The following is a 288,358-nucleotide window of genomic DNA, read 5'->3' as shown; positions in this document are numbered from 1 at the left end:
TTGAAACAAATTTTAGAGAAGATTCTACTTCTATTTTGAAAGTTTGGAGCTGATCTGAAACCCAGATAGTATTAACTTCTTTGTAAAGTTAACTCACAACCAACCGCTAGCAATACTGATCATTCTGTTCCCATATTTCATCCACTGAAAAAGAAAAAAACAACTGAAATCACTGTGCTAGGCATATGACAGGCAGACGCTCCGATCCCTCCAAGGCAGAGGCTTCCAGCTTTGTGGGCTCAGATTATCCCTTTACACACACATGGCAGAGGGACACACAAGCTCCATGGATTTACAAAGCCATACTGACAAGAGAAGTACATGTTCAGGGAGCTGACACAGAGTGCACTACATTGACTCTGCTGCGTCCTAAAAAGATGTTGAATTATGAGATGGAGAATAACTCATGTCATACTTCTCGCTACCCATTTGCTCAGAATAGTTTCTATTTCATATCACCTTTTTCATCACAGCAAATTTCTTGATGATGGAAATATTATGAGCTGGGTTATGCCAAGTTGGCGTATTCTAATAACCAAGAGTCCTTGGAACAACTGCAAGGGCTTTGAAGAAAAATGTACTAAAACCAGCTCTGAATGTTTTCAGGTTTTGACCACTCCTGTAAAGAGGGACAAGCGAATAGATATTTTGATGCTGGAATTTAGATCAGTATCATTTTTCACTCTAGCTGTAACAAAATCACAATCTGGATTATTTAGCCACTGTGGTTTTGTCACAGCATTCATGTGGCATATGTACCACAGTATCCTGATCAGCAGGTAGCATCTGTCTTGAGTTTTGTTCTATTTAATTTGATAAAAGTGGAGCTCATGCAAAGACAACTAATTGGGGAGCTGAATACACAACCTACCACCCACCATGTGTCATTACTGGAAATAACTCCACAAATAAACCACATTTGGAGTTGAAAACCTAAGACAGCTTTAACTCCTGATAGTATTCTCTGTTTTATTATTTCTTAGTGACTTGAGATGCTTTTTTTTGACACACACACACACACATGCACACACACCCCCACCCACTGTGCAGAAGAAATTGGACCTAAATGCATTCTGCGTAAGGGTCCTTTGAAATAGCTGCCATAGTGTGGGCTTTAGACTGACTTCAGGAGTGGGACAGCTTGGCAGGAAGACCTGGTCAGAGCACAGATATTCTCCTTCTGTATTATTTGGTGCTACACCACCAAGATTGCTATTGGACCAAAAACTCAGTAAAAGTTGCCACATGGCCTGATAATACACAGGGAACAAACATTGTTCAATGTGCACAGCAATTCCCATGCTAGGAGTTCAATTCATGGGACAAAAGAGAGACATAACACTGGGACAGGGGCAGATAAATAAAGACATAAAGGACATGGTGGCTACAGTGTCACCTCTCTAACTAACTTTCTGGAGAAGGATAGAGGAAGAGCCTTATGGTTGTCAGGAAAACTCACTGTCCCAAACCAACTTTCTTTGAAAGTGTTGGAGAAAGTGTTGGCCACCCTTGTCCTCTCTCCCTGGCAATGACAGACACTCCTCTCAGCCATCTGCAGGGCATTGCATGACTAGGTGGGTTTCACTACAAGAAAATACCAGTTCTCTACAGCACTCCTGAGAGAAGTAAAGGAAAAGGAAGCCCCTACCTGGCTTTTCCAAAAAGCCTCTGCACAAGAGTTTATCCACATACATCCACATCATCTTCAGTGTGATGCTCATCGCACTCCTTCAGGGCATGGCAGTTGAGATGGTCAGACTACCAGGGACATTTATCCTACCACAGTCAGCATGTCAATACACCTGTGGTTTTAAACTAGCCAACAGAACCAGCCACTGCTCTGTGCACCCATCCCAACTCTGAGAGCATCACTCACCCCAGCACCCCCGAATCCTGCTTACTTTGTAGCTGTAATTCAGGTTAGATTCCAATTCATTCTCTTTTGCCCATATTGATCTCAACAGTTCTGTCTCCACAAAGTATTAAAGAAACTCTCAATGCAATAGATATTTCCCTCTGCTTGTGTTTTCAAATGGGATCGGTGTGGGAGTTTCAGATAGATGCTTTATTTTACTGTCACCTGAAGAATGCCACAGCACTTTTGCCCCTCCCGATTTACATATAACAGCATGGGATAAGTGGAAATATGATGTTTTTATTTTAGAGGCATTGTCACTAAAATGCCTCTAAAGTCTTCCTGAAGAATAAGATGTCACCTCTTTCTTTTGATCTTATTATTTCACAACTACAGAGTTACAAGCTATGGTTGAAGCCACTGCAAAAGGACATCTTTGCAAAGATTTGTTTCACTGGGGACCAACCCCCATGGCTTTCCACACCTTGATTCATCATTGATATATTGCTGAAGATCTGGACCCAAAAAAATAACCAGAATCACTCAAAAAAGGACATTCAATCTTTAGGGAACTATGTCCTCGACTCTTTATTGTCCACTCAAAACCTTGTAACCTTGTGCTTAGACACTAATTACATGTCATATCAATTTTAATAAAGAACCTCTTGAAAATTCAAAAGGTCTACATATTTTTTCACTGTTAGCAGTGAAATCCTTGAATGACCTGCTATCAAAAGAGGCTAGTTAAACAAGACTTTCCATTCTTCACATTACTTAGATATTTGCTCCCGTTACTTATTCTCTCAGTAGTTTCCATAACTCTTAACATATCTTGCTCATTTAATGCAATTAGAATTCAAAACGAGTCTCATAAATCAAGACAATAAAATCACATCTCACTGTTACTTTTAAGCTGTTGCAGAAGTTCAAATTCTTTCCCCAAATCTTTCTTTTTCTCCAATTAACTATGATATATTTAGTGCTTATTTTCAAACATTAAATGCTTCAGTTCAAAAGTGCACTAAGCAAATAAGTAATGTGCAAGGCTTTTTAGCATCACTCAGAGGAAATCCTAAGAACCTGTGACACACTATTTTTCAGTAAGAAGAAAAACAGACAATTGTGGATAATTTAAATCAAACTACTTTGTAGATTTTGAACACCACAATTCTAATTTTGTAGCCTTAATTTTCACTTTATAATGTACTTTCCAGAAGCCAAAATGAAAATTGTAAGAGTTTTGAATACATGTGGGCGTGAAAATGTTATCAAGGGAAACATGACTTTTTTACTGATTTCTAGATGATATACTCACATTTCAAAGAGCTGGATTTTTCCATCACCTTGCTTTCACCAAGCAGCTGAAAGCATGAAATAAAAAGAAATGGGACAGTGTGGCTCTGTGATCAAGTAAATGATGTGGAAATATGCAAGTTCATAAATGAACATGAATATTTTGCAATTAGTTGGTGCTAGGCACAGGGAAATGCAGACATTCACCACACTGACCATTGTGAAAATCCAGTGGGACCAACAGCCTTTAATGCTGGGTGGGAAAGTGTTTGCAGTAGCTTCTAATGCCTTTTCTTTTTGATATGTTCAGAAACTTTCTGATGTAACATTTTTTTATTGGCAAATGTCAGTTATGCAATCTGAAACAGTTCACAAGAAGGGGTTAGTTTCAATATATTTCCCTCTACACATTTCTGACTCACACAAAATACCGAAATTAGCAAACATCTTGTTTGCCAAGAAGTTTCATTTCCTGGTCTAATAGACTGTCAGTATATTCAAAATGATTGAAATGAGGCTCTTAATTGATACAGCATGAGATGTTCAGTCACTTTGTATTTTTCCATTTTCAATTTCATCCTACTTCAAAATTATTATTTCTAAAATTTTATAAACCATCACAAACTAAAAAAACCCACTTCCCACCCAGGTGCAATATTAGGTACTCCTGCTTCCATCCAGGTGTTCCCACATAAAGAGATGTGTCTGCTTCTGAAATGTGCTCTCATTTAGAATTGATTACAAATTACTTGATACTTTTTTTCTCCCACATTAGCATGTTTTGGATACTTAGTACTGGACATTCAGGTTTTCTGGGCACTTTTTATCCATGGAGGTATAGTTCAGGGCTCAGGCATCAGGGGAGAGAGTTAGGTGAGAAACACTTTATTATTCTGCCCAGGGTTTAATGGATATGACTATAATGGACTTGCATGTAGCTTTGATATGAAAAAGGGAAGGGATGAACAACAAGGGACTGTACAAACTTTAGGTAAAGTTTATAACCACTTTAACATCCCTGATAAATCTGTGCCTGTGCTATATTTGCTAACTTACATCTCTCCTGTCAGTGTTAGCTCTGACCTCCTAGAAACAGTCTGGTATGTATTGTGTACCTGTGAGCCAAAGACATTTTACAACAGCACAAAGTGAATAACCCATGGTAGCAGTATTTCTGTTGGGAGGACTAGAGATAGAACAAGAGATGTCACATATCTATGAACACCCTGAAGGGATCTCACACTGGTATCATTTTATATTCCCTTAAACTGCTCTCTGTGAAAAGGGGATAACTTACAGGAAACACCAGGGATAACTTACAGGAAAGACTCTGATGACCATTAACACCTCTATAAAAAGGGAAGTTCAGCTAGCAGCTTTTTACCAAAACTAAACAACAGATATTGTAAGTGATCTGGAATTACAGCTTGGCTTTATGAGGACAAAGCCACAGAACCATGCCTGTCCTTTCTTCTGCCCACCTGCAACCCTTCATGGAACTTCGCAATTAAAGGAAGAAGGAATAGACTTTCCCCTATTAGGAGCAAAATTGAAAAATGTTGCACTTTACAGAGCATATTTTTTGTTCAGCTTGTTCCTTACATACAGGCTGGAGCCTCTTTGTTGAGGACTGAGAATGGCATCTCACTAGATGTGCTCACCAGAACAGATGTTGTTTTTGGGCTGAAGGAGGGAGCAGGGAGTTGGAGGCTCCTGCTAACAGATGTTAGAGCAACTCCAAGCCTGCCCTAACCTATGCCCAGGAAATGGTATGTATGATGTCAGCCCCATAGTGACTATAGGGGAGGCTGAACATGGAAGTAAAGAAGCACATAGTTTAGGAGTTTGCACAGGGGAAACTGGAGGACACAGCTTGGCTGAGTCCAAATGAAGCACACTAGTAGCATTATTCAAATATTAATAACAGCTGCCGGAAATTTGAAAGAGGCAGCCAAGTTGAAAAATGCCCTGTGCATCTGCCCTTCTGTAACCATGTGCCCAACACATATTCCATCTGTGCCAGGAGCAGTATTCCCTCCCTGCAAGGCATTACAGTTGGCACAAATGCCTACCTGGATCACTGCCGGTACCTGGCAAGCGTGCTGCAGAGAGCTGTTGTTCTCCAGTCCCTAACCTCACCACACTTACTGAAACCCCTCCAACACTGCCAGCACATGGCCTGGGGGAAGAGGGGAAGTGGTTTATTATTCCCTCTTCTCTGGACTGAATAACACAAGGAACTGAGGAGTTCTTACAATTTTGATGGCACTCATGGCTATAGATGGAAATACACAAGCATAAGTAAAACATTTCTGAGAATTTAGCCCCTCATTAGGTACTGAATTTGTCTCCTGCAGCTGGTTGCAATGATCAAGTTAGCTAAGTAGGGGCCATCAGCTCTTTGGATGGGTTAGCCCACTGCTGCCATACCAAAGGCATATGTACATGTGTTCCTTTTAGTTCAGTCAATATGTCCAAACTACTGTTAAACTAGCTGTCTCAGGGAGCAAAAATGTGGTAGTCACAAAAGCATGAATCTCACCTCATGCTAGGCACCTCAGCACATCTGATGCTGGGCTTGTCAAATGAACCCTATTGTTACAGGCTGCAATAGTCTCAGCACTCGGACTTGGTGGTTTAAAGCTACCTTAGATATGTCTATAAGCTCTGTATTCATGGCAGTGTAGACATACCAGAAGGAGGGAGAGAAGCATACCATAGCAATAGAAACATCTGTCAGTCTAGTGTGTTTTGTCTATCTACCATCCATTATCATTGTACTAACCTATCTTATTGCATTCATGTCAACAGTTCTGAAGGAAATTCTCAATTTCAGCTCCACCCTAACTGACATCCTACAGTCACAGGAGAGACCTCCATTGCCCCAGAAAGTTTGTAAGTGAAGCATGTCAAATAGACAAAAAGAAGACAGCAGGAATTGTTGGACATTGGCAACTGGCAGTGGAGGACAGAAAATGCCAAAGAGGTAGGAATATTAATGTAGATCTCTTGAATCTTAGCTATAAAATCATTCTTCCTATCAGCTCCTCATCTGTGAATACTGAACATTGTGTTAATGACCCTACATATTAGACTACAGCAGCAGACTCAGAACTGAAAGCTCCTGGATGATCTTCTTTCATTAATATTGTTTTTCTTGGTGCATAATTATAAGTGCATCCATATACATTCACCACATGTACAACAACTTCTGGTAAATGACTAGGTTTTTTCAAAGGGAAAGCTGCACGGCAAGGAACTTTTCCACTTAAAAGTATTCTGCTCCAATGAATCATGACTGTCATTTCAAAGCTATTTATAGTGCTAACAATATTTTTCCAGAAGACTCATTTAGTGATTTGGAGTGTAAGGGCAATTGCGGAGAATAAATACCCATGGAAGCCATAAGATTGAAAATCCACAAAGATTTCAGAACATATGAAAAGAAATGTATTTTTAAAAATCCCAGACATGCAAAATAAAATATTCAGATTAAATTCTCATAGCTGTAGGGCTTTTGCTTGCTATTCATGAGAGCTATGGAATTCACTTCTACTTGACATCAGAAATGCAGATTCAGTGGATTCATTTAAGGCAAAATTGAAATCTTATCTTTTTAGGCTGACTTTTCCAGCCTTAAATGCAGCTCAGTTTTAAAGCTCCTAGATATTATTTTATGTAAAGCTATTTGAGATCCTTTGTATTTTCTGCACTATATACAGCTAGTTTTATTGTATTTAGTTCATGTGCATTATAAAATACAAAGGAAAATAGTAGGAAGATGATAAACTGGATAATGGGAAAGGGAAAGTAGTCATTTGCTAATGTAAAAGGATAAATACAACAGAAATGGAAGGAGACCTCTAAGCCTCTTAAACATGAAGAAATATTTAGTGAACAAAAATATCACAGGGATTTCTACATCCTATTTCTTTTGCTGCCATGCATAGCTATGTGAGTATGGGGACAAATTATGAATTGTACTGCTCCACCACAACCCCTTTCTACCTGTCCACATCACAGCACTTCCCAATGTTCCTTCTTCTTCTTCCTCAAATGTGAAATCTTCATCTATTCTCTCTTCATACTCAGTCCATACCACCTGCTTACGGACTGCTGCACAAGTAGTCTGCCAACCAGGCAGAACAAATGGGCCTGCCCCAGAGCCCTAGCAAGGTAGGGAATACATGTGAGTCCCCTTAGCCAGCAAGTCAGGAGGACAGAATAGCAAATGTTTTTGCTCAGTTGCCAAAAGGCTAAAGAATCACTGAACCCTGATACATAGCTTCGTCATACTGAACCAAAATCAACTTATTGTCAACAGAGGCAAATTTTAACCTAGCAACCTTTTCTGAAGTTTCAGTAACTCCTTCATAAACCCACAGGCAACCAGTCTCCTTTTGATTTTTTTTTAAAGGTGAATTTTGTTGACTCACAAACTGTTACTTTAAATGTTATGATCATGTATTGGCTTCCCTAATATTTAGCACTGCACATACACATGACCCTGACAAGATTTATTATGTCATCTCTTGGGAAGAGTCTGGGAGTAAATAAGAACAAAATAGGGAGAAATCTTTTTCTAATTTGGCTTCGGTGATCACATACTTTTAAGTATTAAAGGTGCTTTCAGTGAAATCTGTTATAAGAACTCAGATGTTCTTGCTTACTCCAAGTGTCAAGGCCTTCTGTCATTCCTTCTTACAGTTACCCTCTCACCCATTCAGGAGATACAGCTAAGTATTTCTGCATTTCTAAGTGACAGAAGGTTTAGTTTGATTTCTGCCTTTAGTTCATTAATGAGTGGCTGCTGTTGCCCAAAGTCTGTGTTCACTGACTTGCTGTTTAACCCTCACTCCAGCCCCACATACACTATCACGCTGTAGCACAAATCCAGATACAGAGCTCAGACCAGTCCCCCTCCGGTGTATTTGTTGGGAGCATGGAGTTAACAGCAAACTAAAGGACTGACGCACCAACCTGCCTGAATAACAAGGATTTGTGCTGTCAAACTATGTGTTCTAACTGGATGAATGTGCAGAACTCAATTTTTAAGGAAAAATGGGGTTTCATCTGAATATTTTTCAGCTTTCTGGGAGAAATCTTCCTTACTAAAAATAGTTTTGCCCCAATCTTACAGATGCAGGATGAAACAAGCAGACAGGCACCACTCAGCGTAGCCAGAACAACCTGCTGAATGCCTGTTTGCCCACATTACCCATTTCCTCTCTTCCTAATTCCAGGGAAAACTGCAGAAGAAAAGAAAGTTCAGATGAGCTGTTTTCATGATGCTACGCCCTGTAATTAAAGATTCTTGAACTATAAATGGCACTTACACTCCTGTGCAACGTACAGGGTGGTCTAGGTGCACGCTTTCATATCAGTTATATATACAGGCAGCTTGCCATGTGACATCAGATGGATCATTGCCCTTGCACTAAAATAAGAATTGATAATAGTTTCTGACAAATTATTTACATTGCACTCCATGTTTTTTCTTTTGTAAAAACATTTTCTCTGTGTCTGCATTTGCAACAGTCCATCACTTCCTATCAGTTCCCTTTAAGGGTGCAGAACTACTCAACAGGCTGCTCCACCACTAAGAAATAACAGCAGTGTGACTCTTAAATTGTAGAAAAGGCATGCTTTCTACATGATGACTTTGAAATTGTGGAAATTAAATATGAAGATGACAGTGGCACTAGTGATAATCAAAAAACTAAAGTCTAAACAGACTAAAGTCTAAACAGACATTGTTCTAGTTACTTATTTTAATCAGCCTACTCTAGCAATGAATTTGGTTTATAATTTGTATTTTAAAAACCCAGCATCTTCTGATATTCATAATTGATTTTGGTATAGAATCATCAAAGGAAAGGAGAACAAAAATTGAACAGCTTCCTTAAAAAACAGCAGAGCTAAATTATATCATGAATATGAAAAAAAGCATAGCACTCTGGCAGCAGAAAATGAAAGACAGTTGGGTACAGTAAGAAGAGAGATCAAGGTGCAAAAATATCAATTCAAATATTCTAAACATGACTTAAATATTCATCAACTTGTTCTTCTGTATATTACAGTTCATTCATCTGTGACTTAAGGGTCACATGGTTGCAGGCATGGATCGAATTAGGAAACCCGTCTTTTCCAGTTTTAGACTCAAATTTGCATGACAATAAGTAAATAGTATTTCATCTTTCCCTGGGTTTCCCAAGTTTTGCAATAGAAATAGTGATAATTGTCTTAGTTTTTAAAATGCTTTGAGATCTATGATGAAGAAGTGCTCTGTCAGAGCTTTGATAAGGTGATGTTGCAGGCAACTTTCTCCTTATTTGACTCTATTTTTCTTTTTACAGACACAGTGTCAATCTATGTTAGGTGCCCTTTTGAAATTTATGTTTCTTTTAAATGACCCCGGATCTCTTTAAGGTCTGTGTCTTTTCAATCAGTCCCTCTATGAGTACCCCTTGCACCAGTAACCCCTGGGCATGTTCCCATGCACTCACACTATCCCTGGCTGCCACTGAACTGATCAGACCCTTCATGATGACCCTATTCACTCACTTGCTTGAGGGCGAGCCTTACATTTTAGTCTGTGCTAATGACCTGAGTTGTGCTATCAGACAAGGAAATGTACTTGATTTGTGATTCAGATTTAGTTTTAGAGTAGCTGAAAGACAGACACTGCCAGGGCTGAAACCAGACTGTTTTTAGAGAAACCCAATTTTGTCAATTTACACTTTTTAAGTCAGGTAAACATCCTTCAGACTTCCTGGATTCTGTGTACAGCCTTCCCACATTCACATGGGTCTGAAACATAGTAAAACTCATTCCCACTGGCATGCACCAGTCTAGACCACCTTCTGTTCTTGGCACACATAACTATTTTCACTGCATCCTTATCAGCTTGTTCTTTCAGGAAATGCATTCTATTTTCCATTAAGTCCTTTTTGCATAAAGTAATTCTTACATCAAGTAGTCTGCCAGGCTTTCTTTATCCTTGACTGACCTTTGCTAGGTTAGTCTGGCTAATGCCTTGCCTATCAGTTCCATTACTCACAGTCTTGTGTTATTCTTACTGAGAGCAGCGCTTTCCAGGAAGCACAGATATAGCACTACAAGCAGTCAGTCACTCAGCTAATATCGTGATGAGATCTATGCAGTGCCAAAATCTTTGGGTTTGATCTTAATAAGTCGCTTGCATATTTCTGTCCAGGTGCAACACTTCAGTATTTAAGTCAGAATCTCAGCCCCACCGGTGGAGAGAATGGCAGGATCTGTGCCTGGGCACACCTCTGCAGCAGAGTGAGGACCCGCACACCACGCTATGCCAAAATGCCTTCATTCACACAGGGCTGTGAAGGCTCTAGGGCACTATTCAGTACAAGGAAAGACATCTGAATCCAGCCCTCAGGAAGTGCATGCCAAATTTAAAAGCTCTGTTGTTTTGATGAATTAACTGGAGTCTTAATTGCTCCAAATGAAGACCATACAGACTTTTTCTTTCTGCCAAGAAGCAGCAGTAAATTCATAGCACTGTAGGATCGAAAAGATCTTTTTGTCTAGCACCTTGTGACACATAGCCTTGTGAATTTTATCCAGCTATGCATGTACTGAACCCATTACTATAACTATGACAAAGGGTTAATGTCTCAGGCTAGCAATAGGCACTTCCAGGGTGTATGTATTGTTTTGAAATAAAAACAATACAGAGAAATCTGAAAGAATGTAAATTATATCACTGCTGAGAATCCAAAAAGCAAAGTGATGATTCCTTGTCTTTGATCTGCCTTGTTGTGCATTATTATATTTCTGAACTGACACAAAAGATGTTCATTTCAAGGCACCAAAATGTCTGAACTATTTAGGAATTGTCGCCTTGAATCAATTCTGGTTTCATATACTGCATCTTCACAGGCATTATTTCTTCCAAATCAATTTCATCTTTAAACCAATTGTTTAAAACCCATGACTTCACTCCCATGTTAAGGGAATATCCGTGGCACTGCCAATTAAAACAAAAATATTTACAGCAGTGTACACAATTTACACAATGGCATTGACAACAGTAAAAGTTTCCAAATGCAGATCTTTCACCTTTGCACATACACAAAGCAGTTTTTTAAAGGCTGAAGGGTCTATGTTAGGAAAACAAACAGCACCTACTTCAACAAGTGAATCAGACATCATTTATAATTCATGTAAGTATATTGAAGTTTTCCACTGCCATCCAAGAAAGATGGTTTCAAATCTATGGAGTGCAATAAGCCAATATTCTGTGTAGCAACTTCTATATATCTCACATAGATTTTACTTAGGAGATCATTTCTGTACTGAGGTCTTCACATCTACAATGTGATACATTCAAAACCATCACTTTCTCTGAATATCTATCAGTGTTAATTTGTCAGTTTGTACCCCATGTTATCTTCATAAATACTTTAGGGACACGGATTTGTTGAACAGATAGAAGATAGAGTTAAATGTAACCTGAGAGTAATCAGAAGCCAGAGGAATACTTATCTCAATATTACAACTATATATTTTTTTTATATATCCAGTATAAAAACCAAAGAGAAATGAATGATAGCTCTGGTCAGTTCCTGCACTGATGGGCTGATGCAAAACTGCTGCAAATAATTCAGCTATTTCCTACAACCACACAATTTAAAAGCCCAACAAGTGAGCTGCAGAGCTAGGGGAAGTTCATTACAGTTCAACCACAAACAGTTCAGTTTTACTCAAATATGGACTTAGATTCTATTTGCCAGTATGAGAAATATGCACTATGACTGCCTGCAAGGCATCTAACCTATCCAAGACATCTTTGGATCACAAGAGCAATTCCATTTCCAACTCTTTCTCTTAATTCTCCAAAGCATGTAGTCTCTTAAATAACCCTCTGAAATGATAGGACTTATAGTAAATTATCGCATCTAATGTATAAAATCCTGTTTTACACTTTGGTGGAAACTTGATTTCTAATAAAATTTTCCTCCTTCTCTGCAGCTGGCGATAGTATTTAGCACAGAGCAGGAAAGGCTAGAGAGTGTATAATGCATCACAAACGACTTTATTGGCTGTCATATACTTAAAACAGCTTTGTTCTGCACTTGATTAATTTGTGAAGCAGTTTATTTCAGATATTGAAGCTGCTTGTGCTGCATGATTATTAAAACTAAACAGAAGCAAGCATCCATTATTACCTAAAAATGATGAATGCAGAAGAAGCAGACACTTGGGACCCAAGGAGGTGACATTAATGTTCAACATCTTGAAAACAGCAGCATATCAAATTATTGATGCAAAGCATTTGACGACTGTCTTTAAGAGGCAGGGACATAGGCTGTCTAGACGTGATCAGATATCAAAGTCTACGAGTTTTGCAATCTGATCATTTTGTTTCCCTTTTACTAAGGTAAAGAGGCGCCTGTCAGTATTTGACAGGCTGCAGACACAATGATTATAACAACAATAAGAAGAACTGCTCTCTGTAGTACTATTATCCTCTGAATAACTTTATTGGAGGAACTCTGTTGCAGTTTGTTTATTTGTTTGTTTGGTGTTTTGGTTTTTATCTCTGATGGAGGGTAATGTCTGCGTATTCTGTGACCCTTTGTTATAGCTCCCATTAGACAGGGATTTAGATACAGATCCCAAATTGATCTTGAACCACTGTGGAGAGACTAAGTGGCAGCATCTGTAGAAGCTGAATAGGAATATATTCCAGATCAGTCAGGTTGTTCTTTTTTCGAATTGGACTTAGTGGGTAAAATCTGACTTAACCCTTCACACACACTAGAAAATTTCTGCAAACTTCTCATCTCATGATTGTTTAACAGGCTGAAGGAACAATGATTATAACAATAACTGCTCTTTTTAGCAGCAGCCTACAATAATAGAATTTCAAGTGGTACACTATATATTTAACATATGCCAACTACAATTTTAGGAATTTCTGTGTGCTTGTTTTCTAATTCTAACTCAATACATCTGTCGGTGTTGCTTTTTTTCCCCCCAGACTTCACGATTGTGCCTTTGTCAACAGAAAATGGCAATACTTTCCTCTAAGGGAAAATTCAAGGTCAAATGAAAGTTGAGATAGATGGTAAGCACTTGGTAGCACAAACTATGATTAGGGTATTCGGTTTAGTCTTTTCTTTGTACCAGATTGCGTGGACATCCCCTGCTAAAGGATACATAAGAACAATTCCCAACTCAGTATTAGTGTTTGATTTGATTTAGACAATAATGTCATTTGGGTGAATACCTATGAGAAAAATAGGATAAGACAGCTACTTAATGGGAGATTAAGTGATTCAATGTGAAACGTCACAATCATAGTTCAAAGAGTTAGAACGTGCTCTGATTCCTGAAACCGAAATTGTCAAAACCGCACTCTATAATTTTATTTGATATTGTCGTCTCCAAGATTTCAAACGTGTCTTAAGTAATAACATCATATGATGCTGCATTATGACATTTAAGCTTCTGGGTTAAAATACCAAGTCTGCATCAAGTCATGCTGTCTCATGCCCTAATGTTAGGTCACATGCAGAGATTTTCAAAGGCTTTAAAACCAGACTGTGCCCAACTGATATTTATCATCACTAGGAACTGGATTTCTAACTCGCATCTCTATGAAGGCTGGTTGTCATACTAGTGAATCAATTTCCATACTGCAAAAATAATACTGTTGCCTGTTATCAGGAGGACTTTATATAACTGGTCAGTAACCATTTTTCATAGCGGCCACTGCAAACTTCTAGTAGAAAATCAGAAACCTAATAGGAATAGGCTTGTCATAGCTCACCTATAAAAAGTGTTTCCCATTTCTTGGCTTCAGAAGACTTTGGGGGTTAACAAGGCAGTTTGTGCTTTGCTGTGCAAAATCAGTACCTTGTTGTGTTGAGCATTAGATGCACACACAGTAGGAAAATGTTCTTGTCCTTACAAAGTTAACTACATAGATCAGAAAACATCTTATTGTCCCATTTCAGAGCAAGAAAATCAAGGCCATTGTCTGAAAACTGCAGCACAAGCAGGAAGTAAATCCACTTTTAAATGTGCACAAATCATCTTTCTTTTGCATTAAGTCAGTGAAGGAAATACAGGGAAAAGCTGTGAAGACCACAGTTATTTAGGCAACTGGGATAGCACTGAGGATAATGAGCAGATGCCCCATAAGTAATCTTAGCATTCAGGCCAAAGGATGGCTGCTCCAAGGGCTGCATCCCCTAAGCCCCATGGATGTTTCCATGGATCAGAGATGAAGACTGTTGCTTACAGTCTGAAATATGAAGTGTTCAGCACTCCTGTGCTGCTGGTGACCTGAATTCTTAAACCTTCAAGGTTGTCATTTCTCCTCTACAGAGAATCCATACAGACATTTAAGTGCTTCAAGGTGCAGTGGGCTGTGTCTGACCCAGAACAGTAGTGAATCCCTGACTCGTCCACAGTTACTGCATCATGGCCTGGTTCACACAGAAGCACAGATGTTAAATGTGCTCCAGCCCCTGCTGGGACGTAAGAGTTTGAAGCAATGAACCACTCAAGTGATGGGAAGGTTCAGGGAGCCAAACTGAATTTAGTCCTAAGTAATCCCTCATCCACAGAGCATGCAGATGGAGAGGCTGCAGTACCACTCCCACTGTGCCAGGTAACCCCCTCTAATACAGGCATGATTATAGACACCCACACAGCCTGTAAAAGTGCCTAAGCCAGTGAGGGATGAAAGACAAACTCCTGTGAATCTTGGTGTGTTTGTGTTTTTTAAGGTTTTGTCTGCAAATCTAAACTCTCGAATGCTTTTGAATTCTGTCCCTCAAAGTACAGTGCTGTTTGACTAGCCTTTAGGTAACTGGGATTCCTGCTTAACCAAAGGTCAGCCATGTCAGTGCCCAATCTACTTCTCCCCTTCACATTCCACAGTCTCAATTCAGTAAGGATTTCTGATATCTCCTGAACTCTTGATCTGTATTATGAATAATGACAGATAAGAAGATAACATTACCAGGCTGCTCTACATCCATCTCCAGAATCTGGTGAACTTTTGCTTTATCACTAGAAACACTTAATGGAAAAGGAGATCTTGTCCATGCAGAAGTTTTCATCTATTAACCCCTTTTTACTAAAAAATACCTGTCTAACCCCAAATGGGATGGTTTATCACAGAATCATAGAATGGTTTGGGTTAGAAGGGACCTTAAAGGTCATCTAATCCCACCCCCTGCCCCGGGCAGGGCCCCCTTCCCCCAGCCCAGGTTGCTCCCAGCCCCGTCCAACCTGGCCTTGAACCCTTCCAGGGAGGGGGCACCCACAGCTGCTCTGGGCACCCTGGGCCAGCGCTTCACCACCCGCACAGGGAAGAACTTCTTCCCTACATCCAATCTAAATCAACCCTCTTTCAGTTTAAAGCTATTACTCCTTGTCCTGTCACTACATGCCCTTGCAAAAAGTCCCTCCCCACCTTTCCTGCCCCCCCTTTAAGCCCTGGGAGGCCGCTCGAAGGGCTCCCCAGAGCTTTCTCTTCTCCAGGCTGAACCCCCCCAACTCTCTCAGCCCGGCCCCCCAGGGGAGCTGCTCCAGCCCCCCCAGCATCTCCGTGGCCTCCTCTGGCCCCGCTCGAGCAGCTCCAGGTCCTTCTGCTGTTGGGGGCCCCCGAGCTGGCCCCAGCACTGCAGGGGGGTCTCCCCAGAGCGGAGCAGAGGGGGAGAATCCCCTCCCTGGCCCTGCTGCCCTCCCTGCTCTGGCTGCAGCCCAGGGCACGGGTGGGTTCTGGGCTGTGAGCGCACGGTGCTGGCTCACAGGCAGTTTTCCATCCACTAATACCCCCCAGTCCCTCTCCTTGGGGCTGCTCTCCAGCCACCCCTCGCCCAGCCTGGATTTGTGCTGGGATTGCCCTGACCCACGGGCAGGACCAGGACCTTGGCCTTGTTCAACTCCATGAGGTTTGCCCGGGCCCCCCTCTCCGGCCTGTCCAGGTCCCTCGGGATGGCATCCCTGCCCTCCCGCGTGTCACCGCAGCACACAGCTCGGGGTCATCAGTGAACTTGCTGAGGGTGTGCTTGATCCCACTCTCCATCATACAGGGTTTGCAAGACAAAGGAGTTATTACTTAAAAAGTTAGTTAATAACATTGCACACAACTGTCCAGAAATGCCAGTTACTTGGGAGAAGGGTCACAGGATACTTTATGTAATCTCAATCGTTGCTCAGGGGCATTTATGGTTGAGTCTTTCTGACATCATCTACAACACTCTAATTGAACTGCCTGGGCAAAGAGGAATTGCTTCTTGCTACTGCAAAATAGCTAGCAGAATTACAAAAATGGCGTATCAGAAAAATGTAGCGTATTTTCAAGCCTTTGAAATGTCACACTCCTGGGCACCAATTTATCTGAGTTACATTGCAACATTACAAATAGCCAGAAAGTCTTACAGGGCCATATTTCACAATAAAAATACTTTCCTAACTGCTATTTTAGTTCAGTAATGATTGTATAGATCTGTTTATTATGCATTTATATTTTTCTCTAAATAATACCTTACTTTTGGCAACGTATTGAAACAGATGAAAGCGTGTAATATTAATGGGGCCAACCACTTGTTTCAGCGTAAAAATATTTTTGACTTCAGGGAAAAAAAGAGAGAGAAAAAAGAAAAAACTCATAAGAAATCCATAAAGAAAATAAAGAAATACTTCAGCTATTTTTCTAATTTAATATCGCTTCCACTTCTATCTGTTGTCTTCAAGATAATGGCCATTATGATCATAGTGAAAAGATTACATTGATTGCAGAGTGCCAGGGAAGCTATATTAAAGGTCAATAAGGAAAAGTGGTATATCTCTCTGCTGGAGCTATGATTCAACCTTTTGAGACCACTTCTTAAGATATTTCCATTGTTTTCTGTTGTATGTAGAAGTACAGATAAGCTGCCACTTTTAGAAAAGCACGGCCAAAAACACAGGGAACACAGCTTCTAAATGCTTTAATGCACCTGTGTTGTACAAGTTATACAGCATCAAAGAAATATTAGGCATGGAAGTCCCAGTTCTTGGAGACTTCCTTCATTAGCCCTAAGTTCCTTCATTAGCCTATCAGTTCTTGCTGATATATGTCCTGCACCTGGCTAGGTTAGCTGGCTGTAAGGGCTGAATTTGGGATTCCTAGCACAAATGCACATGCTGTAGTGCTAGAGAAGAAATTATGCTGTTATATATCTGGTTAATCCTTAGCTTTCTGTGGCTTATGCATCTCTTGGCATGCAGCAGCATGTCTCAAGAAATGTACATATCTGAATTTGATCACAGAATATATGTTCCTTGTGGTACCAAAGATTGCAGCAGTGAGTTAATTCCAAACAAGAATGATACTGAACCATTTACACCTATGCATTTAGAGCACTATTTCTTCTTGTGTTTGTCCTGGTGTTATTGAATAACAATTATTAATAGTAAATTAACATGCGTTTGGCAACAGCTAACTAATTAATTGTCTTAACAAACTGTCTGCATGACTCTTTTACCACTGAGAAAACTGAAACTCTGGGAGCTCAGGATTTTATTTCAATGGAACCTCTACTGTTCCAACTTTATCCTTTATTATAGGTGCATATATCACACAATACTTTCCTGATGCCAGGACTTCTAAATGGGGTTAACTGATTCTAATACACTGGAAACAGCACATCTATTTATAAATTGATTTAAGCTTATATTTTCCATGGTATTCACTGAAACAAGAAGACAATTCCTATTCCTTGTTTAGAGTCGTTTCAACACAACCAAGAAATGGGAGAAATTCAGTCTATTATTTTCCTCAGACACACAATGGTGTCTGCTTTCGTCCCAGCTCAGCTCAGTGTATGCATCTACCTGAGGTGTCTGTGGTATAATAATCCTATGTGCCTTCTACAGTGCCTAGAAAAAAATTCATATCTCCAGATGATGGCTTAGTCTACTTCTGATCTGAATCATTTCTGAAGAAGTTAGCATCTCTTCATCACCTACAGAAGTAATCTAAAGAGAGGCAACAAATTAGACTCCACTTAGAATTAGAGGGTATGAATACACATGAATACTACATCTACAAGCCAAATTTCCCTTACAAAGGGAGGTTTGGGAAATCTCTCCATTATAGTTCTAAGCGCCAGTAACTTTCTAACAGAAGGAGTTGTTAAAGGAACAGCTCTGCCACTTGAAAAAAATGGTTGTTTTTCAAAGAATTAATTGCCACCAGCTTGCTTGGCAATGAGAGCAATGGAAAATAGTTGGTGTGTTTCATATAACAGCAAATAGAAATGTTTTAGGACTCCTTAGCCTCCCCTTCTGATGTCATGCAGAGGTGAGCAGAGACTAAAGATAAGTATTTTTTACACTGTAATAAAAAAAGTTTAAGTACTAATAACTATTGTTCATTCCGTTGGCAGGATTTTAGTACAGTACCCTTTGTCTTATATTTTTAGAAGCATGATACTACAACCTGGAGAAAACAACATTTATACTTTATATGGACATAAAGCAATTCCATGCATATATTCTAAACATATGCCTTAGCACAGACTACTCCACTGGGTGCGTGTGTCTATAAAGTGGACTCTTCAAAATAAACTCTGGGAAGCTTCCAGATTAATTAGCAAATAAAACACATGGAAAGTAGTTCAGCCCACAGTTTTGTATGTGAGTAACATTCTCATAATAGTTTAATTTTATTTGTGCTTTTAAACTATATTTTAGGAATTATTCGAGGAATTACATTTGTTGTCACAGGGAAACAGTGAGCTCAGGAGGAATCTTGTGATGAGCAAAAGCAGTCTAGAAACTACAAAAACAGAATACTGGTTATTTTGAAGGGAAATATGCATGTGACTTCTACCACATACAGAGGGGCTACCAGAAGTTATTAGTTTTCTAATGTATCTTTCTAAACTAACTTCTCTGTATTTATGACTTCTCCCTCCTGTTTTGCAAAGTGGGAATATCTCTGTATAGCACAAGGGAAGCAGATGAAGCCAGGATTAGGTGAGGAACATGCAGAGAAGCACTAACCTGCAGGATCATCTCATGGCTTTGAGCTTCAGAGCAGAAAGCTTAGATTATTCAGAGGGATGCTGAGGTCGGTATTCAGCAGACACCAGCCTATTCACACTTGGGAAGTGGACATGGGACAGTCAACGGGTCTTGTTTTCAGTGGCTGCTCATCTCTAGGGACAAAGGCTCTTCCCTGAGCAGCAGTACCATGATGCTGCTTAAGTGATCATCTGACCCACATGAAAAGCTGTTTAAACAACTATGTGCTACTAAAGAAGCCCAAAAAGAATTGCTTACACTTTCTTCCTCTTTTACCTACTAGCATTGAGGGTTAGTATATGTCTATGAACACCAGAATAATAATCCAACCAGGAGAACTGATGCTTAACATCCAGTGATTTTTATCTCATTGATCATACAAAACAGGTAAAAGTTTCCTATCCTAAACCTCAGTACAAAAGTTGATTCCTAAAGAAGGACATGCAGCATAATGACACCTTGAAAAAAATCTCTCTTTGTGATAAACAGACCAAGTTTAAACAGTCCAATTGCTCGTGACAGTTAAATCAGTGCCAACCAAACATCTAACCCACCTTCTACAAGGCATTCTTCCAAGTAAGAATGTTACAGAATATTAGAGGCTTCCTTTGGTTCTTTTTAATTTCCACCACAAATTTGAACTTCTGAATTTTCATTCAACTCACAAAATTAGAGGATGAGCTAAGAAAATAAGTCATGATAGAGACTGCATACTTCACCTATTATTTGATGGGAAAGACATTGCTATTTGTTTTATTAAACAGTGCATAATTAAAAGTCAATATGCAAGAACGTAACAGAATCTGTGTAACTAGTCAATTTTTTGTCAATGAGAATATCTAATTTATAGGAAACCAGTAATGAAATGTTTGTTTTCAACATTATCTGAAAAATGATTTGTATATTATGAAAATAAATCCATATGGCTTTGGGTCAGCAGATAAATATCCATAGACAAAGTTTGTGGGAAGGTGATCCAGTTTAGGCGATGAGCTGAGAAGTGCTATTCAGGGAAGACAAATTATAGTTTACTTCTTCAGGTCTCTAGCACATTGTGCAGAAATGAGTTTATTTCCTTTGAGAATATTTGTCACATCCAAGCAGGGAAGAATACCTTAATAGGCTGTGCCCATTTCATTATGCATACAAGATAGATATCTCCAGAGGAGGGAGAGGAGGAGTTTTATGTTACAAGTTTCTCAGCACAAACTTGTTAAGAAAGTTGGCAATCAATTATAGAAACTAATCCACTCAATGGATTACTAGTGTTTGTTAGTAAAGCACCACTGGTGTGAAATAATTTCATTAACTATAACAACATACATGCTACACCATGCCCTAGTCTTCATTCACTCCAGCAAGAATAACAGCCAGTTTATTTTAGTCTGACATGAGACAATGAGTGGCAACTACCCAAATCAAAGGAAACAAAACCAGTAAAGCTAAGGGGTTTACTTCCAAAGGGATTTAAAAGGAAACGGTACATGTTAGTGGTAGTGCTTGACAGGAGCATGTATGAGAATAACAAAGGGAATCTACAGATTCGTAAGGGATACTTCCAAACAGTTCTTCGAAATGCCTGAAAACATTTCCAAAAGGATTTATCTATGCCAAGAAAAGCAGGTTTTTTTCCATTGTTGCTCAAGGTGACGGGCATGGTACAAGCTCACAGAGACAGAAGCCATGAACACAAAGCTGGATCCAACCAGCTACTGTGTGGATTGGAAACAAGCTAAAAAGCCAAGCCTGCTTTACAGAACTCAGGCTGCGATCTTGATTTGAACCTTCTTCTTGCCTGGGTCAGTCTGAAATCATACTCCTTGCTCTGAACGTCTCCTGAGCTTGTCTCAGCTGAATGATTTTTTTTTGTTGTTGTTCTTCTGAGCATGAGAATGAGGGGGTGATTTGTCATGCAAACAGCACAGCTCTGCAGCAGCAAGCGTATGAAAGATAAGAGACATACTGCTGTAAAGTAAGCACCAGAATTTGTCTGCATTTCAAGCAAGGACATAGCTACTGAGTGAGCAGTCTTATAGCACTGGGTAATGGACCATGCCCATGGCAGAGGGGTTGGAACTAGATGATCTTTAAGGTTCCTTCCAGCCCAAACCATTCCACGATTTTATGTTTCTATGACCAGATCTCTGGGGAAGGCACTATAGAGATGGCAGAAACCATAGGAACTGAGTAGGCAGATGAACCCCCTCTGATTCTGTGATTCCTTCCACAATCCTATTTACTAGGCTGCAGGGCTGATGTGCTGATATTACAGCAGTGTTAACCTGCAATAACAATACTCAGAGCATGAAGGACTTTCCAGAACTGCCTCGGTTGTCCCTAAGTGATGCAACGAAGTGCAAGTGTGCCAGTGTATTTAGGACAGGCAGTGTTTAAATCACAAACAACCTAAACCTGCTCTAGAATGACAGTTTCCCTCTGGTGGGCAGAATCCATTTTGGAGATGTGTTGAATCCACACACACTTGATCTTTGAAAACTTGCTGCCTGGGGCTGAGGCACGAGGCGGTGGGGGTGCCTGACTGCCTACCTGTAGAGCAGTGGCAAAGTGTCGGCCTCGACATTTGTCCCTCCTTTTTAGTCTTCTGTATACCCTGCAGAAATCTACACTGAACTGCAGTAAATTGCTTATACTCCCCCTCCTCACCTCCTTCCCTGCCACTGGCTGCAGTTACATCATCCCTTGCAAAGACTTTGAAAATTTTCCAGTCTTAATAAGAGAGGAAGCAAATCATTACTTCCCCAGCACACGAGCAGAGGAAGCATGCTGGTTTGCTCTGTGGGCTGTGCATATCTGCGCTCTCTTTAAAGTTACAGTAGAAATTTCACCCTGCTGAAGTCATCAGGAGTTTGGCATTGAATTTCATCCTCTGTAAATGACTGTGCTACACTCTTTGAAAGCACTGGCTAATATCTCAGCATCCCCAAACTAGTAGAACCAGGAAATTCTATCTTGGAGGAGATTATCTCACAAATGGATTAAGAGGTTTTAGTAAACTCCCCTAGTTACTTCAGCTAGGACAGTTTAGCAAAGTATGCTCCACGCTAGATGAACAGGAGCCCCTCTCTACATACACAGGGACAGCCTGTAGCCCATTGCCCACAAAGTGTCTTCACAAGACTTGCCAAAGCCCAGAGACAAAACGCTCACCACCTCTGCATCAGCAGGCAGGCTGCTGCTGTGTTTGGCACATCCCTTGCTCACACAGCACGTCCGTCTGCCCCGTCGCGTGCTGGCCTTGGGCACAAGTCCCAGGAAAGGCCACACAACCTTGCACCAGCCTCTGCCTGCAAGGTCTCTCAGCTGCACTGCGGACTGCGCAGCCCCACGATGTGTGCGGTAGCGCTGAGAGAAGGTGTGTCTGAACACCACAATCTAACGAGATTGTTATTACTTTCCTATTATATACAGCTATCCATAGAGCAACATTTAGAGAAAATGTCTTTTAAATAATTTTTTACTTGCTGAGCTTCTTTCAAAGTTGAATTTCTGTCTTAAAGGTCCCCAGTCCTGTAAGCTGACCATTTTCTTATCCCACGTGTTTTGGAGACACCAGACATTTTAAAACACTGGGAAAAATGGTAAATTTTTATGGAACATTCTTCTTATCTGTAAGCACTAAGCTACTTAAAAGAAAATGTATTTTTCAAATGTGTGCAGCAGTGATTTGGCATCTTTATGTTAAAATTAACTAATTTTATGGTGTTACCTTCTGGCTGCTGCTCATGACAATTTAGTTTGCAGTTACAGCCCATTATAAAAGGGAAGGGCTGTAAGAGGGTGTTAACAGCCTATTTAGGATATAAAGCATTGTGCAGTACACAGATTTAAATTCAGGTGCAGTATAAGGTCAGCCTTGAATAGTATGTATAATATGTTTGTCAGGCACCCCATGTGTAAAACTGACAGCTCTAACCTAGTTGCCACAGGCTGTTTTATACAGTTGGGTATATTATGTCTCTTTGACTTCGGTGATGTACACTTGAAAAGAAAATTGTTTCATTTTGAGGAAACTTGGAAAGCCAGAGCCTATTGCAGTAATGAAATACAATATAAACTTTCTAGTTAAATGGCTATTTGGAAATAATTAACATCAGATCATGCCACAATTACATGCAATACATGCACATTAATAATAATAATAATAATAAAAGAATAATGAAGCTCACATAAACTAGTTTTCTTTTTTGTATAAATCTGACACATGTAAAGTCTGGCTTTGCTCTGCTACATTGGAAACATGAGCTGAATGCTTTGAGCACTCCAGATTCCAGTGAGCACTTGGTGCATGGTTCTGAGAGCCGTGCTGAGAGCCAGCAGTGCTCGCAGCTCTGTGCCTCCTGCAGTACTTGAACCTCGTGTTTTCTGCATGATCCTGAAGTGCACACTGCATCAGGATAAGGGGGCTAAGTTCCCACTGATAACTTTAAGACACAGGTTGTTACCCCCTATACACCATCTCGTGGTGCTGCGAAGCTGTGGCCCTACTTATTCCCAGATAATTTGGTAATAAGTAAATTTTGTTGTCCCTGTTTTATATTTAGTTTACTCTAACATGGACAGAGTAATCCAGTCACTAAGTGAAACATGAGCAGTCCATGGCAGAGGCAATGCTCTAGTGCAAATCATTTTAATTTAAACACCACCTCTCACCTACAGTAATCCTGCCTTTCAGAAAGAAAAGGACAGTGGAAAGAGAAAGGGTGGCCTAGAAGGAGCATGATGATGAAGAAATTGAGGCACACAATAGGACTGTAACTTGTCAAAGTCATACAATGGATCTGGGACAGAACTGTTTCCCAGTCTACTACCTCAGCAGAAAGCCCACTCTCTTACACCACATGCAACCATCAGACCGAAATGGAAGAGGGAACATTATACAATTGCAAAAATGACAAAGGTGTAGGCTCTGAAAAGATAGGCACTGACCAGGATTAGGATACCGTCTCTTCATTATGCCCTATAGCTTTCTTCCAGAGAATAACAGTGCTGTTTCCAATCTTTTCTCCCTCACTTTCTCTCAGAAGAAATAGACGATGATTTATCAAGCCATTGCATACTCGCAGAGTGTTTTGAAGATACCAAAGTTTTTTTTATGAGTGGTCTTGGAAGTTAGATTTTCAACTGGTGTAAAACAACACTCGGTAATGTCAAATGGAAATATGCCAATTTACATCACCCATGGATTTTCAGCTTTATTTCTTATATAAGTGTTCTCAATACCTTTCAGTCACCTCCCTAAAAGGTACAATTCAGATCAAATATTTATCATTCTTATATATTCCTTATCTTCACTTTAAATTGGAAAAGAAAATAGCAACCTGTCTGCAGAGTAATCAGTTGCTATAGTAAACATTACTTTAGCATACAATGCAGTACTTATCTCTGTTCTCTTTAATTAAATCTGTGGTGTACACTGTCATTTTTCTATGCAGAGTAAGTGTTGTTCTCACCAACCAGAAACTTAACTCCACTAATTAACTCTTTGTGTTTAGAACAAATTAGGAAAGAGGTTAAATTAGCCTGATTTTCCTCAGGCAGTTTTCTTGTTTCCCATGTTACTGCAGACCAGTCATTTTTGTCCCTCAACACCTCTGATGTGCAGAATCTGCGCTGCTGTTCTGAACCAGGAAACCAATTGTAATGATGGAAAAAATACTTATGCTATGTAAGAAAAGCCACTTTTATGGGCCTTATTTATTTTCTAATGATAATGAGTATTCTAAACCTAATGTTTAACTGAATATATGAATTTTTAAGTTGGGAGGATGATATGCAGGCACTATGTACCACTAGTGAAGGGCAAAAGTATGAAGATACTCATGAAATAGACATGAGACTGATGATTACAAACATTTAGATGAATGAATATTTGCATCTGAATTGTTAATGTGTACAGATATATAAAACAAGTATTGGTGTTAAAGTTATAGGTCATTTGTTCAGCTGGTCCAAATCACTGAAAGGTCCTTCTACATCAGAGAAAACGATCAGGCTTATGTCAGCAAAATGTCTTCTCCTACAGTCTGAAGAGAAAGGCAGTATGATGCCTTGGGAATGTATCCAGGAAAAATGTAGCCAAAGGCAAGTTTTCCTACCATTGAGAAAGCACCTGGAAAGGAATTTTAACTGAAGGCTCCAGCTATCAAACTTGGGCATTACTTAAAATTGGGATGCCCAGGCAGCAGTACATAACAACACTCCAGGGAAGTCTTTCTGCTCCAGTTCAGAGAAGCAGCCCAACTAATGCAACACTGTGCTCAGCTACACAGCCCAGAAGCTGCACTGAAATTTATGTAAATGAAAGATGCCTCTAGCTGTTATTCATACAGGTTTAGGATCCCACTTTGCCCCCAGATATGTGTAGACCTTGGCTTAATATTATACTTGAAGCACAGTTTATTTCTGAGCTCATGGCTTCCAAATGCTGTGCTACACCCTGAATAATCCATATGTGAACTATTAAAAGCAGTAACAACACTGCACTAGTTGTAAAATATCGCCTGAATTTTTGTCAATGCACTTTGCAGATATGATGTTTTCCTCTTGTGTAACACTTACAACAGTTCAGTCATTCTACAGAGTTAGAGTATATTCTTGGTACAGAGACATGGAAAACATTGTGCTGTTTCACAGTTCTGTGGTAGGGCCCATGGGCACTAATCTAATTTCACTGCATTACAACGAGGCATCTGTAATATTACAGCACAACCTACAACTGAGCTGGAGTTAGCGCAGCCACCACGCTACTAGTACAACCCTGTCGTTTCAATTCTTTACGCTTTTTTCACCAGCAAAATCTCATCTCCCCAGTCTAATAGCATCAGCTATTAACCAATAACAGTTCCAACAATGGAAAATCTGTGGAAAGTGAAAGGAGCAAGCTTGGATGATGAAACAGAAGTTCACATACCTGATCCAACCCTAAATTAGGGGAGTGGGACAAGAAGGGTATAAAAGGGTTTTCTGATTTGTAATCTAATGGAAAAAGAGGAAGTCATACTGTTCAATCTTCATAGTAAGGTTGCTTAAATGTTACATCAGTGTGACCCAAAGTTTTAGGATGATAAAACCAAAATGAACTAAAGACTGAAAATCTCTTTGGTTCAAAAGGTCACAGCTCAACTGAATTGACATTTGGATGTGTATTTTTTGGTTTCCATGAAAATAATATTTCCCATAGAGAGGAGCAATATTCAATAAATAGATAAACAAACTAGCAAACAAATAAATAAATAAAAGCAAACCATCAGAAATACAGGTTTTGACATGAAATTTTCAATTTACTTGAACAAAATGCATTATGGTCTGTTTAAGAATTAGCTCAAAGGGGTTTGCTGAGATATTACAAAAAAGAACAGCAAAGATACACAGCACACCAGGAGTCTCTGCACATCTATTTTCCATATCAAATTCTATGGGTACTTTTATTTGTGCAAACCCATCATCTATTCCTGGAGTAGTGCCCATGAGAAAAAAGATACCATAATTGATCAGCACAATGGGTAATACGGTTGGAACCTCCTCAGAAAGGTTTCATGTATTGAAGATCTCTCTCAATAAGCATCCTTCTGACCTGCCTTCTCCTTTTCTCACCTTACTAAGAAATTTTAAAGAAGAAAGAAAAAGATCAACCCTGTGGAAACCACACAGATGAAGGAGCTTGCAGAAGGCTGTGCCACCTGTGCGCACCAAATTGCTATTTCCAAGCAATCTGCTTAGCCAGTAATAGAATGAAGCAGGGAATACAAGCCTGTACTATCTTTTCTTCAAGGACCTCAATGTGTTATAGAAGCATAAATTAATTAAACCTCATAACACCTGGAAGAGACAGGTAAAAGATCTGGGACTACTTTACTTGTCCTAGAGCAGGAGCCACCGCAGCTGTTTAACAGTAGATTGCAATAGTATACATTTAAGATGGGAAGAGGAGGGAAAGAACCATTATGCCCAACAAAATATCAAAGGGAATTTAATTCAGTCTCATCCTTTATTCTTACAAAAATGGCCCCAAAGCCTCTATTATTCATAGGTACTCAGGGCCTCTATTTTATCTCCCATCAGCTCCTCCAGAAGGCAGTGCTGACTGAACTACTGAGGCACAGCTTCTGCGCCAGCTCACAGACAGGAACTGCTGAGTCTAAAATCATTCAGGCCTTCACTTGGAAGTGTGTACTGCACCTGGTTACTTTTTCAGTCATCTTACTCTGTAAATTGCAAAACAGATTCTCAGCTACAGCACCTCTTTTTCAGTGCAAGAACACAAGCTTTGCACAATGGAAATGGTGATTAGTATCCGCCTGTTCAGACTATCACTTAATTATTGTCCAGATAACCCTTACATAAATTTACTTCAGTAGCTAAAATTTTACAATAATCCTGAAAAAAAGTAAACAAAATTAGGCTTATTTATGAAGTTTTATATTATCCTCACACTATTCATTCTTTGCTACATAAGGTGAAAAACCGTATGATCTCTTTCATAAAAAACATATTTAATTGTAAACTGTACTGCATACATAAAAACCTGCTCTCCAGCTGCCAGAGTTATTCTCCAGTGATGCTAAATAATATTCTTTGTCATTTTTACTTAGACAGTATATTAAACTAATAAATTTGTTGATGAAATATTGCATAATGGAAAAGGAAATGTGTTTATTTTTCTAATAACTTCCATGTTTTTTAATCAGTTCAATGTGAATTCAATACAGCCAATCTTCTCCTGGTAGTGCTTCCCTTATTAAAATCCATTCTTCAAAAGGGAAGGCAAGAAAAAAAAAAAGAGAATGTAAATGTCTGAGTTACGATCAATGGAAATAATTCCATAGTCCACTTCCCTTTTGGGGAAACAAACTGACTGGGGGCTCCGCCTCCACACATGTGCAAAGGTAGAAGTTTTCTCCCAAACAAAGCACTCAGAAGTGATGCATCTTTGGTACCCACATGTGCAATTCAGAGTCTGGCCAGTTATCAAATCTGTGTCTTCTGCTTTTAGCATAATGAACTCACACAGCACTCCTCTGAGTTTGCAAACTGGTACACAGTGGCTGCCTAAAGCACTTCTGATGATTTCTTTCCCCCCCATGGTAGTGTCATAAGTAAATGAAAAAATCTTACCTACATTCATAATCGAAACATTATGAATTCTAGGACTTCTGTTAGTGATTTAGTAAGAAACTATATAAAAGAGTGTCACACAATATACGGAAGTAAACAGCTTTCACAATTCACTATTGTTGGAAAAAACAGTCAGTTGTTGGTAATTTTGTATGATAATGATGACGATGCACTACAATTTTCAATGACCAAACAGCAACAGATTCACTCAGCTAAACACAGGACTCGGTGTAATGACTGTTTAATCACAAGTGATGAGAGAAGGTGTGTTGCCAAACTTCATGCCTGTCCAGGCACATCCCTTTTCTTTTTATAGAAAGATTTATATATAGACATGACTATTATTATAGAGATAACCCCACTCCACGGCAAAGAAATTAAAATGGCAATGCTCTGTGGGGTGGTACCAAACACTGTGATTGATGCTTTAAACATGCAATAGTAACAGATTTTCTGGGACAACATCACTATCTAGATTGTCACAGGACTAATTCTGGGGATTTTGACATTGTCCATGTAGACAGCCAGTTTCATACTCTACCACTTAATTCAAGACCTGAAAATGGTAGATGGAATTTTTAATCAATCTATGGGCCAAATAATTTACAGTTTCAGTAAATTGGGATATTACAATGAATTAATGCAATTTCAGGTTCAGGATCTTGTCCTTTTTATTCAGGATTTTGTCATTTTGGAAATATCCTGTTTGATGGATTATTTTTAAATGTCCTCAAAAGGAAAATAATTGCATGCGTAGGAATTTAAGAAGCAAGGGTTATCTAAAGAAAGTGGTTTACCTCGTGATAAACTATTCTGTCAACACTTTAGCTGAACTTCATAATTCTTCATTCTTGTGAAGAATATAATATTCTGGATCTCCCTCAGACAGGACTTATTTATTTATTATTTTATAGGCAGAGCAGAGTTAACATCTGCTTTTCTACAGAAAAAATCTGCCTTCTCATCCTCTTCCCAGTGCCTAAATCTCAAACAGCATTTGGTAGTTTACATCATGAGTTTTCCCTATGCCATTTTTACCAGGGAAGGACATTGCCTCTTCCATGCACTGAACAAAATGTATCTGTTCTTTATAACAACTAAAAAAACAATTAAGAAACTAGATGTATCATGATATTCATGGTTCAGATATGGTCAGCAGAAAAATAATGTGAGGATGATCTGCATGGCTCTGGAGCTTTAGGATACTAAGTGTAAGCCAGTGTGCTCTTGCATGCTTATTTTGCTAATCAGGGATGGGGCATAGCAAAATAGTATTGATACTCCTTTGATTCTTCCTTTCTCCCCTATTGTCTCAGCCTGTTCCAAATCATACAGAAAATGTAGCTCCAGCAGCAGAAACTTCACAGATGTCAGATCCAAAGAAAGAGATAATAGAATTAGCTGCATCATCTTTACATAGATGAAGACTCCCTCTAGTACTAGGTATATTCTCCAGGTGTCAATCTGGCCAGTTAAGTTCATTTTGTACTGACTGAACTTAGTGGACTGTAAAATCTACTTCACTATAAGCAATTCTTCCTCAAACCTAGAAGGTAAAAATAATTTATTCTCTCTTTTTGAAGCCAACACTAAAAGTCCCATGGACTTCCTTGTAAACTGGTCGTACTCTTTTCTTTTGTAGTGGGATGCCAACTTCTCCACTGGAGGGAATGATATATAAACAATTTCTGAAAAATAGTGTAAAAGTATTACAAACAAAACCACTCCTACTTCCTCTCCAGAATACCAATACAGTTGGGAAAGGGAATTTATGGACTTTCTTCTCCTTCCTTCATGGAGTCCTGGGTCTGTTGTCTTCTTGTTATCTTCAAATGCATTAGCAAGCCAAGCCTCAGCCATGCTGGTATGTTCATCTATGATTTGCTGCTTGAAAGTATCTGAAGCCCAGAATAAAAGCCCTGGATCAAAGATACTTGTCTGAAATAATTTGGCTGGGGAACAAGCCATCTTCCTTGGAAAAGATTTCCCATCATAATGAGAAAGACAAAGTAAAAAAAAACTCGATCCCTAGCAGCAGTCACTATCAGGAAAGAGCAAAAAACACCACGCACTGAATGCAATGGCCCAGAACCATTCAGCTGCTGCAATGTTTTGCTGCTGTTTTCAATGCCCTTTGGCAGGCAGGCTGCAGTAAGCACTGAAAAGCAGCTACCAGGGGTGAGAATACAAAAAGAACCCATGCAGAAACACAAGTGCCTGTGTTATAGTGTCTTCATGTGATTAGTACTGGTACTTGCCTGAAATACTAAAATATCACCTTTGATAAAGGTAGTATCCATGACGGAGTTTGACTTCAGAATACCCGTTTATTGATTAGCATTCATTTTTTTTTATGTGTTGCAGGCTTTTTTTGACATTTGTACCATCTGAAAGTTACAGCTGCACTCACAATCTTCACTTGAAGGCATCCTCACCACTGAGAGTTTTTCTGAGAAATGGCGACCTCTCCCCTCATCCGGAATTGTGACTTGTGAATGGAGTGCAGTTAGATGATTTCAGCTGAATGGGTATCTTACAGAGGTAAGTTCTTACATCTTTGACGTTGAGTTCTTAATTTGTGATAGCAAAAGCTTGAGTCTATTTATTCAATTACCATGTGTTTGAGCCTACAGGCTTTGCATACTTCTGCCTAGCTAAAATAACTCGCTCCATTGCTGAAATCTAATTGAAAGAGTTCTGTGCAGTCCCATTATGAATTATTCTGTGTTATGCTAGGAAGGCTAGAGGTTGTGAAACTAGTTATATCAGCAAAGCTGGCATCTGATTTCATTAGCTTACACTGTAATTGCCTTACATATGATGGGCCTGATACTACCAATCCTGCTCAGAGAAAATTTCCGCTGTCTGTGTTTCAGAGCTGTCAGTTCCACTTTGGGAGCTTATGGCTCCGTGATCCTGCATTTCATGCTGCAGTGAAGATCTGGCTGCCAAAAATATCCCAAGCGGTCAGGGTGGGACAAGGAACATGGGAGTTGCCATATGTATGTCTTATAGGAAAATGCTTCTATTACTATAATCAACTCTAGAACTAGCCCCATCCATTTTAGACCACTCTTAATCATTACAGTCCTTTAATTTCTTTAGAAGGGCTCCCATGAAGGGAAGCTAGGTATTCAGTGCAGGCATGGTTAGAATGAGGAGAGGTCAGTTTGCCCAGTACAAGCAATGTCATTACAAGACCTATCTGCACTGTGCGGCAGTGCTCCAGGCAAAGACTAATAGGTCTCCATAACACTACATAACGTCAGATAACGACAGCTCTGAAAGCAGAACACATGGGTCAGCGCTGGTACACGAGTGGTGACAAGGCACAAGTGTCTCCAATGCCATCCTCTGGGAAATCTTGACCAGTGTGGAGTTTTCCAGTAGGGTTTTGGAACGTGATAAAGTCTGTATTAGCATCTCTTTTCCTTATCATTTTTTTTGAGTATTGATATCAATCACTGTAGTACCCCAATAGTGGATCAACAAGTTTTGTCACTCCTCCAGTGGGAAAGAAGAGTGGAAATGGGATCCCTTGTCTCTGCCATTCACAGGAAGAAGGATGCCATATACAAGTTATTAAGCTTCACCTAGATTTATGGCATGTGTTTGCCATGCAAAATGAAGACATTATCCACAAAGATGCTATAATTTATTACCTAGAGAGGTGATGCATCACTGAAGAAAAGGAAACTGTGAAGGAATAATAAGAGAGATAAGCACAGGCAGCAGCAAGGTGGCAAAGGTTTTCTTCCTTTGCCTACCAGAATTATGCTTCCTAATCCATGCACCTCTGTTAGCTCAAGGAAAGGAATGGGAATTCACAAGGATTTCTACAGGCAACCTCAAATTGCAGCTGGAAGGAACATTCTTCTATCAGTTTCTTATCACTGCTTTCCAGTTCAGTGTAATATTTGCAACTACCTTTTTCCCCTTTTAAAGTCCCTGAGCCTCTGTAGCAACTATATAATGAAAAATAATATATCCACCATTTCTGGAAAAGTTACGAAATTTAGTCCACCATTTTTTTCCGCAGTTAAGGAGATCATAGTGTTCCTTCTTCCTGAGCTTCAGAAGATGTGCACTTGGGCTCTTCAATTACCCTTGACTGAGCGGAAGCAAGCAGAGCTCCTGTGGATCTAGACCACTCAACCATAAGACCACTACTAAGAATCACAGTGAGACTCTCTATCAAACATCTCCCATTGAATCAAATCCAATCCTCTCAAACTCCAGGGATAAGAATAGCACAATCGTACAAAATATATCACATCCTGTATGAGCTCTCTGGATCAAGTCTTTCATTGAAAGTATACATGAAAGTATAAAGTTACTGTCACCTTTGGTAGAATGGCACTCAGTTTCCTCTGTCTGCTATTGAATGCTTCTGAACTATTTTGATTTAATAAAAATAAAATGGTTTCAGTAAAAAAAAAATTAAATGTAAATCATGAATGGTTTTTAGAGAAACAGCTTGTCATAAGCCACTTACCTTGCTACAGAACACAGGGTGCTTACAATATATACTCTACAAAAAGGATAAATGGCTGAAACATTAAAATAGTTTAATACAATATTTGCCATTGTTTCTATTGTATGGCTAGAAGATACCAGTATAGCTAGGGTACATTTTACTTGATGCTATGTACTGTTGGAATACTATTTTAATTTATAAAAAGTTTCTAGCTATCCTTGGATTATTCAGCTTTTTTTTTTTAATGATTTTTATGCAGTTTTATGACAGAAAATTCTTCTGGAACACATAGTATAATTGAGCTGGTCAAGCAGCCATGATTTTCTACAGAAACACATTCTAATGAGGTATAAATTATTGAGTGATCTTGAGGAAGAAGGTGTAATTACATACACAATGCAATATTTCCAATGAAATCTCAGACTAGGTTTGAGATAATGAATTTTGAAGGCATTTGACCATGAAGTCCAGGATGTGGAAGAATGAATCTGGGAAAAAAAAAGTCAAAACAGAGCTCCACAGCAAAAAAAAAAAAAAAAAAAAAAAAAAAAAAAAAAAAAAAAAATCCAGCATTTGCATCTGTACAAATGGAACATCACTAAAAAAAATATGTGCATGTGCTCAGGTCAGGTGGAAAGCAGCTGAAAATAAACAGACTGGGGTACATCTGAGAAGTACAGGCACCCAACTCAGTCACAACAGGAAGGCTGAGAGAAGTAATTCTTTATGACAGTAAGATACACCTTCACTTCAGAGTCCCTTGCAAGGAAAATGGATCAGAAACATTCCCACTATACTATGTGGACAAGAGAGTGCAAAATGATGCTAAGCAATCTATTAAATAGTTCTGCGATGGAGCTGTAAATAGCATCATAAGGTGAAAGGAAACTGAAGCAGAGTCTGTGACAAACCTAAGGAACTCGCAACATTTGTTAGATGAGTGGACGCAAGTAACAATAGACTACAAGCCAGGCTGCCTGGGCAAAGACTTTGTAGTTCTGAATTTTCAGGTGACAGAAAAACACACCAATTTTTAAAGGCGTTTTTCCCAGAACCACTGGCATGTCACTAGGGAATGTCAGAAAATAAAGAGATAATAAAATTTTTATTGTAAAAAGATACATTATACAGAAGACTGTTGCTATGAATATTTAGTTGTTGTTTTAACTAACTTTTCTGAGGCATTTGCAATTGAAGGTTTCTATGTTGCTTTAGTGTGCAAAATGCATTTTGAGCTCAGAACTGTGGGAAGCAGATTTTACGAAGAAAATTATTATGAACACCAGAAAGACTGTTGGTCTGAGACAACTTCATATGACTTTGCTTGAGTAATGACACTGGCGTAACATGTCTAAGGTGTAGAGTACTCCTCACAATTTCATTGAATCTAAAAATGACAAAAAGCTATCCTTGAATAACAACTATGAGGAAGGAAATTATGGCAATTCACAGGTATCTCCTGATACCGGAAGAATACCAGTTAAAACTGTGTTAATTTAGTGCTTACCAGAAGTTATCTGCTTAGATCCAATCAAATCAGATATATGCTCTATATTGGTTGTAAGCTATATTTAACTAGAAGGGTGGAAAGGATGTACTTTTCTTCATATTCTTGTGGACTTCACAAGTATCATCTATGACTATTTACTCCAGCTAGGGTAGATCTAGCTTGTTGCTTCTGACATGAAACTCTATACCTTTCCCTCCTCCAGAAAAAAAAAAAAAAAAAACAACAAACCTCTGTGAAATTAAATTCTTGATCCCAGATCATAAAATCAGACCCAGCGAGACAAGCACCAGCAAAACCCTATCAACTGATGTCAATAGCTAGAAAAGTTGAATGCTCTCTGAGTAAGGGCCACATGCTTGATTCCAGAAAGACTTCTTGCTGTACAGCAAGGCATTGATGGCAATACCTTCAACTACACTAAAATCAGAATCTAGCAGAATATTGATCTTCAGGATCTTAAAGTACTCAAGAAAGTTGGCCATCTAAATATCAAGCAGTAATAAACTACAGAATATGTTCATTTCTTCTTAGTATACCTTGCTATCGAATTTTTCCACATCCAAGAAATTTTTTACAGAGCTTAAATAGCTTATTGTGGGAATAATAGAATGAGTGAATAAAATAAAAGTACTCGATCTTCTGTGCCATTCAAATGCAATTAGATTTGCTCAAAGAAAGAGTACCGTACCAGTCTTCATCCCCAGTGTTACCATTCAAGACTTCCTCCCAGGTTTGCTTATCTGATAAAAAGCCTCTCCATCTGGAGTCTGATATTAATGCATAAACCCCAGAAATGTGTCTAGAAAAGTTCACGCTATTCAACTAAAAAACATTAAACAGAACATGAAGGAAGGATAAAACCCTTGTGGGATAAAATATGATTTCTATGTTTCTTTTGCAAAGAGTAACAACAGACCATAATCTCAAGGGAAATTGTAAATTCTCCAAAGAACAAAGAAAATAGCTGAAAACTTTAGAGATTTAACAATATTTGAATAAAAAGTTTTTAACAAATTAAATATTCACAACAACTCTGCTGTTTATTTAGGCCTCAATACTGTAACGATGTTAGACTGCAGCACACAGATAAACAAGCAATGAACTGAAGACCTCTGGACCTAAATATATCAGCTATTTCTGCTTGAGTTTAATGACCAACCCTGAAGCTAAAAGCGGTAACAGCATATCATATGTGGATTGGGACCTGAGAGGATAAGGAAAGGTACTAACTGCTGGCCAATAAACACTTAATCATGTCTATCCATCTCTCTTAGGGTTTTATACTGCCGTCCATCACTGTACCACCTGAGTGCCTTCATGTAAAATCAATAGTAATAGTGAAATCCCTGGAGGATGTCACAGAAACTCTAGCACATCTCCTCTTCTGGGTCAAACTCTGTGTTTGCATAGATATATAGTCATGTTCTTTGATTTTAATGAGACTACTCAGGAGTACTATGTTAAGGAAACTTCCCATAATGATACAAACATTAAGTTATTTCTTCACATATTGTTGCTAACAAGAAGGACCAGATTCAAATACTATGATTTTTTTTCTTAAAATTGGCAAAAACTAGCTCAAAATATAACAAAATATAACAAAACTTCTCAGTTTACTGAGAGATGGCAGCAAAGAGCTCGTTTCCTAAATTTCAGGGCTGCCACAGTTTCACACAAATATTTTGTGAATTCGTGAGCTAGGTATCTTTTCAGATGGGATATAATTTTTATTCAAGAGTTAGGGTTTATCTCTTGCTATTGCCACATTCAAGGAGCGGATAAATATGACTACTTATAAAAAAACACCCATGAGCTATGTGGCCTGTTGGACTGGCAGGCTGAGGGCAGGCCAATGTCAGTGGTAATGGTACCCAAAAGAGAATTGTGGTAGCATCATACGGAGCTGCCTTTGACACTCTGACCTGTAGAGCAAGGTATAATGTATGGGTGAGTTGGCCAATGAATCACTCCGGACTGTAGGAGAACAGCCACAAACCCAACATTACTCTGAATGTTCTCTATACACACTACCATACACTGGATATTTATTTAGGGGAACTGCAATTTCAGAGATAACAAAAAGTCTTGAGACAAGAAATGGGCTAGAGTATAAGTAATCCAAGCTTCCTACTGTCCACTTTAAAAACATACGCCAGTCCAGAAGGTTGAATAAAATTAATTTCTCCAATTCTACCTGATTGTACAGTTCAGAATTGAAACAACAGTTGCTTGACTACAGAAATATTTTCTTAATATGTTTCTTTTTTATTATCTTTTCTTAATATAGGTTATTTGATTGCTGTTTTCTTGACAATGACCAGACTGAAAATAAACTGGATTTAATTGCCAATTACATCAGGAAGAAAAAAAGTAATGGAATGTCAGTGTATCATCATGAATCTTAGATTTTCATTAACAATAAAGTTAAAGTGTAATATGTATGTCACTAAGGCAGTAGAAAGCTCATAGCTGAAAGAACCAGGAGTGTATACTGTGAATAACTACAGTTAGATACATTATTTCAAGAACAATCTAATAAAGCCTATAAGTTGAATATTAGAAGATTGAACAGAAACTACTTTAAACTCTCTGTCCTCAAGCAAAAAGTCCATGTTCTTAATAAAGCTTAGAACAAAAGCTCCCAGATACGGCTTTGGAGCTACCAGGCTACTGCATCAAACCTGCCCAACAGCCAAGACCTCCCTCTTTCATATATCAGCTATTAGCAGAGAGTTAGTCCTGTTATCCTCTTTGTTGTCCTGCTGAAGTCACAGGATACTGGGGGAAAAAAAAAAAAAAAAAAAAAAAAAAAAAAGACACATTGAAGTTGCTCCCACTGCAGTGTCTGCAAAGGCCAATGGGATTTACACACAGTCTGAGTTTAAACAGCCTATGAAGACTGTAGGTGTGGACGTAAAGTTTCACATCTGGGCATCTGTCAGTCCTGCAGCTGGTCAGTTAAGTTACCCAGCAGACAAGAACAGCACTGTTACATTGTTGCACTGAAACAGAGAGAAGTTTTTTCTTAGCATTAATTTCATTCATTAAAATAAAACCTGCTATAAACTTATTGGGTGGGAATTGAGTTCTTAAACCACACAGACTTGGTTTTGATAGTTTTATGGTATGTACAGTTGTATGGGGATTGTTTCTCTAATCACATATTTTATAGGTTTGCATTACAGATACTTTCTGGATGCTTGCAAGGGAAACTGGCATGTTACATTTTAACTTCCTAGGTATACAGGAATGCTGGATATGGATGGAGGAATCTTTACTGGGTTTGTCTCTTTAAAATTTCCACTAACATATAGCAGTATTTTCTCACCCTCCTCTTCCCTCCCTTTGGGGAAAATGGTACCTCAAAGGCTCCTCCTTTTATGTAATGCTCTCTAAGCCTCCTCTCCCCCAACTCCACACTCCCAAAATAGAGTGCTATGTCTGTCCCTGGTTTTGTCTCTGCTAAACACCAGGTTTCTTCCTAAAAAGTTTTTAACAAATTTTTCTTTACTGTATATTTCAAAACAGCAGAAGAAATGATAGAAAACAGTTTAAACAAACACTACAGCGTATCCCCTTTCCCCCCACCCTATAATCTCTGTAATTAGAAAGCAATTCTATCTCTTTTTGTTTTTTCTCAGGCTTTCCAGAATAATTCAACTTTCAGCAAATCTGGAAATACATTCATGTTCTAAACATAGAAATAAAAATGTGCTAATGAAAGTTAAGTTGCACTCTTACCTACAGCATTCCCTACTGTAAAGGTTACTGTTTAAAAAGTCTGTTTATAATGCACCATCTGCCTGGTTTCTTTACACTCCCTTTATTCTTTATTGTGTGCTGTAATTAATGAGGCTTTCTGTATTATTACCATAATAGCTGATGTTTTTCTCTATAAATGAGAAGCAATAGCTCCCTGATGAAGATTTCAGCTTACTTCAACAAATGAGGGGAATTGCCTTTAGATTGGACTGTTGTTTAGGTGTCATTGGGGTATCTGAGCAGAAGTCTTAGCAATATTGCAGACCACTTGCCTTGAGACAACATGAGCATTAAGTTATAGATGAGCTGAATGAAGTTAGGGTGGCAACCCTGTTTGCAAAGGAGAGTTGTCACATGTGACTACTCTACTCTTTAGCAGATAACAAAAGGAATGAGTCAAAATGAGTTAACACCAAATCTCCCTACAAGCTTTTGCTTCATCTTTGTTTGTGGCTTCCAAATACATCACAAAGATAAGGACATGCTGCTAGTGCCTTTCTGACTAGGAGGACAGTTTCTGTATGCTCTTGCTGCCTCCTTTTTTTTTTTTTTATTTTTTTTTTTTTTTAAGTTGCAGATCATCTTATCTTCCTGGGGAACAACTGAGTATTTAGATATACAAAACCAGCATTCTTTGCAAAAAGAGCAGAAATTACAGAGTAAACAAGCAGTCTGGTTTGATTTCACATAGAAGAGGGAGCAAAAGTGTCACGCAACATGAAACTGACTTTCAGTTCACCAATAAACACGCTGTGCTAAAACAAAGCCCCTTTTCGTAGACTTTGACTTTGTCTCTTTTCTTTAACTTTTGTCCACGAGAAACACCCTTCACTCTGCAGACCACAGCTGTACATATAAGACTTTTTCAGTCTCTGATAAAGGCTAAGAGATAATCAGCTGAGACTAAAATAACCTCTGATAGTTGCCTTTCAAAAACTTAACAGCCTATCTTCAAAAACACATTTCTCCATCCGCCCATCAAGAAAAATGCTTTCTGATGGTCTGTACTCACTGTTCATCGAGGACTGATTTTCTCATTTGGGTGGAGTTTTATGGAGCTGATTCTCACTCTCTCAGCCTGTTGGGTTATTAAGACAGACCTGTTCAGTCTGACAGCACAGGTGAAACAGGAAAAGACAGAGCTACATTAACAATTCCATGCAATTTAGTCTGTGTTATATGCAATTAATCTGTACATGCTTGATAGGAATTTCTGGAATATTAGGTATACTGAAACTTCCTCACAATTTTGAATAAGCAGGAAGAAACTGGAAGAGTTAGGAAAGAAAATATTTCAGAATTCCTAATGTCACAGAAACTAGTAAAAGAAGTATCTTACATTAAATTTTAGCATATATATTAATATAAATCTTCTATCAGTAAAGGTGTCCATTATATATGTATGTATCTACACACACACACACATATATACATGTACACACATATCTTTTGTGCTTTATATGGTGCCAGAAATCTTTGACCCATTACTCCCACTGGCCTGAAAAGAATCAGACTCCTGCAGGACATACTGGTGACAAGTTTGTATAAGGCACAGTGCCGGTGTTTAAGTCCATGTTCTGATATAAGACAGCATGAAGCTAATTGCTCTTTACATTGAGAGGTGAGGGTCAAAATAAAGACTTATTGCTGTACTCCAGGAACTCTGGACAAGAGATGAATCCCCTCTCAAGCCCATTCATTGTCTGTTTATTGACTGGGGCTCATATTTATATGTTATTTTTCTTTCCTGGCTGGCAATATTATATTCAATTATTGAAGGAAACACTCATAAACACTTGCATACACATACATTCTATTAGAATTTGGGGGAGTATTCATTGGCAATATTAAAATTCTTTTAAATCCTTTCAATTATAAATAACACTTCATGACTTGGCTATTTCTATACTATGTGCTTGCATTAATGTCTGAAGGTTGATTAGTATTAGTAAATTCAGTATTTTGTATAAAATGAACCACGGACCACAGACACTGTAATAACTATGTTCCCAAAACCCAGCAGAGATAAGAAAGTTTACTCTTGGTATTTTTCCCTTCAAACTCTGTTTTTTGTTGGGAATCCTACTCTGAATTGCATCAAATAAGCCACATGTAGCCTTGAGGAACGAATTGATTCATTTCAGTATATAGCTCAACACTCATTAAAAATACGTTACAAGTCTAAAGAAGCTAAATCTAGAGTGAATAAAAGAGTGATTTTCTCAGAATACTACATGTTATATGCGTATTACCTTAATTTTAAACATAAAATCATCACAGCCTTTAAATGAATTGTCCATGTGGACTTTCTATTGTTTTCCTTAATTTTTATTACAGTACGCATTTTGAGTCTAAATGACTCTCAAAACAAATCACACACCTCCTATGGCAGTTGTTTTTAATGAATTGGTCTACACTGGTTTTCTACTTAAGACAAAATTCAGCATTTTCTGAAGCAGACTGACAGTACAAAATTACCCATTGGGGTAGAATTTTGATTGTAGACTTGCTTGTACACAGTAAACATTCCCAAATTTCCTAGAGAAACAAAACCATCAAAACATATTTATTAAGGACAAACAACATACATAGCAGAAACTATACCTGTTTGTGATAAATTTAACAGCTAAGCTTGCAAATGCTACTTTACTAAATCAGATGGATACTAGAATTGTATCAGTTGCTTGGAGAAATTCTGTTCCAATTTCCTTTTTGACGCAAAGTGCAAAAGAGGAATTTTTTATGCTCTGCTACAGCCAAGCTGATGGCTAAAGCATTCCCATTTTGATCTGTTTAACAAATGCATATTAATTAAAAATATGGTAATTCCTATATACTGTTGTAGAAGCTATTAAAAAAGATAGGCCAGGTGGAAGTTCTTTTTGATTCCTCCTAGCTCTACCAGTAGACAAAAACCCCTTGCTATTATTATTTCCTGAAGCATGAAAAACCTGCAGTGTACATGTGTACACGCATATAAGATCTGAAGGTGTGATTATTTGTATATGTACATATCCATGAGTTTATAAAATCAGTTGAAGGTATATTTTTTTATTATAGATTGTAACAATCTTCATAAGCAAAACATTTTGGAGTTATTCTGCTTAAAGGCTAAAAAAGTTTTACCGAATTAAAGCATTTCCTTAGTCTGTAAATGATATAACTTCTTCTATTGAATAAAATGCATCTATGTAGAAAGCAACAATGAGACTGCACCCTCGCGACTAATCTGTTCATATAGATACCGTCCCATGAGGATATAGCCTTTGCTTTTTGCCAGGCTTCCTATTTTCTCTTTGAATTTCCATAAAATTTGCAATCACCATTCAAACAACAAATACTAATCCAGTTTATTTACAATCCTGCTCTTCTCTGTGTAGAGGACATGATGCTTGCAAATGTAGTAAGAATTCTGGCTAACTATTTAGGTTATATGGTCAGGAAAATATTTACAGTCCACTGAGGGCATGGTCAGTTCTTATTCAATTATATTTTATGTTCTTATCAGGCTCCTAAAGGCTTCCTGCATGTAACCTGATGGAATATCCAGAAACATTCACAGCCTGGTTTTTCTACTCCAGAAACTTACATTTTCACTACACTTTCATTTTTGAACAATTGATACATTAGCTGCTAATTGATACATTAGCTAGCAAAAGGGACACTTGGAAGCACCCCTTACTGGTACAGTGTGTAGGAAGATTGGTATTCACTGGTAGTTTCTATTCCAAAGGGACCAGATTCAAAAATAAATTACCACAACCTTATCTGTGTGGTTGCATATGTAAGTATTCTCCTTCTCCTCACAGCTGCTCTCGAAGCTGAGCCCAGACAACATACCAAAAATGGAAAAAAAAAATATAAAAAATTATATATATATATATGTATATATGTGCATATATATATATACAAACTTTGGCCTTTTTATATAGAAGCATTTTGGGACAATTCATATTTGACATTTATGTTCTCTCACTGCAAGCCATTCAAGGCATGATGATAGTACTGTCCAGTAATTAATGACATGAGGTCAGTGCAGGAAAAAGTAAAAATGAAATGTCTAAAATACAAAGAGTAAGAAACACTGAAATATTGTCTGAAGAAATGGAAGGAGGTGTAAACTAGAGGGTAATAAACAGTACAGAGAGGCAGCGAGATGATAAATTGTTGAATGATGAATTGATGCAGAGCACTCAGTAGCCCAGAATAGCCTATTGGGTCTGATACCAGCACATATAATGTCCCCTATAAGGTACAGTGCACTGTATAGTACATTGTAGATCTCTGCATGGTGTGAGGTACAAGCCCAAGAGTTACGTTTTATAAACAAGTGATATTCCAAGATCTCATTAAGGCTTTGAGATCTTTTCAAACCTCCAGTGGTGCAGTCTACCTACAGCTGTGACTGCAGACAGCACAGGTCCAAATACGCGGTCTAAACAACAAAACAGAGAGCATATGCACCAAATACCATAGTAACTGTTGTTACCCAGCTTTATGTTTAGGCAGTTCAGTTTTCTCTAGTGATGCATTCAAGTTTTGCTATAAGATTTTTACACAGTGCTGCACTTCTTTGTTAGGCTGTTCTGAAAGGTTATGGTTTTCATGAACTTCTGTGATCACTGAACCACTTGCTGGCATCCAAACAATTGTAATGAAAGTGAAACCTGCATCCATGCCAAAAGATTTTATTGAAATAGGAAAACACAGCAAGCAATCTACAAAATCCACTGAAATAGTACCCCATGACCCCAAACTAGGTAGCATAGAAAGCTACTTTTAAATCAATACTTAATTCGGCAGAAAAATCAATTTCCCTCCCTCTGCAATCCATAAAATTCATCAGGAAAAGATTACCCCTCACACATTAGCAGCCCTTTCACCCTACAGGTTAAGAAATTAATTACAATAGACAATTTCAAGCCCTGTAACAGGTTAGGATGACATGCTATAAGGTATTTGGCAACCTGTGAATTAAACCACCAATTAGATGTGATGTGAACACCTATAGCTTTCTTAATTTGCCTAGCCTCCCTTTTCTAAAGGCAAACACTGCTTTTTTAGCTACAGCTGTCTATAGTCTCAAGCAGTATCCAGATTTCACTCCTGGAAAATGCTCACCTTTTTTGCAGATACTGTGCAGGACACAAACAATCCTACGTAACAAAGCTTGTTCTGTCAGCATCCCAATAATTTCTCTCAAGGCAGCAACATTTTGCCTTTATTCTTCCACATGGGTATTCTAGCCCTGCTGTGAGACAGTTAAAGAGCTTCACTGCATGGCACACACAGAGTCCACAGATTCCGATCAGTAAGCATGTGCCCTTGGGTATGGATGTTCCACATTTGACTGTCTGGGCAATCTCTTCATCTGTGAACTTTCCTTTACTCTCTAGATAGCTTGCTGTTAAATATGTTTTTAAATACAATGTACAGAATATTATTGATCTAACCAAGATTCTGCTTCATATTAATAGATCACTGTTTCTTTTTAGAATGTTTGCCCACATAATAGACTGCTTAGCACACACATGACACAGCCTGCCTTTTCATTATAACATGTTTTCCTGATATTCTAACCTCCATTCCTTTCCCCCAAGTAACTACCTTTTTTTTTTTTTTTTTTTCCCAGACTGTTAGACACTTCTTTTCTGAATTTAGATTGTCTATACTTTTTAAAGACTTCGAAGTTTTTGTGGGGATATAGTTACATCTTACCAAAGAGGTCCAGCCTGTAAGAGGTTATTTTCTTCCACTGTATCCCACAGCTCAGATCTTTATACTTTTTGTATTCACAGTTCTATATTGTCTCTGACAGAAGTTCAATATGATTGTCTTTCTACCCACAATATCAGGGTTTTCAACACTCTTGGAACTGAGTGTTATAGACCTACAGTCTATCTCAGCTGAGAAACCTGAATTCCGCTGTCTGCTTGGTTATATAGTAGGCCACTGGCAAAAGGTAGCAGTACATCTCTTGTAAATTCATAGATCACTTCCACTGTTTTCAGCCAATTAATTTATGTAATAATTCCTGAATGTTTCCTTTTTACACAGAGTCAAAGGGTTAGATATCAAAAAGCTGAAGCATTACTGTTACTATTGCTCCCCTTGGTATTGGCTCTCTTGCTATAAAACTTTTTAAAGTGGGTTGCTTCATTACTTTTTCTCTTTATTTTTATGTGTTATAAGTCTTCTCTGTTTTAGGCACTTCTTTGCAGTTTTTAGCTATAACTACATGTCAAAGTTATCACAGTGTTAAAATGTGGCACCCCAGCTTCCCACAGCACCAAGCAGAAGATGCAAAGACTGTTTTAAAGCTTCATTCTTCTGCTCCTACCTACATACCAGTTCCACTACATACAGCAGAAGTGCACAAAATTTGAAAAAGGCAAACTGATATTTGCATACATAGTTTGATGATGCAGCAGTAGACTCATGTATTTTCTGAAGACAGTGCAACAAGAACATTTCATGCTACCTAGCCAAAAACCACCCCATCCTGCTTGCATCCAGGATCTCTCCCATTATACTCAAATAATTTTTTAGTGAATGGAAATTTTGTGGCTGTATGCAGTGACAAAACTCAGTGACCTAGGAGGTTATTTACAATTCTAATATGCTATTATTCATTATTTATTTTCATCCTTTTGTCTTCTAGACTTGGACATTTTTATCTTAATCTTTTGTTACTCTTCTTCCACTTATTGCTATATTTACCACTTACCATAGATATTTCTTTTTGGTTTTACATTTCGAGACAAGCAGACAGGACCAGAGAAAAGGAATGAGGAACAGTGAAGGACTGGGACACCATCAGAGACTGAGAAGCACTTGCCCATCAAAACTCATACTCTACAGTAACACCATAGGAGTCAGTCTATGATCATGTTTCCCGTTCTTCAGTCACCTACAGTAGGACTATTTTAGTGAGTTTTTGCAGTTTTACTACCCTCTTGCATTGTTCTTGGGGATGCTGCTTGTGGTGTATCTTTCATACACAGATTAAGCTATTGTCTGAGAAATTTAGGTGAATATGAAGTTCAAGTTCTATAGTTGACACAAGAATAATTAAAAAATAATATGCACATGATGAAATGTCTTTCAGTCCACTGTTTACAGTTTTCTGAAGAGGCTACAGCCCATCAAAGACAAACTAGAGCAATCATATTATCAGAGAGTAAAAGTGAGAAGGGTCACCTGATGTGCAGGTACTCTCTTGAAGTTGTGAGACTAATCATGTGAATAAGAAACGATGTATTTGGCCCAATTCTATTTCAGTCTAAGTTAGAAGAGTATCCTATCCATGAAATTATAAATGCTCCCCGATTCATTCCTGCAATAGCGGTTTTATTTCTGACATGTATCATCATGAGCTCAGATATGTTATTCAGGAAAAATTATTAAGAAAAAACCCCTCCATTCAGCTCTGCTAGCTATAATGAGTTTGTATTTGTCAAATGGTTTTATGGTTAAGTTAAAAGTTAATGATAAACAACCTTTCTGAACGTCTGGATACACCATCCACGTGCTGGGTGTGACATCCATCTTCAGCAAATAATGGTTTGGGAGGTAATCTGTGTGGATGAGAAAATGCATATACTATTTCATTGTTAACAAGCACTGCTGCAATGAAGAGGAAAACAATTAAAATTATGCTTTATCTGTGAAAAGGTAACTTTTTGGGGTTTTATATGTTTTCACTTGAATGCTATCAACTACTTAGGTTTAAGGATAATTTCTTAAGAGTAATGACTTATGTGATTTTTTTTAAACTTAATTGCAAAAACATTACTGGTTGTTTTGCATTAAGTAGACCACTGCTAAAAAGCTTAGCTACAATTTAGCTTTTTATGCATCCTGGAGAAGCTATGAGAAAAGCAGCACCCTCAGATGTTGCATACCCATGAGATACAGAGGAATGTTTGGAAGCCTAGAAGGAATATCCTTCGAAATCAGCCTCTCTCCCTCTACCCTTCTTTATTTTGCAGTTCCCTTCCCTCCTTATTTGTGAGGATAGTGTGTCGGGACTACTCCTTAGCCGTTGCCAAATTCCTGCATCCCAAATGAATTTCCAAACAATCATTCATAATGTGTACCTCTACTCTCGAACACCCACACACATATCTTTGTACCCCATACTCCAAGAAAGCTGACTCTTGCTCTGGTAATTGCTTCAGTGACCTGAAGCATTTGATCTAAATTTTATTTGGTTTACACATACATAGAAGGAAACTGAATGTGAGGACAATGCAACTCTATACCTTTTCTCCTTATACTTTAAAGATTAGGTATCTTCTACCTAGAGGTACAAAAAAAAATGTCTTGGTAACTAACTCACACTGTGTTTGCACAGTGTTTTTCCATTTACTAAATCTAAACAATAAAAAATATAGTAAAGAAGGTTCTTCACTATTTATATTATGCATTGAAAGTGCTCCTCATAGCATTAAATGATAGTGTTGCATGCAATCGACACACATTATCTGAAAGCTTATATACCTGTTATATATATAAACCTAATGCAGACAGCCATAATAGTTTGTATGAATAGGAAACACTGTGCTTACTGAACCACAGTCATGAAACTAAAAATGAAATTATATTTCTTTCACCATAATACTGAAGTCAGTATATAATATTCTGAAAGAATAAGCACACAGTAATACCTAGGTTAATACTGGGTACCATACATTATTGCTCAATGCTATCAAAGAGCTACATCTTCAGATTCTTTATTGAAACATATTACATTACTTAAATTGTCATGACAAAGACAAAACTGTTCAATTTCAGATTTTTCTAGCACCTCAGTTTTTATGAAATTGCAGATTTTTTTCTAATAGAAGTATAATTTATTTGCAGATTAAATTCTAATAAAGGAGTTGTTCAGACCTCTTTTTGTGAAAAAAAAAACCAAACACCTTTAGAAGTGTAAATTCTAAACACTGACAGGAACATCCTCCTTTGTTCCCACTCACATACTGGACTAGAAGATGAGGATTTGACCATTTTGTTTATCCAACTATTACATCATAATCAACTGAATAAATAATGTTCAGCATAACTAATGTCTGCATATAATGCTAAAGTCTGCATGCTTTAGTATAGGTGAATTTAATATGAACTGTTATAAAATTGCAAGGGTATTTAATTTGTTGACTTTTTTTTTTTTTTTTTTCCCAAACCATCACTGTTAACTGGTAACTTGTGCCAACTCTCTATTACTCACAGGTGGATTATCCAGAGTGTACATTAACCAGAAACAGATACAGAAATGATCAATGGGCTCACAGAGACTGTTTCTGGGAAGACCAGGCCACCTGACTCCTGAGCTCGCTCCAGGTTGTAAACACACTACACCTGTGCCCACACCAGCCCCAAAGTCATTCCTTATGAATGGAATGAGGTATTTTCACAAATCTGGCTTCTGGGACTCACTTTTATGAAACCACAGCTCAGACTGGGAACTCGTGTTGGATTTTCATATCCACGTGATGCATCATAGGGACTGTCCCCCAGGTGGGCCTGAACTCAGTGGCTCACTTTTGGGCTTAATTAACAGGTTTTGCCTGTGGATAAAGAACAGAGGCGTTTTTATAGAGTTCAGGTTAAAGTGCCTATGAGGAGCAGCTGGATCCCAGCAGGGCTTATTAGCTTGGGTTAATTTACTATTTAAAACAAACAAACAAAACCCAGTGCTTTTAGTTCTGAGGGGGACAAAAAAAAAAAAAAAAAAAGTCTGAAGGCAAACCAGCCAAGGCAGTACCTCTAGCAGGCAGCGACCTGCCGTTCGACGCTGTTCCCTCACCCTACCCGGCGCCTCCGCACACCTTTGCCCCCATGGCCGCTCCTGCTCGAACCCCCCCCCGGCCTCAGTCCCGCACCCTGCCCCAAGATGTCCTCCCCACCCAAACCGACCCCTCAGCCCCGGGCTCCGCTCCCGTCCCCTCTCCTCCCCTCCGGAGGGGTGGGCGCCGCGGGGCCGCGCCGAGCTTCCGCCCGGGGAGCGGGGCAGGGCGGAGACAGGCAGGGCAGACGGCGCGTCTAAGATGGCGGCTCCCTTGGCCGGGCAGGCGGGGGCTGTGCTGCGGGACCTGTCCCTGAGATCCGCCCGCCTGCGGGGCAGCTTCCCGGTGAGTTCAGCCCGGCCCCGGCCGCCGCATCCCGCCGGCCTCCGCTCACGGCCCAGGGAGCCTTTCCTCAGGAGCTCCCTGCTCCCCGTCCCCTCAAGGGCTGCTTCCCGCCGCCGTTCCCCTGCGGCCGGCGGGGCTCCCCTCCTCGACTCGCAGCCTTCCCCGCCGTGTTCGCGCCCATCGCTGGCAGCTGGAGGGAGAGTCCTTTCGCATCCCGCCTTGGCGGAGCTCGGGCTGTGCTGCTCGCGTCTCCCCGCCCGGAGGATGCGTTAAGGCTGAAGCTCCGCTCCGCTCTTGGCGGGGGAACCACACGGAGCAAGCGGCCCTCGCTCCGTTGCGCCCGGCGCTTTGCGGGGTTAACCGCTCCGCCGGGTCTGGGCTGAACCGGCCAAAGCGGTGGCCTGAACCACCAGCTGGGAAAGCCTCCCCGCCCCTAAAACTATAAATACTTTCAATTATTTCAATAGCAGGAACGGGTGACGCTGTGCGTGAAGTAACAGAATTTATCTAAACGCGGTTCGCGTGGCCGTGTCAGGTTGACTTTGGGCTGGAGTGAGGACGCCCAGTTGTGCTCACCTGGAAAGACCAGTTGTAGCTCTGACTTCCCGGTGGTCTTGAGGCTCAGAAGTGTGATGGGAAGAGTAAATGGGCCTCCCTGAAGGGCTGGCGTTCAGGAGCTGTCCTGAGGTGCAGGGGGAGTTCTTTATTCACCCTGACAGCAAACATGCTAAGGTAAAATGAGATATGTACATTTTAGACAGCTCTGGTGCCTTTGGCAACCAGCCTCTTTATTTTGTCTTTTTATCAGATCAGCAGCTGCTTGGGAATTTACTTTGGTCCGTGCTTCTGAGCAGAAGTATTTTCCCAGAAGCAAAAGCCTCCGGAGCGAACAAAGCGTGTTTCTGGCGGGTTCTGCTCCGCTCCCGCTGCTGGGAGCGCTCGTGGCTGCTGGTGTACGGCTGCATGGGACGGCTGTTGGAGAGAGAGTGGTGTTGGTGCTGAACGTAACTCATGTTGCACATCTCCTTTTGTGTGGTTTATCTTTTAACCTGAAGGAAGTTAGCTAGCTTGCTTTTAAATCTGAAATCTGTTGCGCCCAACTTTCCTTTTAAAATGGTGGGTATAGTATTTGGCAATTCGGTGCAACTGATCGGTTGATTTAGTGTATGTCCATTACATATGTACACACAGACAGGAAGAGAGTGTATATGCATGTGTATATATACATATACATAAATGTATATATACATATATTTATCTGTATATATACATATCTAAATCTCTTTGTGTTGATGAGCAATTCTATCAGTTCCAACAGTGTTTAGTGTTATATGGTTGAAGATGCCTTCCTGCCAGCATGACTTATGGGGCTCTGATCCTCTATTACGGAACTTAGAGGTAACCTTGTTTTTGTGTGAGTCCCTGCTGTTCTTACAGGGCTCTGATATGGAGGGATTTTGTAGAGCTTGAGTATGGACTGCTGTCTGCACAGAGTCATCTCAGAGCAAAGTGTAGAAGGTGCTTTGGTTGAGTTCGTTTTCAAGCCCTGTCTTTATCCGGCGCTGCAGTGGGGATTTGAGGTACAGGTGGAAATTAGGAGTTCACGCTGTGTTCTGTCATCTCTAAAAGTGTGGAGTGGTCCTGTAAATTACCCCACTGAAGTTGCTGGACATCAGCTCAGATTCTCAAGAGTATTCTTGGGATATTAAGGTGGTCAACTTTTTAAAAAAAACTTTTATCTTTTTTTTGTGTATTACTTATGAAATAGAGATATTGAACTTGTATTATAAATCACATTTTATTATTCCGTTTCTGAACTCTGACAGATACTGGGAGCATCTCCCAAGATCTGTGCTTTCCAAATAGATTATTTTCAAGAACCACATCAATACTGTATAGCAACAAATCATGTTCTTAATTTCAAAGTAAAATACTTTTCTGTAGAAAGGTCTTCATTCTTGCAATGTTACATTATAGAATTCCTATCTAGATAATCTCCCAATCTTCTACTGTCTCAGACTTTAAACTACAAATAAGTTAATCAGACAGTCTGAATTTCTGTGCTAAGAAGTAAAGCATCTGAGAGTAAGAGTCTTTCATTGAAAGAGTCTTTCTCATTTGTATCATTCACTAATTAGTTTAGACCAGAAGTTACACTATTACTTTTATTTACTGATATACCATAAACCAGCAAACTCTGTCCTCTTCTCAAAGCCTGTCACATTGTTATTTTCACAGACACAGGACTTTCATATGATAAGGATTTAATCAAGTCATACCAGTCTTAAACTTTGATCTTTTGGTAACCCTTGTGTGACTAGATACTTGGTGAGATCTAAAATCTTTCCTCATAACCTTCATGATTTACTATTGGAGTGGTGTTTGTACGCTTTGTTGCAAAATTTCTTATTATTTCAACACTGTTGTTCATAGCTGTGTTGAAACCAGCTTTTTGAGAAGCGTCATTGTATATTGTCATCATAATCTACACACAGACATTTTTCTGTGTAACTTCATTTTAGGGGTGGAATAAATGGCACTTGATCCTAGCACATGAAAATATTTTATTGTCCTTTTGCTTTCCCTTTGGCTCTTTACCTTTTTATAACTGTTATACATTTTTTGTTGTTCTTACTTTTTATATTCTTGATAGATTCGGTTCTTTGTGCTTTTAGAGTTTAAATCTGACCAACTGTTTCAAGAAGATAAAAGATAGATTTCAGTTGTCTGCAGTGTGTGTGGACAAGCATATTTAGACCTGCTCTTACTGGAGCAATATTTGTAAAGAGCTGTGACAAACGCTCCAGGGACCACTCTGCAGCAGAATTCAATCTTGTTGGCTAGCAACAAATAGGCTCCATTGAAGGCTGTTTATTTGAATGGGAGTTGGATTGGGCCCTTTGGGAGAATGCTGTGTTTTCAAAATAGCTTCAGATGCAGTGGATTTCAGCGATGAATATAAATGAGGAACAATTAAATCAGAATCATAAAAAAAAAAAAATGCTTAAGGTAACTCTCCAGTTTTCTAATACAGTGAGCAGATTGGCTGGTGCATTATGCAACCCTATCCTAGCTTTCAAAATGATCCTCAGTCCTGCCGTAACATTTCCAAATTTCATGCATGTTGAAAATATATATAAAAAAAAGGGGGGGCGGGGGGGGAGGAGGGAAGATGGAATTAAACAATATTCCTATTATAAAATGCTATGTATGTTAAAAATAGGGAACTGTACAAGGCTGCTTACTGCAGATGCCTTCAATTCCTAGGCTTGAATTACCTATAAAGCCTCATTAATGCTGAACAGAGAAAGTTCTGTCTTTGTTAGGAAGCTATCAGCTGTGAGTTTAATGATCTTCCATGGAACAGAAAACATTACTGAAAATAACATTTAATTCATGACTTCAGAAGCTATTTCAATGCCAAGTTCTTACTTTTTTTCTTAGCTTTGTGTAAAGTTCTTGAAAGTTTCTTGAAGGCTTGGACTCTTTCTCTGTTTGGCTTTTCCTGGTTGACAGTTTTGCTATCATTTTTAAGGTTTTACATTTAGAGGCAGGAAATGCATGAGCCTACAGGCTTTCACAAACAGTTTTTTCTATAGGTACTTAAACCAAATGACTGAAAAGCCCTCCTCAAACTCTAGACAAAACTGAAATGCCAAAGTGGAGCAGATGTTTGGCCCACTTCTCCCTGGTAGTTCCATTAAGCACATGGTTATTGAATCCTTTTTCGAGATGAAAGAAGGAAATGAAAACATAAATATAACCTTAGACTATGATTATTTTTTTTTTTTATTTTTTTTTTTCAGTTAGTTTTGTACTGGTGGAACTTATGTCTTGGGAGCAATCTGGCTCTGGCACAGATCTTCAACTTTGTCTTGAAGTAGAAGAGATGCATTTTGCTGCATTTATTTACCTTCCTTGGTACCTCATGCAGGTACAATCAGGGGATAGGGCTAATTAGGTAAGAAGAGACAGCCTTCATGAATATGACATTAGGTTGAGATTAGCTGGGACACCTGCTGTCTTAAACCTGGCTATGGATAAGTAAACCCTTTCTCTTGGCCCTCCATCTGAACTCCCAACCAGTTTATCCAAAGAGACTTCTTACCTTACTTGGGTATGTTTAGGATTCATTAAAGTTTTTGCTGTAAAAGTGTGTGTTATTTCATTGATCTGGCTCCTGAGGCACTAGATAAAATGTCAATAGACAAACTCTGTGATTTCTTTACAGGTATCTGAGTGATTGTTTCCTCCTGTTTTTCTCTGGAATATTGTCAGTGTATGTGGCATTTTTTTTTTCTTTAAAACTTTAATTTGCTCTTTCTAGTTAATGTTTGCCAACAAGGATGCTGTGAAGCATGTATGAAGATACTGAGATTCTTTTAGGAATATAGAAAAGTGAGATGAGGGTTAGAAACACTTGAGGTTTGGTTGTTTCTTAGAAGTAGATAATTTCTCAACTGTTTCCTCTCATTTGGAAGCTTCATTTTAAGCAAAAATTGGAAATGTATTCATTTAGTGCTTAGAGCTATGATTCTCCTCCTCTTCATTTTGAGGACTCACTCACAGGTACAGCTCCAGGATGACTTAACCCCAAGTGATATATATATATTTTTTTGTTTCTGTTGACCACAACAGCAGTTGTAGTGAGTAATTCAGCTCATTATTGCATTGGCCAGTTCAATCTTTATGTGCATGTTTGAGACTATAATCTGCAGTTTTGAGCATATACCCTCAGAATTTTCTCTGGAGAATTTCTACCCTCTGCTGGGAAAGCCAATTTCTAGCCATCTGTGAAGCAGTTAGCTCTATACTCATCTCTTCCCCACTCCATAGCATTTTAATAAAACACAGAACATAGAAATCTTGTTATCTGTGCAACTGATTATGACAGTAACTTTGGAATTGGTAATTAAACATTGATCCATAATTAATAGCTGGCTATTGATCTTGTTGTAACTAGATGACACAGCAGGAGGAAGCATGAAACTAAGAGAAGTTAAGATTGACTATTGTGAAAAATTCCTTAACAGTGGAGGTATGCTGTGCTGTTAAATAGATGCTGTTGAAGTGTCTGTTGCATGAATGATACCTAAAACATATTCTAAGCTGTAAACTGAAGCCTTCATTTAATATGGTAGTGGAAATAAGAAAATACGAACCCAACATTGGTGGGGTTTTTGTGGTGGTTTTTTTTTGTTTGTGACATTATGCTGATGGTGATATTCTTGTATAATTAGTAGCTAAATGTTGACAGTGAAGGAATTGAAAAATAGGATGAGCTTACACTTATTTGTTGGAACACTTTAAATCTTCAGTTAAAATTTTATACTGATAGCACAAAATACATTCAGTATTCAGTTCTTGAGTTTCACTTTTTTTTTGTTATGTTTGTTTGCTTAAAAGGTGCCGGTTTGTTGAGCAGATTTACCCATGAACTTTGTTCTTCCTGGTCTCTTTCTGCTTGCTCATAGGTTTCCTAAACTACAAGAGTCTGTATCCCAAAGTTTAATTTCATTTTGTTTTATTTCTGTGGTGATCTGATAGTGTGTAAGCTTAGAATTCCAAAATCCTAAAGCTCTAGGCACTGTCCCTGTAGGGCATGAATGTGGGTTGGGCTATTTCACTCAAAGACTGTTTCATTTAAGAGAAGCACTTTTAAAATATTTTGGGAGTGATACATTATTATTCATTTGGATTTATTTGGCTTGCACTTTGGTAGTACCTGGTGACAGATCAATTTCAGTCCACCCTGTTTGTCTTCAATTTGTGCAGTAGTGCTTTATTGATTGGCCCTGGAGAGCAAAGTAGTTTAAGTTGGCCTCTATCATTTGTATCTTTGTATAATTAATGATTTGGATTTTAGTTTTCTGCTTTTCATAATAAAAAGGTATAGATTTGTGTTGTTTACAAACGAAGGACCTAAGGTTATGTGTATGTCCTTATCGGCTAAATTAGGTTGTACAAGAGGCATTATAAATGTCACAACTTTGCAGTGTGCTTCCTGCATTTGTAGAGTGAAGATGTGACTCTATATAAAGTGCCTAGGCGTTTTAAGTTAATAAATCTAGTGGTTTGTCTTAAGGAAGGTGGAACAGGCAAAATACTGGCCTTCAGAATTCAGTGGGCAGTAATTCAGTTTGGAAAAAAGGTTTTGTTTTGTTTTGTTTTTTCCACAATTAAAGTGAAAATAGAATAGATTTATTTTTCTGAAAATGGGTAAATACTTTGAGAGCATCAGTAGCAGCAACTTTAAATACCCATTCATACAGTGTGAATTTAGAATACTTCTGGAGCAATAAGCAAGCTCATGGGAACAATAACTGGGAAAGATGAAAAACGGCAAGGAGTACAGGAGTAGATAGACTCTGAGGAATACAAGCAATGAGCAGTAGTCTCAATTTGTTTCAGGAGGAGAGCAAATCACTCTTACTATAGTTACTTTACCTTTGCTGTCTGACTCTTGTACACGTAAATTTTTTGTGCGATGCAAAAGTTTTGTAGGAGTTGCCAAGAATGGAGAATTAAGGGAGATTTTTGATCATGTTTGGTAGGTTTGCTTGTCCAAGACTTTTGACTAAAAAACATGAAGCTGCAAATTCTTTTGAGATCTTCCTCTAAGGGATCTGTGGACAAAAGAACAGTTTAATTTGATATGTGAATTTAGTGACAGCCATGAAAGCAGTTACTGCCTTGTGCAAAAAAGAAAAAAAAAATGCTTATACACAATATTGGCATAAAAATGGCTGGAAAATTTCCGTTATGGGAGGAGTAATATGTGCAAATTACAGGTAACAGTGATAGCTATAAGTAAAAGATATAGATATTTATGATAATTATAGATAAAAGTGCTGTTAAAAACAACTGAACAGTTTTTATTGTCAACATATTACTTGCTTACGGTCTGAAGATGGCATGAGAAATTTATTTTCCCTTAAATTTTCTGACTTCTTCAACTCTACCACTCCAAACACATCAGAAACAGTGAATCTATTTAATTGAATTCTTTCATGCAGAGTTTCAGTCTGGATTTGTTCTTCAGTTAAATCATAGAACGGTTTGAGTTGGAAGCAACCTTAAAGATTGTCTAGTCCCAACCCCCCTGCCCCGGGCAGGGCCCCCTTCCCCCAGCCCAGGGGGCTCCCAGCCCCGTCCAACCTGGCCTTGAACCCTTCCAGGGAGGGGGCAGCCACAGCTGCTCTGGGCACCCTGGGCCAGCGCCTCACCCCCCAAACAGGGAACAATTTCTGCCTTAGATCTCACCTAAATCTACTCGCTTTCAGTTTAAAACAATTAACCCTCATCCTATCCCTACACTTCCTGATCCAGAGTCCCTCCCCAGATTTCCTGCCCCCCCTTTAAGCCCTGGAAGGCCACTAGAAGGTCTCCCCAGAACCTTCTCCAGGCTGAACCCCCCCAACTCTCTCAGCTCGGCCCCCCAGGGGAGCTGCTCCAGCCCCCCCAGCATCTTCGTGGCCTCCTCTGGCCCCGCTCGAGCAGCTCCGTGTCCTTCTGCTGTTGGGGGCCCCCGAGCTGGACACAGTACTCTGGGTGGAGTCTCACAGGAGCAGAGCAGAGGGGGAGAATCCCTTCAACCTGCTGGCCACATTTCTCTTGATGCAGCCCAGGGCACGGTTGGCTTTCTGGGCTGTGAGAGCACGTTGCTGGCTCATGTTAATCTTCTCATCAACAGACATCCCTAAGTCCCTCTCTGCAGGGCTGTTCTCCATCCACTCCTCGCCCAGCCTGGATTTGTGGTTGGGATTGCCCCGATCTGTGTGCAGGACCTTGCACTTGGCCTTGTTGAACTTCATGACGTTGTCACGGGCCCACCTCTCCAGCCTGTCCAGGTCCCTCTGGATGGCATCTCTGCCCTTCAGCATACCTACCACACCACACAGCTTTGTGTTGTTTGTGGACTTGCCGAGGGTACACTTAATCCCACTTGTCCACGTCACCAACAAAAACCTTTAATGACGCCAGTCCCAACAGTGACCCCTGAGGAACGCCACTCATCACTGCTCTCGGACGTCGAGCCATTGACCACAACTGGTTTGAGTGTGACCACCTAACCAATTCCTTATCCACCTAGTGGTCCATCCGTCAAATCCTTTTCTGTCCAGTTTAGAGACAAGGATGGTGTTATTGTCAGTGTTATTGCACATGTCTGCTACAGGCAGCTTGATAAGCAAGAATCAGATTAAGTTTCAGGCAACTGGAAGAAACCTCACATTAGCAGGCCAGGGTCCTAATGGGGGTCTTCATTCACTCCAGTATCTGCTGGAGTAACAGTGCAGCCGGGCACAATTAATCCAAGAGGTTTTCTGGAGAGCATAGATAAAAACTTCCTAATGTTGATGACTTAGGACCTGACAATGGGAAACACTACTGGAACTCATACGTACAAACAAGGAAGAACTGGTTGGGGATGTGAAGATTGGAGCAGCCTGGATTTATGAAGGGGAAGTGCTTGGCCAACCTCTAGCTTTCTCTGGTGAAATGACTGCTCATCTTCAGAGTTTCTGACCCTGCAGAGTTGGCACTTCCCACCTTGTGCGGGAGGTTGGCTAGGGTGTTTCTGGCTGGTTACAGATTGTATTTCTGCCAGCAGCTGGACACTTTGTGCATTACTTTGCTGTCTCTTGAAAGCAGACATTTTGGGTCAACATTGGCTTTACTGGTGACCTCTGTCAATTAGTGCCTGATTCATGTTATCAGCTGGCAGGGACACAGTGTTTTTAAAGAGCTACTCAACAAACATGCTTCTGATGAAGGATTGCTTTCGCCTATCCCTTTGCTCACCGATTAGCTTTTACTGTACGCCCAGTTTCCATGTGTCTTCAAGTCTCAGTCATTCCAAACGGCTGAGCACAGGCAGTGAATGCATCTGTGTTTCCAGGAAGCAAGAAATCAGGGATTGCTTTGTTTTAGGGATGGCTTGAAGTAGACCTTTATCTGCCTTGAATTCTTGATCAGTGGTGTTAGACATGTAAAAATCCACTTTAAGGTCATTTGATGATGAAGAGGTGCTGCTGCTCGTAGTGTCCTAGGCTTGCTTTGAGATTTGAGAGTGGCAGCAGGGTGCATTTCCAGTGTGAATAATGGAGAAATATTATCCTGCGAAGGAAAGAAAAATATTTATAACTTTTGGCTTCATATTAAAGCCATACTTTAATTGATTTTTCTGTGTCAGTTTCTTGCTTCTCCCCAACTGTCCAAGCAGCTGTAAGGCTGTCTTCTTCTTGTATGTTTGTTCCTTGGAGTTTGCTTCATGTTAGTCTGTCAAATGATCTAATTAAAACCAGGAATTATTAACAATAAAAGGTGTGAAACATTCTGATTTAAACAAAAATTGTTTCTCTGTCATTTTTTTGATGATTCCTGAATAAAAACTGTTACATTACATTCTGCACTAGTTTGGTAAACCATCTATGACTCTAGAACTGTTTCTGTAGATACTTCATTTATTTATTCTACTGCTTTGGGCATTTGCATCTTTATTGCTCAGGAGTGCTATGCTGCTTAGTCATAACCTTCTGTGATGACATAATTAGGTAGCATGGAAATTATCATGGTTTGACTTCAAGTATTAAAGAGCTGGAACAAAAAACTGTTTCATATTTGCTTTTCTCTGATGAGAAATGGGGCTCAAACTGTCTAAATTGACATTTTGTTGGTGTTTTTCTTGAAATATCAGTGACTCCAAACACTTGAAAAAGTATTCTTCCAGGGTATGGTTGACGTGAAACACTTGTTTGATAGAAATGATTACTTGGGACAGGAATTCAGAAACATTTCTGATCAACCCATTGACTGTGCTTTGAGTTTCCTAGCAATTCCAGAAGCTTAATTAAGGTGCAGTGGGGATACTCGGAAAAGTGTATTATTTATATCTCTTTGTTGGTGGTAAAAAAGTTTTAGAATTAACTTTTTCCTGGTTCTATTTAATACTTAAAGCATTTCTTCATAGTTGCATAAAAGTATAATTTGAATCTTGTAAAAAATTAGGAAGTTAAAGACTTTATGAGAACAAAAATATGAAATTTCTCCTCAAGATATTTAAAATAAAATAATGTTTCTGATTTATGTGGCCAAAATAGCTCACTTTACCTTTTGAATATGTGGTGCATATCACCAACAATCTTTCATTTGCAATGAATGTATTACAGTATTTTCTGCGTTGTGGCTGCTGATGACTGATTATGACGTTGTGTATGGTAGTGAGTTTATTTTCATCAGATACTTCAAAGCCTTTACTTTTTAGGTCAGGAAAGTATGCTTTTCCTAAAGCTTTGAAGTTTCAAATAAGCAAAGTGAACATAATTTGATTAAAACTAATTACTAATGCAAAGCAGAGCTACTGATGGCTAGCACATTGACAAAAGCAGAAACTGAATTTGTGAATTCATATTCTTGCTTCCTTTACCCAAGAAAAGGCTCTGAAAATTGTTTCCAGAAGTATAAAGCTGCTGTATGTACGCTTGCTTCTTGGGCACATATGAGTGTACAATAAGTATTTTGAATGCTGTTTTATTCTGTTGAAATTTGGTTAAAGAATGCAAGAGGAATGTTTTTAAAATGTTTTCTGAAGGGGGGGGGGCATTGTTTGTCCCTCAGAGTTGACTATCAGCTTTGTGTTTGGGCAGGCTGCTTTGTTTCCTTGACATCCTGTTTGTTATGTGACTTTAGGCATGTTGTTCAAACCAGAAATTTTTCATGTAATCTCATAGAATAAGAAGCCTGCCATGTTTCGGCTGAGTTTTCAGAGGTTGCTTATGATTCACTGCTCAGGTGAACGTGGGTGGGATTAGAGTGTACTCAGCTCTGCTTGGTCGGCCTTTAATGCTAAGCAGAATGCATCAGAGAAATTCTCAGTGTCAAAAGTGTGCTGTCACTTAATTTGCAGCAATTTCTATTTTGTTGTTTACATGTAAATAGAGGCCTGGATATTCCCTGGGAGGAGGGCAGGATGCAGTTTGTCAGGAATTTGGTTGGGTCCAACTTAATTCGGAGGTCAGTTTGTAGCAGCCTGACTGAAACAACTGCTGAACAGGAGGCTGACAAGGTATGAGAAATGTAGTAGTGAGGTCAGGGTCTTACTGTTCAAGGGGACATTCCTCCCACCATCTCCTCTTTTACTTTTGAGGACTGCAGTCCTTACAAAACCGCATCCACAGACACCCAGAGAGATCATTCAGGTGGTAGTTGTTAGGCTAGTGCACAAGGATGTGGGCTCAGATTCTGGTTTTCTGAGATAAGGAGAATAAGGATGACAGAAGGAGCTCAAGTCTGACCCTGTGCATGTTCCTGGTGGTTTACAATGGAGCTTAGTGGGTAGGAGAGTGTATTTACAGAAAAGCTGTCAAAATCCCTGTGTGTAAGCAAGCTGTAAATAAGTCTATAAAGTATAATCATTACTGGAGACTTTAAATCTGCAATGAGTGAAGGACTTGCTTCAAGTTCGTTCTTGTCTCTGCTTCCTTGCATGAGAAGTAAAGAGAAGGATAAATCAGAAAGTTGAGTTTATAAATGTGATTTAAAGGCACATTGGAACAGAATTGTGTAGTTTTTTTTTTTTTCTTTCCTTTTTTATATTTGAGCTAATGACCCAAATGAGTTCTGCAGTGTAGGAACATCACACCACGCTGCATCATTTCCAGGGGAGTGCAGAGGTTAAGCTTGGGATCAATCAGTTTGCAATCAGACTGATTATAAAAGGACAAAGAGTACAAGATAAAATCAAAAGAACATAGTAGGACAGAAAGGCACAGTGAGAGACATTTGGGAACCCTTGAAGTTAAAGAGTTTCTTGCAGTAGACAGCTAGTAGGAACATTCAGGAGAACTGTTAAGGGGGCATTACGGTTTTGTTAAAATAGCAGTTCAGGATTTTCAGCCCCACTTCTGTCCTGAGTACACTTACTAAGAGATTGGAGAAGTTTAAATAATCCTTACCATTTTATCTGCAACACTGTGAAATATCCAAGACATAACTAAAATGCTTCTAAAACTTTGTATTTTTCATGTGCATATTGCTATGGCTTAGATAAAAGGGAAAGGTTCCTGAATCGATACTTTTCCATTTTTTTTAATCCAATCTATATGACTTAGATTTACAAAGTTTCATAATTGTGAATAATATGTGAATGAGTTTGGTGCTGTCTTCTGGGGTCATCTTCTGTTTCTGTGGCATTTGTTAAAATGCTACAAAATTACAGTGTTTCATGTTGGAGCCACTGTGGAAAGATTTATAAGGTGGGTTTTAATGAAAGAGATAAATAAAACAAAGAAAGCCTCGACAGCATCCAACGACTTCAGAACTGATGGACGCACTCCTGACATTCCTCTTTCCCAGCCAAGAGATTCCACAATTGAGAGAGGAAAGAAACTGTTGAATTAAAAATAGAGGGATGTTGAAGTATCATTATATGTTTCCAAACAGAATATTGATTAATATGACACTACATTTAAATATATTTTTTAGTGGCAGAGAATGTTGGTTTAGAGGTGGAAGAGGTAAATCCTCCTGAGTACTTTGCATATGTATTAATGAATTAATTTTGAGGTAGTAGGTAGTGAATGAAATGTTCAGTCCCCCCAGTCATGATGGCATTTGAGTTTTAATCTTAAAAAGCTCGAATAGAGCCACCTATTTTTAGATTCAATTATCTTGCAAAGTTGACAGTTCAGCTAGTGAGCAAGTTTTGGGAAGGTTCACCCACTTCTGAGGAAATCAGAGGAGAGTGAGGGAGTTTGATTCCTGATTTTACTTTGAGATCAAATCCAGTAGGCTTATTTCTTTAGTTAAATCATTCACTCTCCCAGGTTAATTTTAACATTCAGGGTAGGATGTTCAGGTTGAGGCTGAAACTGTTATTTTTCTAAATGATTCTACAGGATCTTGCTGCTTTGAACTGTCCTGTATTACACATAAATGTCAGATTTTCATACTCTGACTAGAAGTGCATCCTGCTGCAGTATCTTGTGTCTGACTTGTATTATCTTCTTAAAAAGCAGAAGCATGGCTTATATGGCCATATCATGTAGAGGGTATTTTATAGGTGTTTATTTGATATCAATTGCTATTCCTTTCTACAGTATTATTGAAATAAAACTCCTTTGGCAAGACCTGAAATTTGAAGGAGAAAGTAATATTGTTTCTCATTTAAATTGTGCATGAATAAATGATTACAAATTGACAGATATTGCTTGTAGTAATTCCTTTCTTGAGTGAAAAACCAATCTCTATTTCCTTCTTAATTTAGGAACTTAAAATTCATAAGAGATAAAAAAAGAAACTAGATGCAGCCTTAACACAAACAAAGAGAAATTATGAGTTGAAAGTTTAGTAGCTGCTTTTGTTTTCAGGGCCATATTGCACTGCACTAAATCTGCAGATGGACAGTGTTTTACTATCCTGTTCCTGTAGACAGTTTAGAATTTACTAGTAACAACAAAAATATACAATAGGTGATTGTGTGGAAAATGCAACATATCGCATTCATCAGTGTCCCTAACCTGAGTCCTTCGACTGCTGCCCTGGTGAACTCAGCAGAGCTGGTGTATCAGACAGTTTCTCAAATAGACTCTACCTGTTAGAGCAGACATATGTTAACACACGTCCAGTTCAGCATGTCCCTCTGCAAGAGTTTAAAAAGCACCAGCAATTGTATGCCAGATCTCCCACCTGTGTCCAGAGGGTCCGAACCTCTGGGTGTAAGTTACCATGCACATAGATGTGCTGTTTTCTGCTGCTGCAGGAGGATTTTAGGTCTGTACAGTTCTGAAAACTTGTGCCTTTTTTTCAGAGAGCTCATTTGTAGGATTCACTCAACACCAGGCTTTTATTATTCATTTAAATAGTGTACAATATGTTCTGGTTTAATTTGTTTTGAAACAATTCAGCCATACTTTATAATGCCTTATGGAACTCATCAATACTGCCTGTATATCTGTCTAATAAGAGTTCAGTAAATTAGCATAATCATTAAACAAACAAATTCTCATTCTGTGAGTAATTGGTGACTGCTTCTTTCTCAACAGACAAGTGATGTCAACTGGCATTTATTAGTTTTTAGAATGCTTTGTTGTCTACAGGTAATCTGTAGTGTATATCCTTGCATTATTATGTTTCATTAGAATAATCACTGCTGCCTGATGATGGAAGAAAAGTAGGTTTCTCTTAACTAGAAAGGGTGAGATGACTAAATATACCTTCTTTAGCTTTTCAGTTAAAGTAGCTTCCTTTTCTAAAATTGACATGTTACTAGTTCAAGAAAGCTCTTCCCTTTATTTCTTTGATGTTTGTCACCATCTTGGTGTTAACTGCTGTGATGCACTGTGATTCCTGCCTTCCGATCTGTTTTGCAATGGCTCCTATTAAAGGAACCTTGCAACATGACAAGAGAAATTGGCTTTTCCTTGAGCTGTGTGAAAGTCTTCAGGGGAAGATTTAACCAAGTGCTTGTTTTGATTCCAAGAGCTAGAATTAAAATGGTGACACAAACACCTAATACAGTAATAAAAATAATCCTTTGATTGTTTTAAACCGTAGATTTCTGAACTATGGTTCTTCTGGAGTGTTACTGTTCTCTGCAATGAATCGCAGTGAATTTGAGTAATGGGTGCAGAAGGAAATGTGTAGTCGAGTTGTGAGCATGTAGTGTCACGTTGTCTTCCCCAGGCTTGGTTTGCAAGAGGTGGTGCAGCCCAGTGTCCCTGCTGGCCCGGGCTGAGGGCTGGCTGGCGTTGGGAGGGGTGGTCCTGCCCTCACCGTGGTGTTGCTGGTGTGTCTCTTGCATTGGCTCTCGTCTTCACCTGGTCCATTGGTGGGTTGGGTCGCTGTGCAAAAGAAGCTTTCTGCTGGGTTAGCTCTGCTTCAGGCCTGGGGACACAAGGGAAGGTGAAGGAGTGAGCAGCCACGGGGGCTCCAGGTCATCTGAACAGAAATGGGCAACCAGAGCCCTCTAGTAATGACTTCTGCCAGTACCTTGGCTTCTTGGTTTCAAGTAATAGAAAGCACTTGGCTGTTAGAGGGGCTACATAGGTGCACAAGGGTATTTCAGCAGTATATGGGAGAGCGGTGGTGAAATCTAAACGTGTCAGCTTTGGTGGGGAGACTGCCTAAGGCAGGCAGGCGTAACTGCGCTAGTTTTGCCAGATTGCAGAAGCACATGGGGAGCAGCAGTAGGTCGGTTGCTTGAGTGTGCTGGTGCTTAAATGTCACCAAACTATCTATGAATTGAGCTGATACACTTCTCATTCGGTCTAAGCATGACTTAAGGGTGGATTAGTGTTTTCAGAGGCTGTAGAATGCTCAGTTTTGAATAAGCTTATTTGGGTAATTAAAAAGCAATATTAGGGCAATGCCCAGCAAAGGTTTTCCAAATTAGGATTTAACTTTGGGCTTTTCTGTCAAGATTGGCTTGCTCAACATGTCTAGATTTTCAGTAATATAGACTTCTGAGCAGTAGCGATTGCCTGTTTCACTCTCTTGAAGTTTTAAAAGTTTGCATACTTAAATTTACGCTTTCCAAGTTCTTGGCCATCCTCTCAATTGTTTGTCTAATTTTTGTAAACAATTTCACAGTAGAAATTCTAACAATAGTATTAACTGTGTGCTCCTTTTATAAACAAGCCCCCAATTTTTCTATGTTTTTTGCACAAATAAAGAGAATAATTTAGTTATTTAACATAGACAACTTGTTTCAAAGTGTCATATAGCCATTAGGAATAATAATAATTATCTACCAGAACAAGCTGTCTAGTTTTAGTAAACAACAATGTCATGGCATATTTAATGTTTTGTGGGGTTTTAATTATTATTATTTTATTTGAATCTGAGAGTTACGTAAACCTTAACAATTGCTGTGACAGATCTCATTTTGAAAAGTGAAAACTACAGTTTATTGATCAAAATGTCATAGCTTTTAAAGACCTGGGAAGTATAATATTTTTTATTTTTTTTCCTCTGAGATGTACTGCATTTTACTGCTCAATGTATTTTATGTGGTGTATTTTAAATAATAAATTTGGAACTAAAAGGCCTATAACTGTTAACTAGAGTTTGTGTGTTGCCTCTGTTTTAATTCAATTAAAATTAATTCCCATTTGTAGGAATAAATAATGGAACTCCACTCTTAAAAGGTCTTCTGCTGTACCTGGGGAAGATTTTAAAATCAAAAGCTGATGTTTAAGGTCAAGAATGCTTACAGTGTTTTGATACAAATTATAATAAATAAGCAATCCCTAACTACTGTGGACAAAAGTATGGAAACACTGTTTTTGTCAGGAAAATATTCAAGACTTCCTAAACTTCCTAATCAGTTTTATCCTTTATAGATATATTGCAGATGTCTAAATTGAGACTTTGATCAAAATGCTCAGTGTTGGATGAAGCTGATGGTCTCAGCTGATAACAGAGGGACCTCAGTGCCGCACAGTATCCAATCTGAAGTGGGTAGTTTGGGATGTTGGTGGAAGATGGCTTCCTCTGTGGCTTTTAAATAGGAGGGTCTGGATGCGAACTCCTGCTTTGGAAGATTAAAATTATCGATTTGTGGTAGCCAACAGGACATTACTTGGGAAGGACATTTGCTGTCCTGTTTTTCATAATATACCCATAGGTATGTGGCATTAATCATATTTGGAGAGAAGTGGATGTGTGGTTTGACTTAACATGGCAGACCTTCTAGCTGATTAGTTTTACCATGAGTCTTTTCATTTTAGTCTGTGCTTGAGATCCTTGCTTTCATACAGAACAAAGTGTGGCAATTTCTGTGTGTTTGTTTTTTATTACTTACATTTGTGATAAACTTCTGTTTAGTGTAGTGCCTTTTTTCTAAATTTTTGTTTCATGTCAGACTAACTCTATGGATGCTTATTCTTTAAGTGAGCCCTGTCAGCAAACTGAAATAAGTGTTTTAGTTTGTTTTCAGTGGCTTATGTGGTATATTTCAAGAATATGACCTAATAAAATGTATCTGTGCCCGCAGTGGTTTATATGAAGGTATGCCATTTAGTTGTATTTCTGATGGTTCCTTTCCGATAGGAACTTTTCCTGCAACTTTGTCAATTACAGTAGCTGTATGTCAATAAATACAATAAAGGTTTATTTCCTATATTGATGAATGGTATGCTGTTTCATTACTGTCATCTTTGTGTATCTGTTTTCTTTCATATGCACTCTGGAGTTGTATTACAGGTCAGAGTGCACAAATTGAATAAACTAGAATGCTGTAGAATATGTTGGGTAAGCAAATAGATTTTTTTGGTTAGATGCTTTTATTTTAAGATGAGATACACTAAACACACTTCCTTTTTATTTCACATACAGAATCCATCTAGAAGACCTCCCCATAGACACCACAGTTTTTCTCCCCAGATGACTTATTTCCAGTATAACCATTACAATATACTCCATATTTATAAAACTTGATACTACATACATTTGCCATATAATTTGCCTTCATGCAGAGATAATGTGCATTGGTAGAGCTGTTTTATACTGGCACAGGATCTATTAGCATAGTTATAGCTACATTATTTTGGTGGAGCAGCAGAGTGGGAAGAAAGTAGTACGCATTTATTTGACCAGCTTTACTGTCAGGTGCTTTTAAGAGACCCATCTTTGTTTCACAATGTTAATACTGGCTTCCATTCACACTATGAATGAAAAGGGAATGTTGGATGTCACTAAAGTGTGTCTTTCTTTTTAACAGTTGTGCAATAAAATGCATTAAGCTAGGTTACTGTAAACAGCAAGGCTGCTCAAATTATATAGCTGTGTCAAGGGATGTTCAATTATCCCAGAAATTTGCTTAGTGGTGGTTTTGTTGTTGTTGGTTTTGTTTTCTTTGAAAGTGCTGATTATCACTGGATTCTCTTCCCCTAGCTAGAATTATTTGGCATTTTTCAACAGTACAGATTTGACTTGAAGAGACTTGCTAAGAGAGAAGTATTTTTTTAGTGAATTTATCTAAACATGATCACTGAATTCAACGTGGTGAAATATTTAGTTGTAGGTACTTCACCAAGGTATTTCCATGTGGAATTAATCATGAAATGGCACAAAATTTTTTGAATTAATTTTCTTAAGACTTAAAGATCTCAGATGTAATAGAGATTATGATTTGAATTTAGGTTGTTTGTCTCACTTGACCTTTCAGTTCTTCTTTTTGGCAGTTTCTTCATACTGTAGCACTTCTTCATTTCTGTAACTGTTGTTCCAGAAGAGAGTTAAGAGATTCAGTAGTGTTTTAAAAAAAAATATGTGGTGCTTAACAGTTAGAATTCCACAGATAGGTAGTGGGGCCTGCCTGAAAATGCTGCACTTCTGCCCTTGTTGCTATTTTAAAAAAATGATTTTACTTTTATTTTGCTTTTTGGAAGAACGTTATCTTGTAGTAGTAACTTAATGAGTTGAAGAGTAAGTGCAAATTTACAGCGGCTGGTAATACTGATGGCTAAAAATGTTCATGTCGTAAGCTTCAGTTGTTCTACTGACACAGCTACTTTTAAGGCTCTGCTACGAGCTGATTCGGCTTCAAAAAGCCACAGATTTTTTTACATGTGTGTATGTCATTGTGATGCTTTCTGCATGTTTGTTTATTAAAGTTTGTCTGGTTCTCTTACCTGCTCCAGTGTGGTACTGTTTGGTACCTGCCACATACATGCTATACAGCGCTATTTATGTGAAGTCATCAGTCTTGGAGTCAACCTTAGAGGTTTTACTAGGGAGTCCAAAGAGTGAAAAAAACATTATACTGAGCTAATACTGAGCATATAGGTTCAGATAAGAAATAATCAGTCTGGTTTGATGAAGCTTTCATTTACTAATGCTGCATTTGTTGTGGTTATACGGTATGTTTATTTCTGAGCAGAGTTTTGCCAATGTAGTTAACATGCAATTTTCAAACTTATTGGTGAATATGTTAAGAGAATATCTCCTGGGTTTATCTGTATGTGTTTTCTTTTTTCAAAAGCAAGCACTCAAAAAATAGCTCCTGGGTCATCTGAAAGATGTTGCACATCAGAGTAGTTAATGCTGCATATATATCAAAGGACAAAGTCTTCTTGTTGCAATGTTTTCTAAATCTTTTTTTAAGTATATTGAAGTTGATTCCTACTGTAAAATGTACTTGTGGTTCCACTCCTATTAAACTATATTGTTATTATTTAGACCATGTTATTCAAATAATGCAAATTATTTTTTCACAGATCAAGAATTGGCAAACTGAGTAGTGGAAGAATCTAATGCAACTACTCTCCAAATAAATTATTTGTTCAGAGCCCTTAGCTTTTTGTGTAAAACCAAATGAACAAAAAAAAAAAAAAAAGGGAAATAAGAGATTATGCAGGTTATGTGAACAATCAATTTTTTTCCTCTAGCAGTAGTCAATAAACTGCTGATACTGTTATGCAGCACCTGGCCTTGTTAAGATGGTCAAGAAGAGGTGTTTGATTTCTTGATGTGTATGCTATCATTTTAATGATGTTGTACATATGTAGTTGGACCAAACATGCTATCTAGGTATGCAAAGAATAACTTTGAACGGAACTCATGTTAAGAGTAAAATACACAATTACTAGTAACAGTACTTTTCTGAAATCCTCACCTGCCTATAGACCTTTGGTCCATTTTAGTGTGGTTATGACTGGTAACAAAACTCCTGGTGGGTGGAGAAGGAAAAGAAGATTAGAAGTGAACATCAACCATATGAATTCTGTGTGCTTTTGGAAAATACCAAATAAGTCTAGCCAGCAGGAGAGAATCCAGTGTGAAACGTGTACTTAATTAAATAGTTATGCCTTCAATTCACTTCATGTTACTGTTCAGTGTAGGCCTTTTACTCCACTTACTTGAGTTTTGGGATTTTCGAGGCTGTTGTCAAGCTCTAAGGAAACATTATCAGTTGTAATAGAGTCCTATTTAAGTATATTAATCTTGTTGATAAGCACTTACATTAGAAATTTAATCTTAAGAAATATCTTATTAGGGAGAATTTAATTACTCTTTAAAACTTCATTATTTTACTTTATAAATTATATAAAGACACTGATATGTGCTACTAGTGATGTTTTTCTTAGTTTTATGAACTGGTTTATTCTTAAAGCTTATTTGTGATTTAAAATAAAGAAGAAAACCCCTTTCAATTTATCTGGCAAATCTAAATCTCAAATAAGAGCTACTTTCCATCTACAATGTGTGTATCAATACACAACACAAAGAGCTCACATGAAAGCTATTTTTTTTCTTGTAGTAATATAAGGTCTGCTGGAAGTCTTCAGCAGAGCCATGAATGATATTTATTTTAGCCTTTAAATAAGAACTTCCTTTCAAAAGACTAAATCCTTTAGTTTGAGTTTTTCTTTATTTCATGAAAACATTGTCTGGGTTTTCATTTAGGCTCACTGGAGTGATTTTAAGTTTTTCTTTGTTATAGGAACTGTAGCTAACATGCTAAGAAGTATAATGCCACTAAAAAATGATTTAGAAGGATGTCTTTAAACCTACAACCTTTCTTTGAGCTGTTCAGAGCTTGACAGAAGTTAATATTCAAGGTTAAGGTGTATTTACGGTAATGAGAATGTAAGTTTAGTGATGTGTTTTAAAACTTTTTTTATTCTTAGAAAAAATGTCTTAAGGAGAATAGAAAAATGTCACTAGTGGAAAATTTTCTAGTTCTTGCCTGTCATCTTACGAAGATGAAACGTGAGATGTCACATAGGGAGTCAGGTTTTACTAAAGTCTGCATACTATTTCCAGTCTCCTCTTCACAGACTGGCATGACAGAATGTACTCCTTGTACTCCAGTGCAACCTTGCAATAAAGAAACAGATGAAACACAGATATATCTTAAACTGTTGGAACATACTGTGTTTCAACCAGAGACAAAGCTGCATGGAAAGATCTGAGAGATGTATGGTGTTTTCCAGTATGGTTTTCTGACTAGTATGTGAGGGGAGGAGGTAGAAGTATTCAAGCAGGGAGTAAGGTGGGAAAAGAAGGTGGCGAGAATCAATAATGAACAGAATTAAAAGGTAGTGTCTGCTTTCTTGTGCCTTAGTTTTCCTTTCACTTCCTCCCCGCTGTCCTCTTTCAGATTGAAATTTTTCCGAAGGTAATTTACAACCTAATTCCTCAGTCTGTCTTTGATGAGAGACAGGACCACATTGGTAAATCTAGAAGTGCCCTTTAATTGTTGACAAGAGTAGAGCTGCAGAATGGGAAACTAAATAATACAAAGATGTATGATGCTAGAGTTGTATTCTGTGCCGTGTTAAAGTGTCCTCTTAATAAATTTTGGGGGGAAGGGGTGGATTATGGCTACCCATAGAAGACTAGGTGTGGGAAATAGCTTTCTTTCACAACTTTGTAGACTTGTCTAGGTTGTATTAAGGCTGTACCTTTGCATAGTAGCACTGTTGCAGTCAGTCTCAGGTATATATTTATCTGTAGCATGGTTTATGATGCCCAAGAAACTTATGCTATTTGAAGTTCATCTCAAATTCTTATGAATGCTTGGTATAAATGTATTTGAGAGGGTTGAGAACTTCATCTGGCAAGGATTTTTCAAGATGCTTGTACTAATTCATTCTTTTTATTGCTGTCCCATTTAAGTTGTTCAGATATGTATTTATTGCAACCAAACCATCTTTCAGTTGGGAATTAGTTCAGAGAATCATCTGTTTATTCACATTTCTAACACTCATGGTCACTTTTTTTTTTGTGCCTTAAGCCTAAAATGCATATGTTTGCAACTGTTTTGATTTTTCAAGATTATCCTGAAAGAGTAGTCATCTTCACAGATTCAAAGCTTTTGCTTTATTTCGTCTCTTGTAACTGCTTTATTTTGCCTGCTCTTCGCAAGACATATGGTGTGTATACTGCAAGTGCTTTAAAGCAAGTTTTTCATGTTCCTTGCTCTTTGGAGCTTCTAATATACACTTTGTCACAGCTGGTTTCTTAAATATATTGTACTCCTGTATACAGTGGTGGGCTACACTAATTCATTTGATTGAGTAGTTCATTCACAACCAGGAGTTTGTCTTTTGTGGAAAGCCTTGATTGAAAGTCTTCAGCTAGCACTCAGTAAGATGGTCTCTCTTTGACTCATATAATATAGGAGAGAGAGAGAAAAAAAAGCATGTGCCTACTAACCTTAGGTTTGTAGGCTTTGCTGTTCTGTGCCAATCGTTCTTGGCCAGATCTTCGTTTCCTCACCCATAGGAATGCATTGACAGTTCTTTCAAATTAATTATTCTCTTATTTCTTTTCTGTGTTCCTCAGACCTGTCTGATTAATAATTTATGAAGGAGATGTTCCCATAATATTTTAATATGAATTGTCTAATTTTTATAAGAGGACAGACCTGTGTCCATATGCTTATGTATATATATGCAGTATGTATATGTCATAATTTTGAACATCTCAGCAATGATTTGGAGTGTCCGAGTGGAACATTTTGATTTATATTTTCAAGTTGTAAAACTGATACATACTAAAAGCTTTTGTAACAAGCCAAGAGGGTGGTTGGGAGCAGAACTCATTGCAGGCTCCTGCTGGCGCCCTTAAGCTTGCTTTATTCATTAACTAGGCAGGAGCTGAGTTCACATTGGAGTGAGGCACACCAGATGGGTGACACTGGAGATGACCTTTCTTCATAAAACAAACACACCTTCAGCTGCTTTCCTTGCTGGCATCTCTGTTCTGTATCTGTCGTGTTGTGAGTTATCATCAGTGGCCTTTATTAGGTGGTGACCCTTTTCAGTCCATATTATTTAAGAGAGTCCTTAAAAGATTTTATTACTTAAGCCTTACTGGTTTGAACTAACAGTGGAGATGTCAGTTGACACACTGTGCTGAATTGCAAATTCCGAAACTATTTAATTCCTACTCAATCAGGAAATTTGAAAACAAGTTCTGTTGAAAGAGACTTTTGTGAAGCAACAACAAGAAAATCAACCCCAGAATAAGATTATTTGAATATTTTCCTTTTTATTTATTTGATTTAGATCAGCCTGGTAATATATACGTGTGAAACAGATTAATTTTTCTTAATGATAAAGAAAAGCTGTTTTGAAGACTTGTTCTTCAAATTTTGGTCACTGGGTTTATAAATTATCAGCTGTATTACTGAGCTGTAGCAATCTTTATGTAAACCAGTTAGTTGTAAGTAAACACACTTGAGCATAAAAGACAAGTAAATTATGTGTAAACACACTTTTATATATGAGAAATCCTTAGTAAAACTTTTAACGCAGCTTTTTATTTACTACAGCATCTTTAAAGTATTTAATTATTTATTTAATTCTATCTAAAATCAGTTTGACATGTGTCTCAAAGATCTTTTGGCTCCTACTAAAAACAAGATTATATAACATAAAAATAAAGAACTATAAGATTTATAAATATATAACAGATGAGCAAAAAGTGCTGTCAAATTTAGCATAGACTTATCCTTTGTTTCAAATCAACTTCCTGCTAAGGAGAATTAACCTTTCTTCTGAAAGTACAAATACAGGATTTTAGTATAATTGATTGTTTAAATCAGGGTTTCTTCCTTTCAGATTTAAATTAGAATTGATGGTTTTGTTTATTTTGGTATAGATCAATATGCTTTAACTAAAGGTGTGAGCTTATTTTTCTGAACCCTGAACGTCAGGTTGGAAAATTCCTTGTTGCTCAAGATAAATGGATTGAGGAATGTCTTTGTAAATGTTCTCCTGCTGTAGCTCCAGGCCTTGAGGGGGGAGAGCATACATCAGGTACAACTTTTAATAGAGCGGAATGGCTGAAAGCCAGGCAGATGGAGAGGTGTATTGGTTTTTCCTCCTTCCTTGCCACCATCCCTCTGCAAATGCGGTCAGCTGCTGATGGTGGTTGGGATGTTCTTTCTTTTGTTGCTGTTTACAACTGAAAGGGGGGGCCTGTGGAAATTTATTTTAGTCTTATGGTTGTGGTCAACTAACACATCAGTAGACTCCTGACTGCCCATGCAGATTCAGGTGATGCTTCTCTTCAGTGTGCATGTGTGTGTGTATGTATGGATTATATGCATATATCAGTAATGGTGCATTCTGAAGTCCTCATTATAATAATAATATTGTTTTTATGAGCTAGTCTTTAGAGAAACAATGAAAATTAGAAGATTAATGATTGCCAGCGATAAAACTGGTATTTTCACTGGTCATGCTAAAAGCTCTCTGTAGCTTGAGAGAAACGAAGGGCTTGTGGCATCAGCTTTTGGTTGAAATTCTTGGGCCTTTTTTTATATGGTGGTAGAATTGACCTTTAGGGTCCCTCTTGGCTCCTAGTGTTAATCGCTTTGTGGAAATGATCATGAATTAATAGCTGTTAGAGCCTAGCAGAGAACTTATAGTAGGAAAACAAATTAAATATCAACAATTATGAAAGTGACTTTAGATTTTGACCCTACATTTGAAGGCATTGCATAAATGTAATAACATATTGTCTGTGAATAATATGGAAGAACATAAAGCATACTGAGGTGCCTGAATGATGCCTGGAATTAGAGATAGCCATAGAGCATACTGACAATATGTTGTTTTTTTCTTCTAAAATATGTTAACCAGGTTATGGTTAAAAGAATTTAAAATGTGTTATCATGAGCTATTTGTAACTGTTTAAATTCTGTGGGAGTCACTTTTACAGAAAACATGTGGTTATATACTGTAAAAGATGGATTTCGTATTTTCTTCATGCATCAATCTTTTGTACTGTGTTTCAAAGCAAATAGGAACAGACGGAGGTTTGCTTTTGGTAAAACACAGCATTTAAAACTCTAGTATTGTGAAAAGGATATGTATTATTGAAAGACTTTAGCATGGAGGTTTTTTGTTTCCAGTATAAAGTTGCATTACGATATTATTTTTTTTATCATGCTGTTAGAGATCAGAGTATTAGTATAGTAAATAATCCGCATTGTCTAACATATCAAAATATATAGTACTAGCTTTCATACCGTGCTTCCTACTTTAGGATAAACCAAGAATTGATTTTGGGCTGTCTGCCAGTAGGACAACAGCTTGTGTCTCCATGTGGGAAGAGCATCTTTTGCTGGCACAAAATGGGATTATACCATTGCCAGGAGTCAGCTCCACCTTTGTCATTATACTAATGCCAGGAGTCAGTGACAGGTCCTTAATTATTGCTTTTGTCTGTAACAATTTATGCTGTGTGGAGAATGTGTCCTTTCTTAAAATCATTCAGTAATGATCCTGTGACTTTTATAGTCTCTATGCTCAAAGTTTACCGCCAAGACAAGTAAATGTGTGATGTCTTTGTTTGTATATGTGAGTAAGGTTGTTATATCTTTGTATCCATGATACAGAGATGGATATATAGATATGTGCACACACAAGCATCTAAACTGGTATGTTGAGAATGGAAGGTAAATTCAACCAAGCACAGATAATAGACCAATAAAAATACACATATTGGTGTATAGTTTCCTACAAGATGACGCTAAATCAGTAGAAGTAATTTTATAGGGAAGAATTATATAAAATTTAGTGTACATAAAGATACTTAATATGAAACTATGGATTTGTTCTAAGGTAACAGTCTGTTAATATTATTATAGCACAGGATAACATAAAAATATAAATAGACTTTGGAGTTCAAGCCAAGTTTGCCAATCTGCATTGATATTAAATGCAAGACGTTTTGTCTAGCCAAGATCACCCATTGAGCCTTGTGTAGCTTTTAAAAAAAATCTCAGTAGATTTCAGAGTACTTTGGATGCACAAATGTTAAGGAAAGGCATTTAGGTAAATCAATACATATTTTACCTTTTCTCTGAAACAGTGTTGTTTAACTGCTGGTTTGAGATAACCATAAGGCAGAATAGCTCAGATGGCTGTCTCATGAACTGTTCTTAATGAGCATTATGTTATTTACCCCTCTCGTTTTTCTAGGTTGTTCAATTAACCCCTAGACGATGGCTGAACCTGCAGGAGTACCAAAGCAAAAAAATAATGGCAGACCATGGGGTTACAGTTCAGAGATTCTTTGTAGCTGATTCTGCAAATGATGCCCTGGAGGCTGCTCAGAGATTAAGTAAGTTGACTGATAATGGGAGGAACCTGCTTCACCAGATAGCAATCTGGAAAATAAATTGCTTTCTAATAAGTTGTACATGATCTTTAAATTGATGCTTATTGAAAAGGTTTGATATATTATGCAGACTAGAAATAGATGCTTAATTTCATATGTGAACAACAGTTTATGACAGCAATATTTCTTTAGAACTTTATTTCTAAAATGTTTTGTATGCAGCGTGTAACATGAAGTCTTTAATTAACATTATTTATGTAATTTTGAATAATTTGTTATTCAAAATAACATCATGAATGGTTGCTGAGTAAAATTGTTGTTGTATGCTTGATATAATTTAAGGAACTGAAGTAAATGAACTTGTATAAAATGTAGTTTTCAAACCAAAATTTGGTTTATTAAACAGCAAAAGAAGAAAAAGGTTGTGGACTCTCCATTTTAAAAGGTACTCAGAACCCAGTTTGACAGAGTCTGCTTTAGCTGACCCTGCTTTCAGCTGGTGGGTTGGACTAGGTGATCTCCAGAGGTCCTTGCAACCTCAACTGTTCCATGATTCTATGAAGAAATAAAAGATGTATGAGATAATTAGATACATGTACATTTGCTCAGATGTATGTTTGTCCATATGGAGAGAAAATAAAAGGTGAGTTGAGTTACCTGCCATCGCAAAAGGACTTGACAGTGGCTGGACCATGCTCTGGAACTTCACTTTGGTTCTCTGACAATATCCTCATTTTAGTGTGGTGAACATAAAGTGATAATGTGGGTCAGAAATTAATTTATATAATACCTTTTCTCTCAAAAGGAAATGTGTTGAAGTATGTTTGTCACCCAATCCTAACTCTGAAAAAAGTTTTCTATTTTTTAAAGTTAATAGTAGTTTTCATAGTTCTCTTTTCATTTAGCTTTTGTTAATATTAGTATATCATACATCAAAATGCAAGTGGCCTGACATTATTGTAGTCTAATTGTGTAGTAACAGGAAGGTTTTTTTGTTTTATGATTTACATAATGCACTAGCCACTTAGTTAAATGCATTTCAGTTTTGCACACTGGAAAGTAAATTAACACAACTTACTCATCTCATAGATCTCATCAGGCCTCAAGTAGTTGAATACAATTATCATAATGGCTTTCTAAACCTCTGTAACTTTATTAAGGTGATACGTTTTTCAGTAATCAAAACCTTCTTATGATAACCAGTTTCAAATATATTTGAAACAAAAATATTAAATGCAACTGTTACAGTCATTTGGCAGTGCAAAATGAAAAATGCTGACACAAAATAAATATTATAAAATTGGAGGGTTTCCTCATGTCTGGATGTCTGAGAAAATCAAATGCTAACTGAAGCTGTGGCAGGCTTTTCACAAATCTTACAGCACTTAAACTCTCCTCTTCATGATTGAACTCATAAATGGATTGGTCTATCCAATAACTATTACTATTCTCGATCTCTATTACTGTTTGGAGAAATAAATTACTCCATTAAAGGCAGTGAACCTCTTCTGTTTTATGATGCCAGATTTATTTTAAATAACCTCTGTAGCTTGCTTGCTTTGCAAATCCCAGAAATACTGGTCTAATAAAAACCCCCAAACTGTGTTGAAATTTAAATAATCAAAAGTAAAATCTAAAACCAAAAATTATTTGCTAATCAAACTGTATCAGGTAAATTATATGCATTTTAACTGGATTGGCTTGTTAACAGTTCAAAAATTATAAGTCAGTGGTACCTTTCTTCATTTTATGTAATGGCATTCAACCATGCTGCATTACTGGGCATTAAAGAATTGTGGTTTATAGTGTGGAAGCTATTTCATGTTTAAGTGATTGACACTCCATTGATCCACTAAATAATTAACATCCTCGTAATCATCCTGATAGTGTGCTGTCATTGTACTTCTAACATGCACTTTGAAAACTAAGCATCAAGAACACAAGTTTTGCCTCTGCAGTCATTGTTGTTCCCAGATTTCATCAGATTTATCTTCTTTATGATCCTTCAGACTAGTAGTATCTCTGTCACTCAGGTTTATCTGCACAATTTGATACAGGCTGCTGTCTTCTAAATATGCAACCACACAAAATGAAAAGTTATGAGCAAAACAAAAAACTTGAGCCTACAGGAGGCACAGAATACTCCAAAATAAAATAAACAGTTGGAGGCAGCTTTGGGACGTTCTTGCTAGGCGGGCATTCTGCAGTGAAAGATGGTGAAAGGAGAGGCCAATCACCCCTGCCAGGTCCTGCTGAAAAATCTGATGTTTTAGATACTGTATACCACATCACAACTGTCCTTAACTTTTGCTTCTGCAAACAAGGAAGGATGCTTGGCAACATATTTTTAAGATAAAAATAGAATATATTTATCAAAACTTGAAAGTCAAAGGTTCAGTGTTCTTGCTGTGAAAGGAGGTTCTTTCTATAGACCTGTCATCATGAACACAAGAGAAGCAATTTTCCTTGATAATCTTACAGCATTACGTCACTCACATGGGTCTGTGTGTGTGATAGAGGTACAGATAAAGGGATAAAAATTCCTGACATGGAAGTCTTTATGAAGTCTGGTATTCACAAATTTATTTCGCAATTTCACCAAATACTACGTGCTTGACAGAGCTGTCTGTTCTGCTGCAGTGCCTGTGGTCATCAATTTTGCTATTGTTGGATTTCCTGTTGATGCAATGGAAAGAGATAGGATTAGACAATTTTTGCTGCTGTCTTCACTTGTCAGGAAGGTGTTAATGCATGTGTTCTTGAAAGAGTTTGCCTTTATCCAGTATCAGCAGTTTTGTTATAATACGCTCATTTCCTCCGTTGCTCTCTATTTTTATTAATATGTACGCTGAATACACTGAATGTTAATTTTCTCAAAGATTTTCAAAACTTACCAACAGCACCAAAAGGCAGTCTACAAGGAATTTTTAATGGAATTAAAGGATTGGTCTTTTTTATTTTCTCCTAAGATAAGAATGGCAGATGTGAAGAAAATTAAAATGACATCACTAATATTGACTTCAAAAGAAGTTGTACACAGTAAGGAATACAGAATTAGGCCCCAAGGAATTAATTGCCTTCTACGTGCTAAGCAATTTTCAGGTGTAGCTCTTGTAGAGAAGGCAGTATTTACAGAATAACAAGAAATGCAGTCACAAATGGCTTTGTGTTTCATCTTAAAATTCCTAGCTTTCCAAGAGAGGAAAGAAAGAGACATTGGGCTGTTTTGCTACAACAGTATGGCATTGCTTGATCTGCCATCTGAAGAAACACAACCTGTAAACAAGTTCTTACAGTTCTAGAACAGCTATTTAACAGAACAAAGTGAAGTATTTGGGAGCTGATTTTTTTTTTCTTGCCTGAAATGTAAGATCATCTGGCTGTTCTTGCATTAACTCACAAGACCTCTAATCTGATTCTTGCTTAATGCAGTGGTAGATTAAGGGCTTGTTTAGCCAGAAAAGGCATTTCCTTTATTGCTATTTCTTTTCCTCATACTGCAGTACCAATATAAGGAAAAATCCTTATATATGCATACATATATCCACACTGTTAGTGGGTGCGCATTTTCATTGCTTGCGTTGGGCAGATGCACTGTGGATCATTTTAGGGTCCATCATTTTCTCTCAGCTTCTCCACTAGAGGCCTTTAAGTCTGCTTCAGCTCCTGCACTGTTCTTTATGTTCTGCCTGATGGAGAAGTTATTAAGGGAACCATCATTTTAAACTAGTAGGTGGACAAAGCTGAGAGGGATTATAATTCTGTTGGAGGGTGTTACTATGTACTGTCAGTTGGCTCTTTGAATCAGTAGAGAACTTACAGAGGTGGTTCAAAATGCTGACAATCCTAAATGGATGCTGGAAGCTTGGCATGTGTTTCCTTTTCTGATTTTTAACAAAAGCAATAGTGCTGCCCATTGCCACTTAGAGTGTTTCATTACATTTAGGAATCAGTCAGGTGCAGTGTTCACACTCTATCACAGAGAAATGCAATTGAATTGAGTGCAAGACTTTTATTCAATCTTCTTTAAAAAAATATGTAACAAAATATAGTCTCTGCATGTGCTATTTCTATTGCCTTATGCATGAGGGAACTCATAAAATTCAGCTTTGGACTGAAGGCATGCTTTTTATATCAGCCTGGAGAGGTAAACATGTATTTTATAAAGAACAGAAGAGGTTTATTGAAGCCTCTTTCCATGAGGTCATTTACCTGTCACCTATTATTCACCTTTTTTTTAGAATACTGAAAGAGTTCTCCATCATGTGATTACCAGTCTCCTTCCTATCTCAGCCTTCTGGGTTTTTTTCCCTTGGCTATGTTTAATTTAGATGGAAAGCTGCATTTTCAGATGTTGTTTTAGATTCCTTACCTGAAAGTTCATTTCTCCAATACAAGTTGAGAAAACCACTTGAAAGCAATTTATGTTTAGAAGGGATCAGAAGTTGATCTTTAGCTTGATAATGACCTTTTTACATAGAATGTGAAGAAGTTGTTGGTGATAATGCCATCTGCATTTAATCTAAGCTTTTATGTTAGGAAAAATGAAAATGATCCTTGAACCTGATGTTTCTGATGATATTAGAAATGTGAAATTAGGTTCTTTTTTGTTATACCAGGAAGTGCTTTTCTGTGAGTATCCTGTACAGACCAGCTCTCTGTTGTCAAAGTTATATTTAAGTTGCTTCATTTGCTCCTCAGTCTTTGAGTTTGTTGGCTTCTTAGCTGATCTTTTCTTACCGCCATCATGTGTAGTGCTTACATGATTTGATTCCCTTTCTTCTCTTGATCGGGATAGACAGGAGAAGAATTGCCTCCTTCAGCATTTCTGTGATTTCCATATTTCTTTCCATTGTATGGTTCACTGTGTAGTAATAATTTTTCACCTGTGCACAAGAAATTATTTCTCAAAAAAATCCTATGTACTTAGTGGTTATAACTAGTTATTATTCAGAGCCCCTTGGATTATACTTCTCTGCATACGTTGAAAAATCACGCATTGCTGAAATAGCGTTCCATGGAGCTGTACGCAAAGAACTTGCTCACTGTTAAGGAACAGCTCTCCCATAAGTCCTCTTATTTTCTCTGACAGCTTTTATTAAAGTTCCTTATACTTAAATTATGGCTTTCTGAAACTATTCTTTCAGGCAAAATAATGCTATAAGTTATTGACTAATATGATTCTATTCTCAAATGGGTAAGTATTTGGAAAACAACCTTTTAAATTTAATAGAAAACTAGTGGTGGATGAGCTGCCTTTGGACCACGTTCAGCATTATTGAGCATGAGTAATTCTCAGTTCCGTTTAGCAGGTTTTCAGTTAATGGATTTTGTCTTGTCTGAGTGGTGAAATCTAAGACTAGAGGGAGTCTGCATTTTCCTGCAACTTCTCAATAATAAGAAATACCTGTTAATACTCTGTTATGCCTAGTCTTCACAGGCACCTCTTGAATGCATCAATTTCAGAGCTCCATAAAATTTGCCATCATCTGTGGTTTTAATCTGTTTCTGTCTTTCGTTCAATTTCCTGTTGTTGCTTCGAGCCCTTTCCTCGTTGTATCCATTTTCTCTTGTTTCTTCCCGATGCCATCATCCACATTCTGATTGAGAAAAGCCTCTTCCTTTTTTGTGCTAAACAGTCAGTTATACCTTACCCTACTTACATCAAACATTTAGCCATTATCTACTGTTAAAAGCCACTGTATATTTGTGTGCATACTTTTTTTTTTTTTTCCTGCTTTCTGAAGTGCTTTGCTTAGACCACCATTTAATTGACATAGTGGTCATAGAAATTAGAGTTTCTGTGTGTGATCAGAAAACATTTCTAACAGTTCAGTTAATTTTTTTTTTTTACCCGAAAACTAAAAGTTATGAAGACAGTGCCTTGTTTGTTGCAGTTAAAGTAATTTTTTGTGGGAGTCTTAATCAGTACATTGGTGATCTGATTTATTTATCCCATCTACTGGATGAAAAAAATCAGTCAGGCAAGGTGTTAACAGGTTGTGTTCACTGAAACCTGCTTTACTAAGGATTTTGTTAGAAAGTCGTGGAGAATTTTCTGTGATACAGCTGTAGTGCAAACCTGGAGTGTAGCTACTAGTGAATAGGTACTCTTCTTACGGACATTCTTCATTTGCTTTCCTATGGCTTTTAGGTGCTTTAATCTGTTTTGGAAGCTGAACTGCACAAAGGCACAATTAAGGTGAAATTAGAGTTTCCATTTGAGGATTTCGTACACAAGGGCTGTTCGTACTGCTGTGTAGCAGGACCTTTCTCCCTGGACAGGAGCCCTAAAATAATGCTACTGCTTTCTCCTCTTTGTGTATGTGTTTTGGTTGGTTGGGTATGAATCTTGTAATTCCTGCTTGTTCTTCCTCCCCCTGGCTTCCCTCCTTCCTCTGTGTTTTGTGCTAAGAAACTATTTCATAGAGATTGCTGAGAAGTGGCAAAATTTTAAGCACAGCGTTATTCAAGCAGTGCGTTATCCTTGGTAAACCCTGCAAGGGGTCTCTTGCTCAGCTTTACTGCATGCCTCATTCCCCCTCTTCAGCTTAGCAATGTTTTTCCACATAAGGCCTTGGCACCTGTGTGAAAAATGGGCAGCTGTCTAACAGCACACACATTTGTTGGTAATGGCCACATGTGTTACATCCTGCATGCCAGAAAACCAGAAAAACTTCTAGCTTCCGTAACTGTGATTTTAAGTTTTATTCTTTTTGAAACAAAATTAATAAAAGATTTGTCAAAGCTTACCACTGGGTATTGTGTTGTTTCAAGTTGAATCTTTCTGTTTCAAGTTAAATTAGAAATTGTTGATTTTTTTAATATTTTAGATATGGAAATTCTTCGAAGGACCCTCCATCTCCTGAGGAATTATAGAAATAGTTAATTTGAAATTCATTGTTATGAAAAACAAATCTGTTTTGTTTTTCTTATCTGTTCCCTTTGTTAGAAAATTACATGCTGAGTGTGAGTCAGTAAATGCAAGCTTGAGACTGCTTACAATAGTTGGATATTTTATAACCATTCTTTGTCACCGAATGTCTTCATATTCAATAGATTTATAGTAATATGAGTAATGGCTAGGGGGCTAACAAATCAAAATCTCATTTCAGATGTTTGACACTAATGTTGAGCTGACTTATTGTTCTCTTTGTTGGATTTCTGATCAAATTACCAGAATAGCTACTTGGAAGTAACAACACAAAGTAAAAAATACTCTAGAAATGGGGTACTGAATTTTATATTTAATGTGTGCCATAGAAAGTGGTCATTTACAAATTTCGGTTCTGTTAAATATATTAGTGGATTTTTGTTTATAAAAGAAGGAGGTGACAAGCCATAGCTCTTGATTCAGGAATTTTAACAGGTGGTAAAAAAATGTAAAATTTCACAAGAAAGGTACAAGATGACTGCTGGTATTATTCCAGACTTGTCACACCATATTTTATAGTTCTTCAAGGTAGTTTTGCAGCTGCAAAACAATAACCAGATGCATAATTGAGAAGCAGCTGCATGAAATTTTCATTTTTTTATGCATAAAATCAGAACCATTAGACACACTTTATGTATAAGGTATGAAACACTAAACAACATTGTTTTCTCTGCAGTACTAGCAGCTGTGTAAAGGAAAGAAATCACACCTTCTACATTCTTTAGATGCCCATCTGCTTCTAAATATTTGGGGGCCAATTACTGAAACCAAATCTCTTTCTTTTCTGTTTTTTTTTTTTGGTTTTCCTTGTTACTCTGGCTTGTGTTTGAATGTATGTGATAAAGCATTTCCTTTGGTTTTAATTTGTAAAATCCTGTTGTAAAAATCCATCTGTGACACTAAAGAGTTTGTTTTTTTGTTTTTTTTGTTTTTTTTTTTTAAATCACCTGTATTTATAGCTGCGGCTTTTATCTGAATGCCACAGTGTATACCTTTAAGAGAAATGAGTTGTGCTGTTTTTTTAGGATTTTGCCATCGCTGACTGCATGTGTTTCAAGGCGGAACTGAATCAAAATTTTTCATTTGATATGAACTACAGCACTGTGGAAAGAAATACCATCCTGTTTGAACAATCATTTTGTTGGCACTTGTATTTTAACAAAGTGTATGAGACAAGGGATAAACTAATGGTTATTGTCCAGAAGTCATGTGTTACTTTCACTTGAGAATTCTTTTATTTCCTGTGAAGCCTGTTGTATGTGTTTGTTTAGAAGAAATCTATGTGTTGATAAATACTATAGCTTAGCACATCTTTAGTAACAAATACTGCAAATATTTTGGGTTTAACTTGTGATGAGAAAGATCCCATTCTCAGCTGGCAGTCTGTAGTTTTTCCTCCCTGGGCCTCGTTACTACGGCTGTATTGGTGGTGTGATCTTTGGGATGACTGATCAGAAGACACACACCCTCAGCAGGACACGTTTTAGGTATTAATTTAGAAATATAGTTTATTAGTTAGAAACTCAAAATGAGGTGACAAAGCTTCCGAGATAGATAGGTCTGCGCTAAGTAATGCTGCATCTTCTATGTGATCAGTCTCAGTATGTAGTCCCCTGTATAAAGGTTTCGTATATGTAATTTATGTTTATTTCTGTAAAATGTGGGATCTGGGGTTTTTACTTTAAACTTTTTAATGGCAGTACCAGTAGCAAAATCATATTGAGTTGGTATAACATCTAAGAGCAGAATGACAGCAGTCTAGAGATGAGGATAGTCAGTCTATAATTAGCCACTTTTGTAGCGTGTGTTAGGTCCTTACTAGCAAAACTTTCAGGTGGTCAGCAGTTATAATCTGTTCCCTCCTCCATACCATGGACATTTTTATCCTTGAAGCTGATTTTATTTGAGGCTGCAGTTTCATCAGCAAAAGGAGCAAATATGACATTACCTCTGGTCACTTCCTCATCACTCCTAGATGTATGGAGGGATCTTTTGTTTTCTAGTCAGACCTCAGATATCTGGCACAGTAAAGAATGGGAGGAACTGGGCTAGATTTAGAGAGTAAAACTGGGAAACTTTACAAATGGTGAGGTTTTCAGTAGTGATAGGTTCCTTCAGATTAATAGTTAAATTTACACTGAAAAAACTGCTCTTACTCAGATGCTTTTCTTTAATTGAATTCTGAATTATTGCTCCATCTTTTACCAGTTCTTTTGTTGAGTGTTTAAAACAACAGTTCTGTTTATTGCCCTACTTTGATAGTATTGTAATTTCCCTGATCTCCACTGGTGTCCCCCGGGTGACACAAGGTACAGCAGGAAGGTGCTATTGTTAGATAACCACTTTCTGTGTATAATTCAATTGGAGAAGTTGCATTTTTTTTAATCTGTCAATTGTTTCTATTAAATTTGTTATACCTTTTGTCTTTATGGAATAGGTGGTGGTTTAGGATGGGTTCTGATTGATGTGTAAGGATATTAGCTTGTGCATTTGGTTTTGAACCAAGCCAGAAATCTTCTCTCACAGCTGACCTTTCAACTCTGTGCTCAGAGAACACACAGCGCACAGCCTCCATACTGTAATTCTCTTCCCCTCTTTTCTTCCTCCAGCCTCCTCCAGCCTATGAAGTAATCCTAACTGGTATTTTGCAAAGGTTAGTATGACTTGCAAGAGCTTGTTTTATCTTTAAAGATGGGAGCAGTTTACAAGCTGATACTCTGAATACATCAGCAGATGAGAAGTATGATCATATGAGGCTGTGATTATTATTTTTTTTGGGGGGGGTAGATAATCTTTGCCTAAAATGGTAGAGCAGTTTTTGAAGCAGAGGATGTTCTGACATTTTGTTAATCTGCTACTTCATATTTGAGAAAGTGCTGTGAATTTCAAATATGTTTATCTACATTTCTTCAAATATTTGCAATTTAAGAAAAGTAAAATATTTCACCACACTTATGAATATGAAATGTGTCTTTGTAACCCTGCTGGATTCAACTGGGAGATATTATCTGACTTCCTACATCACAGTATATTTTAAATGAGGCTCTAACCCTTGAGAATGTCATCACAAAAAACATTTAGTGAGAAGCATGTTCAGGTTAGTTCCAGGAGTTAGTTACGCTTTTATTTTAAGTGATTTTTGGTTTATTAAGAAAAATCTGAACTTGGCAGTTTTGCCTATATGTGATATACTCTACCGTGTCCTACAGTTAAAGTCAGCTATTGTTTCTTGCGTCGTTGTGAAGGAGAACATTTTTCTTGCGCCTCCCTTGGGCTTGGTTGGACTGCTCACCTGAGTAAGATAAATAGGGCCAAACTTCAGGCTATAAATCTTAAATATATTTATTGTTCTAAATGCTTAAGAAAAGCCGCAGGATTTCTGCAGAAAGAGGAAAGAAAGGCAGCCGTGAAAAGTTTACTGTATAAATAGTTAACAATATAAAGTCACTGGGAAGATTCACCATTATTGCACTGTGCTTCCCTCTACACCCTGCCAAGTTTATCCCTCTATGCCTCCAGTTATTAATCAGTGTATTTTAGTAGTAGCTTTCCTAATCTTAGTGTGTGTGAGTATTGTGCTCCACTGAAGATTATTGTCATAATAATCCTCATACTGTGTCTACATGTCCAACACCCCCTCTTGTTCTTGTTACCACAGATGAATCCTGTACACAGGCTTTTGTTTTATTAATATGTTTATATCATTACATGTTCAGTGAGGCTGATTTTCTTATTGGCCTTTCCACATCTTACCTTCAGTATGATACAGTTTTTGTTTTGTCCATGTTGGAATAAAAGTGGAACAAGAGAGTTTTGAAGCTGATTACTGCAAGTTTAACTATCTTAGAAAAATCTATTATAAAATTTCCCCCCCCCATAAATACAGGCTTACGTCTCGTGCCATAAAGTAATCTGCCATTTAAATATGGTGATTAACGTGTGCTATAAATAACTTGCTTATTTTTATCTTTTGAGTGACATTCCTATTTGAAGTGCATATGCAGATAGTATTTACTTACTCGTTTCTTTGATCCATAAGAAACTAAGTTAGATGCTTAAAGATGCCTTCATACTGAAAAGTTACTTTACAATTTTGAGATGAAAAATTTCATGTATTTTCATATTTCATGTTGCTGGTTTCCAAAATGATACTCCTGCATCTTTTGAGTTTATGCAGCTTTGTGTCTGTTTTCACAGTTTTAATGTTATGGGTTCCGATTTATGGCTGTGTTTTACATTGAGTTTTTGACATTTAGTATGCTGTAAATAGTGATATGTACCCACATCCATAGCTTGTAGTAAGCATTCCTTCAGAAAACTCTAGGCTGATGAAGAAAGAAAATAAACCAGTCAAATAGTAGAGGGGGATTTTTAAGGGCTAAGGTTCAGAGGTAATTTAACAGGAGTTGCATATCCCTGAGAATGTCTCTATGATGTGATACTTGTCATTTGTGCAGAAAGGAATGTAATTAGTGCAGTTAGCAGGTAGGGCAATGTTAATGATATGTTCTCTTGTCTCTCTATGAATTGTTTTAGCCATTTAGATCCCTCTTCTTTTGCATCTTATTAGGTAAATTATACCACAAGAGACTTTCTGAGAGTTAACTGTGACCATTATTTACACAGATGTAATTTATACTGACTCAGATACAAGTTCTGAACTTGACCTCGAAGTGAGAAGAAGGTTGGAATGGAAGAGATGGCAGAAGCATGAACAAAACATCACACAAAACTTTCGACTTTTAAAGAAAAATTGCCCTTTTCTACACATGACACTTCAATAAAACCTGAAACTATTTTCTGCAGTGTAGAGAAAAGTAATAATCTACTGTAGTGTTCTTTTCAGCAGTTACCTCTTCTAATTTGTAAACCAGGCAGACACGATTAAGTGACTGCACAGAAGCTGAGAAGTGGGTTTTCCAATGTGGTAAAGCAACTTGCTGACCTTAAGTTAATGAAATGTTAACCAGTTCGCTCTCAGAGGATCTGATTTTGAGGATTCATAGGAGGGGCCATTGGGGTGGTGCTTAGGTCACATATTTGTCATTTAAATAGCAGACTGGTTGAACCTGCAGTCTCTCAGCTGGACCATGGTTACAAAGCTGGTGTACGGATATGATCATCTGCTGCTGGCAAGATCAACACAGGTTTGATCCACAGTCCTGCTCATCTGAAACTGAGAAGTTGCTGAATGGCACTGTGCATAAGGAATGTGAACATTTGAGATACAGTTGTGCACCTGTTATCTCAGTCCCTTTATAGGTTCAATACGCTTTAATCAGCTGCGTGTTCTCTTTCTTTGGAAACACAGTTGCTGCTTATTCCAATTTTACATTTTTACCTAGAAAAATTCCCTTTATATGTGAGTAATGGAGAAAGCTCCAGATTCCACAGTTTGATATGACTGCTCACTCATTGTGATGTTTAGACTGTGCAATTTCATTAAAATATGTAGAATTCAAGTTCCAAGCACAATGCCTACCTGCAAAGTCCCCACAGAGCTCATCTTGCAGTAAGCCTGAATGAAACAGCTTTGCTGATTTCAACACTGTAATGAGATGCATCTTTTCCTGGAAATACTGACTGTCAAAGTAAAAGCTAATGCCTCTCTATTGCTCTTACGTTCATTTTTCTAGGCTAATTTAATGTTATGAAACCTGAAAAACATGAAGTCGAACTGTAATGTATGTAGTTATATCTTTGCTGCTGAGGTAATGATTGGAGCTTGAGCTATAAATGCTAAGCTGTTAGAACTGGTGAGTAGGATGTTTGTATTCCCTCAAAGGACTAGGAAAGGTCTACATGGCCACACTATTGTATGAGGAAGGCATGTAGGCTTCTAAATAACCAGTTCAGCACTATGAATAATTGAGACGTGTGGCATGTGCCTAGTGCTCTACAGCACTACATATAGTGCTCTCTATCTTTTAGCCAACTAAAAAGTGCCTTCCTAGAATTTGGTTGTTTTATGTATCCTCACTCCTCTTCGCAAGTTCTAAAAAGGTAATCATATATCTTAAGAAGAATCACAGTTTGTATTCCTTGAATTTAAACTTACCAATTGTTGGCCTCAGTACAGACTGTTCGTTCGTAATTATACAGAATTTGGTATGCTATCCAGCAAACTGTTCAGAACAAAATCCTATGTGACAAATCAAATGCTGAATTGATTCAAGTGAAATGCTTGGGCAAAGCTATGTAAGCCTTTGCAAGTTCACAGAAAAAGAGAGATTAGAAAGACTGAAGCAGTCAGGGGAAGCACTGGAAAGTCTGCAATGGGGAGGAGGTTCCTGTGCTTCTAAGTGGGTATTTGTGAGCATGTGAGTCCTCAGCTGGCCTGTGAGGTTCAAGAGCAGCTCAGCAGTTTGTAAGCTCAGATTTCTTCAAGGACTTATTAAGAATTTATGCAGATAACACGGGAAACTTGCAGTCCACAAGTACCAATAATACCAGCAGGTGTTAGGGAACTCTTGTTTTCTGCCAGTATCAACCGCTTTATTCTGAAATAGAAGTTGTGACCACAATTGAAGAAACTAATTATCAGATTCAATTGTTTTGGTCACACAGTGGGTTAAGATGTGTATTTAATAATAAGGGGAATAATTAGCCTATTAGAGCACACAATATTTCTCATTTGATGATTAACTGTTATATTCAGATAAGGTGATAGAGATGGCATTATCACTAGACATCTAAGGAAACTTCAAAACTTATAAGTTTTTAAGATTTATTTTTGAGAATTATGTGAAAGCATGAAATACAACTTATTTTGTCCTTGAAGTCATGGCTTTCTCTGCTGACTTAATATTGTTCTTAAAAAGTACTATGTCTTTAGGTAGTCTTCAGTGAGATATGAACACACCTCAAAGCATCTGAGATTTGCACAGCTGATCTGTTGGGTTTATTTACATTTCATTACTACCATGTAACAGTGAGTAAAATCAGGAGTTTTTCTCCTATCTTGTGCTTCTCACTGTAACCATGTAGCCCTGTAATACGGTATTGCTATTGCTAGCAACAGGCCGTAAGCTTTGTGCAGTTTGCAGAGCCTCAGGATTGAGGCTTGTCAGTCTTCCTGACATTTCTGCACATTTCTTGACCTGCTTGAAACTTTGATTTACTTGGTTTAGCTGTAACAACATTTATTCTAACTGATCAGGTGTCAGTGGCTAATTCGGTTTACATCTGTTTATATTTTTGTATGAAGCCACTGTGGTTTTATGACTAATGTAATGAGGCAGTAGAGAGAAATACCGATCTGGCACAATAAGAGGCTTTGAGAAGTGGGGGTGTAGGGTGTGGTGTAGCAAAGTACAGGTATGGGGTGATGAGAGACAGAGCACAGTCTTGATGCCGGAGATCCCACAGCTGTGAATAACTCACTGATGGTCAGTTAAAGAACTGGAGACCACGAGCAGCATAAGACAGTTCTAGCATTAGCAAGGAGAACAAAGAGCTGGTCTCTAATAACCATAAGAGGCACTGTATATAGTACATCCATGTGACCGCGGACCAGTGAAAAAAGGATTTAAAAAGTGTGTGGATCCTAGAGTGAGGAAGAAGAAACCATCAAAATGAACATCATATTCCTCCCGACAGAGGACTCCAGATGGTGATGACTTGCTCTAACAGCCTTAAACCAGAATGAAACTGTCAACCTTAGGACCCAGAAGAGCACTGGAAGGATGAGCATAACACCAGGAAAAGGGGTAGAAATTAGTAAATAGATGTATGACATTTTAAGTGCATTATTACTGAAATTTTTTCACAAACAAGTATTCTTTCTTGTTCTATAACAAGTAAATCTGGAATAAAAATTAATTATTATTAGATTGTTGAAGTTATGGTTATACTTACAATATATTATTGGCTCTATGTGTATTTAAATATGTAAGCTGTGCTTTCTCTTTGCCCATAAACAAGGCTTTGAGTATAACATTGCTAGTAGCATAGGTTTGCGCAAACATCTAACAAGTATGACTGCTGCTTCCCTGAAGCTCAGTCTCTGTAACTCTAGGTTTCTGAGGTGTGTGTGCTCCTCTGCAGGAGGCCAATATTTGGGATTTTTAAACACATCTTCCCCCTTTTTTTTTTTGTTCTGAAACCATAGTCAGTACATTGAGAGCATTCTCCGCTCAAAACTATTTTTTTTACAAGAACAAAAAGACAGTTTCTTTTGTATATAAAGAAAGAAATAGCCTTATGTGTGGGAGTGAAGGGTCTTAAATAAAACATTGTCCTTTTTCTATTTTAGTTCAACTGGGAAAATCAATTTTTGGTTCTTCAACTGCAAAGAAAGATCAAAAGGAAAAACTGACAATCTAAACAAAGGGCAAGGTGATATGGGCTGCTTGCACTCCTGTTCCCTGGTGTGCTTCATACAAGCACTTTTCCAAGCAGAATACATTTACAGAAGAATCAAGGGTATTTTTTTTTTTTCCTGTGAATCAACGATGTTGGGAGTAAAAGTGACCTGAATATATAAGTAAAAAAATACTCCTTTATATTAATTTTGTGGAGTTCATTGGCACTAATATAGGCAACAGTTCTCAGATATGTCCGGTTCCTCATTGCAGAATATTTATATTTTAAAGAATTGTCATTGATTTTGCTTTGCTAGAACTGGCCCAAGCTATTACTTTTTTTTTTTTTTTTAGCACGTTATGTAACGCAAGACAAAAAAATATTTAGTCCCTTGTACAGTTAGAGTACTTTTATTCTTGCTTAAATGCCTTGCTGGATACCTATTTGAATCTTCATATAAAAACAAATTTAAGTTACTGTGGAGAGCAGATTTACGGAGATTGGCTTTTGCTTTGTACTGAATCATATTTTTACCTTTAATAAATAAAATGTGATTTATTCTTATAGGCTTATATTTACAAGAGGAGGAGATGAAAGTGTCAGCAGGAAAACCAGAAAGGAGGAGTGTGAAAATTTTCTTTAAAACAAACAAAAAACTACCTTAAACTGAAAAGCAACCTGGAAGACCTTTTATGAAGTCTGTTCATTATCTTCTGCATAAATGTAAAATCTTGAAAATAATTACAAAAGTATTTTACTTCAGTTTATTTCCACTTTTTGGAGAGAATTATTGTGTAGGCATCACTTTTGTAATCGTACTAAATGTTAATTCAGTGGATACTATAAGTATAAAAAAATAAACAAGCTGTGTCTGACTCAAGGTGCATCTTTGCAGGAAAATATTTTTATACGTATGTTTTGTATCAGTATGTTTAGGTCTTTACCCATGCAGGCAGAATGCATTTACATTTGGGACTCTGTACTTTGGCGTGTTTTGGCATGGTAGAGATGCAAATAACTATCTACAGAATGCTCATTTCAAATACAGATGGTCTGAAGTTTCAAAAACAGCAATTGTAGCTGGCAGCTCTGGGATATTTTGGAGAGTGTGGTGATTTCAGGGAAGGGTACTCTGCACCGTAGCATTTGAAAAATAGAACCTTTACAAAAATGCTTCGGAATGATTGTCACAAATGACTAGTGATTTGTAAAATTTAGGCCAGTGATTTTTGATCAAGACTTCCTCAAACACTGAGAGGCATTAAGACCACCTTTTTCAAGTCAGGTGTGTCCAATTAAATCCACTGATTTTAGACCTTAAATTTGGGTGCCTGTGTAATAGCTTTTCAAGGCTGATGTCAGTATTACATAAGCAATAAAACTCTGCCTGTGTGTTTGACCTATGTAGATTTTTAACCACTTTGAACTATTTGCAGCTTGGTTATTGTGAAATTGAATCTTACCTTCTGATGACAAATAGTGTTCTGAATTAGGTGAGTGGTAAGAAGCCATGTAGAAAAATTATGATAGTAGTAATGAAATGTGCCCAGTTTTCTGTGTTCATTTGCAAGTTTTTTCTTTCTTTGTCTGTTCACTTAATTGATTGTGTAACAGGATAGTTCTTGGGAGATGTCAACAGGAAACTGCCAGCTCTACCTACTCAGTCTGCAATGCCACAGAAGTGGCACAGTGGTAATTTATCACTTCACTTCTTAGACAGGACAGCAGAAGTTCACTGTAGCTCTCTGCTGAAAGTAATCAGCTCTTAATTTTCAATTTTATTTGTTGTCCTGTTTCTTCTTTCATTAGGCTAGCACAGTTGAGAGCTTCATGACAAGTTTATTGCATAGAGCACACGTGACTAATATGGGTGGCCCAAGGTCAGAGCCTCACGTCTTGTTCTCTCTATCAACACCTTTTCTGCACTGCTGGCTGAAGCTTTTCTCTAGAGCTGCGCTGTACAGAGCTATGAAACAACCCGCTCCTAGGGGAAATTACTTTATTTCACAAGATGGTTCTGGTTCATCACTGATATTCTTCTCTTGCTGCCAGGTCCCTTGTCCCTCTGCAGTTTTCCTGGGTTACAAGCACACTGACAGTGCTTTGCCATGGGGATGGTGGACCTTTATGCTTTGTTTTCTTCTGGCTTGGCTTTTTGGGATTACCGTACAGGCTGCCTTGAAGGATGGACCATTCATTTACACAGGCCATTGTTCTGTGACATACTAGGGTTTTCTTTAAATGTGTTTGCCTTCTGATAATGTTCCCTATGCCGAATAGCCAGGAAATTGTTGATATTTCAACTTTGCAAGTGAGTAGGGCCTAACTTCAATTTAGTTGCCACAGATTAAAAATTTATTTAGGAAATGTGGACTTCTTTCTGCAAAAGTCAGCTGAGGTAATATCAGAAAAGCAGTCTGGTGTTAGTCAGTTGAAAGAAAAGACATGATTGTAAATGTTCAGTTTCAGATCAGTGGTAATAAAATAAAATAAAGTTATTGTGTATGTTATCTGATTTCATTTCTCATGTATCCAATATGTTTGGCTATAAAACTCTAGTCCAGAGGCTCTGCATCCAATTTACTTTGAAGAAAAATCTACTGATATCGGAACAGCTATGTTTGTGACAAATTTGAATAACACTCTTCCCTTGTGTACCAATAGGAATTTGTATATACAAAGAAGAAAAAAAAGAAAATAATTTTGTTAAAAAAGAAAGGGCCAGAAAGGAAAATAAGGAACGGTTTAGATTCATGGGGGTTTATTTAGGACACATGCTGGAGATAATGTTTCTTGGGGGAAAAAATTGGAAAACGATGAGTATGGTTGAGAATTACTTTTATATCCTTAATTTAAATGAAATCGAAGATTGCTCTTAGAAGTGTCGCTTTGGGATAAATGAGATTACACCAAGACATACAATTTTAGTAACAGTGTTTTGTCAGTAATTTAGGAGGTAAAATACTGTTATTCAGTATTTGTTGGGAGTTAAAATACTGATGAAGTTTATAATGTCATTAACACATAAAGAATAACCTTTATCCTCTATTTAGTTAATATTTGGAGTTTTTAAGGTATAACCATTTTTTTATTTTTGCTGTGGAATTGTTAAAAGTCAACCACTGGGATTGTATTTTTCTTTTATGCTTGAGAAAGTATTAACAACTAAAAAGAATGTTACTGATTCTGGCTTTCCAATGTTAGCAGACAGCACAGGATTTGAATTCTTCTCCCCCTATCCGTGGCCAGATAAATCATTACAATACGACTCTCTTGAGAAGAGAAAGGTTCAAATCCAGGGTGAATCGGATCACAAATTCAAGTCTTAAACTTACCTTGTAGGATACACACTTTCCCATGGTTTTATTGAATAGGTGAAACTTGAAATACAAAACACAGTTGTTCCTTTGTATAATCTTAATCAGCTAATTAGTTACAGGCTTCTTATGATCTTCAGGAAATACTTAAATTCTATCCCCTGTTAATTGCTGAAAATGTGTACATATTTGAGGTTACTTAGAAAATTGTTGGTTTCTGTCAGATTTCATGTATTTTCTATAGCAAAATATGGTATTTTAGTGTAAATACCCAGAGAACTTATAAAAGCAATTCTACAAGGGAAAATGCACAAATAGTTATGACTATTTTTGAGATAATGTATCCCGCTAAATGGTTGGAACTCTTTTATGAGGAAGCATCTATGGAGAGCTGTTTTGCATCCAGATTGCTGCCAAATATTTTCTACTATTGTCTGTCTGTGTCATGACCTAGCTTGGATTGAATCATGTAGACCATGTTGCAGATTCTTGAAAATCTAAAGCAAATACCAGCATGAAATGCCTAATGGAATGCCAAGGAAAGAAAATCCAGGCAGTGGACTGCATGAATTGGCTCACCTCCTAGTGCAGATGTACCCTTTGATTGCACCAACTGCTGTGTGTATGTGTGTGTGTGTGTGTATATACATATTTCCAGGAAGGAAGATCGCAGTGCCAGGGCTCACTTTCCTGTGTCTCCAGCAATGTACCTACAAGATTAGCAATTTAAACCAGGTTGTCTATAATACATAATTTCAGCTCTTCATAGTAACAGGAAGAGCGACACATCGCTCAATAACAGGGAGGCTTTTTACAACAGAAGTGCTCCATTTCTTACCCTGTGACGTACTGTCTAGAAGTCTATATGGATTTGACATTGCCCCTTTGTGACTGAGCAGTAGGATATAGCAGTAACTATGTCTGTTTGGCTTGATGCAGGTTGGTGAGATATGTTAGATCTACTTGTAAGATGCTGCGGAAGCGTAGATTTTCAGAGTAGATAGTTACACTGGGAAAGAATGTTGTTGAGCATTCTGTTTTCTTTTAATAGCTAAATGTATAAGGTATGTGTACAGATACATATATATATATATATAATTTTGTACTATGTCTCTTAATAGTTAGACCCATGAAGTTCTTGATTATCTTTGCTTTTAGGTTATATTAGCACTCACTGAGGTTACAGGCTTGACACTGTCTACTTCTGTATTCATGTATGCAAACATAAGTCAAACTGAGCTCTTTTTTAATAAAAAAACAGAAAAGCGAGAAATTTTCCCCCATCTTTTGACCACTCACCATAATTTTTATATTCTGTAATTTAAAGCATTCATATTCCATTTAAATTTTTTAGATTAAAGAAATCTTTATGCTGGTAGATTTGCATATATATATGTATATGTATATATAGAAGTAGTACATAGATGTTAGGGGGGAAAAATATTCCTGTGAATATGAATTTGAAAGGATGTTAAATTTTCTTCTCTTTGGTTTATCTTCACTATAGCCTCAAAATGTCTTTCCACAAAAGATGAGTTTGACAAAATCGCACTCTTGAGAATTGAGAGATCATAGTATGAAGTATTTTTGAATGCAAAAATTCTGCAAATTTAAGGATAGGTATGTTTTGAAAGGGATACAGTTCCCATGACTTTAAAATAGTCTATTGATGACTAAGTTTATAATATATTTTCTTCCTAATGCTTTTTGTTTAGCAAAATTTCTTCTTAATATTATCCCCAGGCTATGTGCAGATGATAAGAATCATTTTTATTATGAGTGATCATGTTGACATCTGACTGTACTGAAGATGAGTATTGCTTTCCAGGTATCCAAGACCAGTGTGTGCTCTTTATATCTGGATTCTCATACTAGACAATAAAATGCCTCTACTCATCAGTTTGACTTCCAGTAGTGGGCAGTAGTAAAAGCAGTTATCCAAGGTGCTTCTAAGGAAACTTCTCCCCTGATGTATGTTTTATTCCAAAAAAAATCTGATGAAGCAGGTAGCCTTGTTATTTCCATTTTACAGTAAGAGGCTTTAAGAGTTTATCTAACTTCAGGTACTGAGAGAAAACTCCCAGATCTAATTGGTTTACAATTAGCACATACACAAGGCATAATAAAGGGCAGGAGGGAAGATGGCAGCTGTTAGGGGATCATTTAGAGCAGCAGCTTGTTTCATTTATTTGGAGTAGACTAGTTTCTCAGTTGCAGTTGCATGCCTGTGTTGGATAGTGTGAATTCTTACTCGCTGAAAAATGACAAGGTCCTACAGTAAGCTGACAGGGTCCCAGATCCCGGTCTAGTCTCTGACGCGTGGATGTGATTTCTCTGACTGGCAGAGCTCCGCAGATACTTACGGCTAGGTGAGAAGAAACCTGCAAACAAATCCATGCAGTAGGTAAAGGGAAAGAGTATCAGAATCATGACACAAGTTGTGCTACATAGATCTTCACACAAGCTGTCTTACCAAGTTCCAGTTTCGGAAGAAAGATCTTAATTATGCTCTTTGGGGCATGCACTGTGATTAATTGTAACGTGCAGGGGCTAGCACGGGCTAGAAATGTGTGAATGGGGAAAAGGCTGAGGAAGTGTTTGGAGCTTCCTGGACATCTGCAGACATCCCAAAGCTTAATTTTCCTTCATGTCATTGCATCCATATGTATTTTTATGTTTTTTTTTTAGTGCCTGAAGATTAGAAAATAACTTTTAATTGTTATTTATGAAGCACCATATGGCTCACTGTAATTTTGGCTTCTCATGTATTGAGGAAAATTAAATTAATTGGAAATCACACTCAGAAATCTATTATTAAGTTAATAGAGCTAACAGCTTGTCCAGTGTCCTCATACAGAGCATGCTGTAGCTGTATATAATAACAAGCAACTATAAATGCACAAAGAAAACTAAGGGGCAGAGAGATGCCGAGACAGGAGGAGAAGCTGCGTGCATTGGTACAGTGCATGGTCATAAGTGGTTCATCTAACAAGCTACTGGTTAAAATCAAGGATACAGCTGACAACTGCTTTACAGTGGATCTAAATCATTAATATTTTCTTTAAGATTCATGAATTAAAGACTCATCTCAGGGGGTAAAATGATTTTGTCCCATTTTTTACTTTCATCCTCCTTCACAGTGCTAAGCACATAGACACTTATTTGGTGCATCCAATGAAGTTATTGCAAGCTTGTGTCTCTCTTGTGGCTTGTGTTCAATGAGTAGTGGTAAGAATTTAAACCTTGAATTTTTTTTCTCTTAACCTCTCCTAATATGCAGTGAATCTTTAGAGCTGAATCTGTAAAGTTTGCATTATCTTGCTTCCACCAGTCAAAACTGAAGACTTTTAATACAATGGTGTTAAAAAGAAGAAATCACCAAGATGAAGGACTAAAATTACCAAGCTATGAAATGCACAGTGGGGCTTTTTTTTTTCCTTATCTGGAACATTCCATAATTTGCTGCCTTCTAATGTTTTACAAAAGTGTCTGCAGATGGTGTGATATTAAGGAAAATATCACAGAACAAAAAAAAAATCTAGAGAAAATATCTAAATGAAGTTATTTTTCTTAGAAGGCTAATTAGTATTGGCAGGGATGCATTGTTAGAGATGCATTTTATGTTGAATGTCTTGGTGTACCACATGCATGTGAAGGAATCGTAGGTTGGTTAACTTCTTGAAGCTGTGAAAAGAGCATCGTTCAGGTAATAAAGATTTGACACTCAATATTCTAAGCAAATTTTTTTTGGCTTTGAATCTAGATTTTGAATATCATCGATCAGTGAGATGTTCTTTTCATAGAATAATTAAGTTTGGAATATTGAATTAAATATTAACAGATTCTTGTAATGGGTTGTCTTTTAACGTTTTTCCAATATGAATTTATTTTGGCAATTGCTTTTATTTCACATATGTGGTTAGTAAACAAAAATAAGAGGAAGATGACAGTACATTCTCTCCCTTATTAGTTGTTCTTAGTCTATTACTGGTATTATCTGACTTTAAGTTATAAACAGTTGTGCTTATCACAGATGAAACTTCATCTGCCTACGGTAGTTAATATTTACCAGTTGCCAGAGAGCTAAAATATTTCTTTTTTGTACTGCTTAATGCAGTACATTTTTTTATTAAATGAAAAGCTAGATAGCATGAAAACTAACATCAAGAATCCTTAAAAGGATTTTAAGCAAACAGTGCAGGAATATACATCAAGGAATAAATATGCCTATTATTCTGTTTGCAGTGTTTCTACTTTTTAAATAGGTATTTCTCCATTTATTTTTGTATTCCATTGTCTCTTGTCATCTTTAAGCCTTTATATGGTAAGCTGTCTCTGTTTCAAACTTGGATAACTGTTTTCTAGATCTCAGCTCTGGAAATGAATGAGCTTTTGCCCAGAAGTCTCCATTTAGTTAACCTCCACTTGACAAGAATAAAACATCAGAACCAATTCAGATAATTTTTTTCTTCTTGGTTTTTCTTTTCAGTCTGGGTGAAATTCATTGCTACTCCAGATGGTCAGAGCCATACCTGTTCATCACTTAAGTCTCATTTATATCTTAAATGTCAGATAGCCTTGTGCAAGCCCTCTGCCCACCATCTCAGTTACTAGATTTTACTTCTCCATCTGGATTTTACACCTGCTATCAGATAACTCATAAAGAGCTAGGCTGGGAAAAGATTATTTCTTTAAAATGAGATGGTGTTTATTTTCATTGTGGAGTCTGATATTCTTCTTCAAATGGAAAATACCCCAGTAAATGAGACTGCATTTGAGTGATAAATACTGTGGTCTTAAAAATGTCCTCTTAAGTATGCTATTTTTCTATCTGTAAGTAGCTTGAATGTGTAGAAGATAAGGTGGTGTGGTTTTTTTGTTTGTTTGGTGTTTTTTTTTGGGCGGGGGAGGGAGTGGGGAGAGGGGTGTATGTGCGGTTGGGGGTTGTCTTTTTTTCCTTTTTTTTTTTTCTTTTTTTTTTTGAAGGGGGCAGAGGGTAGCAAATCAGTGTCATTTTTTTTTACTATTGCTTCAAAATCAGGGCCAGGAATCAAGCACATAAGTGGGATAACAGCTCCAAAGTAATGCTTTCCAACGTTCTGTCTTTAGCACTACTGAGGCAGGCAGATTCTTGTATGTGATCATTTTCCCATCCAGATGTTTCCCAGATAATGACCAGTCTAGCATGATTTTCTTCAGTGCCTCAATAAATTATTTCAGCAATACTGTGAAAACTTTGTACTTAATTCTGCCACAGAAGTTGGACAATGAATCAGACTACTGGAGTACTTTTTGATACTACTGGGCTCAGATCAGAATACTTCCAGATTTGCTGTTCTTTTGCATGTTCCTACTTTTGTTGTGGATTGAATTATCTATGGTCTGAACACCAAAATATGTCAGATCTAATGCAGCCCTACAGAATGAAACAAAAACTAAGGGATATAAGGCTATTAGGTAGAGCAGAATTGTTTAATGGTAACTGTCTCTGGGAGGGAAATGTTAATTTTGCTAAAAATATACATCTTCAGCTAAGAGCTGTTCAGTATTTTCATTGCGTAAAAATGCAAACTGTAGAAGAGCTTTAGGTTTGGAACTTCATTAAGAAATTCTTCATGAAACATGTCAAAGCCTCACTCAGAGAAATACTTATGCATGCACTCAAATGCCAATCTGGCATTAGTGTATGCTTAAAATTAAACCAATGACTACCAGTTTGATGAAAGCATCAGTGCTGTGTCACTGTAAATTGTTCTAAAGAAGAGAAATGGTCACTGCTGCTGGGAGTACGGTGGAAGCCCAGAGGTCCCCTAAAGCTGGGCAATGCACGCACGTGTTAGGCTATCTGGTCAGTTTGTCCTGGTGTTCAGAAGGCAGTAAGGGATGATGAAACCCTTTGAAGGGACTTAGTCCTGCCCTTGTATTGGCAAACTTGCAGAAATTGGATCCAAAGCTGCTCCACCTTCGGATGCCTCCCTTTTAGCACCTGGCCTGTTTCTCATGCTTTTGAAGGCTATTGATTGCGTGCCCAACCACCAGTGTGTGATGTGCCCCAAATTTCTTCTAGGTTTGCCCTCCATTTTAATGCCTATTTTTTAAGGATCTTACTGGCCATAGCAGGCCTGTGTGTAAAGACTCTTCTCAGAAAAGGACTAACTATCAAGTATGTACTTGAATGGGGTTCACCTGCCACATGTATTACATTATGAATTTGATAACAGTTCTTAAGTAATGGTGGTAACGTTGCAGTTGTCTTTACTCTCTGCATATTCACTTTTTACAATGTGAATTCCCTGCTTTCTTATTTTGTACTCCAGTGTTGAAAATATCTTCTACTACAACAACTCTTTTATGCTTAAAAGTGAATTATGAAAAAACTAATGTATGTTCCTCAGTTTTTATATTTCCTACACTACGTAAATTTTTCAAAACCATCTCTGCAGTTCAATAATGGATAAAAGAATTAGAATCAGTCAGAGAAGACTTTTTGTCTTTTGTGCCTTACACATAATCACAAAGAATGAAATTTTGAAAGCGTTCCAGGAAAGCAGGTGTGTGTATTGTTGCAGCTAGGAGCGAGAACAGTCTTTGTTCTTAATGATTGCTTGATTTCAACACTACAGATTGCATAAAGCCTGTTCTCTGAACTGCATTAAAACAAATGATGTTATGGTATTCAGTGAAGAATTTAGGACACAGTTGAACTGCCTAAGTCTGCTGAGTTTAAAATATGTTTTACTTTAAAAAACCCCAAAGTTTGCAGGATATTTTGGCAAGGAAAACTTGAAATCCCTATAAGCTTTAAAAGGTAAAGATGCAAAAAAACCTGTCAGTATATTCATTTCACTATAATTTTTTATTGTTGTTGTTTAGGGAAAAGGGAAGGGTGGAAAGAAATGACTTGTTAAAAATCTGGTAAAATTTCAAATTTTTCAATGACAGTGGTTTTAGAAAGTAAGTCTTTTGAAGTATCTATGTATTTTATATTTATAAGGAAAACAGCTCTTCTAACCCACATGGTTTTTCATGCCCAAAATTTCTCAGTGCATAATACATTATCCTGAGAATCTTCCACGGTGGTGTCAGGTAATAGAGATCACAACTAATACACAAGGAAGAGTATTCTTTGTTTGCTTCTACAGTGTCTTAAAGTGAAATCATCAGAAAAGGAGAAAAATAATAGACTTGGGCATAATATAAAGAATATTGTGAAGTTTAAAAGTTGCAAGAATAAAACTGGTGGGTATAATGATGCAAGAACACTGTATTAGTTTGCATGAATTTTTCCATTTTGTTCAGTATGTACTGTGCAATGTAGCGTGGGATGCCAGGCTGACATTGCAGGTTACAGAAAGTGGTCTTCTCTGTTTTACGCATAGAGTGGATGTTGCCTGAGAGCTGGCAGAAGAGCTTCATAGCTTTTGCTCACTTGTCACTAGACTTCAGAGGTCTTCCACCAAATGAAGAACTCGTTCCTTTCCTGACTGAGTTTTCAAACCATGTCTCCTCTTGAGTGTGTAAGCAAATGTGACAAATAGTTTTTCTAAACGCTGTGTCTATTACAGAGGAAATCAGGTTGAAAAAATAAACTGTTAAAGGCTGGAAAATATCAGAAATAAGATAACCCATGGAGTTTTAAACAAGTACATACTATGAACAAATTCAATGTGAGAACTGGAGAACTGTTTTTTTGGATCCGTGCCTTAATGTGCATATTTCTCCATGCATTATAGCGGTGCTGTTGGATCTAGTGAGGCTCCGTTTGCTGTATAAGTAATTTATCAGGTTTAACTTAAATGTGGGACATGTGAATACTTGATTACTTTTACTCTGAGAAGGTTTAAGAGTGCAATATTAAGAGTGAGCTTTACCTGAGCTGATTTTATCTAGCTTTAAAATTTTTATCACTGGTGAAGTGTGTAGTAATGGTTATGAAAGCAATTAATAATAGTAGTGACAGAATCAAGAGACTGACTAATTTATCATTATAGCTTTTAATGAGGCTTATAATTCAGCAATAAATATACAATATATTCAAAAGTATGGAGTTATAAAAAGGATGATTTATTTAACTTTAATTCTAAACTAGTCTGAAAACCAAAGGTTGTAGAAACTAGTCATGTAAGAACATAATTCTTTTTGATGTTACAGAGCAGATGAATTAAAATAACAGAGAAAGAGAGATAATTAAAATTAAAGGGGGGGAAAATCAGTTGTTTAACTGCATTCTAAAGCCTTTTAAGCACACCAATAGTTTTGCAGGTGTGGGAGGTATCTTCTTGTGGACAGCTTCTTTTTCTCATCTCAATCTGCTTACTTGGCAGAGCGTGGGAACTGCCTCAGACACTGCATCCACGGAGCTCTCAGAAGGTGGGGAGCAGTGGAAGTGGTAGCAATACTTGCTCCTTGGGAAAAGCTGTCTTGGATTTCAGAGCAAGTTCATGTAAAGAGACCCAAATGTGAAGAGCTATTACAGCAACTTTAAGATTCGGTGTTCGATTTGGGAATTAGACTTTATTGCAATTTTTTATAATCGTATTATGTTTATTATGATCTTCCTCATAGCCGTTATTCTTCTCCCTTCTTTCTTTTGCTGAAGTAAGTACAGCAGAGTTTCTCTGGACAGGACTATTGTTAAAAAGTAATAAGCATCTGACAGGATCTTGTCTGAGCAGTATAACAGGGTGGCTGAAATTTGGAAAATTAATTACAGCCAGTCTCTCCCAAAGGGAAGCTAGAAACTCAGGTGGTAGTGGTATCATTAAAATAAGAAAGAAGCAAGCAAGAATAGAACAGGACAGATGAGACCCCCAAAAGTAAGTTTCCTTACTGTTGGATTGATTAGATGTAGGTAAAAAATAAAAACCACAAACCACACACACACAAAAAAAAAAAAAAAAAAAACAACAAAAAAACAAAAACCAAAACAACCAACCAACCCAGACTTCACCCTTTCAGGGCTTGTAAGGGGAACCCCATGTTTTGGAAGGCGAGTTCTGAGCTGCAGAGATGCAGTTTGGGAGAGGCTGTCTAGAACTCTGTCATGGATGAAAGAGTTTTAGATCGCTTATAGAATCACTGTCAGAGGTATTAGCAAAAGTGATTTTATTATGATGTTGTAATAGTGTGACTTAACAAAATTTGATGGCAAGGTTCACTCTATTACTTACTACATAGAAGAAACAGAGAGAGGAAAATAGAGTTAGAATTGGTTTAGAATGATTTACACAGAGACCAGAGACACAGAAAGGTGAGGGAGACTGTCATGCGGTTCGGAGTGGACCCCCTTGCTTTCTAAACTCCTGATGGAGCCTGTACCAAACTACGGCAAGTTAAGTGGGGGTCGAGTGCACCCATCACAAAGCTCACAGGACACCTGAGCGTTTGCAGTTCTGCATCAACACTGGTGAGGAAACTGAAGTAAGAACAGCATGTAGGCGTTCTGGGTTTTGTTTATATCTTTATAGTTCTTGTGCTATCCAAAGTTGAAGTATACTTGCTGTCAGAAAATATCTGTAATGTCTGCATTGTTTTCCTTAACTCCCATGTTATGAAAGCTAAACTGTAATGCAGAGTGAGGGGGAAAAAACCTTGCTTTGGGAGGTGCTGAATTTGGTGCTCCATTTTAGGAAATCAGTGTCCAGCATAGGTGGTTGGGAGGTGGAATTGGTCATCCGGTGAGAGTCCTTAGTGGAGTAATGTTCTCACAACCATGAAAAAGATGGTGACTAAACCTTAGCTGGCCAAAGGGAAACTTGAAGTTGCAGATATCCAAGGATAACAGTGATATGTGTCACTCAGAGGAGTTGTATCGGGTAAATACATCATTAGATTGACCTCTGTCTCTTTGTAGAGGTGGCGAGTTTGGAGCTGGTTCATGTACCCCATCTGGCTCATTTGAGACTTTGGGAAGGAGGATGTGCTTGAAGAGTCCTGCTAATTAAGCACAGCTTATTGACATTAGGTAACGAAGGGTGACTAGTAAACTTCTTGAAACTAGTTAATATCTGCCTAGACACACTGGGCCGGGATCCTCCTGTGTATACTGAAGAATAGAGTAGTCTCATCAGCCCCTGCTGCCTTTGTGGAAACAGCTCTTGGGTGTTTATAAACTCAGTGTCTGTGCTCACTTTTGGGTCCATAAGGAGACAATGCTTCTGTAAGATGTTGGTTTGGCATGTCCTCAATTTGTCTTCATCGCACCGTGCCCATGGCACTGGGTCACTTCATCTGTTTTGCAGTGTGCACTAACCTCATTACAAGAGAGATCAGTGCCTTTCCCAGGGACACTTTGCTGCTGCTGCAGTACTTACAGTGCTGCCGGGGTTTGGGGTCAGCCCTTCTCCGATCAGTGCCCTTACACTGGGGTAAAAATACACTAAAGTAATACTTACTGAATCAGATTCTGCATAAGAGGTGCAGACGCTAATTAATTTTCACAGAGCCCCTGCAGATAGGGAAGCCGAACTGCTGAAAGTTGCACGGTGAGACAGAAATGTGATTAGGATTTTGTATGAGACCTCCTCCCTTTCAGTCCCGTGCTCTAATTCTGTAGTGTAGGATGCCTTGCCAAAGTAGTCCTGAATACACTCTGATAGAGAATCTTTTGTTCACAAACAGACAAGAGCGAGGCCTATTACCATGCAGTCTTGCATTGTCTGTTCTTTACAGTACTTTATTTTTGATAAGCTACAGCACATTTTAATGTAATTTTTAACATGCTTAATTTGAAATCACACAGTCATATCAATAATAATGGAAAGTTGTTCACAGGTAATAAATTAGCAAACTATATAACTAGCAGAACTATGGTTCTCAGTATATTGTTTCATGATCAAGAATTCAGTAGTTAAATATACACAGCAGTGGGCTGAGAACAAGCTGTTCATTTTTTCTGCAAGCAGTACCAGTGGACCAGAGTAATCATAGCTCCCAAAAGCAGGACTGATTTTATTGATTTTTAAATAGGCTTTCATTATAGAACTGAGCCTATTACAATTGCAAGGAGTATCACTTCCATTTGTATTCACAGCGCTGACTGAAGGGAAGGAGATGTATGGTTGAATGCAATTTAGAGGATGCTTATCCCTCCGAGTGTTATATTGTTCTGCTGAAACATCTGAGTTTATTTAAAATAAAAGTACTTCAGGCTTTTTTCCTATGTGGTTAGATTTAATTTTTTTAGAAATGTGATTAGACCCAACTACAGTTGTGAAATTTTAAACTCTGAGGAGTAAAGGTCTTACTTATTTATGGGCATCTGACTTAGGGACAAGCTGTATTTTATGAAATTTTCATGTCTCGTTCTTTCTGTAGATTAAAGTAAAAAAGACAAATATACAATCCAGTGAATAAACTGCTAAGTCTGAGATATTAATGTATTCAAGTTATAATTAGTTAAGAACATATGCTGTTACCAGAAACACGTCATTAATCTGCATGGAGCAGTTTGCAACTATTTGCTGCTGAATTAGTGACACTTAAAAGCAGTCTTTTTTTGTATTGTTTTGAATGATAAAGAAAATTTTAAATCTGTAATAAAAAAAATCTATGCACGCTTAAGAAGCAGTCTGTTTTGTTGTTTGGGTTTTGTTTTGTTTTAAATTTACACAAAGGCTTGTCAGTCAATGGACACAAACAGAAGTTCATTGAAGCCTTAATTACCAAATACACTGCTGTTGAAAACGTTGTACTGTACTCAATGATGGTGTAAAGACATGCTGCTTGTGCTAGGTTTTCTTCACATCCAGTATTTATAAATACACAGCCCTGCTTAAACATTTTTCCAGTGTTACTACAGCGCTTTGGAAGGGTGCTAATGGAAATTAATTCAGCTTTTTGTTTTTAATGAGTTTAATACTGACTTTGCATGCTGCATTTATTATTTCTTTATTTTTATTAGACCCTACAAGTAAAGGTGAATTACTTCATATATTCCAGCTAAAACCTCATTTTTATTTTGAGATAGTCATTCATAATGTAATTTGGGAATTCAGGCAGGAGACAGCATAAAAACTTTGTGTGAGCATTTCTAGAAATCAGCTCTTTAAATAAAATGGTGATGTTAAGTAGGGAATCACCTTGGTAAGTACTAAATGATCAAGCCTAGTTACTGTAAAATAAGATCTGGCTGGTTTGCTTCATTTTACAGAGCTTGGGCAAATAACTATTGAATTAAATTGCTTCCTGTTGGTTTCCCCCAGGGCAAGAGGAACCTGCTGTACTGTGCTCTGCTGAGCTGCTATATTGATTAGTTCTTCAGGTCTAATCTTTACATGGTTATGCTTACTTTCTAGTGTGTTTGTTTATGTTTTGATAGTTGTTTTTCTGAACTTACTGTACTGCCTTGATAGTCCTCTCGTGTATTATAAAAATGTACACATTCATTCATTTCTCTAACTTCATTTGTTGTAGCCAAATGAAGATAATCAGCACTGGTGTAGTGTGCTGGTTAGGAGTGAGGGTAATGATCAGTCACATAATTGATATCACATATCACTGACAGTCAAAACTTACATTGTTGGGATGGTTGGCACCTAAAACTGATCTAATTAAATGCTTGTAGCATCTATTAACAATACTATATTAGATTCTTTATCACAGTAGCTATTGTGATGTTAGAGTTTGCTGCTGCAGGTTGGAAAGTGATTTATAGTTTTAATTCATCTTAATTTGTGTGCTGAGGAAACGTGATATAAAACTTTTTGTTGCATTTAAATTTCCTTATCTGCCTTGCAGTGGCATGAATAATAGGGAGCCCAGAAATGACTATATTGGAATGCATGAAGTATTTTCAAGGAGAGTGCTTTTAAGGTTCAGAATGATACATGCCAGATGTTACTGAATGGATAAATAAGTTTGAGGGATTTTGCCTTGAGAAGCTTGGAAATCAGGCATCTCTTAGTACAGTACCTTCAATAGCTGTGTTAAAAATGCATCTGTCTTACTACAGGAAATAGAATATTTATTTCATAATATTTATTCTGTCCTAAGATCCAACATTTTTCCTGGTTGATGAAAATTATTTATTATACTAGAACTTTCAAATAACAGTCAGAGCTGTTCTGCACCAAAAATTGCCATGCCTCCAAATTTATATTTAATAATCTATAAAATGGTTTTATTTAATACAAGCCTAGAAAGCCTGTGTTTGCTCGAATTAAAGTATCTATATCCTCTGTGCCACTTAAATAGTGAATTTGTCAATTTAGCAACAGATTCTCATGTTTTGCGTACTTGCATATAATGTTGTGATTCAAGGTGTGACCTAATCCAAACGTCACTGAAATCAGGGATCTCCACAGACTTCAGAGAAGGGTAATAATGTTAGCCTTTTCTAGGCACGCCTAATGATATGTTAATATTAGGATCTCAGACTTTGCAAAATACCTGGCAGTGTTATGATAAATGTGCAGAGTGACAGTCCTCAGTGTTAGTAAACAGCTTACAGGCACGCGGCAGGTCTCTCTGGTTCAAGAAGCTGTGCTGGTCCATGGAGCTGCAGGGATCATGAGTTGTGATTTTGTTTGGGTTTGGTTTTTTTTTTTTTTTTTTTTCTTTCTTTTCCCCTTTTCCCACCTGTTTTACTCAGTAAGGATGTCAGAATTGCTTCTGTTTGGAACATAAGCCTTGATGGAATTGCTTTTGTCACTGTCTTGTTGCACTTTCTTGTTACTAAGATACTGTTACAGTCCCATTGACAAAGATTCAATTGATGCCTCACAAACAGATGTATGTGTTTTCACAACTACTGCCCTTGCTCTACACTTACCTGCCTTTTGGAGACAGGGATTTCTTCTTCTAGGATCACATCAGTAGGTTAGCTTACAAGTGTTCAGAGTGAGGAATGGAATTTATTTTCCCTCATGAGCATTTGTTTGTTGTGCATTCAAGACAAAATGTGATCTGATGCATGTGTTAAAAGCCATGCTAGAATGTAAGATGTCAAGCTGTGTTCTGGTTACGTAGTTTGTTTTGCAGGCCATGTTGCATTAATAGCATGTTTTTGATCCAAATAATGACATAATTATCCAGCTGATGAGTAGAGTGTAGTTATTCTTTAACTTCCTTAAACAATTCTTTTTTGCAAGGTTGCTTTATAAAAATGCCGTGCCGACTCTTGTTTCATTTCTCACTAGTTATGAACAATTTCTCATTGTTTTTAAAGAGTCTACCCAGGAATTGCATTTTAAACTTACACTGACAAGGTCAATAAATGATACACAATAGAATATCAATGTGCTTTTCTTTTATAGAGGCAAAAGAAATTGTTCTGAAGGCACAGATTCTGGCTGGAGGGAGAGGAAAAGGTATTTTCAATAGTGGATTGAAAGGAGGAGTTCATCTAACTAAAGAGTAAGTCTTTAAAATTGAAAAAGCATAAATAAATTCTTCTGTTGTAATATCTAAGTTGTTTACAATAGCAATGTGACTGTTTCTTTTAATATCTTTCAAAAAACTAACCTTTTTCATTTGTTTATAGCCCTAAGATTGTTGAACAGCTTGCTAAACAGATGATCGGGTACAATCTGTCAACAAAGCAGACTTCAAAGGATGGTGTGACAGTTAAAAAGGTAAGATTTTTGCCTCTTGAAAGTTGAGAACTGTGTTCAGCTGCAATTTTACATTAATATGCTGGGGTGTATGACACAGAGTTATTTTTTTCCATTCCTTCTCCAATGCCTGATTGATTTCATCTAGTTGATGAAAGAAAAAAAAAAAAGTTACTTTTTCTTTCTTCATGTGTATGTATTTTGTCTATCAATTTCAGCATACCTTGTGGTTGAAAAATAAACTAATTTCTGCTACCTGTGTTGAAGGGAATCGTTTGTCATTGGTTCATCCTTCATCAAACACACACTAAATTCTAGCATAACTGTATATAGCATCAGCTGTACATGCTTATTGACATTTTGCTTAGAGAAGTAATATGTACTTGATTACCTGTAGTAATAATATTACTCGTATTTCATTCGTTCTCAGCTTTGGGCAACTGTTATTAAAGATGGTGACAGATGAGTTTCACAGAATCATAGAATAGTTCAGGTCGGAAGGGACCTTTAAAGGTCATCTGGTTCAACCCCCCTGCAATAAGCAGGGACATCTTCAACTACACCAGGTTGCTCAGAGCCCCGACCAATGTGGCCTTGAATGTTTCCAGGGATGGGGCATCTACAACCTCTCTAGGCTACCTGTTTCACCACCCTCATTGTTAAAAATTTCTCCCATATATCAAGTCTGAATCTACCCTCTTTTAGTTTTAAACCATTACACCATGTCCTATCACTACAGGCCCTACAAAAAGTTTGTTCCCATTGTTTTTATAAGCCCCCTTTAATTATTGAAAGGTTTGCATGAGAATGATTTAAGTTAAAAAAAAAAAAAAAAAGTGACTAAAAGTAGATTATTCCTAATTTGTTGCAGATAGAGAGTAAAATGTGGTCGTGGTAGTGGTTCAGCTAATATGTGGTATTTCATTTACCTATGATGGTACATGCTGCAAGGTCCCAAGACTCACTTCAGCATAAATGTATTGCTCTAAATATTTGGCCTAAATAAGAGAAGCATAGGTGGCCCTTCAGCAAGATTCTTCCTTGCCTTAGCAAAATTCTGTAAGTCAGGAAATCCTAGCAATTGCCTATCTACTATATATATTTTTATCTCTTGCTTTGTGATACTGAGCAAGGATCTCCATACAGATGTGTAGTCAAGAGCCACACTGTGTTTGATGCCAGGAGGTAATTTGACATAGGCTGAAAAGAGCTGCAGTTCACTTTTAATATATTGTGAACAGCTTGGTGTATTAGCATAGAAGGGGAACACCTGTCTGGAAAGATACTGTCTAATGAGGGCTGGAGGAAGGTGCTCAGGTGGTTCTTCTCCTGGGGAGCAAGGAGAGCAGATTAGCATCACTGCTCATAGTTGTTTTGTAAAAAGAAACACTAGATCTTAAAAAAAAGGAACAGTATTACCATTAAGACATGTCTGTCAGAGATTGTGATAATACTAAGGAAATAAAAAAGGATATACATTTCCCATATCAAGGCACTCTGCTTTGAAACATTTGTATTGTAAAATCAGCTTTGATAAATTCTTTGTTTTTATTCTTTTACTATTATTTTATTCTCTTTTATTTAAAGGATTTATATTAAGATGACTCTTGTACCATGTATCGAATAGCTATAGAAGACTTCTAATTGCTTTCCTCCAGATCCACACATTGCTTGTATGAATAAACAATAGGCAAGAGTAAACAGCTACACCATATGTGAAGTTTAAGGTGAAGTTTGCACTACTGAACTTCAGATTCATATCTTTGTTGTACAGGAAAGTATATATCCTTGGTAGACCGTGTATTTTTCCTTTGCTGTAGAGTTACTTAGAAGCTTTTCAGGACACAGCTTGCAGGTATTTTAATATTGATATATGAGGAACCAGTGTGATGCTTTTCACTGGGAGAAGCTGATCATCTGCTGTCACAGACTTCCATTCTGATTATAGAGTTGACTTTTAAAAGCCCTAGGCCAATTTATATCTTCATCATACACATATGTAACCCGATAATAGTATGTTTTATATTTTTGGTGTTGAGATCTTGATTCTTGGTAATTTATGGTATGAGCATACACACTGTTTTAAATTAATTAAATAACAGTTCAGCCAATGGTATGCTAATGATTTCCCCATCGCTTATTAGATAGTGAAGAAAGCATGTTTAAAATTATTCATCTAGGTCATCAAAAGACAATTTCCCAGAAAAAATAATGTCTTTTAAAAGCATGTATCTTTTCCAAAATTAGCTCATTTAAGGATCTTCAAAGCAGTTAAAGGAGTTGAGGCATTCAGGTTCGTAGTATCGGGACTACAATGTCAAACACTGAAATTTTAATAAAGGGGCAGACTACAGTATCATGATTAAAAGAATGAATTTAGCCATGTCTAGGATGTCATTTAATGCAGTAAGTAGTTAGTGCACAGGAAATGCCAGACAGAGTCTTCGAGCTAGCGCTAGGAGCGGTGGGGAAGTTGTGAATTAATAGGTGGCATTTTTGTTGTATTTCAAAGCATACACTTTCTCTGTGTGTGTATGTAAGAATATGTGTGTGTACATGTACTTAAAGAAAATCATAGTTCAAGAAGAAAAGAAAAGGCATGTCTTTAGGTTTGGGGTTTTTTAAACTTGTTAGTGTTCCGGAAAGTTTCAGTGAACACGTGTTTTAAAAAATTTTGGTAATAAATGTTTTTCAGAAGTAAAATAGCTATTAAGTCACTTTCTGAGGCAATGAATGAGCTAGTGTCAAGTCAAGGAGTGGAAGTGGTGTACCTTTTACATGTATTTGTAAGGAAGGACTAAAAGATAGACATTTTCTACAATTAGAATAATTATGGAGCAGAAAATGGAGTTTTCAGCTTTCTTTCTTAGCTTGTGCACCTACTACAGAATTTAAAGCATGATTTAAATGTTATTCTTAAATAAATAGCAGTCTCCTCAGTTCCCTCGTAACTTGGAAGCTATTTTATGAGTTTACATAAAATCCTCTTATGGCAGCTTGGAATTTGGAAAGCCTGGTTATCTGAGAACACAGTCTTCTCTTATCATGACAACCTGAGAATTTGCTACCTGTGTTTTCTCTCCAAGCAATAACAGAATTAACATTTTGAATATTTGATTCAGTATAAAAGAGCTGTTACAGTTACCCTCATGAAATTAGATGTGTGAGTTAAACTTTAGGTTATGATCTGTTTTTAAGAAGGAAAGCTTGAAGTTGTCAGGAAGTTTTAAAGAAAACTGATTTTTCCCCAGGACATTTTAAATATAAACCTGAAATGGTAAACAGATAATGATGCGTCACATTCTTTATCATAAGCAAAACTGACAAAATGTGAGAAGAGTCAACAATCTGTAGATTCAATTTCACTACTCTTAACTGTTTATTAATGTGTTTGCATTCTATTTGTCAGGTCAATGATAGGTAGACTTTAACATATATCATTTAAACACTTTGAACACCAATTTCCCTGGCTTTGCTCTGCATCCAACAGGGAGGATGGCAAAGGAAAGTAACTGGGTTTTGGTGGGAGAAATGAGAGATGTTTCAGTCTGACAAGTTTTACTCTACAGTAAGCTTGCCTGCTACAAGGTATCTGGACTCTCAATAGTTCTGTGAATTGAGACAGAGGAGTATTTGAGGATGTTGACATGGTTAATTAGCAATAGTAAGGACAGACACTTGGGTCAGAAGTAGCAGTTGAAAAGAGACCTGATTTAATAATGTAAGTGCCACCTGCTGTGATTGCAAATGTATTCCTCAAGACTCTTTGAGTGGATTCCCATCCTAAGTCTGATCCTGAGCACTGTGGAAACTGTCTGAACAGCTCCGACAAGATCCAGTAGGACCAGCTGGTTTTGCCTGACCTATGTCTAAAGCAATTAAATCATGGTTTTCATGTATGTTGATGCAGGATATGTAAGGTGAAAACATGCATGCAGGTAAAAAGACTAATAGTAGCAAATCAAGGATACTCTTCATATCTTTCCTTGTTAATTTAACAAATCTTGGCAGGTAGCTGAGCTATGTTTCTGAAGTTGGCTTTTAGCATCCCTTTATAGTAGCCTAAACCAAGCAGATGCTTTTAATAGTACAGTAGTTTTCTACATTCTTAGTTGTCTCCTTCACCCTAGTTTTCTTTAGTTTGCTTTTGAACAGTTGCTTATTTGAACTATTCCTTTACATCACCCTATGCTTTATGAATAAAGCAAGGTAAAAGTATAAGGAAACAAAATTACTATAAAACAAATTTCTTCCAAGTCAAAAAAAAAACATTAAGAAATAGCATATTTCCTTCCATTCTCAGCACAGAGGGCTTTATTTAATTCCTTGTCTCTTACTTTATTTCTGTGCTGTTAAGATGTACAGCCAGGCAGAAGATACATACCTTCTTTCTACATACTCCAGAGTAGAAGCAACTTGGGTGAGAGCATAGGGCATCTTTCTTGTTTATAGGCTTTGACCTATGAAAAGCCCAGGAATACGTACTTGATGGAACACACCTTGCCGGCTAGGCAGAGGTGTAAAACTGCACGTGTATACAGGCCTCTCGGATCTGAGGAGTTTGAACTGCTGACAGATAGAATGAATTTCACTTTATGTTTCATTCAGAGTGATGATCTTCGTCCACAAACATTGTTCAAAACTGTCACTTTATAAACAGACCATGATAGAAAGACATTACTATTTAATCCTTCTTAATTATATTAATTGTAGGTAAGTGATTTTCCTGATTTCTACTACTTCCATTGAAAGATGGGAAATAGTAGCTCTGCCAAGGGACAATGTAGTTGATTGTCGTAAGGAGAAGCAATAGTGCTAATTAAATTGCAGAGGTGGCTGCTCAACTTCTAGGTTGAAAAGCAAAATGGCAGTGCAGAGCACAACTACAGTCTTTGCACCTGAGATTATGTCACCTGTTATGACCATAAGGAAAAACTAATAATGATCATATCCATTATTTTTTCTATTTAATATGAAGATAATTTGGGGGGAATTTAGTATTCTTGCATCAAAACAGTTTTATAAGTCCTTTGCCAAGTATAAAACTACTTAATCTCTGAAATTGCATCAATAACTATTGTTGAACTATTGCAAAAATTGACAGCTCAAATGAAGAGGAAGGTGTAGTTATTGTAACACTAAAATGGAAAGAACTTTGGCATATTTTTGAGAGAAGAGAAAGAAATGTAACAAAGAATTTATATGGGCCATTTCCCCCACAGTTTTAATGTATTTGTAGATTTTGAACAATGTATTTTGTGTAATGTTTTTGTAGATTCTGATCTTTTTTGCTGTGTGCTGAAGTATCCATCAGATACTGGTATGAAAGGGCTCTGTAGTCTGTAGTAATAAATAGAAATTAATAACTCTTTAGAAAAATACATTTCTGTGTTTCTAGATTGTGCTAATATCTGAGGGTGACACATCTGCTTGTCTCTCTAAACTGAAAGTAAAAAGCTAGATGGCAGAATTATCTGTAAACGCGTTTCCTTAGGAATACTTAGGCAGGGCAGGAACTCAGTGCTGAGATTATAAATGTGGGATGGCCTTCTGTCAGAATGAGGGAGATAATTTAAGCCAGAGGCTTTACTGGTGAGGAACAGTGCTGCTGATGAGATGCATCTGAAAGCCAGCGTACCCTCTCTTACATCTGTGTGATTTGCAAACTTGTCCTTTGTGACTCACCTTCTCTGGGGGCAGCATGTTAAAGTGCTTGTTGGGAATAAAAAGGTAATATGGAGGTCCCCTTTCTAGACACAGAGGCAGCTCTGGTTCTCTACTTGGGAAAACTCCAACAGTTAGGTGTTCCTGGTTTACACTGGCTTTTACATGCCCCTGTGAGAACAGCAGCATCAGAGGAGTGTCTTATGTAGGGAGAAGGGATTTCTTGGGAAAAAGATCACTGGGTTGTAATTGCTTGTAAAAGCTGTGAAACAAATGTTTCTTTTCATGATAGCAAGTATCAAACTGCTGCATTTTAAGGCAATGCAGAAACCGTGAGCCACAATGTTATCTGCTTCACCAGCTAGATGGGCCAGTAAGAACTATTGCTGATTTTTTTTTTTTTTTTTCCCTTTTTCCTTCCGTATATTCATTTTTAGGTGATGGTTGCAGAAGCACTGAATATTTCCAGGGAAACATACTTCGCAATTTTGATGGACAGAGCCTGCAATGGACCTGTTATGGTTGGCAGTCCACAGGGTGGTGTTGACATAGAAGAAGTTGCAGTTACTAGCCCAGAACTTATCTTTAAGGTATTACATTAATAGTTCACACTAAAAACTTTACTTGTCAGTTATCCAAAAGAATATTATTCCCTGCCACCCCTCTTCCCCCCTTTTCTAATTCTATTTTTCCTTGTTCTGTGTATGGAAAAAAGACAGTAAGAACCATAAAAATTTTGTTTCACCAAATAAGGGATCACACCTGACATCTAGTAGATGTATGAATCATGTTTAACATCTGATTGTGTTAGTGTTTGTGTCTCCAGCTCTATTAGAAAAAGAACTTAAATCTGGGTTTTACAAGATATGTTGAACTTAACTGAAATGTTTTATGAGTGAGTTTCACTTTCAGGAAAATATGCAGTTTTGTCACGAGTGGGTCAGTACCAATATGGTTATTGTTTCTGTGGTGTTTTTTTTCTAATTGACAGAGTTGTTAATTGTTTCTTTGTACCTGGGTGACTTTTGCATCTGAAATACAGCTGTTGTAATTGCTTTCTTAACAATGACTACATTCAAGTATTTTTTCTGTTACTGTGGCATAATAATGAGTTGACAAGTTATTCTTCTTAGAAAATAATTGATACAATCAAGTATAATTATTCAAAAAAATGTAAAAATATTGAATGTGCATTTTTAAATTATATAAGCTTCACAGTGTTACTGGGCAGTGACACCCATTGACTTGGAAATATTCCACAAGATGTCATAAAAATTAACAGACTAAATATTCGTCAACGCCATCTGTACAGTAATTAAAAGTGAAAACTGGTGTCACATTGTCTTGTCAGCATGCCACCCTGAAGAATTATGTATTTTTTGGAAGGACTGTTTCATAGTTGGTGTGGTAATTATAACATACCCTATAGGCAGCTGCTATAGCCTCAGTCTCAGAGAGCTTTGGCAAACAGCCATGCTTTAATTACTAATTTGCAAATGTATACTAAGTGTTTTCCTTTTGAAGCTATAAATCTCCATTCAGATTGAATATTTAGTTATATTTATGCATGTTATTGTTGCAGGAGGAAATAGATATTTTTGAAGGCATAAAGGATCATCAGGCATTGCAGATGGCAAAAAATTTGGGATTCAAAGTACCTTTGCAAGAGCAGGTAACTTGACTCTACTCCCTCAGTTTTTACTGAGGACTTTTAAGCCCAGCTATATGATAAATGCTTTCCAAATAGACATGAAAGGCTAAGTGTCCATTAGATCAGGACCATTTTGACATTTTAAATATTAAATTGCACCTACATAATTATCATCAGGATTTATCAATTTGAATAAAGTCCTTACTGCTCCAAAGTGAAAGTCCCTGGTCTTTGAAGCAGTTGATGACAGCATGCTGTTATACTACATGGGATTCTATTGATTTCATCAGCATTCCTAGAATTCCTTTGGAGCTCAGTGAATTACATGGGTGGAGCTATTTTTTGGAAAATTTGGCCCTAAATATGGAGAAAAGTAAAAGTGAATCTCTCAGTGTAATTGAAGCTTTTTTTTTTTTTTCTTCTCTATCTTCAACTCAAAACCAAAAGGCTGCCAGCTTGTTGTCTTTTCAATATCTCTTTTCTATATATGCTGGAATTCCATATTGTACACATATATACAAGATATTTTGCCATTATGAATCATTTTGCAGAGAAGAGAAAGCTTGTTTAAGCTACTTTTGCCTTTTTTTTTTTCATAGTATCAAACTGTCATTTTTGTAGAATTCCTTTATTTTTAATTCAGCAGTTTCAATTATTTTCTATCCCAACTGTGCAATTAACAAATGCATAATCATTAAGTTGATTAACACACATTTGAAGATTTAGCTGTATATCTAATGAGGAGGAATAATTATGTAGAACCTTTCAACCCTTGAAGAGTTCTGGTACTTAATAATTAACAGCAATATATGGACTTTTCAACAATACATTTAAATAATGCTGCAGTGAATGCTTTTCTTTCCTTGTACTATCAACTCAAAGGAATTTACTGAAGCATAGGGGCATAGTTTTTATTCAGACAAATCCTAGTATTTACTTATACATTCACTATCTCTAGATTGGGATTTTATGCTTTGCCTTGGAGAGGCTCAGTACTTGTAGACCTTGAGAAGGAGAAATGTTGACATTAAGCTGCTTGATTTAGAGAGGTGCTGAAAGATAGAACAGCCCTTAATAAAAGTTAAGAAATTCTGATGATCTATTAAAATCACAGCAGTGTACTAGGGCAACAACAGCTTTTCAGGTTGCCCAGAGTCAGTGTGGGGTTACACGGTGGGACTTCCTCCCTAGCATCACTGTTGACAGCCTTACCCATGTGGTATTAAGATAGTTTGTCAACTGGCATGTTCATGTCAAGCAAACTGCTGCCTTGGTGGGTGCAGTTTTATAACCGATAATTTATTTTAAAGTCAAAACCGCTGAGAATGCTTCAGCTGATGACTTTTGAGTAGGGAAGACTCCATGAGCAATTTGTATGCTGCTTCCAAACTGTAACTCTTTAAAGAGTCTTAGCCGTGTTGGTCCCAAAACTGGACACAGCACTCCAGGTGCAGCTGTGTCAGCACTGAGGGGAGGGCGATAGGAACATCCCTCACCAGGTTCTTCCTGATGCAGTACAGTATTGGGGTTGAGCCTTTCCAGTCATAATATTTTCTTTCTTATGAATGACCCCGTGGGAGAATGCTGACTTCTGGGTTTTTTCTTTTTTTCACGTTCACTTTGCTTATTAGGAGAGGTCCCAAATATTTTTTGTTTGTGTACTTCAGTTAACTGATGAGTAATGAAGGAACAAATTAGAATGGTTCGTTATTAGTGCACTTCTTCATGTGCAAACTTATTTCAGCTAATAGGTTGTCAGTGTGTAATGAACCAAAGGGCTTTTTTTATGCACATTCATGTTGCTGCTGTTTACGTTGTTCTATTAATGGAATAATGTTGTAAGAACAAAAGACTTGGAAGTTAGTAGTCGATCTCAACGCTTTTGGCCACAGAACCAACCACAGAGAGAGGTGGTGAGGAACAATAAGGACCAAGTAACAGTATCTTGTAAAGAGTGAACAAGCATGCTTCTGACATAATTTTTTCAACAAAACATTTCAGGCTGACGTAGGAAGGAGAAATGTATATTTTGTTTCTGAAGTCACTGATGTGCATATACTGCTTTATAGTTTCTGAATTTAGACTGATTAACATGAATGCAACTTAGATCTCAGCATAGCAGAGATTATGTCGTCATGAACTGTTAGTCACTTTTCAAATTAAAATTGTCATAGTAATCGTGCTGTTTATTTTGTAGAAAATCTTCAGTTCATGAAGTCTTTAAATACACATTTACTAAATGTTATGCAGTATCATAATGCTACATTATAGCTATTTTAGATACTATATAAATATGATTAAACAAACAGAAATAAAAGCAGTAATTATCTAGAGCTAGTGTGCAATTTAATACATTAAAAATAATCAATAGTGCTTTACCTTTGCCTTGAAAACATTAACTTTTATTTTTCTGTGTTGTAATTGTAAATCACTTGATCAAATTTAGGCAGCAGATCAAATTAAGAAGCTGTATAATCTCTTCTTGAAAATTGATGCCACTCAGGTTGAAGTGAATCCCTTTGGTGAAACTCCAGAAGGGCAAGGTAAGAAATTGAAGGAAAGAAATGAACGCATTATAATTCTTTATTTATGCAAACTATAAATTAAATTGCATAGAAGGCTGTAGCAGCAGCTTTGCATTAATTTCATTTTGTAATGTAGTTTAAGCAACGTTCATAAATATTCCCATGGGAGATTTTACATTTCAATACCTTTTGTTATTTCATCCAAATACTGGAAGTATTGGCTTCTACATGTTATGCTTGATGAGAAATAACAATATTTTCTGCTCTTCTGCTCTTTGTACAAAGTTGGGTTTTTCTTGGTTTTGTTCTAGGTTTTTTTGGCTGTGTTTTTGTTTTGTTTATGCTGCTAGAATTACTGAGATTGTGAAGAAAGAAACTTGTTATTTACATTTGTAAATATATGAGTAAGTTCAAATTATAAGTGCATGACTCAGCAACCTACTAGAGCACAGAAAAGATGCACCTGGAACTGACGCTTAGCTACATCCTTTGTGAAGAAAGAGAGTAGTTGATCGGCTTCCACCATGGAATGTAGGGCTAAGAAGGTATAGAGTAAAAATAAGGAGCTGGATCAGCTTTCACATCATTCTGGTAGTTGGTTTTCCAGCTGAGACCTTTCCTTCCGTTTGTCATTTTTCTCCAACTAAGTTGGACAAAGATGGAGAAGAGGAACTGAAGAAGCCTGTGGTATATTGAAATAGAGTAGGGCTGGTCCCGGTGGTTCATAGTTATCACCTCGCTCGTTCATTTGGTGGCAGAGCATTTTTACTAATGCATTAATTTCTAATGCCAATATTTTACGGTATTCATGACCCTTCCCTTTTTATTTCTTGTCTTTCATTTAAGTGGAAGCTCAGGGGGAGCTAGCTGAGACTTCAGTGTCAAAGGCTGTGGTTCACAAGTGCTAATGACTTCCTAATAGTGGCCCTACCTACAGTATAATTTTGTGATTTGAGAGAGGTTTTTGATGTAGGGAAGTGCTGGTGGGTGTTTCCTGAGTATTCTTTATCAGTGTTGGTCAAGAAAGACAATTCCACCTTTTCACCAACTTTATAAAATATGCCTACAGATTAAAGTGGAAATTAGAAAATGGAAAGAGAAAGCCTTTACCCTTTTTAACAGACATTAGGAATGGGGATGCTTAATTGTTGTTCTGGAAACTTTTGGAAAAAGATCGCTGCCTATGTCAGTTAAGAACACGAGTTCCTCATGAGTCAGTACCAATTGAAAGAATTAACATTTGTAAAATACTTTTTATGTGCACACAGCTAGTTTGTAAAGTAAACAGCTTTTCACCAAAAATCCATATTTTTGGCTCACTTGGTCAGGAATTCACAAGCTGAACTGTGGCTAGAAATTATGCAGTCTCTTCCAATTGTCCAACCTTGTTTTTCCCTTTTTATTAAAAAAAAAAAAAAAAAGAAAGAATAACAAATGCAAAAGAATTGAAAGAGAATTGTCCACAGCTTAAAAGGAAAATTCCACTTGTAATGAACTCTTAAAACCTCTAACAGATGTAAAATAAATCCTGCCCCACCCTGTTTTATTAACGCATCTTAAAAGGTGGTGCTCCTCCTTATAAAATAGATTCTGGGACAGTAAAATGCCATGTTGTAAAGTGACATTTTAAAAACAAATACAAAAAGGAATATCTTGTCTATTAAAAGTATATGAAGATAATTCAGAGGCAATGATAAAAGTTATCAAATGTGTCATCAATTCTTTTTTTTTTAATGCAGTGAGCTATTTTCAGGTTAAATTAAGCTAGAAAAACATATTTATGGCTTAAATGTATAAATTCTGCTTTAATAGCAGACCTTTTTTGATTTCCTTCTGGGTTGGCAAGGTTGTTTTGGTGTTCTTGCCACCAGAATCCTTTAGCTCTCTGGACAGAGTTTACTTCATGAGAATGATTTCCACCAAATGCTTTAGCTCTTTTTATTTGAGAATCTTTCACAGCACCGTGTGCTCAGATTTCCAGCTCATTTGAAGTACCATAATAAAGTGCACATTGAATCAATAGTTTCTGCATTGTAAACCTCACTCTGTTTAATAAATGTAAGTCAGATTCTTAGCAACTACTCTAGCTCCATTGGTTCTTAGGTAATTTGTGAAATGTGTACTGGGGATGAGAAACAAAAAGCCCTGCTGTTGACCAGTGTAGTTCTATTGCAGGCTGTAGTTTAAATGGAAATGGAAATTTTACCTTCAGAACCCAATAGACTGTTGTTTTTCCTCACCATTTAAATAGATCCATTGGCCTCATTAGAACCAGTAGGGAATAAGGTGAGAAGGACATTTGCATTTTGTGTTGCACAGTGAAGTTAAGGAGGAACAAAGAAATAGGGCCTTGTAAAAAGAATGGCCTGGATTTTTTCAAGTCCTAGCGATGTGTAACACATGGAACTTTTGACCTGTTGAAGATGGAGGGGAATTTTAAAATAGGCGCATTAAAAACTGCTGGAACTTTCCTGCAAATTATGGTGTTCACTTCAAAAGAAATTCATTGGTATGTTTGTCTGCTACAACTGAAACACGAGGTTTATTTTGTGTGTTCAAGACAACTGATACTGTAAAACCATAATTTCCTTCCTCAAAACTTGTTGAAATAATTCTTTTAGTAGAATAATTGACCAAGATACTTTCATACTACAGGGCAGTGTGGAATGTACCCAGTAGTCCTTTTGTTCAGTCAGATGTCAGAAATTGGGAAATCCGTGACAATTGCCTTCTACCAGGCAGCGAAATGAGCTTGAGGTGAGCTCTTTGTGCCAGGACCAGGCTGTTCTGATATTCACGCTTGCTGGTTCAAAACTAACTCAAATGACTAGTACAGAAGCACTTTACTATTTTGTTATTGTGGCAGAGCAGAGGACAAAATTCCCAGTTTGGTACCTACATCATCTCAGCCCTCTAATCCTGTAAGGAAGACCTTTAGGCATGTCCTGGGTGTTAGTGAGTGGACACTGTAGATATGTGTAGACCCTGAGAAGGGCAGAGACAGTGCTGTCAGATAACAGAATAGGGGCATCACTGAGGTGATGAAGACATAATTGGCCGGGTACCAACAGAGGGGAAATTGGTAGACAGGTAGGGGCAAGTGAAAGAGAGGACAGTTAGGAATGAGAGGAAACAAAAGTGATGGTCCTAAAGAACCATGGTGGTACTAACTTTGCATCCTTGCTGGAATACTGTGAGGATGCACCGTGGAGAAAATTAACGGATTTGCGTAAGTTACTAATTTAGCTTTTCTGAAATGGCTGTGCATATTTAGTGAGGAGGGCTTAATTTGAGGGATGGTAGGAGTTTTTATACTGTTTTCTTCGAGGTTTTTCCCCATGTGTTTCACATCCAGGAAGCTGGGGAGCAGAAACAGAGTGGCTTTCAAGCTGTGAAAGCTATCTTACTCGCAGACACACACAGAAGTCTTTCTGTGCTTGTTACTTTTTTGCTAGCAGTTTCTCCATCTGAAATGTCTTAAAGAAGAATAAAGATAAAACAAATGGAAGAACATTTGAGTATCTTAATGCAGTTATTTCTAATGATAAAATATGTCTCTATATGAAGACCATTGTTCCTGTCAAAGTAATGGTTAAGATGGATTTATTTCTTGCTGTGTCTTGTGGTTTTCACTTGTGTGATTTTTCCATTAGAAAATACATTGTTGTATGTATTTCTGTTTGTTTAATTTTGTAGCAAATTCTTTGTTAAGACTATTGGGTCAGAAGTCTGTAACTGCCAATTTCTTTGGATTTTTTTGTTTTGTTTGTTCTCAGTGTAAGCTGTTGAGTTGGCAGATGACAAAAATCCTACACTGCTAGCAAAAACAACAGAAGTACTCCATGAATATAAGTGTTGAAGCTTTCTTTGATATTTGTTTAGAAGACAAATTTATTTATATAATCTATCATGCATGTAACAATGTGCTTTTGATGGTGAAAATGGTTTGATAAATATTAATAGGTGGTTTTCCTGCTACTTTGTACACCGTGTCCTTTGTTAAAGATGAATGTTCTGTAGAAATTAAATTCTATTAATGTGACATTGAGAATGCTCATGTCTAAGATAAACAGAGCTCTGAAACTGCAGTTTTACTCTAGCTTTGAGTTGTTTTAGCAATTTAAGGAACTAAAGGCTTGAGGAAGAAAAATGGTACAGGTCTTAGTTCATTGTTAAAAAAAAATAAAGCAGCTCTAGTACAGTAGAAGCATATTATAAACTTCATATATTTCTGCTTTTGGCAGATTCCCACATGTTGGTTGACCGAGTAAGATCTAGACTCTTCCAAGAGTGATTTATTATACACAAACAGTCATGAATAGATTTTTGAAACTGCAGTCACCGAAACAAAATTTGATCCTTTTTCAATTTAATCTGGTATTGGTTACAAATCAATGCAAATCAAGACATACAGTTGAAATGTTCCTGTTTATGTAAATGTTTTATTTGCTGTTTGCTTAGATATTTTCTCCTTGGATAAGTGATTAGATATTTTTAAAAAAAAAAAAAGAGAGAGAGAGGGAGGTATTTGTCCACCAAAAAAAGATTGTGTGATTAGTTATTTTAGTTGATGGGTATCTATATCAAAGACTAAAAATTGTCTTTTTAACTGTAATTGAACTCTAGTTGCAGACGTGTACAATGCTCATGAGCATGTGCACACGTACCATGTATGTGTTTCAATGGCAATATGAATCAAAACATAGCCAAAATTAAAACTCTTTAGATTTTTCTGGATGCAGCATTTAAAGGCACTTAAATCTGACTGGCTTGCACTGAGAAATCAATTATACTTGTCAGTAATTATAATCTGGGTATAGTACAACTCAAATTACTTAAATAGTGAAATGATAAGTATGTAATCTTACATTTCCTTAGAACATTTAAATCTAATGAGGTGTGCTTGCCTATGCAAACCTGTAGAAATAATGAGTCAGTAAATAGGCAAATAACCAGTTCGCTCTACATGCATTTCTGTTATTGGTGTTTTTATGTGAATTTTATGTCTACTAACTAGTCTTTTGTATCTATTATTTAATATAGTCAGGTTTAGCTACTTAATTTGTTTTTGCAACCATAGTGGATGTTGACATTGATAAGTAGTTCTGTATTTACATTTTAAAATTTCTTGATTTAAAAGTCATCTTTTGATCATTTTTAACCTACATTGACTTAAAGTTGTTTTAATCCAGCTCTTTAGGGAAAAAATATGTGTAAAGATAATAACATAATAAATTAAAAATATGACTAAGAAAAACATTTTGTGTTGCTCAACTATAAATGAGTGTATGTTAACAAACATTGCTTTGGATTGCTAATCTGTTACCTGTTATATCTGTCATACTTTGAAAATACTGAAAGTAAACTCTTTCATGAAATTACTGCACACCACCTGTCTAAAACATAAAATCTGCCTTCACAACATATGGGAACTTTGTTCAAAGCAGACACAGAAGATCATCCTGTGACATGTCACTCTGTAGTGTGGGGATACTTGCTGTACCTTTTCTCAATATAGAATTTAAGGAAAACTTGCCCTTCCCTTCTGGATTCACTGATAGAACTTCAACTGATCATATGTTGGAAGCAGCATCAGTCCCTAAGCAACCTTCTCCCCCTTACTGCTGTAGCAGTTGTAATATTTCAGAAGCTCTGACTAACTGTAATCTCTAAATGCCTGTGTGTTGTTTTACCTTTTTTCTTTAGTTGTTTGTTTTGACGCCAAGATAAACTTTGATGACAATGCAGAATTTAGGCAAAAAGAAATATTTGCCATGGATGACAAGTCTGAAAATGAGCCTATAGAGAACGAAGCTGCCAAATATGACTTAAAATATATAGGACTGGATGGAAATATTGCTTGCTTTGGTAAGAATAAATAAATCCAAAAGGCATTTGAAGACAAATTCGTACTTGTTCGGTGTATTGACTATGTTTACATTCTGACATTCAGTCCACTCTTGACATTATTTCAGTCTATTTTGCTGAGATTGTCTGTCCTTCCACAAGTTCTTGTAGGAATTAAACTAAAATTTGTGTTGAAACTATGATGAAGGGTGCAGCAGACGGCAGGGCATGTGTGGTGTCAAAGAGAAGGCAGGCTAAGGGAGAAGCCTGTGAGGTTCTGAATTTTTTAGCTGATACAATTGGTCTTTCCAGTAATTAAAAGAAAACAAGAGAAGTCATCAAAATTCTATGATTAATTTTCAAAAATTAGACTGTGTTACTTAAAAGACACTGCAAAAATATGTGTGTAAAAACATTATATTCCCACTTACAATTGAATATTGAACTCCATTTCCCTTTAAAGAAAGCTGCTAAAGAAGCTGCTTGGTTGTTAAAAGGAAAATAGCGGTTTTTTATTTTCCTGAAGTTTCTAGAGAACAGAAATTACTCTTGTGTTTAGAAGAGATAAGTATAAAAGTCAGCTATGCTCTGAAGAAATTAATTTTTGTAACATTCTTTTAACCAGTACAACATTTTCTTTTGGATCTAATTGAATTAGGCATTTTATCTCAGCTTGGTGAGAAAATGTCCAACATTTACATTGCTTAGATGTGTACTCTAGCCACAAGTCTAGAAGATACTGATAATGTGTTGCAGTTGATTTAGTAAGTGACAGTGAGGCTTTAATCTCAATTTAAAAAAAAAAAAAATAAAAAAAAAAGACCCCAAAAAAAAACCTAAACCCAAACAATAATTGACAACACTACAGTATTTGTTTTAGTATTAGGTATCACCGTTGAATTACAGGTGACATGGAAACCTTACTTTGTCTAGTAAGAGCAGCTTACTGGGGACAAATAATTCTCATCTACTTTTCCTAGCTTAGAGGATATTTGTGCCAATGGAATGCTTCTAGACTGGTGCAAATGCAAAATAAATGGCAGTTTTAGGAACATCTGACATCTGTCCCCAAAATTTAGTTGTCTGCTTTACAGTAACACAAAGCATCATCTACTGCTATCAGAATGATGGGAGGGGAGCTGAAGGAATCAGTTTGTCCTTCATGTCTTGTGATGCAGTCACTATTCCTGGAAGGTTTTGTGTGTCTTTTTTTTTAAATCAGAAGTTTTTGCATTTCCCCAATTACCATTACAGTGCTCATAGATGCTTAAGGAAAGGTGCACAACTAAGTCCTAAAACTGATACAGTCATAAAGAAAACTAAATGTTAGTGTGTATGCACCAGATTTTGAATTATATGTTGTATTGGGTATCCTTGAATAGTTACTGACTTATTTAGGAATAGAGATTTATGTAATGTTTTGAGCTGTGTTATGTGGTTGTGCTGATAGGTTTCAAACCTTTTCACAAATCTTACATACTTTTATGAGAAATATAAGCACTCAATGTTTACAATTACAGTCAATGGAGCTGGACTTGCAATGGCAACATGTGATATAATATCTTTGAATGGTGGAAAACCAGCCAACTTCTTGGATCTTGGTGGAGGTGTGAAAGAAGCACAAGTATATCAAGCATTCAAGCTGCTGACTGCTGATCCAAAGGTAAAATATCTGGTTTTGAACCAGAAGCTTCCCAGTGTAGCAATACAGCTGTGTTACAGGATTATGAACAGTGCGCTGAAAAATACAGATAATGGTGTGAAAACTGAAAATGAGTTACTAAAGGGGCGATCTGGGAGGAAAATTATTTCACTGTGAACCACTGGACTGACTTTTCAGTTCCTGATCCACACTCAGGTTTGATGGTCAGTCTTGAATGGGTACTTTCTCAAAGCAGTTCAATGCAGAAATGCAGATGTGGTAATGCTGGACATTACAGTGCTGAACTTTGAAGATCTGGCTCCTAAAGGGGAATTTGTGAGGCGATTTAGTTATTTAAAATACCGTTCCTAACAGTAGAGTGAGAAGGAAAATGGGAATTAAGCAAATAGCTAATTCTAAAGCCTGACTTGTACTCTTTTAAACTTGAGGTTTCTGAAATATCCATTTCTGCACTGCAGGATAGTCTGTGTTTAATTAACATTCACAGGCTGGAATCGTAGCCTGGTACATTCTGACACTTCCTTTTGCAGATGGAGGTACAGTTGCTCTTTTATTTTTGAACAACAGGAGAAGACATTAGTCTGTGTGTATTGAGTAGAAGTTATTTCTAGAGATGCATGTTAGCATGCTGAGGTCATTGGTCCCCTTTGCAGACAGGAGTAGAGTATCTACTGAGAGAATATTGATCAGGCGTAGGCATTGGAGCAGTGCCAGCTGGCCGTCCCTGCCAACGCAGAGTTATGCTTTTCTGTGTAGCCAGAACTTAAGTTGCTGTAGATTTTTTTACTAATGAAAATCTGTCAAAGGGCTTTGATCATCTTTTCCATCTCCTGCACCTAAACATCTCTGCTGAAATACAGTTTTCAACATTTTGCTTCTTTTTGCTGGATCTGGCTTTATCTCCTTTATTTCTCTTTTTCTGCACTTCCATCCATTTTCCTCATGTTCATTGTGTCAGTGATATTAGCTTCTCTAAATACCACCTTCCTGTGAAAATTACATCGCTGTAATTGTATACCCTATACAGCAGTAAGTGACAAAATGTTGTGACTTTCCAAACAGAGATGGATTTTGTTTGCAGCAAAATTTGAAGGCAAAATCCGGAAGAAAATTCACAGTACAAAATAAGCACAGGTCAACTTCATATTGTAAGCTCTTTGCAGTTGTAACTCCTTGCATGTTTTTAAGGCATGTAGTACCTTGACAGCTCATCTGTACTAGAGAGTCACCTGCAACATTTAAAACATTCTTCCTGGATCTTTTTGCATTCCCATAGACTCGGGTCAAGCTGACCTTTTGTTTGTAGAAATCTAGGTTTATGTTCTGCCCAAGACTCACAGAAAGGGAACTGAATGTCTCCTTCTACTTAGTGATCTTATAAGCTTCAAATCATTAACATGCCTAAAGAACAGAAACCCGGAGAAGTAGAGAAGCAAGATATCTTGCCTGGGGCAGAAGGAGGCAGGATGGGACTTGAGATTCATACTAGAAAACCTGATAGTTTCCTTCATTGTCTGATGCTAGTAGACATTGTTATGCTCGTCTTCATTTGTGTGTGTTTTAGCTACTCTCAGGACATTACATGAAGATTTGTTTGTGCATGTTTGAGTTGTTCTGCAGTGTGTGCTTTGTATGATGATCAAGGTTTGGCTGAGATGTAATTTAGTTCTGCAACTTGTGTTTAGTGCTGGAGAAGCAGGTGCTGTAAAGTCTTAGATACACAGCTTAGCTGATGATTATCACTAGGCTAAATAGGTTCTTCCATGTGCTACAGCACAAACAGCAGGTCTTAATTTAGTGGTGAAACTTACTGAGTTTAAACAATTTTAAAACAAAAAGGCATTTCAGTAGCTCCCAGCTATATAACATCTGCAGTGCCCAAAATTTAGCTTGTAAATGTATCCTGCTTTTATTATATATTCTGCTTATATATTACTGCTTAACACTAGCTGCTTACACCAGGACTAGTGTAGCTATGCTAATTGAGGCAGTGAGGCAAAATAAAAGGTAACATGGAAAGGACCTGAAATAGTCATTGATGCTTGTGGCTGTGCCATTCCTGCCTTCGACTGGCTGAAGATGCAGAAGGCTTTAGCCTAAATGCAGCACAACTCATTCCTCATTAATTTGTTGCCTCTTCTCTTCCTTTTTGAATGCCTTTTATGATCTTTTCTCCCTTCACAGGAAGAATCACAGAACAGGTCCATTGCATTTCTCTTTTGCCTATTCTCTTTATTGCACTCCAGGAAAAAAAGAGAGGATGACTGCTTAGAGTCCCACAAGACTCTCTTATTTGGTATTGTGCAGGGAAAAAGAGGGTGCTTCTGAAAGCTATCTGCTCCAGGGAGTGTTGTCCACAGCAAACTTGGATGCACGTATGTAAGTGATAGCATTGTGGCTACAGACATTGTGTTTTTATTGAGATTTAATGCTGTCACCAGTTTTTAAATTATTAACATTAGTTCTTCTGAGCCTAGCCCTGCACATGACCAGTCATACCACAGCTCTTGTCCCTGAGAGGCTTGCCAGGTTTCAGTGAGTCACTTCTGAACTGTTTCTTGTCAACCCTTCCAGTTTGACTGATTTTGCTTTTATTTTATGTCACTGTGAGCATCAGCAATACTGTTTCAGTTCCACATGTCATCAGGTGAAAAATTCCTCTTCAGGGTAACTGATGAAGAATATGTATGCGATTAAATTAAGATTAGGGAAAACATACTGATATTCCAATACATGATAGGAGACTGTAGCAGCCCTGGCAGTTATAGCAGGCTAACATCAAAGCCCCTGTTTTTCTTACTGGTCTGCAGTTGAATATTAATATAATTTACTAGCTATTGAAAAATAAACATTTAATGTTTTATTTCATTCTGTTCAGAAAAGATAGTAAATGTCTGTTATTTCCTCATATCATACACCATGTCCATTAGCTCACTAATACAGAGTAAGATAATTGAATGAATCCTCTCTTTTCTTAGCTAATAGTAGGCTTTCAAGTCCCAAGAGTCATTGTGGATAATGCAGCATTCACAGTTTGTATCTGGTCAGTCTTTTCCCTGTAACCTTTAATCTGATTCCTACCCTGTTTGAGAAGATAAAAATTTGCTCCTTGGAACTTGAGGGACAATTAATTGTTGTAAATGTCTCCAAACAATGTTGAGCCTCTGAGGAAGACTACACAAACAAAAAAAAGTCTACTGGCCTGTAATATGGAGAAGCACTGTCTTTTACTTGTGCTGAAATGTGGCACTGGTAGTGTTAAGAACATTGCAAGAGAAGAAATCTTCCCGAAGGAAATGTTAAACTGCACTTTGAAATAGATCTCTTTCTCTTTAGTTGTCTTTAAAACATCTATTTTGTATTAAAGCAAAAAAAATACAGATATGTCATGATTTCATTTGTTTGAAGCAGGGGATATTGTTTTTGAGAAAAATTAAGATCTTGGCTGGTTTTCTGCTGGTTTAATCTGGCTGTTGTCAGTGTCTATAATTCTTTCAAAAAAAAAAAAAAAAAGAAAAAAAAATTGTTGCAAAAGTTTACCCACTGGCTTTTGGATAGTAATGCTATCTCTTGAGTTAGTGACCCTTTCATACTCTACTGGTCTCGTTTGCAGTCTGCCATATCCAATAGTTCCTATGCCAGACAGGTCATTGCAATGGTTGTGAATTCCTTTCTTTTCACTATCTAAATTCCACACTTTTCCTCCAACCCACCTCCTCCTTCCTGCCTGTCTTGTTTCTGTGAGTTTATGCCATGCATCTGCTTTGGCAGAAAATGAACCATCTTCCTGCTTTTCAGATAGTAACAGGAAAAGGGAAGATCACTCAATTCTGGATGTTCAAGCTGCTGGGAGGCACTGTAGGAGCATCATTGCTCTTCTTTGTCCCACAGTCAGTGTAGAAGAGGTTGTTTATTTTGGTATTTCAGAGGTTCTGAGTGATACCTGGCTCTTGCCTACATGAAGTGCTAGTTCAACCATCCTCACTGAAGTCCTCATCCTTGAGTACTTTCACATCCTTACCAAGCTCAACAGGTCCTTGTTTTATTCATGCTGAAGATCTGAACTGTTATATTTACCATACGATGATTGTTTGTAGGATTCAACAAGGTTTTGGAAAGGCTAAAACTGAAAAAAAAAAAAACAGTCTTGTTAATAAATCTGCTGTTCAGGGCACTGAAGCTTGGTTGTCATCTCTGCCCTCTCTATTGGCCTGGAGTCATCCCACATATCTGACACTCCCAAATTCCTGAAGGTTTTCTCTCAGCTTTTTTAATACACATTGCAGAGAGAGTCAACAGTCAAGTTTCAGATGTTGGGCTGGCTGAATCGTACTTTTGAAGACCCTAGTGAATATGAGAGCCCGTAATGACTAGGCTTCTGGTGAGATGTGTTTGGTGTTCACAATTAGGCAAATGCCAGAATCATCTTACCTACAACCTGAAGGAAGTCACATCCTCAACCTTTTTCTCCCATGCCATCTCGATAAAATAAATGTAATATTGTATATGTTACTGGTATAGGAATATTGCCCAGTAATACTGACGTAAATGGTATGCGTACTTGACATGTGACCCAGATGTAGGACTACATAGCCTTTCCTCAGGCTTTTGGCTATACATGATCCCTTTCCTTTGTTGATCTGTCTCCCTAACAGGAGCTAAAATACAGAAATATGAATAAAGCAAACTAAGCTGTAAGCAGGTTTGTTTTACCATTAACTGGCTCTAGTCCTGAACTTAACAGTTGACTCCTACTAGAAAGTATCACTGAAATGTGAGCAGTTAAAGGCCAAAATTGTTTGTTGTTCTTGTTCTCCTTTTCCCCCTAAAGCTCCTTTGACAACCTTTTTTGAAGCCTGTCATTGATGATACAACTAAAGACTTAACAAATCAATTGGTGTTAACAAGTGTTTGTTTGTCATGTAAACAAAATACTATTGACAGATCGACAAACATCTCTTTTGAAGAAAATTTTTCCCACTGACATCCATTAACTTATATCCAGGGAATAATTAATATCAAGCATACACAAAACTTAATTTGTTTTGGTTTGTTTTTTCCATTAGCTATTCTGTAGCCCAAATTCAAATTACTGTTTTATTAATATGGAATAGGCATTCTTATTCCTGTCATTTTGCTTCACCTGTTTGCTTATGTCAGATGCATCTCTCTGTCCACCTCAGTGATAGGAAAAGTAATGACACTGATGTGTCTCGCCACTAAGTTGGATGTGAAGCAGAGGTCTTGGGAGTTTTATTTTCCAGGCATCTGAGAGAGTGAACAGAATTCTGGAAGAGGGTGTCATGAAATCATAATTTTGCTATTCACTTATTTTTCAACTGTGCTTGGTGTGAAAGTGATACAGTTTATCCGTCCTTATGCAAGACATTTTTATCGCCATTTTATCCTTTTGGCTTGAGGGTGTTTTTAGTGTTAAGTTTTCCTAACATTGCATTCTGTTATGTGGCAACAGAAGGGATAACATTATATTAAGAGGAAAGATTTGGGATATTCTTTTCTCAGATTTCAGAAATAAAAGTAAGGTTGCCTTGTACAATTTGGTCTTTATTTTCGGTGAATTAATTCATAATTGGGTGAGCTAGTTCAGTTAGGATCATTCAGAAAGTGTGCAAATATTCAGGCAGTTTGGAGTGTAGTAACTTTATCAGCATGTTACTGGACTGTTTGATCTTACTCTGCAACTTTGAAAAAGGACCTGCTCCCAGTTTTAGGGGGAAAAGGCTCTTTTGTTTATGGTTTCTAACTAGGTTTGGCTATATAGCTGAGGGTTTTGTCCTGGAAGTTCTGTAAAAGTCTGTCTTCTCCAATGAATCCATGCCTAGTGTTTGACTGTTGGGTTACAAACTTTAGCCAAAAAGGGGGTTTGGCAGATATGCTTCTTAGGAGTTGCCAGATGCCTGTTCTGTTCCCAACCAATAATTCCCTGCATCCTGCCCACTGAGGCATTGTTTCAAACAGCCTGGGAGAAAAGAGGGTGGAAGAAGAGGAGGATGTTGTCACATAGCATTTCTGATCCAGGACTGGGCACTGAGACATTAATCACATCAAATAAAGATAATGTCAGCAGCTAAGTTGTAAGTGCGGGCAGTTTGCACAGCTCTTTAATGTGATCTGCAGACTGTCTGTTGCAGTATTAGTCATACCAATTAGTCAAGGCTATCAAGTCTGTCTTTGCTAAGAGGAAGAGAACTTCAAAGGCAACATCCAGAAACAAAGAACCACCTTGTTTGATTTTCTTCTTAGGGTTGCCTTTGCCCATTGATGAGAATGGTTATCATTGCTGTTAGTCCTGGGAGTTTGTGTAGAGTGAGAGAAGGTTGCTTTAGAGAATGGGAAGAGAACTATTAAGCTTTAAAAGTCATAAATAAAAAACAGTGTGTGGGGATTTCATAAATATAAAAATTGAAATGGCCACACTTGCTGTGATAGTGAGCCTTATCCTAGTTAGACCATAGGCTGGTTGTGAATAGTTTGGTGTGGATTTTCTGCATTTAATGGACTCTTTGTCAGTAGTGGATTTCTCAGTATTACAGTAACACAAACCCATAAATCAGCAGGATCAGATAACCTTCTCTATCACACATGCGGCCTGTGTCGATGTGTATATAATGTTGAAGAAAAAAATTAAATATAAATAGCATTACGTTATGGACATACAATAGAGTGTTAGCACCAGATTTGTTTGAATTGTCAGATTGCATGTCATTTCAGATAATGCAGAGGAACCCTATTCTTCATAGTCATTAGGAATCTTTTTGCTTTCTCATTCAAATATCATGCACCCTTTACACACTTCATTACCCAGCTCTTCTTTACACAGCATGAAAAGTCTCTATGCCTTGTGTGTTTTTCTGATTCACACAAGAAGGTGAAGCATCATATGCTGTTTTGAGGACTCTCAAAACTGTAGATGAAGTTATTGTAGTGAAAAATATCCATGTATTATAGTATACTGTTAACTGCTAACTGCTAGTCCACTGTTTACACCTCTGCATGGCCCTTTACAGTTCCAGCTGGGTATCTGAAAATGGTGGTACTTGAATTTAGTGAATGCTTTTGAAAGTTCAGGCTTTGACTGCTCTGTTTTTCCCCCTCTGTGTGAACTGTGGGTTATAATACTCATCTACCATAGATGACTACTCTCAACACTGATCAAAAATTATATAGTCTGTTAAAGAAATTAAGTCCTATGCAAATGATAAAAATTATCACTGTTCCTTTCCTGCTTATTAGAACCCTATCCTACTGGTAGTTTTTCACTCAGCGTTGTTTTTGTAGAAGTGAAATATTAAATTTTTTAAAAGAAAGTCATAGTCAATAAACCTGTTTGCCTGTATACCACATAGTTTTTGGAAGGTGGATCTTACTATGTCATTGTAATATTATCTCCTAATAGCATGTAGAGAGCCCCTTTATCCTTGGGGATGTGTAAACTACATAGGGAGAGACCATCTTGTTTTCTTATTTAAAATATACAAAAGACTTGAGGATTGAAAAAGGAATCAGACAGAAAAAGTGAAGGAAACTTTCAGTTAACCAGGGTAATCTGCCCAGTGTTGCAGGTCAATGTCTGCCTCGGTAAGACAAGTAGTAAGGTGTAAATTCAGCAAAGAAATTTAGGTTAGCTATTCTGAAAATCATCCAGCAGAAAAGGTAGTTGAGTCCTGCAGCAGTATATTTTAGGAACTTAAAAGGAAATCCAGAACCACAAGTTTTTAAGAACTAGAAAAACAAAAATTTATCTAGGGTGTTTCAGGAACAGTTGATCCTGCCTTAGGGCCAATGAATGGACTAGAGGTTTCTTCTCCTCTTTCAGAGAATGGCCCTAAACCTAAAGCTGTGATTAGTAATTTTATATGGATAATAATGCCTTGACTTTTGAAGCTTTTCAAAGTTTAAAATTACTACCATAGGATGACAGTTTGTAGGGGTAGAAAACATCTACTAGAACACAGAAACATCTTGCAAATCTGGGAGAAGTTGACAAAGGTGTATTGTATTTTCTGCCCCAGAAATATGTGCGAATACTGTGCCTTTAACCAATGATATTGGAGCTGCTCATAGTTCTTTTATAGATACTGTAGGATTTGCGTTTATATGAGTGATTTAGGAGTTTTCCCCCATTTTTATTAGCTCTGCATTGGTGAGACAATATAGGCTAATAGAACTCTAACAAGGATTTCTTCTAATGTGTCTTTGCAGTTTTGCAAGAATTAATGTGAAACAGCTAGTCATTTTTTAGAGCACTTTAAAGCATTGAAAAGGACATTCTTTCATTTCATTGAAGCACTTTTAGAGACTGATAGCATATTGCCAATATTTATGAAAATGTGAGGACAATTATGCATTTAAAATGCATAATTGAATTGTCTTGATTTATAATCAAAAGTAATGTATTTTTCAAGAGCATGTGTAGCATTGAGTCCTAAGTAATTGATATGTAAATATACTTTAACATGAATCTGCCATTATTTACAGGCACTGACAAGTTGAATGCCTTTTGGTGTTTTAAAGTTGGCTATAATGAATCTTGAAAAATGGATGTGAAAATAAACTTACTAAGCAAGAGGAAAACTTACAGAGATCTTGTAATTGCCTCCTTTGTGGCAGAATAAGGAAAAATCACAAATGTTTCCTTAGAAAGTAAATGGTGAAAAATTTATGCAAGAACCACAATAAAAATTGAGCTGTTAGGTTTGGAATTTGAAATGTTGTGAGCAAACTACTCTCTCCATAGTGATATCCCTTCTAAAACAGGGAGAGAATAACAGACATTTCCATTTCCTTGGAAGGCAATCAGCCTCACCCTCTCAAGACAGATGCTGCATGGTCAAGGCTTGTTTCATTTTCCTGCTTGTTTGGAGGTACATTTGCTTAATGGACAAAGTGATAAAGGATTTTTAAATTGGTTTCTTTGTTCATTAGCAGTTGGACTGGAGAGTTGGGACTTTTCTGAGATATCCACTGATGAGCCAGTACAGGTGAGCCTGTGGTAGGAAGTGTTTAAGAGAAGTACGTGATAATGGTTATGGGATAGTACGTGTCTCTTGTAATGTCATAACCTAGTGTCACTGTCTCACCCCAATCCAGACCCTAAAATGAAAGGTGATGGATACAGGCAGTAAATCTTCATCTTGAAAACCTTGCCAGCATCACCTCTAACTTCCAAATGCCTGATGTCGTATCCAGCATGTGCAATATAATGTTTAGTTATGTTTGTGTGTCATAGTATTGCCTAGGAAAAGGAAATGCCATGCATAATACAACAGTGTTTAATCCTTTACTGTACTTTACAAGTTGATTAAATTTTGAAAATTTATATGACTCGTTTCACTATTAGTGAGGATAAAAAGTGAAGATATTTTAAGAGTCTCAATTTAGTAATTCATCTTGGTGAGATGAGTAATTCATTATGAATCTATACATCGTCTATCTAGCATACTTACAGGAGAATGAAAGACAAATCATTTAATAATATAGGTAGGAAATAGCATATTAAAAGAGAAGTTGTAGGTGTCCTTACTTAATCTCTTCTGTAGAGAAATTTGCATTTTAATACTCATTATTTTTAAGTGGTTTGAGGTGTTATGGATGTCTAGGAAAGTGTTTGTTCTTTCCGTTTAAATGAAAAAATTAATCACCTTACCTCCATCTGTTCCTGATAGAAACAGGCCTAGATGATGAACTGTATATTTCAAGTAGGTGCTTTTAGCCATTTGTACTGGGTAGGAAACACTCTTTTTCTGACAGAGAGATGAATATGGACTGGTTTTACTTACAATTTCAGAAACACCCTTGATGAATGGAGCACAGGTAGATAGAGCATAGGTTACTTGAAGAATAAGACTCAGTTTAGGGAAGAAAAACTGGTGAAGCATGACAAAATTAATGAACATTTTCTCATCATAATATTCTCTTTTAAGGACAGAATATTAAACGGCCTGATCTTGCTAAAATTTTTAGTGTAAAGATGTGTCTATACTTTACCAAAAAAAAAAAAAAAAAGCAGGGAGGGATTTGAAGCAGTTTTTCAAAATGAGTTATTTGTTTCTAAGCTGAAAAAGTGCAGTGTCACGGTTCAGTGATGTGGTTATTGGGGAATAGAGAATTGCATGAAAAAATACAGATGTTGCTGTGGCACTTGTCCTCTGGTTTGCATCCTAATATAAGAAATAGATTACGATAGGTGATCTTGTTCTAACCTATTATTATTAATCCCATATGCCATCTGAAATGACTGCCACAGTGATGTGATCAAGAATAACGTGCAGGTCTGGCAAATATGTAGCATTTAAATTCTTTGGCATGTTTTTAAGAAAAAGATCTGTTAGAATATCAACCCATTTCTATGGAAATGGCATTTTGAGGTGCCATGTATCTTCTGTGTTCTACTGTAGATATATTTTGTTTTGTTTTGTTTCAATTTTTTTTAGTGTCAAGGTAGGGAGTGTATTTTTCTAAAGTATGTGAACTTTGATTTTGGAGCAGGATATACTCTCTCTTTCCAGTCAGAGGAATGTATTTAATTTACATTTGAATAAGAAAAATATTCCTTAGCCTGTGTTCATCCATTCATTTGCATAGCTGAGCACAGGATGATAAAAAAGCTTTGGAAGAGACAAAAATTATTTGAAAAATGGCTTAATGAAAGAGGGAAAAGCTATTTCTTTCCCTTGAATCTCTGTTTTGTTTCAGGTAGGACTGAATTATTTCACAACTTCATTATTCATACTCCAATTCAACAAGATATTCAAACCTGTTTCAAGTTTTAATATTTTATTATCTATTATTCTGAGTGGATGGGTAAAGCTGAAATAAATGAGCCTATTCACTTTTAAAGCTTGTCATGAGCTTAAGTACTTGGCAAATCAAGTCCACATCTACCACAAATGAATAGTTCTTACTCTTGTTGCTAGAGGTTTACTTTCATCTTCTAATAGAAAAACTATCATTTTATAAGAAGATGAAAATTAGTCCTATTTCTCAGAAGATGTCTGTGTTGTACCTTTCAATTTTGTCATACTAGTCAGTCTCTAAAATCGGGTGTTTTCTTCAGAGTACTGTGAAAAGTAGAGAGCTTATCTCTTTTAGTGCTCATACTTTTGATAGCAATCTGCAGAAAGCATGAATTATATCATCTCCCAGTGCCTAACTCTTTTATGTCTGTAGGCTGGGGGAGGTGGAGGAATAGGAGGAATATTCTAAACAGACTCTGTGGCCATCTCACCACGGTTCCTTCAGTTACACAGGGGTTCAACTAATTTAGATGGCTCCAATATTTGAGTTAGCAACTGTGAGGGGGAATAGTGGTGCACAGAGTCTGTGTGAAGCAGCTTGAGGGTGTAAACTATGAGGGCTACAGAAGTAACCCCTTCAGTCAAAAGCTGGGCAAAACTTGGAGGCAGTCTTCGTGAATATATTGGATTTTGTGGTTATCACACTGTTATCTTCATACATCAAACTTGAACTATCCTTGAGAAAAAGCACATTATTATGTGCTGTTTCTATTGGATACAGTGAACACATCCCATTCACTTGATCTTTCAGTGACTTTGACTTGAATTAAATGTATAGCCTTGAGCTTAAATTAACTTTCTGAATTTTCTTTAGGGTTCTAGCTAATAACTTTTGGGGAGGGAAATAGTTTCCCGGTGGGGTTTTTTTGTTCATTTGTTTTTTAAACCTTTCTCTCCATCTTAAAAATCCACATTTGTTTGTTTTGCACTCCCAAACACCGTAGCAGATTCTAGCTTAACCCTGGTGAATAGAAAGCAGGAAATTTTTGCTCCCCCATATTTCCCCTCCTTTTGTGACAGCTCAGAGGATGTTACTTCTTTGTCCCCTTTATTCATCAGAATCCAGCCTTCGTTTGCTATGTGGGCACCTTCTAAAGCACTGGAAAGGAAAGTAATCTTAAATATCTGAATTTAAGGAACACCTTCCCTTTCCATTATTAAAATGTGGACAGAAAGTCTAGTAAATACTGAAATGAATAATTTAACCTTCTAGCAAGATGGATTGATTCATTCCTACAAATCTATAAGCAAAATTAGATTTTTTTTTTTATTTTTTTTTTTAAATGGGTGAAGTGTACTTACAAGTTAGCTGGGTAAGGTTATAGATCTCATTCTGGTGCTGATACTTCTCATTGAATTACGGGGGAGTTGCCTCTGGTGCTGAGCGCCCAGGGAAGGGATTGCGTATGGGAGAAGGCAGCTGATAGCCATGGGGGCAAGAAACTACACACTAGGCTACTGCTGTCTTTTGGCATAGGTTACAAAGTTGGGATCCTATCTAGGCCCTGCTTGTCAAGAGAAAACTGGGTCCCAATTCCCAAGCATTTTCCTTTGTGTTTCTGTTGTAAAGCAGAATATAAATGGTAAGCGTTTTTTTTTTTTTTTTTTCTTTTTTTTTTTTTTTTTTTTTTTTTTTGCAATGGTAGCACCTAAATTATAGCAGAAACTGACACTTTAACTGAAGGTTTTTAGTTGAAATATCTGAGATTCTTTTAATGGACACTGTTGATTTTTCTTTGGGTTGGTGGAAGACCACACATTTCTTCAAGGGAAGAGGACTGACTTAATGAAAAAAGCTTAGTTTTTAATCAGTCTTTTTTTAAATGAAAAATGTTCAACCATTCTGAGCCAAATGTCTTTGAAAATTCCAGTCAAAAAAAAAAAAAAGTGCCTGTGTGTGGAAAGACAGGTGGATAATGTCTGACCAAATAGATGTTGCTGAGATTTCCAAAATTATTCAGAGGTTTTTATAAGAGAAAAGTACAAAATTGGTAAAGAATTTTTTCAAGCAATTAGAGGAGTTAGTTAATAATAAAATAGCCTTACTTGTTGCAAATTGTTATATAATTTGTTCTGTTTGGCAGAGTGGAGCAGGTATTGTACTATTTCAAATATTCCTAATGAATAAAAAAAAAAAATAATTCACTGCTTGTACAACACCATTTTCACCTTGTATGTTCTGCTATGGGTTAAAAATATATTTTTCTATTCTTTTTTACGTAAATGCATATTTTACACATCAAATAAGATGGGGAAAAAGAGAACTAGATTTTTTTTCTTACTTTTATACATGCAATTTGCTGCAGTGAAGTGTAAATGGCAGTGTGTATGACCATCTGCATATGTATATACGATTGCTGCTCTTACGCAAGTTGCACGCACGTTTGTACAACCTTTTTTATATGCAGTGTTGGGCGTTGCTGTACTTTAGAAATGGTTGCTAATTATTTAAGGGTAAGCTTGAGCAACCAAAAGAGCTGCAGAGCACCAGATGTGCCGTCCCCACGAGGGTGGGGGAGAAGGAGCCGCACACTGTTGCTGCTAGCCAGCTGCTCGGCGCAGGGCTGTAGCTGTCGGGGCAGAGCACTGCTTGCCTCCGACCAAGACCCTCCGAGGTACCTCAGGGTAACAATACAGCAATCCTGCCAGCACTGCCATAATCTTGCATTTCTGAGCGGATGGCATTTGGGCTGGCCATGTAAACCAGTATTCACTTTACCAGGAAAAGGGAATGAAGAGCCTGTTGTGCCAGCTCGGCCAGATTGAGCTGTATTCACAGACAGGCTCCAGCTGAGAAGTTCTTTAAGCAAAAGTTAATATAAAGCTCTGTCCTTTGACAGAGTAATGCCAACTTCGTGATTAAAGCAGAAGCCTCCGTGTAAACTATGGATGGCTCTTGTGCATGGTAGATTTGGAATTAATAGTGATAATAGGGGAAAAGAGTAAAAGCATCTCATTAAGAAAATAGATTACGTACATGCTTATGCGGTGTAGACAAGTTTAAAACTTGAAAATGCTGAGGATCTATTTTTTTTCTTAACTAAATCTTGTTTAAGTCAACCTCCTACAATATTGTTATAGGCCTGTAACTGGCCAAAAAAAGAAGAATCAATTATTGGGTAGAAACAAATGAATGTACAGAGTCAATATTTTATAGTAGGTGGTGAAAGTTGAATGCTTGATGCCCAGCAAATCATTTGATTTAAAGGTTTGGGACTGCAATGCTTGACTTCTCATTGAAGAAATATAAAAGAACAAATTAGTATTTACTGGAAAGTCACAGAAACCTTATCAGAATTGTTTAGTTCCTGCTGCTCCCTGGAGATTTCACTCTTCAACCATTGATTGAGTATGTGCTCTCTGAATTGTGAAGGATTTGCCTTTAATCAAAACTTCCATGGGGCCCTATATAGTTGTTTTGGGTATTTTGAGTGTGTTACTTAGAGAGAATCTCAAATACATTTTTGTTTTCACTTAATCATACAAACTAAGGAAATAATTGAACTGAAAAGATAAAATAAAAGCAATTTAAGCGAAGGTGGTGCCTACATTTCAGCAATGTTCATATAACTCCCTTAATAATGCTAAAGCTCTGTTAAACTTCGGTAAGAAAAGCAGATGAGCTCAGCCTTCCCCCCCCCCCCCCACTGGAACAGATTCCACCTGACTGACCACTGCATTTTAGGCTTTTGATCAAAGAACTTCCTTCACCTACTTGTAGTATCAACAGTCAGCTCTGTCATTCCCTTCTGTCAAGGAATGGGGTCTGTGGCAGTTCTAGTCTATCCAAGCTAGTACTCTGTGGTTGCACCCTCCTCTCTATTTGCACCTGCGCTCATCCGACACCGCAGTGAAAAAGCTCAGTGGGCTACATTGGCAGAATAGTAAACCCGGAAAAACAGAAATAAATTGGCTGCCCAAACTGGCTTGTTACTAATTCAGATGAGTAGTTCCCGGAGGACAGTGCTGGTCTAGTAAGCCACGGTCCTTCACGCCTACCATTGGTCCCTTGCTCACACCAGACCCATGTTCTTTCTTGCACTGCGCAATGATTCCTTCCTCAAGTGCTCGTATTGATTTCAGTGAAACTGCTTTCTGGTCATATGTTGTTTGGCATAATCTTCTCCAAAACGAATCTGGTCCAGTAAGGAAAATTAATTACTTGGTACTGTTGATGGGAGTGATGATTTATATATAAAAATTATCTAGTGTTAAGCTACCCAGCAAAAAAAAAAAAAACAAAAACAAAACCAAACCCAAACCAATCAACCAAAAAAAAACCAAACCCAAAAGTATGCAACCAGTGCTGGCCCATGAGTAGATTTGAGCTCTGATTAGAACAGGCTTCCTTTCTTCATTTCATAAATCACAGGTAGTCTGTGTATGGGGAGTTTTGACTGAGATCCAAGAAAAAAATGAATTTTGTGTGTGTGAATATATTTACATATTTAATGTCCTCCAAAAAAAATAGAATTAAGCATTAAATCTAGCAAGAGATTTTCTTCAGTTTATTCCAATTAGCTATCAAATGTGCTGTAGTCTTCCACCCTTTGTTTGACACCTGACTTGATATTTCATTTATTTGTTAGTCTTGCTGAGTTCAATCAACATGTTTTACCTTAGAGCACTCTCTAGTGCTCATGATCAAGAGCTAGTCACCAAACTTGCATTATTCATAGTTTACCTTTTAAAATTGAAGGAGCAACTTTGACACAAATTTGATTGCAATAGAAACTAGTACTAGTGGCATGCTGGTATTAGTGCTGCGTTTCTATATAGTGAGAGGTCTTATCTTTGTACTAAGTTGAACAATATCAATATGAGATTGTCCCAGCAAGCCAAGAAGAGCAACTCCACTATTGAATTCTCAGCTGCAGCATCTCTGCATATAAATCAACCCTTGTCTAATTGTAGTGCCAACTTATTGGTCAAAATCTTAGCACCGGTGTTGAATTTAATTACACAGTAGATATAGAGCATGAAGTACTTTCATGTTATTTAGGAAACTGTGGTCATGACTACTAAATAGCTTGCAATATTCCCGGAACTTGCTCCAGGGCCAATTGTTTATCTCTCACAAAGTCCCTCATTTTCCCCACTTCTTACACTCAGTGGTGCTCTAAGACCCCAAGAGAAGTCACGGTACTACCCTCAACAGAGGAAGGTGATATTCATCAGAAGTAAGGAGAACTCCAAATCAAACTGAAAATGCTGTGAAGGTGGGATTTTTCCTTCTCAAAGAGAAGAAAACCTTCTTCGTGAAAATGACTGCATTATCTCAGTTTCTTCTCTGTTTTTGATGTACTTTTAACAGCTGATTTGCTCCAAAATAAAATGCCTGAACGGAATTATTGTAATACAAAAGAAAATACTGGTTTGGTCTGTTCTTCTTTACCTAGCTGTGTTATATGTACTAATGCAATTTTATCGTTACTTTGGGGAGCTGTATTTGCTGAAAGTGTTTAAGTTGCTGGACTTGTTTTAGAAGTCAAATATTCCACTCCCTTTGAACGCTGGGGAGGAGGGCTTGGTTGGTTTTTTTTTTTTAAAAAAGCATTTGACAGGACAGAACAACTCTAGAGGCTTTAAGTAAAGCACTGATTGCCCTGTCAGTCAGGGTGCTGAGGAACTGGGAACTTCACAGATTGATGCTTGACAGAATAATTAGAAAACTGTCACTTGAAGTAACCACTCTCATGTTCCCTGAAGAAATGTGCCCGTGCCAAATGTGTGCTGTCCAAATCTAGAGGTTAAATGTTCAGTAAGACAAAACATAGCATGTCACTAGAGAAAATTACTTCCAACATGCTGTGGAAGAGATGCTCCTCAAGCCCCTAAACAGTGACTACACAGTTTATTGAGCTTACCTGCTTTGATCTTGCTCATGTATTCAAGAGCTTTTCAGCCCTGAACTAGTGGTTTTAACTTAATAATGCACTGAGGCATTATCTAACATTTTAGATAACAGAGGGTCTTGAAGGGTTTAAGGCAAAAGCACTTAAAAGCTGTAACAATGTTTTCCAATTCTGGAAAGGTTTTACAGCAATTCTTCAGTGTCTTTGAGTACCTTTCACTAAAGTAAATGGAGGCAGGTAGTATCACATGCTTCTTTCTTAATCCTTAGCCTATAAGGAAACCTGGATGTATTTTTCTGGTTCGGGTTGGTTTGCACATGGCTCTGAGAAGTGCAGGACAAGGGCTGTGACATTTGTGTGCTTTGGTTTTCGTTCATGTTAATGCTGTGTTGTCTGCGTAGGGGCTGGCAAATCAAAGAAATTAGATTTGTTCAGATAAAGTTTGCTCTTAGTTTGTTGGAGTCAGTTCTGGAATTTCAAGTTGGAAAGATCCAAGGAAAGTCTCTCCAGTGAGGAGTTTTTATGGTAGAAAGCTGTGTTTGCTCCTGGCAGTGGAGCTGCTGGTCCCAGCTCTGCTCCTATGGAGTTAGAAAAATCTGGTGTGAAAGCAGTTTCTGCAGCTTGAGTCTACGTACCTGTTGCTTCATAACAGTGGGCCAGGAGCAGAGAAGTGATCAAGCACAATGTTTGTTTTCAACTAAATAGTTCAACGTGAAGTTGTCAGGTACAGTTTCTATATGGGACAGTTCTCCAGAAGGAACATAATAAATTTATCTTATGCTAACCAGACTTGCATAGTCATTGTGTTGAGGTTTGTCTGATTTGCAGCTTGGAGTTAATTTTAATGTATAACGGCCTTTTTCAGAAACAGTATTTTACCTGTACTACTTACAGATTCTCTAAGTAGTAAATACAAAGGATAATTTGAGATTGAGGCGTGCATTTGTCTATTGATTTGGAATATTATAGGAACATCTGCTTTATTTTGTCACTCTGATCCTTACTATCACATTATATGTGAGAGTAGTTTCCTGATTGCTTGTTATGTGTAGGGCTGAATCTTGAATTGTGCAATTCTCTTGACAGAGGAAAAACTGCTTGAATAAGTTAGAATGAATGAGTTATGGACACTCAGGTTGCATTTCTCAACGCTCGCTCTGGAGCTCTTAAGACTGTATTTGCAATGGATCTGTCAATCAGAAGTGGAAGTGTCTTTTCTTTGAACATTATATATACTGAAGGTCAGTGCTTCTATGGATTTAACTGAGAATAATTTTCAAATTTCTTTTTTTAGTGTTATAGATGGAATTTCAAAACTGTCATAGGAAGAGATTTATTTCCATGACCAGTCAAGGTCTGATTCTCTTCTCAGTGAGATATTTCTATTAGTTATAAATCTCCTGGTACTGGCGTGTTAGTGCTGTTTTGCATTAATCTAACTAAAATCAGGTTGGGTCCTTAATACCTGTTCGGGTTTTTTTTTGTGCAGAATGAACTAAACTGATTTTTTTTTTCCAGGTAATACTCATATGCAGTTATGTACATGCACGTATGCAGAATCTTAAGCAGTGTTCACGTGACTCTGTGCACTTTGAAGCCAAATACTACTTGCTGGTATTGTAACAGTTTGGGAATGTGGGGTCTGTTTTCATAAACTGTAGATTCCTCTTTGGTTGTATTTTCCAAGTGGCATTTGTGACTGTAATTTTATAGTGCTTTTACAGCTTCAGTTTTCCAGAAGGAAACAGACTGCAGCAGGGACAATAAAGTGTGGCCACCAAGAATTTATTAAAACTGCCTCACTGGCTTGGCGGAAGGCTGGGGCTCCCACCACCTTGCTAACACAACAGGGTTCCTGTGGCCACAACATCTCCGTAACAGCGCTTCCTGGGAAATCTTAGCAGGAGGACAAGAGGAGGTGTCTCATACCTATCAAGAACAACTGGAGTAATTTCTTTCGGATCAGAAAAAACATTAGGGATAGATGAGACAGGGATGATCTGGTTCTTGAAACTTTGGATCAAAGACAGATCGCTTGTTGAATGCAGGACTCCTCTCTTGCATAACGTGGGATGTAAAACAGGATCCTTCCTCTGGGAGTGTGTCTGAGAGGTCCAAATTCAACTGGAGTTGGAAACTTTTGAGATACTGTTCTTTCTTAGCAAGGGACTGCCTGCAGACTGAAGGGAAAAGGTTTCTCCGTAGTTGGATGCAGTACAGTGAAGCACAACTCTCCACTGGGTAACGGTAGTTGGTGCAGCCACAGATATAACAGACATTTCAGTACAGTTTGTTCTGTGTTTGTTGGGTTTTTTTTACCCAAACCACCCTTCAGATTTCAAAATAGTATCTGACAAAACTTTTCACGTGCTGCATCAGTGACAGAATTGTTTCTATAGAAACTGATTTCCTCAAAAGACCAACACCAAAAAGTTGAAACCAAATAAATGTCATGAAATAAAATGTGATGGTGCAGATGCTATATCTTTATTATTATTGTCACTCATGGGGAGAAATCCACGTAGGACATTCATATCTCTGGAACCCATAAAAGACACTGTCACTTCAAGCTCACAGTAGTGAAACCTTTAGAGCTTTCCACACCATCTCCCATTAATTTTTATTCTCTCTTTTTCTATTGCACATACCAGTTTTCCATGCATGCTCCATACACATTTTTATCATAGGAGTTTCAAGTAAACTTCCCTTATCTTGTTGCTGTTCTCCAGTCCAGAGTATTTTAAGCTCTATTGTACCTTTCCTACCTTGAGGTACAGTAAAAGTGTTCACTCTTTGTTTTTCTTGATAATATTTTTTTAAAGGAGGTGGTGAGTTTTGATTGCATTTTGTAAATACGTGAATAGGGAAAACTTTTATTTCCTACCCTTTGTAATCATTCCCATATAGGTTTTGATAGATTTGACCTAGCATAAATGCCTTCATTTTCTCCTTCTGTAAAACTTCTGTGTCTGAATAAATCAAAGAGACCATCAAAAATAGTGGAGGCAGGGGGTGAAAGGGTTATAGGGAAGTGTTAAAAAATTACACTCCCTGGGAAGAGGGACATGCTGAGCATTTTGAAGTGTATAGAAGGTGTAAACATGAAGGAAGGAGTATAGTTATTTAATGTTAGTAAATCTGGAACTAAGCATTTTTAAAAAACAAAGAACAGTGAATATCATCAAAAAAAATCCTAACAGCAGGAGCTATAGTGTAAGACTTTGATCCTGAAATTAGCTTGGTATGTGCCCTTCCTAATGCAGGCGAGGAGCCTGCTGAGTAGGTTCTTCACTAACCCAGTCTGCATTTCTGTTTGCAAAATCCTGCCAAAATGTGCTTAATACCTAAAATAAAATGGAATCCATCTCTCTGGAAAACTTTAAAAGGAAGTAGGCTGAAAAAGGAAGGGTATTTCATGACCTGTCAAGAGAGTAACTGGAACTCCTCATAGGTATTTTGGGGGGGGGGGGGGGGGGGGTTGATTAGTGATCCTGTTGCATGCACAGAAGATGGCAGGTGGTAAGTGCTGTTTTTAGAGGTTGTGGCATAATTCCAGATTTGCATCTGGTAATGACATCTGGCTTCAGATGTGTTCTCTCAGTAAGTCTAAAGTTTTACAGGAATTACCTCTGCAGTTCTTCCCTCTTCCTCTGCATCTTCATGCATTCCCATATGGGAACCTGTATTCCTAACACCTTCTCATTCCTCCCTTACCGACTCTCCTTTCAGCCCCTGCACTCCAGTTTGCACTGGCACTTCCAAATACAGAACTTTATCCACGTTCCTCGTAGGAGGTGCTGACAGAGTACATCTCCACAGTTCAACACCTCGCTGGTGGAGGAAACAAGTATTACTCTGAAAGATTAGTAAGGAAATGGGAATGGTGTCGTTTAATGCCAAGATGTGTCTGGGTTGAGGTTAACTGGTGGTCCAGATTTGGGTTGGGGTTCTTACATTGTTTTGTCTTCAGAACTGTTAAAAAATCCCAGCTCTGATTGAAATTGAGAACCAAACTTATTCAATACTTGGGGAAAAAGTCTGTGCCAAAAGCTGAAGGGTCCCAAGATCAGGGTCCTAAAGTGGCTTCTAGAAGGTCACAGATCTTGTCAGTCTGTGGGGAAGAACCATAGCACAGACTTGCCCATGCTGTTTTCCTTTGACTCATTTTGGATATTACCTTTTTTAGAGTTAATATTTTGGAGTTAATCTCTTTGTTTGTAGCTTTTATTGCAGAAAGGAAGAGATAAATTTCTGTCTATGCTTCTTAATTCTCTATCATTTTTTTCCCAGTCAACACACACCATATTTCTGCCTTATCTTAAAAGCAAGCCTTTTCAGTGCTGGAGTAAATTTTCTAATTGAATACATACAGTTGGCATTCTAATAGCTTGTCAATTTGTGCATATTTGACAGCTAGCCCTGTTGCCTTCACAGCTAATGCTAGTTGAGTGCCAATATAAACGAGTATGATAATAGTCTGATATCATGTCTAGTCTTTTTCTAAATGTAACATCAACATTTTCCTGGATCTGTTGTGTTGTTTTCCTCAAAGAAAATGATTAAGAAATAATGAAATTTTCTTTTTTTTTTGTCATATTTGCAGACACTGAGCCCTACAAATAATTTTTCTTTTTCTTTTGAACGTCAGAGTCTTCAAGTTGTGAACACTTTGTAAAGTCATATTAGCCAGAGTATGACAATAAGAAAAGAATGTATAACTTGATGTCCATTTAAAAGAATAAGGGAAAGAAAAAGGCAAAGAAAGGCTGCCCTTTAAATGATTGATGGGCTGCCTAGATCAGGTACAGTCTAAATTAGACACATTTGGATAATTGACCTTCTGAATGGATATGGATTAGATTTGATAGTTGATGTCACTATTCGAATAAAGACTTTATTTTTTGCCATTTTTGCTGGTTTATTCTGTTGTCAACCAGAGACAATTAAGGAAGCACTTTACCACATATCATGACTTTTCAAAAGGCTAGTAAATGTTTTGGAGGAAAGAGAATTTTTACATGCAGTACCTCTTTGGTGTACAAACTTACGTTGAGGTGAATGTTGAGTTTAACAGGCCCATGGCAGACATTTGTTATAATTGTGTATGTTGGAGTACAGAATAGAAACCTGGGCTGAAACCAAGGCCTCTTAGTCAGCATCCTACAGTAGAGGTCTTCCTTTCCTTAAACAGTTTAATCTAAACAGGAAAAGCATGAAAAGTAAAAGGTCTCTGGAGGTGTCAAGACTTTCCCAAGGCTACCCAGCAGTCAGTGGCAGAGCCTGTGTTAGACACCAGATTTTGTGGCCTTGAGTTGTGCAATGCCACATCCTCTACTGTGGCCTCCTGCTGCAGATGTCACTGGTGCTGCGATGGCGGGGAGAGTGCATGTGCATACATTTATAAAGGTATCGGAGATCAATGACATATTCTGCGGAGTTGTGGAGTATTAGTAGTTCCTCCATGTTGTTTTTCCTGAAGCAGAAACTAATAAAAACTGTTTTCATTAAGATTTCTTTTCTGCTGACATGCTGGCTGAAGAAGGTTTGATATCAGCATTTTGTCAGGAAATGTGTAAATTAACAAGAAAGATGTTATTTATTAGTGTCCAACACAAATAAATGCAAATAAACACAAACAAATGCCATTGTTTTGTAAAGCTGAGGAGAATCACTATAAAATGAAGTGACTTTCATTTAATCTCATCTGTCTGCTTTGTTGAAATAGTAGCCTATGAGGAGAAAAAGGTTACTTTTTGAGATTTAATGCCCTGAAAATTTACAGGCTTGATGCTTAAGCAGTAATAAGTGAAGCATTAAGGCATTTCTTGGGGATTAATGACTGGCTAGGAGGAGTTGATGGCTTGAAGAATAGCTGAGGACCATTAACCTCCACTGGTCATTAATCTTTGAAGGCTGCCTCAAATACTGAGGTCATTATTGCTATTAGAAAATAAATATTTGAGAGGGAGAGAGGAAAGATCATACAGACTTCTAAAATACATGGTTTGAATGGTTTAGTAGCTACCCTGTCTATCATACGTCATGCTAGGTGAACAGTCACTAATATTATTAATCTACAGGATTAATAATAGTTCTAAATTGCCACTGCTCAGGTTTCTTTTATTCATTAATTCAAGCTGTAAAGTCCATTAACATCAGGATAAATACAATTTTAGAAATGTAAATGTAAGGTGTGTACACCTGCATGGTTAGAGAACGTGCCATGTAATGATGCTTTTAACATTGTTTACATGTTTAAATGAGATATTGTGACTGCCATTAATATCTTCTGTTCTGCAGCACCATTCCCTGTTTAGGCATGTGGTAGGTACATGCTTGTGTCTCATTTCCCTGTCAAGGGACATACCTTTCCTTGTCTTCAATGTTCAGCAGTCGTGTTCTCTACAATTCTTTGCAGAATAGCATAGTGTAACATTCTATTTCCTGCTAGTCAGATTTTCTTTGTGCATGAAAAGGTCTAGAAGTGGTCTTCTGTGTGTCTCAAGTACAAGTGAAAATCAAGCTGATAATACTGATGCCCTTCGCAATTTCTGGCCTTCAGCTGCAAGACAGAACAGCGTCACCTGGAATAGCAGATGCACAGCAATCTCCAGAATGCACTGCTTTTATATGTTGTTTCTACAGTGTTTACTACATGAGAAGTATTTTGCATCTTTACCATACTTAGTGCTATTAGAATGCTAATGTCAGATGAAAATCAGCTCATCTTTACCCCTGTTAGGGTTACAAAACTGAGCAAATTCATGAACAAAACATTTGGTGTGTTTTCTACATCTTTTTGCCTCATTCAGCATATTTTTCTATGTATGCTTAGTTTGTTTTCTCGGTTGAATTCCCCTGCTCTCATCTCATGCTCTACCATCACAATGAGCTATCAGGGGAGCAGCTGATGGGTACGCTGATTATCAGTCATCTGGGTTTTGTGTCTATAGGTTGCTGCTGCTTTTAGTGTTCATTAGAATGATGCAATGTCACTCTCTTACTCACAGTACCTTAAATTACTCTTGACTTCTTAACTACTACATTTTGCAAAGATGATCACTGAAAATGTGTGTTCCTTTATAGTAGATGCCACCACCTATGGACAACGTGTCCAGCTTTCTATGACTACTGAAGGCCATCAGGAGAATTTGAAGGGATGTCTTTTGCTATTAGGCATAGTTATGCTGCCAAAAAGTGCATTAGCCTTTGCTCACATCTAACCATCATTTAAGTCAGTGGAAGGTTCTCTCTGGATTCTGGGAAGCTCTAGATGAGGTTTTGGAGTGTCACATAAAAGCTACATGGCTCAGTTTCTCCCTGTCTCAGTCCCGGGAGCACCTGCTGTGCACTACAGTCAGTAGATATTCACCCCCTAGGAACGTTTAGGGAAAGCAAGGCAGGATGCTCAAGGCATGTAGGGAAAAGGATTACTGAGGTATAATTTTTAGGGTGTTGCCTTTATGTTTTGCAGAAGCTTGTACTTATGTAACTTAGTGTTAGCATTTCTAGAACATACAGACACAAATACTTGGTATTTTTATTGGGTTTTTTTAACTTTGTGTTATGCATAATACTCACCTTAGAAGCTTGAAATTAAAGCTTCTTTCCTTATTGATTTTGCCCTTTTTCTATTTGGCAAACACTGATTTCTTCCCCACCCTCTGTGTTTCTAACGAACCCTGAAATTACTGTAGCCTCTTCTGTTTCCTTCTTGATGCACTGTCAGCATCAGTATTGCAGAAAATACCCTAGTTGTTTCTGTTTCTGTAACTTCGAATGTATATCCAGGGAAACGCTAGCTTTGATTTACTTTACTTGCTTGAGAATCTCTTTCAGTTATTGTTTTTGTTATTAAAGTACATGCTCTTTTTGCATCATATCAAGTATCTGCCATTCCAGTTCAATGTTTTTTGAACTCAGTTTTCGTGTGTAACCGCAATACTTCAGTGAGACAAACTTGTTTCAGAAACTGTGGGTCAACTGTTCATCTGGTACAGCCGTACCAAAAGGCATGTAGGTGAGCAGGCTTGCAGCTGCCTGTTCTATACCCATAACTAGTTACACGTGGGAAAGCCAAGTAAAAGCTACCCTTTTACTCTAGGCTAAAAACAAATTTATATCTGTAGCATGAGTATGCTCAGTATGTTAAGGTACATGGAGGTTATACAAAACCAAATCTGCATGTGCTCCTTGAGACAGATTTGAAGATTAAGACCAACCTTTAAGATCATCTAGTCTGACTTCCTGCAAACTCTTGACTAAAAATTCCTGCCTTGAGTTCAAATTCCTGTGATTGAATTAGCATGTGACCTTTTTAGAAGAAATTCTCAATCTTCATATACGTACTTCATTAGTTTAGGCAGATACTATGCATATACCTGTAAGCTTTTCTATAGTTAATCTATTTTTATGCTTAAGATTAATTTTTATCCACTTGAATTTTTGGAGTTTGTGCTTCCTATTGTAGTATGTTGTTACCTTCTAAAGTATTAGATATCTACTGTCAAAAGTTATTCTGTAATTTTTCATTTAGTAGTGTAATAGATTGAATTTAAATCAAGTGGATTTTTGAGATTCTGAGTAACTCTTATGGTTTGCTTTCTCTGACTCCATTTTCTTGCCAAAAATGAGAGAAAGTGAGAATGAAGCTAAACTCAAAGAGGAGAAATGACTGAGACAACCATTACTTTGTAGTCCTCATATTTTGCACAGGAAGGAGTATCAAAAAACCAGAAACTTAATGTACATAGCAACACCAAAATTAAGTTAAAGACTTCCTTAACAGCTGTGCATAATACCAAGTTTGAAAGTGTGACAAAGATGCTGCAAGTCCTCTTTCTGGTTCAGTTTGTAAAATCTGCCTCTTCCTACTAAAACATTTTAAATGGAAGACTTTACCACAAGTGAAAGATAAATTAATCAATTTAAGCCTAAGGCAAGACAAGGTATATGTCAAGTTACAAGTTTTTGGTGAAAAGCTGTCTGCTGGTGTGGTTGATGTGTGCAAGTTGCATAGCAAGCTATGCAATGGAATTGAAAATTTAGGAATAAATACGTGTCTGGTGTTGAAAAGTGAGTGAAACAGACTTGTACAGCCACTGAGTGCTCCAGGAAAATACTTTTTTTTGTAGAAATGAAAAATCAGTGAGAAACAGGCAACAACTTCAGCAATATGTTAGAACAAAGGAAACTGCTACCTGTAGCTTTTTCATAATTGGAAAACCAAAAGAGCTATCCAGAAATCAATGAAATGGTTCTTGTTTATTTGAGGGTTTGTATGTGAGTCTTAACATTTGCAGTTGTGTGCAGTGTTCAACTGTGTCCACGCATTTTTTTTGACATATGGTTTGACCAACATGCTTTTAGAAGAATGCTTACAAATGCATGCCATGCAGGTGGAGGCCTGAAAACAACCAATAAGTGAACTGAGAATCCAGACATCCTAGTGGCATCTGTATTCAGGAATATACGAGATGAACTAATGCAGAATTCTGTGTTTTAAAAGAGTTTGTCCTGCCTGTACTACAGCCAATGGTTGAGATAATGTAGACTCTGACCAAGGCAGTTGTCTCATTTTGTGAGTTGACTATAAGTAGGTTCTTAGTTGTTCAGCTGTAAAATGTTTGAAAGAATTTCAGTGCCTCCTTCATGTGAACCGTTATTAACTGGGAGTATTCACAGCTCTGGCATTAGATGGATTTGTGGAATTCATTCATGAAATAATAAATGCGGAGCATGAAGGAGGGTTGCAATTCCACAATGTTGGGTGTGGTAGAAGAGTTCAAACACATACAAGTAGGACTTGCAAGGGCTTGATGGGTTTTGATTTCAAAGCCTGAAGAGTAAAAATTATTTCAAAAATAGCTTTGTAACTTATGCATGAATTTTATACCAAAGGGAAAGCAGCAAGCTCTCAGTGTAGAACTACTTCAGCATTTTCTGCCAGTTCCACTGTTTTCCAGAAGTCATCATCACAGCTGCAGCCAAAAGAGGAAATCAGTGATATTGGATTTGCTGAGGTCCTGGTAATCAAAGTCTAGCAGGTAATAATAGAGACAGCCTATGATGGTGATTAACTGGACCACAGTTGTTTTGCAGGAAGGGAAATTTTATAGGAACTTGAAGTCCAGGACAGTAAATAACTGAGATCATGACACTGAATGAGTACTCATTGTAAACAAGTGCAAGAAACAATGGACAGTTTGAGGCATAACTGTTTAGACTTAAGAATCCAAACATCCTGGTGACAGTGATATGTCAGGTCCTTGGTGTCTTGGCAATTTGCGTTAAAGGATGATGTTGAATAAACTTCCTTTGAAACACCAATACAATGAGCTTTCTGTACCACAAGTAGCCTGTCCTTCAACGAAAAGAATAGAGAATCAGTAAACACAGGACAGAAGCAAAAGCATTACCAATTTCAATCAGAATTGTCATCTCTGCAGGTCATTATGCCTCTGACAGTAATCTTTAACAGATGACTACTTAAAAGAGAAGGGTTCAAGAAACTCTGTAAGAGGCAGCTCTAAACCAAAAATAAAAAAATCTTATTCAGATTTCCTGAAATATATTTTTTTTTTATTTACTAAAACTTTGTATTGACTTTTCAATGATAAGATCCATATGCTTGTATTGGTTAAATATATTTGTAAAAGTCGTTCTGAAAATATAATTTCAATAGTAGTGACTTCTTTTAAATTGCTTTATATATTCTCTGTACTTCTGATAGTGGTAACTATAGAAGAATGTTCTCTTTGTGTGAACAAGTAAATGTATTAATTACATAAGGATTAAAGAAATAAGAGCGTAGCTATGTTGACTGGTCTGTGAAGTGTCACACCTGTTTATATTTGGATCCATTGCAAAATAGTTCTGCATGAGATTTTTCCTATACTCTGCTTTGTTGAATATTTGAAAACATATATAAAATGAAGAGTTTTGAACATGTATTTAGGTGCTTCGTTATCTAAACTTGATTATTTGGAGTTTGAGTAGGTGTGTTTTTTGACAGTATGAGTAAAACACTACCATGTACAATAATCTTACTGCCCTACTTGTGCAGAGGAAAATATTCACAGATGAAAGAGTGCAGGAACTGGTAAATTGGCTCATTTTAATATTGCTGTACTATTGTTCCTTCTGATTTTCATCTACTCTAGCTAGTTAATTTGCTTTATTTGGACCACTGGCTGTATGACTCCTCACCTTTCTAGAGAACTTGCACGTATTTTAAATTAAACCCTAAGACATTCACTGCTAAAAATCTGCCAAAATGAACACTGACCCTTTAATTCTGCTTTTTGCTTTCTGAATCTGACCTGTCTTTTTATAAATCCATTACAACGCTTTTTCTTCTACATCAAGTTACTACTTTGATAATCTCTTGCAAAGGAACCTTTATAAATGCTGTGTATTTTAATTATAATGCACGAGTAGCCATAACTTGCTGGCACAGTTCATTCGTTCTTTAATTCTGAATTCTAAAGCCTCTTGATATATTGTTAATCAAATATTTGGGGTTTGTCATCTGGCTAGTTGAAAACTCAAGTAATGGTGACTGTAAAGTATTTGAATATTTATGATAGAAATGTACTGATGGTTTCAACAAGGACCTGTCACACTTTTCCAGTGATTCTTGGTTCTGATTTGCATCAATTTTCTCTGCAGCAATGTGTTGCCTGGAGTTGCGATTAGTAATCATTGCATCTATGAGATAGCTTTGATCATGTGCTCCTAGAGGATTTTGTGAACAATCTATCTAATTCCATATGATCAGAATAATCCTAAATGAAAGGAGTGATACAGTAACCACTGTACCATTTACCTTGGCTTTAATATATACATATATTTATTTTTAAGTATATATTCTGCTTTATGCAGTTTCAATAGTGTTTCAGTCTTGGTTTTGGAACAAAGAGAGTTTGTAACTCTAAAAAGGAGAAAGTTTTTTAATTGATATGAACAGCAATTTTCACTCTATTTCAGGCATTTATGCTGAGACTGAAGTATACGCAGTGGAACAGATTTAAAAACTGAGCTTTTGTGTTTTTAACTTAATGAAAGACCTTGGAGATTTAGATATGCTTCTAATTTGGATCAAAATTGGAACTGTTCAGAAGTTTGTAGGACAAAGAGATTTTCTTGATACTTTACTTTTGATAACTCTTAAATTTTTCACCCAGGTTGTGTTTATTTCTGAAGAGAATCACCGTTCCAGCAAACACCAGGGAATAGCTTGTTGGTTTTTCTCTTAGGTACAATATAGGACTTTTTGGGTGTTTTGAAGGAAATTTTTGAAACATTGCCCAGTCATTTGTGGAAAGAATTAAATTCATAGGCTCGAGTTGAGGGACTAATTCAAAAGGGTTTGCCAGTCTGCAACTGGCAAAGAATTATAAATGAGTATATCTGTCAGCTGCAGACACTGGAGACAAATGACAAAGTGAAACTTTGATAATGAATGTATTATTATCTGTTATTCAAGAAACATTGAGTCGACTTTATGGATTATAAAGTTAAATTGTTTCCCCTTCTTTCCCTCTCCTCTTTCCATCATACCACTGAAAACTGGTTTGCAATACTATACATGCATTACAGGTATCTAAACAAAGTCACTGATTTTTAAGTACCTGTGTTGGACTTCTAGAGCAATCCTGTATTAAGTCTCTAAGAAATTGGTGTTTTCTTAGTTCAAGGGTTAACTATAATAAAAAAGAGCATTTAGAAAGAAGTGGCATCATGCTATTTTATTCTAGGTCATGGCACATCTTTTCTGTCTTTAATTGTGTTGTAGTTTTTTGTTTGTTTATTTTACCAGCAGAAGTTTTTTGTCTGTCAAAGATGTCACTTGTGCAATATGTCTGCATATTTTTTTTATTCTATTTGAATGTAATGAGCTTGCAAAGATCTTGTAAATTTACTTCTCCCATTTCATTGGAGAAAAAAGCATACAAATGCTGCTATTATATTCAAAAGAGTATTCAAACAGCGGATTACATTTCTGGCCTATTTTGGATTAATACAACCAACATTCCTAAAAATTTAATACTTTAACATAAGCAACATAATTTGTTCTGTCTTCATATTGACTCTTAATTGTTGCATTTTAGAAGATGAAAATAAGTTTTTACAGGAAGTGTAATCATACAGTCTTTCAGATCTAAACATCTGTTGATATGGAAAGCAAACTATTCTGACAAATTCTTTAAGCTTGTGAAATTAAATAATCTCCAGTTAATATTTTTTAATATCTGAAGCTCAGACTTTATGTTTTCAAAATAAGACAAGATTTCATGCAGTTAAATCCAATGACAACTTTTCACTGCTTAAGGGTTACCTTGTTTTTACCAAATTAGTGTTAACCCATGGCCTTTAACATTTTACCCACTCATGCAGGCATTTTTCAATTAAAAAGAGGGCTGGCATCTTAACAATGAATATAGATAGGGAAGCCTGCAATTAATAGATAACTCGAAACAATAGTTTTAATAGCCCATGATTGAGCTTATTTAATAAGTAAGGAGATTTTCTCACTTAAAACAAAGAATAAGTGAATGTGTGCGAGATTGCCAGCATGCATTAGGGATATGCCATTGTCTGGACTGAAAAGAGCTGCACATCTGTAGATAGTTGATAATACAGATAATTATTCATTTATGTGTAACTGACTATTTCATAATAAGAGAGGGGTGCAAGTTTGGGGTTTTATTTTGTCTGAATTAGATAGGGAAATGATTAATTAGAGAGCTGTGTTTCGTGTCAAGTTGTGAATAAATATGTTTAGCATTCGTATGGTTGTTTACAAACAGGAAACCCACACCGCTTGCCAACAGTTTGATTAAAAAAAAAAACCACTCAGTTCATCACTAATTCTCTGCAGGAACGATCTTTACATTTGTGTAGTTTGGCATATTGTAATTAAATTCTTTTAAAACGTTTTAATTAGGCAGAAGTAAACCAGAGTCTTTTCATTTGCTCTTTGTAAACACTCTAAGGTGTCACAGAGGTGAGAGCTGTTGGGAATGCTGCAGAATATCTTGGCTTTTGAAAAGTACTTAGCCTGGGTTTTTAGTATGTGTCCACACTTAATTGATAGATGGCCTTATCAAATCAAATAATAAATTCAAGAAACTGTTCTTCAGTTAAAGTTCTTCAACTATCTGTTGGTGCCCTAAAGGCCAAACGTGGTGGAGTACTTTGGACTGACGTCTCAGAGAAATTTAAGCATCTGTGATGTTTTCCACTGTCATGGTTTGAGCCAAAAAATAAGGGCCTTCTGGAACAGGGACTTGTTGCAAAGGTGTTCAGTTTGTCGTCTGAGAACATTGAGTTCCCATCCCTTTCAAAGGACACGGATAAAGGCTTCTGAGCATACTGCCACGTGTCATCTGCTTGCTCCCCAGAGCTATAACCTGTCTGTATTTAGGGCCAGCACCGGTGAGGATACACCCACCAGCATCCCTGTGGTGGGTGGCTGCAGGTGCCTGCGCTCATTTAAAGTGCTTTCCTGTGGAGGTGAATTGTAGCACTACAATGGCAGCTACAGCGAATTAAAAGGCAATAGCTTGAAGCCCATGTGGATTTGCTTTCAGGGCCAGTATATTAGTTCACAGTGGAACCACTGTCATTTTGCAGCTGCTGGATTAAGTTAATTGCTGTTACGGTACAGTGTTGTTGCTGTTACTGGTAGCATTTCTCGTTTTGTATTGGCTCTCGATGGACCAGGACTTCATTGTGCTGGACAGTATATCAACACAGCATAAAAATGAAGTCTCTAATTCAAGGAGCTCACAGTCATAAGATATGGCTTTTCATTGCAGCTAAGTCATATTTAGGTGAAAAGACAAGGTCTTGCTCCTCTCTCCTTCCATTCATGCTCTAATTGAATTAAAGCCATTACAGGAACCTGTGCCCTGGGGTTCCAGTAGGATCCAAGATGGAAAATGGAGATGGAGAGCTACAATCACGGTGGTTTCAGGTTGCCAAGAGTTGTACCTTTGTCAGCTCGTGAGGTTTTTGGAAGGTTGTAGCTGTCATGAGTAAAATGTGTCAGTGCAGTGGCAAAGGGGAATCTTAATGGAAAGCTTCTTTCAGACATTAAAAAGTGCATTAAGATGACTCTTTCAGTTTAGGGGGTGGCTGCCATCAGCTGGCAGGACAGAATCCAGGCAGAGAGCTACCTTGTTGATGCTTGAAAAGAGGGGGTGGGAATGAGATCATGGTGGGCCATTGAGGGCCTTGAAAGTGAAGGTAAAGCTTTCCTGATTAATCAGCACTACTATGGCAGACTGTGGCTCAGCATGAAACACCCACTTGGAAATGTTTTTATGTAATCTCTCTTTCAAATTCTCTTTAGCTACCTCTGTGCTTAAGTACTTAAAAAGTAATTAACAAAAACTACATGCAGTACATGCATTAAACTGTTTCTGTCTGCATTCATTTCCTTGCTTATAACCATTTGTATTGTTTCCTTTTGAAATATAGACTTTGAATTCACTTTTACAGCTTAGCCCAGATCATGATTGGTTCTCAGTATTGTGTGTATTGGAGAGCAAGGTGTGTTTCTCAGGTGATGAAATTTTCCATTTCTGTGGATCATCCAGCAATGACATTAAAAAAAAAAAAAAAAAAAAAAAAAGGTACCATAAGAAGATATTCCACAATTTGGTAGCATAAAAGTGAAGTTGCAGATTTATAAATAATTTGCTTTGGATGTACTTGCTTATCTGATTTTTGAGATCAAAATGTATGAGGCACTCCTGGATTTATCTGTTTGCTTATCATTAAATATTTGAGTTTTGCACTATAGTAAGTTTCTGAAATAGTTTTTGTTTGGGAGTTGGCTCTTTATTTGTATCTTTGGATTCCTACACCAGGGAACTACTGTTAAGTTGCCAATATAACGCAGTATTGATCACTACAAAAAACCTGAATTTAGAAAAAGTCTGTTGCTGAAGCCAAGTGGCAGCTTTCAGATGTGTAATAGGTGGTTGATTCTATAACAATATTTGCTGACTATTTTTTTGTTTTCATCATGCTTAGTTTTGAGTGTTATGACTGCATACATTTGAGGCTCATTCTGACATTTTTTGCAATTTAGTGTGGGAGTTTTAAATCCTCATAAGATTTTTCTAATTCTCATTGGAGTTAACAGGTATCTAGGAGAGCCACTCCTTTTGTATATATATTTTTTTCTTGACCATACTGAAAAATCACTTGTGAAACAAAGGAATATTGTTAACAGAGACACCTACAATTCCACACATTGTTCTTTACAAAACTGAGATATAAGAAGCAGTCTGTGATTTATAAGCATCTCTTGTTAATTTTAATGTGTATGACTCCCCATGGCTGCCTTGAGCATCTCAACCTTGATTAATCTAAAGTTAAGTTCCTTTATGCAGGCTTATCTGTGATTGTTTTATGCTCACTCCATCTGTTTCTTAATGTATCTCTGTAACTTCTTTCACAGTTCAGATTTGCTGATTATATCACTTTGGGGTTGTGGTTAATACATTCAGCTCTGTTTTTGTTACAAGATGCTTTGATAAATTTGTGAAAAGTGGCTGGTAGATCTTTATCGAATAATTATTTCTCTGAAGGTGATTCCCTTTTTTAATGCAGAAAATAGGTGAAAAAAGTTTACTGAAAATGAAGATGATAGGTTAAATTATTAGGAGGAGTAAAGTGACATCACTGATTTGTACTTGTCAGAGAGTCAAAATAAATTTTTTCTCCTTGTTAGAAGGAAAAATGTTAAGTTGCATTTTATGAATTTGCAAGTAGCAAGACAATCCAAAAAGTATGTAGAACCACTTTGTCAACTCCTGAGTCATCCCATTTTGCAATAATACAGTTCTTAGCTTAGCATCCTATTTGTGGGGATGTTATTACTGGTCATTAATTTTTAAACTGTCACTTTTTTTTTTTTTTAGTTTAAATTACTTTATATAAACCTTGTGGAAGATAAAAATCATTATTAGTCTTTCAGCTGTCCTGTTCTGAGCTGAATGTCTTTAATACATAATGCCAGAGTGGCTAATCTTCGGAAGAGACATTTCTAGAACAAAAGTTCTTACTAACATTTAGGTGGTAGCAAGTCCTGACGGTCACCTACTGCTAGTGCAGACTGGGAAGGAGTCTGAGCTGATGGGTGGCAACCTGGCCCACATCTCCTTCTGCTGGTCAGGAAATGCTTGCTGCAGGCTGAATTTAGCAAGGTGGGAGGAAAATGTCCCAATTCTGTGTGTGATATCTTCCATCTAGGGCTTGGTGGGACCCAGGGAACTCGCTCTTCTCCCTCTGGTTGAGCACTGGTTGCTTAATGAGTAGGCTTAATGAAGCAAGAAGAAGAGGGCATACATAAGCTATTCTTAAACTTGTTCCCCATGTGGACAAAGTCATAGGTATGAATTTCAGTTCCCACCTTCTGATTGGACTCCTATCCTTGAAAGAATAAGAAAGAGAAATTAATTAATTGTATTAAAATGAAAAGAGAAGTAAGCAAAATCACCTGTTCCAATCACTTAATCAGATATTAAGTGGTAACTGCTGAGATTAAACAATATTGTAATAATTGAGACTGATAAAGGAACATACGACTAAAGCATATTTTGTGATTTAATTTGGATGGGACAGAGTTGCATATGTGTACAGAAGAAATTATGGATATACATTTTGTTTAACAGAAGAATGTAACTGCATTGAGTAAGACTTGCATCTGATCTGATCTTTTTTCTCTAGTAGTAGCCAAAAGCAGGTTCCTGGAGAAGAACACAAGAGGAGGATAAGTGTGTGAGGGTACTTTCCTGATATATTCTACCTGCTTTCTAGTGATCTTTGATATCCTTATATCTACAAGTCTTTGGTGACTTTCCTTCCATGAATTTGTTACTATATATTCTCAATTTATGTAAGCTGTTGACATAAACAATATCCTGTGGCAGTGAGTTTCACACAGTAACTACGTGCTGTATTCAAAAATAACAGTAAAAGGACCCCTTTTGTATTTTTACCTTCTCTGACATTACAAGAACCAAAGACAAAAATATTACCTGGAGGCAGGTACAAAATGGTTGTACCTTGTTCCTTTTTTCTCTTGTTGCTTTGTTTCAGCTTTCCTTTTCTAAGATGGAAACTCCTATTTTATTTAATCTTTCTGTATACAAAACTTGTTCAGTATCTTTGTCCACTTTTCTTTGTACCTTTCTCAGTTTTAATATTTTTATTTTTATTTACTTATATGTTAGTAGTTAGCTGGTTTTTATGTGGTGGTAATTAGAACCTAATGAACACAGTAATTCATTATTTTGATGACTAAAATGTTACCAGAAAATAAGATGTTTTAATTATTTAGAGATTTCAGACATGTATATGCAGTTCAGTACCCATGACAATGCATTTTTATAGTTTAATTAAGCTTCTTGAAGTACAGAATTCCTTTTTAAAAGTTTCCATTGTCTCAGTAAGAAAAGCAGCATGACCTAGATAGGAGCTTCTGTAGCATTTCATTTTCTTCTGCATGGGGAATACATCAGAGAATGTTTCTCAGGTGACAAAATAGGAAGATCCCAACTCTCTGCAGAGCACAAGAATAACTGTTCTTCATCTCTCGTCTCTCCCTCCTGATGGTTATGATCACTTAGTATTTTGATACTCTAGATAAATATAGTCTTTATATTTCTAAGACTACTTCTAAAGAGGGAATAAAGGGTTTTGATGAATGTTGGTTTCAGGAAATAAATTCCTTGTCATGATGGATTGAAAAGTAGTAGTTGGGCCTGTCTCTTACCCAAAACAAGGTGTAGAGCTGAACACATAATGATGGGGAAAAGAGATGACAAGTGACTGTGGTGCTGTGAAGTCTTACAGTGTCAATCTTTCAACATGTGGAGTCGCTCTTAGAATTTCAGCTCCTAGATTCCTGTGCTTCTGTAAGCAGAAGATTAAATCTTCATGTAAAGTGAATTTCCAGCTTTCAATATGGGGAGAAAATCAAAGTCTGTTTTAAAGATTAAGAATTTTTTTTTTTCCTGAGCAGAAATGCAAAGTCATGATGATAGACTTGCCCTTTTTTTCAGCCTTCCTGGGAATTAGCAGTATTCATCAGACTGTTTGTATACCTGGCCATTCCTTTAGGACCTCATTTTTCTGTGTCTGGAAACTGTTTCTGATGCTTCATTTGCAAATAATTTTCAAGGATATGCTACTGGCTTTTTGAATCCTGTTTTTATCTCAGGGCTTTCTTTGTTCATAATGTAAGAAAAGTGTAAGCATCAAGCACGCTCACAAAAAGATCTTTTAATTTTTTACTTGAGATTTTTCTGGGCACAATTAGTATTGTGCAGACTTGGAGGTCTAAAAATTGCAAGACCTGGAACAGACCTGACAAAACTTGTTTTGCAGTACTCATTGCTTTGAAAATAGCCATTGCCAAATACTTTAGAGAAAGGTGCAGTAATGTTGCCATGAACAAACATAATTTCAGTATCTTACGGGACAAATTATTTTTTACTGTTTCCAGATAGTGGATGACAGTTGTTTGGGAGCACAAGCATGCGATTTTGATACCTAGCAGACCTGTGGGTATTCTCATCAGCCATAGGTGTGCCTTCTTTCCGACAGTGGCTGTATTCACACACATCTTCTTGTCTCCCCGAGATCACTTCTGTTAGGCTGCTTTGATAGGATCCCATCTGCCAAGAAGTCTATGTAGATATCAGGTATGGAGGGACTCCAGAAACAAATACAAACATGAATGTTTTAGATTACTTTTACAGTTGAAATGTTGTGCTTTGCTTTGAAACTGCACTGGTGATCCTCAAACATTATTCACATCAAGATTTCAGATCTTAGTGAGGTTTTGGGTTTTGGCGGTTTGTTTTGGGGCTTGGGTTTTTTTTTGTTGTTGTCTTCCCTTCCCTGAATTATGAATTAACTCTCTGTTAACATTCTGGCTGGATTTATGTCAAAGTCAAGCCAATGGCCAACAGGTAGAGAAGAAGGCATGCCTTAAGATGTTTCCAAATTTACAATACGTACATTTTTAACTGCCTGTTGAAATTAACATGAAGGCTTGAACTAGTCACCAAATCAACAGTTCTATTTAGTCGAGCCTTTTTGTGGATATTTGTGATTGTATCATTTAATACTGTCCATTTTGGTAATTTGCCAAGTGTCTGACTGATCATGTAACTTACTGTTTGAACAATTGACCTGACAGTGATCCATGCTGTGGACTGTGTACTACTCCAGTTCCATTTTGATCGTATATCCATGTTCTCCTGATACTCCCTCTTTTGAGAAATATTGCATTTTTTGAGTTCAAAAGATTTAAGATTGTTTAGTCTTTTGCCTTTTAAGACATCCTTATAGCATGATGAAACTGTACACAGGGGCACCCCAGAGCATAGCATGTTGCTGAAATAACAGGAACACATGCTATTTGTTGTATCACATTGATTAAATGATGATCACATTGCTACGTTACTTTTCAGAAAGCTGATTATTGTTGAGCAAAAATCTAATTTGAACTTCAGACACTGAGAATGTTAAAGAAACTGTACTGTGTGCCTTTGAGAAATTAATCTGAAGTGCAGAGGCAAAATTCAGCAAATATTGGATCAATTTTTACAGACTTTATTGTTGTGGAAAACTATTTGTAGTCATGCTACTGTATAAACTGTCTCGGATGAGTGGATTTGAATGATATCTATAGCTTACCACCCTAATATGGTACCATCAAATAACATGAATTCCCTAAGTACTTAATGTCCAGATCTTACTGCATATGCCTACAAGAGGGGTGGCGTGGGTGTGCATTGTTTTTGCTGGAATAAAATCCCCGAAATGAGACCTAAACATGCAACTACCCTTATTTCTGGGTGCACAAAGAAGAAAATAAAAGAAATCTGAAATATTGCACTCTCATCTGACACACAAGAACTGATCATGTGTGATTTTTCAGCCTTGCAATATGTGGCCATGTAGTTAGTCATTATCTCTTAATTTTATACTTGTATGCATTCTGATCTGTTCTTCCAGGGGCTTGATCTCCTTGAAGATCAGATATTTAAATGATAGTCAGAACAAATATATGTACTTTTATTCCTTGTACCCATGATCTGATAGAAGAGTTATCCTCCCATATTGGTGCCAAGCATACAATTGTTCTAGCAACTACCAGCTGCCTTTTGTCCCCAAAACAATACTAAGAGCTGTTGTCCTGATTCTAAAATATACTTCAGAACAGTACTTTCTCTTCCTCTCTTTCCTTATTCTTGTCCTTTGTTATTATAAATAAGGATTACTTTAGGAGGTGGTTGTGCTTCCTTAGTGAAAGAACATGCTTGCTTGTTCTCACTTGGCTGCTCTGCCTATATTCTGAAGTGGGATTAATTACTCCACACTCAGGACTGTATTAACATGGTGTATATGATTTCTGGACAGGAGCTGACTGATGTCTTGCCAGGCAGTAGCACGGGCATAGAAAGCATGTGATAGTTTGCATCTTCATAAACGCATCAGAGCTGTGTTCACATACCGAGGGCTGCACGGGAATGACGGCATTATTGTGAGGAATGTGTTTGTGCCAGGGCTGAGGGTGTGCAGGATGTGTGTCCTGAAGATGAGGAAATGTTCCTCAAACTGGTTCAATGTGAGACTTGTCTCACTGAAAAGTATTGTTGAACTGAAGGTTCCAGAGGTCACGTTGCTGCTTGTCATGATATTTTGGAATTTGAAGGAGACTATGTGCCTGAAATTGGAATATTTCTGCTCCCAAAACATGTGCTCCTTGAAGCTGGGCAAAGGAAGGTCTCAGGGAATTGTTTCCAATACCATACTGTGGTGTGTAATCTGCCAGTCCTCATTTCATCTCATACCATTAATTTAATGAGCTCCGAACCCTTAATTTTTTTCTTATGTCAGTGCTACAGAGGAGTAAGACAAAATCCCAGGACAGAGATGTTCCTGGTGGTCCATTCGGGGAGCTCTCTTGGGTATCGGAGGGCACCAGAGCTCTCCCTGCTGCAGAACCCTCCTTACCCGCGTGTTTCTCTTACCCCCATCGAAGGGCCACAACCTGGATCGGGTCAAGTAGCGGAGGATTGTTGCTGAATTATTTTCAAATCAGCAAAAGCAAATAAAATTGTATCCCGCTCTAGATCTGAATTTGCTATGTACAGGAAAAACTGAAGACTGTAGGCTAACTATTTTACCACATCAGAAGCGGGAACCACAAAATTTTTATTTTGCAAAAATGTGGCATCTGGGACTCAGCGTGGCACCAAAGGAGTCACATTTCTGAAAGGCCAATGCTGGGCTGGTACGCAGGCCAGATACTGCCGTCTCACTAGCCACTCAAGAAATGGGCTTACCACGCAGCAGCTGGATGTAGCACAAACAGGGCATTCGCTCTCAAGGAGACTTGCATTCCTCAAGAACCTCTTTGAATACAAGTCAAAAAACAGCATTGGAGAAAATCCTTAATCAGCTTCTCCTGTCAAGCAGTCCCCCCAGACAGAAAAATCTTAATTTTGTTTTGGAGATCCATCAGCATTCCTTTCCTACTATGGCATAAAGGTACATTACTAGTGAATTTTAAACCTTGACCTATTTTAGAATAGTATAAAACATTCAAAGCTACATTGTATCGGTATTTCTTCACCTGACTCCAAGCTTTCCTGCTTTGCTTTTTGGTGATTAAACCTCTTTAAATTTATCACCTTCAGACTTTCAAAATTTCATCCCAAAGAGGTAAAATAATATTTTGCATCACTTTTATAACGTAAAATCAAATAGGCTTCAAGTAGAAAAAATAGCCCTGCTTTTCTCTCCATGGAGACTTATACTCCTTTTCCACATTGAATTGCACTGTCCTCTAGTGGATATTTTAAGGAATTGTTTTTGTGTTTGTAAATCTTTCATACTGCTCTAATACAGTAGGTTTAATCTTTATTTTCAAATGAACCGTAAATGTTGTCTGATATAAAAATCTAGAGGATTAGAGTAATATTTCAAAACTGGATAAGAAAAAGTTACATTTGACGTGCAGTCCAAGTTATAATAATATAGACATTTAAAAATGTTTGTATCTGACTTACCAGTTGGAGCAGAAAGATACAGAATGAAGACACAAGTGTATAGCATCTGTGTTTTATTACATTTTATTACATTGTATTGAGAGTTGGAGATAATCTGCTTCTTTCACACTGAAACAAATTTTGTAAACTGAATGAATGAATGAATGAATGAATGAATAATAAAGACCAGTGGAATAATAGGATTAAACACACCTTACTAGATTCAAAGTGAAGAACTATGCATCCATTTTACTCAGTGATTTGGGTTTTTTCTTAGTATTGCTACCTACCTCATAAAAGACATAAGGAACACACTTGTCTGGACACAAGAACGTTTGACTTGTAATCCAGGTAAACTCGGTCATCTCCAAAGGGTTTGGAAAATGTCTTCACCTTTCTGCCTCCGTGTCTGTGTCTCTAAAACAGATGACAAGGAGACTCACTTTCTCCATGTTGTTCTGAAGATTTATTTCTTAATTAAAGCAGTGTGTAGTCTCCAATAACTTGAATGAGAAAAAGTTCCTTGCTTACCTGTAGCTAATTAAATATGTGTTGCTGGGATTCTTTAATCCTGGAAAAGTTGCGTTCATGTAAGTGTATCTTGCCTTGTGAGAAAGCAGCTCTTGCATGTCTCTGTTATGGATCTTTTTGAGGCCAAACTGCAGCATGAATATCTGATTTTAGAAGTGGTGAATATGCTTCTTTTTAATGGGGATTCCCTGGGAGTTGTGCTAAGCATGTCTGAAGATCAGAACGGGAATATGAAAGTCCTAAGTGACAGTGCTCGTAAGGCTTGTGTATGTTTGCAGTACAGGATGTCTAGATCCTCCATGAGCTGGGAATACATCTGCATCTTCAGTGTTTGTGTCCCTGCATCCCACAATGTGAGCTTCCCCACAGTCTTTGATATGTTTGAGTGATTTGAGATATCATCCTTCCACTGGCGTTCATTGTGTTGAAGGAAGGAGAGAAGAAACAAGTGCCTGGCAGTATGTTGCGGGCTTGCTTTTCTTATTTATTTTCTGGCAATTTAATGATTTAATCTGGTAAAAGAATGTGGTCTTGCAGACTAAATTAGACTCCACTGACCAGAAAGATTGCGAGACATGATATATGTTTTAACCTCTAAAAATGTTAGGAACCTCCAGGCAGGAACACGCTTGCCAACAGTATCATGCAAACCTGCTGTCTTCCATGTAGATGGGACCTGTGGCGTCCTGCCGAAAAAAACTTGACAAATATAGTTTGCTTTATACTGTCTGGGTATGCTGATGAAAGAGTTATGATTGGTCAATAAATTAATTGTTAGCTTGAAATTTAAAGGTGTTTGGTTTTGTTTTGTTTTGGTTTGTTTTTTTTTCCTCCAGATTTCTATCAAAGCAAACTGTATGCAATTTCATTGCTACTGTAGCTTTTAATTTGCTGCAGATGTAGTTTTACTGACAGTTGCTGAATAGCTTGTTTTCAACGAAAATAAATGGATTTAGCTTCAGAGCAACAATTTACAGCAAGTCAAAGATTATATTGGTGATTTTATAATAATATTTATAGTTTACTATGTGAGTGTTTGTGCGTCTGTGTGCTCATATAAGGGAAAAGATGCTGCATACAAAGTCACAAGGCGTGCATCTGACACTGCTAATGTTTGGAAAACTGTTTCAAGTCTTTCCTGCTGTCATCAGATGAGGTAATCTGGGGGTTTTTTTGAAAGAGTTTCTCATAAAAAATACACTAGCAGAAACTTTGATTAAAGAGATCTGGATGTTGGCATAACTATGTTTTCAAGCTATCTTTATGTCAGCCATTCCAAAATATTTTGTTAAAACAGGTATTTTAAAACACATACTTAAAAAAAAAGCACGAACTTACACTTATGTTCCAGTATATATTTTCAGTAGTATTCAGAAGAGATCTGTGCTTGTACAACCATGGTCTTGGTGATATGGGGTTTGATTTTCATTGGGCAGTTCTCTGGTTATATTTTTGGCCTCACATCTTTATACATAACTAATATTCATTCTGATCCTTAAAGGCCAAAACTAAGAAAGTGTTTTCACAATGGGTTTACACATTCCCACCTCATCCTGGGTCCTAACAGCACATTAGGGGTTCTTAGGGCCAGTGGTGGTGTGTCTGCAGGGTCAGTCGGATCCAGGAGCGGCTTTGGCATCCGCATGGCTCCGGTGCTGGTACGAGCACAGGAGCGGGGTGTTTGTAGGGAGGGGGGAAGCGAGACAGCTTCTTTGGTGGCTGCCATCCTTCGGTCATCTTCAAATGATTACAAAGCCTCACTCTGAGTTAATTTGTATTCATGTCTGGATTTCTGTTTCGTGTGAGATTCAGAGCTTTACTTCGTATTGAAGTATCTGCCATTGTTCAGTGCTATGGTGCATGGTTATCCTAAGCCTGTTGTAATTGTTCTGTGGTATTAACAAAGGTGGAAAATGAAAGAAAAATAACAACCTGCAAGTGTCAAGTTTGTGTCCTCTCTCTTTTTGTGTACGGAATTTGTGGTGTTAGCACAGACTCTGAAGGTCAGCAGACTGGAATGCAGAGGCTGCAGACAGTGAGACGTCCTGTGTATAGATTTATAAATGGGCTGTAGGAAAGGTGGAATGGTTTATAGGTGCTGCCTGTATTAATCTTTAAGTGTATGGTGATCAGATGTCAATGTGCATTTGTTAAGGCTAATAATGTTTTAGAGAAAAAAAGAAAAATAATAAAAAAGAAGAAAATAGAGTAAATGCACATACATGATACCTGGTTTTTAGAGCACAGGCAGGTATGATAAAGCTGCTTCTACTGTACATAAAATGCCGTTAGTGTGTGGAACCTGGTAGCTTTGTGGATTATGTCACTGATGTGATACAATTCTCACGGTAATATCCTAGCACCATTACTTCAGTTAGTATACAATTACACTTATTTGGGGTGGGGTATTTTTGGTGCCAAACATTCAAAGCAGAATTGCAGGCTTTGTCAAGGTTCACTTTAAAAAAAGACTCACTATAAATTAAAACTTAGTTTTATTAATAAAGCAAGATTTTATATGGATATAGCAATACATAGATATATTTAATTTCTCATATAGAGAACATGCTCTCTGTGTGTCTGCATATATGTTCATATAGTAGTTAGGAGCTATGGGATTAATGGATATTCCAGTATTTGCAAAGATTCAATACCATATCTAGCATGAAGACAGTGATAACTCAGCACTTGCTTAATTCCTATCACTTTTGCTCCCCAGCATTGGTGCTTAGACCTGGCAGACTGCGAGCTGTTCCCACTACTGATGGTGATGTCTTCATACTGTTGTGGGTTCCCTTATTTCTCCAGAGGAGCCCATAACCAGTTGAGAGTGCATTTGATGGTGACTTCACATCTATCAGTTGTATTGGTGAATGGAAAGAACCTAATCTGTGGATATACTGGTGTCTTTAGTTTCCATAATGAAGTTGCTGAAATACAGAATGAGTTTATAAGGTATGCTGTAGGGTACAAGTGGTTATTAGAATAATAATGCTATCAAGTCACCTGTCTTGTATGTAAACAGTTTGCCCTCTCCTTAATATGTCTAATAGTCCATATGCATTAGATACTGAGCATGTTAATATGTAATAGTTCTGGTATACAACGGGAGGTTTATTTTTCTTATAGACTTAAATAATACAGAGACTGTGCATTCCCTGTGCACATGAAATACTGAAAACCTTTTCATCCATCTACTGGGTATGAATGTTAAAGTTCTTTCAACTGGAAATGCAAGATCTAGTCAGGCTAAAGAAGCATATATAAACAATGTTCACAAATTTCAGCGGGGTTAAAGTGAATCTCAGCATCATTTGGACTGATCTTTTGGCTTATTTGGAAGATTACAATAAAACCCAAGACTGAATTCTCTACCCGATTCAGTTTCTTATTGATTGAATCCTTTTAGACTCCTCTCTAACTTAACAGTGTATTTTTATTAAAGCCAAGCATACAAACATCAATTATCCAAGCTGCATCTAATTTCCTTCAATGTTTTGTTGTTTGTTTTTTTTTTTTTTTTCTTTTGCTGCCAATGGATTAGAAAACCTGATTAGAATTCATCTTGAAAGCTGAAAAGCAGATCCTTAAATGAGAATGTCTGCATTAGGAATTAAAATATCTGTACTGGGCATAAAATCCTCCTCCTTATCTCTAATAATGTAAACACACTTGGTTAAGTTGATCTGTCACATGCTTGATGCAATGTCCCTGAATTAGGAGTATGTATTAGAAAGGGAGGAATGGTGTCTGTGTCTTCTCCCACTGTTAGAATACATCACTAGTATATTTTAACATCAAAGTGCTTCGCATAAATATCTCTCTACCATAAGAGTTAACGTGATAAGAGTTTGAAGGGCTCGATTTTTTCTTTGCATGTTTTTACCTCCTAACACCAAAAATGTTTTCATGTGCACAAGCAGTAGGAGCAAGGCAGAGAAGGGGTCTTACAAGGTTTCTCTGTTAGTAGATTCTGCAGAGTTAAGGATTTTGTAGCAACACAAAGGTGGAGTGAATAATTGCAATGATATCACCAACTTAATATCCAGAAAACCCTAAACTGGTATATTCATGCATTTATCATGACATTAAAGTGTTGGTCCATGTCTAAACTATAAGAAAGAGTTATAAAATCAATTAAACTGTATGTTCTGATTTGACAGGATTATTAATTTCCTTCTGATACCTAATGTGAACTGCCTGTGATGAGGAAGCCATGCCATGAGCCATATGCAGGCTGTTACAGTGCAGGCTTTAGGAACCAAAGCAGTTGGTGTCATGTACCAAATCACCGTACCTAATTTCAGTGGGAGAAATTTGGATATCGGGATTTTTAAGGGAGCTTTTTAATAATTATTGCTCTATTTATATAGCATTAGAAATGTTTCATGCTTTGAAAAGGCACACAAGAATTCTGTTTATAGTACCAGGATGCCCAGAAGAGTGAGCAAATCTTAATTGGAGGACTCCACTGCAAATAGTAAGAGGAGACAAGTAGCAGGGGCAGGCGGCATCCTAGCACATCAGCACTGGAAAACTAGATGAAGGAGTTGGTGCCTAATAAACTTGAGAGGAGAAAATGGGGCCATGTCCCATATGGTCAGATGGGAACTGTTCTGATCGCTTTTGGGTGGCATCGTGAAAAGTCTCAGACCTGGAAGGAGCATCAGGTGGTGAGAGAGATGTCAATGACAAATCTTTGTTTTATGACTGTTGTGCTAGCACTGGAGTTCGATAGTGCAATATATACACTGCGTATGCTTCTAGTAGGGGATGTTTTTGCAATCTAGGGTACTGCTTAAGGAGTGAGATGATTTCCTGGGGGAAGTAAAGTATTTGTTGAGATTACTTTTTTTCCCTTTTTTATTGCCGCATTGTGGATGGCCATATTACTAACAGTGGTGAGCTTTCAATCTGGGTGTGTGACTGCACATCACAGGAGTTAATTGTCACGTTTTGTCTGCAGAGAAATATTAAACCTGATTGTGCAGATCTATAAATGCGCATGACTGCAGGGAATTTTCTTGGTGCTGATATGAGTCTGGCTACCTGGAGGTGGGCAAAGTGCATCTGTTCATCTTGTGCAATGAGTTAAGCGTAATGTGCAGTTGACATCACGCGCAAGTGAAATTCAGTGATATTTCATTCCTTCAAACCTAATCCCCTCTTTATCTTATCTTTTGAGTCAACATGATTGAGGCAAAGCTTGTTTGTGACACCCAGTGGATCTTGTAGAGTACCCCAAATGTTGTGGATTAGCCCCACTGTGGAATGAGAAACAGGGTAGCTGCATCTGCATGGTGTCCCCCTTGACTCACTAGGCCATGGTGGGAAGCCTGGTATACGAACTTGGGTTCAATATTATCCTACCTTACCAAGTGGAAAGAAACCATGCTAGTATCTTGTATGTATTAATGTCTTGTATGTTGTGAGGAGTAATTTAATTGTGGATTGGGTGCAGGAATATCAGTTTCCAGTAACTGATGAATAGCAGTTTTTTGAGGTTATTAGTTAACCTGTTGTAATGAGTGTTCTTCATTACATGTCTCTCCTTGTTTATTAGAAGGGATTTTTACTCCTCTTTATTAAGTCAGGGCAAGTATATTACCTTTCTCTCTGTAGTACTAATGATAAAGTGTGCATCCAGATTGTTTTGCGAAGTGTCCACATGAATATTTTATTGCACATGCATCTGCACATTCATACACTGTGTTTTCTGAGCTCCGACCTCTGATGATTATTAAATAAATTAAAAAAAAAAAATCCAAAATACAGCTTATTTTATCTCTTTTTATTTATACTTATTAGCAGAAATTCCCCTTTTTTGTCTAATAATGTTTATGACATTAATTACCATGCCAGTTTAGACCAAGGCAATTAATCACCGCTACGCACTACAGAAACAATAGACTCAGAATCCAGTTTTTTCAGTACAGAGGTGAAGCTTGTACCTTCCAAAAATGAGAATCTGCCTGACAAAGGGGAATTTGTACCCTGGTTTGGATCTCTTACCTGTGTTTATTTAAAAACAAAACCAAATAAAAACCCTCGCCTATTTCCTACTCTGTTTTTTTCCTACAGGTTGAAGCAATACTTGTAAACATATTTGGTGGGATCGTGAACTGTGCCATTATAGCCAATGGTATTACCAAAGCCTGCCGAGAGCTCGAGCTGAAGGTACCTCTGGTGGTCAGACTGGAAGGTGAGTGCTGATGGTTTCAGACAAAAATCGTCCCTCAGGGGCACAGTAATCCACTCTGGCTTTCTTTGACCTCTAAGATACAAACAGATTAGTCCCACACAATAAGAATATGTTCAATTCTTCATCCATAGTATGACCTGAAGTCAATAAACTCTTTCCTTACATATTTCTGTATTCCTGGTCCGTGGTAGTACTTGAAGCAATGAAATTTTGCAATGAAAGCATTATGGTTTTGCCTGTAAGATTTGCAATGCAAGTAGGAATTATTTTGATGCAAGTTTCTGTTTACTGGAAAGTATTTCTTTTTCAAATGACTTTTTTACTGAATGCAATTCCATTATTGCTAAACCTGCAGCAACATAAAATTCTCTTAAATTTACTCCAATACCATAATTAAAAGAAATATGTTAGAAACAGTTTTTGTAAGAGAGAGATTACTGTAACACGTTCTTCTCCCCAAATACCGAATCCAGCTAACATTCATTAAAAAGCAGAAGATTTGGTAATAGTAAGGAATATTTTTTTTAATGCATCTAGCCCTGTTAAACTGAAAACAAAAACGTAATAGAGAGGTAAGGAAGAGAGCTTTTTTGGCAGTTACTGGCTTTATTATAATGGCAGTGGATATGGAGTTCTGTCTGCTAATAAGTACCCTGAAGGAAGAGGGCAGACTATTCTTCTGACATTGAATGAAAAAGTGCTTTGATCGAAATCAGCACACAAGCCTGGTAAGCTGAAAACATTTCTTTTTGCTAATTATGTTTGGAAAATTGGGGGTTTTCCTTAAGGCCTGTTCCTCAAAAACATCAATATTCATGTTTGGGTGTGCATAAAGAGCATAAAATATCCTGTTGCTCAGCATTGGTGATGAAAGGAGGAAGTGTATCCCTTTATGTATCTGAGATATTAAACAAAGATATTTTTTAACACTATGAAAGAGGGGGAAGGAAAAAAAGTTCTGAATACACCAGACTTTTTACTTTTCAGAAAATAAATTCACCAGTACTCATAAAGGTGCAGATTACCTGTGAAGCCCTTTGGTTAGGGGGATACTTGTTTTGCCTTTCACAAGAAAGCAAAGTTTTCGCACCCCTCATTCTCATGCAACATTACACATGATACGTAGTTCACTTCAGGGGAGACCACAGCCTGTGACATGCAATTTCATCCTGTAAAAGGTCTGTTGTGCATCTCACTGCAGGGTTCGAATGCTTCCCAGAGTGCATTCTTGGTTTAATGTGGGTAGACTTTTGCTGTGGTAAGCGCAGGAAAATTTAAATACTCTAAAATGGATTTTTATAAACAAATTGTGGAAATTTTCTTTGGATGATGCAGCACCACTAACACCTTGAGAGTAAGTAGGTAGTTTAATATGGATGAAGGAGAGACTGATGGATGTTGGTTAGAAGTAGGAATGTTTCATAATATAAAATCTCATTTTTTATCAGCTCTAGGCAATGTTTAGCTTTTCGTCATAGCAAAAAACTTTTCCTGTCTGTCATAGCTGGGAAAAAGTTTATCTGTCAGACCTGCAAGACTTCTCATCTATTGTAGCTGTGAAGTTATTGGAGAAGCCGTTTGTTTTCCTTATGAACGATGTAGTTGCAAGTTGTTTCTATTGCAATATTTGAAACTGGTATAAGAGAAACAAGAAAATCAACTTGCTCATTTTAAACTGCGGTCTGCTACATCTGCCACTGGGTTTTCTTGACCTTTCTCCAGTACTTGGGATATGTCCATGATTGTACACAAGTAAGGGTGAATTATTTTTTTCAATGTGACTTGCGGAGGATTGCAAGAGGCAAATCAGTCCCTGGGCTGAATAAGGAGAAACCCAGTGCTCCAGCGCCATAGAGTTTGTCTGGAAGAGAAGGGGTGGAGCAGGAGTGCTTCTGCCTGGGGGTTGCAGAAAGCCCGGCAGAGGTGGCTGCATGGTGCCTGCTCCTCTTGTGCCTGGGACCTTTCTGAGTCGTGTGCTGCTTCATCCACAGAGACTGAAGCTGAATCTTCAGAATGCTGAACACAGATTTTAATGTGAACTTCTTCTGTTGACCATCTTCCCTTGACTGCTCACTCTTTACTAGGTTTGTAACAACGCTTCTCCTGGACTAGTTGCTAACTCCAGAGACAGTGATACCACATTTTCTTTAGGAAACTGTCCCAGAATAATATCGCAAACTCCCACTTTTGAATAATATTTATCTCAAAAGTTTTTTAATGTCTTCTGTCATTCTTCATGTTACCCATTAGTTCATCCTATAATGAAGAGCTATGATGTTTACAACCTTCAGATGTTGTACTTAGAAACTGTTAGCTTGTAACTCCAGGTTTCTCTGCCTCCTTAATCACCGAATCAAGCAATAAATATATATTTGGTTCTTTTAATCTTTCTTCAGAAATCAATCCCTCTGGATCCTTAATCATCTTTGTTGTTGTTCTTTGAATTCACACCAGGTTATCTAAACATATAAGAATCTTTTAATTAATAATGAGTACACTGGAAATAATAAGGCCACCCAAGACTTTTTAGAACATCAGTGATAACATTTTACATTTCAGAAGGAGTAAAAGGGACAAGCACTTTTTTGATTTTCCATTTTGAACATTTTTCCAACAGAAGGTTCATGATTATTCCCATAAATCTAACAGATTTGTGACCTGCACTTTAAAGACTCTTTGCCCGCATGCACTGCACAAATGTCTTGATGACTAGAGTTTTAATCAGTCAAATCTGTCTTGATTTAGCAGGATTCTGCGGACAAATCTTTGTTCTCAGATGTATAATAATTACAAGCTGTTTTACCAGTGGATAAAGAAAGGATTACTCTCCTCTTTGAAAATGGTAACTTTATAATTACGTGTATTTACTTGCCTTATCGGTAAAGAACTCACCAGCTGAGATGCAGGATTATTGTTGTTAAGAGGCTCATGGACAAATGAAGAAACCACATATTCCAAATTTTATCTTTTTACAGATGTAGAAAACTAACTTCCACTGATTTTATGCAAGGCTTTTTCTAATTTAAAATATAATGCACTTCTATGAAGTTTTGTGAAAGCCAACCAGGAATGCTCAATAGAAGTCAAACCTTGTTTCCTATTTCTGTAGCTCAGAGTTAGATGAGAAGAGGAAAGAATAAAAAAGAATTATGAAGTAGATGTCCTCTTCCTATGCTGGAAATTTTGCATTCTCTCTCTTTCAACAAAAAAGTTTCCCCTTTTCCAGTCAGTGGGAGCTTCATCAGAATGCCACGACTTCTCAAATATGATGGATAGTGGCTTGGCCACTTCATCCGCCAGTTCCCTCAGGACCTGTGGATGCATCTCATCAGGTCCTGTGGACTTGTGCACCTTCAGGTTCCGTAGATAGTCTCAGATCTGATCTTCTCCTACGGTGGGCGGTTCTTCATTCTCCCAGTCCCCACTTTTGCCTTCTGCATCTTGAGCAGTGTGGCTGGAGCCCTTGCTAGTGAAGACAAATTCAAATGTCTGAAAACAAAATTTTCTGTTATATTTTTCAGCCATGCGATTCATGACCTTCTGTGTTCTTCAGATTCTCATTATTTTTTTTAATATATTCAGAAATCTTTTACACACAAGTGAAATTTTGCTCCAGCATGTGTATCTTGCTCACAAATGTGGTTATGTATGTCTGTGAATTTTAGTATCCTAAATTGCCTATCATGAGAGAAGAATGGGGTATTGCAAAGTCACACTTAGAACTTTTATTCATATGAACCTTTTCAGACATTTTGGGTTTAAACATTCAGCACAAATTTAAATGTATCTTTCCCAGTTAAGGAGTAAACATGAGGCAGAGGAAAAGATTAAAATACTCTTTAGGAAAAGTATAAGTTAAAAAAGGGCAAATGGGATGGATAGAATAGAAAGGGTTTAAATTTCTCTTGCAAGTAGGCAGTGAAGGTTGAGTTATTCTTGACTGCAGAGCCAACATCTGTGAGATGTGTAAGTCACCAAAACTTCACAGGTTCTCTAGCTAAAGATCATTAAAGCTTATCATTAGCCAAACCTCAAATCAAATGTTGTTGACTGAAGGTTAGCTAGTGATGAATTTCAAACCTTGTGCTCTATTCTCCAATACCTCTGTCTCTGAGACCTTAGAGGCTATGAGTTCCCAGCTTGTGGACTAGCAGAAATGACATAACCTGGATCCGTGCTAGGGGGGAAATTTGGCTTTTTCTACACTCCTCAGTGTAACATATCAAAGCTGAAGCACTGCTGTTGATAATAGTATAACATGGTTACAGTGTGTTCATGTCAATAATTTTCAGACATGCTGCATATTGTGAAATATTTTGTCATAGCAGAATGATTTGGGTAGATCAGATTATTTATTTTTGTTAAACTTCTAATTGTTAGGATATACCAAATGTATATAACTGTGTCTTCTCCCTTTATATCGTATTTACCTGAAAAGATAGAAATGGCATTGCAGAATCTTGCATCCTCTCCAGGCATCAACATTAAACAGTGGCAATTTAACCTGTTCCCAATGATTTTATGACAGTGTAAGTGAATAAATAAACATTTTCAAAATCCTGTTGGAGTATGATTGGGATTGTTTTCATTCAATTTACAGTCCTCTTGACTCATTTGTGACAATGTATGCTAGTATGATCTTACACTTTATGGAACCATGCTTAGATAGAATATATTGTTATGATTTTTAGGTAATGAGTTGAATAGATTTGCTTTGCTAGTGATAGCAGAGATTTCAAAGCAACAGAAGTGTAGATGTGAGAGAGATTGCTTGTACACAGACAGAGATTGTTTCAGAACGAGGATATTTAGATTAAAAAGCCTGAGGTATATGCTGATAAAATTACATTCTTTCTATTTTTCCATGGAGTGTCATTGACAGTAATATGTGTCAGAAGGAAAAAACTTCTTTTTCTCATTAGAAAGCCATTCCCTTAATAGAGTCCATTTAAAAAAAAAAAAAAGAAAAAAACCCCAACACAACCAAATAAATGAACAACAATAAAAGACAACCCAGCAACAATAACAAAAGCCCTAATAATCTTCAGTCCTATGAATTTCCAGTTTCTCAGTTGGCTATAGTGTAGGTGAAGGGCAGGTTATTTTGATAGCCGGTGTATGGGATTCTGTTTACAGTTCTCTGACACCATCCAGTGGCAGGAGGTTAATGCTAGAATAGTGGGATTATTTATTTGTTTATTTTAACATCTGCTGCAATAAGATGATACCCTTTGTAGATTCTTAAATGTTTCCAGTGTTTTCTGAACGTTTAATTTTAAAACTCTTACTTCTGCTTTCAGCAGGATCTCATTATAATTTCCGTATTCTCCATATATCTAAAAAACTTAACACAATGGAAGAAAAAGCTAACATAAAAAAAAAAAGAAAATGACAGAAAAGGACATGCTTGCTGAAAAATATGTTTACTTGTATGGACTGCCTATAAAACAGTATTTTATTGGATAAATACTGCCTATAAAACAGTATTTTATTGGATAAATATGAAGTGTACCCTTACTCTTTTGACTGCATTGAGAATTTTTTCAGCTTTCATATTTTCATTTGCCTGCATTAACACCCCCCTCCCTCCTTAGTGAACTGTGTTTTGTATTGATTTTGTAATGCATGTTAGACAAGTGGTGTGTAGAGAAGTCACTGCAGTGCAGAATAGATCCAATGTGTTGTTCCCACTCTGACCTGTTAGTAAATTAATATTGGCCCCTTAGTGAAGAGCTGAAGTTGGTTTTAAAAATGTGGCTATCACAAACACCAAAATATTTTTCTCTGTGGGAAAATTTCCATCTTTCCATTTTTTTCTGCTCACAAAACTTTGTCTTGTAGAATCCTATTTGAGACATCAGTACAATCTTGACTGTTTTAAATGTTTATCACACTTGTATCTAAATAATAGATAAAACCTTCAAGACTTGATGGGAATCACTATACAAATGTGTGGAACTTAACAGAGAAGGGAAGTTTTATATTGCCTTCCGACTTCCCTGTACAGTTCTGTACTGGAAATTAGCAGCCTCCACATAACATTACATAGGATGGTTGAAAAAAAAAATCAACTATTATGTTCTTTTTTGCCGATAATATTCTTTTTTCTGTCAGAGGGGTCCTGGATGTTACTATGCAACCAAATCCCCCTTCTGTCAGAGATTTCAGACGTCTTTGACCTTCCTACACAAGTCCTATGGTGTGTCCTCTGCATATCGATGGGAAGCATGACCTCTTCTGCCAGTCCTTTTAAACAGCTAGCAGATGGGGACCCACATTCCTCTTCCAGACACCTGCCTCTCCTATCATAAAGTGCTGGGGCCTGCTGTGACAGAGATGTCTTTGGTCTCTTTCAGTGCTGGGAGTGGGAATCCTGACTTCAGCATGCTGATGAAACAGACTTTTGAATTTCTCTAATTCTGCTGTACAATTGCAGACGTTTTATAAAGTCTGCCAAAAAAACAGAATCACCGTTTACAATGAGCATTTTGGAAGTTGCACAGTAAAGAGTATGCTCCTTGCTTGGTTAAATAATTAAGCATATAATTAGTGTATAGATCCAAATATAATTAAAATTCATTTTGCTAGGTTGGGATGGGGGGGGGAATCGGAAGAGTAAGAGTGGGTAAGCTCGTGGGTTGAGATAAAGACAGTTTAATAGGTAGGGCAAAAGCTGAGCACGCGAGCACAGCAGCACAAGGAATTCCTTCACCCCATCCCACGGGCAGGCAGGGGCTCAGCCATCCCCAGGACGGCTGGGCTCCATCACGCGTAACGGAGCCTTGGACAGACAGACACCGTCGCTCCGAACGTCCCCCCTTCATCCTTCTTCCCCCAGATCTATAGGCTGAGCAGGAGGCCGTATGGTCTGGGATGTCCCGGGGGTCAGTTGGGGTCAGATGTCCTGGCTGTGCCCCCTCCCAACTCTTTGTGCCCCTCCAGCCTCCTCGCTGGTGGGGTGAGGAGCAGAAAAGGCCTTGGCTCTGTACCAGCACTGCTAGGTGATAATGAAAACATCTCCAAAAGCATACTCAAGAGCAGCTCGAAACCAGTTAGATTTTCAGGATTACCCAAAACTTTGTCTTTCAATAGCACATTTTGCAGCTTGAAGTTAACATGAGTAAATTTGAGTTACTGTTGATTTGCTGGCTGCTGATTAGCTGTAGCTGACTCGTTAATAAGTGCGTTAAATCTTCCATGTGTCTTAAAGGCCTGATTTGTGGTCCATTATCCACTGCTCTTGCTGGATATCTCTACTGACTCTGGTGAATGTTGGATTGACCCTCTAATCTTCACAAAGCCCCTCTTGTGGACACAAGTGCTATTATCAGATTGCATTGTCTGTCAAAATTGTCATTAAGAGTTCCTTCTTCTCAGCTCAGTCTCAACCACTCATTGAATCTATTGTTAAACTGAAATGATGTGTAGTTTGAAGGATTAGCTGCTTTTATAGAGATTTAATAGAAGATGCTCATTTATTCATTAATATTAATTACTAATTATAGTCAGTATTCTTTTTTAGGAACAAATGTTCATGAAGCCCAGCGTATTCTGAATGAAAGTGGACTCCCCATCACATCTGCAAATGACCTTGAGGATGCAGCAAAGAAGGCAGTGGCCAGTGTGGCCAAAAAATAACAGCTTGAAGATTATTCTCATGGAATGTGTGTGTGTTTCACGAGAAAGCATTCCTGTTGTTATTTCGGAGAGGATTAGTGGAGGTTTTTAAAGCAGTCATCAGTGTTGGTGGACTTAATCTGTGATTCATGGCAGACTCAGTCCATAGGCTTACAAGCTAGGATTCAGAAATTCTGCAGATATGTTCTTGAGAAGTGTGTGTGTCTTCATTTGATTTTGGTAATTTTATTACTCAGAATTGTAATAAGTAATGCTTCACTTCATAAAGCTGTTTTTCTTCTTTCCTTCCAAAACCATCACTGATAAACTCATAAGACACAATAATTAATAATTGCCTTCTTTCAACAGGATTGTTCTTTAATCAAACACATGTAGTTCACCTATTTCACAGTCTTTTCATTCATTTTTTTTATATTGTAAACAGTCGGCAAACTAATTATAGGTTTTATATTTTTTATGGACTTTTACAAGAATGTAAAAAATTGTGCTTATAATATCTATTTTTATTCAAATGAATAATGTTTATTTTCTGTTCTAGAAATCACACATTTTGCCTTAAGATTATTTTCTTTTGTAGATGCCAAAGTATACCTCACAACAGGAAAAAGGATTGAATGGTTGGTAGTGAAAGCACCTTCCATTCTTATACTGTGCCTATAAGCTGGTGAAATGTGATACATTTTATTTTCTATTTTTTAGAAATGAGGTGCAGTATTTCTAGGTGTAACAGTGCCATTCAGAGAGCTCTAGGATGTGTCTGCCAGTAAGAAAATGGCTGCTAACTTTTTAAAATAACCTCTTTCATAAGTATGTCACTGCTGTGAGGTTTTAAAATAAGATGAGAACCTGAAGCAGTTTTCTGTCAGGAGCATGGAGTATTCTTCAATTGATTTAACTTCCAAAACCCATTTCTGATTTATTGAGAATAAAACACAAATGAACTTTCCCATTTTTAAAGTATTTGATTTCTCAGGCATCAGTAAAAGTATGTACAAGAAAAAAAAAAATAAGTTCCAGTACTCAGATATTGACTGAGATTTATTTTGATTATATATTCTTTTGTAACAGTCAAAATTCAAGCTGTTAGTTACACAAATCATTCATGCAGGGAACAGAAGGCAATACCAAATGTCTTGTGTAACTAAAGAATTCGGTACAATCTCACTCAGCGCAGGAATTACATACTGAAAATCATCAATAAATTTGAACAGTGAACAAATAAGTGTATATTATGATCTGGTCTTGTAAATGGGCAGAGAGGTAAAAATTTGTCTAATAAATTCTTAATTGTGATCTTTGAGTAGCTCTAATCAATACCATGTTCTTCTTAGAAAAATGTAAATAAATTTTTCTTGACATTTCCATTAAAACTGTTTCATTCAAAATAAATTATCTGCACTAATCTCTGGCTCTTGGCACAAATAGTATAGATAGGTTGCTGTCATCAATTACTGTAGGTTTTTTCTTCCCCATTCCTTTCTCTACATATTGCTCAAGGAAAAAATGTATGACCGTTAGAATAGCAATAAATACACAACTAGGTATGTACTTATTGACTGAATGAAGAAGGGTGTCGTTAGCAGTTCTCGTAAAGGTGCATAGAAGCACACTGCTTTGAAGGAAGAAATGTTTACCTCACCACAATAAATAAGAGTCACACTCTATTTTATATATTTTAATACTGGAAAAAGAAGCAGTCTGTGAAAGAACTGTTTATGCAATGTTGTTGCATACTGTGTATCGAACTTCTAGTCTCAAAACCATTCATTGTGTGTGTACATGATTATTATTCTGCAGAGATGAACAGTATGTACACCGTTTCATCAAATAAATGTAAAAACTAACACATTTAATGAATTAGTCCTTTCTATAAAATAGAACATTGTTTAATTTGTCTGTTGTATTCTGTGTTCTTCCATTCAGCATTTTGTTACAGATGGGTGAAATCAAATGCATAGGAGTTTAGTTTCATTTGGGTAGTATCAGTATACTCTTACATATGTGATTTTTATGTAAAAAAAAATAGGTCTTTTTATCTCTATATATATCTTTTCTTATACATTGGCTAGTAACAGTACGTACAAGATTTATTCCTCTTACAGCATATACAGAACAGTATAATTTTTAATTTTCAGATGTCATATGGAAAATGTCATAAGCTCTGGGTTTGTATTTTTGAACATTCTGTGTCTCACTTGTGCCATGACACTGTTCGCTCTGTAACCAGAGGTTCTCTTCCTATGTTCAGCTTGCTTGGAGTGGCGATGTGGACCGGTTTCTTTTATTTGCATGGATCATTTCTCTGTGTATGGAAACGTGTAAGGTTAGTTCTGGTCCCCCTTGGAAAGGCATTTTAGTTACATTTCCTGTGATTTTTAGCTGTTATAAATTGCAAGTAAGCTCAGTGCCTGGAAGGGATGCTTTTGTCTTTGCTCAAGCATGCAGAGTCGCAACCTGGCAAGAGTGCAGTTTGCTGTCCTTCAGCAGCTGCCTACCTTACTGCTGCCCCCCACCTCCGTGGGGCTGAATGCAGGCTTCGCTCCAGCCAGCCTGTTAGAGCTTAAACCCAAAAGGTACATACACGAGAATCACCCCTCCTGCAGAAACCGAACAGCAGTGTCAGCAGTGGGTAAGTTCCAGTTAATTCCCTTTGTGAAAATTTTAAATGAGATTTAGTTAGAATTTAAAGCCTGACATTTCAGCCTGTATTAATCATAGAATGGTTTGGGTTGGAAGGGACCTTAAAGATTGTCTAGTCCCAACCCCCCTGCCCCGGGCAGGGCCCCCTTCCCCCAGCCCAGGGGGCTCCCAGCCCCGTCCAACCTGGCCTTGAACCCTTCCAGGGAGGGGGCAGCCACAGCTGCTCTGGGCACCCTGGGCCAGTGCCTCCCCCCACACACAGGGAAGGATTTCTTCTTTATATCTAATCTAAATCTCCCCTCTTTCAGTTTCAAACCATTACCCCTCATCCTATCCCCACACCCCCCCGAGAGAGTCCCTCCCCACCTTCCCTGCCCCCCCTTTAAGCCCTGGGAGGCCGCTCGAAGGGCTCCCCGGACCCTTCTCTTCTCCAGGCTGAACCCCCCCAACTCTCTCAGCCCGGCCCCCCAGGGGAGCTGCTCCAGCCCCCCCAGCATCTCCGTGGCCTCCTCTGGCCCCGCTCGAGCAGCTCCGGGTCCTTCTGCTGTTGGAGACCCCCGAGCTGGCCCCAGCACTGCAGATGGAGTCTCATGCGAGTAGAGCAGAGGGGGAGAATCCCCCCCCTCGACCTGCTGGCCACACTTCCCTTGATGCAGCCCAGGACATGGTTGCCTTTCTGGGCTGCAAATGCGCTTTGCTGGGTCAAGTTGAGCTTCTTGTCAACCGAAGTCCTCCTCTGCAGGGCTGCTCTCCATCCACTCCTCGCCCAGCCTGGATTTGTGCTTCAGATTGCCCTGATTGTGCAGGACCTTGTACTTGGCCTTGTTGATCTTTATGAGGTTTGCCCGGGCCCACCTCTCCGGCCTGTCCAGGTCCCTCGGGATGGCATCCCTGCCCTCCAGCCTGTCGATCGCAGCACACAGCTCGGGGTCATCAGTGAACTTGCTGAGGGTGTGCTTGATCCCACTGTCCCTGTCACCAACACAGATGTTAAACAGCTCTAGTCCCAACACTGACCCCTGAGGAACACCACTCGTCACTGCTCCCCACTTGGACATCAAGCCATTGACCACAACTCTTTGAGTGTGACCATCCAGCCAATTCCTTATCCACTGAGCGGTCCATCCTTCAAATCCATGTCTCCCCAATTTAGAGACAAGGATGTTGTGCAGAGCAGTGTCAAATGCTTTGCACAAGTCCAGGTAGACAGCAATAAAGCTCTGTGGGATTAGGCAATTACAAGGCAAGACAGGAGGAAACTGTTAATGCTGAGATTGTGTTACATCTTTAACAAGATACCTTTAAATTCCCACAGTGAAAGTATAACAGCTGGGAGCTCTGGAGTAATGTCCTTAACGTGCATTTACTATCCTATTTGTCAGACCTGTTCTTCCCTACATCCAGAAAAGCAGCTGGTATCATGCAAAATTGCTGTGATTGGAACAGAATGTCAGTGCAAATCAGTCACCAGATGAGATCCCAAGCAGGGCCATCCCTTCGCAGCGGAGGCTGCTTCCCCAGTCAGGAGCAGTGCTGTGCTGCTTACCTTGCCCGCCAAGGTGAGCCTTGCCTGGTGACCTTGGGAATTTTCAGATTTGCGCACCTACAATAACCTCTGGTTATTACATGTCAGACTGGCCCAGATGGTTCCCTTGTGCTGAGAGCTGAGCACAGCACTAGTTGAGTGTACTGTGAGTGGACCAAAACACAGGTCTGAGCAGCCTCACTGGGCTAGAAGAGCTGGGAAGTCTGTGTGCACAAGGCTAGGTGCTGGTAGAACCACCTGTATAAAAAAAGCTGTCAACTTAGTTACAGAGATCCAAAAACCTTCTCGGCTTAGTGCTTTATTACATGACATGTAAAATGCTAATACTAGATGCTGCTGTAAGCCTCTGAACTGATTGCAAGATTTCATGCCTTGCTTTTCTTTCTGCTGCCTTTCAGGAAATTGGAGTTTCTTTTGAAGTCAAGGTCAGCTCTAGCAAGGGGCAAGTAGGGGAAAGCAGGTCACTGCACGTTTTGATTTATGATCTCAGATTCTTTCCCCTTCCTCTACTAAACTTCCTAGGTTTATTTCCCCACTTTTCCACCCACATATCTCACTCCCTGTGCTTCCTCGCTACTTGTGGTGTCATCCTCAAAACTGGCAGAGTCCACCCTGCTGGGTTTTGCTGGGTTTGAATGTTTGGGCCGGCTGGTTGGGAGCTGGATGCGCTGCCTGGGAACAGGGTGTGCTCTGGTCAGCCCATCTGCCAGCCCCAGCCTAACACCGTGCTACCAGCAGGCATCAGTGACTGGGAGTGGCTGGTGTCTGCCAGCCTAAAAGCCATCCTAGAGTCCTCTTGATGCCTCTTCCCACTCTGTCCATTGCTGTCCTGAAAGGTGAAGACATCGACCTCTTGCCTTCTCCACTCACTTTACAACAGGAATAAACACAGGAGTAGAAATGGGCTGAGGAGCAGTATAACTTGTCTGTTTGCATGCTGGGCTCTGAAATGGGGCTGTGTTTCAGAAAAGCTGCAGACAGGTATGTTCATAAGACGATTGAAAAGCATGCAAAAGCTTGACATGGATGTAAGGGGCTTCTTTAAAGAGAAAACTACTCTTTTTCAAGGAGAAATAATCTTCCTCAAGTCCAGTGTGGACAGGACAAGCAGTGAGCAGCTTTGACTGTGGTAAGGAACATTTAGGTCAGACTTGTCATGAGGTAATCCAAGGAACAGGCTGTGAAATCATCAATGGGTGTTTTTTAGAGTTAGATGAACATCCCTCAGGGATGGCTTAAGAAGAGTTGATTTTTGCCTCGGGGCAGAGGGATGGATGAGGTGACCTTCCAGCCTGATCTGATAGGATTTAATGCTTGTTGGTACGGTTTTGTTTTCTCATTCTCTTCCTAACTTGTAGGTACAGAGAGGAAAAAGGAGGACAAATCTGATGGATTCTTGAAAGAAACTGTTTTTAATTTAGTCACCAAGAATGATCTGCAGCTGCCAGGGAAATGAAAAGCAGATTATGCAAACTCAAGGCTTTCCCTAACAATGGGAGCAGTGTTACTGCAATGCATAAAAGGCTGAGCAGAGAATTAGGGGTATCTATCAACTTTAATATGTTTAATTTAAAAAGGAACAGGTTGCACCAACAATTTTTTTTCTACTTAATGAGGCCCATTCATAAGTAGAATAACAGGATTTGCCTGTCACCCAGAGGAAATCACGGTATGTGTATTTGTACTTTAGTGCAAAACTTGTGTTGATCGCAGAGATTTAAAACTTTTTCCAGCCCAGCTGCAGTCAGTTTGATGTCAGGATCCTTTCATCTGGAGACAGATGCACCCTTGGTAGAATCCTGAACACGTCTGTGTCTTTGTTTAGCCTCACAAAGTATCAGCTAAAGATTAAAAATAAAAGTATACATGGATTATTGCATGTTATTCCTTAGAGATCATAGAATCATAGAGTGGTTTGGGTTGGAAAGGACCTTAAAGATTGTCTAGTTCCAACACCCTGCCACGGGCAGGGCCCCCTTCCCCCAGCCCAGGGTGCTCCCAGCCCCGTCCAACCTGGCCTTGAACCCTTCCAGGGAGGGGGCAGCCACAGCTGCTCTGGGCACCCTGGGCCAGCGCCTCACCCCCCGCACAGGGAAGAATTTCTTTCTCATATCTAATCTAAATCTCCCCTCTTTCAGTTTAAAACTGTTACCCCTCATCCTATCCCTACAATCCCTGATAAAGAGTCCCTCCTCAGATTTTCTGTAGCCCCCTTTGAGTACTGGAAGGCTGCTGTAAGGTCTCCCTGGAGCTCTCTCTTCTCCAGGCTGAACAATGCTCTTCCTCTTCTCTGACAGATGGACCCCATCAGCCCTTAGTAGATCAGGCTTCTCAAATCTAGTCCCGTGGTCAAGCCCTGGCTGTGGCACTAGTCCCATAACCAATTGTTGTTTTGCCAGATTTCACTGGTCCTTTCAAACCCTTTCCCTTTGACCGGGAGGATTGATGAAAAAACTACCTGTGCTCCAGAGACCCCCACCGCCGCTCCCAGGGCCCTGTAATCCTTGATACTCCTCCGACTGTTCCTGGCTGTATCACAGGTGCCCACATGGAACAACAGCAGAGGGTAAGGGCCAGGGGACTGTATGAGGCTCAGCAGCCTGTCGGTGACATCCTTGACACGAGCCCCCGGTGAGCAGCACACCTCTCCAGAGCGTGTCAGGTCGGCAGATGGTGCCTCCACACCTCTCAGAAGAGTCGCCCACCACCATCACCCATCACCTTTTCTTAGTTGTGCTGGTTGTTCCATGGGGAGCAGACCGGGCTGCCTTATTCAGCTCCAGCATCTCTCCTGATGCCATGGGTCTTTCCTCTTCAGTCTGCAGAGCGGTGAAGCAATTCTGCAAGGGCACCTCAGGCTTTGGGGGAAGTCTCTTCCTCCTGCAGGTCCTTGATGTTGTGAGCTTCTATTCTTCTACATTACTGGCCCCCCTCCATTGCATGGGGGGAGCTTCTGGCTCTTTAGCTGTGAGTCAACTGCAGACTGTGCTTGGAACCAGTTATCCAACTCCTCCTTAGCCTCCCTGATGCTACGCAGCCTTCTCACCACCTCCTGCAGCTCAGCTGCCCACTGCAGGAGGTTCTCCCCCTGGGCACACCTTCTGCAGGCTCTGCTGCCTCTCCCTGCCCCAGGTGAAAGCTCTGGCCGCTTCCTGCAGCCTGAGCCCCACACTGCAGCCTCTCCCACCCAGCAGCTCGGTCTGGTTGGAGGCATCAACCACTGCTGGGGTAGATGGTGCAGATCACCCCAGCCAGAGCTGCAGCCTTTGCCCTCGGACCAGTTCCCACCGTTCTGCCCTGAGGGTTGGGTAGGATGGGTGCTCCTGGCCTGCACAGATGGGCACAGAGCGGTGCCGTTGCTGGGTTGTTCAAACTTCAAGTCTCTCCCCTCTGCCAGTGGAATGTCCCTCCTTCGGAGAGGTGCCCTCCCTGCGTGCCCTCTCACAAACTGCAATGCCCTGTTTGCCCACTCTGTTCACTGTGCTCCTGGTTGCTCGTGCTCCCTTGGGCTGCCTTTTGGAGGGGCAGAGGATTGGCTGCTGTTGCTCCACTCTCCAGAGATAACCACTTGACTTATCCAAGACCTGGTAGCCCCGTCCTGCAGACTGCAGAAGGCTCTTTGCTGCTTATGTGAATTTGTCCATTTGCATTTCCCTATTCTGCCCATGTTTGTGGGTGCTGAGTAGTGTAGGGACAGTAATAGTAGAACATTGCATAGCATATGACACTCCCCATTTCTTGAGGCCACTCTTTTCCTATAGGACTTAGAGCACTGAAGAGGGAAAAGGTTTTCTGTGTATCTTGGATCACCGTGCGAGGCTGGAAGTAGGACTCATCTCCATTCTGGTGTGTGGATAGATGCAGGCTGCTTCCAATCAGCTACGCTTTCTACGTGCTGTTTATGTAAGTATAAAGTGTCCTTGATGTGCACGCAGAGGGCAAAAAACTGGGGGCAGCCCTCAAGACTGGGTGGGGATGGCAGGTGGATCCTCACTGGGCCTCAGGGAAGGCTCTGCTCCAAATGTCTTCTGTATCTCACCCTGCCAGGAAGGAGCTCCACACTGGAGTTGTGATGGTTTCCCACATCTGCCCTCCTTGTGTCCTTGGAGTGCTCCCACATCATCAAGAAGGAGAAAGCAAGAGCAATGCCATGAGGACAAAATTCCCTTCTCCCATCATTTTGGGACAAGAGAAGCCTCATTCTGGACCAACTTGTGTTTGCAAAGATGGGGGAACAGGCTGGCTCTCAGTTCCCAATTAAATCCAGTCTAATTTGTAATGAAACCTAACAGGAATATCCGAGCCTGGAGAAGAGGAAGCTGCTGACAGAAATAGGTTACACCATGAATTAAGAGCTGTTGGGATGTGCAGCATGATGGGACTTGGAAACTGGATCCTGTGTATTTACCAGAGCAACTCTTCTGAACACATGCATGCATACAGGCAGGCCATCGTCAAAGAGGTGACAGTGACAAAGTATTGGTAAGTGAATCTGGGAAAGGAGGGCTTGGAGAGATCAAGTGTAAGGGGTTTTACATTTCTCTAGATACAGAGATGAGAAAATGAGAAATTTGATCTTTCTGTTATAATCAACATAAAGAATTACAGGGCAGCAAAAGGCCATGCAGCTAAACAAAGCTGTTCCCTTTAAGTTTATTTCAAATGTCTCTCTGTTTCAGCACAGTGTCCTTCAAGACTTTCTCTCTGTAATTGCATGTGGCAGCCTCTTTACAGCTAGATGCCGATTGCGACTCTCCAGCCGCTCCAAAAAAAAGAAATTAAAAAAAAAAAAAAAACCAAAACAAAACAAAACACAACAGTCAAGAAAGGGCATTGCAGCAAGTACTTAGGAGAGACATTCTTCCTTTGTTTCACAGATGGGTCAGTAGAGGGGTTTAGAAAATGCCATTTTGATCTCGAGTGCTGCTTGGTTTTTCTCCATGACCAAACACTGTCCAATACTCAGCAGCTCAGTCCTTGTAACAGCTCTCCTTCCTTGTGCTTCCATTAAAAGACTTTACCTTGCAAGGCAGCACAGTTCAGGAAATAAATGGTAAGGCTGCTGCCTTACCTGGGCTGCTTGCTTAGCAAAACTGACCTTTTGCCCCAGCTACCTGGGACCAGAGGCTTCATTAAAAGGATATTGGCAGCAGCGTGGTGTTAATCTCCTACAGCTGTAATATCCTGGTCTGTAGGGGAGCCAGATTTGTGAAAACAGACAACCTGCAGTTTTGGAAGGATTCATGCTGCGTTTCAATAGGAGAGCAGCAACGCTGCCATTGAACATCAGAGGGCTCATCCTCCCTCTGCCACCAGGCAATGGATGAGTTTGCACAGCAAACACAGACCAACATGGGTCCCGCCCTTATACACCTCTCTGCCATGTACAGACAAGCTCAAAGATTACTATGGAGGTGTAAATTCATTCTTTATCATTAGAAGATATTGGGCCTAAAATCCTCTGCTGCTGTGTAGGTTGTTAGGATGTGCTTGACTCACCTCTGAAAAGGGTGCCAGGGAAGCTGGTTGGTGTTGGCAGCTGTGTGCAGGGAGCTCCTGGAGATGTTTGGGCAAGCTGAGTTGTAAACTCACCCTCTTTTTTCCCTCACACTGAGGTTGATGGGGTGCTTTTCTCACTGTCCCTTTTAGTTTTCTGCTTTCTGAGGGAAATATGAAAATAAGAGCTTTTTAGGAATTCTGACTGTAACATTCCTAGGAGCATTCCTGACTGAATTTGACAGAAATTGCTAGGACTGGCCCAAAGAAATCAGTATTAATAGGAAGTCAGACAAATTCCCAAGATTCTTTTTGGACTTTCTTAACCTGTCCTTTCACTGAAGTGCACCTTCATTGATTAGCACTTCTCAGCCTAAACCCGGAGTTCCAGAGGTGCTGGAAAGCCCTTAGTGCCAGCAGCTTTTTCTACTGTTTTCCCAAGTGCTTTTCCCATATTGTACAGCAGGAGGAATAACACTTCAGATATGAAGATGTTAATTCTCTTTGAGTTATGTTGCAAACATGTATGTGCAAAACACAGGGAAAATGAAGCAATACATTATTTTGCATTTAATTTTCCATAACTATTGTCTTGTAGCCCTGGTGAAATGTTTGACATAACACACCTCCACAGCTTGTCTGCTGAAAATCTGCTTATCAGTCCTTAAATCCGCTTCAGATAATACTCAGAGCAGAAAGTAAATTTTCTTAGACATGCAGACTGTCACTTGTAAGAGAATGAATCTTTTTTCCATTATCACCATGATGGGTGCAGGATATTGCTGCTCTCATGCCAATGTCCAGAATGCCAAGTGCTTCCTCATCAAGATAAAACTTTTGAGGACAACAGCAGACTAGTGTCAGTGTCAGTTCTCCATGTGTATAACTCAGCCTTAGCGCTTCAATCCTATTGATTTCCTTAACTTTATCCATCTATTGATTTTTCCACTGGATTATACCCATTGTAGAAATTGCTGCTCGCAAGCCTAAAGAATTCTTGCTGTCATGCTCCATCTGCTGAAGCCAGCCTGTTCTTGCATGACAGCTGCATTGGCTTTTCTAGTTGGGAAATTCCCATCTCCATCCTCATGAGGCTGTCCTTTGAAAACAGCTTGCTTTCAAAAGACACATAGGGGTCTGCCAGAGCTGTGCCTCCTTCTAAAGCCTGATTTCCAGGTTTCATCATTAAGCCTGAGCTTTTTCACTTCACAGCTCGAGTTCTTCCCCAGTCATTTCCAGATCTTGCAAAGATCTGAAAATGCAGCAACAGTAGCAGAAGCAAAGCCCATGTTTGCAGCCTGTACAGCAGGACTTCTATGTATGGTCCCTTTTGTTCTCCTGTCTGTTGCTGGTGTAACAGAACCACCCACGGGCTGTGTTTGAGTCTCTTCTAAGATGGATATTAAAAACGGGTAATTCAGAAAGCGTCTGTGTCACTCCCAGCCTTCAGGACCAGCTGTGTAGTATCTCTACAGACACCCCAGTCCCCCCCACATCCCTAACTCAGTTTACATGGTTCACAATGAAACATTAGTTTGACAACTCATGAGTAGGTGCTACTTTAATGATTTTCAGTAACTCCTTTTTCTTTCCTAGCGTGGCAGTACCGTGTCTGCTCTAACACTAAGGAGATGTGGCTGAGACCCACCATGTCTGTAAATGCCTCCTATTTCAGTGAAGCTGAGCTGCCTCTAAACTGGAAATGTGCTTGCCAGGTCTTTCTGCCTGATATTTTTACAGGGTGGGTGATGGAGACTGTGGAAAGATGCCTTTTGAGTATGTCCTCTAGTTGCATATCTCAGATTGTCACTGGGTAATATCTCTGTTGTAGAACACCAGTGTTTAAATTGCTGTGCATTATTGGATGGACGTAACAGACCTTGCAGCTGTGGTGGTCAGACAGCAGAGTTTACTCTGAATGTGCTGTAAATATACCAAAGGCATTTTGGGTAAATATTGGCTACGTCCTGATATGTTTGCAGCACTGGCTCATGGGTAGCAATGGAGCTGTTAATGGCACTGCTTGAAGGATGTTGTGATCCATGCAGTCCGGTGTAACACAATTTGGTGTATTTGCTGATTGGAAATGTTTGTCTGAAGGGTTTTACCAGAAGTTCTGATTCTTGGTAAAATGAAAATTTTGAAGTGTGAAAATTTGGCCAACATTTAGATTTGTTCATGCCTGAACTGTCAGAAGTGATTTTGGATCCAAAAGATCCCTGGAAGATTCCTGTTTCTCCTTGTAGTATACATAAATTTTCAATGGGTAGGATTTTTCCACAGACCTCACCCCTTCAATTTTCAATCAATTCTGTCTTTCCCCAGAAAGAACAAAAGAAACCGGATTGGTAAAAACAAAACAACTTTCTGATAAAATTCTACTTATAAATTAGGCACAGTAAATAAATCCATAACAGTGTAATGTTTCATTTCTCAGGCCTAAGTGATGAGGGTGGGCAGGGCGAAGGCTGCCCTCGCAGCCGGAGCAGCCCTGGTGTTTCCGATCCGCCGGCCATGGGAGCAGCTGCTGCAGCCCCTCTGCTCCCATCCCTCCCCTGCCTCTCCAGGCTGATTGGATGCCAGCAATTAGAAACTAATTGAGAAGCTTTAAAAATGCATCTCTTCCCCATTCCTTCTGCTCTGTTTAATCCTCTAATAATCCCCAGCAGAATTCTTCACAAGAGATTTTGCACTGCTTTACTGTTTGCTCGGTGTTTGGAGTTAAAGCAGGTGCCTCAGCAGAGCAGGGCTGTTTGGGGTCCCGGGAAGGACCCACTTTTATTTCTGTTTTTTCTGCTGCTCTGTCCTGCTGGGAACTCCCTGGTTTTGCAGAAACTGGGATGTCACCTGTTTGCACAAGCAGGTCCAGGTCCCAGAGCTGGTGAACTTACTGAAACCAGTGAGGTGCCTGCAGTGATTTTGGTGGTGTGGAGATCAGGACATGGCTACGTGAAAGCAGGTAACACTGGCAGGTGTTTCTGTGCTTTTCCCTTATATCAGTTTAAAATAAAATCTGTCACTATTGATATCCTGAGAATCTCCCAGAAGCTGGAAGAAAGTGGCTTCATCTCTTCCCCACTGGCTTCTGGCCGTTTCTGGATTATTGCATCCTTTGCCTGGCAGTGAGGAGTCCTGACCAGTGACCAAGGGCCCATTGTACCCAGAATTACTCAACCAGGCAACACTGGAGTCAGGGACCACCTTGGAGAGTCAGCGATCCTCTTCTGGTTCTAACTCTTCCTCTTCTTTGTAAGCCATTCCTGTTAGTCCCTGTTGATAGATGCTTATTTCCTGCATACAGCAGGGAGTGAAGACAGTTATCCACACCCTTCCTATAGCTTCTTCCCTGGCTCTGCACCTCCTTCCTGCTCATTCCTTCTCCTGGCATCCTCCTGCTCTTTGCTTTCTAGTCACCAGGTAACCCAGCATACCAGCTGGAGGGTCAGGAGTGCGTTAGAACTGTTTTCATCCTTAGACTATGCTGACTCCATGGAGTGTGGATCAGACCCCATGTTAGTGCTGTCATGATTCATTGGTTTAGTGAAAGTTTTGCTCAAGGAAGGACTTTGAGCACAAGCACTTGAAATGCCCAGTAAATAGAAAATTAGAAGCTGTTTTGCCACTTAGGCCAAGCCGCTCACTAGCAGGGGGAAAATATTTGGAGCGTGTTTTGAATGCGCAGAACAAGCATGGCCACCCCCACCCTTCCTCCTCTTGCCTAGGGCGGCTGCACAGAAGTGCCTGGGGTTATGACACAGCAGCTTTATGTCACTTTGTTTTTTTCCCCTATTTCTTCCAATTCCCCAGCCCATTTACCAGGGGAGGACTTGTTTCCATGGGTTTAGTGCTCACCTCTGATAAAGCTCATCAATAAATTTTATAAAAGTAGCATATTAAGATCATGGTCTGTCAAATGTCAATAGGCAGAATAAAGAGCTCAGCACTGCAGTTATAGAGATCCAGCAATTAAAACATTTGATGAAAGTATTTTATTGGAGTATATATTACCATTTGGTCCAATTATTCTGCCATTAAACATTAAGAATAATTGAACCAAATGGTGCCCAATAGAAGGAATACATCTGCTCTGATGAATTCCTGCCAGAAGGCGCTGGGAATCTTAGTACAAGCATTTTGTCAACCAAGATAACAGTATTTTTCTCTCCAGCTGATAAAGCAGGGCTTTTGAATCTTATTTATGACGTATAAATTGGCTAATTTGTTACCAATATCAAACAGCCCATAAGAATCAGGCAGTGTAATAGCTAACAAAATACTGACAGCTTCATCACTTGCTGACTGCATGGAGTACAATATATGCTCAATTAATAGAGAGTGCAATTATCACAGAAACTGTGAGCAGGAACTAATTATACAGAAGCCAATCAAAAACAGCCCAAAGCAAGGTGGGATATATTTCAAGAATCTCGAGAGTGATTATATTTTTCTTTTTTAATTTATTTCTTCTTTTATTTTTTTTTTCCTTATCTCCATGTTTGTCTTACCTCCATGAGAGGGAAGGGGATATGGCATCAACAAGAAGAACAAATCAGCCAAGAGCCTGTCCATAACACTATGGGTGAGCTCTAGCACAGGTTCCAATTTCTGTATGAAACAAAAAATCACAGTGGTTTTCTGTTTAAACACATTGAGATTATGGTGTAACTAGGGATAACCAAAACACATCTATATCCTATCCATAAGGTATAAAAGACTTGCAGACAGTGACAGATGGGAACACTTTTAAAGGAAATTTAAGGAGAAAATAACATCTTGATATGTATTTTGAAAAAAATGGTGCATTCAAGGCAGAATCTTTTAAACCCCTAAGAAAGGCAACTTTTAATTTTGGGATAAATTCAGCATTGGCTTGTTAAACTCCTGATGGTATCTTAAATACTCAGTAGTTGCTAAATTAAGAGGTCATTCTGATTTTTTCACTCAAGTTGAAGAAAAAAAAAATCTCACTAGAGTTAAATCATGTGAGGGCCCAAGAAATTTCTAGTGTTTTGGATACTGAGAATATTCTGAATGATCATGGTTATCTTCCGAAAATAAATAAACAAATATTCCTTCCCCTGGAATTGTTTAAATTTCTATCAGTGGGGGTTTTAATTAAAAATGCTAATATCTTTTACATACTACCACATTTAGAGGCCATGAAAATAAATATAGTACAAAGAAAAAACAAACCCAAAACCTAAAGCATCTCAAATCCATAATCTGGCAATCACAGATAACCTTCTGCTCAGAAGAGTCCTACCTAGAATTAGGAAGCAAAGTGTTTTACTCACAGGTGACTGGAAAAGGGTTGTGTTTTTATCTTCTATGGGAACAATAATCTTCATTTGAAGTACTGTGGTTGAAGATTTGTTTTTGCACTTGAAGACAAATGGCCATTTGGAATGGATGTTTTTCACAGAAAGTTAGGAAATAACAGTTTATACTGAAACTAAAGGAATGTTGTGCTGGTTTTGATTGATTCACATGACAAAACCTGAGCTTTCCTGTGGCAGAGTCAATGTATATTTTTTTCCTGAGTTTTTTTGGTTTCGATAAGAAAACTACAGATGCATGAATTGTACTCTACCTGTGATGTTATGTTTTGGAAGCTGCTCCATGCACTTTAGTGGAAAAGAAGATGTTGGTTTCCAAGGGATGTAGGAGGGAGAGGGAGTCCAAACTTTTCTTCACTTTTTTTTTTTTTTTTTTTTTTTTTTTTTTAAATTTTAGGCCAGAGTTATTCCCTGAGATTCTGGGATTGCTGCAAAACCTTTTAGTCCACAGCCTGCATTTTTGCATCCATGTACTCTGTGCTTGGTGAAAAACAAGGTTGTTTACCAGTGGAAATGATCAATGGCTCCTGCAGGCCTCAGTTCAGCAAAGACATCCCGCTGTAGGAAACCACTTAAGCATGTGCTTTGCTATAAGCAAAGATGGAAGACAGAAGTTGTGTTCACTGACAAACAATGGATGGATGCTGATGGTTTTGTGAGTTCATTTTGTCCTCTGAGGGGTTTATTAGACTTTCACCTACTTCCAGCTGCATTGCATCTGAGACCTGCAGAGGAGTTTATTGCCTTCATCCCCTCAGAAGAGGTGCCTTGTCCCTCTGTGACCAGTTCTAAGCACTGTCACTCAACATTGCTGCTTTAGGATTAAGCCCTGGGGCTAATTTTGCTGGAGAACAGATTCTGGTAAAATACACCCATGGCTTAATACTTGGTGACCTGACCTGGTGGGGAGTCCCTTTCATGATATAGGGTCCTCCATTGTGCAGCACTCCACATATTCTGGCATCCCTCGAAGCACATCCACAGGGCTCAGTGATTCTCCCAGTGAGCTGAAAAATCTGGTACAGGTGCTGAGACAACTGGGATTTGGAAGATAAAATTAGTGCTGCCCTGTGGCTGAGAATTAGCAATTGTCAGCACTTGAATGGCTCAGCCTGCATGCTTTCTCCAAAGAGAGAGGAATACCAGCTGGCATGAAACCTGCCTTTTGTTCATGATTCCCATCCAGTCTCCTGGGGGATCAGGAGAAAGAAACTTTTTATTTCTTTGTACCTCAGTTTGCTATCTGCCAAAAGACATTGGTTTCTTTTGTAAAACCTAGCACTGAGGAGTGATATTCCTGTTTACTGCTGTATGAAATTCACCATTGTTAGCTTATTCAATGTCATTTGTCCATGATTTAGAAAATACTCTGAGTGGTTGCATTTATTTTCTTCAAGCCTTTGACATTGTGAAGCCTTTTCATTTTTCTGACAGCTATTTAAATCCTGCTTTTTTTCAGTTTCTGGTATAAACTTCCAACACAGAGAAGTGCTGGTGTGCTAGGTTAAATAGTTATTTGCTGCTCAATATCTTCACACTTGTGAATTCTCCATGAGCAACCAATAGCACTCCTGTAAACTCCAAAATTAGTTTTCCTCTGTCCGTTTATGACTAATCACATTAATCTTCTCTGGGTCTGATACTGATAATACAGCATACCTGTGTTCTTCATGAGAAGCAGATTATCAGAGCAGCAGGGAATGTAATGTATACTAATGCTCGGAAGCATTCAGCCCCCTGCTCTACCTTTGCCAACAGAAATTCCGGTGTTGCTACTATTTGCATGGACCATGAGGCTTGCAGAGTTGAGAGGATTGGGAAAACAATCATAGTTAAACCTTCAGCAAAATCAAAAAGAGCTTTTCATAAATATTTCTTACTTTGTCTGACTCCTGGACACAGCTGTCCATGCTGCATTCAGCATAGTCCGCAGTGCTGGCTCAAGGCTCCTCTGCAGACAAAACCAAAGGAGAGGTGAGACCGTAGCTGCCTTGCTTGGGCATAGGAAGGGGAGAAGTGCACAGAGGAGAGCTGTGGTCAGGGAGGAGAAGGCAACGAGTATTGCCAGGGGATGCTATAACTGTTTTTTTATTCCCAGTGCAGCTCAGAGCTGGTTTCCACAAAGTTGTTCACAGCTCAGAATTTGCAAAGCAGGGACTGGACTCTGTTTCTCGATTTGAAAATAGTATTTCACTGGCATGTTTATTGGTTGCTTGCTCTCCCAGCTGGGAAGAGCCAGGCAGGGCACTGTCATGCCCAAACCCCTGTTCATTTATCTACCTGCATGTGAGTGCTGCCATCGCAGTCAGTGAGCCTTGCTGTAAACAGGTGTTAATGCTTTACTGGGTCAGAGCTAATGCAAATCCGTAAATGCTTTCAATCAAAAAGGAATGTAATAATTTAGTCCAGACGCTCATTAGCACTGCCACCATTTGTCAAGAACACCTTGCAGTTCTCTCTGTTTCGAGATATGCTCTGTGCATATTTGATATTCATGTTTCCACTTATGTGTCATTTGTTCTGCGGACAAACCTCTCCCAGGGTTCAGGGCCTTGGCTGTGGGCAGCTATTTCTTTGGGTTGTCTTCTTATATCGGGACATGAAGATGTATGCTAGATCTATTCAAGTACTAATCAAGGCTTGAATGACTCCCAGTATCACTCCTGTTCATTCTGAGTTGGGAATATATCAACCATAGAGCAAAACGGTGTTTCTCAGCAATGTGTCACAATGATTGGTTATGCGGGTGTCACAATTCTGCAAGAAATACGGTAAGTTCAGTTCTATTGTCAGGAGTGCTGCCTCACAGGGAGGCATTTGTAACTAAAACTGTTGTTCATTTGCAGAATCTGTAAGAAGAAAGAAGCCTTGACTGGAAATATGCTGAAAAGCTGCCGCAATAAATTCGACATAATATGCATGACATGGATGGATAGATCATTGTTTGCTAGGCCTGGCAAATAAAACTGGTGTTGTGGAGCCAGAATTACAGGGAGAGAGAAACATTGTTCTACAAGGTATGCTTCAGATAGGAACCAAATTTGAAACAGCTATATATTTTAGTTGTGCTTAAATTGAATAATAAAGAAGGCTTGCTCAGAAATCTTATTGTGCCTTGGAACACACATTGAAATTTTTTTTTGTGAACTTCTAAGAAAGTTTCTTACTCATAAATAGAAGCACCTGCATATTTTTTTTATTCCTTTTTACTGTTATTAAAAATTATTTAAAAATCAGATATGAGATACTCAAGAAAGAAAACAGAGAAACAGATGTGTAGAGTTGTACCAGGGAGAGTTTTAGAACTAACATTTTAAATTTCACTTGGGAGATCTTCCTCCTGTTCTTGGTGCTCTCGCAGATTCCCTGTATGTCTTTGGCAAATTATTCTTTGGCCTGTTTTCAAAAGTGATTTCCAGGTCCAATGTTTGGATTTCCAGCTGGGTAGGTGCTGTAGGACCTATATGAAGTATATAAACTGTAAGCCACATTTCCACTTTGGAGTTTTGTGCTCTACCATTTATCTGTCTGCATATTTCAAATTAGGATTATATCTTATTGTGTGCACATACAATTCCTGGCCTGAAGGGAATTTGAACAGTTATGTGATCTACAGTATTTAGAAGTATACAAGCTCATGATGAAATACTGCAGCAATGGGTAAAAGGCATGCATTCAAATAGATGGGAATTTCAGCTTGCAAAAAGAGGCTAGAAAGAGGCAGATAGAATTTAGAATTTTATGACAGAAAATGGCAATTTTCTGTTCTGGAGATTTTAGCAAGATATCCCTGGGAATGCAATACCACTCCCTGCATGTACAGGGCTTGATTCTGAAGCAAGTTGTGGTATCTTACACTCTGCTGTAAAAAGCAACTGTGGAACCAACCCAACCATGTCCTGCCTCCATCCATGACTTCTAGCTATGAGATTTAAGGTGTCAGTTTTCAAAAGTTTTAAAGTGAACTAGCTTCAAAGACTCCTTTAAACTGTTCCTTTACTGGGAACAACTGTATCTTACATGGCTGTGAGGGCTTTCAGCAAAAAGCTCTATTCAAACAGCGGCAGCCAGAGGACAGAAAGTATTCTTCCCATAGAAAGGACAGATTGATTTTGGCCCCGACAGTAGAAGATGTAAAATCTAAGCAAGCATGGAAATCGGTCTCATTAAGCAGCAAACCAATTTGCTGAGAACCAACTGCAACCAATGATATTTGGGGAGAGGTAAGTCACTCTCGGACATCTGAAAGAAGGAATGCTCCTATGGAAATGCTCAGGAGCAAAGGCAGGCACAAACCATTTCCTCTCCCCTCCTGGTGTTTGATGCACGCGTTGATAAGGGGCTCTGGGGCCGTGTAGTGCTGCCCAGCCCAGACGGAGCGTCATTAATATTCCTGACTTGTGGCTCTGTGCTGCTTTGACACTGAGGAAAACGAATCCGTAAAAGAGAAGCTTGTTTTTCCTGTTTATTTCTACATTTGGGAGCGTGGTGTGAAAAGCAGTTTTTTACCTTGGAGCGAATTTCATGAAAATGTCCAGACAGCAAGATTCTGTGTGATTTCCTCTGTATATTAGAGCTATTCATTTACCTGAGTCTGGGCGGGCAGCTCGTACTGTCCCAGGGGGGCCCTCAGCCATCCCTCACCCTCGTCGTGAGGAGTGATCTCATCTTTCCTGCTATGGGTTTCTCTGGTAAAATTGCCACAGGAGAAGGGCCTGCGGGGGGTGTTGGGCACTGACATCTCCTACCGAGCACGGGGTTAAACCCATCCCAGACACAGGTACACCAGGAGGGACCGTGCAAGGAAGGCAACTGAGGACTCGGAAGGAGAAAATCAGCAGCGTGTGACTGGGAAATAGAAAATTCCACATTCACTGGGACACACACACACAGATTTCTGTCCCTGCTGCACAGCCCGCTGCACGGTGGTGGGGAGCTCATGTCTACCTCAGGCTCTCTGAAGGCCTCTCCTCATGGCAGGGTGCCAGGCCAAGATGGCGGCCAGCCCCACACTTGAACAAGTGACAACAGGGACTGGCGTGGTGGCTGAGGCCCTGCTGACTGACTGGGAGGCTGGAGCCATGAAGATAAGAGAGAGCTGGGGGCCCTTCCTTCCCATCTAGACACAAAGCAACAGTTTCATTACCCATGTGGATTGTTGGCTCTGCCTTGATCTACACCAGCGCTGCCCAAGGCCGTTTGGTAGCATGATCAGTGCTGACACAGGGCTGGCGGGAAGGATGTCTTCCCCTAAGCATTACACCCACAGCCAAATAACACTGTGAAAATGGGTAGACCCAATTTCTCCCTTCTATGCCGTGCCCCAGCGTGTTTCCTCAGCCTTGTGCCAGTCCCTGGGGAGAGGCGGTGACTGTCATGCTGTGGGAGGGTGGTGGGAAATGGAGCCCTTCGTGTCGATGCCGGTGTTTGTCTCTGCATGACTGCCAGGGTGGAAGACTGAGCCGTCAGCTCAGAGTGCAGGCACTGAGTGTTTTTGTATTATTAATGTCCTGCTTCACCTCTAATTTAATTATAATCAGTTAATGGCCCAGTCCATGACTCACTTAATTGCAGTAAATCATACCTTTGAAAGGGGATGCAGACATGATCCGGGCTCTTTGGGAAATGAGGGATGAGGCAAAGCTGCCCAGGATTTCACCCCTGAAAGCCTCATCTCCTGCTTTTTGAGGAAAAGGGAGAGGTGTTGGCCCTCAATACCTGTTTCTCTATGTCCAGGTGCCCAGACATGTGCCCAGAAGAAGGAGGAGGCTAATGGCAGAGAGGGGTTTACACCTTTGGAAAGCTTCATGCTGCAGGACTGTTTCTGCTTACAAACCAATTTTTTTGGTCTTACCAAGAGGACTACAGAACATCACAAACAATAATCATTTGGGAAGTCTGTGGACAGCTACCCTTGTGCTCGTATAAAGGCTACCATCTAACCTACCTGTGCAGCAGACACAGGGTCATCGATGTTTTCTTATCATCGACTGCCTTTTACATGGCCATGGAAAATGGGGAGAGATAAATGTTTTTGCACTCTTACCAATAAGCTGTCTGTGTGAGGATGAAGGTCACCTTGCAACAACTCAGAGCAATTATCTGAAGGAGGTTAGATCTCTGTCCTCTGTCTTTATATTATTCTCATAAGCTGCATTTTTGGCATCACTTAGAATCCAGGAACATATCAAACCCGCATATGTCAAATGCTATTGACATCAAATACCTTTCATCGAGCCCCAAGCCTCTTGGCGTCTTTTGAGCTCTGCACCCAGGAAAGTGGCTTGTCAGAGATGATTTTTCCAACTGAGGAAGCAAGTAGCATAATGAGACAGTGTAGCTTCAGCATACACCTTCCAACTAGTCTCCCAACTGCTCAGAAACCAAACATGAGCCTGCATAGTAATTAGCCCATAAAGAAAGCTGGTGATACAATGAATGTATAAACTCTTTATGGCCCCTCATTACCATTCTCCAAATGCATTTCTTTCTGCATTTCCAATTTTCAACAGTCAAGATCATCTAGAAAAACAAAACAAAAAACAGACTCTGTCAAGCAGCACAAGCATGGTCGCTGCAGGAAATACACTACCCAGATGTACCAGGTGCTGTACAGATGTGCTCAGCACTCAGGAAACCCCTCGAGCTGCCTACAGATCTGTTGCTTCTGGACTTCGTAGCAATCAGAAACTGTTTTGTTCCAGCCAAGATGTTACCCTTCACAGGCTGGTGCAGGCACACTGTGGTCAAAGGGAAATGCCCATCACTTTCAGCACAATCTAGATTTTGACTCTAAAAAACTTTTGGTTTGTTTTTATTTCCTCTCTAGAGCAATAGAGAGTGAGCACTGACCTGAGAAGATGCTGCCACCAAATGCCTGTCAGCAAACGATCTTGTAATGAGGCTCCTTTTCTCATTTTGGCTTTTAGTTCTCCAGGTGATGGGAACTGCTCAGCTGAACTGAATTTTCAAGTGTTGTCTGAGCAGGTGAGATACTGTTATAAATTCTAAATTCATACAGAGACATAGTCTGAAGAGCTGGATGTGTGTTGTAAGAGACATCATGGGTTAACTGAAATAACTGAAATTTCTTACTCTGGACAGGTCTTGCAACACCTGAACAGCCTATTTCATGGATTTGGGGGTTTTGTTTGTTTGTTTGTTTGTTTTTTGTTTGCTTTCCCTGATTTCACATACTTCAGACATTCTACACTTTAGTTTTTTTCCTTTTTTTTCACAGGTGCTCAAACTAAAATGGCAGAGGAAGAGTCTTCACCTTTTTTTCCTGGTCAGTTTTGAGGCTCCTTTGCTCTGGGTTTTTTTTCTATTGACAGTGATGGAAGATAAAGTTGGGAAAGAGAATGAAAACTGACACATTTTTCTGAAAATATTTTCACAGCCATTCCTGAAGGCATTTGCTTATTTGAACAACCAGAATAACTTGACTTGAAAGAGTCTTTTGGTAAGTGACAAATATCAGCAAAAGATTTTATTACAGGCATGGAAATGAGTATGAAAACAACAAGTAATCCAATTCACCAGCTACTTGTATGCTTGTGTAGAGCTGGCATAGATATTTTGAAGTGACCTAACCCTTTGCTTGAGAGTGTACTGGGTAAAGCCTAGGTGATGCAAGGTTTCACTGTGAACGCTCCTGCTCTAAGATTTGGATGTAGGACAGATTGCAATTAAAATGTTACCTGCCTGAAGGTTTTGCAGATTTGTTTATAAGAGCATTCTCTGGCAGAGGTGAGTTTGCATGTTGTGGTGATCTACTGGACACCCTTGTGATGTCCTTGAGGAATATGTTGGGTGCGTAAGGCCTGGGGGGAAGTGTACTTTGGGACAGTGTAGGAACAAGGAGTGTCTAAGTGTTGCTGAAAGGGATGGTGTAGAGTGTAAGTGCTCGGCTGTCCTTCCCTTGTCTATAGTGCCACTGACAGCACTGCAGAGGGGGAAAGGCTTTGACTCAAGGCTGGGGGCTAAGAGGGGCAAGCCTGGGTCTCTGTGATCAGTGTAGACCATGATCCCCATAGAGGGATGGGCTAGGGAGAGCAGTACATGTCCCATGCATATTGTTCAGCCCTCTACATGCTTTATGGCTCCCATGGCTTTAAAAAGATTCCTCAGTTCTGAGGAGAGAAACAACAACATCAAGTTCAAATCTTTGATGAATCTTTGCTAGCAGAAAAGTGCACAACAGCAAATCCACCTGCTTCCACATCCCACAGAGAAACAGCGTGATGGCTGTGGGATGAAAGGAAGGAATTTGGGAGACTCCTTTAGCTTCATCTAATGAGCTGTGTGTCTACTAGCTCTTCTTACTGAAAGTTATGACAAGCAATAATCAGTAGTAGAGCAGTTTCATATGATGTTGAATTTAAAGTACACTCTAAAAATAGAAGAACATTTGCAGATGAGGAAGCACAGGAGTAAGGAGTATCTATCCCTGCCTCATATGTCTCCTTCTATTACTGTAGCACCTGCCACTTCATAGTGACTCTGTGAGTTATTACTCAATGGCTACTATTCCTATACTTGCAAGCAGGACTGTGCAGCATGGAGAGCGTAAGCAGCATGTCTGCCTTGCGTTCCACAGGAGATCACTGCAGAGCAAAGACTGGAAGCTGGGCTTCCTAAAAAGCGCATTTAGCAATTAGTACAGAAATTTGTGGGTAGATTGTCTTTTGAACTGCCCAAGCCTTAGGCAAAGTCCAAAATGACTATGGCCTTCTTCAACCTCTGCAGTTGCTCACAGAAACACCCTTTTCATCAGCTAGAACAGAAAACCTCACTTCACACTTTCTGCTGTGACCTGTTCATTCATCAAGGTACTAAAAGACACTTTGCCCTTGCCTTTCCCCAGTCATCAAAGGTTCTTTCTTTGCCTTCCTCAAAGCCTAAAACTATAAAGAAATTATATATTCTCCCTAATTAATGTGGTGATTTTTACAGAAATAATTTATGGCTCCATTCTCCTTTATTGCTGTGAGGCTTGTGTGCTCATTATGTTACTCCATTCCTGTCTGACGCAGTTTGCTGCTGGTTCCAGTGGTGGCCAGCACTCCCCTTAACAGAAAAGTGCTATTAACTCCCAACAGTAGAACACTGAGGAGATGCTGAATGTCTAGCACTGTGGGGTTCTGGGTATCTGCTGGAGCTAGTTTGCAGTGCTGAGTGAAGAGGAATAGGTAAGCAAAAACCAGCCCTAATGAGTTCCCAGGGTCACTCAGCACCCTAAACACCAACAGCACTGACTAGGGTGCCTCCCCAAAGATTACTTTTGTATAAAAATAACTTGAAAGATCTGGCTTCAAGATAACAGTCACTAATGACACATAGAAAAAGCTATAGTTTAATGGTCTGACACATCAGAAATAATTTCTGCCCCTACTTCATGCTGTTAAGGTGTGAGGCGGTGGAGATGCAAGTCCTTTTCAGACATGCTCAGAGCACCTTCTCCCTGGGGATGTGAGGTACGTACCCTGACCCGATATAAAATCTTCACCTGCAGTTGCCATACACTTCCCATATCAGCCATTAAATGAGCAACACTATTTAAAAAGTAATTGTGTTTTGAAACCCTCTTTCAAGGACTTGTTGGATCAGGTATTATTAAAATTGTAGAACAATAGTTCTCTAATAGACTTGTGCTGGAAGAGTAAGTTGCCCTACTTAATGTATTCATAGAAAGCTACAGTTGTAGGTTTCTCTTTCATACAGGTCAAGCAGGGGGAATTGCTGCTGAATCAATGTATCTAAATCCTTCAATGCCCAAATTTACAAAGAATATATTCCTGCTAAGATTTCTATCTGCTTTTTTTGATTGTGTCTCATCAAAGCAAATTCACATAAGGTCAGCCTTTAAAAAGACTGATTTTTCTGTTTCTCTTGACTACATGAGACATTCAAAAATTAATGAAAAAAGTGACACCCATCTGGCTTCTAGGGCATCACATTTATTTCTGCATAAATTCTCCCAGGTCAACTCAAAAAACAGTTCAGGGTCAAAATCTCATCTAGTCACCTAGATTAAAAACTAATTTCTCTAAAGTATAGCCTATATTGAAGCCTTTTCATGCAAATAAATAGCCAAGGGCCTCATTCTCTCCTTCTCTATTAGTTGTGCATGTCATGAATTTGAACAGAACATTTTGTCCTGTACTCTAATTACATGCATTATAAAGAAAAATCTATTCCTTGCATACATATTATTAGGAGCAGTTCGGAAGCACCATTCCATCAGGGCAGCCGTCATGGTGGCTCATCCTAATATTGACAGTTTAATCTTTTTGTTTCATATGCGATTAAAAGTCATATGATGGCCGTTCCTCTGTGGAGCAGGCGGCAAAGCCAATTGGAGTCAATCCGTGTCTAAGTGCCATTTCTGCTCCGAAAATGGACTTGCAGTTTAGAAAATATATTAGGTAATTATCAGTGGTTATGGAACAATGATAAAAAAATGCTGGGTTGATGACAGAGTAAATAGGGCTACTGTTAGAAAAAAAAAATACTCATTTTACTCACAGCTGTGCTGCAGTACATGTACAAGAGAGCTAACTTAGTTGCTGTCTAATGTATTCATGTGCATGATCATTAACAGTTTCAATTCCCTTCACTTTATCTCACTGGAGAAGAGAGCAACTGATACACCAGGTGGCCACCTACACCCACTGCAATTAAAATTGTCTTTTATCAAAGGAGAGTATAGCCTCCCTGAAAAGATGTTGAGAGTTTCAATAAACACAGCAAAATATTAGACCTCTACCCTTGTTTATTTTTGTTTAAAACATTCTGAATTAACTTTTAGAGGCAATATCTGATTTAGCCTCTTTCAAAAGGCAGACCAGGAATAAGCAGTGGTTCAGTTGTCAACATTTTTGGCTGCTCAGTGTGAGACACGAAACAAGGGTATGATTTTTTTTTTTTTTTGACAAACTGGATAATGTTCTCTAAAGATCAGTCTCCTCCAAACCATCACACATGGGGCACCCTAGACCACCAGTCACCTGCACAATGTTGACTAGAATAAATTCCCAATGCATCCTTCACCTCGCTGAGGCCAGGAGTGTATCTAGCATCTTAAGAAGTTAGCAGTCGAAATTCAGTGTGGGTCTTGGGTGAATATAGCTCTAGTGTGAGTGTGAATAACTGTGCCTACAGCATGTAATATGGGAGTTCTGCCAATGTATGTGCATATTCATCTAGATGACTGTCGATTCAACTTATTTCTAGTCTGAGATAGCAAAATATAGTACCCAAGTTCTTGTGCTTAAGTCACTCAATTTAGTCTTTTCATCTAGTATGTTTCAGACATGATAAATACCCTGCAGCTTCTAGTGATGTCCTTAAAAGTTTAGAAAGATCAGTGACTGTCCACTGAGAAATTTGGTACTTGACTGCCTTGAGAGCTTTCCCTTGGATGGACCATCTTGAAGAGTTTAAGCTAGTATGCAGTAACTGCCTTGTTATTGTGAGACTGCTATATTTTAAGTCACAGCTAAAAAAAAAAAAAAAAAAAAAAAGAAAATTGATAAAATGTCTCCAATTCCTCTTGAAGTAGATAAAACATAATTATTTTTATCTAAAATCCCTTCTGGTGGGCTGCCAGAGAGGTACAGTTCAGCACAAAAAGGGGATTCAGAACTTTTGGGGATTTTCACCATGCATAGGCTTTTTTGTTGCGCAATGTCAAATAATGCATGATGCAAGCAAGCTAATGGCCCTGTGCTTCAGCACTCACTTTCTCTTTGAAGGCACATTTAGCAAAGACCTGCCACAATGGCTTAACAGTAGCCAGGGAGAAGGTTTTATTGCACACTGAATGCTTTCCTGCTGGAAGAAATATTCTGGCTGCTGTTACCCAGCATTAACCTTTCACTTGGCTAAATCAGCCAGAATTGCCTGTGTGCTGTCAATGTTTGCACATAGGAGCAGTAATTATGAAAGCAGGATCATTCCTATGTTCTAGCAGAGTGCAGTCCTTCAGTAAATGAATTGTGATTGGAAAACAATTGCATGGTGGAGATGTTTCTGAGGAGAGCACCTTATTGACATTATTTTGAAACTAACAGGACACATCCTTGCAGTGCAAATATTGCTTTCTTTTGCAAATGTGAAAGAGTTATTACTTACCACTCTGTAAGAAGACAGACCTGCCATTGAGGTAATAGCAACTTAGTATTTTATTGTGAATCTTTCCACACACTGTCTGTGATGTTTATCATAGCAATTGCTTAGACAACCCATTCTTCATTTCCAGTCTAACTAGATTACAAGTGACAGCAATATAAAGCATGATATTTAATTGCCTCAATGAACATTGACTTCCTTGAGCACATATTATATACTCTCTGGCTGACACTCTCCAGAAGTATGTGTCATTCTGAGGATCTGCATTTTGAGGCTCCCAGTTTGAGTAACTTGAAAGAGTTCTAATCTTCTGAAAATGTCTACAGTGAAAGACTTGGTAAATGTCTTTAAAATGTAGCCCTTTGCAGGTTCTCTGTTAAGGTTATGGCACAAGCTCAGAAGTTTTCATATGCTACTGTCAGTTCATATCTCCCAGGCTATCTGGAATCAGCGTAACCTTGACAGACACTAGTAGAAGGAAAGAGGCAACATATTTCAAACAGGTGAACTGCATTACTGTTGTGAGAGTTCTTCTCCCAGCCAGTGATGCACATCCACATGCATGTATGTGGTGACATGTCAGGGTGGGCGGCAAATATGTAATAAGGGTAAAACAAAACAAACAAAACCAAGCCAAAACCCCCCAAAATTTTTCATTGTAGTGTCATAATAAGAAGCCTTGGCTTATCAGTACCAGGCAAGTTGATACTAGGAAAAGCTACCTTCTCGCAAAGATGGGGTGATCATCAGACTTGATTGCTTAGGGAAGATGGGACTCTCTGTTGTTGGAGATTTTCAAGAGCAAATTAGCCAAGCATCTGCCACTGAGTCTGTGACAGGATAATAGGTTCCCTTCCCAGAACCATTGGTTTAGGCTGTATGGAAGATGACAGTGTTTAAGGCTCCTTCAAGGATTCCTCTTTCTGACAGCAATTCCAAGTAGCCAAATGCATGCATAAGTGATAAGAAATACATTTAGAAATTGGCTTAAATTCTTTTTAACCTGAAGGCCTGGGAATGCCTCTGAGAATAATAATGTATCTGCCTGACATATCTGCAATAAGTGCAGTTGCTTGTGCTGGGTAGCCATTCTGGGTCTCTGGCTGGTTATTACTGCTCCTAACGACCATGGTCCTGTTTCCACATTATGCACGCTCATTTCCAAACTCTGTTGTAATAATGTACTCTTCATGGTTTTTTTTTTTTGTTTTGTTTTTTTTTGTTTTTTTTTTTTTTTTTTTTGTTTGTTTGTTTTGTTTTTGTTTTTTTAATATAACAAAGATCAATGATGGAGATGGAATTCTTCCTCTGTGTGGGTTTGGATTTAAACAGTATTACTTGCTTTTTTTTTTTTTTTTTTTTCACTCTATCTCTCATGCTGTCCAATCATATCTTAAGATTCATGGAATGGTTGCCAAATGCCAACTCCATTTTACAAATGTCCATGTAAGTCAATAAATCAAACATATCTCTTATTCATCCCAGACCTTTTAAGTCTTTCTGCTAGGAGAAATTCTATGTATTTGGGAGACTAAAGTGTAATAAAGCTTTCAACTATTTTTTTATGAATTAGAAATTACTGGAGCTATAACTTTTAAGAGAGCACTGAAGTTTAAACTGATGTCTTAAATTATTTAAAATCATATAAAATGTAGTACCAGTAGTTATTTTCAAATTAAAAATGACACTTTTAAAGAATGTTTTGATGATGTCTTATGTTCAGGCTATGTATGGAATGTACGTAACACTGTGCAGTTATAAAACTATTAATGGGATCATTTAATAAATTCCAGTGTGTTTGTTTATATCTGATATAGATATCTGATATCTATATATCTTGTATAGATACTTATGCATATTTTAATTGGAAAATATTCTTATACCAGCTTGTCTACTAAGACCTTGTTAACTCTAGACACACTGTAAACCCATTTTAGAATGTGAATATACAAGGTGATTTTTATTTCAAGAGTAGAGGATTCTGCAAATGTCCTCTAAGATTTATCTGCCCTAGATGCTGAGTTAGTTTTTGACTGGATTCTAGAATTCCTGATTTAAAGGTGCTTTAAACTGATAAACCCATTCTGCACAAACATTATAAGACTATGAGATCCTGTTAGACACAGAAGTAAAACACAATTTTAAACCAACTATTTTGATTTTATTGTTTACAGATTTCTACATGGAAGGGATTTGCCCTTCTCTGCTGTATATGTGCAGAACAATTTATTTCTGAGAAAATTGCTATAGTGCTTTTGGTTATGTTACTAGTATGAAATCCAGTCTGAGAACAGGTTAAGTGCCCAACACTCATCATTCTAATTATACAGTTTATCAGTGGATTGAAATAATTTGTCTATGACAAATGTTGACAGGGGGAGGAAAAGCAGAAGGAATTTCACTGTGCCTGAATTCCATGAGTCTAATCAATTTTCTGACTGTTTTATTCTACTCATTTTGCTTGAGAGAACTTCACGTTTCTGCAAGAAGAAATAATCCTGGAGAGATGGATGGGTCCAACCTCCTACTGAGTTTGTCATCTTCAGGTTCTGCAGAACAAAGGTAATGCCCAACTGCTGCTCAGGGATGTTTCCCAGGTGTAAAATCTAGGTGGCTAAATCCATATTTGATACACTGTGGCAGGGTTTCATCTGCAGCATTTTCCCTGTGCTTAGAGTGGGGCTACCTAGTCTGTTTGTGGAATTAACCATCTTTTGCCAGCTGTGTGCTTCATGCTTCACTTGACTCAGATGTAATGTGTATGTCAGAGAACATGGTGCAGGGTAATGCCTGGTAAAGAGATATTGGTAGATTCATTCTTCCTTCAAATCGATCAGGGTGATAAAAGGTCCACATTTTTTTATGACTATCATTGGTGTGAAACTTCACATCAATAACACATTAATATTGGAGATAAGTCATGCACTATTGACCAGAGGTGCAGTCAGGTTATTTTGCACAGCAAAGCAACTTTAACCCTGGTTGACTGTCTGAGCTGGGTTTCAGCATCCTTAGGACAGTACTGAACATCAGTGTTTGCTGGCAGGCTCTGAATCTGTGTATTCAGAGCCTTGATTTCAGAAAGTCTCAATCCTAGCAATCCCCAGCAATTCTGAAGCTGGGAAACCTCTCCCATTTTTCTTCAAGATACCAGTAACTTCAAGCAGAGCAATGTAATTGGACTGAAAAATGCTGCTCAGAGAAGAAACCTGCACTATATGTTATTTCTTATTGAAGAGAAGGGCCTGTATCTTGGTGCTGGCTAAAGCTGCTTTAAATGGACAGCAAAGGTTCCTCTTGTCATGGAGGGACATTTAGTTGGTGCAGAACCACATTTCAGGCTTGCTTCATGCTGTAAGGGATACTTTGGGGAAATTCTGGAGGAGAGAGATACAGCTTCTTCGCTTTCCCTGACCATTGTAATAGATCTCAGTGTAATAAAAGTTGCCTATAGAAATGAGTCCCACTTCTGATCTCAGTGGTTCTTGTCCAGTAGCTGAGTTACAAACTGGCAATGAAGAATTTTATCGTCATTATAATAGTTCTGCTCAACATGGCTCATTTCCTTCGAGTTTTATAAAGATTTTGCTCTAGACAGACACTCAACTTTGGCTGTAGCTAGAATGGCTGCTGTCATTTGGCATTTATTTCTCAACATCTTAGTCTGGTTGAGGACTCAAAACACTAAAATGACTCGTTCTTTGGATGTATGAAGCATTGACAGACTTGGTCATGAGATCATGGCACACAACATAAATTCTCTCTGCATGCCATTGTCAGTAAAATCTGTTCTGCAGGTTATGTTCTGTAAAGGTGCATCTTGGGAATGGGTTAACATCATCATCAGAACTAGTTCATACTTGGGTTTCTTGGGGGGGCCTTTTTTTTGGTAGTTTTTATAGTTTTTATAACCCTCTGCTGAGGCTGGTGTTCCATTGTGGTGGAGCCACATACAAAGACTTATTGCCTGCAGTCTTCTGTGTAGAAGGCCAAACAGGAGAGCAGAGCACAGGTACAAGAAGCCCCATGGGTCCCTAGTAAAATGCAAGCAGAAGGGCAATAGCAGAGCTGTAAGAAAATCCCTCTCTTCCAGTCCACTATATTACCCACTGAGTGACATATCTCATGACTGTACTGACAAATCCAGCCTTCATTTCTCTGGTTTTTTCCCCCAAACAGCATGTAGAAAGCTCTTCTAATATATCAACCAAAAGAAAACTTCCTCTTATTCACCCCTCTTTTCTGTTAGACTCAGTGAAAAATCATATCATGCTGTTATTCTATTTGTTCATATCTATGTTTCATTTGTAGAAGAGATAGTTTTCCATCTTTAATAGAATTAATATTTCTGCTGACGTGTTTTGGATCAAGAGCCCTGACAAAACTGATTTCTTCATGTAGCCTATGAGTATAAGCTTAATGCTCTATGTGCACTGTAGAGTGTAGCAACAGCTTTGATTCTTAGCATTTTGCAACATTAGTGTCCAAATCTATCTCTCTTCCTTCTGAAGAAAGTAATGGATCTACAGTTACAAGAAAAGGGCAATGAAATCCAGTTCTGAGACTGCAGCTCTTACAGCAGTCGTGATACCAAGTCCTTGGGTCAGATATCTTGATTCTTCATGTTATCCTCTACTGAAGCTGACAGGTCTGGGTATTGAAGCTGGAGGTGTGGAGGTTCCAGTGCAAAGACTGGAAAGAGAAGGAGAAGTTTATAAGAAAAAGGAGACTGGTATGACTTGAAACCGTGGGGATTAAGAACAGTGGCAGCATGCTTGCTTTGTTGGACAGGATGCTAGAAATGAAAAGACTAAAAATTCTTACTTTTTGTTTTTCTGTTTGCTTTACTGAAGGGAACTTAGTTAAGCCAGTGGGAATTGTTCTAAGTAACACCCAGCAGCCCTAGGCTTACTGCTATCTCCTCTGCACTGCATCACTGTCTTTGCTCTGGGAGCTCTCACAGGAGACAGATTTTGCTGGCCACTTGGTCATTTTGATGTGTTACACCTCAGCTGGGATCTCAGTTTCAGCTCACAGAAGTGAGGAATAAATTTTTAAAGGTGATGTGTGAGCAAACTTTTGGGCCTTTAGATATGCATGTAATTTCTATAGGGTTTTGGAAACTTTTACTGTAGCTTACAAATAGAACTCTAAAATGCCAACCTGACTGTAAATGTAATGCCCCTTTCTCATGTAAGCTGCATAGGAAAATAATTCAATTTAATAAAATCACTCACTGTTTAAACAAATGGGGAAGTAATTAAATGTAATGGATACTGTGATTTCTGTACAAGTATATGCAGTCTCTACTGAAATCTACAACTCCATCACGGAAAAACAACAGATTAAAAATAAAAGGAAAAGAAAAGAACAATAGTCATTACTTTTGTGATCTTCAATAAGAATGTGCTCTGCTCCATCTGCTAGTTCTGCAGCTGTGGTTAACTAATAAACAGTATTCCCAGTCCTGTGCTAACTACATTTGATATGGCTGGTATACAAACAAAGATGTCTTGGCAGAATGAGGTGCTATATGAGTTGTTAAAGAAGAGCAGCCTTGTCAATTTTAGATCCGATGGAAGCAAAGGGGAAAGTTTTGCCTTTGCCATATGGAAAAACAAACAAGCCAAAACCATTTTACCCACAAGTTTCTGAAACTGTAAATCAGATAGTGTAGAGTAATAATAAGAATATGCTGGAGGATATGGAGGACTAATGTTGGCTTTAAAAGCTCTCACAAGCTGTGGGGTTTTTTTCCCTGCTTTCAGTGGCTCTATCAGGTACAACCAGAGAAAAAAACCTTCCTGAAATGCTTCAGCAAATTTCTCAGCTTACTCCAAAACCTTAATCTTGGATCTCTCATTGTTCTGGATAGAAGGCAGCTTGCACAGGAGATTTCTGTGATCTGAATGAAGCAGGGCTGCCTTTAGCCTCTTCCCTGCTAACTCTGTGCTCACAGCCTCAATGGAGCTCCCAACATTGTGAAGCTTGTCTGCAGGAGCCTTGTGAAAGGTAGTCTAGGCACATGTGAAGCCCACTGAAAGCAAGACATCAAAAGGTAGGATCTCTGCTCTGGTGCTTCTCCCAGTGCCAAAATTTCTAAGTTATTATTTTTCAGAGATTTTCCCTCTCACAGGCTTAAACAGAAATTGCAAGTAACAGATACTACTGGAAAACAGAATCTCTTTTCCATTTGCTCAGCTGTGGATTCTGTAGTTTAACTTAAATTCATAAAGTTTAAGGCAATTTGGCCTGGATGTCTTGGTTCAGGGATACACCAGATCTGCAGGTAGAAGGTTTCTCTTACTCTTGTTATGCATGGATTGAAATGGTCAGCTTCAAATGTTAATAACTCTAACGTCGTCACAGAGTTGTGCCTGAAGCATCATTGAGATTTTCTCTTCTAGTCACTGGCAAATATTTTTATGTCAAAGTAGCTATGAGTCATGCTGTCAGCCACAGTATTGGTTCAAAACTGGCACAAGGCTTTGATATGCTGCTCTTCGAAATGAAAGGGAAAATGCTTCTCATAGAAAACTGCTCTGTATGAAATATTGCCATCTTGGCAATAGGAAAAGAAGGAGAGGTAATTCTGTTTTCCTTTGCATTTGTTCTGCAACCTTACAAAATCAGAGAGATTATACATAATATACATAAGAATATACATAAGACCCTGTCTAAATGGATATTTTACTATTTCTTTGGGAAGAATGATCATTACCATCATTAGAAGCCGAAGTATTTACACCGGCATAGCTACGTAATGAGCCTTCAATAAGTATTTCTTAGAGCCCAATACAGATGAAGTAAGGGGCCTTTATTACTTTTACTGCTCTGAGTATAAGTAAAGAAGTTAAATGAGAATGGGGTGCAGTGACTGAACCAGGTAAAGGAGGACAAGGTTGCAGCCAGGTTCCTGTACTTGCTGCCATTGTTGCCAGTGGCAATTGCAACTTGAGGGTATTTGGGCCTCTACCCAGTTCTCCAGGGCAGGACTGCCTCCAAAACACTCTGCTGCTTTCCTTCCCAAATGCTTCATTAATCCCCTAGCCTTCAGCTGCCTACACCTGATTTTCTTTGCCTTTATGAATAACTTCATTCAGCTCAGTGAGCCAAGACATGTTTAGGACCCAGACCTGAGCTTTCAGGCTCTCTCTGGGTGAACAGTGTGCAGAGTTCCCCACCAAACAGCAGCCTGCCTGAGGCTGGGAGCTGGCATATACATTATAAGGGAAAACAGGGCCTTAACAAATACAGATGACATTTAAATTCTGAAATTAGGAGGCAGCCGGGGAGAGCTGTGTCTATAGAAAGTATAGGCAAGCTGAGACATACATATATATATATATATATATGTATGTATATGCAGCTCATGCCCACATGTACAGCCACGTCAGGCCTCAGCTACTTTCTAAATTGTGAGTGAACCTTGGGAGGACCCAGGTCCTTGGTGATGTAAATCCAGCAAATTTACATCAGCTGAACACACAGACATGGGCCTTTCCTGGGACACAAAACGCAAAGGCAGAGAAAAGGAGGTTGGTCTTTCTTCCCTTACAAGTTTCTTTTCTTTGACCTCTCAAATGTAAAATTACAGCTCCTCCAATACACTAAAACCTACCATACAGATGAGGCCACATTTTCAATCCATGTGTATCTGCACAGCTCCTTTACAACCATTGCCTGTGCTGAACCAATTTACACCACAGAGGATCCAGCCTTGTGTTTGTAAACAACACAATGATATAGCTAATCTAGAGGAATGCACAAATGAACTGTATTCTGTATAGCCAGTAGCTTGTTAATAACTTTCTAAAATTGTTCTCCAGCATTAATTGAAATCATAAATCCCAATCACATTCAAAGCATAACTACTGTATGCCATTGGCTCACTTCAGTTCTTAATCATAGTCTTCTGGGGAATTTTCTTGCTGCTTCTTTCTTCCCTCAGGAGCAGCCATATTTATTATTGCAGTTCAAATACCTGGAGATATTTCAGTTGAAAAGCCATATAACATCTTTCTAAGCATGTCAATACGTGTTCAACTTAATATGAATGTCTGTGCCAGTCCCACCAGAGAAAAGTAAAAAATGTCAAGGAAATATATTTAACTTGTTTCTGCACAGATGCCTGCAGATATCTTGTATCTAAAGAATATTTAAATTCTGTTTTGTTAAGACAGGATACTTACATTATACAGTGGAGCAGCCAGGAGGTTATAGTCTCCACTAGACAATTTGCCAGACAAGAAAGATGGCTTCGTTGCAATGTTGACAGCTTTATTCTTGTGGCTTTGGCAGAAAAATAGGCAAAAAGATTGCAGAGGCGGCAGGATAGAATACAACATGAAAGTTCAGAAAAATATTAACTGGTTGTAAAATGAGTGGGTGGATGCACTAAAGGAGATGGCATTTCAGTTATATAACAACACTTATTGCAACATTTTTATGGCCAAATTATGCTCTTTTTCTGTGCTATATTTTTGCATCTGCTGCCCAGCTCCAAGGGTGAGGGACGAAATGTTTATTTGGCAGGAGAAAAGGGCAGTAGCCATTCATCATCTTCGCGGGATCATTCCATTGGTCTCACTGGAGATTCCCCTGAGAATTTTATTCCATTTCTAATATATTATACACTGTGATTTTACAGATCTGCTTTTATTTTCTACACCAGCCGCTTGCATAATGCCCCTGCAAATATCCTTGATCTGAATGTGGGTTTAGAAGCTATACTGTGCATGATGAATGTAGGGTACAGCAGGGGAGTGGGCATGCCAACGTGGTCTTCACAGGTAAAAAGCTCCACATTTACTATTATCATCTTTCTGCCTGAAGAAGACAAGGCAACCTGATGCAAAGTCATGTTCTTGGGCCATCAAGAGCTATGTGCTGCTGAGCATGACAGAGCCAATTCCTCCTCAGTAGGCTTGTTAGAGCAAATTCAAAGGTGTTTCCAGTGGTGTGTAGTGACAGTCACATTGAAGGTTGTTTGGACTCTCATTCTACGTATAACTCTAAAACAGCTTTTCCTAGAAATCACTACATACTCCTTGTGAACATCATGAGAGACCTCAGTGGCTGTACAGTCTCTATTCTAAAGAACATTAGGCATGATTAGGGGGAAAGAAAGTAAGTATGGTTACTCTGACTTCAGAAATGGGATCTAAGACAATGAGGCATACTTTCTTTTTCTTCTTTTCACAAGTGTGCAGGCTTTTAGTGGAGGACCCTTGGAGCAGTTGCAAAACTTTTTCGGGAAAATTAGTTTGTCTGTGCTTCAGGTGAGGCCTCATGAGGTAAGTTTTATACGTTGAAGAGGAGTTTGGAGTGCTGCATATCCCAGTCTGCTGCATCATGCAGTATCCAGAAGAATAATCTCTGCAGCCTTGGAACTAGTTTATGTTGTTACTACAAGTCCCGGGTTTCTAGGGTCACCAGTTCACTCTCCTGTGCCTCCCTTGGTTCCCTTGAACTTAATTTTTAGCTTCCCAGTGCTACATAGTACATTCATTCTGATTCTCTCAAGACCTACCATGTTTTCCTCGGCTAAGTTAAAAAGGAAAGGCTTTGAAAACAAGAAAAAGTATTTACATGATTTGGAGGGGGATAATGAAATAGTCTACCCGGTGAGATCAGTCAGAGTTTTGTAACTTATTGTTAAGGATGCCTTTAAAATTGGGACATAGCAGTAAGGTTGGCAAAACCAAAGACTGTAGAAAAAAGCTGAGCATTTAATCACTTCGTTACACACATGTCTAAACCCAAAAGGTGACAGCCTAGACAATCTTCTCAAAGATGCTGTGTTTTTCTGTCTCAAGGATTCAAAGGTTATATGGGAATTTATTACAGTAGCCTTAGATAAGAAATAATGGAAGAGCCAAGGTTCAGTGACCAAAACAGGGGAAACCAAGATAACAACCACCCTGGGAAAAAGTGAACAAAATATAAACTGAAAGACTAGGGACAATTTATACTAAAAAGTACTGAAGACTGGTGAAGAAAGAAACTCAGATAGCAGTTAGAAAATTGGCAACAGAGTGAGAGAAGATACCAAAACCAATTCCTGCAACTAGAGGGAAAGGTCTGTCTGCTTTGATGACTTCCCTATAGTGCAACTCTCAGGAGGGTGGGGAGGGCTGATAGGAAGAACTGTCTAGAAAGTGGGTTTGTTTTTATTCCTGTGGAAAATATTGTGCTTTTCCTCTAAAACCAAAACATTTTTACAGTTCAAAGAGACAATCAAAATATTTCAAGGTTACTTTCGGTGAGATTTTTGGCAAGCTAAAGATTAATTTTTATCAAGAAAAGTAATGCAGAATATTGTTCCAAAAGTACCAACACAGATCCTCTGGATGCTGAGCTACTGACAGAATAAATAGTGAGAAGGGAGCACAACTTTCAAGGAGCGAGTACACCAAAGATCCTTTTCCTGGTGCCAATCTCTCTGATATCATTCTAGCCAGCCACCTGAACCAGGCATTTCTTGATTACCACTAGCTTTTTACAGCCCAGATCAAATATATTTACTGAGCTCTTCTCTATGTTTTCTACAATAGTGTTTACCACTTCAGACATATTTTCATTGCATGAACATTTTATTTCACATTTTTACAGGTATACTGTGTGCAGTTTGGCTTAGAGAAACTTGTTTTTTCAATAGAACATCTATAGAATGTTATTACGAGACATTTAATGGAACATTTTTACAGTGATGGATTTTTGTCAGAAAAGCAACAATTGATTGTGTCTGTGTGTAAAACTGATGTGTGTGAATATTTCTGCCCTGCCACAAAATAAAAAGAACATTTGAAGTTCTGAAAGAGGTAAACTAACCCCAACACTAGATATTTTAACAGATACACTGCCTAAATTCCTCCATAAAAGCCTCTGAAAACTTTCAGGGAATGTTAGACATTTTTTTTTTCCCCTTCATTCATCTTCATGCATCTCGAGTGTTTGCTGTGCAGCTGGTGTAAATTTTTAGCAGTGTGGAAGACCAATTCCCATAGGAGCATTTTTCTCCCAATTATTCTGTAGGTTTCCAAAACAAAAAGAAAACAAAGGATTCTAGAACTAGTGAAAAGAAACTGTGACCTCTCCAGGTGTGACTGAGCTACCTTTCCTTCAGAGGCTATTGTGTAATAGTGAATTAATTTTTTTACTTCTGTGCCTTACAAAGAGTTGTTCCTTTACTGGTATGTGGGACAGATGTACATTACACCTCCCACAGCTACAGTAATAGGACATGAAGATCAAGTGAAATGCTAAAGTTTGTTTGTGGAAGTAATTTACCTACCTATGCTTTAATATAAAGGAGGTTAACTGGATCTTTCATGACTTTACAGCTATCCTGAAATTGTAAATTCTGAAGAGTTTGGAGATGCTGAGATATTTGGGAAGGAGAGTAAATCAAACCAAAAATCTCTAGAAACCCCCATGGGGATTAGAAGCTTAGGCTAGCTCCCCATTCATGAAATAATTTGGTATTTAGTTTCTGTATTGTAAAAATATGTGAAATAAGGAGATGAATTAAGCTGTAGCCCTTGCTGAGTATTTCTCAACATACAGTGATACAACACATCAGTGGAAACTGCCTTTGTGGCTTGTTCTGTAGGATGTTCAGTTCCTTTCACATGACACTTCAGTGGTTTTAAAGCCTAGACTTGGTTTCAGAAAACCTGCAATTCAACCTCCTGCAGAGAAGCCTATGTTTTGCATGCATCCCACCCGCTGAAAGTCCTGTGTTCAAAATGTGTCTGGGTTTATTTATCTCTTTTGCACTTTTATCTTTCCTTCTATCATGTTGTCAACCATTCCTGATGTGGGTAAAACTGGAGTTATCATGAAAAGAGAGTCCTGGGTAAAGAGTATTGTGAACAAAGTGGAAAGCAATGCAGGAGAGCAAAAAAGGGGATAAAAATACTTTCTGTGCAATTCTTTCAAGGATTGTTCGCTTGGAATCCCAGGGTACTATTGCAATGTTTGTTGCATTTTTATAGACTAAAAGGGTATTTGCTCTGTGAGTGCTACAGCATTGGGATGATGAAGGGCTTTGGTTACCGGTCTGTTTGTGATCTCAGCTCACGACTCAGGGAAGACATTTTTGCTCTAATGACCTGTAAGCTGCCTTTAGTTTATTCATTGGCTAATAGAAAAAATTGATTTTTAACTAACTTAACCAGTTTTGAGACCTGAACACAGTTGTCGCTTCCACTAAGTGTACATTTACTCAATCATATAAGTCGTTTCAGTCATCAATTCATTCTGGATGATGCAAAAGGTAAGGATGATGTGCTGAAAAGTTTGGCAAGGAGCCCAGACGACATAATCCAGACCAATCCATAGATAAAATGTGTTTAATGTTATGTTATGCCTATCATACATGCTCTGGCCTCAGCAGAAAACATCTGACTATGTCTAAGGGGTAATGGGCTGAAAATAAGAAAGGGCAAATTCAGTGAATATCAGAGGAAGAGTATGAGGGAGAGATGTCTGAAGTGAGGTGTCTCACTTGTAGGTCAGCCTTCCTTGCCCTGAGACCTTCAAAGCTAAAGCGAATAAATAGCTGAAGATGTAAGGAATACTGGCCTGAACTGATCCAGTAAGATAAGGGATCCCTCAAGTGGCCTTTTCCAATTCTAATATCCATAATCTGAACTGAAAGATTTCACAGGTAGAACTGGTGCATTGTAGTTCATAAGTGTCCTCCTGTAAGATCCACATTCAGGGGTTCCAAGTCTCATACCCTCACTTATTTTCAGATCACCAGTATCCTTGCAAAGTGCCAGCCAAGCTGAAAACCAGGGTGGGGGGTGTGAGCTAGGGGTGACTGAGCTAGAAAAGGCTGTTTGTTCTTTCACTGTTCCTTTACTTTTTAAAAACAAAAAAGCAAATCTAAAAGAAATATCATTTTTGGTTCATCTGAAATATTCAGTTCGCCCAAAGCAGTATATTTTTATTTTCAGGCTGTTTAATCAAAAACAATTACATTAAATTTTACAGGAAAGAAAATGTCCAATTGAAATAGAAATTGAGGGAGCACAAGTTAGAAAAGGCAAAATTAGAAGAGCAAAGTGAAACGCATTCCCATTTTAAGGAGAAAAACCCTGGAACTAAAGATTTCAAAATTTTCAGACACATCTTTTTTTGTGAAATTGAAAATATTTCTCTGTGTCAAACCAAATTGGTGAGTAGTTCTGTGGTCCTCCTTTCAAACTCTTATTTACTGTGTGAATTCAATATATGTAATTCTTATATGATTCTGGGTTCAGTGTGTAAACATTAATATATATTAATTAATGTAATCACATGAATAGCTTCACTGACTTGATTGAAGTTGTTGATGATAATGGCAGGTTTTGCTGGGAAGGCTGTTACTAGTCTCATAAGCTAAATCCATGAATCTGGAGAATTCATGCACATAGCAGCTGTGCAAACAAGCCATTTGACATCATAAATATCTTAATTTGCAGGATCCCATCTCATATGTGGGGATTACAATTTTGCAATCTATGGCTGACCTGTAATATACAATCCTATCACGAAATGCAGGTATGGAAATATAGGCTAAATACTGCAAACAGTTCCTTGAAATGAACAGTAAAATGTGTGTGGAGTCACCAGGGCCAGGAACTAAAAAGGCAACTACTGATGTGGGACATCCATATCATGAAAGTTTAATTTATCTGATGTAGGACCCCACAAAATTCATGTCATAAAAAACCCTAGGTCCTCCATCTTAGTTCATGCATTTTTGTTCCAAGCACAGACATTTTCTGACAAATTTCTCTGGACAGATTTTTTTCCTCAGTACATCTGAGCTACATTTCCTCACATGACGAATAAGACTGCGATCTGATAAAAGCCAATCTGATGCAGTGCAACCTGGTGTCACAGATGAAAAACAGCAGATGAATACATCTGAATTTGATGAAAATCCTTCAGTAGGATAACTAGTTGTGGTGCAAACATGCTGCTGGGAAAGATCGAGTATTTGAGTCTCAGTTCACAGCAGCAAAACCAGAGGGTTACAAAGATCATGGTCTAGAGAAAGGGTCACAACACCCTTTCATTTATATATAGGCGTATACTGAAATTTTCATTCTTATGGGGTTTTTTTCTCTTTCTTGGTCTGTCAGCTACACAGAATTCAAATTTAAACGTATTTTTGAGCTCACACTATACTACTGTTCTTCAAGAGATGGAAAGTAAAGAAAGTAGCAAAGCTCTGATGTACTTTTCTGGCTTTGAACGACATTTTAGCCTATATTTTATGAACATGGTGGCTTGTAAATGAGGTAAAATCATATTGCAGATGTGTACAGGCTGGATGTGGTTCTATATTTACTAATAGCTATTCTAAAATGTACGTGCTGGTCTCCATCCTGTAAAGTATGTATCTAAGTATAGCTGGCAGCATGGCAAATTTTAAAGGATACTTTTAATTGAATGCTGCAGATTTTTATTATATATCTTAAGTTTTGTTGTTATGTACTCCACAGTATTCTCTGGGGGTGAGTGGAACTGCAGATGTTTTACAAGAACATTAAAAAGTAATGTCTTAAAATTGTGTCACACAAAGGAAAACAACACATTTGATGATTATTTTGAGGAAATGTTACCTCTGAAATTGGACATAAATGCACCTGCAACCTGCCCACATGGAGTGCTCCCTTACTCTGTAGTAATTTTACTAATTTCTGTGGGACTATTTGAGAATGACAATACTGATCCTTGGGTAAGGAAAAGAGTCTGCTTTTTACTGTTAAATAAAAATCTTGACCTCATCACTCCTAGACCATGCTGTAGATAGGTGCTAGTTTACTAGAAAAACAAAAACAAACATCCATCCCAAGATGTTCTTTTTAATCTCTTGTCTACATTTCTTTCCTGCACTTCACTGATGTTTATGGGTGGTTTAGGCTCTTTATATCTGTACTGAAGTGTTGCCCTCTGTCAGAAGCAATCAGACATGTAACAGACTGTGGGCAACTTAGATTAGCCTAGAGAAGCTCATTTCTCGAACCTCCAAAAGGCATCAAAAGCTTGCTTTTTAAAAGACGTACTGTTTACCTGCTGGTTTAGTTTGTTCTCAATAATTTATTACTTACTAAAGTCTTTTTTCAGTCTTGCTTATTCTCAGTGGAGGCAGTTGGATTTTATCTGAAAGCATGGTTATCGTGAGGATGCAGAGTAAAGAACCCTTAATGGTTTATCCATTAAGGCCTAGAGTTTCACAGACTTGGGGATTCACAGAATATTTTCTTTTCAGTGAGGAATATACCTATTAAATCCATTTAAATAGGCAAATGCGGAAATAACTGATTTTTTTAACCTAAGTGTTAGACAAACATACCTGATTTCTGATGGTTTTTACATTTTTATGTTGAGTTTGAATTTGCAACTTCATTTAGATGCTCTAAATGCTAGGACTGTCTGAGGCACTACCTGTGCTGTTTTGGTTGGAGGATCACTACTGTTTATTATATTATGTTACACAAAAAGAGTTTAAAATTTCATTTTACAAAAGCCCATTGAACAATTTTAAGCAAGATCACTGATTAACTGGAGGATGGTCAGCTCTTCCGAGCTCTTGTTGGTATTGACTTGAAGTTTATACAGTTTGACTCACTGAATCATTACACAAAAGTCAAACAGATTTATAACTTGTTCACCTAATCATGTTTATATTACGCTAGCCTACAGAAGTCCCAACCCGACTACATTCCTAGTGAGAGCCCTGCCTTTCTCCATGTGTCAGACCTGCCCATAGTGTATCAGAGATACATTATTAGAATCATCTATGTTATTTTGATCTCACCCATTTGATAAATTACATACTGCAACTGAGTTAACAGCAGATGTTGTTCTTGTATTATATTGCATGTATGTGTGCATGTGTACAAATGTATACGTGATTTTTTTTTTCTACGTTCTATTTATATTTTTTGCTTTTCTCATATTTTGCTTGTTCCTTTTTGTTAATTATATGGCTGATGCATTACATTGAACTTGTGTTTTGGCATCTTTTACAAGAGCACATTTTCTTTCTGTGCAGTTTTTTGTCCAAAGGTTAGAACTCCTAAATCTTATTTTTTGTGTCCAATATTCTGAATTCAGATGTACAGAGAAATACATCTCTGTTGGAGAAACCCCTTAGCTGTGATTTTCAGTTTCTACCTTCCTAATATTTGTATGTTTTCACTGATAGTTGGAGACACGACCGGAATGGCTGGCATATGCTAAGCAGAAGCTCCCCTGAAGTCTTTATCTTTGTTGTCTCCTCCTACCCTCAGCATTTTGATTGAGCCAGTTTATGCATCTTGAAGCCAGAAATCCCGTATGGAAACATTTCAATTCAGCTCATTCATAATATGTATTGATAATACCTCTCTTTCCCTCTCAGGATTCAAAAAGCCCTTGCCGTTACCCTGACAGCATCTGCGTTAGTTCCCCTATCCACCCACATCTGGTGAGAGTGATGAGGATCATGCATAATGCAAAAGTTGAGCTGCGCTTGGGATGTGGCTTTCAAGGTGGCGTTTGTACAGAGATCTCACCGGCGCACGTGCTGGCCTGGAGAGAGCAGCCCTGGGAACCCATTAGGCAGCTGTTTGGGTTATCACTTTAGAAACATTTTAGAAAGTTTTATTATCCTGAAATTAAATCTGTGTTGCTGCTTGCTGCATTCTGGTTCTCTGAGAAACTCACCCTTAGTGGAAAATCCGAATAAGTTAAAGTTGCAGGAATCTCCTTTCCCTATAGCTGAGGTCCTCTTATATCTCTGGAGAGCTTTGTGGGTTCAGTTTTATTGGTGCTGCATCAGCAGTCTACCCCCTCTGAGTTTCAGCTGTTCCAGTCTGGTATTCAAGTACTTCCTCCAGCAGATTAATTACACAGGAAATATCAAAGAGATTGTTCTAAATCCAAAGTGTATGCTTTCACCTAAAGTGAATACATAATACACCTGCTGTGTTACTTTCCGTACACATGCATGCTTCCTACTCAGAAGGATTTTAATAGGTATACTTGGTATTTACCCAGTCAGTACAAAGGTTTGATTTGGCAATGTATTTTTAGACCTTCAAGACCAAGTTCTTTGTTGAGATAAGCAGAAGATGTATTAACATCAAAGCAGCTTAAACCAGAAGGACTTCATTGTACTTCTGTCTGAAGGATAGAGAGCGTCAGGAAGAGGTTTCAGTCTGATTTAGTAAAAGGTCATACTTTCTCATTTCTGACAGAGATGTGAACCCAAGAGACAGAAAATTAGCTCCATTGGTATCATCGAAAACCCCTTGTGTCTGAAGATGTCTTGAGATCTGAATAAAACCACAGTCCATCAAAGTCTGAAGCTGCAGATGGAAACATCTGCTAGAACTGAAGAACTGTTCCCAGCACTGTGTCTGCAAAACCCTCTTCCCTTTGTTCTCTCCTTTATGTCTAATAGGTACCTCAAAACTAAGTCTCGCAGAATTCCATCCAAAGAGAAGGTGTCTATTTGAAGGCTGGCACATTTTGGCTATCTAAAACCAAAGGGAATGGACACACAGACCCCCATTCTAAATTATTTCTCTCACCGTGTGACTGCAAACCCCTGTTCAAAACATTATTGGGTTTGGTTTGATTTGACACAGACTTAAGGGAAAGCCAGAACAGATCAGACAATACCATCAGGGCTGTAATAGCTTCATAATTAAGTAAATCCCAGCTGTGCACCAGTTTTGGCTAAATCTACTTATCCCCTTACTGAGTCATTATTATCAGCTGGAGTGTGTCTGGGGCTCACAAGAACACAGTCCTCATGCCAAATGCTTTCTGCCTCACATAGCACTTTCTGCAATACTTTTTTCTTGTAGCATATGAATGCAGCTTCTAATTGGTAAAACAGATGTATTATTGGTGAAGGGAGTGATTTCTCTGACACCATCTCTACACTGCTGAAGTTCCAGTGATATAACTAGAGGTCTTCCAGATTTATCATGCTGCACATAAGAACCAAACCTGGAGGAACTAGGTTTTTTGGGTTTTTTTTGTTTGGTTTTTTTTTTTTTTTTTTTTTTTCTGGCATGTGTAAGCCAAATTCTTAAAATAATAAAAATGATTCTTGCCAAACAACCTCTAGATGGCTCTTGAGGCTTGCTTTGTCAATTAGCAGGCACCTGAAATAAGTCTGCATCAGGCTGTATCAAGATCTTTCTATTACTTTATTACTTCTTCATATGAGAGCTGAAACCTTGAATTGTTTTGCATGGAGAGATAAGGCTTCCCTTGGTTTTGTAAAAAACACTGAGAACCCTTCAGCTGAAGAGAGGAAAAATGTTTGTCTTCTTTCTACCCAGAAAGTCCTGATTGTGAATTTCACCTGTGCATATTTTGCTTAGTTACTACATGTTTATTCACTCAGGTGTGGAAATTACCACTCTTGATGGTAGCTTCTCAGGAAAAAAGCACAGTCACCTATTCCCCTTAATAAGCAGAACTGCTTACGAGCAGCTGATTTACCCAGTGAAATCTCAAGGTTTGGTGCCTGCAAAAATTCTGCTTTCAGAAATACGTCCCTTTTTCATATTGCAAAGGGCATCTGGGGTTTATTCCTGGTTCATAAAGAAGCAGGGAAGTATCAGGAGGAGGGAAGGAAGAAAAACATATTCATAGTTTTAAGGTGAATCACATCATATCAGTCCGTGCTTCATCCTAAACAGATCCTGTGAATTACTTGCTGCTCAAACTTTTACTGAGCAAATCATATTGGAGATGATACTTACAATCCAAAAGGGCACAGAAGATACTGACAATTAAGGGGCTAAATCTGTTAGGAACTTTAATCTGTCAGACAAAGAAGTATTTATATTGATAAGTGCAATGCATTGCCCTGTTTGCAATGAAGAGCTCACGTCTCCTACAGTGTTTCCTCCAGCACAACAACTAGATCTTTTTAAGACTAAGTTGGGCATTATATGAGCTAGACACTGCACCTCACTACTAGCTGCAGCAAAACCAACCAACCAAACATCTTTGTACTTCAAATGTTCCAAAGATCTGTTGTTCTGATCTCAACCAGAGGGACAGATCTTTGGCTGTAACTCAGCACCTCTCCACAGTGATGGAAATGTGCCTCTGCACAATAGTGAGGGATACACTTCTTCCCTGTGAATACACTCACACACTGTGTTTGGAACAACTTCCAGGTACAGGACTCTTCTTTTTGGGAAAGTTTTGATGAGAGGACTATTCTTGAACAAAGAAGGACGAAGAACTTTACCATCTTTCTATGCTTGGACTTCAGCTCTCAGCCACCAAACAATCTGTGCTTTTTGTTATTTAGGGCTGAATTCGCTGAAAGTAAGGAAACATCACAAAAGATACTGATAAAAGAAATCAAATTCATGATCTGAATATATATTTTGAGATAAGACTGCTCTGGATTATCTTCATCAGGGAATACTACCCAAACTGAACTGGGAGCAGCTATCTGTACTTAAAACTGAAATTCAAATTGGCAACAATATGAATTCTTTCTTAAATACATGCCCTGGTCCCATGAGTTTAATATAATCAACCGTAATATCTGTTTTGGCTTTACATAAAAATCATTGTGCCTTGGTAAGACATTAGTAGGTGTTTCATTCTTAAAACAGCATACAGATTTAGCCAGCAGATGCTCACTGAGAGCAGAATCTCATTTTTTTAGACACTGAAAGATCTGTATGCATGGGACCAATTTAGAAAAATCCATTCCAGTGTCACTTCCTTTTATAGGCTATATAAATAGGTATGAAAAAAAGTCATGTAACCACAAAGTAATAACACGACCTGCAGATTACAAGGTAATTAAACTTGAAGCTACCAAGTACAGTGCTCCAGGAATAATTTACCTCGTGGTGTGGAGAGCTGAGATGTTCTGATGTTTCTTGCTAATGCAAAATGAATAAGCATTGGGAGCTCCAACCTGCCAGAGCTAAGGAATTAACAGGTTCCCTACCTGTATCTTTCACTTCTTAACACTCATGATGACAATCTAATTTGGAAAGCAGCAATAACCATGTGGTAACTGTCTTTAAAAGGCACTTACAGTATAATTTTATGGTCAGTGTTTGAAAAGATAGTGTAGCTGGCTGAGAGCACTGATTTGAAACACACTGACTTCATTAGCTGACCATCACCTTGACAGAGACCTGAACATATTTTGCTGACACATTGGTACAGTTGGTTCCTGGCTTGAGCCAGGTGTAAAGAAAATGAGAAGGGCTATTTGATAAAGGATTTAGACAAGCTTTAGGATGTGCTGTTAATTTCTAGGTGAGTAATCCAATCTCCTCCTCTCCCTGCTCTAGGAAAAAAGTATTAGAAGTGAGCTTTTTAGAACACAAAGATGTACTCCCCCCAAGTAGCGGGCAACGTAGATACATAACTCCCTTTGGTAAACTGTACTTCTTGGTTTTCACTTCTGACTTATATCTGGTCAGGGACAGAATTGAGAGATGAGTCCAGTTAAATTTAAATGAAGATTAAGGTGATTACACTGATTTGCTGTGATGTACTGCTAGCTCAAATAGATTTAATTGATTAACTGACAATTTAAATAAGCATCAGTGAAGGCAGATGGCATTTAAATAGGACGGATTTTTTTAAACTCAGAAATGTAGAGTCTTTTTTTTTTTTTGTTATAAATTGTTAATACGATGTGTTTGCTCAGGCTACAGTACTTGATGTTGAACTCATTGCTTTATGTCTACAATGTACTTCGCAATGTTGTCTTTTACACCTTGATTCAAGAACGGCCAGTGGAAATGTTTTTAACTCTCACCGAACTCAATGAGACTTAAATGAGTTTTAAGTGCTCTGCTGACTGCAGATGTTTTCTGTAACTGGGGCAATGGATATTTTTAGCTTTTTTCATTGTTTGTGTCTTTGTCAATGTGCCCCTGAGAACAGACGATAGCATTCAGTCCAATGCTTCTCTCTATGCAATTCTAAGGATACATTTAAGGCAGTGCTCACTAACTCCTCCAAAAATATGTAGTGGGGCCTCTGTACATTACAATTATTAATCTTCTACAGCTGGATGATTTCTGCTCTTTCAGCCCTGCCCTAGCTTTGAGCTATCACTCAGCTGTGCTGGTGGAGGCTGAGTGTCTTTCTGTAAACCTTGCTGCTGTAAATGTCAGGAATGTATAAAACCAGACTGCAGTCTGCAGTTACTCGACAGCTCTTTCACTAAAACTCATTTTGACACAGGTTTATCAGAAGGTCCTAACCTGAATGAAACTACTCATATTATTAAAATCAAGTGGACTGCATTTTGAAACATGTTACTAAACTCTATTTAAACATTGGCTCTCCTGCTCCTATCAATTCAAGTTCAATGGTAGCTGGGCACAAGCACATGCAAGTTCCTCCTCTCATGAAACACAATATAGAGAACTCAGCGAGATAAAGCTGAGCCTCATTTAACTGTCTGTAAAATACACAGAAGCACTGAAAACCTCAAAATACTCAGTGAACAGTTGCAATGATGGGTTTCTTCTAGTTTCCTTAAATCAAGAACAAAGTGAACACTGCTGCAAGAAAAAAAAAAAAAAAACACAACAGTATTTCAAGAGGCACTAAGCTGTTCCTCCGTACCCAGTGTCATAAATTTGATGCTTACTTCAATAAATCATATATTTTTATAACATTGTTCAAAATTTAAAATACTTTCTTTTGTAGTGCTGTTAGAAAAATCCAGAAGCTGGCCAGCTGTGTCTCTTCAATGTGCTGAATATCCCCAGCTGCTAACAGTAAGGTGGGAGAAAAGGAAGATAGAGCAATGTGAAGCTCATCGTTGCAACCCACTGTTTGCTGCTGATTTCTGTTTTAGCCAGGTATTGAAAGAAAAAAAACACTGTTGTCTTCCTTTCCTGAAATGGGAAATCTTTTTGTTTACTTCTGATTTACAGTTTATGGCCAGAGATGAGTGCTGGAGCAAGCCTCCTGATTAGAGTCCTACAGATGAGCCCAGCAAGCTGGTACCAGAACAGAGATCAATCCCACCAAGGAAAACAGATTCTGCACTAGCCAGAGCTATTTGCCTCATTTCATTAGACTTCTGGGTGAGTGATGATGATCCACTGGAAAGGAAAGGCAATGTTATGGCAAGGGAACAAACACTCATTTCCTCCCCAATAATACCAGATCTCAACATAATGGCAAGGTTCAGCAAGGGCCAACAGAGGACTGCAATGGGCCACAGCAGGAGACAAAGGTAAGAGGGAGGCTCTCTTGGGTGGGGTGAACTGGAAAATTGTTCTCTGCTGCAGGTCTGCTCTGTGGGCTTAAACTTTCCACCTCTACTTTCTTTTCCTACCACCATTCTCACATCCAGCTGGCAGGCACTGGCGGTGTGCCAGAGAACTGGTTTTTCTCTCACTGAGGTCAGCAGAAAATGTTTCCTCAACACAAACAAGGGCAGCTCCAGCCATAAGAATGGAGCCTGCTCCCTGCAGCTGGCCTCACAAATAGTTCCCTGCAGAGCTAATCCCCTCTCGGAGCCGTGCATGCCACGCAGAGGTAATACTACAATACACATCTCCCTTCCCTCTCTTTTTTTTTTTTTTTTTTTTTTTTTTAAATGACAATGAATACAGATGAAGCTTCAATTACAGAAGATTATGAGCTTCAATTTAGTGTGTGCTGTAAAGTTGTATTAAACGATCAAATGCTAATGAGTAGAAAGGCTCTTCTAGAGAAATAAGGAATTAGCATAAATTAATAGAGTTCCATATGTGCAAGTTTTACAGGGTAACAAAGTATCTCATCACAAAAGTATAAATATTTAATTTAATTCTTGCTGGGGCCAGTACACAGCATTACAATCAGTACAGAAATATGAAGTAAAGTGTGGGAGTGAGCAAAGCGTTACCCAGTTCTGGTTCACAGAGAGGTCACTGCGATGGCTCTGCTGTTCTTTTTCTCTGCTTTCCAGCTCACACAGTTTGAAGCCAGGTCCAAATGGCAAAGCAATATTTGCATGGCCTCATCTGCAGTCTGGGGAGTCTTCCTGTTGGCTTCATCCAGTGTGTTATCATGTTCCTTAGCTCTGCCCAAGAGTATATTTGCTTGTTAACATAGGATCTTCCTGCTTTTATAGCAGCGAGAAAAGGCTTCAGGGGCATTTTGGTGGTGCTTTTTACAGCACTTTCCCTAACCATGTGGAAAGGTGCTGCTGCAGGTATAAATTGAGTTGAATTTGTAATTTACATTCAGCCCTACAGTGTATTTCACATTAATGTTGTGAATGAGTTGCTATAATTAAGAACAATTTTATAGAGGTAAAAAGCAAGCTCAGTCCGTTATGTTACTCTCCTGAACAGCTGTGGCACTGATTAACGTGGTCTGCTCCAAACAGTGCTCTGCACACATGGGGAAGAGTCTTTGCACCACTGTCATAAATATATGGGACTCTGGGTTGGCTTTTTCTTGTATGACCCAGTTTGTGGGACTTGGGAGAAAAGCATGTACCAGTACTACTGTACTGCCCGTATTCTACTGCTGCATTGCTAGAAGCAGCTGTCTTCAAGGGTCTACATGTCTTCACATATGCGTGGTGTGTGTTTAGTGTATTTAACTATTCTCCTGCAACTGTATAAATATGTAGGTGTGTCAAGGATTAATTTATTTCTTACCTCTAAATAAATAGAGCTGTTGGATGTACTTTGCTGTGTTCTATAATTATAAGAAGCTATAATTATAATCTGAAATTGTATATGCGAGTACCTGCATGCTTGATGCTCGAGATCTACAATTGTGGTTTTGAGGATTTTAAATTGATTATTTTCTTACATTTTGCAGCAGAAATATGCAGCAAACTAAAACCATGACCACAGAGAAATACGTCACCTTCCAAGTCCTTTTGGTCATCATATATAGTCATTTTGTTAATAGACTTCTTACCAGTTTCCTGGGTGCTGGGCTTCAGGAAATAAGGCTTTTTACTAACTATTCCATTTTCAATTCACCTTCTTCGTTAGTGTGATAAACAGCTGCTTGAAAACAAAGGAAAATCCTGTAATAACACAAGAAGAGAAAAATGCCTGAAAAGTCCATTAGAGAGGAACTGAAACATCAGCATGTTTCTTCTAGTTGAACAAATACCCGAAAGACTGAAGTCGTAGTCATATCTTTTCCACTGGTCCACACTCCATCTCATTCTTTGGCAGAAAATGGGAAAAACAGCCTCATAGGTACAACTCATTGAATTATCCTTCTCTTGGCTGAAATTCACAAAAGGTATTTCTCTGTGGAAAAGCAAAGCCTATGTGAAGGCACTGGATTTGGTTGGTGGAGCCTTGGGATCATTTCTCTAGCTCCAGCAGAGACTTCTTCTTTTAACCTTGGCCAATTCCTTTCATGACCCATGTCTCTGCCAACCATCAATAAAGCTTTTCTTTCCCTTTCCTCCCCTGTTCATCTTGTCTATTTAAACTGTCATCTCACTGAGACATGGACTACTATGCACTCTGGATTTTCTTTGCACGTAGCTCAGCGGAGCCCAGAATTTTCTGTTAAAATAGAAATAACACTGATAGCCAATGGTTACTGTAATAATTTTGAAAGGAGTACACGCTGAGGTACGCCAAGGCAGGAGTCCCATCAGAGTGAAGGCAAGCTGGAGACAGATCCAGCAGGAAGAAAAGGCAATTGCTTGCAGAGCACCGAGTTGCTGTTGTAGAACTGGCAGATATAGATCTGAAAATCACACTCAAACCTCTCTGCTTTGGTGCATTTTACATCAAGAACAGTTGTTTTTCAGTGGTCTTAGAGAGCAGAACTGATATTTCTAGTAGTAACACAAGGAACACAATTTCTGTCTGATGATATTTTGATTGATCTGAGTTGCTCTACTTGGCTTCGAAGGAGGGACTGGTTTTGACTTAGCAGAAGAGAAACCAGGTCTGATATTAATGCCAATTAGACCATGTGGACCCAATGACTATCTGGTGGTTTCCTGCTTTGATTTTGTTTTTTCTGAACTGACCCTTGACCAGTAAGGTCAGTGCTGTCTCAGTGATAACACAGTGATCTCATCATGGCCTGAATATACCTAGATCTTGGAAAACACATTTCCCTTTCACAATTTAATATGAACCTTGCTGCCAACAGACCGTGCAAGCTTTGCATCTTCACTTTGCACCAACTGAAACTATTTCAAATTAGTCACTTTTGAGAATCATTATGTCAAGAGATCTGTCTTGATCACAGAGCCTCTGTGGGCACAGAAAATGTCAATCCCGTTCAGAACATGCTCCTGACACTGGGTGACTTTCTGCCAGGTTACATGTTTGACAGCTGTTCTGGAGTGTGTGTTCCCAGCCACTGGCCTGACAACCATCATGAAGCCAATTACAGTCACAGACAATTAATGTTCCCTTCCTCAGGTTCTCATGGAAATGATAGCATAATGCAGAGAATCAGCATGAAATATGTGACCTTTGGAAATATAAGCTTGAGACAGGAGCTGGGCTTGTGTCTACATCAACTGTGTCCAATTAAGCTCTTAAAGCATGGCAAGGGAGATGGAAAATTACATGTCTCATAAAAAGCAATGTGAACAGTTTTTTCCTCTCGCTTCCAAACACAATAGCTTCTCGTTGACCTGAAAATACCAGCTCTTCCCCCACGCTCTCCCTGCATCAGTTACTCAAATCACATGATTAGTATCCTCTAACAACAGCTGTAATTTTATACAGATTTTCTGTATTGCTGTTGTACACAGGCCTGACTCCATCATGTTTCATCTGTTCTGAGCCATGTGCAGGCAAGCCTACAGGGCCTGTTCCTCCAGTAAGGTAATGCCAGTGAAATGGAGATACGTTTAGCTGCATCCTTTGAGCTCCTTCCCCAACAGAATTCAGTCTAACAAGGGAAAAGAAAATCCTTTCCAGAGTGACATGGCCAATTAACATGTATACAATTATCTCAGGGGTGGGTTTTGTTGCTATGTACTTTGGAGGGAGATTGCAAACAAGCAGTGAGGCATTTCAGTTCAATTACTAGGTGACATAACTTTGATTTTTTTTTTTTTCCCCCTCCTTCCTGGCTGCACCAAATTCAGGGATGTTGTTCTAGTTTGAGCTGAAGTACAGGCATCTCTTTCTGTGGTGGTCATGATAACAGTATTCCTGTTTTGCTGCTGTACATGTATGTGAGTGGCCAATTCCTGGCATTTATTGCCTGCCAGCTGAAAGGAGCAGTATCTACATGCAGAGGTATTATTTACCATGTAGAAAGCCAACAAAGAGAGGTTTGAGCAAATAGTTTGACATTTAGGGAATTCATAGCAAGGAAATTGTGTGACAGCAACACCTAGAGTTCAGATGTTTCATCTGCTTTACTCCAGATTCAGAGAATTTGTTCATCTGCTTTTAGAAGAGCAGGAAGATGCCATGAAGCATACTGAGGTTTTAGGCCAGAACATTTTGAAGATAATTGAGCTAAAATCATGTTGTCTGGATAAAGCAGCCTGGAGCCTAGCCTGTCTAGCTGTTAGGGTTTTTTCCACCACATCTTACAATAAAATATACAAACTGAGAAAACAGAATTTTTGACATTTTTTTTAAATTTCATGGCTTTCAGTTCAGCTCCATAATTCTTAAGAATCATGGCTTCAATTTGTTGGGCTATTTCCTTTGGTTTAGTATTTGCTGTTGGAAATATTAGTCTGATTGAGTCTGTTCCTAAATTAACCTCTGGATTATCAGGATATAAAGTCCCAAGATGAGATCTGCAAAGTACATTGTTATGAATAATTATCCTTTGCATTACAGTCTTCTCAGACATGACAGTTTGGTATGCTTTAAAGGGGGACCCCAACATCAGAAATATCTAGTCCTCATTTGAAAGAACGTAATTCCCCCAAACAATTACAAAAAGTTGAAAATACTGATTGTATTCTTCAATATCCAGCACACAAACTGAAAATAAATATTCACATTGGAAAACAGGATGAAAAGCATCAGGTATTAACACCATCAGTTGTATTTCTTTCACGGATGTGTGTGTGCGTGTCTGAGAGTGAGAAAGAAAGTGTCTGGGAAAGGAAGAGAAAGGAATTATTCGTGAGTGTCAAAATAGGTCATCTTACCTTTTTAAATATGAATGCATATTTCTAGTGGAAAATTCTGAGGTTACATTGCCTAGCCATCCCAAAAGCTTTTGCTGTGGAGTGTGGTGCATTGACTGTCTGGTGCAGGAGGTTTGTAGTACTTCAGGCCTCTGCATGAGTTAATTAGGACCAGCCTGCTTAAGCCAAGTGCAAAGCTGGTTGGCTGCTTCTAGTACAGCCTCATGCTGAAATATTTTTCCTCTTTAGCAATAAAAGTAATTCCTTGAGAAAGAGCCTGAATTATAAGAATGGGCTGCACAAATACCATGCATACAGAGGCACTGCATAGTGATGCATGCCACAAAAGAGACTGTGCAAAGGTTTGTATACACACCACAAAGGAAAACATCCAGCACTCTGCACAGAGAGAAAGAAAAAATCGACACTGCACATTTCCACAAATTCAGGGTACAGTAAAGCATTTTTACTTAAAACCAAGCTCATCCTAATTTGGCAAGACAGTTTGTGTTGATGTTAACCAAGAAGGGAAGGGGAGTATGTAGGGAAGGGGAGTTTATTTTTGTGTTCCCATAATATTTTGGTCAGTGATGTTGCAGAGATTGGAGCATGGATATTCCCACTGGTATGACACTGGTGGCTGCTTGGTGTCCTTGGACTACAGATGTTTGGTCCTGGTGTTGATGTCCAATATGTCCAGCTATTGAGGCAGATGGTGAGCAGCAAAATATTTCCTAACTTTTGGAAATACACCACCCTGGAGCCCAACGAGGGAGATAGCTGAAATTGGAAAATAATGTAATAGAGTATTTTATTTTTCACAAAAGACTTTAAGACTGGGAAGACTGCCATTTCTGAAAGGTCAGTTTGGCTGACTTCCTCATATTCTGCACAGCTTTACAATGACCCTCCACTTGCACCTCTTTCCTCTTTTAGACTGAAACAGAGGTTTCTACTTCATTTTATACACATATACATACTCACAAGACAACAGCAAATGATATTGAATTCATAGCCTCATTTAAAAAAAAAAAAAAAAAAAAAGCCAGACTTCAGCCCAGTCTTTCTGCAGCAAAGGATAGAAATAACTTTTGTGTGTGACATACTGCAATGTCTGTCCTCTTTAAAGATGTATCTATTCAACCATGGGTCTATCTGTCCTCTCTCCAACAACAGAGGAGAAGAAAGACAAAGGAAGAACAGTAAGAACCTTGATTGACCAGAAGACTTTTTTTTTCACTTTCCCCCCCCCCCCCTAAAGAATGTAATTATAGTGCTACTGGGAGAAACTGAATTGCTTGCAGGCTTTTTCCATAAAAACAACTTTTCCATTTTCAGTGTTATAAATTCAGTTTGAGGCAAATTCTTTCTTGAAAGAAGAGGCCAGGTCTTTGTCTTCTTAGGAGTGAATAATGGAGAACAAATCATTGTCCCTATAATTTCTACTTGTTTTGGATTCATGAAATTCTGTACTCAGGCAGGATGGAAACAGAGCTCCAAGCAAAACAATTATGATAAACAGATTCAATGGGCTCGATACACTTGGCAGGGGCATTTACTGAGCTCCATCCAGGGATACTGCTAAGGGGAAGTTGAGGATAAGTAGCACCAATGAACTAACACTAAGTTCATGTGCAAAATACATTTGCCAGTTCTACTTCCAAGACAAGTCATAGATAAAGCATTCTAGCTAATTTTTATGGTTTGTATTTTCTGAGTTCACTTTGGGCATAATTTTAAGACCGAATTTTGGGTGAATTCTCCAAGATAGGTTAATTCATCCCAATGTATCAAAATCCTGCAGTACAGTGAATGGTAACTAAATGCTGTTTGCAACATAAAGAGTTTAGAATGAGGAAATGAGGAGAATATGTAATTTTATTGGAGTAGTTCTAGACTCACCCCAATAAAAACACCTTCTATTTTCTAGAAGACTATGAAGCACTCTGCTCTGAACAGATGTTTAAATATTTTCTCTCTGAAGTGTTGATTTATTAATATTCTCTGCAGAATAGACTTCTCTGAGACCGAGAATCATTACTTGAGGGTGTAGCATGGGTCACACAACTGGTTTTGGATGGTGGTTTGTAAAGACATAGATAACAGCAAAAGGAAGCACAGTCAATCCACAGATCCATTTGTTGTGGACCAGATGGCTGAGTGAACAGGGTATCAGTGCAATAATCAGAGATTGTCTCAAGCATGTTTCTCCTATCAGTATGGCCACCATGGCTGTAGTAATGTCTTATACATATTACTGAGTTTCTCCTCCCAAGAACTCAGTGCAATATGGAAATAGCAGAATCTCTTCTTAATTAAAATGATGAAGTAAGGATGGCCTAACTATTCACTCCATGCAGGATCGTGCTTGAGAGATAGATGGCTGTCTTCAGGGAATGATGCTATGGGTCCAAGAGTTTAGTGTAGGTCTCAGAAACTATTTGGCTACTTTAAGACTGCGCTAGCGGTAACTGGCCTTACCTCTCAGGAGGGCTACTATAGCACTGGGAGCTTTTTGTGACACATTTTTCACTGGGAATCTGTTTTGGTGGGTTTTTACTAAAGGCAGGTGCTTAGGGCTTTTTCATCTGTGACTAGTGTGATGGTTTTTTAAATTTTACAGACCTCTTTTTTTTTTTTTTTAATCTACTGTAGTAAATATAACCATACACATACTTGAGATGTTAGTATACGTATGAACTACATTGAAGCAGACTAATATTTTCCCAGTACATCCTGAACATTAAAATTTCATCTAGGGCTCACTGACATACATGTAACTGGACTTCTCTGCTATTTGTATCTGTGAAGGTGTCACTGACATGAAAGGTGCTGTTAAATAAAAAATATAATTTATAAAATTCTTGGTTTATGTTCAAGGTGCCAGCAGGCCAAATCGATTTTCAGTTTAATTGCAATGATTATTAGTTATTCGTGCTACTTATTGTAATGGACATAATGCTTTACATTAAAAGATATTCTCATTCCAGTACGGAGGGATTTACATGTGTATGGAAACTTCCAGTAACAGTTAATATGCAATTGTAGAAATCCCTCTGCATAAGGATGAGACTATACTCTGAGCCTTCGCCATCTGGTCTGTCCTCTAATGATGAATCCAGCATCATAATATTCACAATCCACTTTTTTAAAAAGTGAAGTACAAGTCATTCAAATTCAGGTCTACCATCTCTTTTTTGTAGAAAAATTTGCCTCTGCCTTGTTTACTGAGAGAAAGATAGCCTGAACAACAGAGAGCTTTTATTTTTACTTGGTGCTTTGCTCCCAGAAGGCCCGAGAAACAATGATCCAACTGAAATTTCCAAATCTGAGCTTAGCATCCGTCAGAAATAGAGTATGAATATTCACAGAGCTGTGTGTTTAAGGGTGCTATGAGCAGGGCTCTGTTAATGATGTGTATTTTGTTCTGATGCTCTTGGCCTCATTTCCTCACAGAATTATAGAAACTGCTCTGTTTCATTGTGATTCTGATGATAATATAAGTTTAATGGCAAATATGAAATGGGAAGAAAGAGGAGATTTGTTCAGCTTCTGAAACCTTATAGCCTAATATTACTACCTGACACCATGTAAGAAGCAAGGAACTAAGCGATATCATTAAAGTGTCTGCAACTCTAACATACAGTGACAGAAATGCTTAAATATGTATGCACGTGTCAGAAAGAACTCATTTCATTTTTACCTCTCGCTTGGGTTTTTATCAAGGGTGGCACAATTGTCAGGAAGGAACAATAGTGAAAAATATAGCTGAATCAGATGCAGATGTTTGTAGAGAAGCTCTCCCAGAGGTATGGCCTTCTTTGCTTCTCCTTAGTGAGACAGTGCTGCCCCGATGTGTGATTGCTTAGAGATGGAAGTATATTTTTAATGTGTTCATAGCCGTCTGGAGGCTGTTATCTGTCATGCTGACAGAGACAGAGTGATCTACCAAAGCTGCAGTGAGCACCTTTTGAAGCACATCAGTCCTGTCCTACATAGTGATGTGACGTTTACAATAAGTCTGGTGCTGTTCCTCCCCCCTTGCACTAGGTTTAAGAAATTTGGAGATGAGAAATGGAGAGTAGGTGGCTCTAAACTTCCCATTTGCTGAATCCACTGTGGGTCCCCACTGACCCTTGCCAAAAGCAAAAGCAGCACTGCGTGCTCTCAGGAGCACAATTTCAGGTTGGAGCAGTGGGGGTAGAAGAGGTAGATGTCATATTGCTTTCAAGGAAAGTGCTATTTCCCCCTTTTTATTTTTTTCTTTGTCCCATCCGTTCATCTTCAGAAACCAGAGGAAGCAAAAGTTGCCCATCCCTGTCCCTTCTGGGCATGTAGCAATCTGTTCCCAGGGACTTCACACAGGCCTATGGGAAAGTAAAAATAATCAGATGACCAGTAAAGCTGCTCAGGTGGATAAGAGCTCTGCACCTGGGTACAACCATTACTCCTCTTAATTTATACCGTACTTTCTGCTCGATATGGAGACCAGCCTGCCAGTTGCCTAGCTTGGAAATTAAATATTCAAGCTAAGAATTTTCTGAGAGCGCTAAGGGATTTAGATGCACCCTTTGCATTAATTTTAATGGACGATACATCTGAATTACCTGCTGTGCTTGGGAAAGCCTCAGCCTGAGGTTTTATTTATTATTTATTGAATATTCCCTGAGTAAACAGAACTTATTAGCACAAAGATGATCTGGCAGGAAGAACAGTCTTTAAAAAGTACCCTATTATTCATACAATTATACTGCATCAGTCATTCTTTTTTATTATTGTTTGTATTACTGTAGCACCTTGAGCCCCAGAACAGAGATGAAGATCCCTCCATTTCAGCTTTTGTTTGAACACATATTAGGACCCAAACCCCATCCTAAAAGGTTCCAATTTAAATGGATAAGGCAAAACAGTGAGAGTATGTACGGAGAGAAAAAGCATGCTTGCCCAAGGTCGTACAACAGATTGTTGGTAGAAGCAGACCTAAACCCCAGGTATCTTGAAATCTTTGGCCAGTTAGACCCCACTGCTCCTCTTCTTCCTCAAATAGCACAGCACACTGTGCTAATTTCTGCTGGTACTTATCTGATGGGTTTCACGAGTCCTAGTAAAAATATTCTCCTTTTTGTCTCCTCAGCAGACTTGTTTCCAACATATCAGTTTCATTTTGACAGGCCTAACATTACAGGGGAAGAAATATATATATGTTCACAATACAAAACTCCCATGTTATTGGATTTCCTTAACTGGAACCGAGGAAACACAGTGAAGCTTGATGCTTTTATAAATCATAAATCTTTAGCAACCTCTGCAAAGAACTAAAGAATGAAAGCCCAAAATACAGCAAAGCAATTATGAAAATTCTACACAATTTGGATCTAGGTAGTGATTTAATTGCTTTATTGTCACTCATGATGCTGATGTGGTGAGACTGGGTGTCATCTCTTCTTTCCTCATAAAACTGTGGTCGTTCTTTCTGCGTCCCTGTACAAACAATATTGTTCTCAATCAGGCAACGAAACTCTTGGGGGAGAGACCATTAACTGAGGCAGGAGGAATTGTTCTCTATGTTCTCTTATGGGGCAGTCAGGAAAGAAAAATAGTCATTCCTGAGGCTCTCTCCTACTGGTTCCTACCAAGAGAGTCTTAACCTCTTTACGGCTATGTGGATATATGCTGTACGTCAAGGTTTACTGCACCCCCGGTGCTCTGTGCAGAATATGTGCCCTGCCACGTTGTTGGCCTCTTTTTGCAACTGGAGCCCTGCTGAGGATAGGGAGGCTTGTCTCGCCTCCCCTCGCCTCTCACAGCGCTGTCGGATGCGGGCTTCATTCCCTTCCCACATAGCTGAGCGACACAGCAATTCGTCACGTCCCCCTGCCACAGAGGAGGTCACAGGCTGGGCACATCTGCGAGCACAACTTGTGTAAGGAGCAGAGCCAAAAAGCAGGCTCTGTGCATCTAAGCGTGCAGGAAATTTTTTCTCATTTACTTGTATTTATTCCTCCTTCTGCATTCAACAGTGGAAATTTGACTGTATTTGCACAGTGATATGCTTCAGAAGGATGGTTATTTAGCAGCTGAAGTGTCAATTGAATAACATTACCACATGGGTCAGGAGCCTGATGCACCTCTTGTGTAAAGATGAGTGCTCTCTTCTGTACAACACCCCTGTATAAAGAGAGGTTGCACATGGGTTTTTGCCTACTCACTGTATGATGTACCCCAGGAAATAGAGATGATCTAATCTCTCTCTATAGTTTCTGATTATGACAGTAGTGTGACAATTTTCTATGAGCTCTATCCAAACCTTTCTCATGGTCACAAAGAAACTCTATACTCAGGAAGAGCTGTGTATTACCTTCTAAATCCAACACAGTGGCCTTTAACTCATCCTTTTGCTAAAAGGTTGAATGGCAATTAGAAAGGACGTGCTCAAAGCCATCAGCCCTGAAAACAACTGAACTTTCAGGGCTTTGTTGTTCTTTCTGATTTTATCCATTAGGAATCATGAATAATTGCCTGTTGGAGAGGACAGATGTAATTATTTTCACATCCTCATGCCAGAGACAAGCGCACATCAACACTTTCATTGTTTTGTACTGCCTTGTCTGCAGATATTGGCTGGATGGCTGAACATGTAATTCTTTGCATACCTTGGCTACAAATAGCTTTTTGCATGTATATGTACTGGTATAAATTTGGTACCTGAAATTATTTTGTTCTGTACGCACTTCCACACACATCCTCCACTTTGAATACACAGTCGTGGGATGGTACTGCACACCCTTGTTTACATTTGCTGTGAGCATGTTGCATCTCTAAAGGAATGAAATGGGTGAGATGCCATTGTCCTGCCTCCTGTCTTGGGTGTTTATTTCTGGGAATACAATGCATGCTTACTTTCTTTTCATTTTAAGACAGGGATGATTTAGAAAAAGCTTGTTCATACATCAGTGCGGAGTTGCATGGACTGAGGAGTTAGGTAGAAAAGCTGGAAGAGAAGGCAGGAGGAAAAACATTGCTGGAGGAAAAGGTAGCTTCAAGAGGAAAAGTCTCAGGCTCTTCCACCCCTCGGCAATGCAGAGCATAACCCTGCTAAGCCGTTTCTGAAGCCGCCTTTGATTTTAGCGGAGACCTGGGTGCATCTGAGCTGAGCTCTAATGTTTCTACCCTGCAGGAGACACAAGAGCAAAGGGTGCTATTTCTTTTCCTGAAGACACTGGGAAATCTCAGTGCCACACTGCAGAAATTTAATAATATCTTTCAAATATCAGTCACTGAGATCTCATTAAAGTCATTCTCCCAGGTCTCCACCCCATTTTCTATCATATAGTTATTCCTTGAATTGAACAATTAATAAGTAATGGTCAGATCTGTACTGATCTCATAATACTCTGTAAACTTTTAAAGACTATTTCAATATATATTTCAACAGGCCCATTTGGGAGAAGGTTTAGTCCTGGACAGAGGCAGCCTTTTGATTTGAGCAGTCTCATCAGCAGGCAGCTAAATCAGATCACCAATGGCAGGCAGGAAAAGCACAGAGACTGAAGCAGGTAATAATGGATCAAGTGAACTGAAGTGGATGTGGGCTCTTTGCAGAACAGTTGCTGGATAAAATAAGGATCCATCCCCTACAGACACCAGAAATTTGGCAGAGCTATGAATGGCTAAAAAGACCTTCAGTACCTGCCTGTGGCCTAAGTCAGAGGAGGCAAACACAAGCAGTTCAGAACAAATATCTTCTGAAAGGGAGAAGTACATGAGCTACTTAAATACTCACAACTGTTATTCTGCCTTATCTTGCAATGGCCCAGCAACAGCAGGAATAACCTGAAAACCAAAAATGCAGCACTGGGCTCCCACCCTCCTCTCCAGCTTTTCCTCTGGTCTGTGGCTCAGAGGCAGCCTGGCTTTTAGCTGTGCTGCAAATCCCGCTGCTTGGTGATGCCAACAATGCACAAAAGCAGCCCCTAACCCTTAAATTCCCCAGTTTACTTATATTGCTTTTCCCAGCTACACAGAGTAAGTCCCCATTCCTCCCAGGGATGTTTCTGTTCCCCAGGACTGTGGCTGATCTGCACAGCCGTGCCCCTTCCAGGTCAGGCTTGGGGACACAGGAAAGGAATCCTGAGCCGAAGGATCCTGCATGTGCCTATTGCCTCACTGGCCTTTCTGCCCACATTTGCACAGGGAGAGAGGCAAAACAATTACATTAATAGGCTTGCTCAACTTCTTCTCTGAACAGTATCACAGTACACAGGGAACCATTGGCACGAGGAATTGACAACTTTTTCCCACTGCCAGTTTTTCTGGCTGTCCCCAGGAAGCACCCATGTCACAGGGATAATCCCTTTCCCTTGGTAAGAGAATAATGTTTGGTGTCATTTCTTTCATATGACCCGCAGGAAGCAAGAGCAGGATTTGACTCAGATAAAAGACTCAAATGACCCTTGTAAAAGCAGGAAACCATGCTAGCTTTCAGAGTAACAAGGACGGATAAAGTGCACGTCAATACACCAGGTTCATGTATTTCATTATTTCTCTCTGACTTAAAAATCACTTTTCCGGTAGTCTCAGCACTCTGATATAGGGCAGAAATCACAGTGGGGTCATATCAGCCACCAATTTCAAAACCTCTCTGAACTTCTGGGAGGAAAACCCTCCTTCTTTTAAAATGTGCATGCTCAGAGTGCCCTGGGTGGAAGTCCTGCTTCACTTCACTGCTCTGCAGTACGCAGAAGGCAAAATACTGCTTCGTGTGAAACGTCTATTTTGGAGACTGTGTACAGGGGGATGAAAATCCCCATATACTCTGTTTTGTTTTTTTTTTTTTTTTCTATTAACCTGTCTTTGTTTACGTGTGCATGTGTTTGCTGTTTCTGCCTTTTAAATGGAGCGAAGACGTGTCTGTGTTTAATCCAAATGTCACATCAAGCCTGACAGCAGGAGGCATAATTCAGTGATAAAAGAGACAAAATAAATGGAATTCTAGGGAGAATAGCCTGAGATTTGGGTGGGAGTGGGACAAGTCTCACTGCAGGGACAGCTGGCCCACAACATAAATTATGAGAGCAGTGCCTTTTCTCTACCATCTACTAGATCCTTCATCCCATCTATTGTGTCCATTGTTCTCTTTATATCTTGTCTTGCCCTATATTTTTTTTCCTTTTTCTAAAGCACTGCTAAAAAAAATATTCACAATTTTATGAAGGAAAGCAATGTATGACAGATCCACTCCAACCATTATCTCCCAAAATAAATTAGAAAAAAATCTCTTCCTTCTGTCACAGAGCAACTTCCAAACCGTTACTAACAGCAGACAAAGTCCATAAATCATTCCTAAATTGCCTACCAGGCCACAGTTGGGCTTTTATCTACAAAATAAAGTAGGGCAAATATATAAGGTCTATAAAGTTTAAGGATGTACTATTTACCATTGGTAATTAAAACCCAAGTGCTCTACAGTAGGCACGCTGTTACGGTGGACTCCAGGCTGATGTAAATTGACATGGCTCCATTAGCCACAATGAGGCAAATCACATTAATTTTAGCTGAAGATTTGTTCCTTATACATCTTCTTTTGCTACCAAAAGACCAGGTGTTGCTTTCCTTGCTTGCATTATATAATCCCAAATTGATTTCAGTGGGACTATTTGAGTTGCAAGGTACTACTCAGCTTGAGTAGGGATGCTTGTACTTGGCCTTTGGTGTGCAATATATTTTTTTTTAAAGCCTATAAAAACAGACATTTTCTTTACATAGTCTTTTTAAGGACTGTAATGTAAGTAGCTATAACTCTTCACATCATTTGTCTTTCCCTTACTTTAATGGTAATGACAACAGATGGAAATAGTCCTAATAATGGAATTAGCTGGTGCAATTGTCTTTCTCAGGCATTCATACCAACGAAGGGGTTAAGACAATGGAGTGATCCTTGTCCCTTCCTGGGACACATAGCGTGCTAATGTCAGGTTTCTGAAGTCACACTACTCTGTCAGCTCTCTCCCTGTCAAGCGGGTGGTGAGTGAAAAGTTATTCAAGGATGGTGTTATGTACCCTTCATGAATTATGCATCTTAAACAAACTTACATGATCTGAAGCACTCAAGTGGAAGCCTTTTAGCTAGAAGCAGGCCACTGGAGAGCTTAGCTACAGATCTCTGATAATGGTTTAAAATAGTTCACTGTAGTATGTCTGCTCTCATTCCCTCTTTGACTCAGTGGCCCATGCTTTGCTCCATTTGCTTGCTGTGGATGCAATGGAGCTTCTGAAATCCCTGTAGCAAAAGCCCATCTTAAAACATCTTCAACGGTTAAAAAGGCTACGCTTCATTCTGCTGGGGCTTTGTCTTTTGATGGGCTTGGGAGGGAGGTGCAGCCTTGGTTTGGTTTTATTTTGAAAGAGGGAGAAGGAGAGACAGAAATTCTGCCAAGGTCATTTTTTTTCCCTTTCATGAAAAGATAATGAATGTTGTTTTAATATTTGCTTTCAGTGAAAGAGAATCTTGCTGTGTCTTCATTGCAGCTCTGAACTAGTTGAGAAAATGTATTAGTGACTGTGTCATGTAATCAGCCTGTGACAATATTACCTGGCACTAATTAATTGTTTCCTCCTCAGAATGCATTACTTGGGTGCAAGATATGGCATTTCATTTCTGATCCTCTGATGATGTGGTGGGAAGATGGGTGGACTGCCTACTTGCATTCCATAAACCATGTTTTTGTTTTTTTCAGCACCTGAAGTTCCTCAAGCAGGGAGAAAACATATATTTTATTTATTTAATTTAATTTAACTTCACCACTCTGTACAGTCATGCTGAAAAAAAGACTGATTTCTCTATCCACTAAATTGCGGTTTCATTATAGTTATACACCATCAAACTTTCATTGGATAGGTCTTTATTCCACTAAAAGGTCCCTCAACCTGATATAAGGCATTTCAGATAGAGCAGTAGCATACAAAGGAGGACATTATAGTACAGCTTATTACAGCCTGATTTCAGGAGTGCCGGTCACTTGGGATTCAGGCTGTGTTGGTGGTGTTAATACTACATCTGGCTTCTTCTGTGATTCTTATGTATTTCTTTGTCCCTCTGTGCAAAGAACAACACCTATTAATCAAGGACACTGTTTATCCAAGCTTGTCTTGATCCTGTGCAACCACAGACAATGGGAACTTTGCTACTGATTTCTTTGAAGTAGAAGCAAACCCATATTTATTAAACCCACAGTGGCAGCACCACAGCTGCTGCCTCCAGAAGAAGCCTGGGATGAGCTCTACATCCTCCTCACATGTTGGTGTTAGATGGTGGAGATCTGGAGAACAACTTGCAACCTGACCAATCCCAAGTGACCAACCCACCCTGCTTCTGACCAATCCCAAGTGACCAACTCACCGTGCTTCTGACCAATCCCAAGCGACCAACTCACCCTGCTTCTGACCAATCCCAAGCGACCAACTCACCCTGCTTCTGACCAATCCCAAGCGACCAACTCACCCTGCTTCTGACCAATCCCAAGCAACCAACTCACCCTGCTTCTGACCAATCCCAAGTGACCAACTCACCCTGCTTCTGACCAATCCCATGCAGCCAGCTCACCCTGCTCCTGACCAATGCTGTGTGGCCAAATCACCCTGCTTCTGACCAGTCAGCTCCTGACCACCCTTTGCTATTTAAAGGCTGAAAAGAGCTATGGCCATCTTCTCTCTGCTGTCAGGTGTCTCCTCTGGCCTGATGTGTACGCCTTTACGCTTGTCTCTTCTGGCTTTGCTTCGTCCTGCGTGATAGAGGAACAGGCACACCTGGGAGATGCAAGTTCTGATGTAAAAGGTCAGATTTTAATTTGGTTTAACAGTGCTGTGATTAAGGTTGCTTGGGCTCCTCATGGCTTTCAGTTGTGGGCAATCAATAATTATTGAAAGATGGCTTACTTGTGAGAGCAACCTTGTAGGTGCCATGAGTGAGTTAAGACTGCAAGATGGCGATACAAGACTTTGTATAAACAATGTATGTGCATGGGAATAGTTATATTGTTCAGAATAATTCTATTCTTGCATAAGCACATTTAGGGAACTAGAACTACTAGGTCAAACTCTTTTGCAGACTTTTGAAGCAGTATCATTTTCATCTTGTCAAACATTCTGTGAACAAAATCTTCATGGGGTATTTTGAAACTAACACATAGATTAAAACAATTCTCTTTCCAGCTAGTGCTAATACTTTTTTTGTAAAACCACAGAGGGAGAATAATCAATTTTCTTTAATGGCTTGTAACAGGGTGGGGTAATGGGGCCTTTCCACATTTCATGCTATGTCAAAGATGCAGTTTGTATAAATCTGACAAAAAAAGCAAGAAGAAAGAAAAGAGATCTGAGATGCCTCAGTGTAGAAACAAAGAATTGCTTGGTTAAAGATTGTAAAACACATTGCTAAAACTTGCAAAATATTGGAGATTTTGTATGTCTATAGGGACTTTGTCTAGTAATATGCCCTGTACCAGGACTTCAGAGTGAATAAGCAAGGCTTGTCAACTCTTGTAGGAAAGGCTTGTATTTGGAAAACTTCATAAAGAATGTGGTTTTGTGGGGGAGTTTCTGCCTTCTGTATCCCACATCTGAGTGCTTGGGTCAACACTGAGGGCCCAATTAGGTAGAGTGGGACAGCTAAAGAAGATCTGACTGTACTCTGATGTGGGCTCTGTTTAGGTGATTAGCTTTGAAGGATGTTGCTACAGCTGAGTGATTTTAAGGCTCTGGTTTGAGAAACAAAGGTTTTGGAAAACTTAATCCACTTCTTATGATGCAAAATCCACTTATGATGCAATGTTGTTGAACTGGATTTGTGCTCTTTCCCCTTCCTCCTCAGGGTGATGTAGTAGTCAAATGATGAAGAATGCACTTAAAAATTCACATTTCCTATGAAAATCACAACTCATTCCCTGCCTGTGTGCAGAAAATACCAGACCTATTTTTGTCTTCAGAGTTTGTGTATTCAAAAATATTTTCCCTGCAGGCAAAGATTTCGTGGAGTCAAGTTTCTTTGGGTGTCACACCCTCAAGCGTGATAGGGACTGCTGCATTTATGGTGTAATTAGCTTTTTTTGTTACTGCACTTTTAACTGAAGGACATAAGGAGTTTTTAAAAATGTTTATAATGTGTACTGAGTAGATGAGGAAGTGAAACACTTCACTAGTTTAACTGTACATCCAGTGCTTTTGCAAATATATTCCTGGAAATACAGACTAATATGAAACTTCAACCTCTGGAGCAAAAGTGAATGACACGGAGAGGATTCAGGTTATGAGAATCTAGATGCACCACTTTCCTCCATTTTTTTTAAAATAAATCTGAGACAGTCTAACTAGCCAAGCGAGGGTTTAATTGCCAATGTGTCCTCAAGAGAATAGCTAGCTTTATTGAGTGCAAATGTTTTTTAAAAAAAAATCAGAAGAACAAAGGAGATCAGTTTGACGCTGGAAGATCCCCCTTTAATCACTACTTTGATCAGCCTTTTCCCCACGGAGCTCCCTTGGTGCTGGAAAACATCCTCCCTGGCAGGCAAGCGGGCTCCTCTTGGACTGGAGCACAGTGATCTGCCAGCCACCCCACAGAGCAGCGTGCTCTCGGGGCTCATACTGCACCAGCTCTGCCCTTTGCTCACCCTTATTGCCATTTCTGGACGTTGTCATCATCATACAAGGACATTAAATCTATAAAATCTGTATAAACCAAACCACTTTGGTTAATGTGCCTGTAAGTAAACTCCAGAGGACTTCTGAAAATGGATTTTAAAAATCTGATTTTCTCAACTGTAGGTGTAGTAAAAATACAAATTAGAAATTTGGAAAGCAATTACTGCAATTACTTAGGAATGCCAGTACATTGGCAAGTCCTTGCCTTCTTTTAGACCAATCTGCTATCCACATTATTTCATAGCATGCTTACTTGGGGAAAGGAGAGGGAAAGAAATGGCAATGTTTGTCTCTTTGAGTGTAAATTGGCCTTGATCTCCTTCACTGACTTCCCCACTGTTCACAGTTGTTTTGCTGTGACATTTTGCCTTGGAAGTTGTTCATATCCACTAATATGCTGGACACTTACTAAAAGGTTAAAGTAATTTCTCCAGCTGTACTTTGACCAAGTTCTGTTTGGAGACTCCATGAGCCAGACTGTGGCCAGAGCCTGTGATGGGAAGTTTGCACCCAGGTGGGAACCTCAGAAGCCAATGGCTTTGCTGAGACCAGAATTTGACCTTTTAGCTGAGCACATCATGTTCGTTCTTATTTCATCCTGCTCTTTTTTTCTGGAGCGAGTTAAGGTGACATTAGAAAGCCAACCTACAGCTAACTCATAATTTCCCTTCATTTACTGTGATAATTATATAATGAAAATAAATCTCAGTCCCTAGTTACCTGGCTAATCCCATGGAATAGTGTGGGTCTGCTCCTCCTGTCTCCCTTGGACATTACTGAGAGTAAGCCTGCAATATTCTTCTGAGGTTTTAATTGGGTATTTTCTTTCAGATAAAATTCTAATTTAAAACCAGCCATTCAGGATTTATATGGTAAGTAAAAAAAAAAAAAAAAAAAAAAAAAAAAAAAGAGAGAGAGAGAGGAAAACAAAGTGTATCCATAAGACCAAAAAAATGATCTTTTATTGTTCACAAAAAAATCAAGTCAATTTTTAAGCATGTGTAATGTCCTTGATGTAACTTGGAGGCACTCAGTCAAACCATTCCAAAATATCTTTTAAAAACAACTTGCTGAACAGCATTAAATCTCTGAAAAGACAATCTTATACCCAATTAGACTGGATTTAATTGAGCTTCCCTTAATTAACTTTGGAAACAAAAATCAAATTATTATTATTTTATTCATAAGAACCATGCCTACAAAAAGGTAAACATGATTCACCAAATTCATTCTGCACTGGTGACTAGTTTTAATTTGGATACATTTCCCTGGTTTTGCGGTGTAGACAAGTTCAACACTACGGTAATTTCAGAATAAATCAAAAGTTAGTCCAGGTTTTTAAGGTTCAACAAGACAAATGCACAGCTGACCTGAGCAAGTGTTGGCTCTTGCATGGAGCAGGAGATTGCTCTAGATGACCTTTAAAAATCCCTCCCTCTCCAAATTACTGAGGTGCACTGGTGTAACTGAGCATGCTGAGCTAGTTGTCCTCATTGTCAACTTATTTTTAGAGCTGAATTTTTATAATGGGGTTCTTTTAAATATTTAAATAGAAGTCCTGATGTATTTTTCAAGCTTCCAGATTTTTTTAAGATAGAGATGGAAATTGGACAATCATGGGGGCAAAGTGGCATTCAATCGTATGATTATAATCTCAGCTAAATTTTTAAAGATCTGAACTTTGTGTTAAATTTAAGCAAACTTAAACTGTCAGAAAAAATCTGTTTCAGTATGTGTAGGAATAATGTTTGGCATATACAAACAAAATTGGAAAAATATATTGATAAGTTTAAAATGCTCTGGGGATAATACAGTGTCCATTTAAATCAATAGGAAAAAAAGTCACAAAACTGTTTTTTAGAGGTTTGAGATTTACAAGAACCCTTAGAGAAGAAATTTTGATAGCACTTGTGTTGCTGAATTACACAGGCCTTTTATAAATCTCACCCTTTACCTCCAGTAAAATCTCACAAATGCAGTCTGTTGGGTTTGATTTACTCAGACTGGCAGGGTTTTACGTGGCTTTTTCAGACAGACATTTATGAGGAAAGGGCCTGAGCCCTCCCCTGCATTTCACATGGTCTCCTGAAAGGTGATGACTTCTGGCTGCCTCTTCTCAGCCAGACTGCCTTCATATCCTCTATCTAAAAGCTCTGTGCCTCTTCAGAGTGATGCCTGCTTACTTTTATCAGTCAGTGAAATGATTCTCATTATGTGAGGTAGAAAGCTGGTTCCCGTTCACACAAACACAGAGATATCCTTTGGTGTCAGACCAGGCCAACTTTAATCTGTACAGAGACCCTACACTGCCTTCAAACTCACCAGCGCCACAGGACTTGCTAGTTAAATGTGAAATTATTTTGGTCACAAAGCTTGACAAAGTCTCTAATCTTTCACTGAAACACTTCATATGATCTTGAGGAAAAAATAATTAGATTGACTTTCAGATCTTTTAATCCTGTCTGCAAAATGCTTTGAGTTCAAGTGTCAGATATTGGTTAGAATCAAAAAAAAGAAAAAGGAAAAATAAAACACAAAAAGAACTGGGAAATATTTTGTTTTAAAATTAAAAATTATATCATTTATTTATTTGTTCCTGTGACTTTGCAGCTGGTTTCAATAACCAGTTTGGGACCATGTGAGTGCTTGCTGAGGATGCACAGCAGAGGTCTTGAAGTAACCAGACAAAAGTTTCTATTGTAACCTTTGGTTCCATGCTGTAACCAGGAAAATGTCTATTTTCTGACCTTTGAGGAATGATCTGTGTAAAACAGTACATGGAATGACTAACTGAGAGACCAAAAAGTACTTAACTACTTTTTACTCCACTGAAAGTTACTCTTATGTGCATCCTCAGATGATCTAGCTTGTTTGAACCAAGACTTTCCTAATCTTCCCCTAGAAATACAGTTAAATGGTGGCTGGCCTGACTGAAATAGGACGCTTAATTTTTACTATAGCTGAGAAATTCTTAGATTAAGGAGAAATCTGTACTTATAGTAGTCTTCCCAACAGACTTCACTTATTCCTGTCAGGGCATAAACCACCCATTTTTAGATGCATTGTCTATTTTTTAATTGCATCAGTAATATTTTATATGTGCTGAAGTGGTATTAAAATATAAATTATTTCAGCAAGCTAATAATTTATTTTCTACTTGGCAGACAGACAGTCTCTCATGCATAAGAGTAGACAAGAAGAGTGAGAGATGGTATATTAGTTGTACTTTAAGACTAAAGCACCTTCTGCAGTCCTGGAGGGTGAAGAACAGACACTTTGATATAGTCATTGTGGTTTATTGATCCTATTAACATTATCTTGTGGTAAAATCAATGCTGGAGTTTCAGTCTTGCAGGAGACATGTAAATGAGAAGATGAAACAACAGGCCAAGGCAAATTGCTTCTTGATGGAAAAAGAGATATGAAAAGAAATAGCAGGAGGAAGGTGTATGTTAAGCTAAGATAGTACTTAGAGATGGGAGACTGAGTGCAGGACCTTACCAAAAGTCATCCCCAGTGTTTGGTGCAGAATGTGGTCTCCTGAAAAATCTCTTCACTAACCAGGGCATGGCCTTTAAAGGCATGAAGTGCTGACAGCTCTGGTTACTTGGACAAACCCTGAGCCTGTGTGTTCCCTTCTTGTCTCAGATCTTGCACAAGTGGGGCCTTTCTGCAAGCCCTGCAGGTGGTCATACAGGGTCTGGTCATTCTGTCATTCTGTCTGGGCCAGACACAGAACAGCAGCCCATCCTGCTATCAGTAATTCGAAACTAGAGATGGCTGTCACACGTTTGAGTGCTTCAACCAGCTCACTAGTCCATCAGGTGGGTTTTTTCCACTTCAGTTCTTATACACACTTACCTAGAGAACCAGGCTGTCATCCTAAGCTCCTCTGCAGCCCCACACTTACAGTGGTCTTAGCCCAGATTTGATGGAAAAAGGAGAAAGAGGGCTGCTCAACCAGCTATCTTGGGTTGGATGTACACCTTGCAACTGAGATGTGCTGCCTGCCTCCCTGTCCTGTGTCTTCGGTGAACACTGCAGTCAGAGTATTGGGAAAACCCAAGGTTGTTGAATGGGAGAGACAATAACATGAAAGGAAAACCTCAGGAAAACCTTACACTCCTTTTGAAGTGTTTTAAAGGATTTTTAGAATCAGATTTTCAAGTAACTGAAACCAGCTCTAAGGCATTCACTTAAATCACAGCATTAACTTGGAATTAAATAGTTCTCTTCCCCATTGCAATTACTGAGTGTTTTCTCTTTTAACTTGACCAACTCTTTGAAATCAACATGAATTTGTGCAGTCATTTGGCTGAAGAAAGCTGCTTTTTAAAAGGGAACTGCACAGGATGTGCTCAAGAAATTAAATCCAGCCTAATGCGTAGGTTTCACTGAATGCTGAAATCTGCAGGTAGCTCTAAGAGCATCTTTACCCTTGTGCATTGCTGCAGTAGGGCAGCATTACTCTCAGATATCAGTGAAGGCTCAGGTCTGCAGGTAGCAATGCACCCAAGCTGACAGGGCCAAAATAAATCTATGTTCTGCTATAGCTGGGTCTGAACATAATGAAACATCAACGTCCTCTAGATTTATTTGGAGTGAATAGTGGTTTCTTTCAGAAGTTTGGGGGTTTTGTTCTTCTCACACCAAGAAGTCCACCTTTTATAACAATGTGTATTTAATGATCAATTAGCAGGTTTCCAAGCCACAATCCATATTACAGAATGACAGATCAGAAGTTTTGTGTGAGATCAATTTCCCCCTGTAGTACATTTAAATTAGTATGGCTTCATTTGCTGGGCTGCTTAATCTGAGTAGCTGTCTGTGCATGAGTGAATGTATAGCTACGTTGTTGTTTTTAAAGTTCATTTGATCTGTAAAATACTAATTTACCTAGTTCTCTGCTCTACCAGTTCAGCCAGGTTATTAATGAAAGGTAAAATAAAATTTTTGGCAGAAATGTCAGTAATGACACAAGTTGTACAATAAATCCTCATTTCTGTGTCCCATCTCCCCCCCCACACCTCAAATGTTTTTGTCACTACTTACAAAAAAACCCAACAACTAGAAAGAACCAAGGGAGAAGAGAGCAGCTGTACTGAGTATGATAAATGTCCTGCCCCTGAGAGTAACCAGCTGCAAATGGTTAAGGACACAAGGATGGGCAGGTCTAGGTGATTGTTCTCTGATGCCTTGGGCCATCCCTGTATTAGGAGCTTCACCAAACTGGCATCTGGACCTTTAGGAGAAAATCTCCCTGTCAGTCAGTGACTCTTCTCTGTTCTCCTCTTGAATAAATTTATCTTTTTGACCTTTACAATATCTTTTTGATAGGGGTAGTGCTTGAGACTGTATTTCCTTTGGTATGTTTCATACCTGCTCCCTGGTACATTTGTTGAGTTCTCCAGAGCTCCTGTTTTTATGAGCAGTAGGGAATAACTGTTTGCTGTTTAGCTTTGATTCACCATTCATTGTAGATCTATATCGTGTCTTTCATTGTGGATCTGTATCATGTCCTCTTTCAGTTATTTGTCATTTTAGGTACATAAGTAATGCTGTTGGCTACTGTGCAACTAAAATTAAGCATGTTGTAAAGTGCTTGCCTGAGTGAGGGCCAAGGCTTTTGTGCCACTTAGCTTTCTATTCACCATTAGCCAGAGAAGTGTTCAGATGTGCAGATGTAGCACAGGACCCTTTGTGCTCCCTTTTCCCCACAAAAATGAATTGCCTCCCAGTGAGGGATCCCTTGTGCTGAGCTTCTGCTCCCGGAGATGCTGCTGGCCTCCAGCACCTGTGCTTGGGGCCTGGAGCTGCAACCAGGGGAGCAGGACACAGGGTGCATTTGGGTCCTGACCTTTCAACCCTGCAGTGCTCCTGGCAGTGATCTTCGTGTATGGAATAAGGGGAGAAGCATATTTGGCCCAGGGGGCTGCTTTCAGGCTAGGTCCTGGTGGTCACCTGAGCCCCCTCCATAGAGTATGGGGGACAGTGCCTCGCACTGCATCTGCTTGGCCTTGACGAGCAGCTCCTGTGCTGTGCCTTAGGTCAAGATGTAGGTAAAGGCAAAGCAGAAAGGGTTTGTGGCCAGTTCTGTTGATTCTGGAGCAAACCTTGTTCACTGTCTTCTGAAATTGTATTCAAGTAGAATGAGGCCATAGGCACATCTCTGTTACAGCATCTTTCCAATTAAAACAAAAAACAAAACAAAACAAAAACCTAAAGTTTAAAAAACCCCACAGTGACTAAACAAATAGATCAAGACTCATTAATAACTACAGACTCCATTGCCAGTTTAACATGAGGAGCAGTTTAATTGGGACCTAGACTGCTTTGTGTAGCTTCGTTAATGTAATTGAATAATGCATATTGATTTTTTATGGGGCTCAAATCTTCTTTCTTCATCTTGTATAAGAAAGCCTGTTAAGGAATTATTAATCACACTATAATTGCTCTAAGATCTATGCTCTAATTAAAACCATAAATTCTTTATTACATCTTTATTTTAATAAGACATCCAGTAAGACAATAATTTTTACGAGAAAACTTGTACAATAAAATTACTCCACTTAGCAATGCTTCAAAGACCCTGTGCTTAGGACACACAGACTCCAGTAGGACTTCCTAAATGAAGACATGCGTGATTTTAGTCCTGATCAGAATTAAAGATGTCCTCTCAATGTAATTAAGTAACTTTACAATAAGATCTTCTCTATGCAACAAAACTGGGTTCGTACACAGGAGTAAGACTTTACTTTCTCTTCTTGTTTTTCTTTTGTCTTTTAAAAAAATCTAGGATTAAAGAAACATGTTCTGAAATTTTAAGAGTCTAATCAAAGGTTTCAAATATAATCCTACTGTAATGAAAATAAGCTTATTATCATAACCACCTTACGGTGTTTTCTTTTGGGTGTCTTTATTTCTGCTGTGATAGATAATTTTTACCTGCCAGGAGGAATTAAAAATAAGCACATTTCTTCATCTATGTCAAAGGACATAATATTTCTCTCATTTAACCCATTGGAAAACTAGGTCCTGGAGAACAGTCTGGCCTATAGCGTGTGTGTGTTGTTTTAAGTTTTTTTTGAACTGTGAGTCTTATGAGTCTTTGTTACTAGAATTTGAAGATAATTTAAAAGCACACAGTTTCTTTTTTTTTTTTTTTAAATTAAAATTATTTCTGTAATGTGAAATAACAACATGGTTTATGATGTTAGCTAATCCACACTTTGCTTGGTTTTAAGTCCAAAACTTTATCAGAAATGTCAATGAATAGCTGCCTCAGACTGAGACTTTTCTTAGTATCTAAGCTTAATTGACCATAACCCAGTTCAGGATAAAATGTCTCAGAGTGCTCAGAATGCTCACAGAGAAAACCATGTAGGTTCCCCACTTGAAGGTGGGATATGTGCCAGAAATGCTTATTGTGATTCTGCATTCTTGTGATGGGTATTTTGTTTATGGCCATAGTCTCATTGCAGCCAGGTAAGGAACCTGGGCCAAACAAAGCATGTTTTTATGCATATTTATTTTGTGGGAGAAATGCATCAGTTCATTCCTTATTGCAAGCCAGATTCTAAACGGTGCCTGCGTGCAAAGCACCAGGTGTAAACTGCAGTGATATGTTTGTAACAGAAATGAATGTCTGTATCCCATTTTCCTTGAAGAATCTGCAGTGTGTCTCCTTTCAAATCCCAGAACACCACTTCAGAGTGATGTGTTACTATTTAGGCCGACAAGGTCTGATTGAAAAGCCAGCTCATAGCCTAGCAGTTGGTAAATGGTAAAAAGATAGGTTTATTTGCCACTAACTCTTCCACTCATCAACAGAGGAAGCTGGTACACAGCCGGTGCGTTGACTAGACACATCGTTTGTCAGATAATGTCTTGATGGTCACTTGCTGCTCATTCAAAATAGATGAAATAAGGTGTTGCTGGAGGGTTTGTTATAGTGGCAATTAGATTTGCATCTCTGGCTCAGCTGTGATCCTTACCTGTGCTACGCAGTGACTGCTTGTCTGAGTGATGCTGTAGAGGTACCCGGGGGCTTCAGCCCCAAGATGCTCTGGTAAGGGCTGAAACACAGGAATAGGGACTTTGCAAACATCCTGGTACTTTCTCTCCTCTCTTCTGCCTTTTTTTTTTTTTTTTTTTACACCTGCCACTCTTTTCCTGCATCTTTTATGGTTCTGTTCTTCTGTGACTATTGCTTCAGTTTAACCTCTGCTTACTCATGGACTAGACTGATGATGGTTTCAACATCTCCCAGGCATGGCAGGTGCTGACACAGTACATGAGCTCAGGGTGCCCCATCCTCAAAGCATTGCTTCCACCTGGGACCTGAAACCAAACCCACTGGCCTGATATGGGCCAGGTCCTGGGAAGCCTTTCCATTGGTTTCAGTGGGCTTTGAATCAGGAGAACTTGACACAGTGGAGGAAACAAATGAGCTAAGTGTGAATGGAAGTATTTGAACAACGTGAACATATTCTCTAGAACAGCCTGCCTTGGCAATATGTAGCAGTCAGTCAGAAGGATGATAGTACCAGCTTTCATTTAAGTGATAATGAAATTATGGGGGTGGAGGGATACAGGAAAACCTATGCTTGAGATGCAGAGGGCTGTCTGCCCCAGGTGGATTAGCAAATAGATCAAAGAACATTGCCAGCCGTGCACTCCTCTGCCTCAAACGTTTCACATATTCGGCAGTCCTTGTGAAGTTTGCAAGATGTATCTGTCCTGGCTCCCTCTTAGAGAGTGGGAACATCATGTTTTTTTCAGACTTGAGTTCTGAGGCTTTGCTTTCCTGATCTGTCTTTGCTTAGCCTGAAAACAACTCAGCAGGTCTTCTGTGGGAATTAAGCAAACAGACTACAAGGCTGGGAGTACGTTTTGAATACTTGAGTTGAGCAGCTGAAGCAGGGAGTGAAGGGATGTGCACCACCAAGAACTCAATTTAATCTGTGTACCCTTCTGTGATGGAGGGTTAGTTGCATTTCTGGTTTTATTGTTGCTTCATAGGTAAGCTGAACTAAAGCAGAATATGACATTGTTCATAGGTTGGCTGGTCCCCTCAAACATGATCGAGCTTCAGTTATACCAGTAGGGTTATTGCAATTTATGAACCTGAGTTTACTGATATTTTCTTCCCAAAAATGGACAAGAAGGCCAAGATTTACCTTAGAGATTTATAGCAAGCAGAGCCAGAAGGCTGTGGGTAGAATATGTTAAATATGATTAACTTATAGGTATATTAAAAGTTATTAAATAATACTTAATCTGTAGAGACCAAAGTACAGTGAGCCACTCAGGTGAATTAATGTGATCAGTCTCTCTGAAAAGCAACTTCAAACATGGAAAACTTTTAGACACATCTATTAAGAGAGCAGATATCTATTCAATCTTCTTGCTGCACAAATAAGAATCAAACCAATAATTAGACTTCTTATTATGTAGGAAACAACATTATTTACCCTGTCAATACATTTCAGCAATAAATCAAAAGGGGGATTTGACATCTCTGACTTTTAAGCTCCACTAAATGCTTAAGATCTACTACTCATTTCATGAGAATCACTGAGTGGATATTAATCAAAGATTCAATATCTATTTCTTTAAGAATCAAACATACATTAAGCAATTATTTACTCAGATAATTTGTATGTATTTAGTATCACTAAGTCACTGATCTTATAGATATAATTTGTTTTCCCACTTTGAGCAACAAATAACCTTTTTTACTATTACAAATGTCAGGAAATGGTTATTTACTCAATTTCTCATGAATGTGAGAGGGAGGGAGATATCACATGTCACTATTGAGCAGAAATATAAAGAAGGAAATCCATTATGAAATTGTGGAACTTATGGCTGCAGGATTCTGCAGAACCAAGGGAATAAAAGACAATGAGAAATTAATTGAAGAAAAGTCCATTGGAAGACATTAAATGAATCTCTAGCTTTCAGATTTCCAGCAGCTGGAACATTGGATAACTGAAGACCAAGCAGTTGTTGTAGGAAATAGGATGTGTTACTGTGCACTTTGGAGGGAGGATACTAGTCTAGAAAGGGTCTCGCTCTCATCTATGTTGCATGTTTTTAAATGGTAGGAGAAATAAATGAGAAACTTATAAATGATTACTTGTGTACAACTAATTACCTTCAGAAGATGCACTAACCAGCTTTGTGGGTGCAACTGTGGGTAGGATAGCCGCTCTTCCGTGTGTGGGTGCTGCTGAGCAAACCCCGATGCTACGGGCGAGGGGTGCTCGGCTGGGGCAGAAAGCAGCACCCATTCGGCCCCACTTCCACTCAGGGCACCCCAACACACATGTGCTTGCCAATCGCTCCAGCTTCCAAATTGGATCATTTTAGTGCGAGCTCAGGAATTTATGAAGGTGCTTTGTAAATGAGCAGCAAAGGAAGAAATGTCCAGAGCAATGACTCTTATTTAAGCGTGGCCAGCAGAACTGGCTGGGAAGAACAAACCTAGCCAAGTGTCTGTGGCCTGTTTCACACAGATCAATGAAGAGCACAGTCTTTTTTTCCCCCTTCCTCCTGACTCTGCCATGGGTGATAGGAGTACAGCTTTTTAAGAAAATGGATGATATCGAGGCCATTTTGTAACACTATTCATTTTAAAGTGTTTATGGCATGAAAATAATCCCAGATTAATTGCATCCAAGTAATTCCTCTGCTATGGACCCATGTGGTGACCAGTGTCCCAAATTCACCCCTGCTTGCCCCCAGCCTTGGGGCATCTGTAGAGGTACAGTCTTTCAGCAGCTGCATCCATCTCCTTTGATTCTGCATAGCTGATACTCCAAACTGGGTAACTCCAGACATGTGTGTTGCTCCCCTTCTCCATGCATGTAGATTTTAGGGTGATCTGAAATACATCTTTCCATTCTAACAGGGTTACCCCAGCTTCCAGACTCCTGATCTAGTGCATATGACAAAACACCTCTTCTCTCCTCCTGTTTTCTTCAATCAGGAGCTAATGTCTTTTGTCATTATAGCTGAGTAAGCCTATAGGGACACGAACCATGTACTTGCCTGTATTTCTTGGGGACAGTGTGACAGGGCTGCAGAAAGAATAGACTGAAGACATTTTTCCTCTATTATTACAGTTCCTGTCTGCACTATAGATCTTTATGGCACAATCCCCACTTGTTCTGTATTCAAAATGTCTCCACGGATGTAGATGCAAATTCCACACATTAGTACACTGACAGGTATTTAATATGAACAGAGAAAGCCAAGTGAAGATTGAAATCTTCAATCCTTTAGACATCCATATGAACAGTGAAACTGTTAACGGTTATAAATGCCTGGGGACAATGCAGCTGAACTTCAGGTTCATAGCAGTAAAGAGGCAGGAATTTTATTGCTTTTGTGGTCTGAGAACACCCTGAAGGCTGCTTGTGAAGGCACAGCTTGGCCAATGTGGATTGGAAAAAATTGGGGAGCCTGTGCTCCACCCAGCTGCAGTTGGCAGCTCTGGCTCAGGTCCTGCCTGCCAGCCCTGGGTTGGGGATAAATACAGATCATGGTGACAATTGCTCACATGGGGTAACTGGAGATAATTTTACCTGCCCAGTGATTGTGCTGAACTCTGATGAATGACAGTCAGCGTGGTAACAAGAAATTGAGTTGTATGGAAAGATGCATCACTTACCTCCATGTTATTAGGAGCCAAATTATGCCAAAGAGCTTTACACCTGCCCTCCTCAACCGTGACATCTCTGACCCCCTTCCCTGACCTCTACCTGACAGTGTGCTTTTTGCTTGACCTGCCATCTGATCAGGTACAGAATCTGCTCTTTGTTATCTGTTTGCCCGCGCTGTGAGAGCAGATGAGATGCTGATCCTTGCTTTGGTGGTGCCTGGAGGGCTGCCAGGCTGCCCCAAGCTCCCCAGCAGAAGTGCAAGATCTGCTGGGGACCAAGCACACAGGTACCTGGGGGGAAGGCTGTTTGCCATTGGGACCAATCTGTCCAGACTGTTCCCTCCTTGGAATGGAAGAGCTATTTTAGCTAGAATTGAGCATCTTGCTTGTGGCCAAGACTTCAGCTATCAGTTTTGTGAGACTGAAGACCCAGAACTAACCTCCAGCTCTACCACTGCTGAGGATGGACTGCTCTGCGGAGCCTGGGCCATAACCGAATGAGTAACACCCAGTAAAGGCAATGAGAGGGAGAGGCAGCTGCACTGCAGAAAGTGTTTTGTCCATCAATTACCCCCAATTCTTCATCCAGAAAGATTAAAAGCTGTTTGTTTGCAGTTATGTGTAATGTCATGCTCTGTTTGTCATCTTATTAGCTCTCCTGGGATCAGGACATGCCTAAATGCTACAGTGCTACATTTCAGAAAACAACCTACTAAAACTAATTAATAGTGCACCCTAGTTAACACATGCAAACTTGGCATTATTAGTCTAATTAAAAGGATTTTAACAATCTGAGTTCCCTTCTCTCTCCCCCTCACAGATTCCAACGTATGCAAGTCAAGTAAATTAAACCCATTAATCACCATTGGTGCAAATGATATAGGTGCCTGTAACATGGGCTCATCTCTGAAGAGAGACACTAACAGGCCTCATTATGTTTAATTTTGCTCCTTAGCAAAGGATAATAAATACAAATTGTAACATCACAATAAAATATTTAATTATTCACTAGTTTGGTAAGAAACATAATTAGCTTTCTGGTATGTGTCTTCATTTGGGTGATAACGGATCCAATTTAGAAGCTTAACCATTTCTGGAAAGAGGTTGGAAATAAGAGTTTTTCCAGGACTTTATTGCTTAAATGTAAAGAAAATGAGCCCATTTCCACAATCTCCATCACCTCCTGTGGAGAAAGCTGCGTGGACATCTCAGACTGTGGGCCTGAAGCTCTTCAGTCTTGCAGAGATACAGGAAACCAAGGGCTGATGGTGTTTCCAGAGGTGACACTAGAGCAATCCCAAACAAGATGTCAATATTTTAAGCTTCACGTTGGTGATTTTTTTTTTTTTTTTTTTTTTTTTAAATTTGCTGCATAAAGGCTCAGCTTTGGGTTTTGCAGCTGATTTGAAGTTCAGGGTTTTCCAAGATGAGCCCTAGCTGGGGAAGGCCTGCCAGAGCATCACAAGTGGTTTAGGCTATGTCCCATTTGCAAAGGGGGGTGGACGGGTGGAAAGCAAGCTTACCAGCTCCCTCCAGCCCATCTGCACCCCTGGACACGAGCCTGGCTGTAATACAAACATCCCAGGAGGTGATGGTGGCTGGGCCTGGGGCTTGCTGAGGCAGTGTTGCTGCAGCTCAGGGGTGCAGGAGTTAACCCGGTGCACCGCTTGGTGCAGGAGGCTGCCCTGCCAGCAATTTAGTGGCCACTGTTTGATTTTATGGGACCCTAATTTTATTTATTTTATGTTCTCCTTATTGCACGTATTTAGGTGACAGATGTGTACGTTCCTTAATCTCTTCCTCATTACCCTATGAAATTGTAGCTGCATTTTGACAGCTTTCAGACAAAGATAAAAGAGGAGAGGAAAACTTCAAACATATGGAAATTTACAGAGGCCCTGGACTGACTCCTGGTGGGGAGATCACTGAACACATAGTTAGAGGAATTAGTTAAAACTGGCGGCCTTTGAGTTCATGGTGTCTGAATGCAGATGTAAGGGAAAGCATTGCTCAAGCAACCATGATCCCAGCTTTCGATTATTTATCATACAGGAGCGAAGGGAGCTTAGGAGTGGATTAATGCTCTGAACATATTAATTCAAAATTGTATTTCCAATGCACTTGCCATGCACCTCTGCACTGTAACCTTTGCTTAAGAGAAAATAAAATAAAAAAAAATAAAATGAAAAAAAAAAACACCAGGAAAACACTAGGATGTCTCAGCACCCGCATGATGCAAACAGTATAATTCAAACTTACTTTGTAAGGTAATTAACAGCAAGGAGATTGACTGGTTTGGCAAAATACTGTGTCCTACCATAAAGGGAATGGGATCTTTATGACAAAATTAAGATGATTGAGGCACTGTATGTATTTCTGTTTAGTTTGAATTATTTTGCATTATTTACCATACCCATTTTATTTAACCTATCATGATGTCCTCTTCACCATTTCCTATTTCTAAATAGATTTTCAAAGAATCCCCTAAAACATGAATTACATTGTCTTTCTGAAGAAGGCATTCAAATTAGTACAAGAGAGTGTGAATATAAATTTGCAATCAACATTATAAATATGGTGAATTATTTCTTCCTCCACTAATTCTTCTGAGTAAGATTTACTGTCTCGGTGAGATTTTTTTAAATAAATTAAATATAACATGAACTAGATAGTTGTTCACATGGAGCTGGAGCTGGAAAGGCTCATTAATCACTAGTTTAAATCCCAGAGTATCCAGTCATCCTAATTGATGATTCAGTGCTGAACTTTACTCCGGCAGTGGCAGCAGAACCAGGCTATTACCCATCTCGGCTGATAGGGACCGTGCGAGGCGGAGGCAGCGAAGCAGTGCTTTGGGCTGGCGAGGCAGGGCTGCTGCTGCCCGGGCAGCTGGGTACCGGCCTGCGCCCGTCGCACGGGCAGCATCCGTGCCTGGAGCTGCCCCTGCCTCGGTACAGCCACCTTGGCAGCGTTTGGCTGCTGTAGGGTTCAAACCCCAACCCTGCGGGATGGGGATGGGGTCGAGCACTGCAAGGTCCCTCTGCGCCTCTCTGGGGGTGAACGGCATCCAGGCGCCGCTCCTCAAACAGCGGCAGGCTCCCTCATCTGTAGTAGGGTGGAGAGAGAGGTTTAAAATGATCCTGCAGCCTAAGCTAGGGCACCCACAAGGGAGAGAAAGTCATACCTGCCTCCAGCAGGTGCTCCAGCGACTATTTAGGTAAAATGGAGCATATTTATGGGGTCTGAGGGTTTCTAGCTCCCTGGATTCCTGGTAAGCTGCTGGCTAAGGCGCTGCTTTTGGTGGAGATGTAGGACCCCAGAAAGGGGAATATTTTGAAGCCCTGTCTATGCATGGTGCCCGAGGTATCCTCTGAAGCCTGTCTTGGGTCCTGATACTGCATGCATGGGAACAGAGCAGCTTTTGTGCAAGCCAGTGCATAATTAAAGGCTGTAGAATTGAAACTTGCTCTTGTAATAGGAAAATCATAAATCATAATCCTATTATTCAAATGAATTTACCTGCTCTTTAGGGCTGCATTAGTTCTGTATTTCATTTATCTGTGTTTCTAAGGTAAATAATTCACACTGTTTCAGTGCTTTTTTTTTTTTTTTTTTTTTTTTTTTTTCTGTAGTATTTTAACATGTAAATGCTTTGCATTCCTCACAAATGCCAAGGAAAGGACATTGTCTTTTGATTTTGTTGGAGGTGCTTTGTTTATTATATATTGGCAGGAAACTCCATTAGGAAAGTGTTTCATCATGCCTTAGAGAACAAGAGAGATGCTCAGGCCCTTGATTAGCAAAGTAACAAACTTGCCTTGATACAGTCCAGCTGCGTGGAAGTTAATTAATTAGGTGGTATTGAAGGCTTGAACTTTGCTGACTTTGGGGACAGTAGGGTTTTTTTGTTTCTTTTTTGTTTTGTTGCAGGAAAGTTCTTACAAGAGAAAGTTAGCTTGAACATAGTCTCAGTGCATGGAAAATCCTCAGAGAATGGGTTTTGCAGTTGCATCAATGTTTTGGACTTAGTTTTTGTTAGCTTTTGTTATAATTAACTTAACCATGAGAGCTCTTAAGGCTCTACTCATCTACTTCTTAAATCAGAATCTGGGCCTTTACAGCAGCAAATAATTTTTATTCCTGTTGATTTTTAGCCTGGCTAGTGGGAGCTTGGAAATTTTAGCATGTGTAATTTGAATTATTTCATGAAACATTTAACAAGGGCCTATTTCATTCTTCACTAAGGCAAGCTGATATAAGAAGGATGATGTTATGGTTAATGTAAATCATAATTATTACCAGGTGCATCACTGAACTGCGAAATTGTGCTAAAAATGTAAGTTTTGCTCCATTTCATATTGAAAAATTACTTTGCAGCCTGACAGCCATTAATCTCTGTTATAGGAATGTTATTCTTTATTTTGGTAAATTACAGCGCTAAGACATAACAAGGCATAAATTATCAGGCCACAGGAGTCCACTTCACTGAGCTAAGCTGGGCTCAAACCGCCCCTGATGGTGGGAAGAACCAAGTCACCTACACCCCATGCCCCCACACCAGTGCTGTCCACCTTGGGGGGCACTTCAGCTCCCCACATAGCCAAGCCTTCAGCAACTCCATTCCCTGAAACTTCTCTTCTGGACATACCTAAAATTGTCATAGCAGCACTCCGTCTTTGCAGATCCCACAAGTCTGTACCCTGGAAAGATTTGTGGGCTGGGTGTTCTTCATCTGTTGGCATTGCTAAATCCTCTCTAAAAAATAGGTTTTACCATAAAGCAGGGCTCCAGGATAAAAAGGGAACTTTTCCAGCAGCTTAATTCTTAAAACAAGATGAGATATCTGTGTTGGGTATCCAGCTCTGAAGGTGTGTGTGGGGGGGGGGGGGGATGCAAAACTGTATTGCTTTATTTATCCCCAGGGAGTGAACTGGGTATTCCAAGGTAGAAGCTTGAAATACTTTCTGACTTATAATAAAGATGCTGTCCCAGAAGTGATAAGCTCTGTTTTGGACTTGGCAGATGGGGAAGCACCAGGGCAAGTAGGATTCTAATAGTACTGTGTGTAGTAAGGTCTCTTCTAACAGGGAGAGCACATGTACAAAGGAATATTTATTATAAAACTCCTAAACTTCCTCAGAGCAAGGTGCTGCTCTTCTCAGCTTACACCATAACATCAGAGGTATAGAGTCCTAGTAGGTTTTGCTTTATAAGCAGAAGCAACTAAACATGAGTTTCCAGACACTGAATTATTCAATAAAAGTGTGTAGGTTTTTCGAGATGATTCTCTGCTAGGCTTTTCATGTGCTTCCAGTGAAGTAGTTTTGGTTGATCCTACTCAATTTACTGTGAATCCAGATTCCAGCCTACTGATTTCATGAATGGTACGAAATTCAGAATACTCTTACTTTTGATAAATATGTCTTTCTGCATATAAATGATATCCCTTCTCTTCCTCTCACTTTTGTCACTATTCCAAATCAGTGTAATCACAGTAATTCTTCACATTAATGTTTTAAAAAACATGATAGGATTGTTCATCAGCACACCATCTCCTGCCTCACAAAACTTCAGACTAAGTAGGTGAATCTTGGGTGCTCTCTATGAAGTGCCCGTGTCTCCCATTTTGTTGAATCTCTGCTTTTTGTACTCAAATCACTGTCCACAAGCTCCGAGGGCCCCTCCAAAGCTTTTTATTGACTGTGCAAGCAGTACTTCTCTGAAGACTCTTTATTAATTTTCGACAACTTCCCAAGACAGGATGAACAGTTTTGATAACATGACTGAGGGATAGACTGGAGAGAAGTCTGTCTGCCTTTAGTGACCATTTTTAATTTTCGTTATGTCATCTTCAGGCTGATGAGGAAAGGGGCTGGAGTGGACATGCCAGCATCTTGGCATCTCTGGTCTCTTCACTTGCAAAAAGCAATATTGAAAGTGTTAGAAGTGCACAGCGAAGCTGAAGTGTAGCCTGTGAAAATGATGATAGCAGCAAATGGGAAACCATTTAATACTAGATGTGTTGGCTAGCTTGACAGCACTGCAAGAATTTTGCCAAACCTGAAATGTATGCCTTGATAGCACAGTCAGCAGAAAAGACCTGAGCCAGATGAATTGCCAGGCTTATGTTCAAAGAAATTGCAGCAACAGTTGCAAACCATGTTGCACTTCAGGGTTTGCTAGAAGCACCAGAGTATAATATAGAATTGCTCTTTACCTGAGCAAGGAAAGAAGGGAAATTAAATGCTTTTCCCTGAAATTGGTGATTGAGCCCAAATGGTGCTCACAGGCTCATGAGTAATTTACATGACCAAATTTGGTTTGTGTAGGCATACAATTATGTGCAACTACCTTCAAATGATTGCTAAAAAATTATTGGCATTTTCCATACTTTAGCATCTGCCATATTATTATATAGAAGGCTTATTTCTCCTGGAAAAGTGTTGAAATGAAAGGGGTTTTAGTAGGACCGTTACCATTTGATAGCAGGGAATACTGCACCACAAACACTTCTCTATGTGCCATTTTCTAGGCTCTTAAAAGAAATCTAGTGTCTCAGCCAGAAAGAACAGATGTGAGAAAATTGCAAAATGGTTGCCAAGCATTATGAATTAACCCTGCTGGTCAGATGTTCAACACCCCCAGTTGATTGTCTGCTAATCTAAAAGTAGTGTAAATCAATCATTATCCAGGCTTAGGATATCTAGGTAGACCATAGGAAGCCTCTTGATTGATACACACATCCTCACCTAGATGATGGTTAGCTCTGCAATTCATGGTTAAAATAAAGGCAGAAAGAATTACTTTTTAATAACCTTGATAATAACCCTTCTGATAGCTCCATTTAGGCATCATTATTGAATAATAGCCTGTGCATGTCATCAAGTCACTCTGACATTAGAACAGAAAATACACAAATATCCTGGTCATGCCACTAACCAAGACAAGAGACGAATCCTCTTGTGGGGCACATTAACATAGTTCCCCTGATATTAACAGAATGGAGTAGAATTTCTAAACAGACACCAAACCAAACTGATGCTTAACATTTTGATGGAGTATGCAAAAGATTTTTACACATATAGGATTCTTTAAAAAGTCTTAACTGCCCCTATGCTGCTATTCTGGCATTGTGCAAGCATCTAAACTCATGCTCAGTGGATTTGTGATAGACTTGAAGCTGCAGGGTGATATGGATGGATGGACAGACGGACAGACACCGCAACCAGGGGGGACTCAAGCCATTGCAGACCACAGGGGTGTAGGGAGGTGATCAGGGGGTGAGTCAAATTTGTAGGTCTCAGAGGTTTACAGCCATTTATCACACCTGCTGTTATGGTGAAGCAAAGCAAGTCTGGAGAGACCGGTGGTATACACACAAACAGAAAACCAAAATGTAGAATATTCCTGCACCACTCAGAACCTTATAGAGGGATATGTGCTGATTGCTGGAATGTGCTACCATCAGCTCAGTAGTGCCAGCATCAGTAAACCACAGTGAATTATATCAACTGCTTATTGTCTGGTCCATGACATACTGCATCTGAGCTTGCTCCCAACACTGAAATAGCTCTGCTGATTCAAGTGGGAACAAGACTGTGTCCAACGAGAAGTAGCTGATGGTCTTTGCAGTTTACGAAACTTCAGCCATGCATGGCATGTGAAATACTTATTTCATGGAGGCTTTTGTTTATTTTTTTCCTCCATTAAACCAATTACTAGCTAATAATTTTATATAAAATAACATAACATGGCATTATTAAATCTGATCTGTGCAAACCCTTTATGTATAACAGCCTTGGTTTAATTTCATTTGTAGGATTAACAAACAAATCTAACAGCAAAACTGGCATTAATGAAAGCAAAAGGGAAGACAAATAAATGTCACCCATGTTCAAAGCAGTGTTAAATGATGTAAGTTTTATTCAGATTTTCAGCTCTGATGACATGAAGCCAGGAGGAATCTTCATGCTATATAGTCAGCAAAGAGAACTAAAATTATACGATGTCATTATTGGCTGTTTCTGTCAAGTTAACACTTCATGGTCCCTGTCAAAGTACTTTCCTTTTTCCTTTTGTGTTAATACTGCATTTATTATGGTATCAGCTCTCTGTGTGTGCACCACTTCCCCTGGATGGCCCCAGCATGAAGCACTTACTGCCTGGGCAGAGCGCTGAGACCTGGGTGAACAGTAGACATCAGTGAGAAGAGAGCAAAGGAGCAAACATGACTGTACAGGCACATGAATGTGACAGCATGCCTGCTGCCCTCTGCAGTTTGTGCGCCCTAAGGATTGCTGACAACTGAGGAGCTCGAGGCAAGCCAGCTCAGGAGACAGAGCTGCAAGAGGTCCCACAGAGCTCTGCAAGAAGGTGCAATAAACCCTGTCACTCACCACTGCACACTGCTGTGCCCTGGGGGCAGCTTACCCTCACCCCTCCTGGTTCGTAAGCCATCAGCTGTTTGGTTTGCTGCTTTGAAATTAGTATCAGTCATCAATCCCAAAGGGCTTTTCCAAGATCAGTATTGTCCCTCTGTTCCAAACGGGCAAGCTGGGGAGGAGGAGGAGAGGTGATATGTGGAGGTTGCTCAACACCTGCAAACCAAGACCTTCTCTCTGGGTCTCTCGTATGCCACTGGACTGCTCTGCCTGCAGCAAAGGCTTGGCAACAGATGGCAAAGTCAAGGAGGTGGTGATGGAAAGAGGACAATATTGAAATCCCTTTACCTCTTCCAGATGTATTTAAGCAGGACAACAGATATTTTTCTCTGCTTAGGAAATGAAAGACATATTTGCTCTAAGGATTTTCCCCGGGGTTGTTCTTTATAGGCATGCTGTAAAGCTGAGATGACAAAGCAATAATGCAGAAGAACCAGACTTTTTGCAGGAGGATTTGAAAGAGCATTTGCAGGGTAAACATTTCTTACTGCCCTTGTTCAGAGAGCTCTGGCTCTGTTAGGGCTGTACAGTAACAATTGTGCTTGTGCTTCTAAGTCCTCCACAACTTGCTGTAGTCTGGTACTTTGCAAATGCGAGTGAAAAACTCCCTGAAGAATCAAATACCAGCCTAGCTAAATCAGAGATATAAATTGAAAGGTGCCTATAAATCACAGCATGCTTTCATAACCCCATTCATATGTGAACAATATGTTACAGCCCCTATATTAAGCAACGGAGCTGTGCCGAACAGCTCCGTGGACAATTCTGTATTAGCTGCCAAGAAAATATGATTTATAAAAAAGCTTTGCGTACAGGAAAAACTTATACTGACTCCCAGGTGGCTTTTTTCCCCACCCCTACTACTTATGGCAGAAAGGAATATTTTGAGCTGACAAGCCAATTAGCTGTCAATTAGCTGACTGATGTGCTCAATGCTAAACACTGTGCGGCAGAACAGATTGTCACAGTCCCGGATCCAGGCGTTCAGGTTTAGCACACACCTTCCTGCCTTGCTCTTTCTAAATGGGTGTGAGGATTCATCCAGGAGTAAAAATACATTTTGGAAAAGGGTCCCCTGGGCTTTGCATATGCACTGACCCCCTCAGCCTTGTGTTTGGGTGGATTTAGAAGGTGTTTGGTTCTCTTTAAGTTTTACTTTGCCATCATTCAGAACCCATGGTAGCAAGAGTGACTATGATCTCGGCATAAAACCATCACTGCTTACTGGGTTGGGGTTTTTTGTTCTGTTTACATTACCTCTAGTAATCCTTATTTACAATTACATTTATTCTCAACACTTTTAAGGCAAACTGACACACTTAATTTGCTGTAAAAAAACAAGGATTTTTTTAAATAGACTACTTGGAGTTCTTTATTTACCTTCTCCTGTGAATATGTAACATGCAGTCAGATCTCTTTATGCTTTAGTTACACATTACAGATCTCTTATTCCCTATATCTATGGTTGTTTATTCAGTTACACTGTGGAAGGAAAAGGCATGCAAACCTACTAATATTAGTATTATAGGACCCAAATATACTCCTTTCTTGCTCTCTCTCAATGGAAACTGACTTCTAATTTCCTACCTTCATGCCTTCAGAAAGCCATATGATACCCATTTGTCTGTATACTGGCATTGTTCAATAGCTGAAATAGTTTTTCTCCTCTAGGACTTGTTCCCTTTATATAATGAAGTTTAAAATTTTCCAGTGGTTTAAAACAGCATTTGTTGCAGTAATTTTATTTTTTTCCACACCTCCTTAAGTTTCTCTTGAAAGGTCAAGACAAAAATTAATCCTGTCTCAACAGCGAATGGATCTCTTCTCTCGTTTATTACTGTGATGGTTTTGAGGTGCTGATAGAGGACAGTTATGTTGAAGGACAAGGGAGAGGGAGATTCTCATTCCACAACCATATTTCCCTGGTATGTCCCTGGGTCTCTGCCTCAGCTTTCCCTCCCTTTCTGCGGTGTTTGATGAGGCTGTTTAGCCAAACAGTTGTCTAGTGCCTACAGCACCTGTGTATCCTGACAGGGCACATGGGAGCCCGGGGCAATATCCTGAATTTTTCTCATCAATGCTTGGAAGCACTACTTGGACATAACTGCAAGACGGCAGAAACAACTGCCCGGTCGTTTGGCAGGGAGCAGTTAATGAGGGTGTTGTGCACAAGTGGAGGAGCCTTTGACATAGTTTGAGTGGGATGTTGTTTCTGTTGGTGTTGAGTGTAATTTTTATTTGACGAGTGATGTAAGTTGGAGAGGACCTGAAGTAGGAGCGTGCTTATTTCCTGGATTGATCACAATCCACAGTGCATTCATTGCCTTCTGCAACTATTTGTGTATGAACCTGCTCACTTCTTATTTCCATCTTAACGTGACTGATGTGAAGCTCTTCTGTTTGAGAAGGTAGAGGGACCCCAAACCTGCCAGCAGGGGTGTCACAGGGAAGAAAAGGAGGTAGGAAATGCGTCACACCTGGAGAGTGAAAGCAGAGATAGAAGGAGCTACTGTACATGCATGTCGTCTTCCTCCTTTTCCAGCTGTGACATGATGTAAAGAAAATCTAAAGGATGCTCAGGATGAATAATTTAGGGGGAAACAAGGAGTATAAAATTGGTGAGCTGTGAATATGTAGCCAAGAAAGCAACCTGAAGCTGTGTCTGTGCATTCGCTTTCAAGGCAATATTGGATTTTAAACTCTTATCTCCAGATGTTAATCCTTAATGGGAGCAAACCTGGAGCTCGGCTTCTACAACTCAATTTGTAAAATAGCAGCCACATGTTCCCTTCATCCCCCCCATTGTTTTTATCACATAAAATGCAAAATTACAATTCCCCTGCTTAACTGTACTCCTATACAGTCTTCCCATTTAAGAGAGTTATCATTCAAAAACCTATTAAGCAATGTTTTTATGTCTTATTATGGGAATATGCAGTTTTACTGCAAAGGGTTACAATTATCAAAGTGTTGAGCTAGCCTCTGGCTCTATGACAATTCATTATGAGTCCAAATTATTGATCCATTTTGACTTCTATAGGTCAGATCCTTACCTGGTAGGGACTAGTCCCAACTCCTTAGTACACAATGAGGCTGTCATGGTACACGCTGGCCATCCATGCATTCTGCCCTACTGTGGTGGGCAGCAGAAGATAACTGTCCTACTTGTAGTCATTACAACTGATTTTGCATATAGTCAGCTGCACAAAGTGAAAATCCCTTTTTATTTCTATGTTTCCATTTTTGAGTGAGGATTTTCAAGTTTCAATTAGTCTGTGCAATGAGAGATAAGCACCGATGAATATACAGATGTCTAGTTTAGCCCTACAAGGAGGAATAGCTAAAGTTCAGCTCCTCATTTATTTGTGTACCTGGGAGAAAATTGCTTCTCTGTCACAGTGGAAGCTGTTGAATTAGAGGGAAAGAGGATTAATAAAAAGTGGTACGCAAGAAAATTGGAGAGGATGGACAAAGCCATGCAGCATTCAAGGGAAATCATTCAGAATCGATCCACAGTGTGAAGCTCTGGGGCTGCAGGGAAGAGTAGTTGGAAGAGCTGGTAAATAGTTAATACATTTTTCCCTCTTAGGGGCTGAAAATATCAGTGACAGGGTAACAGCAGCGTGACGGGAGCTCTGCCATACGTGAGCGCGGTGGCTCATCGCAGCAGCAACACACTGCTTGCCATGTGCCAGACGGGACATCTGCTCTGGTTGGAGGGGAGGCAAAAACCTCTCACTCCCATCCTTTGTGCTTGGGTTTCCTTTAGGTAAAATCTGCCTTCCCCCCAGTTCCTCCAGGCCTGTGGAGACTGCAGGGAAAACAGTGAGGCACATCTGGAGCGATGCAGCAGCTGGGAAATGCCTAATGCTGCAGGGGACAGTGATATCATGCGGATGGCTGTGACCTTTTCAGTATTCCAGATTTTGATTGATTGGCCATTTCCCTTCTTTCCCAGGCTGTAAACAGGGGAGCAGTGAAATAGGTGGCCAAAATAAACACGGAGTTACGTAGGCTAAAACAAATTTATATTGAATTTATGAGAGATAAAATTTTGCTACCTCATTTCACCCATAAAAATTATAAAGAGAAAAGAAAGTGACATAAAATCAATCCATTTCCATGACAAAGCTCATTATGGGAAGAGAAAATATAGTCCCATATTAACTTGTTCTCATTACTGTTCTAAGATTTATCATGTCAGGTGCAAGGGAAGAAAGGAAAACCTTCCTTGCCCTTATCTTAAAAAAAAAAAAAAAAAAAAAAAAATCAAAAAGACACAATAAGCCATATTATCCTCATCATGTTCAGTGAGCATGTATTTTGCCAAGCCTCTCAAGGGGCACAATCCGACTCAAAAAGTTTGACTTTGAGGAGCCCTTCCAGGTGGGTACTTGGCTGTCGCTACCAAGCCAGCTCTTCCCCTGACATTAGTGAAAACTGGCACTTGAGGAGGAAGATGCTACTTGGGGGCTTGACAAGATGAAGGAAACCACTTTGAATCTATAACATCATACCTCTTCTGAAGGGTGGCAGGAAGTGTCACAGCTATTAAAATGCATGAAGTTTTCTAATACCTATGAACAAATAACATTAAAGCAGATAATGTGTTTCCTTTCTTGTGCTACTGCATTTATTCTGAAATGCTTGTTGAATGTAGCAGCTACCTGGTTTATAGCAATTTACTGTAAATGTAGAAGTTCCAAAATCTATAGAGCGCCATGTATATCTCAAGGATGCTAATTGTTTGGCTTGCAAATATGCTAGAAAAGTTCTAATTGGAAGAGCTGCTTGGCAAAGCACAAAGCTTCATAGCTCCACCTAAAACCCTGTCCCTGCCCCCATCGATATAGTCACAGTCAGGTCAGATCTTGATTGAAACAGCCATGAAAAGATGTGTAAAAAAGGGTCTTCACACTGTAAAAAAACAGCCCAGAATCCCACACCTTAGTACTAGTGTGGCCCAAAGGCCCCTTCAACTGACTCCAAATACCCAAAAGACCAAGATCCTCTGGATTGCTTGTCAGCGGTGGATGAGTTAGGACTGGTCCTTCCAACGTGTTCCCAGTGGCCTGTTAGGAAACAGTCATCTTCCTTCTGGAGGAGCAGGATGATGAGGACAAGCAGCTGAACTGGAAAAGCTGATGCACATGGTGTCTCTGAACTTCAGCTGAACTTGAACACCCACTGATGTGGCATGAGGCACCTGGGCAACATGTTGGGAAGGTTGGGTGGGTAAGCACCCCTTGTTCCAAAAGCCCAGCAAAGAGGTCATCTGCTGCAGCCAACAGGCAGAGCAAGGGGCTGATGTGGATGTAATGTGGAGTGTCTTGTAACACCACCTAGATGGTCGGGAGCAGGATTTGGAATAGGAAACAGCTGATGGAAAAATAAGAGCTGACAGGAGCTGCTCAGAGCCGGGAAAGGGAATTACCATGCTCAGGCCAGCCCCAAGGTCAGTTATTTTGTGTGACTGCTGTATTTTACCTGCAGTTCTCATTCTTCACTCCGCTTAAGCAGAGCAACAAGTCCTAGGAGAGAAGTCCAAACCTCTCTTTGCAGATGGACTTGTTGCTGCATTTGCAATGCAAGTCCACAGCCCTGGCTCTGAAGGGCTGTTCGAGAGTCTGGTCTCATCCTCGCATGCATTGCTCCTCATGTACTGCTGAACAGATGCAGTTCGTTTTGGAGTTGACATCTGGTGCTGTCAGAGTACATAACTGGTGCTGATTTGCAATGCAAGCTGAATACTCTGACCTTTTTGGTGCATTCATAAGAGATGATTGTATGCGCTATATAGATAAACTAGTTGGTGTGTGGTATGTGCAGTTGTTTGCAAAGATGTCAAGGAAAAAGTAAATATACAAAATGAAGCCTGACAAATTTGGCTGATGTAAAACCTCACTGGTCAGATGAAGAAGGGAAGAGATGACAGATAAATGGAGGGTATAATGCCCTGATAAACACAGGTATTTCCTCAAACCAAGATTACAGATTCTGCTTCTCAATTCAATAAGCCTCCTCCTTACCCATGCAAATAACTTTCCCAGCCCTCTCCCCTGACCTGCAGAAGATAGCACAGAAATACTGTGATGCTTTAATAGGATGGTTGCCTTCATTATTCCAAAATCTGGGAGGGCAATGTGAAGTATCACTGAGGCTGGGACAAAGAGAACTGTGTCAGTGATAAATGTATTTCACAGCATAAAAAGAATCCTCACCTATCCATGAAACCTAACCTAGCACTGACTTGGATGGGAAATTTTATACGAGGTAATGCAACATCCTGTGGAAAGGGCAGCTCCAGTCTGGATGTAGGGTCTCTCAGGGCAGGCTAGGCTTGCTTTCCCATATGTGGCTCTGGGATTTATACCGTTGTGTGACTGGAATTGCTGGAGGTCTTTAGTCTACCTATTTTGTTTCTGCTTTGTGATATTGTCTTTGAATATCTCAGTCTTCCATGCATTTACCCCCACATGTCAGATTGGGACCTGGGGAACGGTGAGAGAGGCTCTTTAAGGAGAAGCCTTGCTTTACTTGGCTGTTAGCATCAAATTTTAAGACACCCTAAAGCCTGTTGGCATGGGGAAATGTAGGGTGTCACAGCAGAGACCCTCATCTATCAGCTGAGAAGGACACTTTGTGTTCTGACAATAGTCAGAGCAAGGGCGAGAGGCCAGGACTTCTGCAAACTCTCACAAAGTCACACCCTGCTGGGAAGGAGATGTGCATCCCCAGCTGTGCTTTGAACTTGCTCTGCATTTTGAATTGCATCAAGTGGTGGAAAGCTGAGTGATCACATGGCTTGGCTGTAACGGCAGAGTAGCTTCAATAACTTTAGGGCAGATAAAAGTGAGATATAAATGTTTATCTGCTAAGAAGCTCGGGCACAAAGTGACATATTTAAGGGAGAATTGAACAGAGCTATGTGAAGCCACAAGTTAAAGCATCCTTATTCCATACAAAATCAGGTTCCTGTAACTGTCTAAAGACCAATGCATGCCCAATGAAGGGTAAGACCTCGTGCTGCCAAGAGAGTTACCTGGGTCCTTGAGCCTAAAGAGACACAGTACACTGACCCCCAGCTTAGTAAATTATAGGATCTCCCTTGGCTCCACCAAAGGTTTGCCCCATTGTAGAGATGAAGAATCTAGCTCAAAATCTTCAAGAGGACAACAATCTTGTAGCTTTTCTGAAGGCATCATGGGGACAATAACATGGGGCATTCTGCATTCCTGAATTCATGGTAGAGGAAGGAGTGCAGGTCTCCCCTGTGAGCTCAAGGGGTGAGACATCTCCCTGGGCTCCATGAGGTACAGAAGAGGTTTCACATCCTGTATCTCTCCTGACCTCTTCTCTGCAGATTTGGCTTTCAGCAATGAGCAGCCTAACAGATTATAAAACTGTATGGTTTAAAATTCAGAAGTAAAAAAATTTCCCCTTACAAAACTTGCTCAGAAAAGTTGAATTTTAAATGAGTAGTTCCTTCAGCAGTGGGACTATTAAAATCTGATTTCTTACAATTTTGTACCCTGTAAGTTTGATTTTAATGGTAACCAGGAAGCTACAGACTCCAAGTGAACGTTTTCCTGAGTTTGAGGTGCTGATAACATCTTTCCCTATGTGGACTCTTCCATGGCTGAGTTGAAGATGAGCTCTGGTTGCAGACTTTCCACCAGAGGGGATAGCAGCACTTGTTTTCGTGACAGCCAGAGGATCTCAGTTGCCTTTGAAACTGCTGTTGCCTTTCAAATTTGGTGCAGACAGCTCCATGGGTTCAAAAATTACTCAGGAAGAACAGACATAGACACATAGAAGTACATGGAGTATGATTGTGTGAACCTCACTTGCTTGGGGAAATAGGCTAAAAAATAATAAAATGCAGAAGCCTTGTTATTATCACAGCTGAACAGTCCTTTCTGACATATTCTATTAAGTTGCTTCTGTTTCACTCAAGCTTTGCATTACTGGCTCTCCTTTCCACGAATGACCTTTTCCATGCCAGACTGTGTAAAACTATTGCCATTCTTCATTTAGAAATTTGCTAAAGTGTGTTTGCAGAAACCATGGTCTTTTTTTCTGATGAATAGTCTCTTTTGGGGGAAAAGAACAAAGAATTATGCTGCTGACCTTTCTTTATATTTAACAGGATCTTTTTGCAAGTTGAAAATCATACCATTGACTCTAAGTAGGAACAGTACTTTCTATTCTGCATCAGTGTGTTTATTCGAGTGTTTCTTAAGTACATCTGTAATGGTATTTATAGGACAACATGTTTTGTGGGGAAGCCTCACTTTCTCATTCCACAAAAGCATAATTGAGAAATAGAATATTATTAAAATATTTAAGGAGGCAGGGATAAGTTAATAGAGTGAAGCACTCGGTGTCCTATATTTTGATGAGAGAGAAAAAATCTATCATTCATTAAACCATATTTCAGCTGCTTTGCAGCTTTGGGTGTATATTTAGGCTTCCTATCCCATGCACAGCACCACCATGTCCCCACAGAGCAGGGAGGGAGCAGGGTTCCGATGGCTGGTGGTGATGAATTAATTGAATGTCTTGCTGCCGTATTGCATTGCACCCTGACGGGTGCCCACACCAGCATGACCCTATGAAAGAGCAGGAGGTAAGCAAGATTTGGCTTGACCTCCCCAGGTGCATGAAAGGCTTGTTCAATGGCTGCACGTACACGAAATGCTTGTTCCATGCAGTCTTATTGCCTGCTCTGGTAGTGTTACTTGTTTCTTAGATCGTGAGGACTTTGGTGTAGGATTTTATTTGCTGCATGAAAAAGCTACTAAACATTCACCTTTGCCACCAAACTAGTTATTCCAGCCACTCTGTCACTTATCTGAGACATGCTACCCTCGCAACGTAGTTCCTAAGCCTTGGTAATACGTGACATCACCTGGAGCACTGAGCAGTAACACCCACTAGCGATTTGTGATCCCATAGTATGTGCTAAAGGAAGGTGAATGAAATCATGCAACTCCAAAGACCTCATCCAGCATCTCCTGTTCAACCCAAATACATCCCTTCTGTGTGCTTGTCAAGAGTCTATGAAAGCAAAGTTATGGGTTGGTGATGACTTTGTTCTTTCTGAGATGTCATGTTATAGATCCAGTGGGGAGCTCATGCCCAATTACAATTTTCTTCCTTCTTTGAAACCTGGACCCTCGAAGTCTCCCTAGTTACATCTTGTGTCGTGATCATGTCAGCCATCTCGGGGATTCACCGCTCCTGATAGCTGTGCACAGGATTTAGAAAGATCACTGGCCCTCCCTGTAAATCACCGCTTCCCATTCTGTCTGGCTACATCCACTATGGATTTTAATTCTCTCAGCATCTGGCTTGCATCTCACAGCACTGAGCAGACATCTGAGCTGGGGGTCCCTGAGGCACTGGGTTCAGCTATTCAACCTAATATTCTGCTGTTAAATGTGTTTAGGAAAGGAATACCTTGTGCTGCAGCCCTTTCCCGTGCCACAATTCCCACAGATTTCCAGGGCTGACTTGCAAAGCTGCCATTGCTGGTGCTACAATTAACTGAGGACTTCTTCTCAGCCAAGGAGCAGGGAAGTGGCCCTGAGAAGTCCCGTTAACTCCAGCAGTATGTAAATGCGCAGAAGGACCAGCTCAGCCTGGGCTGCCAAGCCTCCCAGCTGATTCAAAACAAATCTCTTTTGTTCTCCCCCTTTGTTTCATGCAGTAAATAAAAATTAATCCCCTAAGGGCCAGAGCATTCAGGCTTAGCGTATTTTTGTTTGTTCAGAACCTATCAGTCTGTTGTTCTTCCTGGCTAATCAGATAGAGCGGAAGCTAAAACAATCTCAATTTGTTGTTCCATTTTATTCTATACATAATCACTGCTTCTCGTTTGCCTCTAAATAGCTGCATAAATACACGTTAAATGCAGTGACATCTCTTTTGGGACTCACTCCAGTGTTTCCTGGTTATTTTCTGTCTTTGAAAGAGATTAGGTTCTCCGATATTGCCATGTTTCTTGTAAAATCCTCTGTACTGTACACATGCAGAAATGGATATCATAAGGCTGGGCCCATTCTTGTCCCCTGCAGACATAACGGGTTTGGTGACACTAACTGAATCCAAAAGAATAGCATGTGCCCACATACCATGTGTGAAAGCAGAAAAAAGCTCTCAGTTTGTGTAGCCATGGAAGTTAATTTGGACAGACACTTCTTGCACTGTTCCCTCTTGTCTCAGCTTTCTCTCCTCCCGCTCTGTCTCTGACTCTCAAGCTTCCATCCCAGTTTGCAGGGATCACTTTGGGCTAGTGGCTTTGGTTCCTCCAGAATGGCTGTCTTCTCTTTTGGTCTGGTTTCCATCACCCAGCAGACACATGCTCTCGCTTTGGGCTTTTCAAAGAGTCTTCCCGCTCATCGTAAGTCTGATGCGTGGATATTAGCACTTTAGGCTTTGAAGATTGAGGTATATAAAGGTGTCAGAATCTGAATGTCTGTCTGGCCCATAACTGTCCTACTAGTACAAAGAGACATTTGATGCCATATACACTAACTGCCAGCTCTAGAAAAGTGTGAGTACTAAAGTCTCTGCAAAATCAATAGATTAATTTTAACCATTTTCCTGTTCTTCCTGAATTTGTTTCCCAGAGATGAGCAAAGTTCCTAGGTCTCAGTTCTCAGAGATGAGTAAAGTTCCCAGCACTCAAAGAGAGTAGCATTCAAGTTCAGCCATTCAGGTAGTTGCCCATCATCGTTTCCAGAGCAGCAGTGACTTCAGGCAGGCACGTTCCTCTGGGGTTGCCACTTCTGGCCAGCTCAGAGCAGGGGGAGGCTGAGCCCACATCTGTCCTCAGCACACCACACAGTCACACTGTTCATTTTAGCTGGAGAATCAGGAAAGCAACCTCGTCAATTTAAGCCAACCCATAGGTCGGTTTTTGCAGTATGGCATAATGAGAACTGCTATACTTTTTTCCAGAACAGACTGTAGTTAACTAAAAATATTTATTGTAGATTAACTATTTCACTGTAATCATGAAGCATGCACCCAAAACATATGCATATCATGAAATGCACATATGAACAAATATGTGCACACATAGCATGCACATGAACTCTGGTGCTTTTCATTTGGGAAGATGATCCTAGCTATTTGGTAAAGCACTGGGACAAATCCTGAGGGTGCCTGACACCAACTTATGACTGAGGTCCTGTAACAGAAATGAAGTTGAAGCCCAGCTCCTGGCATTTCACATCCTTTTGTATTCCACGTGCTTCCCATGCTTCTATACGACAATTTGTCATGGCTCATTATGTCAGCACATCATATTCAATATATTTCCAAGGTGCAAAATAAGAGATGATCAGAGAAGTTATGAAATATCTGAAACAGGAAAACTATGAGCTTGATAGCAGCATTAAGCCTGAGCATAGCACTAAGTGGGAGCTGGAAGAGCTCTGTTCCAGGGGAAGCATCTGCTGAGTTGCTCCTCATGAAGGGCTACTGCACGCTCCTTTGCTCTTTGGTTATCAAACGGTGTGATAACACTGCCCCCCCAGTATCCTCAGTGTATAAGTGGAATGGTGTGGGCACGGGGCAGGATGGAGGATGGATGCCCACCAACCCTACCCCGAGCATACAGGGCAGTGCTGGGCTTGTCATGCTGCCCACTGCCTCCAATCTCAGAGAGCAGGCAGTGGATTGGGATAGCAGTACCCTTGTAGAAAAGCAAAATATCCTTTTCCTTTGTTTTCACCCCCCTTCCCAGATGTGTATGTATCTAAGAAAGGAAAATGTCAGGCATAGCACTAATACAGTCATCTGACAGCAGATAGGAATCAGGAGAGGGGAAGAGGAGGGGGACACAGAACTCCAAAAGTTTATAACAGAATATAGTGTTGAAAAAACAGCTAAAACAAAGCAAACAGCCTGGGGAAAGAGAGGGATCTCTGCATTTCTGCTGCAGAGAATTGGCCAAAATTTCTCTGCAAGAAAATGTATCTGTCAGGCTGTCAGCTAATTAATGACAGCCAAGTTGAAAGTGATAGGAAAAAGCACAGGGGAATCTGAAAATGCACTGGAAAGAGCATGCGCATTCAAAAGAAAAGAAAGTCGGATGTGAAAAGCCAAAGGTCGGGTGGGGACTGAGCAAGCTAAAGGCAACTGAAGGGTTTTTAGTGCGGCGCCCAAGAGCAGGGCAAGGCTGATCTCTAGCGGCTGCGGGCTCAGCAGCTGCTGCTTAACTGCTCCCACACCTCTGCTTTTTGGAGGTGAGGGGTATCTTGCAGGGGTGTCACTCCCAGCACCGTGACCCAGAGCAGGGTGAAAATTTGTCTAGATTTTTTTTTTTTTTCCAATTTTATGTAACATGGCAGAATGTATTTTCTCTTGCTAAGGAGCTGTGTCTGTAGCAGCACTACCATAGGTCTCTTAGAGCAGAGATTCTTCTCCTGTGCTGGGTTTCTTAACAAGAACGCTTGGATAAAAAAGGAAAACATTGACTTTAGATCTTTCTACAGTTTTTAAGATTCTGGTTCAAAGCAATTGTTTCTTTTTTATTCTCTGTTAAATACTTGGTTTCTTTTTACTTTCTCGGTGGTATCCAATCTTGCTCCTCCTATGACTGATGGAAGGAGAAAAGCTGGAAAAAGGAGAGGTAAAAGCCAGATGTGAAGTATTTTTCATTTGCTTTAAGTAGTTTTCTTCCTAGTTCTAACAAAAAAAAAAAAAAAAAAAAAAAAGTAATGGCCTTTCATGTGTAGTATTTAGTGTTATTAACAAGAAGGGAAAAAAAAAAAAAGACATTGTTTCTTTGCAAGAAAAAGGATTGTTCCTCTCCAATAAGCAAATGCAACTCCACACTAAGCAAAGTGCACACTCGTGCCATCAGCCAGAGAGCAAAGCAGTTCTTGTTCAGATATGCACCAGTCGATTAGTGCCTGGTTCATGTGTTCTGGTTTCACAGCCAGTCTCTGAAAGGGCAATTGGGAAAATCAGATTTCTTTTAGCCACCACTCAGAGGAACCAAGAGGAAAGAAGGAATCCAAAACACATTTCAAAACAGACAAAAATGATGAGCACTATGGACTTTGAAGAGCTATATAATATTGGATTTGTCAGGCAAGTCATGTCCCTCTGGATTGTGCTGTACCACCTAAACCCACTAATTTGTTCTCAAGCTGCAAGACTAATAGTGACAACACTGCTGCTCTTTCAGTCATTGTACATATTTATGTTCTACATAATGCTGACGAGTCACTGCAACAGAAACCACACATTCAGAGCATCACTTATGTGATTATATATGCTCACACATCCTTAATCTAAGGTCTTTCTTTTATTAGCTGATAAAACACACAGCACTGATGTATATTTCTATGTGTTCCATTAGCAGTCATTTCTTGATATTTGCTGATGAACATTGCATAAGTCTAGAGACAAAAGCCTACAAACTTAGAAAATTATTTCACCTATCGCTGTCCTTTGAAACAGGCTTTTTTTTTTTTTTCCAGATAAAATAATACCTTTCTTTAATTGAAGAATATATGATTAAGAACACTTCAAATTGATCTAGCACAGTTCATTCAAGGGTACTTTGTGTATCACCGTCCCGAGCGGTTTTCATTCCACCCGTAACACCCCATGATCTATTCCCCGTCTGAGCTTCTCACAACAGTTAATAATATTATCACCAAAACCACAACAACTTCAGGGAAAGACAGAAACATCTAACCAGCACGTAACCTGTAATGTAGTGGGAAGGAGCCAAGCTGAGGGATACGAGAATTTTTAGAAAGGGCGGATTTGTTTTTGTCTTTAACGTGTCCAACACTGTTCTAATTCTCCACCCACCAGCTCCACCACTAAAATGCCTTTCCTTAGGTGAGTACAATCCCTCTGATGTTCCTCATATTTGAAAATCTTGGTAATTGGCATGTCTTAGGGCAGTTCTCACTTGGTAGTGGAGCTCGGCCAGGGATAGCCGCTTGCCCTCTGCTCCTCACTGACTTCTGTGATGCCATAGTCACGTCTGTATTTTGGCTGAAGATAGAGGTATACTCCTCAGATTGTGCTTTCAGCCCAGGGAATCTTTTTTTTTTCTGCCTCTTGCTGAAATCTTTCCTTTTTGGCAAAAGCAGGGCTGTCCCCTGCTGCCTCAATATGTGACAAGTGCTTATGGGAAGAAAGAGACCCTGCTCCTCAAAAGAGGGATGACAAGTTCCTTCCATCCCTGAGCCAGGGCAGGTCTCAGGCATTCCATGTGACGACCATGTCCTGAAATTTCCTTAATGTCTGTAATGAAGGGATTGACTAGTACGCTTTTTTGGTTTTAATGTCACGTTGGTGTTAATGGGAGAAAGGTGTGCAAGTCCTGTACAACATAGTAACTCATGCTATGAGTTGGTCAGGGCTGGGCTGGGCAGGGTCCTTTGGAGGCTCTTCCAGGAGAGCACGGCATAAACTGGGAGCACAGACCTGTGCAGAGGAAGCTCTCCAATTTTGGCACCTTTCCTGTAGCTCCTTGGAGAGTGGCTAGGGTTTTGGTGGGGTAGAAGATTTCCCAGGCTCCTGTCATGGGGGTACTGTGAAAAGCAGGCACTCAGACCTCATGCCCCGGCATTTCAAAGCAACCCTGAATGCTTTCTGCTGGCTATAGAGTCATTTTTTACATTTTGTGGCTGGCTGTCTCACGGCTCCGGCAGCCAGCACCAAAAGCATTTGTTGCCTTGTGATGAGGAGCTGCGTGACAGCCAACGGGCAATAAAAGTCCTGCAGCAACCCGCTGCCATCTGTACGGATCCTTAGGCTGATTCATGCCTGCCTCTCCGACAGCACAGGCCTGACACATCCTGCTCTTTCTGGCATTAAGGAGAAGCCAGTCAGCAGCTTTGCACTTGGAGGAAGCAGCCTGTAGAAAATGCCTCCTCATTCGGCCACGTTTGCAACAAGCAGCCCTGGCTGCAGAGGCCAAGTGTCCATTCAGTGGGCTCTCCGGCACAGGCAGGCATCGCAGCATGAAAGGATTGCCCTACTTCCATGCTGTTTGGGGCTCTTCCATAAGGGGACTGATGTTTCCCGTGTGGGGTTTCCTTGCCTCCCTTGCAGTGCAGGCAGGACAAGCCTGTGTTCCACCTTGACGAGGGCACCAAAGGGAATGGTGTCTCTTCCTCCTCTGACCTCCATTCATGTAAGGCTACTGTACTGCCTCTTTTGGAGGACACAGTGATGGAAGATGCACTTAAAAGCCTTCTTATTTATTTATATAGCTTCTACAAGAGCATTGCAGTATTCTTTCATATGGACTTTTGCTTTTCTAGGTTTTCCAGTTCATATTAAAGTCATAATGTCATGACTGCATTTTAAAGTGGGAAATACATGTCGTGGTCTGTAGTTAAGTGCATGGGTTTCTGTTGGCCTGACGGTCCCAAGTGGTTCTCTGTTGCTCTAGGAGCATAGAGGCACTGGGAGGTTAGAAGCTACCAGCCCAGTTGAGCATGGGGCTCATGGATGTGCAGATAATCCACAGCTGGTGAAATGATGATGGCTAATAGACAAGGAGCCAGTGATGTCTGAGCAACTCCAGGATGCTTTTAAGCCACTAGGAAGCCCTAGAAACAGCCTGTACATGTGTACATAGACTCTGTCACGTGCCTGTGGTATCTGTACTCTGCATGCAATGTGTGCACAGCTGAGTGTGTGTGCAGAGTGCCCAGGACACATCTGCACATCTGGATGTTCTGCACATTGACGAGAGCTGTCCTTCAGACTGGATGCTGGGGACCTGGGCTCGTGGTTTAAAATGGCACTGGAGTAACAGCCATGAGCTGGTGCAGTTTATGTCCCTGGCGCTACCTCTAGCTGTCCAGCAGCTTTGTCCCCTTCTCCAAAGCTTCTTTGAACCTACAGTCACATTTCTGTTTGCATTATGCAAAATAGGAGCACCTCCAGGAGCAAAGGCCTGCTGCTCTCATCAGTGCTCACAAACTGCGTGTGTCGAGGGGAAAGCCCTGCTCAGCTTGTGTGCTCGCTGTCATTTCTCAGAGGTAATGGCTCCTGCTAAATCAGCCCCAAAACATTTCTCCAAACAGTGCTTAACTGCTTACATGCTTAGAAGTAAACCACATTTAGCTGCCTTTAACACTTTTCCGTCTCTATTTTTGTGCATTAAGATCAATTTCATGAACTTTCCTAGGTAAGATGATTGCCATCAGCAGGAATAATGTAGTAAATTAATTATAGATGTATGTTAAATTACTTTCATTACCACCCTCAGTTCTGGGAGGGAGTTGTGTGAGCAGGATGACTGATGAAACAGTGTTTTTACATATTCCCCTGGTAATGGGTATTTTTACTCTGCTGCCAGTGTTGATTCTCAGCTCAGAGAAGCTGGAATTACACATTTCAGAAAATGGAGGTTCAGTCTAAAATTAACCTCCAAACCTTGCCAGACAACTGTGGCTGAGACAGACTTGCTGGAGCACAAGCTGTCTATTCAGGGTCTTCTACTGGCAGCCCTCAGTGATGTACAGAGGTGAAGTTAGGGAGGATTCATCATCTTTACAGCAAATACATCTAGATTCAAGGGAGAGGGAGTCACCTGCATTTGGGGTGCTCTTCTACACGCTGTCAAAGACATAACAGCCAAGGCAAAAGTCAACATGAGTGGAAAGTTATTTTCCATATTCACCTTATAACAACCTTGGTACAGGGTATTTTCTAGGGATTAATGACCAGGCCACTTTAATGGCTCTCTGCTGAACTTCAGGCTATCAACTTTTCACAGCCTATCATTAATCCCTGGGAAATATCTAGGTTCATGATAGATACGAGTGAAAAATAATACACAGGGTGAAGGTAAGTATATTGATAGTGTTTCATCATGTACTGGCCCTAATTTCTAACTTCAGATGCTCTTCAGAATACAAGTAAATTAGCTACAGCTTAGTTACACTGTAATTACAAAGCTGCTTCACTGCATTTCTATTTATATAGTGTATAATTACTGTCTTCTCTGGCTGAAAGCTGAAATCATTATATTATTGTCCCTCATGCTTCATGCTAGAATGTACTACACAATACTGTATTCTGAAGGATATCTGTAACAGGTAAGTCAGAGGACAAATATGTAGTGGGTAAATTAATTCAATATATTTCTAGCCACTGCACTCACAACCATTTCTGGGTTTGGTTTTTTTTTTTTTTTAATAAATAAGAGAGTTTGGCAATGCTTTGCTAACAAAGAGGAAAAGAGGAAAAGATAAACCAAATCAGTCAGGCTGTTTTCCAAAAGGTTGAGCTTGATGAAAAGGACACCAGCCTTCTGGATATTTCAGATTTTCTAAACCAATCCATTGACTGAGGTCTCCAAATGGAGGCTCATCTTTAGAGAAGTGATCGTTCCTCCTTGTAGACCTCTGTTTAAATCTCATAATACAGATGATATATTTGCACTCTATGCAGAAGACCCACATGGCTGTAGCCCACCCTTTGAGCAGCGGGGAGGTTTTGCTTCTGGTCTTAATTAATCATCACAGTCATCTTTATTAACTTACTGGATGAGATATGAGGACTCATTCATATTCCTCATATCAACCCACTAGCACTGTTGTTCAACAGACTTTTGACAGACTTTCTGGAGAACAACTCATCTCATGAAGGAACATGTGTGCTCAAAAAATCTTCCCACATAAATACAATCTCAGGGTTAAGTTGACTTTTGGGAGTAACACTAAGAGATCTCGATCTCAAAAAAACAAAAAAACAAAAAAAAAAAAAACCACAACAAAAAAAAGTCCAAAGAAATAAGAAATATGAATCATGATACATCATGTCCCAGGTCTTGAGCCAGTGAACAAACTTTATTATGTGGGTTGTCCTGCCTGGAAGAGTGGAAAGGAGAGCCCAGCCATGGAGAGCAAGTTGTGCTGCCTCCTCAGTCCCTGGCTGTGGTCTGGGGTCAGAGTCAGCTCTGGAAGGAGCTTCCTTCTCGCTTCACACTGCGACTAGCACCTGGCTCAGACTCACCTGGCACTATCAAAGATGCTTTGAGGATCCCTCTTGCCACCAGGTTTGAGTGACTCATAGTCTTTTAACACATCAATCCGCGTATCACTGGGGAACGCAGCCCCTGCCTGCAAGGCTTTAGCTTGTGGATTTTCCCTCTGATCTGTTGAAGCAAGGCTGGGATGTGGGTGCATGTATGTGCACACAAGGTAGGGACTATCTCAGAAGTCTGGAGCACATCAGAGAGATTTTCTTCCCCACGCTGCCTCTGCGGGAGCAGGCCTGCTGTGGTTTCCATTAGACTTGTAGAAGTGCCAAACAACCCCCATAGTCTGCTGGGAGAATAATTAGACCTGGCAAGTTTGCTCAACAAGCACTTATTATACATAGTATTAAGGGGTGATAGGTAGAGTCTGTGGTTTTTTCATTTAATAATGCATGGATACTCCTAGATATCCTAAGGATCTCTCTCTGGATTTCTTTTGTGATCAAATGGCATAACTAATGACTGGGGCCGATTACATACTGATTAAAAACTACTTAAGAATCTGATCTGTCCAGGAAGGGAATGCCAAACCCTGTAGTATGAGGGAAGTGCTTGTCCCTATTTCATTTCAGTTGTACCAGTTCATCTGTCGATAGCAGCAGGCACTGAATGACCCTGCTTTGCACATCAAAGGGAATCCAGAATGCATAAGGAAACTGATGTGTCTGAGTTTAGTCAGAGTTAGACCTTGAAGCTGATGTCTTTGGCAAATGGCTATCTTCCTCTCCTCAGAAGAAGATGGATTTGACCAGGAAAACGTAGAAGCACATCCTTGTTTGGTGCCTATCCAAAACTGCACTGTTCCCACAGAAGGTGGCAATTTCTTCGTGCAACCCATTTCAGTGGGACACCTTTGCACTGAACAGACAGAAGTCTAAAAAACTTGGGAGACCTTACAGGAATCCTGTATTTCTCTGTGTTTCTCTTCCCATGGATTTAGCCTGATGTGAAAAATGACAAATTCATGGACTGGGGAGCTAGTAGTGAAAAATGGACCATTCGGAGATGATCATGGTGTGATGATGGGCAGTACTAGCTGAGGTGTTTGCACCATTAAGACTATCAGATAGTTAGTTTGAAGTAGATCCAGACTTTTGCTCCTACAAAGAGCAGGACTCTGTTCGGTGAGTGCATTGAGGGACACCCCTATCCTTCCAGCATAAGATATTTCTTAGCTGCCTTTGAAGAAATAGACATATATCCTTTTTATCCCTGTGTCTTCTGGACACATATGCCTTAAGAGGAAAGATAAAACAGAGCTACATTCATGAAAAAGCTTTAAACTACATGCTGGTCTGCTGCGACTGCCTCTAGCTTGTCCCACAGCATTGTCTGAGAAACACTGATTCAGCTAAATACCAGCTTCTGGTGTGATTTTAATAAGCCTTTGCAGAGAAGCAGTTTCTGCAGTGCTGGACATGCAGCCTCTGAACAGAAGGTCCTCTGAAGTGTTCAGTTTACAACAGATATGTGACCAGGACAGTTGTGGACACTTAGGGCCTAATATCTGTCATGGAGTTACCTGTGAATTCAGAGAAATCAAAATGTAAACGCATCATTTGAACACTGGGAGGGACTGTTCTATTTGGAGGGTACAAACCTCAGTGTCTGTGCTAGACTCCATGAATTACCTGGTCCCTGCTGCAAGAGGCATGGTACTACTCCTCTGAAGCTTCCTCTGTCTGGTTTGCACTGTAACAGGCTTCTTAAGCTGTCCAGGAAAATTTACACCTTGAATTTCTGACTAAAATATGATCTACAACTCTTACATGACTTTGTAGTGTTTCAAAAACGCTGGAATAGGGGAAAACATGATTTTAAAAAGCACAGGAACAGCACACTATGACAGCCAAGTGCAGTGTAAAGTTAATGAGTCTGAATAAGGTGATTTAAAATGAGAAAATAAAGGGAAGTCATTATTGGAAGCATTTTCTGTCCAAATTAACCAGTAATACTAAAGTTGAAGAAATGTAGAGTATGTTTCAGAAAGTAGTAACATAGAAAGAAACAAATAAATACCCAAAAAAGAAAGATTATTTTAAAATATCATCCAAATTTTTGCCTTTTTGGGGGGAGGGGACATATAATTTTTCCCTTGCATAAATATCCTCTCTAACTGTTTGATTGATGGGCTAAGGGCTTGGGTATCTCACACCATGTAGGATTGTGTTTGTCTAAGCCTCCAGACAGCTGCACTGTTGAATATGTGGAGATTCACCCTCTGCAGACACAGTGAAGCTGAGGCACAAATGTCATAACAGGGTCACACCTTGACAGGTGCTGGCTCTGCAGGACAATGGGTTGTACGTTTTTTAAAAGGGAATTATATGATGCCATTACCTGTGATAGCAGGGTCTTGACCGTAGTGAATGGAAGATGCCATTTGCCTGTGTTCATTTTTTTGGTGTCAGGATGTAAATGAGCTTCTCTCCAAACACAAACAAAAGCATAGCAATAGTATAGTGAGTGCTGAAGCAGACGGCAAATCAAGTCTTTGTTTCTGAGCTGCACTGCCATTATGAGAAGCTTTGCTGACAGTTATGAATGTCACTCATCAAAACACCCTCACATGGTTCTGATAAGTCTAAATAGTACTGTTTTATAGTCAATGTCACTGTCACCACAGAGGGCACAAAAGTCATCTTTTAAATTCATTCCTCAATGTAATCTGAATGCGCCTGTATTGTCTACTAGGCATTTTCTGAACACAGCCAAATAAATTTGGCGCCAGCTGCCACAGGAACTGTCTTTCTGAATAATCTCTTGTATTGTCTAAAATGATTGCATATTTCAAACATATAGGTTGGCACTTCATTTTTTTGTTTGTTTGCTTGCTTACTTGTTTTTAACACTATCAAGTTACTGCTACTCAATCATGGTTCCACACTTCTTTGGTCTCCTCATGTGTTTTGCATATTCTGGACTTGGTTCATTCTTTTTATTAAAAGGAGGACAATTACATTTTGTTCTATTGCTCCATATATTGCCAGTGAACATCCTTCCTCTCTGCGCCATGAGCTCCTCTGTGTGCCAAATGTGAAGGACCACCCAGAGCAGCATAAATACACATCAGTGATGGTTACAGGACTTAAGACTGCAGCCTCCTCTGCTCACTTCACAAGCACCCTGGTTTTACACTCTGTTCCTTGAGTACTGGCATCCTCTTGGCTATCACCCCACTGAAGGTTTTCATTAACAGTATAAAAGAAAAAGCACCAAAGCTCTTCTTTGTGATGAGCTCAAATCGACAGCTGACCTTGTAGAGCTGTGTCCCCCCAGCCTCGTTCATCAGCCCTGTTCTCAGCAGCCAGTGTTGCTCCTTTCCCAGGACAAGACAATGCTGTGTTTGGCAAAGCAGCATC

At 38.9% G+C, this 288,358-nt stretch overlaps 1 protein-coding gene across 1 annotated transcript; it reads left to right on the top strand.

The window, feature by feature from the left end:
• The first annotated feature begins 48,128 nt into the window (after nucleotides 1-48,128).
• On the top strand, nucleotides 48,129-180,750 carry SUCLG2 (succinate-CoA ligase GDP-forming subunit beta). The gene is made up of 11 exons (XM_032985757.2): nucleotides 48,129-48,239; nucleotides 74,180-74,321; nucleotides 107,129-107,228; nucleotides 107,356-107,446; nucleotides 113,527-113,679; nucleotides 114,672-114,761; nucleotides 117,187-117,283; nucleotides 122,972-123,133; nucleotides 124,633-124,775; nucleotides 171,144-171,264; nucleotides 178,787-180,750. Exons 1-11 carry the CDS (start codon nucleotides 48,156-48,158, stop codon nucleotides 178,900-178,902), a joined length of 1,299 nt encoding a protein of 432 aa, XP_032841648.2. The 5' UTR covers nucleotides 48,129-48,155; the 3' UTR covers nucleotides 178,903-180,750.
• The last annotated feature ends 107,608 nt before the right edge of the window (nucleotides 180,751-288,358 follow it).

Source organism: Tyto alba, unplaced genomic scaffold (assembly GCF_018691265.1).
Source record: "Tyto alba isolate M040663 unplaced genomic scaffold, T.alba_DEE_v4.0 Super-Scaffold_3, whole genome shotgun sequence".
In the NCBI taxonomy this organism is placed as follows: domain Eukaryota; kingdom Metazoa; phylum Chordata; class Aves; order Strigiformes; family Tytonidae; genus Tyto; species Tyto alba.
Note: the sequence above shows the minus strand (reverse complement) of the source record. Positions and strands in the feature narration are given on the sequence as shown.

Bases quoted from the DNA above. Each gene is read 5' to 3' on its own strand.
- SUCLG2 (XM_032985757.2), top strand. From the start codon at position 48,156: ATGGCGGCTCCCTTGGCCGGGCAGGCGGGGGCTGTGCTGCGGGACCTG. The intron at 74,322-107,128 runs GTAAGTTGACTG...TTTCTTTTATAG, and splicing joins GGAGGCTGCTCAGAGATTAA to AGGCAAAAGAAATTGTTCTG. The intron at 107,447-113,526 runs GTAAGATTTTTG...ATTCATTTTTAG, and splicing joins ATGGTGTGACAGTTAAAAAG to GTGATGGTTGCAGAAGCACT.